At 46.5% G+C, this 261,052-nt stretch overlaps 5 protein-coding genes and 1 long non-coding RNA gene across 22 annotated transcripts; 5 read left to right on the top strand and 1 right to left on the bottom strand.

Moving 5' to 3' along the window:
- The first annotated feature begins 2,076 nt into the window (after positions 1-2,076).
- On the top strand, positions 2,077-3,514 carry LOC128330580 (uncharacterized). The gene is made up of 2 exons (XR_008310164.1): positions 2,077-2,368; positions 3,282-3,514. It is a non-coding gene; the product is annotated as an uncharacterized LOC128330580 (long non-coding RNA).
- Positions 3,515-5,964: 2,450 nt separating this feature from the next.
- LOC128330579 (cell surface glycoprotein 1-like) lies at positions 5,965-32,110 on the top strand. Of its 6 annotated transcripts, XM_053263658.1 has the most exons (4): positions 5,965-6,204; positions 20,989-21,100; positions 25,682-25,833; positions 26,790-32,110. In XM_053263658.1, exon 4 carries the CDS (start codon positions 28,643-28,645, stop codon positions 29,591-29,593), a length of 951 nt encoding a protein of 316 aa, XP_053119633.1. In that variant the 5' UTR covers positions 5,965-6,204; positions 20,989-21,100; positions 25,682-25,833; positions 26,790-28,642; the 3' UTR covers positions 29,594-32,110. The 6 variants fall into 6 exon arrangements, with proteins under 6 accessions (XP_053119633.1, XP_053119634.1, XP_053119636.1 ...); XM_053263659.1 differs by lacking the exon at positions 20,989-21,100; XM_053263661.1 differs by lacking the exons at positions 5,965-6,204; positions 20,989-21,100 and having other exon boundaries at positions 25,586-25,833; positions 26,790-26,925; positions 28,537-32,110.
- Positions 32,111-91,993: 59,883 nt separating this feature from the next.
- PPP1R1B (protein phosphatase 1 regulatory inhibitor subunit 1B) lies at positions 91,994-176,053 on the top strand. Of its 3 annotated transcripts, none has more exons than XM_053263297.1 (9): positions 91,994-92,336; positions 101,616-101,673; positions 110,038-110,060; positions 122,190-122,265; positions 159,833-160,000; positions 165,588-165,650; positions 167,122-167,193; positions 172,179-172,343; positions 175,103-176,053. In XM_053263297.1, exons 1-9 carry the CDS (start codon positions 92,253-92,255, stop codon positions 175,204-175,206), a joined length of 813 nt encoding a protein of 270 aa, XP_053119272.1. In that variant the 5' UTR covers positions 91,994-92,252; the 3' UTR covers positions 175,207-176,053. The 3 variants fall into 3 exon arrangements, with proteins under 3 accessions (XP_053119272.1, XP_053119274.1, XP_053119273.1); XM_053263298.1 differs by having other exon boundaries at positions 91,998-92,336; positions 159,833-159,988; XM_053263299.1 differs by lacking the exon at positions 165,588-165,650 and having other exon boundaries at positions 91,995-92,336; positions 159,833-159,988.
- Positions 176,054-179,378: 3,325 nt separating this feature from the next.
- LOC128330468 (uncharacterized) lies at positions 179,379-187,469 on the bottom strand. Of its 8 annotated transcripts, XM_053263433.1 has the most exons (4): positions 186,853-187,464; positions 184,353-184,618; positions 182,135-182,251; positions 179,379-181,605 (listed from the first exon to the last, which is right to left on the bottom strand). In XM_053263433.1, exon 4 carries the CDS (start codon positions 180,758-180,760, stop codon positions 179,624-179,626), a length of 1,137 nt encoding a protein of 378 aa, XP_053119408.1. In that variant the 5' UTR covers positions 180,761-181,605; positions 182,135-182,251; positions 184,353-184,618; positions 186,853-187,464; the 3' UTR covers positions 179,379-179,623. The 8 variants fall into 8 exon arrangements, with proteins under 8 accessions (XP_053119408.1, XP_053119407.1, XP_053119409.1 ...); XM_053263432.1 differs by having other exon boundaries at positions 179,379-183,354; positions 186,853-187,469; XM_053263434.1 differs by having other exon boundaries at positions 179,379-182,251; positions 184,362-184,618; positions 186,853-187,469.
- On the top strand, positions 187,255-234,040 carry STARD3 (StAR related lipid transfer domain containing 3). 2 transcript variants are annotated; one of them, XM_053263426.1, is made up of 15 exons: positions 187,255-187,614; positions 204,301-204,591; positions 209,497-209,574; positions 209,890-209,967; positions 210,098-210,151; positions 210,655-210,772; positions 212,523-212,621; positions 217,347-217,399; positions 220,149-220,241; positions 222,948-223,010; positions 223,770-223,865; positions 225,260-225,339; positions 225,429-225,533; positions 230,262-230,355; positions 230,722-234,040. In XM_053263426.1, exons 2-15 carry the CDS (start codon positions 204,376-204,378, stop codon positions 230,824-230,826), a joined length of 1,332 nt encoding a protein of 443 aa, XP_053119401.1. In that variant the 5' UTR covers positions 187,255-187,614; positions 204,301-204,375; the 3' UTR covers positions 230,827-234,040. The 2 variants fall into 2 exon arrangements, with proteins under 2 accessions (XP_053119401.1, XP_053119400.1); XM_053263425.1 differs by having other exon boundaries at positions 187,258-187,614; positions 204,304-204,591.
- A 4,102-nt stretch (positions 234,041-238,142) lies between these two features.
- Positions 238,143-249,997, top strand: LOC128330582 (melanoregulin-like). 2 transcript variants are annotated; one of them, XM_053263666.1, is made up of 5 exons: positions 238,143-238,599; positions 242,973-243,132; positions 244,662-244,752; positions 245,902-246,068; positions 248,007-249,997. In XM_053263666.1, the coding sequence occupies exons 1-5, from the start codon at positions 238,523-238,525 to the stop codon at positions 248,151-248,153; spliced, it is 642 nt and encodes a 213-aa protein (XP_053119641.1). In that variant the 5' UTR covers positions 238,143-238,522; the 3' UTR covers positions 248,154-249,997. The 2 variants fall into 2 exon arrangements, with proteins under 2 accessions (XP_053119641.1, XP_053119639.1); XM_053263664.1 differs by having other exon boundaries at positions 247,938-249,997.
- Positions 249,998-261,052: the final 11,055 nt, after the last annotated feature.

The following is a 261,052-nucleotide window of genomic DNA, read 5'->3' as shown; positions in this document are numbered from 1 at the left end:
GGTGAATTGCCTTGAGTACTCCATATTGGGGCAGAGAGACAGAATAAAATTTATTTTAGTAAATAAATAACTAGATTCTAGGGAAGTTGTGGAAGTCCTCAACTGTTGTTTGAAGCTGAATAATAGATTAGATGGGTGAAAGGATTGAAGTCTTACTTAGACAAGACAGAAGTGCTTTTGGTCAATAGGACTGCTGACCCAGAAATAGGAATTCAACCTGTTTTGGAAGGGGCTGCACACCTGGCATTGTTCTGGGATGCTCAGATTCTGAGTTGTAGAGAAACATAGGGACACAATGGCATAGTTTGTGATGATGTCATCCACCCCAATACAAGATGGTGGGTGTGTGAACGTTTGAGGCACAAGAAGGGTAACTTGTGGACTGCCAAAATGATTTGAACCAAATTTGCTACATGTGTAGGGACACATATGGACAACTCAAGGGTGTAGTTTGTAATGATGTTATCCACCCTGATTCAAGATGGCAGACACATGAACATTTGAAGTGCAAGTGGGAACTGATTTGGACCAAATTTGATACAGTTGTAGGGACACATAGGGACACCTCAAATACATAGTTTGTGATGATGTCACCCCAATTCAAGATGGTGGACGCATAAATGTTTGAGGCACAAGTGGGCTAACTTGTGAACTGCCTAACCAATTTGGACCAAATTTAGTCCATTTGTAGAGATAGTGAAAGGCAGATTAGTTCTTACAAGAACAACCTGTTTGTTTATGATGTGAGCCACCTTGGACAATCTGGAACTAAATCAGGGAGGTAGAGCATAAAATTACAACAGCAGCAGCAACAACAAAACATTTTGCACATTATGTGGGCAGGAAACCAGGATTTGCTACCAAATGTACACTCAAATGGGAGCCATAACTAGTTCCAGCTCCCAAATGAATATACCTGCAAGATATCTGTATTCTGACTGAAAGTCACCATGCTACATCAAAAAAGACTTCAAGGGAGACTTCAGTGGGAACTCGAATGTATTAGCAACTTTGATTTTATTCATGTAAGTCTTAATTGGAACTAGTGATGGGCAATCTCTCCTTGGCTGAATTTGCAATATAGTTGGGAATTATTAATATAATCAGAGAATGTTTGAAAACAACCAGGGTTGGATTGGGATTTTTAAAGCTCTACTTTGACTTGTAATTTTCTGTGTATAGGTGTTCTCACAAGGTTGCTTAGGAACCGTAGTGGAGGGACTGGGGAATTAAAGTTCTCAGTAACAGCCATGGCAGAGAGGTAAAGGTAAAGTGTGCCGTCGAGTTGGTGTCGACTCCTGGTGACCACAGAACCCTGTGATTGTCTTTGGTAGAATACTGGAGGGGTTTACCATTGTCATCTCCCGAAAAGTATGAGATGATGCCTTTCAGCATCTTCCTGTATCCCTGCTGCCTGATATAGGTGTTTCCCATAGTCTGGGAAACATACCAGCGGGGATTTGAACCCGCAACCTCTGGCTTGCTAATCAAATCATTTCCCTGCTACTTGTAAATTCAACTGCCCTCCCTCCCAAACAAAAACATGCAGGAATAAGATAGCATTTTAGATCTGGATGAGGAACAAGAACTATATAAAACATTTAACAGAAGCAGAGAACTGACTCAAATTGCTGCCCAGACTTCCTCCTGAACACTGACTGTACATGCTCAGAATCTCATTGTACATCTCAAGCCAGAGAAGAATTTTGGAGTGAAAAGGCACTCAGTTTGGACCAGAGCAAATCAATAAATTATTATTCTAAAATGAGTAACTGAAAACTTCAGTGGCATCACTATGTGGGTCCATGAGTTTCTTCCTAACTACATGTGTGAAATTAGCTTATTAGCTTACAAAAACACGTATTTGTTGCATTCATATGTGGTGCTTTTAAGAGTACACCTCAGATCTTAGCTGTACACCTAAAAAGGGAAAATGTAAAGAGGCCCCATTACAGTAGGGGAAGAAAGAGAAAACATCCCCCAGAGCACGCCTTTCCATCAGATAGATGTTGCAGTTGCCCTGAATGCTGGCCTTGAGGGGGCACTGTGATGGGACTGAACTACACTCTTGCTAGAGTTCCTCCTTGCTCAAAACTGCCTGCTGTCCCCTGGCCAAGAGGTGGAGTCTTACTTAGAGAAGAACATTGTGGATATATAGCCCGAGAAGAAGTCACCATGGAGATGGGCCTTGATGGAGACAGGCAACGTGGAGATGATGGCACACATCAACAGCCATTGCCATGGCAACAGGATGAAATGATGGTGGTTGCCACAGAGACAGCACATGGCAAAAAATGAGGGAGGGGGAATGGAAAGTGACATGGACCATCAGAGAAGATGAGTTGTATTTGCAGGATTTGAGTCTGAGGTGAGTTTTAATGTGGAACACGAATGGTGTTATCCTAACTGACAATGGGAATTCTGAAGGTGAGACCGAAAGTGAGTACAGGATAAATGTGTAGCGGGAGATTCAGAGTTTCAGGGCATTTTCATTCACAATGAGAGGACTGCAAGGTCACAACACCCTATTATGTGCTTCTGTGGCGAAGGAAACACAATTGGTCAGGACTCACACACTGGTGCCCCAGCAACCAGGATTGCTGAGGCCCTTCCCTCTGGGAATGTTTGCCACAGCTAAAGAGGTCAGGGTCAGACCAGGGCTGTGGTGGGCATGGCAAATCCATGTTTGGAGTGTGTTTTTTCAACCCAGGGGTCAGCTGCTAGAATCAGGTGTACAACACGCAGAAAGTACTGCTCTGTTGACTGAGCAAGGGCAGAAGGCTAGGCTAAACTAGATCTGGCCAATCGAGAGGCTCCAGACTGCCTGCCAACTGGAGGGACTGATGTTGCACCCCCATTCCTTTCTAGGACTGACTAGGGGTCTGAGGCCTGAGTACACAAAGAGTCTCTTGTAAATTGCCAGGTTAGGCATCTATTCTAGGCCATAAGGTTCCGTGTGTGGTGTGTGTGTGTGTGTGTGTGAAAGCTTTAGATGCACCGTGTCGCTGCATGTCAATGGGCGTCCAACACTAAGACACTATAATGTACACAGCATATAACAGGAGGAATCCAGTCTTCAGCCATGTGTAATCGTGGACTAGGGATTTGGGATACAATCCTTGCTGTGAAAATTGGGGTGTATCCCTATTTTCATCTGTGAAATGTTGGAGGGAATGAGATTGTAAAGGGCCAGCACTTTTTCCGCAGCAGCAGGTAGAAGACTTTTCTCATCTCCCCCTCCCCTGGTACGCTGTCTTGATTCATGTGTTCTTGTTTCTCAGGAACAGGAGGAGAAGGTGAAGGACAGATGGCTTGCTGAATACAATGGGGAATGTCTACGCAACAGGCAAAGGTTTCCAGCACCAATGTTTCCAGAGCGCTTGAGCAGCTATCAAAGTTGCAGGCTGAATGAAGCCATTATTAGCCATGGCAGCGAAATGAAACCTTCATGTTCAGGAGCAGTATACCTCCAAATACCAAATGCCAATAATTTATTGATTGTATTTATTTATCATATTTTTATACTGCCTGATATGTACATCTCCAATGATGGGTGAAAGCCATCACCTTCCTACCCTGCTTGTGAGCTTCCGTGAGGCATCTGGTGGGTGATAGCTGGAAACAGGATGGTTTACTAGATGGACACTTGATCTGAGGCCCAGTATATAGTTAGCTCTTCTTAGGTTCTTCTTCTTATGCTATAAATTTCACAAAGCAAGGCTAGTGCTCAAAGCCAAATAGGGACCCTGCAACAATTGCAAAATGGTGGAGCAAAGACTAGTTTCTGAAGTAGTCTTCCAAAACAAATGAGGAGTATCTTTGCTGCTTTTCAGCAGGCAGGACAGGAGGGTACCAAAGTGACTCACCACTCCCAAATGCAGATCTAGAGTAGAGTCCCTGGGCTCTGTGGCTGGAGCTGAAGGCTGAAGTGTAGCCAGCAGAAGATACTGCTTTGTTGCTCAGGCAAGGGCGAAAGGCCAAGCAGGCTTCTAGTACCAGGCTTGGCCAATCCAAAGGCTTAATATTTCTTGTCAGCAGCACAAGCTGATGCTGCACGTCCCTCTTCCTTCCTATCTGAGTCTGTAGAGGACTCTGAGCACACAAAAAGAGCCAGATCACAGGTAGGGCTGCATATGGGTGTTTAGATATATCGATATAGATATAAGTTATGCACCGTAGAGACAGAATCTTGCAACCTATATACAGTATGCAAATTAAACATATATATCCTTTGCATAATTTATTCTCTTCCTGCTAGTCATCGGAAGAGGCAAAGAACTATTCAGGCCACTGAAGTTCTGCCTCCTAACCAGAGGAAATGGTACATTCAAGCTTGTCTTGGGAACCTTAAGGGCTAGAAACGTAGTGCTTAACAAAACCATACAACCTTGAAAGCTAAGGTGCTTGATGTGTGAATTCTGTGCCCATCACAAGTTTCTGCTCTAGCATGACTACAATTGACATGAGCATAACTACCTTGACACAATTACCACTGTCTGATGGTTTACAGTGAAATCATCAGGAACACCTTTTGTGAACTTTCAGCCTTATGGGAACCAGTTCCAGAGGTGGGATAGCATGGTAATTGACTGCATATATAGAACTGTTTCTTTACCATCCGTGGCAGTAGAGTAGCTTAGCATACAAAGCATCCTGGTGTTCTGCTCATGAGTTTATGTGATGAAAACAAAAAAACACAACCCAAAGTTAATTCCCTGGGCTAGCAGTTATTGCCAGCTCTAAAGATTTGGCAGTGGGATAAATGTTAAAAATTATCAAGGGGGGTAATGAAGCGTCGAATAAAAATAGGGTCCGGCACCTTTAAGGTGTCACAGCTACAATTCCAGGCCTGGGTTGGAAAACAGCTTGCCTTATCCCATTACACATAGCTTAGCTACAAAAGGGAAGCGTAATGCATGACAATAAGGTTGGATCTCAGCAAAGTTGGAGCCGTGCCATCGAAAGAAATACATGAATAAAAGGGAGCCTTTTTGCAGTGGAAAAGGGTGGGTGGGGGGAGTGGAGAGATTTTAGCAGCAGAGACAGCTTTGATCTAGCACATATACAAGTTTGCAAGGAGGGGAGGGTATGGCAAAGCATGTGTTCCTACCAAGTGTAAATCCACTTCACCCTGCCTTGTACACACACACACCCCTAACCCCTTTTCCTTTCTTCTAATCAAGGCCTCCTTTCTGTCTGTCTCTGTGTCTCTCTCTCCCCTGCCTGGCGTGCGAGGCTGTTTAAAGTTCATTTGCACACCCCTTTCCAGTCCAGTTCACACCAACATCTGACAAGCCCAAGTTTCTCATTTTCAGAGTAATCACTCCACTGCGCTAATTGCACATGCAAATATGCAAATTCGTATTAATTAATTACTATACTAATTAGTTCTGTGGTATTTGCGAGTAATAAATCATTCGATGGGAGCGAGGAAGCTGGAGACTTGCCCCATTTACACTTCGCATAAAATTTTAATAGGCGCTTGGGCTGATCCAGGACAACGGCGGCATCTTAAAGGGACAGAGGCCTTCTTCAGGAGTGGTACTTTTTAAAAAAAAATGTTGTTGATGATGTATTTATAACCACTTTTAAAATATATTGTAAGTCTTTTTTTAAAAAAGCTAGCAAGGGATTATGATGAAAGATGGAAGGACGACAGAATGACTATGAAACAGATTATAGGGAAGACGGAAGGAACTGAGAATGTTTAACCTAAAGAGAATAATACAGCACCTAGCATACCACATAAGAAATCCTATGCTAAATCAGATAAAAATTCTTTTTAGTCGAGTATTTTTGAATGAAATGAAATTCTATTCAGATATCATGACCAATAGCCATGAATACACCAATATTCCATGAAGCTGGCTTCCTTTCAAAAGCCATCTAAACTACAAGAAGGTCCAACCCTGTACTCAAATTGTAGGGGGAAAGCCCCACCTCTGACTCCCCCACCCGCCAGTTTTAGCCAAATCATCCCACCGCACACCCCTACTTGTCGACTTTAAAAACAGTGGCTGACGAGACTGGGCCTGTAATCTGAGCACTAGTCCAGTCCCAGGGAAGACGTCCTCACTGACACTTCCAGTATTACTTTAGCAGTTGTCACTCTGACTGCCAATGCGAAGGATACAGGGCAGGGATACACAACTCAAATACTCCACTGGGCCAGAACCAACCATGACTTGGTGTGTGGGGACCGAGGTAAATGTTCAGCACATTAATGATTGCATTAAATATTTAATATAAATGAAATGTGAGGCCCGGAGATGGGGCCAAGAGGGTCCGACCACTTGGGCCGATTAGGTCAGGTCCAGCCTCAGAGTTTCAGCCCAGGGTATTGGCTCTCCAGCTGTTACCTCACAACACGGTCGGGGCCTTTCTCTAGCCCTGGGCCTGGCTCCTTGGGCTCCCTCCTTGAGGGCCCATCTGGTTCTCATCATGGGAATGCCTGCCTTTATATAGCAGGGGAGTCTAGTGTATTATTCTCGTGAGAGTTCCTGGTCTCGCCAGAAATCTTGCAAGACTTCGAAGTCCAGCGAGCTATCCTGATGGGATCTCGCGAGGTGGAAGTCCCGCCTTGCGAGACTTAGTCATTTTCGTCATCGGATGGCAAAAGGACGTCCGGCCAAAGGGGGCCAGACAAATTCTGTGTGTTTGGACACGCCGGCTGTGTGGTTGCCCGAAAACAGAGGCAGGGTGCTCCTGAACAAAGTGGGCGGCAGAGGCGGGAGTTCCACAGTGGTTTCCTGCTGGTCTCTAACATGAAAGCAATTATTAGTTAACCACAGCATGGAGAGAGGAGGAGGCTGTTAGTAGCAACCTTTCCTCCTCCTTGGCCCCATGCACTTTCAAAGCTTAATTTTGAAAGGGGGCTGACCCCCCACCAGGGCCATGGGGCAAGGCAGCATTTTGCATCTCACCTCAGGCACTACAAAATTTGGGGCCCACCCCTGGGGCCAGCAAAGGAGTCCAGGGCGGTTGAATCCGGCCCCCAGGCCTTATGTTGTGCAGGCCTGATATAAGGGATTGCGCCATAGAGATGCCGAAGTGGAGCAGCCCCCTTATTCTTTATTCATAGCGTGCCATAGACTTTCAATGTAGATTTGGAAGTTCCAGCTATGTATTATTCTTAAGTCTGTACTACGCTGTTTGCCATCACTACAGCTTGTGACAACAAATTTTAGAAGACAAGTATGCATTGCGTGAAATATTTTCTTGTGTTAATCCTGAACTTACTGGCAATCTGTTTCATTGGAGGTCATGCTATTGCCTGCCTGCTGCCCTTTTCCTCTAAGTGCAGCACCTACTTTGTCTTCAGCCATGTTTTCAACTCTGCTGGCGGCTTCTGTAAATTCCAGAAAACAGAGAAAGCAAGATGGGCAGGAAGGTGTGTGTGTGTGGGGGGGGAGCACTTGGCAGTTGCCTGGCAACCACACTGCCTTCCATTCTCAACCCAGATGCTGCAGAGCAAATCTGGCCCTTCCAACTAGCAGCAATGTGAATGTACTCGATCACGACAGCAATGAATGGACCACTGAGAGACCTTAAAGGCCAAGTGGAAGACAGATCATCCTGGAGAGAATCTAACTATGTGGTCGCTAAGAGTCGACACTGACTTGAGGGCACTGAATCAATCAATCAAAGGGGGAGAGAGGAAGGAACAGAAGAAAGAACTTGGTAGTTGCATAGCAACCACTGACAGTATTCATCCAGGGGCGGATTAAGCTTTTTGCCACCCATAGGCAGAAACTGCCCTTTTACCTTTCTTTTTGTTTTTAGGGGACATAGGGGGCATGGCCCCTGAGGCACGGTCACCCGGGTTCTTTGAACCCCCCACATGCAATGTTGGCTCCACCACTGCAGGTATACCTCGTTACTCATGGGGGTTCCTACCTACTACCGTGAGTAACGAAACCCTGAGTAATGAGGCATTGTGCCTATGTAAAAACAGGGGTTTGGTTCCAGAATGGGGGGAAATAGTGAAAAAACAGCAAAAAAAAAAAGGAGGTAAAAAACAGTGATTTCAGGAGAAAATAACTGAAAGTATTTACAGTATTGTGCTCCACGGGGGTCTCCATGTGTTGAGGAATGACCCCCCAAACCATGAAAAAACTTGGGGGGTGGAAATCTTTTTCCCCTGAGAAGAGCCACAAAATAGCTCCATTCCTTACAATGGCGGCCGGAAATTATCTCTGTGATCATTAATGGCCTTCTAGTAACCACGGACATGTGCATTTTAACCCTTTCATATCCACAGATAGTGAAGTTGGGTGTCTTTTTACCACCCGTGGATATGCGAAACTGCAAATAGCAGCTCCGCGTATAATGAGATTTGCCTGTAGTAATAGTAGTACATCTCTTTCTTTCTAAGCTTTTCCCACTGCTGCCAAGTTTCTTCTCATTTCTACAAAAGAGAACAGGTGGAGGTACTTTGGTAGTTGTTTGGCAGCCTCCTGAATTCCTCCTGAATTCAAAAGCTGTGGTGCAACTAGCCCTATTCACACATTATGTTCAATACATGTACAATCTGTGTGCAGTGTACACCTGTACAGATTTGTACACATGTTCTGTTATTCTCATATTACATTCAACACATGTACAGTAGTACACTTCATATCTGTACCCTGCAACTGAAGGGAGCTGTGCCCAGGTTCACTTTTAAAATGTATAGTCATTCACACAAAAACATGTTCATGTGTAGAGACACTTCCATGCACATACAACATGATGTTCGAATAGGGCTACTGTGTGTGTGCATGTGTGTGATTCCTGGCAATAGTGTCTCTTAGGTGGTTTGCCATCTTTTTGGATTCTCTTCTCCTGGTAGCCAGATATTTCTCCCTCTCACATGCACATGTACACACATAGACACACCATGCTTGCTTCAGCCCTGGAGTGTAGGAGCCCTGTTGAAGCGACAACAGCACAAGAGACAAAGATTTAACTGCATGAACCAAGGCCTCAACCAGAGCGATGGGTTCTTGTCTCATTATAAAACCTGATGGAAGAAATTCAGACTTATACTTTAAGATGAAGATAAGTATTTCCTTTAAAATTCAAATTACTGCCTTTTAAGAGAGGACTGTAGTCAGTAAAAGTGCATGCAAGGATCTTTTGTAATAAACAAGTGGAGATCTAATACAGCTTTGAAACTGAATGACACACAATGTGGAGGAAGGTACACAGACAGAGATGTGTGCATTTGGCTGCATGGTGGGAGTTTCCTGAACAGGCTGTGCCTGAAAATCTCATACGTGTTAGGAGAACTAGCACCCTAACCCTAGCACAGGGAAGAGTCTCATAAGAACATTACACACATACAGACTGACTAACATTCAGACAGGTTCAGTCTAGTTCATCATTCTATCTGGACAGCTCTAGAAATTCACAAACAGCGCATAAAAGCGACAGTCCTCCTCTGCTGATTGTCCCCAGCAGCTGGTATTTCAGCGCTATCCTGCTCCTGAATAGGGAGATTCCATTTAGCTGTTATGGGTAGCATAGATCTATTTCTTGTGAATATGCCAAATCCCCATTCATCTCATTGAGGCCCACATCAGAAACAATGGCAAACCGTGGGTCCAACAACGATCGCAATCTGAAGTCTGGGAGCTGGCAAATGGGGAGGAACTGGCTGCGGGGGCTTCCTCCAACCCTGGAAGGACAGCCCATGCCAGCCAATGGGCTGGCAGCCCGCGGGAGGAGCTACTTCCAGTTTGAGGTGAGAGCCCAATCTGGGTGGAATGGAGGAGGGAATGGACCCTCAGATGGATGAGTGGTACAAACCTAGAGTTCATTCCCAGGCTTGGGGGCAAAATCGGAACCACGGTTGGGTCTGGGAACCATGTTTCTGATAATTAGGACATCACAGGGGGCAAACCGAAGGTGAGTTCACCTCCAGTTTGGCGTGATGTCCACTCTGGGTCCACCACTTATCTCTTAGTCTAACTTACGTCATAGAGTTGTTGTGAGGATAAACATAACAATGTACAATGCTCTGGTCTCCTTGGAGGAAGAGCAGGATATAAATGTAAAGATAGATAGATAGATAGATAGATAGATAGATAGATAGATAGATAGATAGATAGATAGATAGATAGACCTTGTGATCTACACAGGTAGTCAGGTGAACTTAAATCAATTTAGCCATTTTACTGGCTGATCTTTCTTTTCTACTCCTGTGAAATAGAGCATCTTGACTAGAAACTAGATGTTCAGATCTCTAGTTGTCCCGAGTCATTATGGTATTCAAAGGCTGGTTACCTTTTCGTGTCCCTTCTGCTCTTCTAAGTTTCCAGAAACAGTTTCTGCATCTGTTTCCAGGTAGTCCTGCATATTCTTCTCACGATGTGAGTCATTCATTCATTCATTCATTCGTTCATTCATTCATTCGTTCATTCATTCATTCATTCATTCATTTATCATATTTATTTACTGCCTGATATGTGTATATCTAGGTGATGTACACAAATTTAAAACACCACATGAAGCCGTTGGGTTTCATTCCAGATCCAACAACTATGTTGCTGCTGTATTTGTGTAACTGTGAGTTAGGAACATGGGAAGCTGTAGGGGAAGAATGGCAGTTCAGTCCCCAAATAGCAGAGCAAAACCAGTTTGGGGAGAATTCAGCCAAGCAAGAGGTCTGGAAACAGTTCTTTAGTACTGAAGAACTACAAGGATTTATTTAAAGAAAAGGTTACAAACGAATGTGAAAAAGGCTGTAGCTTAATTTCAGCAGTAGCTCATGGCTGAAGAGAGAGACCAAAACAAACAGCCATCTCTCGGGAGAGAAAAAAATGGAGACTAACACTGGAAGAACAAAGAAAGAAGGAGTCCAGCACTTTTATCCATGACCCTAAAAAACCGCAATGGTCACTATGAGAAATTGCAGCTGAGAGCTGATGCTGCCAGGGTCCTAGCTCCATCAGAAGCTGCCTTTATACCTTTGGTCCATCTAGCGCAGTATTGTCTACATTGACTGGCAGTGGCTCTCCAAGGCTTTAGGCAGGAGTCTCTCCCACCCCTACCTGGAGATGCCAGGGATTGAAGCTGGAACTTTCTGCATGCAAAGCAGATGTTTTACCACTGAACTATGGCCCCATCCCCAAATAGCTTACAGCAGACAGTGCTCACATGAAGTCACCCATCGAAACACAAACCAGGGCAGACCTTGCTTAACAAGGGGAACAATTCATGCTCTATACTGCAAGACCAGCTCTCCTCCCCCTGGTGCCTGAGAGGGACTCTTGTGGGACCTGGCCCTTCTGCCCCTATGAGACTTGTTTATGGGTGTAGATTTGGAAAACAATATTCACCAATGCATCTATATATTTAATCCCCGTAAACGTGCCTCTGTGGGGATGCGTCCCGGCAATCTGAGCACCCTGCCTCTGTTTTCGGGCAGCGGAGCGGAGGGACGCACCTGATTGGCTGAGGCACATCTGTGGTGGAGGACAGAGGCGGTGGCGGGCCTTGCCGGGCCATGGAGGCCAGGGTGGCGGCGGGCCCGGCCCAGCCACAGAGGCCGCTGGCAGCCCAGCCGGACACTGGGGCGGGGGGGAGAGAGGTTGCCAGCAGCGGGCCCGGCCTGAACGCAGAGGCTGGCGGCGGCGGGCCCGGATGCCAGGTGGTGGCGGGCCTGGCCGTGCCAGCAGCACTCGGCCGGGCCGGAGACTTGGGCGGGGGGAGAGAGGTGGCGGATCTGGCCCGGCGAGGAGTCCAGGCGAGGAGGAGGAGGCGGCCCGGCCAGAGACTGGGGTGGGGGGGAGAGAGGTTGCCGGCCCCCCAAAACGCACAAATAAATAATTGAAGAGAATATTTTGGAGAATTATTTTATCCATTCTCTTCAATGCACTGGCGAATATTAGTTTCCAAGTCTAGGACACCTTCTCTCCTGCCCCAAATAGTGAAAGGCACTGCACATAGCTGCACATGGGACAATGTTATAGAACATAGGAAGCTGTCATATACTGAGTCAGACCATTGGTCCATCTACTGTAGCTCAGTATTGTCTTCACAGACTGGCAGCAGCTTCTCCAAGGTTGCAGAGAGGAATCTCTCTCACCCTATCTTGGAGATGCCAGGGAGGGAACTTGGAGCCTAGATGCTCTTCCCAGAGCAGATCCATCCCCGAAAGGGAATATCTTACAGTGCTCACACTTCTAGTCTCCCATTCATATGCAACCAGGGTGGACCCTGCTTAGCTAAGGGGACAAGTCATGCTTGCTACCACAAGACCAGCTCTCCTCCCACAATGAGCTCACGTGTCCAGTGACTGCCCATCCTGAAGCTAGTGCTGTAACTTTGGCTGCCTGTACTGATACTGTTATAAGTTGGCATTTATTACTACCATTGGTTTTTTAAGAATTGATCTCCTCGGAGCTTGCAGTATTCCATCTCCCTTCACTAGGAGGAATCTGGTATCCCTCTACTGGGTAGCCATAGGAGATGGTGGCTAAGTTTCCCCACTTCTCCCATTCTGACCCATCAGCCTCTCTTGGCCTGAAGTCATGATGGCATATTGCCCCCTGTTTCCATCTCACTTTGGGGAATTCTGCAGGCTTTTAATTGTCCTAAGTGTGGATTAATTAAGCAGCAATAAACACAAAGCCATGCATTATTGATGGGGAGGAGGGGAAGGAGAGGAGAGTTCAGGTTGGTGCAAATATAATTAGAGACAAACCTCCAGGTGCCCATTGTTAAATTACAAAACTGCCTTTTTTGTCTGATACATGTAGCCAACTACATTGGAGCATTGACGTGTCCTCTAGGACTGGGCTTCTCAGCCTTGGGTTCTCAGGTGGTGTTGGACTACAATTCCCATCAAAAGCCATAGCTGCTGGGGATGATGGGAGTTGTAGTTGGGGATCCAAGATTGGGGATCCATGCTCTAGGAGACCACACTTGACTTGGGCCAATACAACCAAGCCAATGTGTCAAGATGCAAGTTGAGACATTCCTGCATTGCAGCTTGGACTATCATTCCTTGATTTTCAGGACCACCAATCAGCCCAGGACTGGCCATCACTAAGCCAAGGCAAAGAGTGGCTATGGGCAGCAGATTCCCTAGGGAGAGCCACTGGCCTGCTTCCAGGCTCCATCTCTAGGCATCCTCTCTAATAAAACGCTTGGTGTCCGTCCATGGACGGACACCAAGCGTGCGTTCGTGCCTCACCTGTTCTGGGCATGCACGGAGCGCATGCCCAGAACAGAGCTGGGAGACACGACCGCCAGCACCCGGCGGCCATCTTGGGCGGCCAGAAGCGGCCGCCCCGAAGAAGCCGGATAAGCGCCGGCGGGGAACACTGGCAGAGGCGGCGGCGCGGCCCAGGCCTAGCCGCGCCGCCGAAGCTGGGCGGGGGGAAGAGGCGGCGGGAGAAGCCGGCTGAGGCGGTGGCAGAGCCGCCGCCGAGGCCTGTCGGAGCCGGGAGGGAGGGAGGAAAAAATGCAGCCGCGGCCAACGCCGCCGACCTACCACCCTCCCTCCCAACTGCTGAACCCACCTTACCCCGGCCTGTGTCAGTCGGGCGCAGATAGACCTTAAATTCAGAGGCAGAGAGGAGCTCGCAAGCAGAGCTCCTCTCTGTGCAAAGCCTCTTCCCCAAATGGCGTTTTGGGCGCAAAGGACGCCTACTGCGTCCTTTACGTCCATGCTGCCAGTTCTGGCACAGCCTTTGCACAGAGAGGAGCTCTATTTGCAAGCTCCTCTCTGCCTCTGAAATTAAGGATTATCTTCTCCCGACTGACACGGGCCGGGGTAAGGTGGGCTCGGCAGTTGGGAGGGAGGGTGGTAGGTCGGCGGCATCGGCCGCGGCTGCATTTTTAAAAAGGATTTCTAGGGCCACCGCTCCACCCCCGGTCCCGGCCTCAGAAAAGTATTAAAAAACAAAACAAAAAAACAAAACCCTAAAAGGCGTGAGAGAAAGCTAGTGCCCGTTATCATAACGGGCTTAAAAAATACTAGTCATTTAATAATAATACATCACATTTTTAAAAGTTCAAAGCACTTCATGTGCATTATCCTGATGTATCCTTTTACTGTAAAGGTAAAGTGTGCCGTAGTCGATATACTGTAAAGGTAGATTCGTATTATTACCCCCATATTGCAGATGGGAACTGAGCTTGAGCAGTTTGCCTAAGGCAGGGGTAGACAGACGTCACATTTGTGAGATCTACTTTGTTCTTTCCTATAATCCTGAGATCCACCCATTGCAGCCCATTTTAAAATGGTGGCTACTACTACTACAAATATTTATACACCGCTTTTCAACAAAAGTCCCCAAAGTGGTATAGATAGATAGATAGATAGATAGATAGATAGATAGATAGATAGATAGATAGATAGATAGAAAATGGCTCCCTGTCCCCAGAGGTCTCACAATCTAAAAAAAAGAAACATAAGAAAGAGCCCAGCAGCAGCCATTAGTAGGATGCTGTGCTGGGGAATGGATAGGCTCAGAGATAGAGCCAATTACCAGCTGTACCCCATGAGCATACACTGTGATAACCTGCAATCAGAAGAAGTATAAATCTGCATCTGAGTTACTACAGATCAAGGAATAAGGATTTGAAGACAGAACTCTAGAACCACTCAGCAGAGTCACACAAAGAGGTCAAAGGCCAATTAAGCCTCCTATTTTACAATTGAGGAAGATGAAGTCTGGAGAGAGGTGATCAGCATAGGGTCAGCAATGGCTTTTTTTTTTTTTAATTAAGCTTGCAATTATACACGATTGGGAATCAGAAACCCTTGTCCATCTTCTGCAGATCTCCCAAGGATCTGCCAGTAGATTCTAAACTACCTTCTGCCATCCTCTGGAGTAGGGCAAGGGATCATTAAGATTTCAGTTCAGAATGGTCACCTTAAGTGGCACAGCAGGGAAATGCTTGACTAAGAAGCCGAAGGTTGCCGGTTTGAATCCCTGCTGCTACTATATCGGGCAACAGCAATATAGGAAGATGCTGAAAGGCATCATCTCATACTATGTGGGAGGAGGTAATGGTAAACCCCTCCTGCATTCTACCAAAGAAAACCACAGGGCTCTGTGAGCACCAGGTGTCGAAATCGACTTGACGGCACACTTTACTTTGCAGTAGCCAACATCTATATAATTAATTCCTGTAGAGGGTATGCGTGGGGATGTGGCAAGCTCCTCCTCCGCTGCAGCCGCGACCAGTGGCGGGCCCAGAGGGGGCGACACGTGCAAGGGTGGGAGGGAGGAGTGCGTGTCAGGAGGCGGTTGGGGCAGCGGGCAAGAGAATGACGGGCAGTGGGAGGACGACGGGCAGCGGGCGAAGCCCCACCACCCTGAGGAGGAGGACAGTGAGACGGAGGGAGGTGACTGCGCTGCCCTGAGGAGGAGGGTGAGAGGATGATGGGCGGCAGGAGGAGGATGGGTGGTGGGCAAAGCCTCGCCACCCTGAGGAGGAGGACGGTGAGGCAGAGGGAGGTGGTGGCGGGACGGCCTGGGGGGGGACGGCTGGGCCCAACTAGAGGTGCAGATGCTTTGCGCCCAGGCCCAATAGTTTTATTTTTAAAATCCTGCCCTGTTCCGTTGTTCAGAATAACGTTAGGAAGAACAAAAGATTGGGGTGATGCCTACACAGAATCTGGTGATAAATGCGACAGGCAGAGCTGCATGGAATCTGACCACTAACTTGTTGCAGTTATACATTTGCTTTGATGAAGTCCAAATATTATATGCATTCCTGATAACAGCTTGACAGGATGAGACAACAATAAAACACCCCTTTTCAATAGTGATATTTTAATCAAAAGAATTATATTGAAATCTTAGCAATCATCTGTAGAATCCAAGGGAAAGAGTTGTGGTATGCAAGGATAAGGTATTATGTACAGAGAGATAAGTGCAGACTGCTTTTCCGTGTTCTTGCTGCTGGCTGTTTGTTAGCCACGCCTCTGCTCCAGAACTGGAATACAAGAAACTGAAGCCCCATTCAAAAGCTGGCCTGGATCAAGGAATGGATTAACAAAAAACATCACAGCATCCAGTGCAGATATGGACCTGGGGTGTTGCAACTTCTTTGCGTCCTCATATAAATTAGAGTGAATCTCAGAAAGTATTCAAATGGTATTATAGTATTCTTGGCATCTGGGTCACATGGGCTGGGAGATGGCTTATGGAGACTATATGAAGAGACTCTAGTAAAGCTTTAGCTCAGTTTGGTAGTGAGGGAGCTTCTCAGAGCTTGGGGAGACAAGCTCAGGGCTTGCACAGGTCCCCCAGGGCTTGGGAGCTTTCTTGAGCTGTGTCCTGTGGGCAGACTTAGGGCTGCAGTTACCTGGAACTTTAAAAGTGAGCCTTGGAGAGTTTTGTTTGTTTGTTTGTTTTTGCACAGATCAGTATGAGTTGTGATTAGTGTCCAAGATTTTGTTGTGAAACAGCAACAAACTTTGGTATGCATGCAGTTTCCTCAGATCTGCGACAAAATATTCTCTTTCAATCGAGCACACACCTTGTGACACAAAACAAAAATTCATGACATTTCTGCTGAGCTTTAGGACTCTGCACTGACCAACACATGTAGCAGAATGAGATGACAGAGAGTCCTGAGATGGTAAAAGAGGACTGTGCTACATCAATGTCTATATGGGGAGCCAGTAGCGGAGCCAGACTGCGAGCAGCCCGTGTCCAGCCGCCGCCGCATCCCTGCTCACCCCGCCCCCCACATCTGACGTCAGACATGGGGGCTAGCCACGCCCCCATGTCAGGCGTCAGACACGGGGGGCGTGGCCTGGCTCCTGAGCGGGGCCGCGTGTTAGAGCCAGGCCGGTGCTTCATTCACAGCGCAGCCAGGAGCAGCTCTTCCCTGCCTTAAAGGCAGGGGGAGAGCCACTTCTGGCCATGCTGCGAACGCAGCGTTGGCTGTCCAACTCTCGAACAGGGCCGCACAGCCCCATTTGGGAGCTAGAGCCAGGCCGGTGCTGCATTTGCAGCGCAGCCAGGAGCAGCTCTTCCCTGCCTAAAGGTAGGGAAGAACAACTCCTGGCCACGCTGCGAATGCAGCACCAGCCATTTAACTCCTGAATGGGGCCCCGCAGCCCCACTCGGAAGTTAAATCAGCACACACACACACACACACACACACACACCCGCATCTGACGTCAGATGCGGGGTGTGTGCGGGCCGCAAGGCATGGCCCCTGAGGGGTGGCGGCCCGGGTTCTTTGAACCTGTTCGCCCAATGGTGGCTCTGCCCCGTAGTGAGCACCAATTTTGAATACCTCCCTCCGCCACTGGCCTGCCCACTGGAGCAGCAGAGAACAAGTCTTTGCCCTTTTCTATGTCCACTGTGCTGCCTCCCATCACAAGAGAGTGGGAGAAGGAAGATGAGTTTGGTCAGCCAGGAGATTGGAATAAAGAATGGTTATCAGCAAGGTGTAGAAGTCTCCCAGAAGCAGGAAAAGGAAAAGAAAGTGAATGTACACCTTCAAAGATAGCACATTCTCCTGCCGAACACTTGCAAATGCATAAGATAACAAAGAAGGATCACAATAGGAAATGTAATTCAAAACCCTGGAAATGCCATGGGAAGCAACTCTGAGGGCCCACAGGTTCCATTCCTGCCAATTTCTGCGGGAAATGAAACCACTAATAAAGAGACCTTAAGCCTATGGAGATTGTGGGGTTAGATTCCTTGGGCATTAGAAGTGGCTAAAAATGTAGGGAGGGGGCAGAAATATGTGTAGAAAAGCATAGTAGGGGTGTGCACGGAAGCGAACCAGTTAGCCACAAACCAGGCCAGTTGGACTGGCCCAATCGCAGACCGGACCGACCTTCAAGAAAGGGGGCCGGTCTGTGATTGATCCGAATCAAGCCTGGTTTGAGGCAAACCTATTGGCGGTTCATGCTGCTATGCATAGGGGAATCCAGTGAAGATTCCCCTTTGCTTGTAAAGGGGAATTCTTTAAAAAGGGCTTGCTGGGGGTGGGGGTCTGCGAGAGGCACCTGTAAAAGTAAATGCTAAAGTGCTTACTGGCGGTGGTACTGAGCAGCGGCACTCCCCCCAGCCAGCAGCCTTTGCAGCTTCGCAGCTCCACACTTGGAGGCCATTTGCATGGTCATGCATGCCAGGTGAGTGTGGTGCACAGGACCGCCACCGGTAAGCACCTTAGCATTTACTTTTACTAATAAGTGCCTCTTGCTGCTGCCACTCTGGCCCCATCCTCACCAGCAAGCCCTTTAAAAAGAATTCCCCTTTACAAGCAAAGGGGAATCCTCACCAGGCCGGCTGGTCAGTTCGATCAAACCAGTTCGCGAACCCGTGTGGTTAGGTTCGAATTTGGTTTGAATTTGGACTGAACCATGCAAAATGCTCCATGCACACCCCTACCTTGTTCTCCCAGTCTCCAGGTCTTCAGGAATGTCCCCCCACCCACCCATCCTCTTATTATTTGTTGGAAATATCTTTTTTTTATATAAAAAAGAGCCACAAAATGGCTTTGCACTTCAAAGTGGTGGCTGAAAATGACATTGGAAGTCATTTCTAGCCACTCAGGAACTGTGGATATGCAAAAATTGTCTATATTTCATGCCACAGATAAAGAAACTTGGTCTCTTAGACCCATCCATGGATACATGAAACCGCGACCCGCAAATCTGCGGATAACAAGGGTCTCCTGTATTTTACAACAAAATGCAGTTTCATTGAAGAGAATGCTGATCTTTCAGTAAACATTTTGTAACCCCTGAAATCACTGCTTTTGCTCCAAAAAAACAAACCCCATGAAAATTTGGCACTGCACGATTCGTTATGTGGCGACATATTAAGGCAATAAATAAGATAAAATAAATAAATAATGTGGGATTGTCACAAAGGATACACTGAGCAGGGTACAGCGGCTAATCGTGGCTCTCTGACGACTGTATCTTTATGATACATACGTTTTCTAGCGTTTGACTAATTCACACGTTACATTGTTAAGGGTAGATTAAAAATATTTTAGTGAACATAGTAATGTATGAATCTGGCCTTTGAGCAGCACCAATGAGATTCCCGAGTGGCCTCCTGTCCAGACTCTGATATACCACATGAATCATCTTCAGATCAGTACCTGAGCTAATGATCTCTGAGAACTTTGGGAAGCAGCGAGACATTCATTTGCTCATTTAGCCTGTGCTAAATTTAGGGGAGAGCTCATCAGGGCCGGTGGCAGCACCATAAAAAAAAATTGAGGGACGCACAGAAGAGGGGCAGAATGCATTTCTGGGTGGGAGAGCTGCATCCCACATGTTAGATTTCTGAAATAGAAATGGGGGACAACTGAGGGACAACTACTTTTCTGAGGGGATGCTTGCCCATTCTTGCCCCCGCTCCGGAGCCACCCTTGACTGGGCTCAGCCCTGGCACCTGATTTCATTGCCGTGGATTATGTGCAGTGATAGAGGCTATTCACAGACACGAGCTGCCTGGGCGACTCCAGGCAACTCGTGTCTGGAGAGCTGGGAGCCCTCCGCTCCCTGCTTCTCCGGTCCTAGGTAGCCCAACTTTGCTACCCAGCTTTTAATGGAGGTAGAACAAACCAATGGTTCGTTCTACTTCAGTAGGCGAGCGTGTGTGCGACCACTGCTAAGTAGCTGGGCTTCTCCCCAGCCTGCTGCCATTTGGGGCAGCAAGTCAGCGGGGAGGAGTGGCCATGCAGAGTGGAGCAGCTGCTCAGCTGCTCAGCTGTTCGTGCGGGGCACACTGGGGTGTGGGAGGATTTCCGATCCCAGCTCGGGACTCTCCCACAACACTGTTCATGTGGACGGGCCGTGCAGCAGAGTGGGGGGGAGCAAGGGACAGATTGGGACGGGGGCATGACCTTATGTGACTTTGCCATTTGACAGGCTTTGAAGCCTGGGATGCGATGAGTCCAAGTGGACTAGGAAGAGAGAGGGGCTCCCTTGCCCTGAAAATGGAGGTCACCTCTCTCCATCAAAATAATTGTACAAAAAGTAGACCTGAGCCATTCCAGAATTCCTGGCTGGGGCTGCTTTTTAAACCCGACCCTGGTTACCATTGCTTTGCCATATGTTTCCATCCCAGCACTCTAATGGGGTGGCCCTGCCTGTGTTGCCATCTCAAAGGAATGTGCTTGTGAACATACATCTTCATCACTTCATTTTTGGAGAGCAGAGCACATAGTGCCCATCTTGCCACCCCATCCCCTTTCTCTCCTGATTGCCAGGAAGGGAGGAGCAAGTGTCAGACTGGGAAGAGGGCATGCCCCTGTGTGACTTTGCCATTTGACAGGCTTTGAAGCTTGGGATGGGATGTGGCGGCATCCCTTTTTGCTCGGCAACTGCTTTTTTGGATTGGAGACAGAGGGGGTGAGCGCTCGGAGTGGCGGCCAGCGAGAAACACCGCAGACATGGAGTGGGTGCTATCCCAGGCAGGTCTAGGCTGCCGTCTCTATGATTATGGCTCCAGAAAGCAAATGAAATCGCAGTCATGGTGCTGCCCACATTTGGACGCACCTAAAAACCTCAGGTTATGGAGGCAAAACTCACGGCAAACCAAAAGTTCAAATTGGAGTTTGGCGAGGCAAACTGCAGGTCTGCCGACAACAAATACGATGAATATTTATATAACGCTTTTCAACAGAAGTTCCCAAAGTGGTTTACATACATAAAAATAAATAAGCAAATAAAATGGCTCCCTGTCCCCAAAGGGCTTACAATTTAAAAAAAGAAACATAAGTTAGACACCAGCAACAGCCACTGGAGAGATGCTGTACTGGGGATGCATTTGCTATGGAACTGCGGTTGCATGCATTCGGACATAACAGAGTTCCAACCTCTGCTCCGTTGACCTCCGGTCTTGCATTATGTGTGAATGTGGCTTATACCCCTCCAGACTGTAGGGGAAGGCTCACAAGATGAAATACTTTCTCGCAGAAAATATTTCCACACATAGAAAACTGGCATGTAGAGAGGAGGCTGGGCTAATTCTTTCTCCCTGTCAAACTTTTTTTTTTTAGATGCAGGGAATGCTTTTGTATGGAAGAGCATTCAGTGGTGTGGAATGAGTCATCACCTGCAGTCTGATGTGGTACAGCCTAGACACAGCTTTATCACTTCTGTGACAGCCAGGTCTGTAACCCAAAGAGCTGTAATCCATTGAGAAATTCTCCTCCACAAGGGCCACTGAAATGAACTGGAGCTGTGCAAGAGCACCGTGCTGCTGCTGGGTATTCAATTCAAGTTTCAGGGCATATCATAGCAAACCAACCTGTATTCGAGTTATCAGTGATATGGTCAAAGCTGAAACAGTCGCGATATTGGTCATTGGTCTTTGCTGCCCAGGACTTAATCTGAGCCAGCTCTTTCAGCCCCCATTCATCTGGGGTTAAGCAGAATGGTTTTCAGTGCAGAGAGGGTGCCTCCATATCAGGTTAGAGCTCAATTTTGTCTTGATTTCTTCTTATTTTAGCAATCAAGCACTGCGATGACCTGATTCATGAATGGATTTCGATGAAAAAAGCAAGAGAGGGCAGTCAGGGCCAGTTGCTTTCATTTTAGTCCGTCTCTCTTATAACCCTCCATTTTCTAAAGGAGATTGTCCAATTCTGGAGGAGCAAATTCCATAACCATAACTAGAGAACAGGAGGGGAGGGGGCTGGAGAGGAAGCCATATGTGTGCCCAAGAAAGAAGCCGGGTTTTTAAAAAGGCAGCTCAATTAATCTGTTCCCATCCTGGCTCCCAGAGTGGCCTTCTTCTGAGCTAAGGGGTAGTGGAATTGGCAGCTGTTCGCTATTTATTAACCAGTCATGGTTAAATTGGTTTATAAATTAACAGATGTTTTAACTTTAGTCTTTCTTCGGGGACTGGAGGCTGCAAACTGGTTGGTGATTGTAAGTCAAGCATCAGGTTGGGACTATGGGAGGAGAAGGATGCATGGAGGGAGGCCTCTGCCCTGGCTCCTTTCCGTAAGCCCTCGCCCATGGGGAGAGCTGTCCACGGGCAGCAGCACGGCGGGAGTGTGGCAAGCCAGCGACGCTGCTCTGGGTAGACAGGCTGGACATCAGGCATCATTAACTTCCCCCTGATTCTCATGTCTTCATCAGCTCGTGTGGTGCGGTGGAAAAAAGAGTGCTCAGTGCTGGCCTGAGATGTGGGAGGCCCAGGTTCAAATCCCCGCAGAGCCAGAGGGCTCCACTGGGTGGCCCTAGTGAATTTGCTGTCTCAGGCAGAGTTGTTAACCAGCCAGTCTTTTACTGGCCGGTCCTACCAGTAAAACTACTTTTACCACTACAAATATGTATATATCACTCTTCAACCAAATGTTCTCAAAGCAGTTTGCATAGAAAAATAGATAATACATAAATAAGGTAGGTAGGTAGAAATAATATGGCTCCGTGCCCCCAAAGGTCTCACAATCTAAATAGAAACATAACAGAAACAGATACCAGCAACAGCCACTGGAGGGATGCTGTGCCGGGGTTGGATAGGGCCAGTTGCTCTCCCCCTGCTAAATATAAAAGAATCGCCACATTAAAAGGTGCCTCTTTGCTCAGTTAGCAGGGGTCAACTGGATGGAATCTGTTGGGATCAGACTGGATGGAACCAGGAGGGCCTCAAAAACAATTTCAGATTCTCCTGGCTGCCCACATCACACACCAGATATCATCCTAACTTGTCTCCCAGCACAGGTGTGGCCAAGCTGAGGCTCTCCAGCTGCTGGACTACAAAACCCATCATCTCCAAGCACAGTTTTTGGTCCAGAGTCTATTCTGACTTCCATTTAGCCCACAGGATTCTGTCTGATCTTGCACAGGCTCCTACTGCCTAATCCCCCCACTGACCCACCCAAAAGCTGAGTATCTTGGAAACCAAAAGGCACACTTGCTCTCAGTGGCCAATACACAAGCCTAAAGATGGCACACAAGCCTAAAGTGACAGAAGGCATCGGGGCGCTATGGCTATGGATGTGGAAACAATGGTGTGGCTGTTGCTAACTGGCAGCTGCGTAAGGCGTGTTTCCACCTCTCCCCACTTGTTTGCAGCAAATGTGGGTGGGGGGAACCGCAGGAACACTGTTTGCACAGCCACTGGTTGGCAACAGCAGCGCTGTTGCTTCCATGTCTGCAGCAGTGGCGCCCCAATGCCTTCTGTCACCACTAGGCTTGTGTCGCATGTTGGCCACTATACCCACAATGCTTGCACATCATCTGTTTTTCTTTCGTTTTTGTATCGGTTTTATCATGGAAATGCAAACTTGCATGCACAGATATCAAATGCAATGTAGTATCACTGGGAACCAAGCAGTGCCCAAATGGTCCTGTGACCACGGTGATGGGTACTCACTAGATTTTTAAAAACCTGGTACTAAGGTAACTTAGGTTCTGCACAAAAAACAACCTGGATGCTATGTCTTGTATTAATTAGCGGATTAAGCAGATTTGCATAATGTTGGTTTCCTCCCACCATTTCGCCTGTTTTTCCAAGTCATGGAGAGGAGCAAGGAAGTAGATCTACATCAGTCATCACTTTATTGTATGTAGCCACTGGCCATCGCAATATCAAAATTACAATCAGGACAACCCTATACACGAGGCAACCAACAATTAGCATAAAATAATAATAAAACAAGCTCCCAACGGTGATTTTAGTTCTTAAACTAAACTAACCATCTGGTGGGCCACTGTGTGAACATAGGAAGCTGCAATATCCTGAGTCAGACCATTGGTCTATCTAGCTCTGTATTGTCTTACAGTACTATACTAGCTCAGTATTGCCATACAGACTGGCAGCAGCTTCTCCAAGGTTGCAGGCTGGACTAGAAACAGGATGCTGGACTAGATGGGCCTTGAGCCTGATCCAGCAGGGCTGCTCTTATGTCCTTAAACAATAACAAGCAGTTAACAAATTGTTGTTTGTTAATAACCAGTTAACAAACAATTGACAGATCCGAACTGTTAAGATTTTGATGTGACAAGCCCACCGTTTCTTTGCAGCTTGTGCAAATAAGGCCAACATACAGGTAATATGTGGTTGCTTCTCATCTAGCAGGCCCACTACAATATCCTGTAAACTCTTGTCTGGATATTGCAGGAGAAAAGACAACAAACATTTCCTCCTTGGATCGGCATATAGGGGACAAAATAAACTACGAGGTCTTCCATTTCCATCCTGCCCAAAGGGTGCCTAAATATCTACCTTCCAGGTAATTGGTTGGCATCATCTAAAACCTGAGCTCAATGAAAGCTCTGCATATCTGGGGGTAGATTAGGGTTTGGAAATAAGAGGCGCATCTATTTGTAGACAGGACCAGTAAACAAGCCCTAAATGGTTTGTGATTAGGGAATCTGAAGCCCCTCCCTATATGTGGCCAAGAAGGCCTTTTTTGGTTGCAGCAACCAGCTTCTGGAACTTTCTCCCTTGGGAGGCCCCCCTCATCACTTCATTGATGGTTTTTGGGTGCATAGTCAAAATGTGTTTATTTCACCACCTTATGGCCCTCATGCTCTGCTCTCTGCTGTTTTCCAGTTTCTGCTTAATTACTTGACTATTTGCTGAGTTCCTCACCCCACCTCCAGTGTTTGATTTTTGTATTGTAACTATTTCAATGAATTTTTTTTTTTAAATTGTAAGCTGCTTTGGGGCCATATTTAGTCAAATAGTGGGATATAAACCTGATGATGATGATGATGATGATGATGATGATGATGATGATGATATTAAGGAGGAAGAGGAGGAAGTTTACTGAATGGGTGCCTCCCCAATCACTGGAAATCTTGCTCGACCTTGGTCAATGGCTATCTATATCTATAACCCTAAACCCTGCTAACTGGGCGAAGAGGCACCTTTTAGCACGGATTCTCTTTATTTAGCAGGGGGAGAGTAACTGGCCCTATCCACCCCCAGCACAGTACTTCCAGTGACTGTTGCTGGTGTCTATCTGATGTTTCTCTTTAGATGGTGAGCCCTATAGGGACAGGGGTCCATCTTATTTGTTGATTGTTTCTCTGTGTAAACCATCCTGAGCCATTTTTTTGAGGGGCGGTATAGGAATTGAATAAATAAATAAATAAATAAATCTATTAACCGTGTAGGAGAGAAATCAGGAACAAATGAAAAATCTGCCATTTGTCATATTTTTAGAAACCGGATGTTTACATTTTAATGTTCATAGCTTGCAAGAGTCCCCCTTTTTAGCCTACGTTCCAGTAGGCTTATGTGCTCACCTCTCTCTCTCTCTCTCTCTCTCTCTCTCTCTCTCTCTCTCTCTCTCGCCCTATCAACTTGGCAGTGCCTGGAACAATATGAAACAAATTCATATTGGGGACACCTCGCCAGCGTAATTTGTGATATCAACCACCCAAATTCAAGATGACGGATGCGTACATGTTTGGGGTGCAAGTGGGCTAACTTATGAACTGCCCCAGATGGTATAAAGATATGATAAATAAATACAATATTTTAAAATTTGTATTTTATACTTGTGGTTCTCAGTGCTTTGGGGAAACTACCTGCTTTCTAAGCAAGCCTCACTGGTCTTTTTCAAACTCTTTGTCCTCTCTCTGACATCACTCTCTGTGACATCACCTAACTGTCCTCTTAACTGTCAACTGCTCAGAAGTTTCTTGGGAGTCAATTTCTGCTCTTTCTGAAGCAGTTTCTGGGATCTGGGAGAGTAGCTGCTTCCTCTCTTCTCTGCTTTCCTCTGACAGGGTTAGCAGAACATTTATTCTCCAGATGCAGTTAAAGGCTTCAAGGACCCCAACGGGCAACTCCTGGGCACTTTCAGCATCCTGCCAGGGGAGTCGTGCTCATCATGATGGAAGGGGCTTCTTTTCTGTGCTGTGGCCCACTTCATCAAGTGGTGAGTTTCAAGGGAGCCCTGCCCTCCCTCTGTTCCCTTTGGAAGAGACTAAGGGGGTTTCTATAAAAATTTGCTTTATCTGCTAATAGCGGGACCCCTGTTAACCTGGCCTAGAGTTGCCTTTTAATGTTAAGACTCTTTTATTGGGCACATGGAGAGCAATTGTCCCTCTTCAGTCCAGCACAGTCCCCCTTCCAGGGTCTCCCTTATGTCAAAATCAGCCCTGCTGACTGGGCAAAGAGGTACCTTTGTGGGTAGTTTTCATATTTAGTGGTGGGGCAGGTTGGGGGGAAAGCAACTGTCCCTATTCAACACCTTGGCTGTTGATGGTGTCATGTGTGGGGGTGTAAAGTGTGCCATCGAGTTGGTTTCTTTGTGGTTGTCTTTGGTAGAATACAGGAGGTGTTTATCATTGCCATCCTCTGTGCAGTGTGAGATGATGCCTTTCAGCATCTTCCTATATCACTGCTGCCCAATCTAGGTGTTTCTCATAGTCTGCTCTATTAAGTGGCTACTGTGAGTCCTTCTTGTGGCACACAGTTTGGACTTCACCCCGCCCACTGAGCAAAGCACCACTTTGTAAAGTGGTGATTCTCTTCTATTTAGCAGGATGGGGAGCAACTGTCCCCTAATCAACCCAACATAGTATCCTTCTGGGGCTATTGCTGGTCTCTCTGCTGTGCTGCTGCATAGATTGTGTCCCAATTTCCTTCTGGACAGGGAACTCTCTTCTCATTCTTTTGGCAATGTAAATCACATTGAGAATCCTTTTTGGCTGAAAATAACCTATCAACATTTGTAATATTTGTGGATCATGAGTGTGACTGGAAAGAGTTACAAAGTCACACGGTCCCTCCTCCCTGCTCGTGTGCCAGGCTGCACATCACCCATTCCCGGGAACTGTGGGTTAACTGCTTACACAACTGTATGTATCTGTTTTTTCCTTCTATCTATAGAAAAAGAGGGACCAAAACAGGACCATGAAAGATTTGGGGGACAAGTGGTGTTTCCTTTGACCAACCTGGTGTAAGGTCAAGAGATGCATAAAGATAAAGCAGGATCCGGCAAGGAAAGAGTGGACTTTGAAAGAAGGTGTAGTAGTCAAGAAGAGAAGAGGTGTATCCGGGGAGGGGAGCGGGTACAAGAAAAAGAGACCCTAACTGGGTAACAGAAGGGAAAAGACATAGCTGGGTTGTGGGGTGGATGACAAGAGAAGAAAAGCCCACTGGGCAGGAACAGTCAGTGAGGGCTTGGGAGCAACCAAGCCAATGCAGATACTTGCTTAGGAGGGAACTTTACAGCTTCCTCAGAAGAACCACAAACAGCCATTTTCTCTGAGAAGAAGGGAGAATCTCCTTCCTCCTGCTGTAGCCTCCTGTCTTCCCTGATAGGTCAGAAAAGGTGCCAGATAAGATATTCTGTCTTCTGGTTATTTGGGGTCTACCTGACTCGGCGTCTTCTTCTTGATTCTGACCAGGAGCTCCTGGCAGCACTTGGGCCGAGCAGAAACTGGCACTTAACAGCTAGTGGGGTGGGCAGTTGGGCACCCATCCACCCAAAGACTACAAGAAAAAGCTTACAAAATAACATAAATCAATCCTGGAGACACCTGGGGAAAAGAGAGAGCCTGGCAGGTTGGGCAACCACAGCTTACAAAAACAAAAATTGCCCAAGCACACAGCAGCAGACAGCAAGGGGCTGCCAAAGGGGAAGGTGGGGAGAACTCTCAGCATCCTTGTTATCAAAGGCACTGAGGGCTGTTACATGTCAGAAGTGCGGGGGGGGGGAGCCACAAAGAAACAGAATTTAAACCCACAGCAGCACCCAGTTAAACCCACTACCACTAGGGCTGCTGGCACAATTTTTAAAATAATAGTAGAATAAGCAGTTGGTAAGGAAAATAAAAAGAGAGCAAGCCAGACACTGGCACAGTCTCTCTGCCACCACTCTCTGCTCTGCTGCAGTCTTCCTCCTCTGATATCCTCTAAGAGTGTGGCTCTCTCTGTCAAGCAGCCCCTTAAATACACTTGGAAACTCCCTCCTTTTGGCTCCCCCTCCCTCCCCCCCTCCCCCCAGCCAGTGGGAGCACAGTGGCCCCTGACGGCACTTGATTTTGTATGATGACAAGCCAACCAAGGAACAAGGAGCTCACAAGCCAATTGGAAGGCAATGCCAGAAAACCAACAGGAAAGGGGAAAACACTAAAACAGCCCTCCAAAATGGCACCCACAATCGCTGCTCGAAACAGCGAACCCACTTGCCGCAAAACCGGTTGGTTCTGGGTTGATCTCGAAGAAGACCCCTTTTTGTAGGGTGTTCTCTGGCGAGAATGAACTGCTTGAAATGCCCTGTTTCACAGCAAACCTTTCCCTAGGCGTTCTGAACATCCCTAGTTAAGGTTGAAAGTCATTAAGAAAATAAGTCTTTTAAGTAGCAGGTCCACAGATTTAATGCTGACAGTGGTGAGTGAGAGTCCTAGAAAGAGGGACAGTTTTCCCAGTGTCTAAGTACTGTAGACCTTTTCTGCTCCATCATTTCAGCTGATATGTTAAATTGTGTAAGTCTGTCCCTAATTGGTTGCTGTTTTGTTTTGGTATTTGGTTTTGGTTTTGTTTGAGAAACTGCTTAGATTGTAATCATGGCTAGTACCTAGATGTAATCAAATGCTTTCTCTGTTTTGTCATTTTCCTGCATATATGCCAGAAGGACCAGGCTGCCCATATACTACTTCCCTGCCCTGAGGAAAATCCCATGATCCACTTCAAAATGAAATTTGGCACCATTGAATAGCACTAGTTCAGAAATAAGAATGGTCTATATATTAACTTTGGTATTTCAGGAGACAATGATGACAGGCTGGCATTTCAGGAGGACCTCCCCCCTTCTGCAGCCAACCACGGAACTGTCCGGTACCCCCCCCTTCTGCAGCCGGCCCCGGGACAGTCCCGCACCCCCCTTCTGCAGCCGGCCCCGGGACAGTCCCGCACCCCCCTTCTGCAGCCGGCCCCGGGACAGTCCCGCACCCCCCTTCTGCAGCCGGCCCCGGGACAGTCCCGCACCCCCCTTCTGCAGCCGGCCCCGGGACAGTCCCGCACCCCCCTTCTGCAGCCGGCCCCGGGACAGTCCCGCACCCCCCCTTCTTCAGCCGGCCCCGGGACAGTCCCGCACCCCCCTTCTGCAGCCGGCCCCGGGACAGTCCCGCACCCCCCTTCTGCAGCCGGCCCCGGGACAGTCCCGCACCCCCCTTCTGCAGCCGGCCCCGGGACAGTCCCGCACCCCCCTTCTGCAGCCGGCCCCGGGACAGTCCCGCACCCCCCTTCTGCAGCCGGCCCCGGGACAGTCCCGCACCCCCCTTCTGCAGCCGGCCCCGGGCCTGTCCCGTACCCCCCTTCTGCAGCCGGAACCGGGGCTGTCCCGTACCCCCCTTCTGCAGCCGGAACCGGGGCTGTCCCGTACCCCCCTTCTGCAGCCGGAACCGGGGCTGTCCCGCACCCCCCTTCTGCAGCCGGAACCGGGGCTGTCCCGCACCCCCCTTCTGCAGCCGGAACCGGGGCTGTCCCGCACCCCCCTTCTGCAGCCGGAACCGGGGCTGTCCCGCACCCCCTTCTCCAGCCGGAACCGGGGCTGTCCCGCACCCCCTTATGCAGCTGGCCCCAGGACAGTGCTGCACCCCCACTTCTTCACCCCCCAGCCCGGCTCTGGGCCAGTCCTGCCTCCTTCCTGCAACTGGCCACAGTTTAATCCTGCCCCCCGCCCTTGATTTCCCTCAGGGTAGGGATTATATGGCTCGCCGAGAAACAAGAACTCCTGCAGAAGTAACTATAGCCAGTGAATGCAAGGGAAATGCAGGATCCCAGGAGGATGGGGCAGCTCTAGATGGAGCATCCCAGGAGTGGAAAATGCTGTTGAGATTAACGCTGTTTTACTCAAAGACTTGCCTCACGCCTGAACCAAGGTTAAAGTCAGTATCAGTTACTGGTTTTGTATTTTTGTTTTTGAATTGCTCAGCTCCTTTCCCCATTTGGGTGCAGATTCACGGTGAACCCGATTTGGGAATGGATCCTAAGAAGTCTTGGATGTGGGTGTGTCTAGAGACCAAAGGGGCTATGCAGAAGGGGTTGGCTGCATCCCAGTTCTAATTCTGTGGAGGGCTGGAGAAGACAAGAGCTGGACCAAGCCAGGATGGATGGGGAGCTTGGGAGGGGAGAGTACCAGTGGAGGTGGGGCAGACCTACTGGACTCCATAGGACACTGGTGTGCTGCCCTCCACTGCTTCCATTTATATATAAGCTGGGGGGTCTTAAGCTGATAGTAAGCCTTTCATTTCATATATATTTAAAATGTTTCTATCTTTTATATTCAAACTGCGCTTTGTTAGGACACTCTGGGGTGGTGTGCAGCCCATCGAACCCCTTGCAGGGTGAGGCGCATTCTTGTAATTCATTGCAGTAGATCCCAGTTATTAATTCCAAAGTGGGACTTCCTCCAGTTTCTAGGAAGATAAAGCACCCCATTCAGTGCCAGTGCAAGCACCTTTCCACTGCTGGGCACTTTCCAGATTACAGTTACAACCGCCGTAAAATGCTTCAGCTTGGGATCGAATTGACAACATAATGAAAGGGTGTTGCTCAAGTCCACCAGCAGGGGCAGCAGTCTTTTCTAGTTTGCCCCAAACTCCTTAAAATGGAAAAATACTGCAATCTTTTTACAATGTTGCAGGACTGTAATAAAGCAATAAAATCTGAAAGAAGGCATTGGAAATGTGAATGACACCTTGCTGATAGCACAGAGACTGTGATGTCAATGCCGGGGATGATAGAAGCTGTAGTCCAATCATCCCCAGCCACCATGTATTGTGGCAGGAGGTTATTGGAACTGTAGTCCCTACAACAGCAGCGGGGGTGATGGGAGTTGTAGTCCAATGACAGCTAGAGAGCCTCAGGTTGGCCACCCCTGCAATAATTGATATAGTCCACTGGTGCAGAACCATGTGCTTATGAAGAAAACCCAACACAATTTGGGCAGCAGCTCTTTGGCAGGGGGTTGGATAAAGACATCAACATGAAATCAAGGTAGTTGAAACTGAGGGTCATTGAGAAAATGACATTTAAGTCATAGCAGATCCGCCAATCTGAAGCTCACACTTGTTATCTTTGCCTTATCTCTCCATCCTACCAGCAAAGGAGCACTTCCCAGAATCCCACTTGGCATTGTTATTGAGGCAAGTGCAGAGGGCGACCTCAGCCAGATCAGTACACATCAACACTGACAAATCTCCCCTCATGGATGAAGGGAATTGTGGGCAGGAAGAGGTTGAGGAGATCAAGCCCGCACCAGATTCCCATTCCCTTTCTGGCTAGGTTCCCCAAAGCCTCAAGTCTATTCAAGGTGTTGGGAGAAGACCAAAGGATCCTTCTGTGTGGAAGGGAGGATACTTCTCCATTCAGAGGATTTTTGCCCTCACCTCTGAGGCAAAAACCACCCCCTTAACAGGGAGGCATGGTTGCACCGCAATGCTTCACCCCAGGAGTGGAAGCCACACCTTAGTTTACAGAACTCCTTTCAAACTAGTTTCTATAGTTGTGGCCTGAGTTTGCAACTCTTCTCTCTGCCCCATCTCTTGATTCGGAGCCTGGGTGCAAGACCACATCTTCTCCTAGCACTGCATGCAGTGTGGGGTGCTGGTTTTTTGGATCCATTCCCGGCAGGGTATAAGAAACAAGCCTGGGAAACACAGTGGACCATGCTGTGACGGCGTCCTTGGTAGGGATGTTCCTGAATCGGCACATTTGAACCAGGCGAATCGTTTCGGTGCCTCTCTAATGAGGTGCCAAAATGATGTGAGCACATCCCTTATCCTCGGTCCATAGGGCCATCCAGAGGGATGAGGACATGCTAATGAAAGCAGTCCCCAACCTCTGCTGGCTTTCTGCAGGAACACCTTGGCATCCGCTCACCCCACCGGGTGACAGTGTGGGATTAGCTGGCCGCCTTTTGGGGCCGAGTAGGAATTTTCCCCATCCACCCAGATTGGCCTGGAGGTGGCTGGTTTTTTGCCTACTCTACACTGTTGCACTGGTAGGGGTTTTTGATCTGGCCCATATTAGGAGCGGTGCCTTTAAATAGAGTAGCTCCTTGGTCACCAGCACCATGATGGCAGGTCAGAGGAGGGGATACGGTACTGCACCCTAGGGGTGGCAGCTCCACTGTGGCTTGGCTACATTGCAGCTCTCTGTTGAAACTAGGTTAATAAAGTTATCGCCCTAGTTTTAACCCATTTCCTGTGTCGTGTCATTTATTTGGGGGTATGGGTGCAAAGGAACCTCATGACAGACCTCTTGCAAGATGTTCTCAAGTAGGCCTGAGTAGGATCTCTAGAGCCACAAAGATAAGCTTTGCAAAGAGGCAGGATCCACAAATCAACGAGAAGCAGGATTGCTCATTCTGCCCTAGCAGCACTCTGGGAGCCAGCCCTACCCTCCAAATCCTCCAAACAGGAGGCTGGTTCATATACTCACACAATCCAGAGGCAAAGCTCTGCATCCAGGCTGCAAGCTGAAGGTGGGATTGTAAAATAATAATAATTTTAAGGGAACTCTCTGGGTGTGGAAACCTAGCAGGTTGGGGAGAAGGATCCAACACAGGTGTGCAGACAGAGGGAAAGCTTGAGGAGCAACTCATTCATTCATTTTGTGAGTAGATATGGGTTGTTAGGTTTGGCAGTGGGGGGCAGGGGCAGTAAAATGTGGGGGGAAACTCCTCAATTGGCTGGGGTGATGTGCACCGTTGGTTCAATGTAATCCTTCCCCTAAATTGCTATCTTTCTCTGTGTGGTGACCTTTCATGGGGAGGATCACACAAATCACACACCTGCAGTTTGAAGTAACACAGTCCTGGAAAATGTAACTGCCTGGTTTTGCTAAATGTTTAAATGGGCAAATATTATCAGAAGACTGTGAGCATTGCAGAAAGAAAGAATCTGGCGACTACTAGTAGGAGTCACCATGAATGTGTTAAGAACAAGTCATGCCAGAGTAATCTCCCCTCCTTTTTCAACGGAGTTCCTAGTTTAGTGGAGCATGGGGATGCTGCAGCCATTGTTGTGTGTCTTGATTTCTTCTACAAAGCCTTTGACACAGCCCCCACAATATCCTTTTTTTATTTCTGTGGAGGATGTGGCCCAAACCTCCATTTTGTTGTACGTGTGCTTGTTCTTCATTTTGATATGTTTAAAATGGTGGCCTGACCCCCATCTTGTGTTAGAGTTCCTTATACAAAAGGTTAAGCAAACTTGGCCTTTTATCCATCTCAGGTTTGTTTTTTCTGTCTGGAGGTCATTATGTTGCATCTGGTTTGTATTTGCCATGATTGGCTAATCCAGAGGAGGCGGGCAAAGTTTCGGGGATAAAAAAGGAGAATTGGAACAGCTACAGCTAGGAAGCAGTAAGAGCAGTTGATTCACAAAAGCCCAATTCAGATGTTATGCTGTATGAGTGTACAGATGTGTGGTACAGATGTGACTGAGTTCCTGGATATAGTGAACCTGGATACAGGTCCTAGGTACAGAAAGGAAGTGTAATTCTGTACCTGCATTCAATGTAACATGTGAATGACAGTGCCTGTGTACAGATCTGTACCTGTGTATACTGTACACTCATCGTACCAGTGTTGAACATCACATGTGAATGGGCCTAAAGAAGAGAGCTGAACATCGCACAGAAGAATTGGATCACTCTCGGAACAACCAGAGGAAAAAACAACAGCAAGATCAGACAAGGCAGTGCCGAGCAGAGAGACAGGCTGACTAAGAGCTGCTGGTGAGATTCTATTTGGGCCAGCATAGAATAGAAGATAATCACGGCATGTGCTTATCCCATTATCATTTTTCTCCTTGCTCTTATGGTTATTGTTCTTAAAACACTGCAAACGCTATTGTTTGAACTGCCCTCCCTCCTTTCAAGTAAAAACTGCACCTTTGATTCGCTTCTTGAGTACTCTGTATCCCTTAGATGTCACAACACTCTACCTAGAGAGAGAGAGAGATGGAGAACTGGTAGGCTGTTTAGTGCAGACAGCCAGGAAAAACAAACAACTCCAATTGGCAGGGGCATATCTAGGCTGGGGCAGGCAGGGCACGTGCCCGGGCACCACTTGAAGGGGGGAGCCATTTTTTTAAATTAAAATTTTTTTAAAATGGCTGTCGAAAACAAAATGGCCACTGCACATGCTCAAATGGCCTTAGTATATTAAGGCCCTTAATCCTTAGTATTAAGTATTGGGAGTTTCTTGCTCTCTTTCTCTCATTTTAACTGTCTTTCTGAAATACTAGAATATATTCCAAGCAGTTACACAGTTGACTCTGCATATCCTTTAATATCCATATCCTCCATTGATTTTTAAAACTTATGTAATAGTGATGCTACAATGCATAGTAGAGAATTAGACAGGCACTTCTGTTTAGTTTTCCAAGTACATCTCCACATAGTATTTGAGTATTTCATGAGCCCCAGCATACTGAAATTTGTAGTTTTCCAGCATTTTTTGGTCTGGCTACGTCCACCTCTAAATAGTTTTTGAAAGATTAAAAGATTAATGAGCTTGACTTGTATTTTTGAGCTGATATTATGGTAAAGTTATCTGAAAGATGGGTGTCAGATGTTTGGACAGGGGGCACAATTTCAGTGCTTGCCCTGGGTGCTATTTTCCCTAGATACACCTCTGTGCTCAGCCACACCTGATGTCCCCTCCCCTGCTGCCCTTTGGCTTCTGAAGTCTCACCCATCACCTTCCACACACTTTCAGAGAACATGTTGCAACTTTCAGTGTTAAAATCCTTTCAAAAGGGAGTTGAGAGTGTCGGGAAGCTACCTTCTGCATTTCTGTGCTTTATCTCTACTTGCATGAACTTGTCGGACATCCTTAGCCCTCTCCACGTGACAGGATGAGGCTCTCTTACCCCTGAACTTCAGGGCCACAGTCCAGGGTCTCCACAACCCATGGGTAGGGACATAGCTAGGGGAGAGGGGGCCCGTGTTCACCCTTCTCTCTGACGGCCCCTCAGAGTGAGGGAGATAATGAAGAAAATAGGGAGGGGTGGAGCTTGGGGGCCCTCAGGAGCTTGAGGGCCCAGGTTCTTTGAACCAATTCATTCAATTATAGCGACACCCCTGCCCCTCTTCTCCTGGGGTCTTTAGTCTGTCCCAGGTGGTGTGTTTTGTGCCCTCAAGAACCTATGTGAGCCTATTAACTTGCAGTGGGGAGGCCTCCAAAAGCCTTTAGGTCCAGGCTCCAAAATTACCTAGGTGCACCTCTGGTGACAGGGCACATGTACCTTCCCAGGTTAGAACTAGGCTTCTTCCCACTGAAGGCACTGTCCCCAGCCCAGTCAGACAACTTAGAAGGTGGGGCAGCTACTGAAAGTTCAACCATTTCCAGCCTTCCCTGCCTGAAGGCATCTTCAATGGGAAGAAAACTAGTTCTAGCCCTGTGGGGACCAGCACTAGAAAGCCACTACTTATTAACCCCATGGATCATGGGGGAACAGGAAACACACAGAGATATAGGGGCAACAATGAATGCATTAAAATACAAATGCAAGTGTTATGGAGTCATGGGCCTAGCTTCAACGACATAGTCTACCAAGCAATAGCAATGATTCTTACCCCCAACCCCAATCCGGCCAATCACCTGGAGGGAAGCATGAATTCTCCTGCCCACATACACTCAGATTACAAATCTCTTTATTTTGGTCAGTGACCAGCATGAGATTAAAACAAATGTAGAAGAGAAGACAATCAAACTTCTACTACAAAAAATAAAACCAAATAAATCTTGAAAAGTCCTCCTGAACATAGATCAAGGTACTGAAAGTACTACTAAAAATGGCCTCCCAGCGAATGACTCAACTTCACCATCTCTGACTGTCCACATAATGATTGTGTGTACAAATCCAGTCTGCAGGTGGACACTAAAGGTGGCAATGAATATCAAACTCTTGTTTCTCAGTTAAAATTGCTTCCTGTACAATTACTTATAGAGGACAAGTAGTATCTCTGCAAGCCACCTTAAGTGGCGCAGTGGGGAAATGCTTGACTAACAAGCAGAAGGTTGCTGGTTCTAATCCCCACTGCTACTATATCAGGCAGCAGCAATAAAGGAAGATGCTGAAAGGCATCCTCTCATACTGCGCAGGAGATGGCAATGGCAAACCCCTCCTGTATTCACAACCACAGGGTTCTGTGGCCGCCAGGAGTCGAAATTGACTTGATGGCACACTTTACCTTTAATATCTCTGCAACAGGGAGGTCAACGGGGGACAGGCCAGAGTCTGTCTTTTGCCCCCCAGTACCAGTCTTCTCACTCAGGAACCCCTGGTAAGCTTCCAAAGAAGCCTGGCCATTGCCCAGGACTCTCAGCACCCTCATGAAACTACCATTCCCAGGATTCTTTGTGGGAAGCCATAACAGTTTAGCTGGCACGAAACAATATGAATGTATAGCATAGAGATGCCCTGAAAAAGCGGGCACCAGCTGGGCAGCACAAGCCTGGCATCCACTGCAAATGAACAGTGACTTGGCAGACACCACACCACGGGAGATCTGTCAAATTCACACTCCCAATGTGGCTGAATCTTTGGGGTTCCTTGACAAGAGGCAGCAGTTGCTTTTTGCAAAACTCAGCGTTGACTATTCTACTTTTTATTCAGTGCTGGATTTGGGCAGCTCAAATGTGCAGAGAAGTAGAGAAGCATGCTTTGCTTTCACTTAGTAGCTAAGGTTTTGCAACGCTTCTCTTAACTGAGATGCAGAGGAGCTGAGGCCTGGCAAAGAGTTCAGCTTCATCTTAGTACTGCAGATGTGTGATCTGTGATGTTGAGACAATCCATAAAATATGTCACAGGTTTTTTGTTTTTTGTTTAATCACATTCTTTAAAAAACAAAAAACAAAAAAACCAACCTTCCTCTCCTTTTCTCACACTTTGTAGTTTTAACCAGCACCCCATCCATCCTTCAGTACAACTTTGCTACTCCACCCTTTTTCCTACCCCTTAACGCCTGACATATTTTGAAAACATTAGAAAAGCCCTGCTGGATCAGGCCAAAGATCTCTCTAGTCCAGCATCCCGTTTTCCACAGTGGCCCATCATCAGATGCTTCTAAGAAAGGATATGAACGCATGAACCCCCACCCTCCACACCGCCCCCACAGCTTGCCTCCAGAACCTGGTATTCGGAGGCATTTTGCCCAGCGGTTCTGCTTTACAATCATAGCTGATATCTGCTGAGATCCTATTCTCCCTAAATTTGTCTAATCCCTTTTTAAAATGACAGTACCGAGTCATCACCACCCCATTGTGTGTTAGCGAGTGCCATATGTTTATTATTTATTTATTTATTTATTTATTTATTCATTCATTCAATTTCTATACTCCCCCCCCCTTCAAAAAATGGCTCAGGGCAGTTTACACAGAGAAATAATAAATAAATAAATAAGATGGACCCCTGTCCTCAAAGGGCTCACAATCTAAACAGAAACATAAGATAGACACTAGCAACAGTCACTGGAGGTACTGTGCTGGGGGTGGATAGGGCCAGTATTAGGCACTGGTCTCCTTGCATGTATCTGCGTGTTATAATAGATCAAATGTTGAACTTTGGCCAGGGAGACCTGGATTCAAATCACTGCTCGGCCATGAAGCTCACCCAGCACTCTAGATGCTTTGACTCAACCTAGCCCACCTCACAAAGTCATTGTGAGGATAAAAAGGCGGGGGAATCATGGATAAATAAGTAATAGATAAATTCTGGTGCCTATAGGCCACTTCCAGCCAAAGAGGCAAGATGCCTCCAAATACCAGCTACGTGCAGGGGAGCAACAGCAGGAGAGAGGGAAAGCCCTCACCTCTTGCCTGTGGGCTTCTCAGTGGCAACTGGTGGGCCACTATGAGAAACAGGATGCTGGACTAGATAGGCTTTGGGCCTGACCTAGCAGGGCTGTTCTTATGTTCTTATGTTCTTAACTCATTGAAGGAAAGATCAGATGAAAATGTAATTTGTAATGTTCTCTGTTGTAAATTTACTCAGTAATCATTGGTAACTCTAGTACTTTTTGGGGGGAAATATCATTCTATCCACTCTCTCCACATAGGGGAGAGTAGCTATAACTGAACAGAGAAGAAGGGCCCATCTTCCCTTTTTGACCCAGGGCCCACTGCAACCTTGCTGCACCCTTTTCTTCACACCATGCATAATCTTCCAAAGCTGCTGCTGCTACGACTATGAATATTTATATACCACTTTTCAACAGAAATTCTCAAAGCGGTTAACACAGACAAATAAATAATAAATAATAAGATGGTTCCCTGTCCCATAAAGACTCGCAATCTAAAAAGAAATGTAAGATAGACATCAGCAATGGCCTCTGAAGGGATGTGATGCTAGTGTTGGATAGGGATAGTTACTCTCCCCCTGCTAAATATAATATAAGGTTTTTATAAATACAAAATTTGAACAATCAGTCAATCAATCAATCAATCAATCAATCAATCAGAGAACCACCACTTTGAAAGGTGCCTCTTTGCTTAGCTAGCAGGGATCCGATTCCAAACATCTTCCCCCCTAAAGTAAAAAGCCCCCAACTTTTTAGCCTTTCCTTGGAGGGAAGAGGCTTCAGCCTCTTGGTTGCTTTTTCGTTGCCCTTCCCACCCTCCCACTTTATAGATGGTCCCTTGTGCCTCTCTGCTGACCTCTCTCAGGGCGATTTGCTTTGATCTAGGAACGCTTTACAAAAGAGAAACTCATCTTCATCGACTCTAGCCTCAGTCAGGCAACTTAAGCAAAGACACGAGTGCTTTTGTGCCAGTCTAGAAAAGACCAGCCAGACCCCAAACCTGGAGATGGGAGATCAGATTCCAGAGCGGCAGGGAAGTCAGTCAGTCTTAAAATGAGATGGTCAACCTCTCAAGCTGGTCGAGTTGGCAGCATTGAGAGCGATTTCTCAGTCTGCCTTTTGGAGCCTCTTTTAGCCATCCCTCTCCTCCCTCCCACAAGGCCTCGCTTTACATGCAATGCTGCTGAGGGATTTGTGAGACCAGCAGATGGGGTAAAAGCCCACTGGGGGGCCATTTAATCCACCCCCCTTGGCAAAGACAGAAGCTTTTCCTTCCCGTGTCCCCAATTCCCACATTTAGATTCATCGGAACTGAAGCCAGCAGAGACCCTCTGGGACCAGTCAACCCAAACCTCGTGTTAAGGAGCAGAGAATGCAGAGAGGAAACTGATTTGTTTGGTTTCTTTCCTTTAAAAAAAAAAAATCCCCCTCCCAGTGCCAGGGCTGTCCCTCTTCTGTAATTCCATGAGTACGGGATCCATGCGGGAACCGTATGTCACATAGAGAGATTCCTGAAACGTGTTTTCCATTTTTTTAGAAAGAAAACAAGTTTCTAGCCCTTATGGCTATTTATTCATTTGGTTTTGGCTTTTGAATTTGACCCTATTGTAAAGATAGGTTAACCATGGCTATTAAAACATTTAGTCAAAGAAAATGTATACAGTCACCACAAATTTATTACATACCATTCATTTTAGACCCAGACCCACACAATGCCCACACACTGCTCAGCTAGCTCTCCCCGCCTACACCCGTTTTACATTATGCACAGGGCATGTTGGTGGTCATTATGGCCACTGTGATTATTTGCATAGTGATTTTGCAGTAGTGACATTTATGTTCATGTGTCAAACAACTGCAATTGCTGACCCTTTGATGAATAATTTAGACAACTGTCCACAGTATACTGTGCAGTCCTAGTTAGGTAGTGGAGGGAATCTGGTCAGTCATGTGAACAACTCTATTCTGTGTAGCTGCCTGGTCCCAGCTACTGAACGTCAGCAAAAAGCCCTTCAGGAAGGTGCTTAGGCTCAGATTTTGGTGAGCCTCCAAGGAACAGAGAGCAGGAGCATAACTGGAAATGCATGGGCAGTCTCCATTATTCAAAGAGGAAATTTCATTTCCTTTTATACATGATAGGCCTGCCCCCCACCCTCTCTCTGCCCACCCCACCACAACACTCTAGATCTTCTCATCTCCATGAACTTTGGGCCTAGATGAAAAGGGACCTGTCTATGAAACCACCCTTGTTATAAGCCACCAAATCTGGCTTCCTTCCCAAAAAGTGAGAAAAGAAACCAGGAGTCCTGTCATGCAACATTTCCAGTCTGAATTCAGGTGGTCCTATTTCTCCTTTCCCTTGTCTGGTCAAATCTAGACACCCCACCCAGTTTTGTATGGAGGTAGCAAAGGAATCCCTCCCCCCTCGGACTCTCTCCCCACCCTTCTGCTGCCTTCAGACACTTCTTCGCTGCTCCATTCTTGACTAAGCGATTTCGTGTGAATGCTGCTGCTACTCTGGATATCCTCCCCCCGCCTGCCCCACAAACACATGTTTGGAACTCCGTGGGAGAACAGGGGGACAGCAGTGGGGTGGGGTGGGGGGGTCATCCCTCCTCTGCCACACTTCTGATCCCGATCACCCCCTGAGAAGAGGTTTTCCCTGTCCAAAAGTCTAATATGACACACATCTGTGTATAGCTCCTCGTTTGGTTCCTCTGTGTTTGCTGGTGCATCTCAGGATCCTCGTGTCTCTGTAACTCCAAGGGATTGCCTTTGTCTGTCGCTCCAGGTCTCCCTCGCCCCTCTCTGCAGTCGGCTGCTTTCTTTGAGCTGTGCTGAAAAGAGAGAGCTGATTGTGCAGGGTGAAGGGAAGAGGTCAAAGCCGCAGCTGACTCCATCTTGGGTTCTTGGCCTCCGTTCAAACTTGTCTGGCGGTGGCACAGGGGACTTGGCATATGGGGTGGCAAAGCAGGTCGCTCCTGCAAGGAGGCGGCGGGCCTGGCGCCGTTGCCCTGTGCCCATGACACGTGCCAGGTCTTTCCCTTGGCTCCAGTCCCAGGTCCTGTCTGCCACTGATGGGCCTAGAATTGGCTGCAAGCAACCAGGGGCGAAATTGGGGGGGGGGGAGGGGGTGGCAGAACACACCATTCAGCCACGCCAGACGGTTTCACTGAATCGACCAGCGTTTCAGTGCCATTTCAGTGTTTTCGTCAGAGTTTCAGTCTGTTTGACAACGGCACTTCAAGATTCATATGTAAGGTTCCCAAACACCAGCAACGTTTAAGAGAGCATTTGAAGAAAGCCTGCGATACTGACGTCGTTTCCAGTGAGATGGCAAGAAATAGTCATCGCGTCGGAACATTTTGGGTTCATTGGAAAACAACACCTTTTCCGTTTGTTTGTTTTTGATGCTTTGGAATCGGCTGCACCTTTCGGCAGAGCAATGACATTTCCCCACAGCATTTCAGAGTTTGAAAAGCAAATCAGGATTGGAAAATGACGCCTTGCGCAACCACACTTTAAAATGAGAGGAAGGCTTCAAAATTGCAATTGGGTTTCCAATGATGCTCGGGTGCATTTGAAAATAGCGCCAGTTTTGAATGAGAAATTACATTTTATTTTAAAAGGGAGAACCCCAGCTTTTCGATCATGAAATGGATTCTCAAGGCAGGTTTAACAACTGGGAGTGGAGTGGGGGAGGGATCCTTCAAAATATAACAATAAAGCATATCAGTATAAAACGTCTGATCATCAATCTGCCAGAAAAAAGAATTCACATGGTGCATAAGCCAGTTTTAAATAACAGACCAAAAGACCATCTAAAAAAAGGTTATGGCCTGTTTTCTACAATGCACTGCCCAATGAGTCTCCCTTGGCAGAGAGTTTTTTTAGGGAGGCTGCTTATACAAAAACACGCTTTGCTCCCTTGTGGCCAGCTGCCTAACTTCAAACTGTGGAGGTATGCAAAGCAAAATGTTCCCAGTATTTTGGTATCTCCAAAAAATGATGTTATATTTTTGGACAGTTTGAAGTTGCTCAAACATTTCAGCCATGTCCCACATTTTGATGTCTTCCAATGTGTTTATTTTTATTTTTATTTTTGGATTTGGTTAAGTCCTTGCAATTAAAAAACTGGAGCCAGTCAGAAATGACACAGAGGGGTCAGATGGTATCATTTTTACATCTGTTTTTAAAATGTTCATTGACAATATTTTGGAATGTATCTGGACCTCGTTCTCCAGAATTGGGCTTCTTATAAAAAGGATGTTATTTTAGAAATAAAGGAAGATTTCACATTTGTAATGAGATTTCTGATATTTGGTACATTCATAAAGGATGGCCACGGTCCAGAAATCTGCCTGGGGATAAATATTGCCTGGCATGCATAAGGTATTAAATGCAGATATGAATGAAGTAGCCCATGGGTTTTGGCATCCACTCCTCCATTGCTGGATACAGTATTTCCTCCCTACACACAAATATGTCCAGTATAACCCTGGTTCAAAAATTCCTTGCATGGAAAGCAGTTTTTGTATGCTCATGGAGATTACTGCAACAGGGCTTTTCTGATGCACTGATATTTCTGGTAGAATTTATTTTTAAACATGATGAAAATCTCACCACCTAGAGATTTACATATCAGGTGGTATAAAAATATGATTGACTGATAGATAGATAAATAATAAATAAATAAATAAACAAGGCAATTCTTTTAGACTTGGCCGCTGCCTACATCTTTGGCCAGCAACTCATTTCCTTGGAGGGCCATTCTGAGGCATGCTGGGCCCACGACCAGTCCAACCCAATAAGCAATACATGCAGCTGCCTGGGGGACCTGAATTCCAGGGGCTTCAGACTAATTGGGGGAAACCCTCCAAGTGAAGCACGTTTCCCCGCTCCTGGCCCCAGCCCTTGGGACAACAACATCCAAGGAGTGATGGCGATTGCATTGCCCCACCCACTGCCCGTCCCCTGCTTTTTCAGACTGCAGCTCTTTGTCTTTCACTCCAGACAAGTGAAAGGAGTGTGATTGTATCCATTCACTAGTACGGAACGCAGGGAAAAAAGTCTACAACTGGCATGCAAAAACCGGTGAGGGCAGGGGTGGAGCTATAACTGAGTTGATGGGTTCAAAGAACCCGGGCCCTCCAGCTCCTGAGGGGCCGCCTGCTCCGCCCTCCCTATTTTCTCCATTATCGCCTTCATTCTGAGGGGCTTCTGGGGAGAGGGGTGAACATGGACCTCCTCTCCCCTAGCTATGCCTCTGAGTGAGAGAAACACAGTTGCACTGCCTTCCAGGTCCTGCTGCCTACTCCCCCCCCAACTTTGCCCCTGCCACCTCAGACACAAGGAAAATTATAGGTTGGGTGTCTGTGAGCAGTTAAGGCGAACGCTGAGTGGGCCAGCACCTCAGTCCCCACAGATTGAAGTTCCCCATTGGCACTTTCTCCTTGCTACAGAGACCTTTTCCTTCGCTCATCTTTGTGAGGACATGGGGGGAAGGGGGACAGGCAGCACCCTTCCTGTGGCTGGATTTAGTCCAGGGTCTTCCCATTACTGACTGCCAGCTACAGCATCAACACCTATTTGGATGTTACCCCCTATGAAATCCTGCATATTTATTGTATTTACATGTGGATTGATGTAAACCCATTCCCTGAAACAATTCAGCCCAAGACAGCTAACGAAACCAAACATTAAAAGAAATAAAAATAATAACATTATATAAAAATACTAACCGCATCCATAACAGAATAATAGTGGTGACTATTATTGTAATAGTGGCTGCCAATAATAGTGGTAACAATGCATAAAACCATGCATTGAACAAATCATGAGGAACAGAAATGGTTTCAGTTTCTACTTAAAAATGGGCAGAGGGAGACCAAAGCACATTTCTCTGGGGAGTGTCACAGGGCACCACCACTGAGAAGACCCTGTCCATAGGCTCCAACTGTCCATAATTACCAAGGACCGTCCATCATTTCTGGAATCTGTCCCTGGTAAATCACTGTCCCCATTTTGTCCCTGTTTTTGACCATTGGAGATGCCTTGTTCCATTTTTTTTTTCTTATGTGAGTTGCTTGAGTGTTCATGCTTCAGGATTCCACTCTCTCCCCAGAGCTTCTAGAAATGAGATCTCCAAGTGGGTGGGTGGAGGCATTGTGTCTCCAATGCACCAGCATGGAAATGGATGCACAGCACTAAGGCAACATGCAGCGCCAGAATCCATCCTTCAGCAATGTGTAATCATTGGTGGGAGGCTTGGGCAATAATCCTTGGCATGAGAATTGGTTGTTAACCAGTGTGTCCTTATTTTCATCTGCAAAATGTCAAATGGTTTAGGCTTGGCTTATCTTTTTCGGTAATCTGGAAGAATGTGCTTGCATGCACTTTATTACCTGCTTTCCATTGGTGGCATGCTTGTAGTGAGAATCGCACACCACACCTCCCATGTAGTTGCCACACACACACACACACACACACACACCATACATTCACAGGCATGTTTCTGGTGCCTGCCCACTGGATCTCACTTGAAGGTGGGGCAGAGAGCAAGGCCTAAGAGGCCAGTCTTATGAGCTGGCAGGCTCAGAGGGGAGTAGGCAATCTTTAAGGTAACCTAGTCCCTGTGGTGTTTTTGGTTAACCCATTCCTTGATCCAGGCCAGCTTTTGAATGGTGCTTTAGTTACTTGCATTACAGTCCTGGAAAAGAGGCGGGGCTAACAAATAGCCAGCACCAAGTACACTGAAAGCAGACTGCACTCTCTGTACACAATATCTATTTCATTAAACTATTAATATTCCTGATTCCACTCCACTGCCTTGTCCTTGCATACCACGACTCTTTCCCTTGGATTCTACACTCAGTCATTTTGAGATTTGAAGGAAAAAATCAGAACTTTAATTTGATCCTAGAAGTGAACTGGCAAACAGTCAGTTGATGCAGAATCAGTGTTATGTGGGCCATGTACCTTGAGCCCTAGTTGAAGTTTCTGGACTCCGATAAGGACATAAAAAGAGCCCTGCTGAATCCGCCCAAGGCCCAGGTCCAGCATCCTGTTTCCTGCAGTGGCCCACCAGATGCTTCTGGGTAGCCACCAAACAGGAGATGAAGGCATGCCCCCTCTCCTGCCATTGCTCCCCTGCAATTGGTATTCAGAGGCATCCTGCTTCTGAACCTGTAAGTGGCCTATAGCCATCAAGACCAGTAGCCATTGATAGATCTGACCTCCACGAATTTGTCTAATCTTCTTTTAAAGCCACTTAGGCTAGGGGTCATCGCCACATCTTGTGGCAGGGAATTCCATAGATTATGTTATGTGTGAAAAAGCATTTCCTTTTGTCCATCCCAAATATCTTGCCACCCAGTTTCACGGGATGACCCCTAGTTCTAGTGTTGTGCGATAGAGAGAAAAATGGTTCTCTATCAACGTTCTCCACACCTTGCATAATGTTATACTCTTCATTCACGAATGTCCCTGTTTAGTAGCCTTTTTCCAGTCACGTGTAGGGAGCATTGCTGTAGTCTAGCCTAGGTGTAATTAGAGTACGGGATGATAATATGTCTAGAACTAGAGTAAAATGATTAAACAACCATATTTAATAGTTATATTACATGTTTTGCTCAGGAGGATTCGAAGTGTGTCACATACGTTAAGGTCATTCACACAACCCAAATCCCTGGTGACTAGGGAGAGCAGTGGGGGGAGGCAGGAGCATACCTACCTTCCCCCACATGATCTTGGCAATCTTCATGCTGCACCGCTCTGCCACGCACACATGACTGCTGCTGCAAAGAGAGCAGGAGTCCGGGGAAAGGCAGCCCTCCAGAAATCCCACAATGCACCACACCAGGAGTGTAGTGTATTGAGGGATTTCCTTACAAGCCGGGCACTCTAGGCATCTGGCTCTGGGTCTGCTTGGGCTGTGTCTGATCAAGCTGGACACACGACCAGGATCCAAGGTAGAAGGGCATGATTGGGAAAACCTTGGACTACCCAGTGGGGCAGCTCCAGGATCGGTCTTGATCCTGGCGCTGCACACGAGCAGTCCTACCTGGGTAGGGCAGCTGTGCAAGCCTGGTTAGGGCTGCTCGTATGAACAGCCTCATTATCTCAATACTCCACAACAATTCTGCAAGGTAGTCCAGTATTATTGTATGTGGACAATTGGGGGCTGAGAGGTTTAACAGCAACATATTTCACATCACACGTGAACCCAGGATGAACATGAGCCATCCAGATCATAGCCCCTGCTCTTAACCACTGCCATAGAACAACACTGTAGTTCTTTCATTTGCCACTTAGTACCTAGACAACTGTAAACTTTGACATCTCTTCCCATTCTGCACAATTATGAATTCAGTGTCACTCAGAAACATGAATATTTTTATAGCGATAGGCCTCCACACTTCTCTCTCTCTCTCTCTCTCTCTCTCACACACACACACACACACACTCCAGTTGCCAAAATAGCAGAAGAAGAGTGGAGAAAGTAGTGTCTGCAGCAATTGGCATCTTGGCTTTTAGCCTCCACTGAGCATAATGTCAGTCGGAGATTGCCCTAGGTGTGTGCAAAACTTCTTGAGTTGCTGTTTTTTTGCAGATAGCTAGCAAGAGGTGTCTCCGTTCTGAAGAGCAAAGGACATCCATAGAAGCTTTAAATTCTGTTTCTGGAAAGATAATTCTGCACTACTCTGAATAGCTAATAGAGGGCGCTGTTTGCCCTGCTAATGAACTCACCAATTCCCTCCATTGCAAACAAATATTGCTGGTTTTTTTGCCTTGTTAAAAACATAGTGATCTCCATCACACAGCCAGTAGTTAATTCGTTAAAAGGGGAGAATTGGTATTAGTTATTCGGGAGACATTAGTGGGTGTACCTGGGAAATCCTCTTGTGTATGTGATATTTGGCAGAGTTTCATTTGGGCCAGCGCTTCCTTGAAGCCTCTGTCCATTGCCTCAAAGAACTGGAAATTAAGCCAAGCTATAAGAGCCAGCAATGGAAAGGAAAGGGCAGTGATGTCCTGAGATCCTGAAGGGAAAAGTCAAAGTCAATCACATACAGCCTTAGAGTTAATTTTGCTGAAGGATACACTAGGAGGTTGCAGGCAGAGGCGTAACTATAGGGGGGGCAGGGGGGCACATGCCCCCGGCGCCATCTTTTCTGGTCACATGGGGGGCGCCGCCATGACAAAATTTTTTTTTCATTTTTTCATTTTTTTTTGTTAATACAAATGTTTCCTGCTCAGTGCAGCAGCGCTGCAGCAGTCAAGGGAGCGCATCGGCGCCCCCTCCCCCACGAGTGGTCCCTTCCGCGCCGCCCGCGCCCCCCCCATTGCTTTGCTTGGCGGCAGGCGCTTGTGAGGAAAAACCTAAGTATAATGTAGTATGTTGGGGGGGTGGGGGGGCGCAGGGGGTGCCATTTCAGTGCTTGCCCTGGGCGCCGTTTTCCCTAGTTACGCCTCTGGTTGCAGGCAGGCAAGTACCAATACAAGAAGGACCCTGCTGGATCAGACCATGATCTGGCACTGCATCCTGTTCACAAGTGGACAGCCAGATGTCTAGGAGAAGCAATAAGTGCTGTTCAGAAGTACACTGCCTCTGAACATGGAGGTTCCATTTACCTGTCATTGCTGCTAGACAAAGAGAGATCTATTCCCCCTAAAATTGCCAACCCCCTTTTAAAGTCATCTAAGCTGGTGACCATCCTGTGGAAGTGGATTCCATAAGTCAATTAAATGCTGCTCCCTCTGCAATCTGATGGCCAACTTATCTGCTTTGTGTTGGCCCCGGGAAGAGTACTAGGAGCGAGGCCTCCATTTCTAAGTGGCATTGACACAGGACTCCATCCTTATTCTCCATAGTGATGAATCCAGATCTGGTTGCCAGGTCCTCGCCTAGAGATGATGCCTATTATTATTATTATTATTATTATTATTATTATTAATTTTATTATTGGTTTTTTTTTACATTTACACCCCGCTCTTCCTCCAAGGAGCCCATGGTTATGTTTACCCTCACAACAACCCTTTGAGGTAGGTTAGGCTGAGAGATGCATGACTGGCCCAGAGTCACCCAGTGAGTTTCATGGCTGAATGGGGATTTGAACTCAGGTCTCCCCAGTCTTGGTCCAACCACTACACCACACTGGCTCTGTCTTTTAGATACTCCAAGGTATTGAATAAGGCTGCAATAGCTGAGCTTCTGCCCCATTCTTCCATGGGGTCTTTTACCGATCTTCTATCCACATATGCTGTGGAGCAAAATTAGAGCCCAGTTGGCCACAGTAAGCAAGGGAGGAGGGTGGCGTGTGTTGGGAGGTGCAGTAGTTGCAGCCATCTTGGAGCAGTTCAGGATGCAAGCGACTGTTTCCAGTTTTTTTAAAAAAATATTATTATATCAATAATATGTATTATTTCTCTATGTAAACCGCTTTGGAACCTTTGGTTGAAAAGCAGTATAAAAATATTTGTTGTGATTGTTATTGTTTCCAGGTCAGGACCTGGCAGGTTGAAATAAGTGCCAGCCCCTGGCCCGGTACCCACAGCTCAGCACCACCAAGGAAGCTGGTTTATTCTGAGCTGGAAGTCGGAACTTGGTCTCTCTAACTCAGCACACTGGCGGTCAACAACTCAGAGCTCTCCTGGGTTTCCGATCCAGGGTTTGAACCTGGATCTTCTTCAGGCAAACTGGGGTGCTTTTCCATTGAGCTAAGGCCCCTCTGACCAGGCCACATCCTTTCACGCTGGGTTAGATAATAAAGGTGAACTGTGCCCTCGAGTCAGTGTCGACTCCTGGTGCCCACAGAGCCCTGTGGTTGTCTTTTGGTAGAATGCAGGAGGGGCTTACTATGGCCTCCTCCCTCACAGTATGAGATGATGCCTTTCAGCACCTTCCTGTATCACTGCTGCCCGATGTAGGTGGGAAACACACCAGTGGGGACTCAAACCAGCAACCTCTGGTTTGGTAGTCAAGCCATTTCCCCACTGTGCCATTAGGTATGGAGTGGTTAAAGAGTGTTAATCCACTTTAAGTGAGCATCGGTATGAGCTTAGATATGAACTTGTGGAGGGGAAACAGGGGCCACTGAATTTCACTGGGTGACGTGGGTGGGGCTGGGTAGGTGCATCAAACCATTTTGGGGAGCATTCAGTCCTTCAACCAAGAGGTGCAAGGACTCAAGCCATGAAAATAATTCACCTGGAAAATAACCCAGAAAATAATTATTCTTAATTCTGAGATAGAAAGAAAGAGTGTGTGTGTTTAGAGAGGGAACAATAGGTATTCTATTATTATTATTATTATTTCTTACACAGTCAGACAGGTGTTATTGACAGGTTTGTTTTATCCAGACATCGAGTCCTTCCCAAGGACCTAGGATGGCTGAATTTTATTATCAATGTTGTTGCTTTTTCTAATTGGCTGATGATGATGATTGTTGTTGTTGTTGTTGTTTACACAGTCAGACGGGTGTTATTGACTGGTTTATTATTATTATTATTATTATTTATTTATTTATTTATTTATTTACACAGTCAGACAGGTGTTATTGACTGGTTTGTTTTATCCAGACATCGAGTCCTTCCCAAGGACCTGGGATGCCAGCATTTTATTGTCAATTGTTATAGATATCGTCGCAGAATATAGGCTGTTCCCAGTAAAGCTGCTTTTTGTAATTGGCTGATGGTGATTTCTGTGGCCCCTATGGTGTTGAGGTGCTCTTCAAGGTCTTTTGGAACTGCACCCAGGGCACCAATTACCACTGGGATTATTTGGGCCTTTTTCTGCCACAGCCTTTCAATTTCAATTTGTAGATCTTTGTATTTGGTGATTTTTTCTATTTCTTTTTCTTCTATTCTGCTATCCCCTGGTATTGCTATTTTCTTTCTTCTCGACTACAGTTATATCTGGTGTATTGTGTGGCAGATGTTTGTCTGTTTGTAGTCGGAAGTCCCATAATATTTTTACATCTTCATTTTCTACCACTTTTTCAATTTTATGGTCCCACCAATTTTTGGCTACAGGTAGTTTTGTAGATGTATGTTTTGCAGATGTTGTTGTTGTTGTTGTTATTATTATTATTATTATTTTGCTATTTACACACAGTCTACCAGATGTTATTGACTGGATTTGGTACATTAATTATCGGACACTTTCCAAGAGTCTAGGATAACTAACGAAAATTAAAGAGAGTGGCGTAGTATTCGTGCTGTCCCGAGTAGTGTGGCCTTCTGCAGCTGATGTGTTGTAATTTTATCGATGCCCAAGGTGTCAAGATGGTGTTCAAGTTCTTTTGGTAATGCACCAAAGGCACCAACAACTGCTGGCACCACTACTGTTTCTGCCCCCCCCCCCGAGCTGCTCAGTTTCAATCCGAAGGTCCTTGTATTTAGTTATTTTCTCCAATTGTTTTTCGCCGACCCGTCTATCCCCTGGGATTGCAATATCAATGATCAGAACCCGATTCTTCTCGATGACTGTCAGATGATGAGGTGGAGGGGCTTGTGAGTTTTGAGGATGCAGAGGACTATGCTGGAGGGTCACCCAAACCAGACAGGCCTCTGCTGAGAAGTCAGACTAAATGTGCCTAATCCCAGATTGGTCGTCGCCTGGGTCAACAAGGGCTACGTCAAGTGCTAGAGTACCTGGGCACTTGTTGAAAAATGGGTTACAGGATCTTCAGCTGAGCAACCAGGGCTGAAGACTGTAGAGCTACTGGAAGAACAAACTCAACGTCGAAAGTATACAGTAGCAGAAAATTGAGAAATTATTATTATTATTATTATCATCATCATCATCATCATCTTCATCTCCCACCCCCTCCAGTACACCATTGCTTGGGGCAGCTCACAAAATTATTACAACACATAAAATATAAAACAATATAAAATTAATTTTACTTGTGAAATAAATGTACTCTGCAGATGCTCAGAAGCATTCTCATTATGGTAATGGTTTTATAGCTGTGCCATAAGTTCTGGGCTTCCTGGTTCAAAATCAGCCCTAGTCGGAACCAGGGAGCGGGAAAGGGCCTTTATTTCCATTCTGCTTGGAATCCTCAGTGTGAAAATCTAGCCTGCTTACAGTGGAACCCGAAGACGGACCTTGATTGCCCGGCAAGGCTTGGCAGAGCCAGGCAGGTTGCAATTTGCCAAATTCTGTCTAATCCAACCCTGTCTCCCATCCGCATCTCTCCCTGCCAAGGTCATTGATCTAATGCCCAGCTCTTAACTTGTGACACCGGGACTCTGCCAGGAGCCAGACATCGGCATGGGTCCTCCTGCCAACAACTCTGGCCAAGGAGTGACACCTGCTGGCAATGTGCAGTATTGCAAGCCCTTAGGCTCACTGTGAGCAAGGAGACGAGACACACAGGCAGCCACCGCATCAGCTGAACATGAGTTCTTCATCGTGGGTGTGATGTCCAGAGACATTGTGAATAGTTGACGTAGACTGGATCGCCTCCCTGTCCCCATCAGCACCACTTTGAAGTGGGGTGTTCCCCCCCCCATGAAAGTTAGCACTGCATCAGGTGGGTCCCAACACGTGTGTGATGTTATTCAAGCTGGTTTGGACAAATATTGCACAATGAGCTTTCAGCAAAGTCCCATTGTAGTAGCATAGGTTTTTAAGCTGCCTAGAGCCTTTGGAGTCAGGCAGTATATAAATTAAGTAATTAAAGACTACTAATAAAAGCAGGACATAAGAACGGGAACAAGGATGGCACTCTAGCTCCTGCTGGACTACGACTCTCATCATCCCCCAAGCAATTTATTGTGGTGGGGGGTGATGGGAACTGTAGTCCCGCAAGAGCTGGAGAGTCTCAGGTTGGCCATCCTTGAACTGGATTATCCAGTTTAGCAGTCTGTCTCCAACAGCAGCCAACCAAGTGCCTCTGAAAGCTCACAAGCAAGGTTTGAGTTGTTCCTGAACCTTTCTGTCTCCAGTTCCTAGTATTTAGAGCAGGGCTCCAGCTATTGTTAGACTACAGCTCACATCATCCCTGAGTGTTAGCCACCATGGCTGGAGATGATGGGAACTGAAGTCCAGGGCCTCCATACCCCCTGGGGGCCTCCAAATCCCTTTTAGTCTGTCCCAGGTGGTGTGGCCACGTTAAAAATGTGTTCAAAATACTGTGTGAGTGGGCCGCCAAAGGCTCCAAAATTACCTAGGTGCAACTCTGGCTGGAGGGCCGAAGTTGTGCAGCCCTGACTTAGAGGTATACTACCATGGTACAAGAAGGTTCGGTTTAGGTATCAGGGATCATAGCCATGGATAGCCCTGCCCTCTGTGATTTTGTCTAACCCTTTTAACAAGACATCTGGTAGTGACCATCAACACAGGCGGAGAAAAGGGACTGTAGCTTAGCTATATTTTACTTATTTAGTTAGTTAGTTAGTTATTCGATTTCTATACCGCCCTTCCAAAAATGGCTCAGGGCCACACAGAGAAATAATAAATAAAATAAAAATAAGATAGAACTCTGTCCCCAAAGGGCTCACAATCTAAAAGAAACGTAAGACAGACACCAGCAACAGTCACTGGAAGTACTGTGCGCTGGGCGTCGCTAGGGCCATTTAGCATGATATTGTATCTGTATTTTATCCTGTGCTGGTCTTTGACCATAATAAAGACTGATTGATTGACTGTAGTTTAGTGGCAGAGCACTGCTTTGTTTGTACACAGAAGGCCCCTGGTTCAACCGTCGCTGGCATCTCTAGGCTGTCTGAGAGAGGTCTCGGGGTGGTAGCGCTGCTGCCAGTCAGAGCAGACAATGCTGAGCGGTAGTGAGTTTCAGAGGATGATTATGAATTGTCTGGAATATTCCTCTTCTTGGCCCTCTCCTCCTTTGGTATCACTGCTTGGTTCCCTCTTCTGCAGTGGGTGGGAAGCTGTTGGTGGAAATTCCATTGCTGAAACGAAGATCTAGATCAGTACCTGGAGAGGAGGTAGCAGAGGCAGCTTCTTGCCTGCTGCCGCACGAGATGACCCCAGCCTCCTGGCCAGACCTGCCCCCAGCCCAGCCTGGTGCTGGCAGTGCCCTTCCCCCCTGCCTTGCTGGCCCTGCCTCCCGGCCACCTGCCTTAATGCTCCATGCCTCTTTGGCTGCACTCTGTCCTTCACTAGTGCCACTCCTTGCTATAGCAGGCAACGGGCAGCCAGCACTGCTGGTCAGGAGTATCTCTCTTGATGCCACTGCTGTGCCAGCTCTCTCGCTCTCTCGCTCTCCCCTCCAGCAAACTTGTCCTCTTTAACTCTTCCATTTCAGAAGGAGACACAGTGGACAAGTTTGGTACTAGAGAGGAATGAGGGAGGGAGGGAGAGATGGAGCAGCAGTGCAACAGTGGCAGTGAGAGAGACCAGCCAGCAATGCTTGATGCCCGTGAGGAAACAGAGCACTGTGAGCCACCAAACAGGCCAGTGAGGGGAAGATGGATGGCACTGTGATCCGTGCTGGGCTTCTGGCCCAGGAGATGGAGTGGTAAGTCAGGTGGCTGGGGCAAGGGGCAAGTGAGGTGGGGTGGAGCCAGCAAGGTGGGGAAAGCCCAGAAGCCAGGGTGGCTACAACGGAGATGAGGGCAGCAGCAGCATGCAAACTGGGACTCAGGGGCAGGCAACCTTCCTCACCACTCGCCGCCTAAGGCTGCTGCCTCACTTGGTCTCATGGGGGAGCCGCCCCTGGGAGATGATGACATCATGTAAGCTGGAAGCAAAGGCGAGGCGGATTCATGTCAAAGGAATGCCTTGGCTGGCCTGGGTCCTAGAATCACCTGGCTTGGGCCTGGGAGATAGCTCACTGGGAGATAGCTAGCAGTTAGCACCCTTCCTGTCTTTGGTCTCAGGTCTTTCCCTTGATCTTGTGTGCTGCCTAGGGCTGTCACCCGATTCAAGAAATCTTAGGCTGCAGTCCTCTGCACACTTACCTGGGAGTAAGCTCCATGGAATGCAGCGGGCTCACTTCTCGGTATATATGCAGGATGGCTGTGTGAACTGATTCATTGCATGGTTTTTAATTGATAGGTCAAATTACAAATGTGGAAAGGTCACGGAGACCTTTCCTCTCAGGAAACTCTCGGGTCTCATGGAGACCTTTCCTGAGACCCTCCCTTAGCTTCTATGCCTCATTGGGGAGTTCTGTTTCAAACTTGAGAACAATGGCCCACTACAGAAACCTGCTAAACCTGTTTGACCAGAGACCATAGTGGGACAGAACAAATTGAAGGTGGATTTCAATCCAAAAGGCAGAGGTTCTGACCTTGGGTCCTCAGATGTTGTTGGACTACAACTCCCATCATCACTGTGGCCATTGTGACTGGGGATGATGGGAACTGTAGTCCAACAAGAGCTGGGGACCCAAGGCTGGGAATCCTTGCCTTAATCACTAACAGCTCTGTCATAATGACTTCTAAAGGTTATTCAATTGCTAATAATTATTTTAAAAACTTCACGGGACAGCAACAATTCTTGCGGCATCTTAAAGACTAAGAAACGTATTGTTCCCCATGCTTTTGGGGACTACAGTCCTCTTTACCAGATGCATGAAGGAGGGATGTGCCCGAATCGTTAGAGGCGCTGAAACGATTCGAGCTGCTGCAGCCAAACGATTCGAGCTGCTGCAGTGACGGGGAGGCAGTTGCTTTAAAAGGAGGCAGGCAGGCCTTATCTGCTCCTCCACAGCCTCCTGCCACCCCACCGCAGCACTGTCGGTTCTAAAAAGCCACACGCGGCAGCTGCGGTGCTGTTCCCAGCAGCATGGCATCAGTACGCACATGGCCACCGCGCCATATGCGTGGCAATGCCACACGTGGGCTGCTGGGAGCAGCGCCGCAGCTGTGTGGCACAGCTTTTTCGAACCGGAAATGCCACGGTGGGGCGGCGGGGGATGGCTGAGGAGCAGGTAAGACTTGCGGGCCTCCTTTTAAAGCTACCACTCTCTGCCCCGCCGTGGCTGCACGAAACGCCTCGTGCACATCTCTACCTGAAGTCAGGGGTGGACCACGGTATTGTGATGCCTGAGGCGAGGCACCAAATGCTGCTTTGCCCCATGCCCCTGGGCGGGGGGCAGCCCTCTTTCAAGACTGACCCTTGCAATCTGGGAAAGTGGCACACGGTCAGGGAGGGGGGAAGGTGGCCAGCAGCCAGGCCTCTTCGCTCCTTATAGTTCTTGCAAGCTTTGCCAGGAGTGCAAGGCTCACAAAGATCAGATCAGTCTCAAGGAGCTGCACCAGGGTCAGCTGTAGGGGGCTGCTGGTTGCCCTGCTGATGCCCCAGTCATCTGCTGCCTAAAGTGACTGCTTCACCTCATCTCATAAAAGAGCGTTATCCTCAGCACACGGGTAGTAGGCTGGTTCACACAATCAGGAACTGGGTAGGCAAGCATCCTACCCAAGTTTGGGAGCTGTGCACACTCCAAGTTTGAGATTGGGTGAGAGTAAAAAGCAAGGGGAGCAAAAGCAAGAGAGAGGGCATGTCCTCACCTCTTGCCTGTGGGCTCCCCAGAGGCATCTGGTGGGCCACTGTGTGAACAAGATGCTGGACTAGATGGGCCTTGGGCATGATCCAGCAGGGCTGTTCTTATGTTCTTAAGGTAGGAGGCGGTGGGAAGTGATCATGTGCAGGACTCCTGCTGGGTAGGAAGGCTTTTCCACTCACCTCAGTAAACAGCTGGGTATTGCTGCTGTGTGGGGTGGAGCCATCCTACCCAGCGGGAGGGTCATACATAGTCACTTTCCCCACCTCCCACTTTGCTTTCGATGAGCACACAATCGCAAAATGGGAGTGCACACAGCTCCTGATCTTGGGTAGGATGCTTGTCCTATCCAGTACTATACTGCTCATGTGAACCAGCCAACTATATGCACTGGCTCAGGTAATACATACACAGGTACAGAGAGAAAGAAATGTAAAGAATGGAGTAAATGCCTCCAGATACCTCTGGGGAGCCCACAGGCAAGAGGTGAGGACATGCCCTCTCTCTTGCTGTTGCTCCCCTTGCAACAGGCAACTCAGGAGGCCTAGTCTGTGACAATTCTATGAAAAGCTTCAAAGTACATAAGATAAATATGGTGGCAATTAACAGCAGCAGTAATTTGAAGATAAGAACAGCCCTGCTGGATCAGGCTCAAGGCCCATCTAGTTCAGCATCCTGTTTCACACAGTGGCACATCAGATGCCTTCAAGAAGCCCACAGGCAGGAGGTGAGGGCTTGCCCCATCTCCTGCTGTTTCTCCCCAGCAACTGGTATTTAGCGGCATCTTGCCTCTGAAGCTGGAGGTAGCCTATAGCCACCAGACTAGTAGCAATTGATAGACCTGTCCTCCATGAATTTGTCTAAGCCCCCTTTAAAGCCATCCAAGCTGATGGCCATCACCACATCCTGTGGCAGAGAGTTCCGTAAGGTAATTATGTGCTGTGTGGAGAAGTACTTCCTTTTGTCAGTCCTAAATTTCCCTACCTTCAGTTTCATGGGATGACCTCTGATTCTAGTATTGTGAGAGAGGGAGAGAAATATATTTCCGTCCACTCTCTCTGCTCCATGTATAATTGTATACACCTCTCTCATGTTGAAGTTAATTCATGCCGTAATGTGAAAGAAGTGACTCGTCCCAATTCAAGCTAGAGACCACAGTCAAACCTTGGCACAGATTCTAATTCACTCTCTTATGCTGGAGTCTTCCTTTGAAGTGTTTCTGCTGAAGAAGGGCTACTTGCAGTGAGCATGAAATCCATCAGGATAAAGTGAGATTTTGGCACTTGAAGCAGGAGATCCATTTTAAAATCAGGTGTCACCATTGATAAATTGGCAGGTAGGTCTGGATCTGTTATGTTGTTTGCACAAGCAGGACCCAATGTAAAGTGTGGTTTGGGGATCCAAATCATTTTCATTACATTTTCTGCCTGTAACAGGTAGGATGGAACCAGCAGGGGGCAATGATAGCCCAAATACTGTTTCTTTTCATTTTTTGTTCTCTTTTTTGCAGATGTTCTTCAAGTAATGCAGGAAATTAAGACTGTCATTCTTGGATCAAGTGTAGTCCTTCAGCCGCCTACATCTCATGGTTGGTCCGCTTTTAATCCATTCCGCCTCCCTCCCCTTATTAATGCTGTTCTGCCTCCTCCACATCTGTTTTGCACAGAGGCATTCTGCTTGAGGATCAGAATGCACAACTAAGCCTTGCTGAGATCCAGACCACAGGCTCTCGATTCCTCTGATAACCAGGAGCAAGACTCACTTGTTCGGGAAGTCTTATAACCCCAGAAGCCCTTGAACCTAGAGCTCAAGGGGGGAACTCTCCTCTCTTGGAGAAGGAGGAGGAGGAACTACTAGATCCCAATCCAGAGTGGCCGCTCAGGTTGCTGTTGCACACAGCAAACAAAGATCAAGGGCAAGACCTCGGACTAGAACCAGAAAGGGTACCCAGAAATCTGGAGACCAGGCAGGGCTCTTCATCTTCTAGGCACGGGCAAATAACCTGAGCGAACTCATCCTCCACCATGCAAAGCTGCTCATTCTTCTAAAAAGGTTCCTACTGAAGATGGCACAAGGCACCATCCTAGGCCATTCAGTGGCACTGCTGCAAAACAGAGGAAGGACGTGCACGAATCGTTTCGGTGGGGCAGGGTGTGTTACCTTTAAGCACGAGTCGAGCCAGTCCTTACTTGCTCCTCTGCCACCCCACCGCATTTCCTGGCGCAGTGCTGGGCCGCTTAGAGGTCAGCGCGCGGCGGCATCCATGTGCGTCCCACACAGCGTGGCGGCGGGACTCACATGGGCCACCACACATATGTGGCATCCATGTGTGTCCCGTCACCACGTACAGGCTTCTGGGTGCAGCGCCAGAGCCACACGTGGACTTCTGAGTGGCACAATGGCGCACAAGGAAATGCGGTGGGGTGATGGAGGAGCAGGTAAGGACCGGTTTTACTCGTACTTAAAGGTATTGCTCCCTGGCCCGCCAAAACGATTTGGCGGGCTGCGCCAAAGTGATTCTGGACTACTGGACGCACCAAAATGATTCATGCACATTTCTAAAACAGAGGTCCGTCCCTTAAAATTTCTTGGAGGGCTGGGGGCTCTAGCAGTCTTCAGGTCTTCCTTGGGGATATAAGGGGTCAGCCGAGCTTTAGAGGTAGCCAGTCCAGCATCTGTCTTCCACAAGGGCTCTTTCAAGTCACTTGACCCCATGCAATGGGCTGCGGCCGTTTGAGGACTTCCTGCTGAAACCCGTTTCCCCCCAGGCATCGCCACATGCTCAATGTGCTCACAACCTGGCCACAGCAGAACATGCCCCACCACTTATTTCCTAAGATGAGGGATGCTAAGGTTCACATGTGACTGGGAAGCCTGTCTCTGGCCGACATCCAGTAACCCATTATGCTTATTCAGTGTTCAAGGAAATCTGCATCGCACATGTTCAGAGACACTCTTTCCCAAAACAAACTGGAGTGCAAAAATGCCCGTATCCAAGGGCAGCCCTTCCATGTGGCCCAGTGAGGAGGTCGCCTCAGGCGGAGATGGAGAAAGGGGCACAGGTAATGACAACTGCCAGGCCTCTTCCATCTTGGGTCCCACCCAGGCCTCCCTCCAAGGTGCGTGCATGTGTGGGCGCACCAACCCCCAGGCCCCCGCGCAACCGTTTCTGGTGGGCACGAAGTCTCTGCACGCATTAATTATTTGTAGGGGCCTGGGGAAATGAAAAGGCATTATTTTTTTCCATGTGTGTGTATGAGAGAGAGAGAGAGATGTGCGCACACTGACTTCATACCGCCACCTAAACTCTTTCTGCTCACTGTTGATAAAAATTAGAGGGAACACTAGAAGATAAGAACTTAAGAACAGCCCTGCTGGATCAGGCCCAAGGCCCATCTAGTCCAGCATCTTGTTTCACACAGTGGCCCACCAGATGCCACTGGAAGCCTACAGGCAGGAGTTGAGGGCATGCCCTCCCTCCTGCTGTTACTCCCTGCAACTGGGACTCAGAGGCATCCTGCCTTTGAGGCTGGAGGTGGCCTGTAGCCCTCCGACTAGTAGCCGATGATAGACCTCTCCTCCATGAAGTTTTCCAAACCCTTCTTAAAGCCATCCAGGTTGTTGGCTGTCACCACATCTTGTGGCAGAGAATTCCACAAGTGGATTAGTCCCACCCCTCTGTCCACTACTGCTGCCCTTCCTCACCTTGCTGGAGCACGCAGTTCATCTTTCCCTCCTAGCCCCACTGGGGCATACCTCTTCTTCCCACCCACCCACTGATTTGAGCTAGGTATGCCTCTGCCATCACTGCCAGGTTTGGCGGCATAGTCTGAGAGTGCACCCATGTTGCCATCACCACAACCTTGGCATTATGGCCTGAGAATGCTGAGCACCTTTCTGCAGATGAGGAGCACACATCATACTACCCTTTGCCTCTAGCAGCAAAGTGTCTTGGACTGCCCCTGCACATATCTGTCTAAAAGATGACTAAAAGCCTGGCTTGAAAAGTGTGTCTTAAGGGCTCTTTTAAAGGCTGGTAAAGATGTTAAGCCACGAATGTCTATAGGGAGCGCATTCCACAGCCCAGGAGCGACTTTAGAGAAGGCCCACTCCCGAGTCACTGCCAGATGAGCTGGCAGTATATGGAGACAGACCTCTCTTGATGATCTTAATGTGCGGTGGGGATCATGCAGAAGAAGGCGCTCTCCCAGGTAACTCATTTTACATGTGGATGGGAGACTACATGTTGTAGAATCCAAGGGGGAAAGTTGTGGTATGCAAGGACAAGGCAGTAGAGTGGAATCATGAATATTAATAGTTTAATGAAATGGATTTTATGTACCGAGAAGCAAGTGCAGGCTGCTTTTCAGTGCTCTTGCTGCTGGCTGTTTTGTTAGCCCCACCTCCTACTCCAGAAAACAAGTAACTGAAGCCCCATTCAAAAGCTGGCCTGGATCAAGGAATGGATTAATCAAAAACACCACATATGTGAGTGCTGTAAGCCTCTGCATCCCTTAGGGCAGGGGGTTCCCAACCTGTGGTACCCCAGATGTTGCTGAACCACATCATCTCCAGCCACAATAAATTGTAAATTGGGAGTTGTAGTTCAGCAGCATCTGGAATACTACAGGTTGGGAACGTCTGTCTTAAGGGATAGGGCCATAGCTCATTGGAAGAGCATCTTGGTCCCAAGTTCGCTGCCTGGATTCTCCAGGTAGGGCTGTGGAAGACTCCTGCCTGAAACCCTGGAGAGTCATTGCCAGTAAGTGTAGCTAGATGGACCGATGGTCTGATTCAGTATAAGGCAGCTTCCTGTGTTCGTAGAAGCTTAACCCCCTCCTGTCTGGCCTCTAGAGGACAAGCACAGCGAGGAAGCTGGGTGGTTGCAACAACAACATCCCCAGCAGGATCTTGTGCTTTGGGTGTTATTGGTTCACTCCCCACCACATAAAGGGTGGAGACATGGTGCATGTGGACCAGAGCAAGAACTCATGGCAGTGAGAATCACCACCATGCCCATTAACACTTCTCCTGAGCATGATGTGCTAAAGTGCCTTACCACGGAGACTCCTGTGGCGGCTTAGGTATGAATTCCATCACATGTCTCAGAAGTGAGCTCTGGCTCAAATTAAGCCCTCAACAAAAGATGTTATGTGGAATATGTGAAAGTTGTGAAATTGGCCAGCATTGCCATTTCAGGACTGAAGCCAACGCACTCCTGGGTAGGTGAAAAGAATTCCAGCACAGTGTTTGCCCTGAACAGCTGTTGCTTGATTAACCCATGTGATATGGCTAAAGCCCAAAGCTCAAACCAGCGTCAACTAGTAATTAATGTTCAAAATGTCCTGGTGTTACTTCTTCCTGTGTCAGCATAGTGCCTCTCTATTGTAACAGACTCCCATTATTATTTAAATGTTTATATGTTAAAACAAACATATGCGTACATCATGATAGGTTAGTTCAATGAGAGGAGAGCTGGTCTTGTGGTAGCAAGCATGGATTATCCCCTTTGCTAAGCAGGGTCCACCCTGGCTGCATTTGAATGGGAGACTACATGTGTGAGCAGTGCAAGATATTCCCCTCAGGGGATGGAGCCACTCCAGGAAGAATACCTACCTGCTTGCATGCAGAAGGGTTCAAGTTCCCTCCCTGGCATCTCCAAGACAGGGCTGAGAGAGATTCCTGCCTGCAACCTTGGAGAAGCCGCTGCCAGTCTATGTAGACAAGACTGAGCTAGATGATCTGACTCCGTATATGACAGCTGCCTATGTTCACTTCTATTCAGTGCTAGCTAAAGGTCAATTGATGCTGAGAGATGGCAGAGTATCCTAGTCAAAGATCTGGTGGAAAGTAACAGCATGCACTCAGGGAGACCATAGGTTTAGTGACTGAACCTTCCCTCTGGCCCTGGTGACCCCAGTGTCTGGAATGGAAGCAAGCCCTCTCCCATGTCTGTGTCTCAGACAGCAACCTGTTTACCTTATTCCATAGAACTGAATGGGAGCCACTGAGAATCAAGCCAGTCTCTAGCTGTATAAAGCTGTGCAGGGTTCTGTTGCTCGACTACAGTAGTCCTATTCACATGGTATGTCCAGCACCCATACAATCTGTATACAGCCACACAGGTACAGATCTGTACACAGGTACAGTTATTCACATGTTACGTTGAACACAGGTACAGCAGTACACTTCCTATCTATGCCATGATTTGAGGGGGTAAATCCGTACCAGGTCCACTATTTAGATGAACACTATTTATGTGTGTACGGACATCTGAATGCACTAGGGCTGGGGTGATGAGAGCATGGGATAGAACTGCTTGTATATGCACACACACACACACACACACTCCCCTATACATCTTCATGAAATGTACATATGCATACATATATCCCCCTAACATCTACATGTAACTGCTGGGGGAGATCAGGTAGAGATTTGGCCTGAAGTGTCATCAGTATGTGGATGACACTCAGTTGTATCTCTCTTTTTTCATCAGACGCAGGTGAAGTGGTGACTGTCCTGAATCAGTGCCTGGATACAGAAGTTCACTGGATGAGGGTGAACAAACTGAAACTCAGTCCAGACAAGACAGAAGTACTGCTGGTCGGTGGTTCCTCTGCTCGGATGAATGATGTTCAGCCTGTTCTAGATGGGGTTGCACTCCCCCTGAAGGACCAGGTTCCCAGTCTGGGGGTGCTCATCAATCCAGCACTGTCACTAGAGGTTCAAGTGGCCTCTGTGGCTTGGAGCCCCTCTTATCAGCTAAGGCTGATACGCCAACTGTGACCCTACCTGGATAGAGATAGCTTGGCCACAGTTACTCATGCTCTGGTGACCTCTTGCTTAGATTACTGCAATGCATTGTACATGGGGTTGCCTTTGAAGATGGTCCGGAAACTGTAGCTGGTACAAAATAAAGCTGCAAGATTATTCACTGAAACTGGGCATTTTTTATCATATCACACCAGTGCTTTGTCAGTTTCTGGACCCAATTCAAAGTGCTGGTTTTAACCTTTAAAGCCCCAAATGGCTTGGGAACAGGTTGCCTGCAAAAGCATCTTGCCCCTTCTGTCCCGACTCAGACCTTAAGCTTTTCTTCTGAGGTCCTGCTCTGGGTGCCCCTGCCAAATGAGGTGAGGTAGGTGGTTGCAGAGGGCCTTTTTGGTAGTTGCACCCTGTTTTGGGGGAAGACTCATCAGCGAGGTTCACCTGGCATCATCACTTTGTTCTTTTAGACGCCAGGTAAAGAATTTTTTGTTCACTCAGGCCTTTTAAATTTGATTTTTAAAACTAACTTTTAAAAAAGGTTTTTAAATTGTATTGCGCTGTATTGTGTGTGTGTGTGTGTGTGTGTGTGTGTGTGTGTGTGTGTGTGTGTATACGAGAGAGAGATCATGTATTTTTGCTCGATGTTTCCATGCTGTGTTGTGAGCCACTAAGAGAACAATTTGTTATGGGGCAGCTAAAAAATAAAGCTGTTGTTATTGTTATATGAACAAAGTAACCAACATTATGATAGGCTGAATGTAGGTCTAGGGAGCATTGCAAATACACACAGAGACATGTGGCACCCTCCTGTGGGATCCGTATCTGTGAGGGTTTGCTCTTTCTACAGCTGAGTCCCCAAGATAAGAATTTGGCTTTCTCCAATATAAGTGAATGGTTGCCATTCATTTCTATGGGGAAAAGTAAAAAGGTGGTGTTGGGAGCACTATTATAGAGAGGGTCAAGCTTGCTGCTGGTGACCTTAGCCATTAGGAATCAAGCTTCATACAATCTGCATAGTTCCATCCTGGGTTTTGATTCTTTGTTAAAAAGTTTGATGAAGAATTGAAACTGGATATTATCTGTCTATGTACAACACACACACACACACACACACACTGTGCCAGCTGCTAAGACAAACTGTACATACTGCCTCCAATAGCAGTCACTGCAGATCATTCAGTTCTATGGACAAAAAAGTCAAAGCACCTGAAATCAGAGAAACAACTGAAGTGGCTGTCTTCTACCCACTCCAGCCTTGTGCACCTCTGGGCCCCTGTAATGCTTCACCCTGGTACCGAAATCATACTGCTGCCTCCAGGTGACTGCAGGTGTTGCTGTGCAGCTTTATCTGTTTTATTAAACCATTTATACTCCACTTTTCTGTTAATAACCCTCAAGGTGGCTTCCAATATTGAATTTACAATAGTCACTCAGAGCAAACACACAGTAAAAGCTGCCAACGAAAGAGCAGAACCATCAAGCCAATTCAGCAACACAATGAAATGAGTCAGATGCAAAAAACCAAGTTTTAGTCACTCTCCTAAAGGGAGCTGTGAGACAGACTTCTCTACAGCCCTCTCTGAAGTCTGCATTCCACAGTCTGTAGCTGAAAAGGTCCTGTCTTGTGTTCCCACCTCCTGCACAACTGGGGGACAATCAGCAGGCCCTCAGCTGTTGAATGAAGCACTTGGGCAGGTACATGGAACATAAGAACAGCCCTGCTGCTGGATCAGGCTCATGGCATATCCAGTCCAGCATCCTGTTTCACACAGTGGCCCACCAGATGCCTCTGGGAAGCACCATGAGCAGGAGATGAAGGCATGCCCCCTCTCGTACCATTTCTCCCTTGCAACTAGTATTCAGAGGCATCCTGCTGGACATGGAGATAGTCTAGCCATCAGGACTAGTAGCTGTTGATTGACTTGTCCTCTGTGAATTTGTCTAGGCCCCACTTAAAGCCATCCAAGCTGGTGGCCATCACCACATCCCACGGCAGAGAATTCCATAGATTAATTACTGTATGTGCTTTGTGAAAAAGTACTTCCTTCTGTCAGTCCAAACTTCTGGCCTTCAGTTTCATGGGACAACCCCTGGTTCCTCTGTTGTGAGAGAGGGAGAAAAATTTCTCTCTCTCCACTCTCTCTGCTCCATACATAATTTAATAAACCTCTATCATATCTCCTCTTCTGTCACCTTTCTTCTAAACTGAGGACATATCCTGGCTCCATTTAGAGCTGTGAAAACTAAAGGCAGCATGTTGAACTGGACCCTGAAGCAAACTGGCAAACTGTGCAGGTAGAACAGCACTGGGGCAATATGACCAGAGCACCTTCTAGTAGACTATAGTCTGGCTGTGACGTTCTGAACTGACGTTCTAAGCTTCGGAACACTTTCAAAGGCAGCCCCATGTAAAGTGCAATACAATAAGCCAGTCTGGATGTTGAATATAAATAAATTAAGGCACAGATGACTGCAGCCAAGTCAGACTTCTCTAGGGAGCAATGCAACTGTGGTACCCCAGCCTCAGCAGCTGGTGTGGGGAAGCAGCTTGTTTGCAGGCTTAACACTGCCTAGTGCATGTAGCATCCAAGATAAAAGAGTTGTGGTATGCAAGGACAAGGCAGGGGAGTGGAATTGGGAATATTAATAGTTTAATGAAATAGATATTATGTACAGAGAGGCCAGTGCAGACTGCTTGTCAGTGCTCTTGCTGCTGGCTGTTTGTTAGCCCCACCTGCTACTCCAGGACTGGAATACAAGTAAGGTGGCCTGGATTAAGGAATGGGAAGCACCACAGTGCTAAGTTAGGAGACATGTGGATGCCTATGGGGCAAGGCAATTGGCTTTCTACCTTCAGGGAATCCTTGCCATCTTGACTCCATGTATGTAGCAAGGTTTGTGTGGGTCTTGGGCCAAAAAGTGAAGGTGGGCTCCTCCTCATCCCAGACACACCTTCTTTGTCAGGGAGGAGGCACAAAGAGGATAGCAAAAAGCAAGCTGTCACTTAGCTGGCGGGCAGTGTTCCCTCGAAGAGGGATCCCCAGATGTTGTTGACTATAACTCCCTGTATCCCCAGCTGCAATAGCTTTTACTAGGGGATTATGGGAGTTGTAGTCAACAACATCGGGGAATCCCTCTTCGAGGGAACCCTGCTGGCGGGGCTCCCTCTCTCAGCAACCCAGGGACATTTGTGCCCCCTTGTTCAATTGTGGCTACACCCCTGCTTGACTCATCTACTGTAGAACCTCCAGGTTTCTGCCATGGATGCCCAGCATGTTGCAAAGGATTCTGGGTAGATTTTTGGGTGTGAAGGTGCTGATTTAATTCTGCTGTTAACTTTTTTATTTTAACTAGAAACTCCATGGTCCAGTAAGGTGTTTTGGAATTTACAAAGCAAAGGGTGTTAGGAGAAGAATGGCAGTTCAACTCCCATTAGCAGAGTAAAGCTAGTTTGGGGAGAATTCAGCCAAGCAAGTGGTCTGGAGACAGTTCTTTAAGTATGAAGAACAAGGATTTATTTAGTCGTTACAAAAGGATAGGAAAGTTGAGCTTAAGGCTGAAAGGGAAGAGAGACCATCTCTGGAGAGACAAAATGGAGACTAGTACTGGAAGAGCAAAGAGGGGAGGAGTCCAGCACTTTTATCCATGACCTTAAAAAACCCCAGTGGTCACTATGAGACATTGCAGCTAAGCGCTAATGCTGCCAGGGTCCTAGCTCCAGCAAAGGGTGGATCCTCAGGATCACTTGACAACTAAGCATAATCTGCCTTAAGTGATCCTGAGTAACCCAAGAATTGCCTTGCTAGATCAGACTAAGTTTCACTGAGGACAGCAAATGCTAGATGAGCCACCCTAAATTGGCTAGGTGCCTTACAACCCTCTTTCTGCCCACCCCAGTTAGAGGGCACACACACAGTTCATGTGAGGCATTGTGCTAGCTGATGGAGCCTTACGTTCACTTTGCATGCATGGAGAGCACCTCTTAGAATCCACCCCGCAACCGCACTTTCCTGTGGTTGCATGTTGCAGGAGCAGCTCCATTAATGGAGAACAAACTGCTTTTCAGGGAAGCTTGCCCACCACACCACCAAGCATTTCACTGAGGGACCCCCTGAGAATCTTTTGAGGGACTCCAGGCTTCCCCAGGACACAGTCTGAAGATCACTCAAGGGTGGCCCCAGGCCCCAGTGTGCCTGAGGTCTTGGGTCAAATGCTATCTCTCCCTGTACAAATCCTTTTTTTAAAAAAAATGAGGCAGTGAGGAATTGTGAGATGCATCTTGCTGTCCTGCTAGAATCTGCTGCTTGGAGCAACCGCCTCACCTTGCCTCATGAAAGGACCATCCCTGGAGATGTTGTTTCAGTCCCCCTGTGCCCTGCAAGCTTTTGTACACTCCATTCAGCTGGACCGTGCTCAGAAGCAGAGGCACTCTGTTCCTGGACTTCGTGGCCAAAGTCCAGGGCCTCCACACCCCCTGGGGGGGGCAAATCCTCTTTAGTCTGTCCCGGGTGGTGCGGTTCCCATGCCGTGCCACTGGCCCACACTGCACCGTGTGGCTGAGTGTGACCTCTGCTTTAGAGACAGAGGGAGGAGTGGAGAAATAAATAGGTGGGGATGGGAATATGTTAAGTTGTGTATAGAGATGTTTCTGCTAACGAATATTTGCATACATATACCTGTTTTATATTCTCACATTCTTGTGAGTTAAGTTGATGTTTGTGCCCTCAAGAACCCGCGTGTTAAAAAATACTACGTGTGTCTATGGGGGGGGGGATGATGCTTAACTTGCAGAGGGGCCCCAGAGGGTGGGGGTGGGTTAGGTCCAGGCTCCAAAATTACCTAGGTGCGCCTCTGCTCAGGAACCCTTTTCCCCTGCATGCAAATTGCATTTGCTGGTTGGGGCGCTTGCTTCTGTCCCCCCCACCTCTAATTATCTCCCCTTCCCCACCAAAGTTGATGATTTTTTCTGTAACAAAAGGAGACACATTATGTTCCATCAAAACAACCCGAAGTCATAAAATATAATTTAATTCCTCGAGGAGGGTGAAGCTGTAAGTGGTAATTATCACAAATGTTCTGCTATTTTTATGCTAACACACTCTCTCTCTTTCTCCACGAGTGAAATTGCCGCTGCAGCAAAATGCAGCCTTTCCCATCAGCTGCAAAACAATTGGAGGGTGGGGGTATGGGGGTGCTATTCTGATACCCCTGAGGCCAATGGGTCAGTGGGAGCCATGAGGAGGTCACTGAGGAGACAGGAAGGAAGAAGAATCTGCAGCCAACACTTGAGAAAAGGAAGGGAGATGTTTCTAGGTGGAGATGGGCATTTAGCGTGGACCTCCAAGCACTGCCACAGTGTAACTTCACCCCCCAACTCGTTCTAAGAAATTTAAGGTGTATAATGATCTGGTTCTTATCATGAAATAAATTAAGCCCTGCTGAGGCGTTATGCAGAGCACTCATGCGAAGACTGCACAGTACACAGAGATACAGATCTGTACATAGGCAGATTTATTCGCACGTTGTGTTGAACACAGGCACAGCAGTGCACTTCCTGTACCCTGCATTTGAGGGGCCTGGACCCAGGTTAACTTTTAACATGAACACAAGTACAGTCATTCACACAAAAAATGTGTTCGAGTGTGCCAGCATCTGTACACTTGTACAATGTACATTCTTAACAGGGCTGCTGGCTGCAGTCTATCAGATCCTACCTTGGTATTCTCCCAGATTGCACGTGGAAAGTCCGCTGCAGTTGGCTGGTAATAACTATGCTGGCATTTATTGCCCACGTTCTCAGTTGAGATAGAAATTATCCAGTCCTGGGTGCTCCTGGCTTCTCTGTGCTGTCACTTCTGAGAAAGTGGATGATCCTTTCCTTGTGGCTACAAAATACCAAAGTGGATTTCTGCAGGTCCCACTGTTTCATTTACTAGTGTTCATATTTCACTAGAATACAAGACCCTGCTGTGAAGCAAAACTATCAACTATCCTATGCATTACAGACCACAGGGCAAATGGAAGGGTTATCCTCCAATATTCACTTCATGTGGGGAGATAGGGATTCTTCTCTTGTGTATTTGTAACAGGTCTATTATCATACTGTATCTCACAACCTGAGCGCCCCCGCCATCTCACAAATGCACACCTTGGTACACATAATGGAAGACTCTTTCCCACCTGCTCTATGCTGTATTCATTTATTCTACAAAAGCCTCTCTTGCAGATACTTAAAAGCAAAGAAAGTGGTTGTTCTTCTGGTTAAAAGCATACTAGAAAATCAAAAAATTATGTGCATGCATTGATACACAAACACACACACACACACACACTTTTCACATAGCAGGAGTTCCCAACATCATTGGGTCCCCAGATGTTGATGGACTACAACTCTCATCCTCTCCAGCCACAATGTGGGGACAACATCTGGGAATTCAAGGTTCGGAATCCCAGTCATATAGAACCATTGAATGTTTGAGAGGAACCTTGGAGATCTTCTAGTCCAACTGCTTGCTCAGTGCCGGCATTTTCTGCAAGATTTCTTAACCTTGGGCCCCCAGATGTTGTTGGACTACAACTCCCAGAATCCCCAGCCACAAAGGCCATTTCTGGGGATGATGGGAGTTGTAGTCCAACAACATCTGGGGGCCCAAGGTTAAGATACCCTGTTCTACAGGTTCTTTATAGAATCATAGACTTTGAGGGTTGGAAGGGACCAGTGTTCCCTCTAACAGGGATCCCCAGATGTTGTTGACTACAACTCCCATAATCCCCAGCCAAAGGCCATTACAGCTAGGGATGCTGGGAGTTGTAGTGAACAGCATCTGGGAATCTCTGTTAGAAGGAACACCGGAAGGGACCCTGGAAGTCATGGGTCTAAAGTTGTGTAAAGATTCAGTCACAAGAAAAGAGGGCTGAGCCCCAAGCATGACAACTCTTGTGCAGAAGTGGGCACTGTCAGAGGTGTTCTTACCCCTGGACTTCCGGGCGGAAGTCCAGGGCCTTCACACACCCTGGGGCCCCCAAATCCTTTTTAGTCTGTCCCAGGTGGTGCGGCCACCACACCACACTGCTAGACCACACTTTGCTGAGCAAAGCTGAGTGTGACCATAACCTGCACTGGGCAACCGAGTGTGACCTCTGCTTTAGAGACAGGGGTGGGGGGGTGGGGGTGGAGAAATATGTAGGTCTGAAATATGTTACGTTGCATGATGAAATGTTTCTGCTAATGCATATTTGCATAAATATACCCGAACCCATGTGTTAAAAATACTGTGAGTGCCTTTTTTTAGTGTTTGTGTACAGGGACAGTGGTGGCCTGTGAACGTGCCTTTGGGGCGGCAGCGGGAGGCAGCTTTAAGAGTAAAATAATTCAGGACTCACCTCCGCGGTGGCAGCACCTGAATGCTATTCGGAGCCGCAACATGCTGCCCAGCAGCCCCTAGGGCGGGGAAGCGCCTCTACCACTCACCTGGATTCCACAGAGCAGAGCCCCCGTCAGCGGCCAGGTGAGCGGGGGAGGCGCTTCCCTGCTGTAGGGGCTGCTGGGCGTTCAGGTGCCGCCGCCGCGGAGGTGAGTCCCGAATTACTTTACTCTTAAATCTGCCCGCCCCCCCGGAGGCGCATTCACGGGCTGCCACGGTAGGGGGATGATACTTAACTTGCGGGGGGGGGGCTCCAAAGGCCTTTAGGTCCAGTCTCTTAAATTACCTAAGTGCACCTCTGTGTGCACTTGAGCAAAATTTCAAAAAGGCATCTCCCAAAGGCAAGATAGGGACGGTACCTGGAAAACAGAGACAACTGGAGCATATGACTGCAGGAAGATGCTGCTATGGTATAAGGCTATGAGCAGAGAAAACAGAACTGAGGAGAAGGAAGGCAAATGATAAGGTGGCAGAGATAATTTGAAAGCAGTCGAGAAGGCCAGTGATCCCTAAAAGTGGTAGTTGATGTGCCACCGAGGAAGCTGCCCAGGTGCCTGGAGATCAAGCTGGGGGGAAATAAGTGAGCTGTCATGATCTTGTGTGCTCATAGGCCCCGTTTTGGGGGTGGGAGATCGTGCTGCACACTTGTCAGACTGAGAACCTTGTCAAAGCAAAAGTGGGGGAGTAATCTCTGTGGAGAAGTTTTTCTGCAATTTCAAAAATCAAGGAAATATTATCTAATAGTCCTTAAAACACACACGTGTGCGCGCACACACCACTTGTTGCTATAGCAACCATGCGGTCTCTTCTTCTCTCCACCGCACAAGTAGGGTCTCATGTAACAGCTTCATTCAAACTAGGAAAAAGTTTTCTCCCCCCCTCCCCAAATAGGGCATGCTCTCTCTCCAGCTCTGCTTTTCCAAAGGTTTGAGCCTTATTCATCCCAAATCTCTATCTATCCCAGGCCTATCAAGCCACCTTGCTAATGATTCTCAAATCTATTTTCCCCATTCCTGGCATTTCATCACTTGTCCCATCCTGTATCTTTAAGTACCTCACTGACATTTCTCTCCAAATGACTCACCAACATCTCAGGATGTGGCAACAACACCTCTGGAATTCTACCAGCCAGGAACCCCTTGGCCTGCCGCTGAGACCTAGCTCCTTGGAAACAGGAAGCTGCCTTATCCTGAGTCAGACCGTTGGTTCATCTAGCTCAGTATTGTCTAACCAGGGCTGCTCAGCTTTGACCCTCCTGCAGATGTTGGCCCACAACTCCCATAATCCCTGGCTATTGGCCACTGTGGCTGGGCATTATGGGAGTTGTAGTACAAAAACAGCTGGGGGGGGGGCTAAGTTGAGCAGGCCTGGTCTGACTGATAGCGACTTCTCCAAGGTTTCAGGCAGCATCACCAGGACTGGGGTCAGGGTTCTGAGCTATCTTCAGTCATATATAAATAATAGAAAGTTCAGTCAGTTGAACTTTATATAGCAGAGGTAGCCGACTGGAAGCACTGTTGCTGCTGTTGGACTACAACTCCCATCATCCCAACAATGGCAAGGGATTATGGGAGTCATAGTCCAGTAACAGCTGGAGGGACTCAGGTTTATCATCCCTGCTATGCAGGGACTCATTTGGCTTCTGGCCTTTATTAGAGGATTGTTCCTGCTACCCACAGAGTCCCCCATGTGGAACTACCCAGAGTGCTGGAGACCTTGCCATTGACTGTGGTACCACCTACTAACTCCAGACTAAACTAGACCTGAGGAGGCAGGCAGCCATGTTTGCTTTTCATACATCTGCCCTGACTGCCCCATTCACAGATAAAGGGTGGGGTGAGACCTAATTTTAACAACACAGGGAGGTCATTCACACAATCCAAAACTGTGTTCTACCTGGGTTTGGGGGCTACGTGTGCTCCCCAAACTCAGTTCTGTGGAAGCAAGGTAAGAGGAAATCCTGAGCAGAAGTTTGTGTGGAAACAAGCTAGGAGGAAAAGCTACCCAGGAACACAGGAACATAGGAAGCTGCCATATACTGAGTCGGACCATTGGTCTATCTAGCTCAGTATTGTCTACCCAAACTGGCAGCGGCTTCTCCAAGCTTACAGGCAGGAAGCTCTCTCAGCCCTATCTTGGAGAAGCCAGAGAGGGAACTTGAAACCTTCTGCTCTTCCCAGATTTCCCCAGGTTTTCCTCTTAGCTTGCTTCCACACAACCAAAAATTGGGAGCACACACAGCTCCTAAACCCAGGTAGAACACAGTTTTGGATTGTGTGAATGACCTCAGGGTGTGCTTTTTGCTGCCCATAGGTAAAAAGGCTTTTGCTGCCCTTAAACAAAAAAGGTTTGCCTTTTTAAAAAAAACAAGGTGAAGGGTGGGGCTTTCTCCTCACCCATTCCACCCTTCTTACAGCCACCACTTCTCACAGTGAGAGGCTGCAAAATTTGAGGAGGGGCAAAATTTGCTGCACCTCAAATTTTGCTGCTGTAGGCAAATGCCTACTCTGCCTCTCCATTAATCCACCACTGAGGGTCTGTTTAGCCGAGGAGACCTGGCCTTTGCCCTACTGCTTGACCCGCCCCAACTGTCTGACCTCCTTGTTTTCTGTCTGGTGAGGTTGTTTTCTCCAAGCCGGCTCCCATAATGGAGCCAAGCTGAGGAGAAAAGAGCAACCAAGAAGCACAAGGAGCAAGGAACTGAACCCTTTTTATGTAAAAACAAACCCTTTTCTGTAAAAACGAGAGCCAGTCATCATAACACCTTTCTCTCTCCACTACCTCCCTGCAGGATTTCAGATTTTTACAGGATATCAAGGAGTAAGGGATGGAAAAACTAACTCGTTTTCAAAAAAAAAATGCTTTCCATCAGTTGGGGCCCCAGATAACCTGGTGCAGGTGGGCACAGCAGCTTCTGATGCACGGTGAGCCATGAGTCATCCAGGGCCCCTCTGAAGATGCAGAGTTTGCCGGTGTGTTTTTGTGAAGGAGCTGGGGGCGGAAGAGAGAATGCCTGCCACTTACACCTGCCTGGTTATACAATCCTCACCGCTTGGCAGAGGAGCTTGAAAGCGTGATGGCAGCGTCTTCCAAAGTGCAAGTGTCCACAGTGGAGCATAGAAGCCCTGCATGTGGACCCCTATCTGTTCAATATAGGGCTGATATGCACAGTGAATTTCCATTGCACACCAGCAACTCCCAGTTCCTTTGAGCCACATTCTGCACATCTCCCCTACTTTTTGGCACTTGAGTTTCAGATGGGTGATAATCTGGCTGTCACTGCTGGACAGCTCTCCTAATGGTCAATATGGAGCAGGGCTGAGTTTTCCATGACGGAATGAATGCCTTGCAGGCAGATGGGGAAACGGGACTGGGAACCGAGATTTGGGTTGCCAACTGACCAAAACAACACCCAGTCAACCTGCTCCTTGACCTCTGGATCAATTGCCAGAATTGTTTGCCTAAAAGCCAGAATGCTGAGTAAAACTAGCTTTGGGGGATAAAAAGTCAGTGGCATCATTACACTCAGTGCACATGCTAGCACTGCGGACTTCATGCATATGCATTCAGGAGCCTGTTGTTGAACTAGCCCCAGCAGCACACACCATTTCACATGCGCCCATGCTTCCTCCTTACCTAGCCCCACACACCAGTTCTCTGGAGCCAAGAGCATTAAACATTTTGAAACCTTAGGCTATAGTTATCTACTCATAACAGTCTTAGAGTCAATGCCCTTCTAAATGGCAACAAGACAGGTGGCATATGAGGTTGCCTTATACTGAGTCATTGACCAGGGGGAAGAACTGGTCTTGTGGCAGTGAGCATGAATTTTCCCCTTTGCTAAGCAGGGTCTGCCTTGGCTTACATTTGGATGGATGACAGCATGTGAGCGCTGTGGGATATTCCTCTTAGGGGATGGGGCCATAGCTAAGTGAAAGAGCATCTTACATGCTTACACGCAGAAGGTCCCCGGTTCACTGCCTGGCAGCACTCCCAGGCAGAACTGGAAGAGACTCTTGCCTGTAAGCTTAGAAACTTAGAGAGCCACTGCCAGTCAGTGTAGACAATACTGAGCTAGACTGACTAATGGTCTGACTCAGTATAAGGCAGCTTCTTATCTTCCAGTGTTCCGACTACCTCAGTATTGTCTACACTGACTGGCAGAGACTCCAAGGATTTCCCCAGCCCTACCTGGAGAAGCTGGGGGGATGAGTCTGCGACCTTTTGCATGCAAAGCAGGTGCACTTCCACTGAGCGGCAGCCCCTCCTCAAACTCCAGGAATGTCAATGTTTCCCTTCCCACCATCTGTGCTGAGGGGAAACCTGTTGGATTGCTGCCTGCCAAATTTCACTTAAATAAAAACACAGAAACCCCACTGAGGAGAGAGGTGTCAGGGGAGCACAGTCCCCGCTTGCATGAAGCATAACTCTATGCAAGTGTACTGAGAAGTCCCATACTGAGTCCAGTGGAAATTAATCCCTAGTAAATGCACTTAGTAGCCACCTAATGGCGCAGCGGGGAAATGACTTGACTAGCAAGGCAGAGGTTGCCGTTTCAAAGCCCTGCTGGTATTTTCCCCAGAATATGGGAAACACCACAATCGGGCAGCAGTGATCTAGGAAGATGCTGAAAGGCATCATCTCATACTGCACGGGAGGAGGCAATGGTAAACCCCTCCTGTAGTCTACCAAAGACAACCACAGGGCTCTGTGGTCATCAGCAGTCAACGTCGACTCTATGGCACACTTTACCTTTACCTAAATGCACTTAGTACTGCAACTGTATCCCTTCCATTTTGTCCAGAGCAAAACTATTATAAACATGGTGAAGCCCATGACCTGGAATCCTCTCTGGCCTGCCCACATTCTTCTTAAAATGTAGGGAAAGAGAACAGACAGATTTGCTCCCACATACACACTACTTTTTTGTCAGTAATCCAGGTATAAAGACGACAGAACGGAGCGGCTGGCTGGACGTTCTGTTAGGGTAAATATTTTTCTTCTTGCTGGAACTGCTGGAAACCAGCCACAGAGGCAGCTGAGTTGCTTTGAAATTCCCATAGTTTGAGCTGCCGAGGCCTCAGGTCTCTGCTTTCTGAGCCAGGCTAAACGTTTTGTAATGAATTGTATCCACCAAATTAAAGAATGTTGTTGTTGACCCACAAACCTCTTGGAAAGAAAGAGATCTTGCACCTACCAAATCTCTGCTCTCATCTGACATACCACCACCAATACATAACAGTTAAGGAGGAACAATGGAAATGAACTGTTTTCCCTCCCTGATGTACTCTGGGTTTATTTCCTTTCCCTAGAGCACTAGGAACTAACAAAACTAGAATATTAGTTGGCATGCAACCATGGGTGTTTTTGCTGGGGGAAACTAAGTGGGCAGATTTTACTGATGATAAAGGTCTGATTGTCATACCAGCAGCTAGGAAGGGGTGCGCACAAAACCAGTTTGCCCAGTTCAGTTCGAGTCCAAACTAGACACGAACTGAACCAGGAATGTTCAGTTTTGTGCCCCCTGAACAGATCCCTCGCTCGGCTCGAATTTGAGCCAGTTCAAGGGTTCTAAAGTTATATATACATATACACATACATATACATATACATATACATATACATATACATATACATATACATACACACACACTCACCGCTGGGTCTGGCAGTCTCAGGGGGTGCTGCCGCATCCATGGGATGTGTGTATCTCTGCCATTTCCCCCTTCCTCCACCGACCTCCCCCACTCTTCTAAGGGCCATTTCAGCCCATCTTAGCAATAGCAATAGCACTTACATTTATATACCGCTCTATAGCCGGAGCTCTCTAAGCGGTTTACAATGATTTAGCATATTGCCCCCAACATTCTGGGTACTCATTTTACCGGCCTTGGAAGGATGGAAGGCTGAGTCAACCTTGAACTCCTGGTCAGGATTGAACTTGTAACCTTCTGGTTACAGGGCGGCAGTTTTACCACTGCGCCACCAGGGGGTCATCTTCAGGTTGTCCTGGCCCTTTCTCCAGTGGCAGCAGCCATTTTGGAGGCCCCTGTGCATTCACCCTCCTGAGTCCTGGGCCAGCACCCTTGGAGACCACCAGACCCAGCGATGAGTGTTTTGTGTGGGTTTTTAAAAAATTTTTTACTTTAGAACCCATGAACATGCCACAAGATGGCCTGGGGGATTCGGTTTGAAGTCAAGGTGAACCAGGCCCAGTCTGGTTTGAGGGCAAGCCCTCGAGCAAGACCAGTTCTATGGTGAACTGGGTTAACCTCAAGCCAGTTTGCACAGCCCTACAGCTAGGAAAGGATATTTCCCAGGTTACTAATGGGGAAGTGGGTGGCTGGTCTTTTTTCTGTGGCAATGACAATGTCATGTGCTCCCCATTTCCCTATGCAGTGGGAAATTCCAGGGACAGCTCTCCAGGGGTGGGCCAAGGAATGTGAAAACTTGGCTGAATCTGTTCACACATCAGGGATGTAGCTACAATTAAATAAGGGGGAGACAAATGTCCCTAGGTCCCTGAGCGAGGGAGACTCCACTGGCTGGGTTACAACATGGTCTAAGTCTTTGCTCTCATACTCATGCGAAGAAGGAGGATGAGAAGGATGAGGAGGTGTGTGTGTGTGTGGGGTCCATCTTCACTTTTTGTCTCAGGGTCCATTCCAACCTTACTATACATCTGCCACAAAGAGATTAGCCAGACCCAGGGCCAGAAAGGATTAATCCATGACAGGATTTATGATAAGGGCTCTCAACTAGACATGGAAATATTTCAATGTACCTGATTTTCACATTGGTTGCATTTTGTTAAGATGGACCACATACAGCACAGATGCTTTAAACATCTCAACACACTGCCTTCTGAGGAAAGCTTTTACTCAGTTATGCTTTCAGACAATGCCAGCAGCACATTCGTAGAGTTGTGTACTACGCCTTCAAGAGGAGAGCCCAGAAGCCCTCAGAGTGAGAAAGCATGACTGCATTCGCACGCAAAGGCAAACGGTAGACGAACCCGAGGTTAATTTTTGTAATTTTTGTGGATCGCATCGCACACGGTTTGTCAAACTGTAGCCTGGCAACCTCCAGTTTCTGGGTAGTGGAGCCATTCTCTCTTCTTGGGCTGCCGAGGATGCATCCTTGTAAGCTCCATAGCGCTTGTGCCGCCAGATTATGGACAAGGTATCAGAACATCTGCTGGGTGGCATCCATTGGCCATGAGTTTCAAGGGGGCGTGCCGAGCACAATTGTGCCTTTTTGGAATGGATCGCCCACCATCGGCAGCGGAAGGGCATTTACATCCCTTTAAATGTCATTTAAACCCTTTTCCTGACAGCGATTGCACTGCAGCCCTCAGAATAGCCACAGACCGAAACAGTCTCACATGAGCACAATTTCTGCCAATGAGAGGGTGCTGAGGAGCACAATATGGCAGGGGCACTTCCCTCCGGGAAGGGATCATGGTGACTTCCTAGGAGAGAATATGTATATGAGGGAGGGCAAAGGATCCCGGGCTCTGGGCCACTGTGACCAAGGATGCTCTTGCTATGGCAGACCTCAGCAAAGCAGTTCAGGAGCACTCAAACACACTCCTGCCCCCGTGTTGGCTGCTGGCCGGGGATTAGCCCTCTCATGAGAGGGCCAATCCACTGGGGAGGACCAGAGGCCCTGTAAGCTTCGGTCCTCCATTGGACTGAGCTCTCATGAGTTAGGCCATCCAAATTAAAGGGGGGTCTGCTAGTGTGGGTCCCTCATTCTCTTTGGAAAATAATAGAACTTGTACACCATGACCCCCTCTTCTCCAGGCAACACTTTCATACGCCCAAGGAGTAGTGACCGCTCCATGTGTCCTGGCCGTGTGGACAGACTATGTGGACAGACTAGGGAAACACCAGGACTGGGAACAGATCTTTACTCTCATTCAAATTTCCCAGGTTTGGGACAGTGTTGCGGTGTATGCAGATCAGCCACCCTGGGAAATCATGGGAGAAAGGACCCCTGATTATCTGCAATCCCAGGAAAGGAGAGTTGCCAACCTGGGCAAAAGCAAATGTGGATATGTGCCAATGGATGATCATCCTGGCCAAGGGAGTGCTTGAACTGCTTCATCGTGGCAGTCACCAAGAGAGTGTTGAGAGGTGGGAGATAGTGGGAGAGGTGTAGCTTTGGGTATTCTTCCCTGCAGCTTGCTTGTGTCGATCAACTAGGCTGGGCAGCAGCTGCCATCTGTCCTTCATGCGTATCTCCATGGCCTTTTGCTCTCATGAGAGCCTGGTCCTTGGGAGAAGGGGCATCATCACTCATTGTGCACGATTCAGCCCAATCCCTGTGTCCCTCCCGGATGGTTCTTCTCATGATGAGTAATGCCATAGAGTGTGTGCTTGCACCCAAGGGGAATGGTCTGGGCCCTCCTTCCCCAACTTTATTAGATAAGAAATAGAACAGAGACATTCAATAATTCCTTGATGGGGCTGTCTTTTAAAGCTGACACTGGGTATCAGTGCCCTGCCATATCTTATCTTTGCAGTGATCTAATCAGGTTTCCCGGTTTATGGTGCCACTGCGAATGCATTCGCTTGTGAACATACTTCTTTTTCTTTCTTTTCCAAATTCAATTTTTATTGATTTTAACAATAGTAATATTATCATTAACAAATAAACAAAAGTAGACTTCCCGCACACATCTCTTCGTGAATCATCAGCTATAAAATTTACCCTTGCTATAATAATAATTCAAAACATAAATTTAAACCCTTACAAACACAGTTAGTCTACCCAACCTGCAATTTTTCCTAAATTTCAAACCCTGCTGTAAAGTCCATGGTAGGAAAATAGTTCTTTAAATACAACAAAAATGGTTTCCAATCTTCTTTGAAACATTCTAAGTTTTGGTCTCTCATCAATGTTGTAAGTTTTGCCATCTCCGCATAGTCCAAAATTTTTATCAGCCAATCTTCTTTCGAAGGCAGTTCATTACTCTTCCATTTCTGTGCATATATTATTCTAGCCGCCGCTTGTGAACATACTTCTTGATCAGTTAATTTTTGGTGACCAAAACACATAGTGCCCATTTTGCCACCCTGTTTCCTTTCTCTTCTGGTTGCCAGAGGGGGGAATAAGAGACACAGTGGAAAACAGGCATCCCGCAATGTGACTTTCCCTTGGACAGGCTGAGAAGCTTGGGATGGGACAAAGAGGCATCCCTGGTTGCCGGGCAACTATTAGAGGGACGTGGAGACAGTGGGTGGGAGCAAGTGCTCGGAGAGGTGGCTATCGAGAAGCGCGGCAGGCATGGAGTGGACATGTTCCTGGGCAGGTCTGGGCCGCCCTCTCTATGATTTTGGTTCTAGAAACAGCACGAAACCGCGGTTATGCTGGCATCTGCATTCAGACGTAAAGCTGCTGCCTTCAAACCTCATGTTGGAGCAGTGAAACTCACTACCAACCGAAGGTTAAATCTGGAGTTTGGTGAGGGAAACTGCAGGTCACCTTTGCCGTGAAATCACAGTTTCACGCATTCATACGTGAAATTCCAACCTCTGCCCCATTCAATTCCAGTTTGGCGTTATGTGTGAATGGGACCTATGTAAATAGACTAGAGGAAACAGTTTAAGTTTATTGAAATAGTCCGTGTGAGTGGTGAAGAGTTCTAAGTCCAGATAGACTAGAAGGTAGAGACAGTCACTCAGATAAGTTGTGCCTTTCCTGTTTTCCGCAACCTGAATGTTATTCACTGGGCTTTTCCAAAACATAGTTAGTAAGAAATACCTTAGATTACAATAGGGATGCTGTTGTGTGCTGCTGTTCTGATATATCCACTAGTTATGAATCCCAACAGGCCAATAGCTGTGTTTATGCCACAGAGGAAAGCTGAGAACTTAACTCACTGCATCCTCTATAACAGGATGTTAATGTTATAAATAACAATGTTATAGTGTTATAAATAATGATAGATAAATAAACAGGAACAGGCAACCTTGACTCTCCAGTTGTTGTTGAACTACAACTCCCATCAGTCCCAGCCACAATTTATTCCAAGGTTGTCCATCCCTGCTCTATAAAGACATCATTGAAAGATCCCTGTTTAGGCACATCCCTGAGTGAAAAGATTGTTGTGACAAACTATTTGTGACCTATTGTCTCATGTGGATAAGAATGTGACCTACAAGACAATACTTTCCCCTGTGACAGCTGGGAAAATCAGAACCAACGATCTACGGTCCATTGCTGTTTATTGTCAAAGCAGGGGTGTAACTATAATAGGGCAAGGGAGACAGTTGTCTGGGGGCCCACTGCCTTGGGGAGCCCCCCAGAGGCAAGTCACATGACTGAATCCCCCAGCCGCACACCCGCCCAGGCTTCCTTCAGTTGTATACATCCTCCAAAATTGATGTGAGTGTTAAGATCTGGAGCTACCAGAACAGCATGTCTTTCTCTAGTACCATTAAATGACTTGCATCGTCCACAATTTACAAAACCTTTTTAAAAATAATTGTTGATTAAGTTCTATTGTGGCATATGCTTTTTGTTACCACTGTTATTCAGCCTCATTTAGGATTTCTTTACTTCATGAGCTGAACTTCAGTGGGGGGGGGGTGGCATTTTAAAATCTTGTCTTTGGGCCGACTCCAACCTTGCTACGCCCTTAGTCAAAGTGATCTTTAATTTAAGCTCACAAGCCTGATATCTGTACTTTGCCTCAGTTGTGGTCTGTAAATAGAATGCTAGAAATTAGGTAGTGTTTGGCACGTGTTTATCAGGCTGCTCTTCCTGAACGTTTGATGAGTGTTTTTGATATTCATGATGAGTACAGTTTTGCAACAATGTATGGTTTTAGAAGCAAACACAATGAAGAAGATTTAAATGGGAGTAGTAAGTGCATGCTTAAGGCTGTGATCCTTGAACTCAGTGGGGCTTTCTTCTGAGTGAACAGACAAAACATTGTGCTACACCTCTCTCCCACTGAAGTCAGTGGGACTTAACAAAGTCTGATGTTGGCGGTATTATGTACTGGACAGGGATGCAGGAAGAGGGAAGAGATAATGTCCAATAGGCAACGGATTACACAGAGGCATGTCAGGCCAGAGGTGCACCTAGGTAATTTTGGAGCCTGGACCTAAAGGCCTTTGGAGCCCAGCACGCCCCCTGCTCCATCCCCTGCAAATTAAGCATCATCATCATGCTTGGCCTGGTGACCACACCACCCGGGACAGACTAAAGAGGATTGGGGGGCCCCCAGGGGCTATGGAGGCCCTGGACTTTGGCCCCAAAGTCCAGGGGTAAGAGCACCTCTGTGTCAGGCTATTGCAAGCTTAGGATGGGTCAGGGCAGCAGCTGCCTTGTAGGAGCGGGGGAAAGAGATGATTTTGTGGACCTATCAATGGTGGGCCACTGTGCAAAACAGGATGCTGGACTAGATGGGCCTTGGGCCTGATCCAGCAGGGCTGTTCTTATGTTCTTATGTTCTTGTTCCACACACTGCAGTGCAAATGCATATCTATTTTATACCAGTATAGTTTCGATGCCTTCCTACAAAGAATCCTGGGAATTTAGTTTGGTGGGGGTGCTGAGCATTTGCTGCTGGGTTTCCTTGGGGAGAGAGAATGACAGCTAAGCCATTTTCAGTGTGTAATGTAAATACCACCTGTTAATATGGTGCTCCCATCTGCTCTCCAGACCCACTCCATAGCAGAATTCACATGGCTGGGCTTCAGCCTGCAGTGTCAAGATATGATGAGACACTCTAGAGCAGGCCTGCTAAACTTAGCCCCGTCCCCCAGTTGTTTTTGGATTACAACTCCCATAATCCCCAGCCACAGTGACTAATAGCCAGGAATTATGGGAGTTGTAGGTCAACATCTACAGGAGGGCCAAAGTTGAGCAGCCCTGCTCTAGAGCCATGGGAAGGAAAGATTGTGCCATTGAGTCAATGTTGACTCCGGGCGACCACAGAGCCATATGGTTTTCTTGGTAGAATACAGGAGGAGTTTACCATTGCCTTCTCCTGTACTGTATGAGATGATGCCTTTCAGCATCTTCCTATATCGCTGCTGCCCGATATAGGAGTTTCCCATATTCTGGGAAACACACCAGTGGGGATTCAAACCAACAGCCTCCTGCTGTTCAGGCAGGTTGCTTCCCCACCATGAGCCAAACTCAAAGTGGCTAAAGGGACCACAAGAAGACAGGCATGGAATTGGTGCTGGTGGGGTTGGGGTGCTGCTTAGGCCAAGTTTCCAAAAGCAGAACATTAAAGGAAAACCAGGGGAGCTCATAGGGGAGCAGAAACCTGAGTTGCTGGCAACTGGGATGACCTCCTCCAAGGACCTCAAAAAATGGCACACAAGAGAGAATGACTGAGGCCTACTCTCTTTCCTTGCACAGGAAGAAGAGGGGGAAAGGTCATACTGAGAGGGCAGAAACCTGCTTTTGAGTGACTGTGTGAAGGGGGGAGGTCAGATAGAACTCCCTAATAAAAATGGGATTCACCGTGTACTCTCTTTTGCCTCCTATGCCTCATTCTGTAGCCTCTGGATGCCAGAGGACCTGACCTTTTCTTTCACTAGTCACCAGTGACAGCCTGTTTCTGTACTTTCCTGGCCTACTGCTACAAAAGACATTTCTTAGGGTACTGACTCTCCTTTTTCTTTTGTAACCCCCAAACCAATACCAAAGGAGCACTTTATTCTCTCTCGCCTTGCTGGAAGGGAGGCCAGTTTATACGCTGAATAATGAAGCTAAAGTATCATTAGGAAGCCCAGAAGAGCTTTAAGGGACTGATTTGTATCATCTCTCAAAGGTTAGCACCATCGAAACCCCAAGGTTCTGCACCATACAGAATTTGCACAGTAGTATAACCACAGAGATCTCATTTGTAGCTCAGGCAGGTTCCCTCCTCCACCCTGAGAGAAATTCAGAACAGTCTGTACTGACGAGAGATAACAAGTTTCCACTTGTCCCCTTTCCCAGATAGACCATTTATTTAAATGGCTACCCACATCCTTGACACTGTGGATCTATCCTATTTGAAAACCATCCACTTATTCTTCTTTGGCCTCCTGTTGAAATCAGTGGGATTTAAAAGTGCTCAGCTTTGGCTGGATTGTTGTTTGTGCCTGGGTCTGGTGGGGCCAGAAGAATGCGGACCCAGGGTTAGAAACCAGGTCAGGGCAAAATGCTGAAAAGTGGGTGAGGCCAGGAATGGAAAGGAACAGAAACTTGGTCATGGTTGGCTGATGGCTGGAGCTGGTTCTAAGAGCAGTTCTATAGGGAACGGTTTGTTTGTTTGTTTGTTTAGATTGATTGATTGATTGATTGATTAAGTGCCATCAAGTCGGTGTCCACTCTTAGCGACCACATAGATAGATTCTCTCCAGGATGATCTGTCTTCAACCTGGCCTTTAAGGTCTCTCAGTGGTGCATTCAATGCTGTTGTAACTGAGTCCATCCACCTTGCTGCTGGTCGTCCTCTTCTTCTCTTTCCTTCAACTTTCCCCAGCATTATGATACTGCCTGATATCTCTCTCTCTAGGTGGTGTACATAAGCCAAGTCACAATGTAAAATAAAGCAAACTATTAAAACACATTCACAGAATAAAAACAAAAACAATTCATAGACTATAACAATTAAAACAATCTTGCCCAGTAGAACTACCAAACCATTTAAATTCAGCTTTAACTAAAAGCCGGAGGAAACAGGGGTGTCTTAAGCAGGGGTGTGCATGAACCAAAAAAACGTGGTGTGGTTCGAATTCAAATCAACTTGAACTGAACTGCTTTGCTCCAAACCAGTTCAGTCAAACGGACTGGCCAGTCCAGTCTGTTTGATCAAGCTGGTTCGGCAGTTTGGGTGGCCAATATACTTGTCGAGGGGAATCTGGTGAGGATTACTCTTTACAGGTACAGGGGTGGAGGACTCTGCTACAGGTGAAGGGCAGCCGAGCAGGGGCAGCAAGAGAGGTAAAAAACTCCTTACTCAGCCGGTGTGGCTGCCAGCGCCACCACTCGCTGGCGCTAGCCCTCCCAGGATGGCCTCAGGTACACTCCCCCTTCCTTTACCAAGTCACTGGCTTGATAAAGGAGGCGTCCGACACGTTAATGCTTCCCGTTACGAAGCAATTTGTGTTGGCCACACAAATGGTCTCCACACCAGAATCAAGCTGCCGCTGAGCTGGCAGCTTGGTAAAGGAAGGGGGAGAGCACCTGGGCCCACGTCTCGCTGGAGAGCAGGACTGGTGGGAGGGTGAGTGGCGGCAGCTTCCGGGCCGGCTGGGTAAGGAGCTTTTTACATCTCTCTCACACACACCCCGCCGCTTGGTTGCCTCTTACCGTTGCAGAACTGATTTGCCCAAACTGGGTCTGGTTCAGAAGCGAGCTGGTCTTGTGGTAGCAAGCATGACTTGTCCCCTTAGCTAAGCAGGGTCCGCCCTGGTTGCATATGAAGGGGAGACTAGAAGTGTGAGCACTGTAAGATAGTCCCCTCAGGGGATGAAGCCGCTCTGGGAAGAGCATCTAGGTCCCAAGTTCGCTCCCTTGCAGCACCTCCAAAATAGGGCTGAGAGAGATTCCTGCCTGCAACCTTGGAGAAGCCACTGCCAGTCTGTGAAGACACTACTGAGCTAGATAGACCAATGGTCTGACTCAGTATCCGGCAGCTTCCTATGTTCCTAGTTTGATCACGGACTGGACCTCTGAACCAGCCCAGTTTTAGGCAAACCAGTTCCACTACAAAACATTTGTGGACACCCCTAGTCTCAAGGGCCTTTAAAAAAACCAATCAGAGATGGGAAAGCTCTTATTTTGACAGGGAATGCATTCCAAAGCCCTGGGGCAGTTACAGAGAACTGCCTGAATTGCCACCAGACAAGCCGGGTGGCAACTGTAACCAGATCTCCCCAGATGATCTTAATATGTGGCAGGGCTTGTGACAAAGGAAGCGCTCTCTTAATTACCCTAGACCTCAGCTATTTATAGGTAATAACCACACCAGCACTTGCTATTTCACTTGGAAACATATCGGCAGCCAGTGTAGTTCTTTTTAAATCAGTGTTATATGGTCCCTTCAGATCGTCCCAGAGACCAACCTGGCTGCCACTTTCTGTACAGGTTTGTAGTTTCCAGACTATGTAAAAAGGCAGCCCATGTAGAGTGCATTACAGTAGTCAAGCCTGGAGGTTGCCAGCACATGTACTACTGTTTTAAGGGCATTTGCCTCCAAAAATGGGCATAGCTGACGTATCAGCTGCAGCTGATAAAAAGCACTCCTGGCCACTGCCTCAACCTGAGAAATCATAGCGAGTTTGGGATCCAGGAGCATTCCCAAACTACATACCTGATCTTTCAGGAGGAGTGTGACCCCATCCAGAACAGGCAGATATAACGTAGTTGTCCTACGATTGTTCTTGTTCACCCCTCCCTCTCAAGTCCGGGCAACCATGTTCATTTCCCAGCCATGTTCATTGCCGAGTGTGTGTTTTGTTCATTCTCTCCCTCACTGGGAGCAACAAAACACACCCAGCAATGAACACGGCTGGGAAATGAGCTCTGACGGGCTCGTGTGGCTCTTCCAGGTCTCTGGCCATTCGCCCTTGGGGGTGTGACCGGAAGGGGACGCAAGGGGGTGTGACCAGAGACCTGGAAGAGCCACATAGGCATTCTGGAGTGTGTTTCCCAGCTGGCATCCCTCAGGCTTAAGGGAGAGAAAGGGGGGAGGGGGAATGCACCAAGCAACTAAGCGCCAGCTGGGAATGAGCTCCGGAGAGAGCTCATGTGGCGCTCTGGGGCTCTGGCCATGCCCCCTTGCATGTGAGTGACGTCACTCACAGGGGCATGGCTGGCGCATGTGTGCGCTGCATGTACACACACACACAAAACCAGCAGGGCCACCAGAGGGTGGGGGGAACACAGGCCCCCGCTCACTGGACAATTCAAAGGGAACAATTCATGTTCACTGCCACAGGACCAGCTCTCCTTCACAGGAGGAGCTCCAGGCTTCCTCCAAAGGAACAACCGTAAGAGGGCCAATCATGTTTCAGAGGCTGTTGGATCCTGTGGGGCTTTTGTCAGGGCTTGGGGTCTCACCTGGGGCTTCCTCCTCCTCCTCCTCCTCTTTCCCCTCCTCCAGGTCTGAGACTGGGTGAGTCCCGAACATCGTGCACATGAATTGTAAGCTCTTTTTGTTCTACGCAGTGCCTGGCACACTTCTGGTACAAAACAGACACTGCATAGCAGGAGGCCATTGGATGCAAAGATGGCAAGCCGGAGCCTTCCCAGGTATTGTGTGGTGCATGAGGTGAGGTGCCAGATGGCCTGCTCTCTCGCTCCATAGCCCTGGTGTGGGTCGCCACTTTCAAAACAGACCCTTGCAAGCTTTGACAGCAGCCTCCTTCTCCTCCTCATGTTTCTTGCAAGCTCTGCAAAAAGTGTGAGGAGAGGCGCACCTTGCCAAGCTCGCAAGGGTCCGATCAGTCCCAAAGAGCTGCTCCTGTGCAAGCGGCAGGGGCCTCTCATCACCCTGCTGCTGGGGCCCCAGTAATCCGCTGCCTGAGGTGAGCTGCCTCACTGCAGCTCATAGAAGGGCTGCCCCCGACTGAGAACCAGCTTCTCTGAGAACCAACACCTTTTGCAAAGGGCAATAGTCTTCCATCCCCCCGGCATCATTCTAGCTAGTGTTGTTAGTCTTGACTTCTCAGGTTATGTTGCCAGCAGGAACTGTTTTTCTGCTGGGTCATGACCAATTCCTGGTGCTTATTTTATTCCTTCAGGGACCTCCAGAATAAATATGCAGGCAAACAGGGGACGATGTGGGTCTTGGATAAAAGGGTTCATCCGGATTAGACTGGAGCCTGTGGACTCCACGAAGCTTGTTTATGGAAGTGTCTTCTGGATCCAGTGTTTTCCAGTTTGCTCTGCACATCTTGCTTGCTGTAGGTCAACACAACATCCTTAATTGCTCCTTGAAAGCAGTTTTAGGAAGAGATTATACTTAACGGTTCTTTAACACCAGTGGTGTGCTAGGTGCTAAACAGAACATTTTATCACTGTCTCTGCTCGCCAACAAAGGACTTAGAGTTGAAACAAAATGGGATGAAAGTATTACAAAGACAGTACATGAGAAATAGGGAAGATGAGTCAAAAGAGGGTGCTTTAATTGCAGGCGAAGCTATATGTATTCTCTGATTCTGCAAACGTGATGCCCAAACACAGAATTTGATTCTAGATACAGAATTCAGTGTCCTGAAAATGTAGGTTTTTAATTTTTTTAAAAGAAGTTTGTAGTCCCCATAAAAAATAAGGTTGATTGATTGATTGATTGATTGATTGAAGTTTGTAGCCCTTAGGGGTTGCTAAAGTAGGCTTGAAAATGTGTGGGAATGACTAGTGAAGTCACAAAAGCCAGAGGAAGATCTGAGCAGAATTTTTGGTTGTCAGGGACAGCATTCAGTAACAGCACAGATCTTTGTTTCTCCAGTGATTGTCTTTGGTAGGATACAGGAAGGGTTTACCATTGCTATCTCCCACATAGTATGAGATGATGCCTTTCAGCATCTTCCCTTATCACTGCTGCCCAATATAGGAGTTTCCCATTGTTTGGGAAACATACCAGCGGGGATTCGAACCAGCAACCTCTGGCTTGCAGAAGCAAAATAAAGGAGTAACTCACAATGGTCAAAAGACTCCACTCCAGATTACATTAAAATACATGTAAAATACATTACATGTATTTTAGATCTTTCCTCTTCCACTTGTGAGAACATAAGAAGAACCCTGCTGAATCAGTCCAAAGGCCTATTTAGATCTGACATCCTGTTTCCTACAATGGCCAACCAGTTGCCCCTGGGAAGCCCAGAAGAGGGACATGTAGGCAATCCTCTTGCAGTGCTGCTTCCAGGCAACTGGTATTCAGATGTATTCAGCCTTTGAATCTGGAGACAGCATATAGCCACCATGACCAGTAGCCACTGATAGTCATGAATATGCCTAATCCCCCTTTAGAATCTACTAGCCTAGTGGCCACCTAATGGTGCAGTGGGGAAATGACTTGACTAGCAAGCCAGAGGTTGCCGGTTTGAATCCCCGCTGGCAGCAGCGATATAGGAAGATGCTGAAAGGCATCATCTCATAATGTGCGTGAGATGGCAATGGGAAACCCCTCCTGTATTCTACCAAAGACAACCACAGGGCTCTGTGGTCGCCAGGAGTCGACACCAACCCAACAGCACACTTTACTTAGTGGCCATCACCACATTTTGTGGAAACAAATTCCGTAGGTTAATTCTGCATTGTATGAAGTACTTCCCTTTGTCTGTATAGGTACAATTTTATCTCACAAAGGGTATAGTGGTTGAGCGGGTGCTTGAAGTTCAGACTGCAAAGTGTTGTGGTAGTACAAGGCTAAAGGGAGATATTATATTAGTTACAGTGTTGGTTGGGCAGGGTGGGGGGAGTGTCAAGCTAGTGCTTGAACAACGAAAAGTAGAATTATTTTCTGAGCATGCACACCAATTTCCATGTCCAATATTATAACCTGCTGCTAATGTAATCTCATCTCTGCAGTTACTTGCCCAGCATGCATATTTTGATTCCTTTCCTTTTTTCGTTCTTTTCATCAAAGGGTTGAAGCATCTCTCCTGCGGTATGTTTATTTGCTTGTGAGGGCATTTTACCCAAGTAACCTTGGTCTGTGACCAGATCAGAGATTATCTCGCACATGCAAGAACCAGCACAATGGGGAATTAGGGCCCAGTCCAGCTATTTGCCTGCCCTAGGCAAAAACTAATCTCCTCCTCACCACATCTTGTCATAGGGATGAGAGAGTGGTAACAATTGTGTTCCCTTCTTAGTGGCTTTCTCAGCTGCAACCCTTTCCCCACTGTTTGCTCAATGAGAAGAGGAAAGGGAAAGGCCAATCACTGAGAAAATCGTTGGCAGGTAGGAAATGCCTTGGGATTGTTTTTAATTTAACATACAAACAAATAAATGGTCTTGGCCCCCTCCATGCCCAGGTTCTGTATCTCATGGAGCAGGGGGGTGGGGAATTGCTCTCTCTCCTATAGGGCTTTACCACTTAGCCTGGAACTTCCGGAATTCTGACTGCCTCCCCAGAGATCAGTTTGCCAACTCTCCAGAGCCTCAGATCTTGAGACTGAGGGTCAATTTAGATGAGATGTTGAGAGAGCTATGGTGGGATTTCTCAGGTTTAGTTTTGGTTTATAGGTACCTCAGTAGCGGAGCCAGGGAACGGAGGCTTGGGTTTTGCCATGTCCCCAGTGGCCCCGTCATGCACATGCTATGTGCACCAGTGACACCTCCTGTGTGTGATGTCACACCCACGTGAGCATGACCCAATCACCGGAGCCTGTGCAAGCCCTCCAGAGCGCATTCCCAGACATTTGCTGGCTGGGTGCATTTCTTTCCCTTTCTTTCCCTTGCTGGAGGGAGAGGAATGGAAATTAATGCACCCAGCCAGCAAACACGGGCTGGGAATGAACTCTGGAGGGCCCGCACGGCCCTTCTGTGGCTTGCGGCTGGGTTCTTTGAACCCGTCTGCTCAATAGTGGCTCCGCCCCCGAGGTACCTGTATGTTTTTCTCCACAGGGCAAACAGCAGCTGCAGAGGGTTGGGGCTGTATTTAGACTGAGAAAAAAGGAGATGTCTCGTGCAGTGGTGGCCAGTCTGAGGCTCTCCAGCTCTTGCTGGGCTGCCATTTCCATCATCTCCAGCCACAATAAATTATGGCTGGGGGTCAAGGGAGTTTTAGTCCAACAACAACTGGGGAGCCTCAGGTTGGCCGCCCCTGATCTAGTAGATGCTGCCAAGGATGCCATATGGCAGATCAGGAGTAGATCCTCAGGCAGTGAGAAGGAACTCTGTTGCAGCAGGTGGAAACGGGATGGCACCAGGAGGTTTTACAGACAGGGCTTCTATCCCGAATCTCCTTCAGAAGAGAGTGTGTGAGTTCACACACCAGCCAAACTTACCCCAGAGTCCCTTCAAGATCCTTGGACCCAAACCGGACTATGTCTTATGAATTCTAGCTTATCTCAATGTATCTCCAGGTTTTTAAAATGCTGGTTTTAAGCTACTTTTTCTGAAAACGCCGGAGCAAATAGGGGAGACGCACTGCTGTAGAATCATTAGCATGATAGGAAGGACACTCTCTTTAGAAATACAGATGTAGCACCAGAGGCGTAACTAGGGAAAATGGCGCCCGGGGCAAGCACTGAAATGGCGCCCCCCCACCGTGCCCCCCTGCCGCCCCCCCAACATACTACATTATACTTAGGTTTTTCCTCACAAGCGCGGGCCACCGCCGCCAAGCCAGGCCACTGAATGGCCGCCAGGCGCCAGCAAAGCAATGGGGGGGGCTCAGGTGACGCGGAAGGGACCGCTCGTGGGGAAGGGGGCACCGACGCGCTCCTTTGACTGCTGCAGCGCTGCTGCACTGAGCAGGAAACATTTGTATTAACAAAAAAATTTTTTAAAAAATTAAAAAATTTGGTCATGGCGGCGCCCCCCACGTGAGCAGAAAAGATGGCGCCCAGGGCACGTGCCCCCCCTGCCCCCCTATAGTTACGCCTCTGTGTAGCACTTTAGTACTCCCCCCCCATAGGTTAGAAAGAAAGCGCGGATGCATGCCATGTGAACTTGCATCGAAACAAAAACTGGAAGCCGAGGGGAGGGGCTGCTTCCCTCAATGCCGCGAGTGTACTTCGAAGTGGCTTCGCTCAACATTTACCCTGCAACATGAAACCATGTGCGAATAACTCCCTGGGGGAGTCAGTGAATGGTACCAGGTGAGGTGTAGCCAGGCGATGCCCGACAGCTCCGGAATGGATCTTAATGGACACGGCAGCAAACAGCAAAATGCTTTCCATCAAACCAAGGAGAAGATAGCCCCCCTGGGCCGTTTTTCTGATCTTAGTCCATCTCCTCCTTTACATTCTGTGAAGAAGGCGAAGTGCCGGGAATTTCAGCTCACCCCCTTTGCGCTGGCAAGTGTTCTCAGGGCAGCTACCTGTCCTGCCTATCAGGCTGAGCCAGCCGGGGCAGCATCCCTCAGCTCTGATGGGAATGGAGTAGGAAGGACCCCTCTAGTGCATCCCTCCTCCTGTGCAAGGCCGGGCTGCCCACCCACCAGGCACCATGTCCTGTGCAGTTCAGGTAACCAAGTATGGATTGGGCAAGCCGAAGCAAGAAAAAGGTCTCCTCCCAAGTCGCCACAAGAGAGGCACTGGCAAAACTGCAGAGGTTCAGGATGCATGCGTCCTCCCCAGCTCTGCCCTGAATCGAGTGCAGTGTTTGCTACGGTTCACAGTCCCATTTTACACCTGTATTTGTTTAAAAGGTCCTCTTCATGATTGCCGCCCTAAGGTTAATGTCCATTTTGCAGCCATACATACTACGAGCAGTAATCTTTATTACAGTCACCGACGAGAGAGATCACATACAAACTGCTGCATACGTACTTGCACCCCCGGCTTGGGTGCTCGGTTTCTAGGGAGCAAGGTTCAGATGTGATGGAAAGTTCTGCCTTCGGACTTGGAAGTCCATTCCCTTCCCAGATGTATGGGAGGTGCTGCTTGTGCTTACCCAGAGAGGCACTCTTACCCCTGGACTTCAGGGCCAAAGTCCAGGGCCTGCACACCCCCTGGGGGCCCCCAAATCCTTTTGTGTCTGTCCCGGGTGGTGTGGTCGGTTAAAAATGTGTTTCAAATACTGCGTAGGTGGGTGGGTGGGTCCTCCAAAAGGCTTTAAGCCCAGGTTCCAAAAAAACCTTGGTGCACCTCTGGGCATAGCTAGGGAAGAGGGGCCCATGTTCGCCCCTCTCCCCAGCAGGCCCTTGGAGTGAGGGAGATAATGAAGAAAATAGAGAGGGGTAGAGCTGGGGGTACCCTCAGGAGCTGGGACCCCCGGGTTCTTTGAACCCATCTGCTCAATTATAGCTACGCCCCTTCCTCTGTGCTCAGAGATGCTCTTACCTTGGACTTTGCGGCCAAAGTCCAGGGCCTCCACACCCCCTGGGGGCCTCCAAATCCTTTTTCGTCTGTCCCGGGTGGTGTGATTACATTAAAAATGTGTTTAAAATACCGTGTGTGGGGGTGGGGGTGGGCCTCCAAAGGCCTTTAGGTCCAGGTTCCAAAATTCCCTAGGTGCACCTCTGTCTGTGCTTACCCCTTGGTGAAAGCTAGGCACCCCGTGCATGTTCAGAGGCACTCTTGCCTTTTTTATATCTTCTAGGGCTGAGACCTGACCTGGGGGAAGGGGGTGGGGGAGAAGAGAAGGACAGGTTCTGGGGCAGCTGAATGAAGCATTGTCAAGCTTGCTGCCTGGGCGAAGTTTTTGTCCTGCCAGCGCCTGGCTAATTCGCAAAAGGGTTAAGGCAAGTGGTCGGCGGTGCCTTTTGTCTGGCACCGTCTTAATGGGCACCCAGCCGAGGGCTGGTTGGGAGGCAGAGCCCTGATGCCTACCTACCTTGGGGAAGAGGATTAAATAATGCAGATTGTCGCTGGCGAGAGGCCAAGTGTCCCTCCCTCCTTCCCTCTCCCCCCTCCCACCCCTTCCCCCTCCTCTGCTCTGCCTCCTCCTGCCCTCCCATCGCTCTACCTACACATTCCCCTCCGGCAGCAGGCATGAGGTTTGAGCACAGCCACCCTCAGTTGCCTTTCGCAGGGGGAGAAGTTGCCACCGGGCGCCTGGGCTACTGAGGGGGTGCTGCTGTGCTTCCTTCTCCCTCCAGAGGGGCTGGGGAAGAGAGCAAGAGCGCCCAAACTCTCCTCTGCAAGAGAAGCGCGCACAAGTGGGAGACTTCCCCGCGTGGAGTGGGAGACCGAGGGAGAGCCACGGAGGACTCCACCATGGATGACCCCAAGGACCGGAAGAAAATCCAGTTCTCTGTGCCTGCGCCCCCCGGCCAGCTGGACCCCAGGGCGGTGGAAATGGTAAGTAAGCGGGGAGAAGTCGGGGTCTCTCTAGGACTTGGGGTCGTCGCGTCGGGGAGTTGTAAATGTGGAGCTGTGGGAGCTGGTGGTGGCATGGATCTGTGCTGGAGTTTCTCACTTGAAAAATCTTGCGCTGGCAAATAAGCAAATCCAGTGTGCGCTGCGTGCTTTTGATCACACACAGCGCGAAGATATAGATATAGATATGCACACCAACACAGAGACATTTCCAGCTTCTACATACTCAGTGGAAGTAAGGGCTTCCTTCCAAATCATCGCGTTAAGATCAGGGTCAGGGTGATCAGGTTTATAGAACATACGTTTTTATAATGCACTGATTTCTCCATATCTGTTTATAGATCTAGATATTGTGTGTGTGTGTGTGTGTGTGTGTGTGTGAGAGAGAGAGAGAGAGAGAGAGAGAGAGAGAGAGAGAGAGAGAGAGAGAGAGAGAGGTTCATACATGAGATTGTGTTGTATGTGTACATTTATAGATAACACATTGCACACTCACACAAATAAACTTCGGAATGCATTCATGAACCCAGGTGGGAAAATACATCCATGCACTTAAAACACAATTATTTCTTTCTGCCCACACACACATACACATGCTGATGTGCACTGTGCACTGCATTTACACTTCAATTCGGAAATAAGCACACTCGCGGACATACTGTGGCAAGTATACCTGTAAGAGGCACTTACTCAGAGAGATGTGCATTTCTGCACATTGGCACACTTACATGCATGTGTGCATGCATGTACACATTCCTGCACATACACTTGACATCTGACTGTCAAAAGTCTGCACACGCACTACAAACTTCTTTCTCATACTTTCCGTCTTACTCCTATATGCAAATTCTGATGCTTAGAACAAATCTCAGTTTTGCACTGTTGCTTGTGTGCTTTCTGAGATTCTGCACTCCACATCAGTGATGTAGCTGCCAATTCAGAAGTGCAGAAGGCGCTCTCCATGACAGCCCCCACGGCCATGCCCACCCCAACAGCCAGAGAAGCCGAGAAGTACCAGCGCTCCATCCCTGCACGTCCCCCTTCCACTACACCCCTGCTCCACACTGATAATTCAGCACCTTGAACATTTTGGCTCCCCCCAGCCCCACTGCCTTCTTATGGGTCCTGACTTTAAAGACAACGTTGAAAGAGTTTGGACAATGTCTGATGCAGTTTCTGAGACAGGAAAAGGGGCTGCTCAGCAGAATGACCATTGGACCCAGGAGGTGGGGCAGGGGTCAGGGCTGTGCGTAGTTCTTGGCTCCTCCCCAGGGGCATAGCTAGGAGAGGGGCGGCCATGTTCATCCCTCTCTGTGGCGGCCCCACAGAGTGAGGGAGATAATGAAAAAAACAGGGAGGGGTGGAGCTGGAGGGCCCTCAGGAGCTGGGGGCCCATGTTCTTTGAACCCTTTCACTCAGTTATTGCTACACCCCTGCTCCTCCCTATAACTAGCAGAAGAGAATCCATTATACAAAATAAGTACAAATATGCACACTTCTGGATGTTCAGTTTTCAGAATTTGGGTTATCTAGATAGAAAATTATGAGTGACAAATAAAAGGCATAAAGAATATACATCCATGATTCCCTGTGAATGGTTTTGGGCGGTCTTGGGCCTCAGCTGACTAGAATGGAAATTTCATTCATTCATTCATTCATATGCCACCCAGAACCTGCGTCTCTGCACACTGGTGTGTGGGTATGTGTGCATGCATGTACATGTGTGATGTAAGAATTGCCATGCCCTTTGTGTACTAGAAACACAACAGAAATCATTGTTTGTTTCTAGGTCATGACCAAGCCAAAATGACGCACTTTTAAGTCTAAGTTATTTCGGTGGAAGAGTTTGGTATGTGCGTACATCTCTCCCACTGAAATAGTATCTCTGCCATGGGATGTGATGATGGCCATGAGCTTGGAAGGCTTTAAAAGAGCCCCTGGTGGCGCAGTGGTAAAACTGCCGCCCTGTAACCAGAAGGTTACAAGTTCGATCCTGACCAGGGGCTCAAGGTTGACTCAGCCTTCCATCCTTCCGAGGTCGGTGAAATGAGTACCCAGAATGTTGGGGGCAATATGCTAAAATCATTGTAAACCGCTTAGAGAGCTTCGGCTATAGAGCGGTATATAAATGTAAGTGCTATTACTATTGCTAAAAGGGGCTTAGACAAACGGCGCAGCGGGGAAGTAACTTGCCTAGGGAGCAAGAGGTTGCTGGCTTGAATCACCACTGGTAGGTTTCCCAGACTATGGGAAACGCCTATATCTGGCAGCAGCGATATAAGAAGATGCTGAAAGGCATCATCTCATACTGCAGTGGTAACCCCCTCCTGTATTCTGCCAAAGACAACCACAGGGCTCTGTGGTCACCAGGAGTTGACACTGACTCAACAGCACAACTTTACCTTTAGATAAATTCATGGAGGTCAGGTCTATCAAGGGCTAATAGTCTGGTGGCTATAGGCCACCTCCAGCCTCAGAGGCAAGATTTTATTATTATTATATTATTATTATTATTATTATTTATTTATGTATTTATTTATTTATTTAAAAAGATGCTTCTAAATACTAGTTGCAGGGGAGCAACAGCAGGAGAGAGGGCATGTCCTCAACTCCTGCCTGTGGGCTTCTCAGAGGCATCTGGTGGGCCACCGTGTGAAACAGGATGCTGGACTAGATGGGCCTTGGGCCCGATCCAGCAGGTCTGTTCTTATGTTCTCATGAAATCAGTGGAACTTGAATATAACTATATCAAGCCCGGCACTTACTGAGCACAGTGTGTGTATGTGTGTGTTTGTGTGTGTGTTTATATCAGCTATCATGAACTAGAACTCACTTCATCAGATGTATTAAGTGTTATCCTCAGTTGGCAGGCATATATATACATGAGCATAATGAAAAATATGTAAACCATGAGACCAAAAGGCTATAAACTATTTCCCACATTTTATACTTCTTACTGCTATGCCTTACGTTTCATGGTTTTTCAGTCCCACTGTTTTACATGTTTATATCTGTGTCTATGTGTAACTAGGATAATTAATTAAGTATTATAAATTCATTATGTGATGTTTTGAGCTCTAGACTGGAGCTCTAGACCAAGAAAAGCTATGCCACAATAAATCTGTGAGCTCTTATCTATCTATCTATCTATCTATCTATCTATCTATCTATCCATCCAGCTATTTATTTATTTATTTATTTTGTTGCTCCATTTCTATATCACTTTTTATTAAAATAATCCAAAAGCAGTTAACAATATAATTAAAACAATGCACAATTAAAATACAAATTGCTGGCTGAAGTACAAATATTAAATATAAAAATAATATATCTCTATTTCAAATTTTAAAAACCTGCATAAAACAGTAACACAAAAAACACAAAAGAAGCAGCAATAAAAACTGTACTCTCATATAAATGCCTGGAGGAAGAGCCACATTTTAACCTATTTTCTAAAAATTGTGATGGAGGCTGAGGAGCGGATTCAGGGGTCATTCCATGAAACTGAAGGTTGTGAAATTTAGGGCCAACAAGAAGTACTTTTTCACATAGCACATAACTAATCTATGGAATTCTTTGCCATGGGAGGTGTGATAGCCACCAGCTTGGATGGCTTTAAAAGGGGCTTAGACAGATTCATGGTGGACAGGTCTATCAATGGCTACTAGTCTGGTGGCTGTGGGCCATCTCCAGCCTCAGAAGCATGCTGCCTCTCTCTCAGTTGCAGGCGAGCAACAGCAGAAGAGAGGGCATGCACATACCTCTTGCCTGTGGGCTCCGCAGAGGCATCTGGTGTGAAACAGGATGCTGGACTAGATAGGCCTTGGGCCTGATCCAGCAGGGCTGTTCTTATGTATGTTCTTATGCCAGCCGGGAGAGCATTCCAAAGCTTGGGGGCAATGACTGAGAAGGCCCTGTCTCTGTGTGCTCGAAAGCAGAGCTTCTCACCACCAACACACATTGCAGAGCCCACTTCAATGATCTTGTCAAGTGGGCAGAAACCCTTGGGAGCAGGTAGTCCTTCATATATCCAGGGCCCAAACTGTTAAGGGCTTTAAAGGTCAAAACCAGCACCTTGAATTGGACCTGGAAACAAATTGATAGCCTTGTTCAGAATGGATGTGATACGATCCCAGCAGGCAGCTCCAGATAAAAACCTAGCGGTCGCATTTTTCACTGGCTGCAGCTTCCAGATATTCTCCAAGGGCAGCCCCACATAGAGCACATTATAGTAATCCAGATGTGATGTGATTAAGGCATGGGTAACTGTGGCCAGATCTGCCTTCTCAAGAAAGGGATGCAGCTGGCACATTAGCTGAAGCTCTGCAAAAGCACCTCTGGTTACTGCTTCCACCTGAGCATTCAAAAGCAGACCCAGGTCCAGCAGTACTCTCAAGATGCACACTTGCTCTTTCAAGGGGAGTGCAACCCCATCCAGAACCAGTCAAATCCCTTCATCCCAATTGGCTCTTCTACTGACCAAACTGCACCTCTGTCTAATCTGGATTCAATCTCAGTTGACTAGCCCACATCCAGCCCATCACAGCCTACAGCCTCCGATTCAGGTCATCCACTGCCCCCTTAGGATCAGGTGATAAGGAGAGGTAGAGCTGAGTGACATCTGCATATTTCTGACAACTCAGTCCAAGTCGCCAGATGACCACTCCCAGTGGTTTCATGTAGCTGTTGAACATCACGGCGAACAAAACTGAACCCTGCAGGACCCCACAAGCCAGTGGCCAAGGTACCAAGCAGCAGTCCCCCAGCACCACCTTCTGGACCCTTCCCCCCAAGAAAGGACCAAAGCCACTCCAAAGCAGTGCCTCCAATCCCCATACTTGAGGCACGGTCCAGAAGGATACCATGGTTGATGGTATCAAGTGCTCTTGAGAGGTCCAGCAGAACCAATAGGGACAGACTCCTACTGTCAAGCTCCTGACGTAGGTCAGCCACTAGGGCAGCCAAGGCAGTTTCTGTCCCATATCCAGAATGGAAGCCAGATTGAAAGGGATCTAGATAATCTGTATCATCCAAAACCCTCTGCAGCTGAGACGCCACCACACGCTCTGTCACCTTGCCCAAAAAAGGGAAGGTTAGAAACAGGTCTGTAATTGTTCAGGTTGGAGGGGTCAAGGGAGGGCTTTTTTAATCATGCCACTGGCACAAGCAGCTCTTTTTTAGGAGAAAATAGTAGCACTTTTGAGGTGCAACAGGTTGTTTTCTTTTAGACCTCAATAGGCAAACATTTATTTCCTGTTTATCTTGCCCTTCCTCCAAGGAACTCATGCAATATCTTCCTCCCACCCAGTTTTATACTCATGGAAACCCTGTGAAATGGGTTTGGCTGAAAGACAGAAGTGCAGAGAGGGAGGCAAACAGCCCTAGAGCCCCCCAAGACTGAGGGCCCCACTCATAGGTTCATATTGACAGCATGTGGTAAAAAACTGCCGCCCTGTAACCAGAAGGTTACAAGTTCGATCCTGACCAGGGGCTCAAGGTTGACTCAGCCTTCCATCCTTCCGAGGTCGGTGAAATGAGTACCCAGAATGTTGGGGGCAATATGCTACATCATTGTAAACCGCTTAGAGAGCTCCGGCTATAGAGCGGTATATAAATGTAAGTGCTATTGCTATGTGTGGGGGAGGAATCTAGGAGGATAGCCCCAAAATTTGCCCTGGGCCCCAAGTTATCTCTCTGCAGCCCTGCTAAGAGATGGTGATTGGTCTAAGATCACCCAGTCAGCCTCATGACTAAGTGGGGATTTGAACCCTGATCTTCTAGGTTCTAGCCTGACACTCTAACCACTATGCCAGACTGGCTTATCTGTGTAGAGTGGATACATATAGAGAGCTATGATTGGTCACCCCCTGCCCTGCTCACAGGTGTTCCCTTTATGCTTGTGACACAGATCTCCTCATCAAGCATGATGGGCATTTGAGAGGATAAACACAAGTAGGAAATTTCTCTGTCTTGTGCAATGTGAATGGTCGCTTACGCTGCTTCCAAAAGAGGATTGGGTTAAGTTGCTGGTGAAGCTCCAAAGAAAAACTTCATGAATGTGGAGCACTGTTCTTCATTCCCTTAACGTCTAAACTTGATCCACCAATTTTGTACTTTTGGTTCTTTAAAATAAATATTACGTAAACATAGTGGCTGACACGATATGCAGTGCTAACAGGGACGGAGGATATTGCGGTGCCGCTGCTGTGGACATGGAAGCAGCAGCACTGTTGGGGACACAGATTGTGCCAGCATTACTCTAGTCTATCCCATTGGGGCAAATAGAAAAAACTGCAGTAACACTGGTAGTGCTGTTGGGGCCCTTCCCAATGGCACAATGCCTTCCGTGCACACAGCAGTAGTGCCACAATATTTCCTGCCCCTGTTAGCACTGCTCATCAGGTCAGCCCATTGGATTTTTGTAGGCCATGCAACAGTCACTTCCATAGGAGATGTTGGGCATCAGAGCCCCTGCTAGATCAAATCAAAGGCCCAGCATTCTATTTCCAGCAGTGGTCAACTGGCTGTATCTGGGAAGCTCATAGGCTAAGAATGACCACATCAGCACTTCACCTTCTCTTCTTTTGTTCATCCCCAACTTCTGATGTTCTGGGGTGTACTGCACATGGGAGTTCATATTTTTTCTTTTCGTGGCTAATTGTCATTGATATACTAAGCTTTCATGAATGTATCTGAATACCCATCCACAAACAAAGCTTCCTCCGCAAAGAAAACTAGCATGTCCAGGGGAAAGGTTCAGCCTAATCTGCTTGCTGGCATACTAGCTTTCTATGTGAAGGGAGATCCCTTTCCTCACCTTGTGAATGCATTCTTCTTGATTTTGCTCCAAAGTGGCTACTAGGGAGAGGGCGTTTTTGGCAGTGGCACCCCATTTATGGAATTTGCCTCCCGAGTAAGGCTCGCCTGGTGCCATCACTATGTTCTTTTAGATGCCAGGTGAAGACATTTCTGTTCACCCAGGCTTCTTAAAAATGTTTTTGTTTTGTTTTTAGTTGTATTGTATTGTAGGTTTTTTTGTGGGGTTTGGGGGGGGGGCTTTAATGTGTTTTTAATTTTTTTATTCTACTCCAGCACAGGATCTTTCCAGTGGTTGTTGCTGGTACAGCTTGTGTTTCGTTTTAGACTGTGAGCCTTTTGGGGACAGGGAACCATCACATTTATTATGTATGTTTTTATATAAACCACTTTAAGAACTTCTGTGAAAAGTGGTACAAAAATGTCCTTGGTAGTACTACTGCTTTATGGTTTGTGAGCTGCCAAGAGAACATTTGCTATGAGGCAGCCACGATTGCCTCATAGCAAATGAGGCATTTAATTAATTATTAAAGTCAATTAATTAATTAAAACTTAATTGATTGATTGATTGATTGATTGGTAAATGACAAGGAACCATGAGCTATTGGGGTAGGGGAGACACTTCTGTGGAGCACAAGACTTGTAGGACTTTATTACTATTATTGCTGTAACTATACATGGCACTTTATAAAATAAGATAAGCAAAACAAGACAGATCCCTGCTCCTAAAGATTTACAATCTAATTTCCAATAGTGTGCGGTAGGAGGCAGCAATACAGGCAGCAGGGAGAAAGGGAAGGGAGAAGCAAGAAGGGAGAGGCAATAACAACAGGCAGCAAAGGGAGAGGAGTAGGGCTGCCCCAAGGGTGAGTGTTGGTATTTTTGTGTTTTTAACAGTCCTAGGCTAATTAAAGCTCCCCAGTTTCTTCCCCAGGTGTCTTATCATATACTGAGCAACATAACATTTACACATTTCCTATCGAGAGTTGACCTGGATACATTTTTTATCATTTTCATCATTAATGTCTGTTGATCCTTCACTCTCTCCCCTCTTTCCATGCCCTGGGCAGCCAATGGAGATCAGAAGGCTCCAAATGCCATCCGGCCAACTAAGCTGTGTCTCAGCACTACTACCAAAAGTACAGGCCGAAGTTCTCTCTGTTCAAGACATTTGCCTCGCTGGGGCAGGCTCCTGTGGAATTTTGGCACCCCAGAGTAGGCACTTGCCTAGTTTTTCTCTATGGTCAGGTCAGAGCCAGAAGTTGAAGGACTTTGGGTCACTGGCAGGATAGGTTCCCAGCAGTCCACCCCATTTTGGAAATGGGCCACCAGGAGGCTTTACACACAGGGCTTCTACCCTAGATCTACTTCAGGAGAGAGTGTGTGTGTTCACACACCAGCCAAACGTACCCCGAAGTCCCGTCGAGATTCTTGGACCCACACCACACACGTCAGGCTTTGTCTTGCGAATTCTAGCTTATCTTGAGGTATTTCTGGATTTTTAAAATGCTGGTTTAAAGCTACTTTTTCCGAAAACACCAGTGTAAACAGGGAGAGGCACTGAGGTAGAATCATTAGCATGATAAGAGGCATGCTGTCTTCAGAAATGCAGATCTATCTCTGTAGGGAGATCCCCACCCCCCATTGGTTAGAAGGAAAATGCTGACGCCTGCATGTGGACTTCTTTCAAAAGAAAACCGAGAGCAGAGGGGAGGGGCTGCTTCCCTCAATGCCACAAGTGTACTTCGAAGTGGCTTTGCTCAACATTTACCCCAAAGCCTGAAGCTAAGTGTGAATAACTCCCAGGGAGTTCTCCACACAGCAGGCTTTACCGTGTGTTTTCTGCGAGGCTTTACTGTGAAAAGGTTATCCGAAAAATCCAACACAAAAAGTGGATGTTTTTACCCCAGAGATAAATCGGGCTACACTTTTACGCACAGTGAAAAACCCAAATTGTGTGTGAAGTGCTCCCCAATAGCTGACAGGGACTTTGGAGTACTTCTGTCCGATATGTGATCACACACAGTACATTCTGGAGGAGATGCAAGCTAAAGGGCTGTGTGAAAAGCTTCCGGTCCTAGATCCCCTACTCCCTACATGGGAATGCAGAAAGCCACCTTACAGACAGTCAGATCATTGGTCCGTCTAGCTCAGCATAATCCACTACACTGTCTGGTAGCAGCTTTCCTGGGTTTCAGGCAGGAGTCTTTCCCAGCCCTACCTGGAGATGCTGCCAGGGACTGAACCTGGGACCTTCTGCACGCAAAGCAGATGTTCTGTCACTGAGCTATGGCCCCATCCCTAGGCAGCCCCAGAAAGAATATGTGGCAGTAGTTGGGTCTCTCAGGCATAAGTAGCAGAGATGGAAAATGTATGTATTGCCCACTATTATTTCTCACCTTCCTGGGGAAAACTAAGGAACCTTCTTTTCCATTCTTGTTCTAGATCCGTCGGCGGAGGCCCACACCAGCCTTGCTCTTCCAGCTGTCGGAAACATCACCTGGTGAGTCTTGCTTCTTCTTCTTAACAAGGCAGTGGGGAGGAGGGAGAACTTGGCATGCAGGAGACAGTTCCACCAGGTCCTCACTAAAGACATCAGCATCTGAACATATATTAATACATGAAGTTGCCTTTCAGTAAGTCAGACCTGCCTAGCCAAGTAGCAGCAATCCCAAATCCTTAGGCAAAGGTCTTACCCCTCTATCTGGAGATGCCAGCCTGGGGCAGGAGATGGAACAAAGAGAATAAGACTGCATTGGCAAACAGCTTGTTTTGCTGAAAATTTCAAAACCTTTCTTTTTCTTGAGGAAATAACCTTTCCTTTTGTGTTGGTTTTGGAACAGCACATTCCAAAGTGCTTTGCATCTAAGTAAACCATTCCACAACCCTATAAGGTTGGTTAGCCAACCCACACAATCCCTACTGTTGTCTATTTGTTAGTTTATATGCTTATCTATTTATTTATATATTGTTTATAGTTAGTTTATATGTTATCTGTTTGTTAGTTTATATGTTAGTTAATATGCTGCTCTTCTGCCATGGCTGTACAGCAGGCCTGCTTCGTTTGGGGGGCCCCAGCTGTTTTTGGACTACAGCTCCCATAATCCCCAGTCACAGTGGCCAATAGCCAGGGATTATGGGAGTTGTAGGCCAACATCTGCAGGAAGGGCCAAAGTTGAGCAGCCCTGCTCTACAGCACTATAATTAAATATAATTACAGATTACTGAGCCACACATTTAAACAACAACAATTAAAAAAAGATAGAGTAGTAGACTAGCTGGAGTAGCATAAAACTATCTAAAAAGCCAGGACAGGAAGTGGGGGGAAGTCTTCGCCTGTTGCCAAAAAGAATATAAGGATAACTCTAGAGGATTTCATTTGAGAGGGAGTTCCACAGACAGAGCATCATAATAGAAAAGGCCCTGGCTCACATGATTGATTGATTAAGTGCTGTCAAGTCGGTGTTGACTCTTAGCAACCGCATAGATAGATTCTCTCCAGGATGATCCGTCTTCAACTTGGCCTTTAAGGTCTCTCAGTGGTGCATTCATTGCTGTTCGAGTCCATCCACCTTGCTGCTGGTCGTCGTCCTCTTCTCTTTCCTTCAACTTTTCCCAGCATTATGGACTTCTCAAGGGAGCTGGGTTTTCACATAATGTGTCCAAAGCATGATAGTTTGTGCCTGGTCATTTGTGCCTCGAGTGAAAATTCTGGATTGATTTGTTCTATGATCCATTGGTTTGTTTTCCTGGCTGTCCATGGTTATCTTCAAAAGTCTTCTCCAGCACCAAAGTTCAAAAGCATCATTACTGGCTCACACACCACACAGAAAGCCATCTGTCTAAGCAACAGGCATGTTAACTGCTTCTGAGGCACTTTAAACCCTGCTGCTGGTGTGGCTTGCGAAGGCAGGGAGGCTCCGTGGTTCCTAAGGGGCGCGTCCTTGCACTCCTGCTGCCACTCCCATTGTTCCCAATGGGGGCAGCCGCAGGAGTGTGACACTCCTTAGTAGGCACAGAGCTCCCCCACCTTCACAAGTGGTGCCAGCGGGGTTTAAAGTGCTACAGAAGCAGCAAGTATACCTATTGCTTAGACAGGTGGCTCTCTGCTCAGTTTGTGAGCCCCTGTTTCCAGTCACCACCCACCTCCCCTTAGAAGTTGGGAAGCCTTGGAGCAAGGTTGAGGAGAGCTGATCTTATGGTAGCAAGCATGACTTGTCCCCCTAGCTACGCAGGGTCCGCTCTGGTTGCATTTGAATGAGAGACTAGATGTGTGAGCACCATAAGATATGTCCCTCAGGGGATGGAGCCGCTCTGGGGAGAGCAGAAAGTTTCAAGTTCCCTCCCTGGCAGCATCTCCAAGATAGGGCTGAGAGAGATTCCTGCCTGCAACCTTGGAGAAACCGCTGCCAGTCTGTGTAGACAGTACTGAGCTAGGTGGACCTTTGGTCTGACTCAGTATACGGCAGCTTCCTATGTCCCTATGTTCCAGGCCTCCAGGGACGATCTTTATATGTTCCAGGGCCTTCAGGGACGATCTTTATATCTCACCAGGTTCATGTGAGAGAAGGCAATCCTTTATCCATTTAAGGCAAGGGTATTTTCAAACTTGGGTCCCCAGAGGTTGTTGGACTATAATTTCCGTGATCCCCCACCACAATGGCCAAAGGCCACTGAGGTTGGTGATGGGAGTTGTAGTCCAACATCCGAAGGCCATTGTGGCTGGGGATGGTGGGAGTTGAAATCCAACCGCACCTGGGGACCGAAGTTTGAGAACTCCTGATGTAAGGCTTTAAAAGTGAAAACCAACACTTTGGATTGTGTTTGGAAACGGACCAGAAGCTGTGTAGCCCTCTGACGCCATATTGCAGATGAGGCGAGACTGAGGGTACTGTGGGTTGCCTAAGGACACCGAGTGCGTTCACAGTTGAGGTGAAAGTTGATGCAGAGACTGCCCAGCTTGCACTCTTGGCTTCATTCCACTGCCTCTCAAAAACAACACATTATTAAAATTAACAGATATTTAAATGCCTACAGGGGAAAAAGTATAGATTCAGAAATAAAGCAGCCCCACTATAGTATGAAAAATCGAGACTGAAAACAGAGAAGAAATACACCATTTCTTCTCTAAGGAAGGCAAAGGCAATTCCCAACCGCCTCCTTCCAATCCACAAGCCTGGTCTCTTCTCTTTGCCAACTTGCTTCATGGTTTCCAGAAAAGTTAATCCCTGGAGCTTGTTTTCCTTCACAAATGTATCTCCTCTTCATGGTGGACAGTCTCCTAGCCTTTGGTAGCTTCTTCTCCGGACAATGGTCCCCTTGTTGGATAAGGATAGGTACGATGTAGAAGATATAATCTCCCTGTTCCACAGATTGATTGCCATCCAAGAAACATTCTATTACGCATCCCTCAACCATGTTTATGTGGCCAGGAAACTTTTGCAGCCAAAACAGTGGATGAATAGCCATGTTACTTCATTTCAGCTGAAATTTGCCTGTTTCGTTGCCATGTTTTAGACACTGGGGCTGGGCCCTGAAAACTTAGTGTTCCGTGGCATGCCCTGTGCCAAGAGGGCTTAATATTTGAAGGGAGACCTTCTGGTATTTACATACATTTCCCAAAGCCCCTTTTTCTCATCTGGCAACTCTATCTTCCTCCACATTCACTCTGATTGAGGACAAGTTACCCCTGCTAACTTGGCAAAGCGGCACCTTTTAACGTGGAGATTCTCTTTATTTAGTAGGGGGAGAGTAACTGGCCCTACCCACCCCCAGCACAGTACCTCCAGTGACTGTTGCTGGTGTCTATCTTATGTTTCTTTTTAGATTGTGAGCCCTTTGGGGACAGGGATCCATCTTATTTATTTGTTGTTTCTCTGTGTAAACCGCCCTGAACCATTTTTGGAAGGGCGGTATAGAATAAACAAATAAATAATAAATAAATAAGTGTACCTCTAAAGATGTGCAAAGTGCTTCTTGCCAGGAGTGCAGTTCCCCCAACTAAGCATTTGAAGAACTGCCCCCTGCCTCATTTTACTGAATTTCCACTCATCAAACCTAATGACTCATATCTCCCCACCATAGTGTCTTTCCTCCCTCCCACCCCTCACCAAAAGGCTGCTTTCCCTCTGTCTGCCCCCCTGCGTCTTGATCACCTCTTGGTCAAGCAGCCACTCTCCATCGGCCATGGGAGTTGTATCCATTTAGGACAAACATTTACAAGCACACCGTTCAGCCTGAAGGCTTCCAGACTAGCATATAAAGTTACTCAGCACAATAAAATCAAACCCTATACACACTAAAACCAAAAGCAGAATTAGGAGACAGTGCTTCTGTGTTCACAAGCCGTGGGTTCCAAGCAGTCTGAATTTTTGTTAGCTGTCTGCTGTTAGCTGGGTGGCAGGGAAAGCAGCATTCTAAAAAAAGCCAAACTAGATGAGATACTGGAGATCCATGAACTGGTTTTTCCATCTCTTAATTTATTTTAAAAATAGTGATGAGGTCCCATGAACTGGATCAGATGCTGGGGGATGAAGGGTTTAACCCCCTGCCCCCATCAGTGTTCCCTGTAACAGGGATTCCCAGATGTTGTTGACTACAACACCCATCATCCCTAGCCAAAGGCCACTGCAGCTGGGAATGATGGGAGTTATAGTCAGCAACACCTGGTAATCCCCATTACAGGGAACACTCCCCCCCGCCATGTCATTTTACTGATCTAAAATCCCCCTCAAGCAGTTATTTGTCCATTAGGGAGAATATTATGAGCAGGGGTGAAAAAAATGCTGGCTCAGTTTATCAGCCACACAAAATATTTTACTCGTCAAGCTATGTCGGTACATTGCATATTAGGGATTTGCATGAACGGGTTCGTGCACTCCCAGGAGGTGGGGGGACCTTTAAGGGGCAAGGAGGGCGCCCTTACCTTCCTCGCCACTTCCTCCCCACCGGCGCTGTGCCCCAAACCACTGGTGCAGGGCTGCAGCATATCTCCCTGCAGCCCCAGTCAGTGGTGCATGCCCATGTCGGCCACTTCCATTATAACACTGACGGGGGCTACAGGGAGGTACTCTGCTACCCCACACCAACGGTTTTGGGCACAGTGCTGGTGGGGGGAAAGTGGCGGGAAAGGTAAGGGGCCCCCCACCTCTGAACCAGCTCGAACACCGGTTCATGCACATCCCTATTGCTTATCAGGATTTTTTTCACTCGTCAAGCATCGTTTTCCCCTCATCACAGACTAGCAGACTAGTGGATTTCTGCAGCCTTAATTATGAGTACATGCATGTTTTCTCTGATGGGGCAGATACTCGCTTGACAGGGGTTAAATTTGAAGAAGATATGGGGAGGGTTAACCTTCCCCTCCAGTGTCATGATCGCAAACCAGCTTGGTCCTCCCAACAGTTGCTTTTAAAAGAGAAGAGACATGAGATCCAGTCATCAGTTCCCAACAGCTTTTCTAGGGCAGCTTCATGCATCTGAGGTGGAGCAGAATGGCTGGAGCCCCAGGAACATGCACTAGCCCTACTTCCAATGTAGGGAAGGCTATACTGAGACTGGGCATGCCGTACGATCCCACCAATCTTAGCATATTCTATGTTATTTTTGGTATAGAACCTGACATCTGTAGCTAAGAGCTATAGTGAGGGACAGATGTCAGGTTCCTTACTGCAGGTGGGTAGAGTCTGCCGAGATTGGTGGATTTGTACATCAGACCCCATCTCAGCCTATCCTTTCTGAGACCAGAAGTAGGATGTAGACACATTCCTGGGACTCCCACCACTCCGTCAAACCTCATGTCACCCCACCAAACCTCCAACCATGTGAAGCTGAACCTAGTTTAGTTCTTTCCCTGCTCAGTCCCATCTTGGTGCATGTGTTCATGTTGCCTAGGAACAGTAGAGGGGAGTTCTGATGTGCTAAGAACGCATAAAGTCAGAAAAATCAGCACATGAGGTCTACCTAAGTAAGGCGTTCTGACATTATGATCTCTCATTCCAAACCCCAGTGCTTCAACCATGGGTGTCCACAGGACTTTTTCCCAGGCAGGGGGGCAAAATATACCCATAGCAGGTTGTATCCAATGTTAATCCAATATAGTGTGGCAATATTGACTCAGTCCGTGGGGGTGGGGGGTGGAGGGAATTGGCCCTATGCCTCCCTCCAGACAGCCATGACTTCAGTTCTGAGGACTAGAAACCTTCTTTTTAAAAAGCTCCCTGGGCTTCTAGGAGAATCATGAGAGTTGACTGCTCTGCCTCAGGGCCCCCCTCTGCTGGGGGCGCAGGCTTCTCAAAATGTAAAGCAGTCCTCCGTAGGAGCTATGAGCAGCCAGTTGCTAAGGGAGCTGAAAGCTCTCCCTGCTTGCCTTCAGAAATCTAGTTATTTCTATGCATCTTGATTTAGGCCATGAAGCAGAAGAAGAAGATTATGGAATGATTCCCTTTCCTGCTTCTGGTCTTCAGTTGTGGTGATGCTCGAGGCCATGGCGGACGGACCTAGTTATGCAGGGTCTCCCACAACCACGCACACACACACAGCCTTCCACACATATTTTATATGGAGAATTGAAGCAGCTAATACATTTGTAAAAAGCAGATACATCGAAAACTATTTTAAAATACAAAGATAATTTGTAGAAAACCAGACTATCTAACATATTTCTGAAACCTGCCTTGTTTGTTCTTGGCTGCTAAACATTTCTCCAAGAGCCCTATTCAGACGCTGAGGTCATTCACACAACCAAAAACTGTGTTCTACCCAGGTTTGGGAGCTGTGTGTGCTCCCAATATTTGGTTCTGTGGCAGCAAAGTAAGAGGGAAACCTGGGTAGAAGTGATTGCGTGGAAGGAAGGTAGGAGGGAAACCTGGATTGCTTTCCCTCTTAACTTGCTTCCACCCAATCACTTCTACCAGTGGCAGATTAATGGAGAGGCGGAGAAGGCATTTGCCTATAGCGGCAAAATCTGAGGAGTGGCAAATTTTGCCCCTCCTCAAATTTTGCTGCTCATCACTGTGAGAAGCGGCGGCTGCAGGAAGGGTGGAAAGGGCGAGGAGAAAGCCCCCCTCCTCGTTTTACCTTAAAAAAAAAAGTTGCTGCCAGGAGGAGGGGAGAGGGGGAAGTTTCCCCTTTCCCCCTCTAAGGAACGCTCCTGCCGGCGGCAGGAAGGGTGCAGCAGCTGCAGGGAGGGAGGGTGGGCGGGTGGCGAGGAGGGGAGAGTCTCCCCTTTTACCTTTGAAAAGGCTACTATGCGGCAGGATGTTTGGGCTGGCAGTGAGCTCCTTCCAGCTCCCCTCCTCCCAAAGGACTGCATGGCCTCTCTGCTGTGCAGCCCGTGCTCTCCCCTCCTCGCCCCCCACCTACCCACCCCCTCCCTGCTGCCACCGCCACACCCCATCCCGCCACAGGCAGCGGTGTTATTTACAGGGCAAAAGGGGAATCTTCCTTGCAGTTACTGCCACCGCCACACAGCAGCATATATGGAAAAAGGGTGGGTTTTGCCTATGGGCAGCAAAAAGCTTAATCCGCCCCGAATTCTACTCCGGTTTTCCTCCTACCTTACTTCCACGCAGCCAAAAATTGGGAACACACACAGCTCCCAAACCCAGGTAGAACACCGTTTTTGATTGCGTGAATGACCTCATTATGTGCCTGTGTTCATTTTTAAAGTAAGCTTGGGTACAGGCCCCGCAAATGCATGATACAGATCGGAAGCATACTGCTATGCCTGCGCTCAACATAATGCCTGAATAACTGTAGCTGTGTACAGATCTGTACTTTGTTTACTGTCCACTCATTGTACAAGGGGAGTAACAGCAGGAAAGAGGGCATGTCCTCAACTCCGGCCTGTAGGCTTCCAGCGGCATCTGGTGGGCCACTGTGTGAAACAGGATGCTTGACTAGATGGGCCTTGGGCCTGATCCAGCAGGGCTGTTCTTATGTTCTTACATTCTAAGTCTGAACACTGCTAAGACCTGACAGAAGCTCAGGAAGGCACTTGGGGTTTGGTCAACCCCTGGTGGTTGAGCATTCCTGAACTGAGAAGCCGCCACCAAATATGACTTTCTGGGTCCCCTCTCAGCTGATCTGAAAGCTTGTGGTGGGGCTCTGGGACGTGTTGATCTCTGGGCTAACGGGGCAAAACCTCCTGGTTAGAAGGCCTGATTTCAGATAGCCTTGAGAGCCTGGCCCTTGATTTTAGAAATTAAGTTCTGTCCCTGCTCCCATTTGCTGCGGTGGGTATGCTTTTGGGGAACGGACTATGTATTTCATACATAAACCACCCTAAATATGCACACACAGAGCACAGAGCTAGCTGCTTCCAAGCCTATGCATAGCAGATCTAATCAGGCCATTATGAGGCAGGAATAAACACTCCCACCCAATTCATAAACTCAAGTAGCCGGCTGGGCAGCTACTGAATACCACGGCAGGGAGGCAGTTTCATGTTGCAACCTGCTTGTGCCCCATACAGTAAAGGGCAATTTCCCACATACCTCTGAAGTCTGAATCTCCCCTATTAATAGTTTGCATATGCATCGTTAAACTCACCCAAACAGGGAGCCATTCACTCAAAGAGCTTGCCATGTGGAGCTGCCCCCACACAGCTGTGTTTCAAGTGGCCCCCACCCAGCTGCTTGAATGTGTGAACTGGGCCTCAGTGCAGCCAACACAGTTTTGCTGCAAGACGCCCCCGAGCCATTATTTTTATTGTTTAAGCAAGCAATGCGCTAGAATTGGGAGTGCTGTTTAAAAACAAGGGGCATCTTGCAGTCCTGCGAATATGTCCATGCTCTTCTCCTTAAAAAAGATTTTGCTGACAATGTTTTCTCTTCTTGTTTCCTGCATCTTCCCCCACCCACCACAGAAGATGAAGCGTCTCCATACCAGGTCAGTACCATGGGTTATAATCAGGAAGGCTGCTGGTGAGTGGGCAGTGGGATAAAATAGAGGGACAGGTGTGTGAAAGAGGCGGGAAGGGTGTGTAACTGTTTTAATAGCCATTTCTTCCTCCCAGAAAGAATCCTGGGAAATGAGCAAATAGGGAGAGGAGGCTACGGCAGGGGTTCCCAACCTTGGATCCACAGATGTTGTTGGACTACAACTCCCGCCATCATAGCCACAATGGTAAAATGCCATTGGGACTATGGATCATGGGAGTTGTAGTCCAGCGGATAGTTGAGACCTTAGGTTGGGAACCCCTGAGCTGGGGAGTTCTCATTCTCAGTACCGTCATCAAAATGCAATTCCCAGGATTTTTGGGCAGAACTATAACAATTAAACAATTGTATAACAATGTAAACAATTAAATTGGATAGAACTAAAGTTTGTAGTGTAGTAGACATGCGTGCCCAAGGATTGCACGAATGCATGTGTTCATGGAGCAGGTTTACAGTGTGTGTGTATGTGCGTGCACACACACTCACTGTTTTTTCCAAATGTTGCAAACTTCAGGTAACTCTTTCCACACAAACTCATCTGACAAAGAAAGCCTGCACCTCTACCGTCTGCTGTGGATTCTGTGACATGTTTTAGAGCACAACACACAGTTCGTGTAGGTCTCTGGCCAGGTTTGCTGGGCCTCACCATTGCTCCATGTGAAGTGAGAGTGTGACCTAAAACAATATTCTTCTGAATCTGTATGTTGTATAGGGAGGATTGGTCATGGTGGCAGGCAAGCTTTCTGGATGAGGACAACCTGACAAGGTTCTGAGGGACCTCAAGGTTTTTGCAGACAATACTTTGAAAACTACAGCCATATCTTATGTTGGGGAGTATGTTATGCAATGCCGAAAAAAACAGTGCACGAGTGATGCACATGTTTGTTTTGTTTTGTTTTGATTTGATTTATATTCCACCCTTCCCAAAATGGCTCATGTTACTCTGCCCATGTGTGTGTCAAAAGCTCAGGAAGGGGCTTGCTTCCAGATATGTGTAGAGAAGCTGCTCACCACCACTGAGTCATCACAGTGAGGGACCACAAGCATCTATAGCTTGGTGGGGGACAGAATTTCTGGATATGGAGAAGTGATACTTTTTATAGTGCCAACCCCCACTCCCCCCGCACAGATTTTGCTTGATTGGTGGGATCCAAATGCCTTTCCTCAGAGAAACACTTCTGGGTTGGGCATATTGCATTTCCCCAGCATTCAGACCTCAGTATTCTCCTTGATATACAGCTGCTGGGGAAAATAAATGCCATTTCTTTCCTCAGTCAACATGGCCTTGGAGCATGTCTTGGAGTTCTGTCTGGAATGATTGTGCGAGTGTCAGCAAACTTTCTATGATTCGCTTTTTAGTCAAGCTCAGGTGACCTTTGTGGGCAATTTTGATGACTTTTGCTTGTAAGGAGGTTGGCACCACTAAACGATTAGTCCTCGGCACCAGCTCATTGAGAAAGGACAGCTTAGTCGCTATGGGCGTGTTTGATTGAAGATGATCCGGTGCCTTGTTTTTGCTTGGCCATCCATGTGATCAGCACCAGGGCTGATCCACTTGATCCACCTGATCTACTGGGTCTGAGCCACTTGATCCACTTGATCAGCACTGAGGGCTGCTTTCCATTCAGCAGATGTGATCATTCCATGAGTGGATGAAGCTATTTGTGCTATTACGACTCCTTCATCCTCGTCTTCTGGGATCTCCTCTTGGCCAGGAAGTGGCAGTCGAGATAAACAATCTGCACTTGTATGCTGAAGACCTGGAAGATATTTGACCTGGTAATCAAAATCCACAAGTCTGGTGATCCATTTGGCTATTCTTGGGGTTGCTTGACTTGATCCCCGAGTAGTAAATAAAGCAGATAGGGGGTTCACGGTCTGGCTGTAAAGTGAATTTCCTGCCCCCAAAGTAAGTCCTGAAGTGCCTCACCACCCAGAAATATGCTAGAACTTCTATTTCAATGACAGAATACATCTTCCTTGAAGCAGTAAGTACTCTGGAAGCAAAGGCAACTGTAGCTTTCCTGTCCCATTTTTGCTGAGTCAAAACAGCACCCCAACCATATTCAGAAGCACCAGTGGTTACTATAGTGTGCCTGAAGTGAGAAGAAGTGGGAGCAGGGCTTTCAGCAACAGCCAGTTTGATAGTCTGAAAACTAGTCTTGCAGAATGCATCACAGTTAAGTGCTACATTCTTTTTAAAAAGAAGACACAATGGAGCAACATGGTCAATGGTATCAAAAGCCACTGAGAGGTCTAAAAAAATCAACGGTCTCACTAGACAGAATCTATCTCCCAGCATAGGTCATTTACCAGGGCAACCAAAGTAGTTTCTGTCCCGTATCCAGGCCGGTAGCCAGACTGGAAATGATCTAAGTAATCAGATTCATCTAGGGCTGTCTGAAGCTGAGACGCCACCACACTCTCCAACACCTTGCCCAAGAAGGGGAGGTTAGACACGGGGTTTTTTAAATCATCTGGGTCCAATGAGGGCTTTTTTTTTAAGGTCAGGCCTAATGACTGCCTTCTTCAGCCTCGCCCTGCTTCAGAGAGGCATTCACCACCCCTGCCATCCATGGACCCAGTTCCTCCCTAGCAGCCTTCACCAACAATGAAGGGCAAGGGTCGAGCATGCATGTGGTAGGTCTCAGCCTTCCAAGCAGCCTGCCCATCTCCTCGGGCAACACAGTCTGAAAACCATCCAATATAACAAGACCAGATGGTATATTGGCAACATCCAGTTCTGGTGCTGCAAAAACCTTAGCATGCAAGATTATTGAATATTTATTTATTTATTTATTTATTTATTTATTTATTTATTTATTTATTTTTGAAACTTTTATACTGTCCTTCCAAAAGGCTCAGGGCAGTTTACATTAAAACAACATTAAAATCAATAGAATAGAATACAACAGCAGCAGTATCAAGGCAGTGAGCACGCATGTTCATTCAGAATGAGGCCTTCCTGATTCAGTCTGAGTGGGATCTAAAATTAAATGGAACTGGAACTGGAAAAGGTACAGAAGAGGACAATCAAGATGATTATGGGCCTACAGCACCTCTCTTATGAGGCAAGGCTACAGCACCTAGGGCTATTTAGTTTAGAAAAAAGACGACTGTGGGGATACATGATAGAGGTCTATAAAAACATGCATGGTGTAGAGAAAGTGGATAGAGAGAAATTCTTCTCCCTCTCACATAACACTAGAACCAGGAGTCATCCCATGAAATTGATTGCCAGGAAATTTAGGACCAACAAACGGAAGTACTTTTTCACACAATGCATAATCAACGTGTGGAATTCTCTGCCACAAGATGTGGTGACAGCCAACAACCTGGATGTCTTTAAGAGGGGTTTGGATAATTTCATGGAGGAGAGGTCTATCAACGGCTACTAGTCGGAGGGCTGTGGGCCACCTCCAGCCTCAAAGGCAGGACACCTCTGAGTACCAGTTGAAGGGGAGTAACAGCAGGAAGGAGGGCATGCCCTCAACTCCTGCCTGTGAGCTTCCCAGAGACAACTGGTGGGCCACTGTGTGAAACAGGATGCTGGACTAGGTGGACCATGGGCCTGATCCATCAGGGCTGTTCTTATGTTCTTAACTGAGCGGACATCAAAAAACCTTGTGTGTGCATGCACATATGCACACCTTAGAGGGAACACTGTTCCTGACATTCAACTCCATACTAGGAAAAGCTCCATCTGCTAAATTTCTGTGTCTCAAGCACATGTAAAAGAGAAGGGCCAATTAAGAGCGAGAGAGGGAGAGCCCTTCCCCCTCTCCCACCATCCCTGTGGACAGAATATCACTCTGCCCCCTTTAACTTGCAGGACTGTTCCTTAATAGTTAAATTGTGACAGGGACATACTTTGAACTGGATATATCTTTAGATGTGGGAAGGGAGAGGAGATGAAACCATGCAATGGGTTGAAATTGAGAGGAATTGACCCAAGTGGCAGGAACTGGCTAGCAAATACAGCTTCCTTTCTTCCTTCCGCAACCCTGGGGCGGCCTTCAGTCATTTGTAGCAAGTGCAGAAAGAAGCAAAACGTTTGGCTGCCGGATGTCAACTCAGTGGCTTTGCATTTCTGCATGGCATGCCCTTTGCTTGAGCCCTGCAGTTGAGTCAGTGACTCTGCTGCGCTAAGAGACCTTGGAATTTACCCAAGTAAAAATAAAGCACCCATTGCAAAGTCTGGCTTGCTAGATGCACACACACACACACCCCCGCCGCCACACACACACCCCCTGCATCCTGCCCTTGATCCTGTGGAGCAAATTTATTTCTGCCTGCATTTTTCCACGACTTCCCCTTGATCTTCAATCACATTAAATTCCTCTTTAATACACAACAAACTACGATACTGGAATGGGATCCTGGGGACAGAAAGTCAGGAGCCAGAAGCTTAGTGCCTTTGAGAAAGACTGGCTGCTTTTCAAACTCGCCCCATGACTTGTCTGTTGTTTTATCAGATTATCCCTTTAATCGCTGAGTATGCTCGCATCCCCACCCCCATTCCCCATTTGGCAGCGTGTTTTGAAAAGGTAAAGCCCTTGGCAGAGGTCAGACCCAAGGCACAACTTTTTCACCTGTTTCCCTAGTCCAAAGGAAGGAGCCACAAATATTTTTCAAAATGTAAACACCATCTGTGGACAAATGGAGAAGGATTTTGCTGGTTTCCAGACAAGAGTGGAATGAAAGCTCATTTTATGTTAAAGAACTGTCGGCTTGATTAACCATGGGTATCTTAACTGATTGATCGAATAACCAATTAAATGTAACATATCGTTGCAAATCTCCAAAGCCTCACGATAGATGCCTTTTTGGAGACACTGAAAGAAGTGTGAGAACTTAAAATTGTTTATTGTTAGAAGGGGGATGGGCCATCTTTTAATATGTTGTGTTTTATTCCCTATTACAGTCACATACCAGAACCAAAGCAGAAATTAAACAGGTGTGGGCTTAATTCTCAGCCCCACAAATTAAATATTTTTCTCGCTGAAAACTACTGAAAGTTTTGTTGACAAATCTACCCATTAAAGCTTGGTAGCACAACAAACTTGCAGGCTTATTACATTCACATGAACACTTAATTCAGTTTAACAGGCCTTCTTTACACTTTCTCTGAAAGAGTACAGGCGTTAAGGTGAAGAAGAAACAGGAGTAACAATTCCGCTTTCAAGGGGAGGGCATCCCCACTTCTGCTCATTCACAGGAATACTACAATAGTTGGGGTGCTTTTCCTCATCCCAGGGTGCCTCTGTTCCCCACAGGGTAGTTACCACCACCCCCATTCCTTTCGCCCAGGTAAAAGGATCCTAGCTATCTACAAATAGTCAACTGCCGGCTGATGTGGGTCTGAGCATGCTCTTCTTATTGTTTTCTTATAGTGCTGTGTCGAATGCTTTTCTGTGAACGTTTCCATTGCTTTCAAGGGGACTGACCTCTTTCCCCCAAACGTCCTTATGTTTGACACACTATGCATTTTTTCACAGTTACAGCCAATGTTCCCTCTAACAGGGATTCCCAGATGTAGTTCACTACAACTCCCAACATCCCCAGCTGCAATGGCCTTTGGCTGGGGATTCTGGGAGTTGTAGTCAACAACATCAGGGAATCCCTGTTAGAGGGAACACTGGTTACAGCTACTGTTCCCCTCATCTGATGCTGCTTGATGCCATTTTCTTTTCTTCTTTTCTCCTTCTCAGGCAATCAGGGATCATGTAGCAACCTCTGCTAACTGGGCAAAGAGGCACCTTTTAACGTGGTGATTCTCTTTATTTAGCAGGGGGAGAGTAACTGGCCCTATCCACCCCCAGCACAGTATCTCCAGTGACTGTTGCTGGTGTCTATCTTATGTTTCTTTTTAGATTGTGAGCCCTTTGGGGACAAGGATCCATCTTATGTGTTTGTTATTTCTTTGTCTAAACCACCCTGAGCCATTTTTGGAAGGGCGGTATAGAAATCAAATAAATAAATAAATAAGAATAATAACAACTGTCACCATGTCACAGCACCAAGTAGCCAATCAGATTGGCTATGTGGTGACATCACAGACTGAATAAAGTTGCATGGCCCATCACTGAGTGAGGCAGTGAGACTATTGCCATTCTTCATGGCAATAAAACCTTGACAGCAGTGTTCCCTTTAACAGGGATTCCCAGATGTTGTTGACTACAACTCCCAGAATCCCCAGCCAACGGCTATTGTAGCTGGGGATGCTGGGAGTTGTAGTCAACAACATCTGGGAATCCCTGTTAGAGGGAACACTGCTTGACAGTCCAGGAAGATAGGGAACAGCAGCCTAGTTTAGAAATGTGCATGAAATAAATTTTTTGATTTGTTTTGAATTTGAATCAAAATTCAAATCAGATTCAAATCAATTCAGCCCTGTTTTGGCACCTCTTTTAAACAGTCAGGGGGCCTGAATGGTTTTTAAAATGCCAAACAACTCTCAAATCAAATGCAAATCGAATTTTGAAAATTTGAGTTGAATTCAAATCAAATTGCTCTTTTAAGGGGCGATTTGATTCAAATTCAAATCACTCAAATCGCCCAGATTCAAGTTGAATCAATTTGAATTTGAATAGATTTGCACATCCCTAGCCCAGTTTGTAATGACATTCCTTGGCCAACTGCCCTATACACAAACATGCACCAAATAAAGACTATTACAAAATCTGCACAAGGCATCCCAAAATACAAAGACATGAAATTACAAAGAATCTAAGAATGTAGTCAGCATTTGTGAAGAATGACACCTTTTAGTTTGTGGAGTATATTATCTTCATCTTTGGCATTTTGGGATTTTGTATTTTTTTCCATTCCCAATGTGAAGATTCTTTTTTGAACTGAGTACATATTCTCCACCATTTGAGAGTGGGTCATTCCCACCTTTCTAGAGTGATTTACAGTGTTTATTGTATATATTCATCGTCTTACATTGTATATTTATCATCTTACATTCTTTGCATTTGCATGTCATTGTATTTTGGGATGCCTTGTGCAGATTGTAATAGTCTTTAATTGGTGCATGTTTAAACCTTTTGTTTGTGTATAGGTTTGTTCTGTACATTTATTAATATTTCTACCTGTTTAAGGTGGTTCACGGATTTTGTTTTCATTCATTGATGTGCAATCCGTGATTCCCCGTTTCTCACCACTTTTTTTGGAGGGGAAAGGAGAGCTGACAGACAGGAACGGAAAGTCAGGTGTAGCCAGTAGTCAACACTAGAGGATGGATGATCAGGACGGATGATCAGAGAGTCACAAACGTTGCCAGAGGTCTCAACCGGGAAGTCCACAGGATCAGGGGTACACACGAAACAGAGTCAGACAACAACACATGGGTCAAGGTTGCTCATGGTAGAGCCTGTCACTACGGACGTTGTTTCCAACGCAGACCCAGCTTCCAGGCTGCTCTAAATAGGCAGAGTGCTGAGAGCCCCTTCCATCACTGCAGCTGGGTCTTATCAAGGAGATTTGGCTGGGCCAGAGCTGGGACACCGGTTCCTTCTGGCCAGCCTCTCTGATGTACGGCGTTTCTCCCTCTGAGCCTGTACTCTGGCCACACGTCGCTGTCGGGGATCTGGGGCAGACACCTCACCTTCAGCAGCCTCTGAGGCTTCATCAGGAGGAGGGAGGGAAAGAGGCAGAGGAGCCTACAAGCCTGTCAGCTCCGGCTCTGTTGAGCTAGCCGGAGTTTCAGCCGGCTCCCTCTGCTCTGGTTCTTCATCTGAAGAATCCTTCTCCATGGCCTGAGGGTCATCACACAGTTGCCTTATCCAGAGGGATATGTTCTTATCCCTACCTACTCCAGCAAAAATTTGCAACCATTTTGGCACCCTTTCAAGTCCTGCCCACCGGGGCAAGAAGGTACTTTTTGCAAGTGCGCAAATTGTTTCTAAGAAGTCTCCTCTTCTTTTGGTTTAGCACTACTTTTCAAACACTGAGTATTTTGTCTTTGAGTTATCGGAACTGCTGGGAAGAATTTGTAACTGTCCAGGAACAAAACAAGCACCACTTAATAAAATAAAGATTTATTCAGGAAAACCTAATATTATTCTGGGCATCGCATATTAAACCTAAAAAAGCATTCTGTTACACTCTCTCTTTTGCTACAGATAGAGACAGGGTTCTATAATGTGGACTTCTGGCTCTATAAACATTCTCTTAAGACGTTTTAGGATGAGCTGAGCTTATTCATCTGATCAATGACCACATATGACATTAGGAGGGAAATTTCCCCTATGTCCAATCTGGCTACCTTATTTTTATCCAAATGAAATCCCCTTTCCTTTAGGAAATAACATATTAGGGCAGTTCAAACGATGGCTACTAGGATAGGAGATGCCTCCTACCCTGTTTCAGGAGCTGTGCACTTTCCTGATAATTGATCGTCTGTGAGGGGGAAACAAGGCCTGAGGCTCCTTCTGTGATCATGTGGTATGCAGCAAATGGGCCAGAGGGCTTTTCTTCCTACCTCATCAAGCGGTTGGGTACTGCTGCTGGGTCGAAGGGAGTCTTCCGATTCAGCTGCTGCTTAGCAGACAATCACGGAAGGATCTTCTGACCTTGTTTCCCTCTAGCAGACTGTCAAATATCAGGAACATGCAAAGCTAGGGTAGGAGGGTAGGCGTCTCCTACCCATTGCATAGACTAGCATATACTACATTACCTAGTAGAGAGCCAGCACAGCGTAGTGGTTAGAGTGTTGGACTAGGACCGGAAAGACCCGAGTTTGAATCCTCATTCAGCGATGAAACCGCTAGGTGACTTTGGGCCAGTCATGTATCTCTCAGCCTAACCTACTTCAGCCTAACAACCCACTCACAGGGTTGTTGTGAGGATAAAAATAACCATGTACACCACTCTGAGCTCTTGGAGGAAGAGCGGGATAAGTGTAAAAATAAATAAATAAATAAATAAATAAATATACATTGATAGTGTGAACTGCCCTTGTGTCTGTAAGTGCTATGCTAATGCTAGCCAAATCCCCATCCCATGGAATGAAAAGAGATACATAGGGGGTTAATTTTATTTGATCTGTGCGCTCTTGTGCTGGAAGGGGTGACTGCACAGTCTCTGAAGAAAATAAACTTGATGTGTGGTGGGGAGGGGTGTTAAAAATGACAATGGATTCAAAACGAAAGGCGGTATAAAAATGTAAAAATAAATAAAATAAAAATAAATAAAACCTGTGGGGAGGCAGGTAACAGTCATAGTCACCATCCATGAGGAGTCTTTTGTCATGGTGCTAAGTAATACTTAGCTAGGCTGGTGTTTTTATCCTTGTGGTAGACGGCAGGCTGAGGCTCAGAGAACAGTGTCTTGCCTAAGGCAAACCAGTGAGTTTGTGGGAGAGGCAAAATTTGGTTGGGGGCTGCCTCATAGGATGTGCAAACTGGTTCGATTCAAACTGTGGTTTGGCCCAGTTTGGCTGGTCTGAGTTTGAATTGGGCCTGTGCCCCAAAGTGGGGTGCCGGTCTAAGTTAGAACTGGACTGTCCCCAGTTCTTAAAGAACCGGTCCAAACCAGTTTGGGGGATATATTTGTAAAGGGGAATCCGGCAAGGATTCATCTTTACAAGTAAAGGGGCATTCACTATACTGGGGTGTGTGTGAGAGAGAAAGGGTACTTAGTGCATTCTCTTTGCAGGTGGCAGCAGTTGAGACATCAGTGGCGGTAGCAGGGGCTCCTCCAACCCCACTGCCAGCCTCCTGAAAAATACCCAGGTCAGCTGTAGCCTGGTTCAGGCCTCCTCACACATGCGGAGGCCATTTTTGTGACCTCCACACATGCACGGAGGCCATTTGAATCACGTTGTGATTTGCTTCACCTCCATTTGCATCACCTCCCCTGCTGCTTCCACCACCGATGTCTCCGTCACTGTCCCCACTGCCTGAAAAAAGAAGTTACTAAGACCCTTTCTCTCCCCCCCCCACTTTCCCTTAGTATAGGGAATGCTCCTTTACATGTAAAGGGGAATCCTTTTGCCCCTCTTTACAAGTATATTCCCTGAACTGGCCTGCAAACCGGTTCAGCCCAGTTTGGTGGCCGAACTGGACTGGACCGGTTCAGCCAGACCTGGAACAGTACTGGGCTCGCTCTAATTCAGTCAGAATTTGAACCAAACCAGTTCCGTGCATACCCCTAAGTCCTGGTTCACAGCTCATTATGCCACTTGACCAGTATGCCACACTAGCTCTCTTATCCCCACCATATTCTTTTGATCACAGACTTAGCTAATCTGCCCCAAAGTGACCACGCTTGCATTCTTGGAGGCCCCCTCTTATTACTGCCCTGCCTTGCCCTGAGACATTACCATTCTCTGCACTAGCCTTTATCACAGCAATGAAATATGGCCCCATGAGAAAAGCATCCTGAAGGCCATCACATGCCCAGATGTTCTTTCAGCAGTTGCTGCAACTAGGCTGCTTCATAGCCTGCTTTTGAACTAGACTTCAAAGTTCAGTTGTTTAATTGGTTTGAGTCAATACCTTTAGATCAAGTAACAAAAATGAACAGCAGATTTAATATATAGTTAAGTGTTAGGCACCCTCTCAAACGAGGCATTCCCGTGTTTCTGTCAAACAACAGGGATACCTCTTCTAAAAGCCAAACAACACATACTGTTAAATGTGCATTAAACACCCTGTTGTATTCTATCCAGTATCTTTAACCTTTAGTTGTTTAGAAGTTTGTCTCAGTGGGGATCCTGTAGAGTGTGTGTGTGGGGGGGGGAGTCTGAAAGGAAAAGGGAGGGAAAGGAGAAGGGGAAAACAGAGTTGTTTCTGAATCAAATCTGTATAAGATTACTTTGTGTTTGTGAGAGAAGCAGCTATAAAAGACATCTCTTATGTGATTCTTTCCCCCTGGTTAAAAAAAAACCCAGTCAAAGGGTTAGGATGCAAACCTTTCCCCCAGGTCCAGCCCATTCATATAGGGACCTATGTAGTTGCCTAGATAACCGCATTTTAAGTGGCATCAGTGCCACCATGCCAAAGTGAATAGCTCTAGCCCTCCTCTTGCCAACGCAAGCTCAGCAAAGTCCATAAAGCCCTTGCTCTCTCACTTGCGTGTATGCGGACAAGCTGGTTACAAAACTAAAAATGTGTGTTTTTACTGATCCAAGAAATATCCTTTTTTTTTTTTTGTGACGGGGAAAAGTTGTTTTCATTCTAGACTTTCTCATTTTTCTATATATTGAATGGGGTGGGGGGCGAAGTCATACTTGGGTGAGGGTGCCAAAATCCGAAGGACCAGCCATGCCTACCGCTAATGTGGTCCTATTCAGATCAGGTCCTCATGGCTGCTCTTTGCCCTGGAAGGTAAGCTCCCATTGAACCCAACAGGTGCTTCCCTTCTAGGGAAATAGCATTCACTACAGGGGCAATTCAGATTGGGACTATGCAGGGAGGGTTAGGGCCAGCTTCCATCCCCATATTAGTTCTGATCCAGATTGCCCTTGCCATCCACAATGTTTAATACCCGCCACCAAAATTTCATTCAAGGGCAGCACAATGTGTTGAATGGATTGTGTAGCTCTGACCCTAAGATGGTGCTTTCTGTGTTGTATGCAAGCAGGATCTAAAAACTAATAAACTATGCTTTTTAAACTTCGGAATTGATTTAATTCATATGCAAAGATATGCAGATTTAATAAATGAATTAATCAAACTATATGATTAACCATCCGTCTAAGATTTCTTAAATTGGGGTGCATCCTGGTTTAGTGGATTGTCATCAAATGCAAAATGAGGGTTCAGCCCTGTTGGGAACTCACATGTTTCACAAGGCAGCCTTCTGTGTGGGGTGCAGGCAGGATCATCAGTTCTGAAAACAGAATGTATGGGAAGCCAAGCTAGGCACGTACAAACTCATGTGTGCTGTGCTCACAAAAGAGCTTTCTGGATCAAAGCCAATATCTTAATTTAACAAACGCTTATAATTGCTTTTGACATTATTTTTTTTCCAAACTTCCAAGTCACATCGCCAATCTTAGCCCCTCTGGGAAATCTTTGGAGAACTGTTCTGCCTTTGAACTGTTGACTTTTGTTTCCTCTTCATTTTCCAGAGAGCTTTGGGTGAAGGCTACCACCTGAAAAACAAAAGAAATGCTCCCTGTGTCTACACCCCCCCTTCTCTTAAAGGTAAGTTAGTTTTAGAGCCAAACTACACAATAGGCGTTTTTAATTGGCATGCTGAGGCTGGCCACCTCGCTTTCTTAATACCAGATAGCTATGGCATGCTGAGAGAGGGATATAACCCTCCCCACCCACCATGCCATTTTCTTGCTGAAAATTACATAAGCACCACATTACTATTTCTGGCCGATAACAGCTTGGGGTGATTTTCTGCTGTTATCCTACAGATAACAGTAGGGGGAATTGAAACAGGGGGAAAGGGTTAAACTCCCTCTCCCCACATAGTGCAGTCCCAATCTGTTCTGGAGTCCCCAATGGCTGCTTTTTGTTAAGCAAGAGACATGGCCAGCCTTAAACACAGCAGTTGGAAACATCTTTAGCGCAATGTGTATTTGGCTCACTGTCCATTACTTGCAAGTATTAATGCAGAACGGCAGCTAAAGGGCCATCCCCTGATGCAATATGTGCTGTGTTGGGCTCTGTGTCTCAGAGTGGCAGAAGCTACGGGACAGTTAAATGCCAGGCAAAGTGTTTTCTAAGAATTCCTTGTTTCGAATGCTTTGTTGGCTAACAAGCAGCTATAAACTTGATAGTTAGTTTTGCACTTTTGCTAGACTTTTTGATGGTGCACGAGACTCATGTTATGTGGGACCTGTTTACTTTTCATCGGTGAAAACAGTACACGATTCATCTATCCTTTGCCTTTTTCAAAACATGCATTTTGTACTGTTTAGGTTGGAGTGGGCTGAAAAGGGGCCACCTTTCTGTTTAGCTAAGCAGGGAGCTATAAGCACTCTCAGTGTGAGCTGTGTATGGATACCTAAATGGGAGAAGTGTACTGATGTCATTTGCTTACATAAGGCAAATAGAGGGGATTTCCTGGTGGGGTGTAGCAACAGGACTGGGAGTGGTTAGAGAGAAAATGGAGTGTGTTGTGGGATGATAGGAGAATAGTTTCCATGCAGGCTTTCGCCCCAGCTCCCTCATTTTTGTAACAACTTGAGCATTATGTTGGAGAGAAGAACCGAACGCTGGTACAAAGCTTAAAGGCCACAAGTTCTTTTTTAAACATATGAAGCTGGCTTATACAGAGTCAAACCATGGTTCATCTAACTCAGTGTTGCTTTCACTGGCTGGCAGTGGCTCTCCAGGGCCAGGAATTGAACCTGGCCACTCCTTCGGGATACACGGCAAATGCTATAGCCCCTCTCCTTCTTCATCAGTTGCTGCAAGAGGATCATGCCCAAAGCAGTCTGAAAAACAACATTTATCTATGTATTTATTTTCACTTTTACACTTCTATCCCGCTCTTCCTCCAAGAGCTCAGAGTGGTGTACATGGTTATTTTTATCCTCATAACAACCCTGTGAGGTACGTTAGGCTGAGGGATACATGACTGGCCCAGGGTCACTTAGTGAGTTTCATGGCTGAATGGAGATTCGCACTCAGGTCTGCCTGGTCCTAGTCCAATACTCTGACCACTACACTATGCTGGCTTGTGGAGAACAACAACTGGCTGAGGAAAGAGGAGAGTACCGATTTTATTACAAAACATATCAAGTTTCTAAACCTTATGGCTATTAATAAAAAGCTTGAAAACATGGAGTAAATCTAGAGGGGCTGCTTGCTGCCTGCTTCATTGGCTCTGCTCCCAAGCCTTTAACAGCAGCTCGATACACAGGCTTTTTACAGAAGTATTTCCAAACGGGGCTTTTAGCTCGGAATGGAGGGTGAGCATTTGCACACCGTCCGGATTCATGCCAAAGTCCATGCGAGATATTTGGGGGGCACTTTACACACAAATCAGGTTTTTCATTGCATGTTAGAGCCTAGCCTGATTTGGGTGGGTGGGGTGGGTGGGGGTGGGGATGCACTTTTTGTGCAGCATGGTGTAGTGGTTAGAGTGTTGGGCTAGGACCGGGGAAACCTGAGTTCAAATCCCCATTCAGCCATGAAACTCCCTGGGTGACTTTAGGCCAGTAATGTATCTCTCAGCCTAACCTATCTCACAGGATTGTTGTGAGGGTACACATAAGCACATACACAACTCTGGGCTCCCTGGAGGAAGAGTGGGATAGAAATGTAAATAAAATAAATTTTAAATTTTAAAAAAATCAAACTTGCAGTAAAGCCTGACAGTAAAACCATGGTAAAGCCTGCTATCGAGGAAAGATCCAGGTAATCTTTCCCCCCTCTCATATCGCTACTGGAGGGCTGATAAAAGCCATCTTTGTGAAGTCTCCATGCACTCCAGAGAAGTTCTCCATGCTCCTTTCTTATGCCCTATCATAAGAACATAAGAACAGCCCTGCTGGATCAGGCCCAAGGCCCATCTAGTCCAGCATCCTGTTTCGCACAATGGCCCATCAGATGCCACTGGAAGCCCACAGGTAGGAGTTGAGGGCATGCCCTCTCTCCTGCTATCACCTGCAACTGGTACTCAGAGGCATCCTGCCTTTGAGGCCGAAGGTGGCCCTCTGACTAGTAGCCGTTGATAGAGCTTTCCTCCATGAAGTTATCCAAACCCCTCTTAAAGCCATCCAGGTTGTACGCTGTCACCACCAATATGTTACCAATATCACCAAAAATAAATGTCACCAATATCACCAAAACATGTCACCAAAATGGATATGTCACCAATATCCTTTTATGCTTCCCTGTTCCTATACACACAGTTTCCCCATACCCCAGGGCCTGGTTCTGGTAGAAAGAATGGCCATTGGCCGGGGCTGTAAGGCCAAGGCCAGGGCCAACAGCTCCAGCCCCCCTCCTTACTTTGCAAGGAGCAGCCAAGACAGTCAGAGGTGCCATGCAAGAGTTCTGTCTGTACACCTGCACCTCTTCCAGGCCAAAGGGAGGATGCCAGGGCTGAAGGCGCCCCAGATCCTGGCACTGGCACTGCCTCACTGTCACCAAATCTGTACACTCTTTTTGCTTGCACCACCTCACGCTCTATCCCAGGGCTGCAGAGCTGCTGTAAGACTACAGCTCCCATCTGCCCCAGCCTCAGTGGCCACCAGTAGTCAAAGATGATGGGAGCTGTAGCCCAACATCTGCAGAGAAGGGCCAAAGTTATGCAGCCCTGCTCTAGCTTCAGAATTTGGGGCTGGAACTGTAGCTCAGGGGTGGGGTACATGCTGTGCACGGAGAAAAGCTTCAGGGTCATTTCCTCGCATTTCCAGCTAAAGGAGATCCGATGGCAACCAGACTGCAAAAGGCCCCTGCTTGAGACTCCACAGAACGCTTGCCAAATAGAGACAATCAGGGGCGTAACAAGGCTGGAGTGGGCCCAGAGACAAAATTTTAAAATGGGCCCCTCGCTGATACACACACACACACTTCACAATATATAGTCATGTGACTTGCCTCTGGGGGGGCCCTCGAGGCATGGGGGGCCCCAGGCAGCTGTCTCCCCTTGTGCCCCTGGAGACAATGCTGGACTAGATGGACCAATGGCTTGATTTGGTTTAAGGCAGCTTATGTTCAAAATTCCAAACTCTACCACCCACACCACCCATCTTGTTCCAGGGCTGAGTAAGGAGAGGGGGAATGGATGTGGATGCAAATGGAAGAGACTTGCTTAGCTGATTTGGATGCAACATTTGAGTTGCTTAATTTGAAATGTTGTTGGCAGTCACATGTTTTGTTCTGATCACCTTCAATCCCCTCGAATGTTAACCATGAATGCCGCACTGTCTCTGTAACCCATTCTTCTCACGCCTGCATGAAACTCCCTTGCTGCTAATTTTTTTCCTTCCAGGCTGTCAGGGTACTTGCAGATCTAAAGAAACAGGCTTCTCGTGCACTTAATTTGGATGTGTTAGGTGCCCCCTCTTCCCGCCCTACACTTTTATTTTTGTATTTTTCATAACGAGTTGACAACTCCATCTGTTCCAAAGCTAGCCGTTTTGCAGGAATGAGGCTGACCTCGAGAGCACAGAGAGAAGTGGTTGGGTTGGAGGAGGGCGTGAATATGTGTGGGGGTGTGCATGCACGTACAAAACTTTGCACTAGTTAAGATTACATTTTGGATAGAAAGAATCAAGATTCCATGGAGATGAGCTGACTCAGAGAGTGGGGGGGGGGAATTGTGTGTGAGACAGTGTGTTTTCAATCTCTGTGCGCATGTGTGTGTGTGTGTGCATGCGTGTGTGCTTCCATAGGATCCATATCAAACCACCGGCTTTTAAATGGCATAGATAATTTAGATTTTGTTCTATCAAAAAGTCTTTATTCAAGGACAGTTTGTTCAAAGCAAATTATTGTTTTCTTGTGATAAAAATGTCTTCCTCTATAAGGCTCAAACTACTAGCCCCCTCCCCCTTTTCTTTTTATATGTTAAGTCACTACCTAAATTGTAGACTCCAGTTAAAAATGGGGTGGGGAGGTTACCTTACTGCTTTCTTGTCTACCAGTTTTCCACTTCAAAGCAGCCTTCTCCCAGACAGCTTTTGATTTAGTGGGGGAAACAAAATGGGAACCCAAATTTTTTCCTGCATGCGGCCCAAAGCTGCTTGGGGGCTTATTTTTATTAGAATATTATATACTGCTTTCTGTCAAAAAAAGAAGAAGTTCAAAGTCTGTTTATATAGCAAAAGAAATGAAAAGTGGGGGAGGTGGAGGTGGAAATGGAAATGGAAGACCAGCGGAGCGAGAAGAATTAATATGGGGTGGGGGGCATAGGTCAGTGGTAGATCACCATTCTTATGCAACCACAAAATCCTAGGTTCAATCCCTGGCACCTCCTGGTACATTATACGTAGGGATGAGGCTGTTGTTCAGTGGAGGAACATTTATGTTTTCTCCACAGAAGATCCCATGTTCCATTCTTGTCTTCTGATGGGCTGGAAGAGATCCCTGTCTGAAATTCCTGGAAAGCTACTGCCAGTCAGGGTAGACCTTGGGTCCCCAGATATTGTTGCAGTACAATTCCCATCATCCCCAGCCATTGTGGCTGGGAATGAAAGGAGCTGTAGTCCAACCACAGTCCAATGTGCTGAAGGATCCAAGGTTGGGAGCTTCTGGTGTAGGCAATCGTGAACTTGATGAATCAATGGTCTGACTCAGTATAGGGCAGCTTCCTGTGTTAATGTATTCCTAATGAAGATGCCCTTACAGCAGACTTTTTATTTTATTTTTATTTTTTATTTTTTGGCTGAATGCAAGTTGGGTGACTGCTTTAGATAAAAGATGAACATCTTGGAATGGGAGAACTATATGTGATTTACGTTGCAACCTAAGAGCCCTTAGCTTGGGATTCATGTATAATGCTGGCATGGATACCTGTAAGTGGGTGTATTCAATTTAATATACCCAGGGCCATGCACCCCAAAATCTGTCAGACACTTGGAATAAGACATGGACACTGGGGAATAAAAACCGTCATAATTAATTTTAATGAGAAAATTGTGCTATCAGGCCTGTTCTGCACACAAAGGAGCTTTATATAAACTGATGAGTAGGAGAGGAGACGTCATCAATGTGACCCCCTCCCTTATAGGGTACAAAAAGAAATTGCCCTTTCTGGTCATCAATGCTACTTTCATTACAAATTTTAAACTGATGTCTATAGGCCAAATTAAACAGACGTTTTCCTGCCCTGTTAATCATCAAGTTCCTTGATTTCCTCAGGGAAATATCTTCTAGACTTAAGTTCCAGAGTGTTGCATAAATCTGCCTTACTAGAGCACATTCTAGCATTAAAATCTTCCACCTGTACCAGAGTGAATGCTGAAGATAAATGGTTTCAAACCTTTGGGCTAAGTATTCCTCAGCTGCCTTGGGAGTGGGGGAAAGGTGTACACAGAACAGATGCCTTCCATTTCAAGCCTCTGTCTAACTGGAGAAGCAAAAAAAAAAAAGTGCTTTACAGTGACATCATGGACATAGCGTCCCTTGGACAAGGGGGGGTCAAATGTCCCCAGGCCCGGAGGGACAGGGGGCCCACAAGGCTCAGGTTTATGCATGTCTGCCTGCCGGAACAGCCCCCTTGCTTGCTCTCCTCACTGCTCACTGCTGCTGTTGCTGCTACCCACATTTCACTCAGAAGCGGTGGCAGCCGTGGCAACCAAGACAGGTCGGGCAAGGAGTAGCCAGCAGCAGTCGGAGTAGAGAGCAGTGGGCAGGGCGCAGGAGAGGAGAGGCAGCAGGCAGAGCACTTGCCCAGCATGCACCTAGCTGGGAAGCTCTTCTGGTGAAGGAGCAAGGGGAAAGGGCGCCCACCCACCAGTGGTGGCGGAGGCTTACTGAAATGGCTGCGGCGGCCCCGGCCCAGCCACTGCTGTTGGTGCGCACCTGTGTGTCCCGCTCGTGTCCCTTCCTCCCCCGCCTCCATCTCCCTGAGGGAGGGGGCAGCATTATTACATGCTATGTAGATGAAAGGGTTGTCCTGGGGTTGGTTGGCCCGCCCCCTTGTGTCTGACATAAGACACAGGGGGCGTGGCTTGGGGCACTGGGGCAAGCACATGCTTTGCTCGCTCGATGGAGGCCCCCTGCCTGCATTTTGGCCCCCGGAAGCTCACTGCGCCGCTGAGTGATATTTAGCCGCCCATGATGCAGTCATCAAACTATCCTATGTTGAAAAAGAACGGGTGAGGCCTCCTTGGTGTGTCCCTTTGCCATTGCCTTCAGTGCTTGAATTATAGGGGGAAAGATAGGGGGATCTTAATTAAACCCACAAACCCCAGCCCCTGACTCCCCTTCATTTTATCCTTGTAACCTCTCTCTCGCCTTCTATGGGGGGTATTACAAAAGCAAAGGGATCTGGACCACTGCCCTCCCTGTAATTCGAGCACTGAACTTTACTTTCCTAGTGAGCTTAAATATAATTAGTCCCTTGTGGGTGGGGGTGGCGGGGGGGAGCTGACATAGTCACAGATCCAGGTTTCCTGAAAGCGCAATGTCCGGTATGTCTGGAAACATTCTAATAATGTGACTGAAAAATTGTGTGCATGTCGTCAGCTCCTCCACCCGCACAGTGCCCTCTTTAAAGATCGCCCCTGCTTCTAGGAAGTCGCTTTGTGTGATATTGCAGCTTCCCTGGGTTTTGGTGCAATTTGCTCAATATTCTCCGCAATTTTAATTAGTACTGAAATAAATGTTAGGGAGTCTCACTCCCGAAATCTGCAAATTTTGCCAGATGTTAAAAGTATTAAGTGTATTTACAGTATATTTGCCTGATTATGCAGTATATTGAACATTAAAAGTATACAGTATATATAAACAACATTTATTGGCTTAATCTCTAGGCCAAACGTCACCTCCAGTTGTGTTGTGTTGCCCAATAAAGGAATGGGATAAACAGAGACATGTGCATAAGGGCCCAGGGCCTGTTTGGCCATGATCATCTGTGTATCTTCCAAATACCTTCACTCCCCAGTTCTCCTGCCTGCCTGCCTGCCTGCCAGCCAACCTCCCCATCCTTGCCTAAGTTTCCTGCAGCTTCTGCCATTGCACTTAAGAAAACTTACCCATGAGTGTTTTCATACATTTGGTGTCGCGGTATCACATGCGTAGGGACAGTGGAGCACGGTGGGGTGGGACAAAGGGCCCTAGGCCACAGGGCTCAAGGAGCCGCCAAGGTGGCGGCCCTCATCCTCCAGAACCCTGCCCCCTTTGCATTACCCCTCCCCTGCCACTCTTGCAACCCCTCCCCACCCCCACCCAGGCCATGCACTCTACCGCACACTGGCCACAGCTCTACCCCCTGCGCCATCACACCAACACAGGGGGCATGGTAGCGCTGGGAATGAGCCCACGGCAGCCCCTCACCCTCTCCAGCCAGAAAAGCACTTATCCTCACTGGCTGGATGCTTCCTTTATCTTCCTCGCAACATACTATCACAGGGGTTCTCAACCGTAGGTCCCCAGATGTTGCTGGGGATCCAGGTTTGAGAACCCCTGTAATGTGATTTTATACTCGGGTGCCGATAGCTGCATATGCAGCATAAGCATACCAGTACTGAGGACTCCCAGACCCCCGACCCTTGGCACACTAATGTACATCCAGATGTCAATGGCCCAATTTCTACTTGATGTCAAGCACATGGAACTCTATACAGGTAAGGGCTCAGTTTTTAAAACATAGTTTACATTGAACCTCATACCTCCAGTACTCTGTGTTTCTGACTGCCCACACTCCAACACTGACATTTATTTATTTGTTTATTTATCATATTTATATATCGTCTGATATATATCTATATCTATATATCTCTAGGCTACATAATCCAAATTGCAATCTATTCAGCAATAGGTTTCTATTGGCTTTTTATCCCCATGTTTTAAAATGTTCTCTCTCTCTCTCCCTCTCCCTCCCTCTCTCTCTCTCTCTCTCTCTCTCTCTCTCTCTCTCAACTTTAAACTGATATTTCTTAGTCTTCCCCTCACAGACCAAATCCTTGTTTTTAGCTCTGATATGTTGCCAAGTAGAAATGAAAGACAGCCGAGCCAATGTACACACACACACACACACACACACACACACACACACACACATCCTTCAATCCACTCATTCGCATTTTCCAATTTTAGCACCAATGGAACGTCAGAAGCAGCAGCAGCCTCTTTTTTCCTGTTGCTGACAATTGGAGGTAACTTCCCAAACGGATCTTGGAAGCGCCAAGGTGGTTGGAGCTCAACATGTTTGACAACAAAGGCCTATTTAAAGACCTCTCTTTGCCGCGGTGTGCAATTCCACAATCTGCTGTTTGTGTCGCAAGTGCTGCCAACGATTGGAGTGTTTCCTGCAGAACACAGCCCACGATGAGGGGCATTCTAGGAGAAAGGGATTGGCCGCAGGGGGATTCTCAACTCTGCCCCCTGGCAGCTGCTCTTGGAACTGAAGCCCCTCTTTTACTCAGGATGGGGAGAAACTGCTCCCTGGTACAAAACACTGGTTTGGCCATATCAAGGCAATTCATGTGGGGCCATCAGTGTTCAAGAAAAATGAATTTGAGTTGAAACAGGCAAAAAGAAGAATGGCTGCCATAAACATTGGAATGAGAACTTAAAGAAGTAAAGATGGAAAGGGCTAGGTCTGTGCAGCTTAGCAGAAATTAGACTAGGGGAATAGAAGACTCATGCGCTACAAATAGTGATTTGTAGAGTTGAGGGTAGCATATATGCCCTCCCTCCCTCCCTCCCTTTCTCTCCCTCCCTCCCTCTCCCTTTCTCTCTCTCTCACTCTCTTTCCATTATTCTCTCTCTCCATTACTCTCTATCTCCCTTTCTCTCCCTCCCTCCTTCTCCCCTTCTCTCTCTTTCCCTTTCTCTCTCCTTCTCTCTCTCCCCCTTTTTCTCCCTCCCTCCCTCTCCCTTTCTCTCTCCCCTCTCTCCCCCTTTCTCTCTCTCTCCCCCTCTCTCTCCCTTTTTTCCTCTCTCTCCCTCTCTCCCCGTTTCTCTCTCTCCCTGTTTCTCTCTCTCCCCCCTCCCTTTCTCCCCCCCTCCCTCTCTCTCTCTGTATATATACACACACACACCATTTTATGTTCACATCAACTCTCCAGATTAAATGAAATATGATGGCTTGTATAAGGTGAGCTTCATGCATGAACTGGGATTTGAACCCAGGATCTGACACCACATAGAACTCTGGAGTAGTCTACTAGGAACAATTGCTGGTGCAGGAAACTTCCCTGGGTTTAAGTGAGTGCGCTTTTATGTATTATAGAATGATACCTCAGTTGTAGCAATGACCACACAGGAACATAGGAAGCTGCCTTATACAAAGTCAGACATCTAGCTCAGTATTGTCTACACCAGTGTTTCTCAACAGCCGGTCCGCGGACCAGTGCCGGTCCGCGACGAGTTGAGTGCCGGTCCGTGTCTTAGGGAATTAACCCCCTCCCCCACTGTGAACCTCCTCCGTGTTTTTTTAAAAAATGTTGAAATTCCAGCCGCTGCGTGGCCGAGGGAATGGCTATGAGGTGTGTGTGTGTGAGCCAGTAGTCCTTCTATCCCGCCCCACCCGCCTCGGCAGCGGCTGATAACAGAGCCACGCTGTAGCTTGCCATCTGGCCCGATGGCACTTCTCAAATGCGAGGCGAGCTCGTGTAGTTAATAGTTAAAAACACAGAGGTTTGCAGCTGTCCTGGACAGCCAGAGTGGCTTTGCTTCTGCTCCTCCTTTGTGAGTGTGTGTAAATGTATGAGCCTAAATCTGCTGCTATCTAATTGAGGTGTTGGGATTCCTCGCGTGAGAAGTTGATTTGTAGTTTGAACACGTGGCTCATTCAAAAAGCCGGAATATTCAAATGATTTTCTATCCTCTTCCCTCCTTCCCCTCTGGATTTTGTTTTTTTTTTAATGGCAAGGTGGTGTGCCTACATTCATGCTGCCAAAGGGGCTTGGTGGCAAGACAAAAATAAAGTCATTTTCCCCAATCTCTCCTCCTTTTTCTTTTCTTTTCTTTTAAACCCACCATCCGACTTCCAAAAGCGTCATGATTTCCTCTATTTAGTATTAGTATTCTGATTTGATCACGGGCTCCCCCCGCCTTTTTTTAACTCCAGTAAGAGAGAGGGGAAAGAGGTGGGTGTGGGAGGGACAGATACAAGCAGCGGCAGCTCCCCCCTCCCTTCTTGGTGTTTGTTTGTTTTGGCAAGACAAGGGGTGTGTGTGTGTTTGTGTGTGTGTTTTAAAGTTCAGTTGGGAGAATGTCCTCCAACTTCTCAACCTTAGCTACCCTTCCCCCGCCCTATTATCTTTCCGGGGGCTATTCTCTTCGGCTCATGTCCTGGTCGTTCCTGCCTCCGGTATGTTGCCCCTGAATGCTAACATGGGCCGAGCTCTTTTTGCAAGAGGTGTTCAGCCCGGCTTGTAGAACTGGGCTGCACTTATTTAGTAGAGCTTCAGCTTCAGTAGCACTATGTGAGGCCTTTAGGGGAGTTGGCGCTCGGTTAGCCTGGGCGACGACCTGCGTAGTTTGTGGTCCTCTCTTCTTCTCTCTCCCCACTTGCAACTCACACACGCTGTCAGGTAACGTGCAAACTGGGATTCTTAAAAGCCTTTTCATCACTGAGGAGGAGCAGGGCTGCCACGAATTGGAAGAATATTTTTTAAAAAAACACGGAGGTTCACAGCATGCGGGGGGGGGGGATAGAAAGACTACTGACTCACCCCCCCACACACACCTGGCAGCCATCCCCAGACAACCCCTCAGTCACGCGCCGGCTGGCATTGGAATTTTTAAAAATACATGGAGTTTCATGGCATGGGAAGGCAAGTGGCAAGCAGAGCGAGGTGCAGCGCGGTGGGGTGGTTCTTTCCATCAGTTTCGTTTAAAACTTTCTCTCTCTCCCTCAAGCCAAACCTACCTATCATGTTTCCATCTCCTTCTTTTCTAGCTTTTTCTTTCTTTCTCTTCCTCTCTCTCTTCAAGCCTGCCTCATCCCCTTTTCCTTTTTCTATCCCTCTGTCTCTCTCTCTCTCTCTCTCTCTCAAGCGAAGCCTACCCCATTATCTTTCTCAAGCCAAGCCAGAACTATTTCCCCCCTCTTTCTTTCCCCGTCTTGCTTCTCTCTTTCCTTCTTATAAAAGCCTGTGTGGTGAAGGATAAAAACAATCTTATCAAAAATTAAGAGAAAAACTTCTCTAATTTTTTTCCTTAGAAATGCTCCATGTTAAGTGTGATGATTTGGCAGAGGTAGAAAGGAAAAACAATGCATTTTATTGTTATGTTATATATTTTGTACAGATTGTATTGAATTTATTTTATTAGGATTTTTAATTCAATTTATTTTATTTTAATTTAAATTAATCTTGGCCTGCCAGAGCTTCAAAATTTTTGATTAAATTCATTTCAATTAATTTCACTTTGATTTAATTAATTGATTGATATTAAGTTGAGTTGTGCACACTTGTAGTATACTTTAGAACTAATAGATAAACTTAAAACCCTTTTATTAACTGCTGGTCCAGGAAACTGTGCACAAATAATGTACCGGTCCCTAAAACTGCGCACTAAGAATTTACCGGTCCTTGACTCCAAAAAGGTTGAGAAACACTGGTCTACACTGACTGGCAGCCACTCTCCTAGGTTTCAGCAGGAGCCTCTCCCAGCACTACCTAGAGATGTCAGGGTTTGAAACTGGGACCTTCTGCATACATGCAAGCAGTTGCTCTACCACTGAGCTATATCCCCATCCTCTAAGGCAAGGCTGCACAACTTTGACCCTCCTGCAGATGTTGAACGACAACTCCCATCATCCCTGACAATTACCTCTGTGGCTAGGGTTAATGGGAGTTGTAGTCCAACAACAGCTGGAGGGTCAAAGCTGTGCAGTTCTGCTCTAAGGGGAATATCTTACAACAGACAATCACGTGTAGTTGCCACCTCCATCGAAATGCAAACCAGGGCAGACTAAGGTTGTTCTCACGACCAGCCTTACCCGAGCAGGGCAGTGCTAGCAATCCCAGCGCTCCTCCTCCAGATAGCCCAGGCCAAAAGTGAAGTCGGAGGATATGCGCACACCTCCTACCTCACTGCCCAGCCATGTGGGTGAGCGGGCTGCCAGCAGCTGCTTTCGGGCTGCCGGCAGCCATATCTACCATAGAGGCAGGGGGAAGGAGTGTCCCGGCAGCCGGGGATATCCCAGTGCACCCAACTGCTCACACAATGCATTGTGGGATATCTGATGGCCAGGCTGCCTTTCTTTTATCTCCTGCTTGCCGCCCCAGTTGCTGCCATGCCAATCGTGTGGGCACGCAGGCGATAGAGCCCCCTGCAGGCTCAGATCATGTGGGGGGAAGACAGGTACGCTCCTGTCTGCCCCTCAGCCCTCCCCAGCCCCAAAGGTCGTGTGAATGACCTTTCTGCTTAGCAAAGGGGACAATTCATGCTCACTACCACAAGACCTGGCTCCTCCCCTAACTGGTTTTCAAGTGTGGTCTCCTATATCAGTAGTGCAACCGGTGAATCTGTGGTAAACTGCTAATGCAAAGACACCCAATATTATGTGAAGGGACAGTATATGTGACTGGCTGATAGATGAACTCATGACTGGAAGCTGGAGACAAAACGCTCACAGGAAACCAGCTGTGCGTGCCAGCTTTTCACAAAAAACTCTGTTGCAGGAGCTGTGCTGTGTCTCAAAGCAGTGTGAGAATCGGCTCCCATTCAAGAGGCCACAACAAGAGGTCAAACCTTTTCCAGAGGTGCCTTTCTCCCTGGACTTCTGGATGGAAGTCCAGTCCCCCACAGCCTTCCCCCCCCCCCCCCATCTTCTGAATTATGTCCCGGGTGGCTGTACCACTGCCCACTGTTGGCCTATGCTGTGCCAAGCGGCCAAGTGGGACTGCCCTCATGGGACGGTGAGGTTTGAGTGCGGCCAGGCTGCGGCCTACCTGATCTCCTCCCTGGCACCGCCTGGGGCTGAGGGCTGATTGTGGCCAGCTTGCAGCCTGCCCTATCTCCTCCGGTCCCAGGCATGACTGTAGCAGTGGGGCCAGGCCAGGCCAGGCCGGATGAGCAGCCTGCTGAGCTGCTTCCGCCCAGCCATACCAGCACACACCTGTGCAGCCCTTGCTGCCTGCACCCACCAAAGCAGCGGCATTTCTCCTCACTCTGGGACTGATTCCCGCTGCTGCTGTGTGTCTCCCCATCCCCCCACCCTTGCTGGGGCTGGTTCCCACTTCCGCCACATTCCTTCCTCCTACCCTGCCTGCTGAAGAGTTTCTTCCTGATGGTGCTGTGTTTCTCCCCCACACCCCTGCCTTCCTGCATAATTTGGTATCTGCAGGTCTGTGGGAAGTATCTGAGTCCAAATACCTTCTAAAAATATCACACACACACACACACACACACACACACACACACACACACACACATTCCAGCCGTTCCCTGAGCATATTCCAGTGTGAAAAGTAGTGCATTCAGCTAATTTAAATGGCAGGATTGTCCATGCAAAATGTGATTGCTGCTGGTCAGTGGGAATTATTTTATTCAGAATTTCGTCTTCCCCCCAAAAAACGTTCTAACCTTTTCCTGAGCATATTCTGGTGTGAAAAGTAGTACATTCTGCTAATTTAAGTAGTAGGATTGAATCTGTGTTTGTCACTGCTATTTAAATATTGGGAGAAACAATGATGGGAAATGCCTCTGTTTTCACAAAAACCTGGGGACTGCCATATTCATGGTGCCTGTGGTATGATATAATGGTATCATACCATGACATAATGGTATGATACGATATAAGTTTTAAAGCCACAATGCAGTTTGGAAAACAGCATAACAAGGGGCTATAGACGGAAAAGAATCAAATGTTCTTATTTATCCCCAGCTATATTATTATTATTATTATTATTATTATTATTATTATTATTATTAATTCGATTTCTATACTTATTTCATATGAGGCAAGCCTACAACACCTGAGGCTATTTAGTTTAGAAAAAGAGACATGATAGAGGTCTATAAAATCATCCATGGAGTGGAGAAAGTGGATAGAGAGAAATTCTTCTCCCCCTCCCATAACACTAGAACCAGGGGTCATCCCATGAAATTGATTGCTGGGAAATTTAGGACCAGCAAACGGAAGTATTTTTTCACACAACACATAATCAACTTGTGGAATTCTCTGCCACAAGATGTGGTGACAGCCAACAACCTGGATGGCTTTAAGAGGGGTTTGGATAACTTCATGGAGGAGAGATCTATCAATGGCTACTAGTTGGAGGGCCACCTCCAGCCTCTGAGTACCAGTTGCAGGGGAGTAACAGCAGGAGAGAGGACATGCCCTCAACTCCTGCCTGTGGCTTGCAGCAGCATCTGGTGGACCACTGTGTGAAACAGGATGCTGGACTAGATGGGCCTTGGGCCCGATCCAGTAAGGCTGTTCTTATGTACCCAAAATGGCTGCAGACCAGCCCACACTCCATTTGGGAGGCAGGAGGGGAGCTGGAAGGAGCTCCCGCCGCCCTTATCCTGCAGCTTCTGTTGCTGCCACCACCCCCATCCCACCACGCAGTGGCTTTAAGAGGTTAAAGGAGCTTTCCCCTCCCTGCCACTGCAGCCCTCGCTTCCCTCCCCTCAGTGGCTGCTGCCCCATCCCACCATGCAGCAGCGTATTTTTTGAGATTAAAGGGGGAACTTTTCCCTCCCCTGCCACTGCAGCCCTTTACAAATATGGCCGTCGAACCACTGAGCAGGCTGACAGCTGGACCGAACCGGGCCCAGGCTCATTTGAGCTTGAACCATGGGTCATTGAACCGTGGGTCATGAGTTTGAGCCAGGCTCATTTGAGCTTGAACCGAACTACCCTGGGGGCAGTTCGGATCCAGTTCGGATTTGAACTGAAACAGGTTGGCCGGTTCTGTGCACATCCCTATCCAGCTAGCATGGCTACATACATCACTGATTTTTATTCTTATCTTCAATTGTAAGGTGCTCTGAAGACTATATAGCTGGTGGGAAAGCAGGAAACAAATGTCTTTTGAGGCCTTGATTGCCACACTTTGTTTGTTCAGCAGGTGCTTTCATAACATCTAAATGTGCATATCCAAATGGGGCTTCAACAGAGGCGTAACTATAGGGGGGCAGGGGGGCACGTGCCCCGGGCGCCATCTTTTCTGGCCACGTGGGGGGCACCGCCATGACCAAATTTTTTTAAAAAAAATTTAATTTTTTGTTAATACAAATGTTTCCTGCTCAGTGCAGCAGTGCAGCAGCAGTCAAGGGAGCGCGTCGGTGCCCCCTTCCCCACGAGCGGTCCCTTCCGCGCCGCCTGCGCCCCCCCATTGCTTTGCTGGCGCCTGGCGGCCAATCAGTGGCCTGGCTTGGCGGCGGCGGCGGGGGCTTGTGACGAAAAACCAAGGTATAATGTAGTATGTTGGGGGGGCGCGGGGCGCGGTGGGGGGGCACCATTTCAGTGCTTGCCCCGGGCACCGTTTTCCCTAGTTATGCCTCTGGGCTTCAAAAAAGAAATTAGGCAGACCGTGTGCGTGTGTGTGTGTGTGTGTGTGTAGATAGATTGATAGATAGAGGGAATGCTGCTTATGTTGCAGGGTGGGTTGGGCATTAGCCCATTAGACTCAGGGTCCATAATTACCTAGCTGCTCCTCTGGCTTTGTCTTTTCTTGACAGAAACACTTACTAGCATAGGAAGCTGCCTTATACTGAGTCAGTCCATTGGTCCATCTAGTTCTGTATTGTCTACACAGACCAGCAGCAGCTTCTCCAAGATTACTGGCAAGAGTCTCAGCCCTATCTTGGAGATGCCAGGGAGAGAACTTGCAGATGCTTTTCCCAGAGCGGCCCCATCCCCTAAGGGGAATATCATAGTGTGCTCACATGTAGCTTCCCATTCAAATGCAAACTAGGGCAGACCTTGCTTAGCAAAAGAGACAATTCATGCTTGCTACCACAAGACCAAGCCACCTAATGGCACAGCGGGGAAGTAACCTGCCTAGAAAGCAGGAGGCTGTTGGTTCTAATCCCCACTGTTGTGTTTCCCAGAATATGGGAAACTTCTTTATGGGGCAGCAGCAATATAGGAAGGTGCTGAAAGGCATCGTCTCACACTGGGTGGGAGAAGGCAATGGTAAACCCCTTCTGTATTCTACCCCCAAAAATCACAAGGTTCTGTGGTCGCCAGGAGTCAACACCGACTTGACAGAACAACCTTTCCTTTCCCTTTTTTACCACAAGACCAGCTCTCTTCACTTGCTCAGAACTCACTCAAGTACTGCACTCTTCTTTTCCTCATTAGCCTTTCCTCTCTTCATCATCACTCCCCCGCACCTATTGTTTGCACCTGTCTTTTTGTAATTCTTCCCCCGCCCCCTATAGCGATTGGATCTTCTGAGGGGAGTTGGCACTTTGCCTTCCCACATATGCCTACAGCTTTTTACATTGTTCCTCGGCTGCTGCTTTTAAAGGTGCTTTCTCTCTCTGGCACAACCCAGCAAGGGAGGGGGAGAATCATGAGGCACGTAAGTGCTGAGCTACAATCGTGCAGAGCAGGAATTGCCTGCTCCCTTGATTTGACAGACATGGAGAAGCAAGAACGTGTGATGGGGCCTGTCAGAAAGTGGGAGAGAGATCCGCATTTTAATTCCTGAAATGAGAAGTGCTGAGAATCAAACCTATTGAGAAATCACACCCTGTAACCTGACAGTCATGCCCCCTAATCCCAAATGTATAAGGGCTGGTTCTGGTTACTTAGTGCTGATGCTCACAAGACTCTAATCAGTTTTCATGTGAGAGTTCTCATTATATGCACAGTGACTTGCACTGCCTACCTCTAAGGGCCAGAATCAGTGCTACCTGGCAGGTGCATGTCACAGCCACTCAGTGGTTTGTTTGTTTTTAAAAGAGAAAGCAGCGATGGGAGTCTGTGAATTTAACTGAAGGAACTGCTCAACCCAGTGGTTCTTAAACTTGGGTCCTCAGATGTTGTTGAACGACAACTCCTGTCTAAGGTTGCCAACATCCTGTTGCCCAAATACAGGACACAAGTCAGGGGGGTTGTGTGTGGGAGGGCCTCTTGGGGTGGGGCAATCTCAGGGGTGGGGCCCAGCCTGCTCATCCATTGCCACTGCCCGGGACCCACGAATAGCCCACTTTTTCTGGCTACTTCCTAGCCAGGCAAATAAAGGAAGCACCATGCTGTTGTAGCTAAGCTCAGCTAGAAGACAGCTCACTCATGCTTTGCTCTCCATTCTGCCCCCTCCCCAAGTCACTGGCACTGTTGGCTGAGCTCCGATCAGAAGGTTCCTCTCAGTTTCAGCAGAGTCCTCTCCAAAGGGGTGGAGCCCCAAGCAACAGCCATCCCACCTACTCCCACAAACTGTATGATGATTGTTTATCTGGTCAGTGATCGTAATAAAGGATATCTATCTATCTATCTATCTATCTATCTATCTATCTATCTATCTATCTATCTATCATCCCACCTACTCTTCTCATTAGTGGCTGGCTATGTCCTTAGACTCAACCCACCTTGTGCAGAGTGTGCTCCCTCTGCCCCGCCCCGCCCCTTGCTCTCGCTGTGCGGCCCCACCCGCTATTCCTGCCTCCCCTCCCCTCCTTTCCTTCCTGCCTGCCCACACTGCTCCTACTCCTGGGGACGGGATGACCATTCCCCCCCAGAAATAGGGATGTCCCGGGTGATCTGGGACTGTGGCAACCCTACTCCCATCATCCCCAGCCTTCAGCCATTATGGCTGAGGATGATGAGAGTTGTAGTACAGCAACATCTGGGGCCCCAGGTTTGAGAATCCTAAATTTGAGGATCCCCTCTTGCTATTTTCCTATTCAAGTTCACCCACACCAAGCTGCTTTCCCACTCACAAGGGGAAAAATACAAGGATTTGTCCCCTCCCCTTAAAAGTGGAAAAGCTACTTGGAGTGGACAATTTTGATTAAAAAAACAACTTGCAAGGAAAAGGTTAAGCATCTCCTCTCTTGCCATTCCACAGATCAAATGTGCAACCTCACTGCTTCAAGCACCTGCTCTCTGCCATCCCATGCAAATTCCTACTGGGGTGTCACGCATCCCAGTAATCCCTGCGTGGTGCCAGTGCACACATGGCATCCACACATGCATGGGCACCATTTGTGTGGTCAGTAACACTGTGCTGACCATGCAGGTGGTGTCTGCGCATGCACAGACACCATGTGTGTGCTGGCGCAGCACAGGGGTTATTGGGATGTGCTGTGCCCAGCAAGAAGTTCCATGGAGTGGCAGAGAGCAGGTAAAGACCTGCTAAATTTCCTGGTCTCTGTTCCCAAAAAGTGCTTGAACCGCGGTTCATGCACACAGAGGTGCACCTAGGTAATTTTGGAGCCTGGACCTAAAGGCCTTTGAAGGCCCCCCCTCCCTGCAAATTAAACATCATCATGCTCAGCTGGGTGACCACACCACCTGGGACAGACTAAAGAGGATTTGGGGGGCGCCCAGGGGCTGAGGAGGCCCTGGACTTCGGCCCCAAAGTCCAGGGGTAAGAGCACCTCTGCATGCATCAACCTAACAGGTTGAGATTTGTCTGCTGTGTAATCCTCTACTTTGGCCTGAATGGCATTCCTCAGATTGCTGCTGGTGATGGTGGCATGGTCTCTGGCAGGATCCATCTGTCAGGCTTATATCCTTCTCTTCCTCCGGAGAATGGCTTATACAAATGATTCCAGGCAGTCCTCCTACCAGGCAACTTGCAGGGCCTAGTTTGCATGGCTTCAACAGTAGGTCTGTGTCAGGTGCCTCCAGACTAACTCCACACACACACACACACCCATCCCAGTGCACAAATGATCACTAGAACATTGTAAGTTGGATCCTGTAGAATGTAGAGGAGAGAGTTGTGGTAGGCAAGGACAAGAAGAGTTGAATCAGGAATATTAACAGTTTAATGAGACAGAATATTATTTACAGAGAGGCCAGTGCAGTCTGCCTTCACTGCTCTTGCTGCTGGCTGTTTGTTAGCCCCACCTCTATTCCAGGCCTGGAATACAAGTAACTAAAGCACCATGCAAAAGCTGGCCTGGATCAATGAACAGATTAACCAAAAACACCACAGATCTATCATTTATATTTGTTATGCATTCGGTCTGCAGGGGCAAAGATACAATTGAACGGGGGGGGGGGACAAATGTCCCTGGGTTCCTGAAGGACGGGGGTTCTCCTGGCTGAGTGACAGCTGGCTCTTCACCTTCCCCACCCACCTTTCTGAAGAAGGTGGGGAAGGCAGGGGTCCATCTTCCCTTTTTGTCCCAGAGCCCACTCCAGTCTTGCTACGACTCTGGTGGTCTGTATAACCTTTGGGATTCAACGTCACTTCTAGCAGAATTTTGAACCATTTCAAATTTTGCTTTGAAAATTTGAGGGATACTTCAAGACAAACTTAAAATCAAAATGCTTCTTGCCCTTTTACTGTTTGGGATTTCTCTCCCCCAAGGGGGGGCAGGGAACCCCAAGATGTAAAAGTCTGGAAAGCCTTAAGTTCATGAAGAAGCATTATGATTTTAAGTTTGTCTTAAAGAATCAAATCCAAATTTCAAGGGAAAACTTTGAATGTTCAGAAATCCCTAAAATCTAAAGCCAGCAGCATCTGTGATCAGAAATGCTGAATGTTTGGATATAAGTCCAAGCTAGGAAAAAACTGCTTAAGAATTGCCTTACCTGCATATGTTTCAGCTTTCCACCTCCTATATTCCCATTTGAATGGGGAAAGAGGGGTGTTGGTTGATGCTTTGCTAACCAACCCTGCTCCTTTAACTGCAGCCTGACCCACAGAAATACAGCAGATGAAGCTTCTCCTGGCATCAGTATTAACAGGGAAAGCCTCACTGCACATCATGATGGTCTAAAATCAGGGCTTGACAAATCCCAAGCACCAGGAAGCCATAGCCTAGAAATTTAACCGAGGCACCTAGATATTCAGAGGTAGAGTTAATTAATAAAATCTTTATTTGTCCCAGGCAGTCCTGTTTCTGTTCTAGATATGTTACTTGTATTGGGAAACCCCTTTCCCCTCCTCTTCCACAATGTCCATCATTAAACCGTTTTGTCAAATGTCCAATGGCTGGCTCCCAAATTTCGGGGCTGGTTCCTTCATCAAAAGAAAATATGTCAAAGTCTGTCATAAATTTACAGGAGGAGAACCAATTTTTAAAAGTCAACATTGTGTGTGAGTGTATCTTTTAGAACTTGTGTTGTCCTAGCCAGAGGCGTAGCAAAGGGAGAGGGGGCCTCAGGGGCGGAGACACCATTGCTCGTACGGGTTCAAAGAACCCGAGCCACCACCAATCAGGGGCCGCAAGTGTGGCCCCAGACAAACACCCCCCGCATCTGACGTTAGACATGGGGTGTGTATGGTATTTTGGTCACAAATGGGGCCTACTGAACAAATGTAACCGAAATCGGCCCATGCTGCGTTAGCAGCGCAGCCAGAGTGACTCTCCCTGCCTTAGAGGCAGGGAGAGCCACTCCTGGTCTCACTGCCAGTACAGCAGGGCCAATCAATCTCCCTTCCAAATGAGGCCGCACAGCCCCGTTTGGGAAGAGACCATGCCACCACGTCTGATGTCAGATGTAGGGGCGTGGCTAGCCCTGCATCTGATATCAGACCTGGGGGGCCACTGTGACAGTCACACACAGGCCGGCACCAGCCTTCCTATGCTTTGGGGGGGAGCTGTGTTCACCGCTCCCCCCAGTGACCCCTCAGAGCGAGGCAGATAATGGAGAATATAGGGAGAGGTGGAACTGGAGGGCCCTCAGGAGCTGTGGGCCCATTCTTTGAAGCCTTCCACTTAATTTAGCTATGCCCCTGGTCCTAGCCTCTGCCCTCCCCTCCTCAAAAAGGCAATAATCTGTGGGAAGACCTTTTGGGAGTTTTGTAAAAGTCTACACGGAAGAGCATAATCTGACCTTGTATTCTTGACTCCCTCTGTGTTTTGTTGCTAGAGAGGCTTAATGCAAACATGGGCAATTCCAAGTACTTCCTCCTTGAAAAAATTCAGAATGTTGAAAAGAGCCTTAAACTTCTGTTCCACCCCACAGGGAAACATTCTCTGCAACTGCTCTTCCCTCTTTCTTCCTCAGCCTCCAACTTTCTAAACATCTGGTCAGATAAATAGGCCCCTTTTTTCAATCAGTGACCCCATAAGTGTCAGAACATTAGGTGGAGTTCCACAGTGTCAGGGTCAATGCGTTATTGGGCTTAACATTTTTATTTTTTATTTTTTGCCTTCCATGAAAAGGTTTCCCACAGACAGGTCTGTGTTTTACAAGATCAAAGTCACTGTTGCCACCCTTCCCTTGTTTTTGAGCCAAAATGGAAGTCAATTCTTCTATGTATAACCTATATTTTATAGCTTGCAAGGTAAACTCTGGCCTTAAGCCATTTTGAAAACCTGGGCCCTCTGTGATGGGGCTCCTGGTGATGCATATATGCGCGTACATAGAAGTCCTATTCATATGTTTTGTTCATATGTTATGTTCAGTTATTTGGGGGTCCTTTTGGACTCGCACCTCCTGCTTGAACAGCAGGTGGAGGCTGCGGCCAGAAGTACCTTTGCCCAGCTCCATCTGATTTGTCAATTACACCCTTACCTTGATCGGCAAGCATTAATGACAGTGACCCATGCCCTTTTTATCTCCCGCCTAGATTACTGTAACGCTCTCTATCTAGGGTTACCTTTGAAGACAATTGGAAAGCTACAACGGCTCCAGAATGCAGCGGCCCGTTTACTTATGGGTGCCAGAAAATACGACAGGGTAATACCTTCCCTGCAGTCATTGTACTGGTTGCCTATTCGCTACCAAGTTCAATTTAAGGTCCTGGTTGTGACCTTCAAAGCCTTGCGGGGTTTGGCACCTGTCTACCTACAGACCCGCCTCTCCCATTTAGTTACATCCCGTCCGGTCAGATCTGCTCAGATGGCCCTTTTGTCGGTCCCCGATTTCCGAGAGGTTCGGGGTGCTAGGACCCGTGAAAGGGCCTTCTCGGTTGCTGCCCCACTTCTATGGAACTCCTTTCCCCTGCAGATTTGTTTAGCTCCTTCTTTGTTGATTTTTAAATCTCTATTTAAGACTTTTCTTTTTCGCCAGGCTTTTACCCTGTAGTTTATCTATCTGCTTTTTTGTTGTTAGTTAGTTACTTTAGTTTTATTTAGAATGTAATTTTAATGCTGTCTTGTTTTGCATGTTTTTGTACACTGCCCAGAGTCTTCGGAGTGGGCGGTATATCAAATGTTTCAAATAAATAAATAAATAAATAAATGTACAATCTGTACACAGTTGACAGATATACAGAACTGTACATATATATAGTTTATTTAATTTATTTATAGTTAGATTTTTATACCGCCTTTCATTAAAATAATCTTAAGGTGGTTTACAAAACATTAAAACAATATAAAACTATAAAACAGTTACACAATGAAAATATTAAATTGGAATATAAAAATACAAAACTAATTAAAAGTTTAAAAAACATACACAATGAGACCATAAAATACAGAGCAGCAGCAACAAAAGCAACACTCATATAAAAGCCTGGGTAAAAAGCCAAGATTTCATTTGCTTTCTAAAAACTGTGATGGAAACAGAGGAGTGGATGCCTACCAGGAGAGCATTCCAAAGTCTGGGGGCAATAACTGAGAAGGCCCTGTCCCGCCATGAATGACAGCTGAGCCTCCTTCATTGTCAGCATGCGGAGCAGCCCCCTCCAATGACCTTGTCAAGCGGGCAGCAACCCTTGGGAGCAGGCGGTCTATCAGGTTTCCGGGCCCAAACCGTTAAGGGCTTTAAAGATCAAAACCAGCACCTTGAATTGGACCCAGAAACAAATTGGCAGAAAATGTAGTTCTTTCAAAATGAGTGTAATATGATCCCAGTGGGCAGCTCTGGATAAAATCCTAGCTGCTGCATTTTGCACTAACTGCAGTTTATGAATATTCTTCAAGGGCAATCGCATGTAGAGTGCATTACAGTAGCCCAGCCATGACGTGATGAAGGCGTGGGTAACTGTGGCCAGATCTGCCATCTCGAAAAAGGGACATAGTTGGTGCAGTAGCTGAAGGTTTGCAAAGGCACCCCTGGCCACTGCCTTCACCTGAGCTTCCGAAAGCAGAGCTGGATCCAGCAATACCCGGCACCTGCTCTTTCAAGGGGAGTGCAACTCCATCCAGAATCCCCTCATCCTGATTGGTTCTCCTACTGACCAACAGCACCTCCCATCTTGCCCAGATTCAATCTCAGTTTATTAGCCCACATGCAGCCCATCACTGCCTCTGGCCCCTGACTCAGGACATCCACTGCCTCTTCGCCCATGTTGAATGCACATACAGCCATGCACTTCCCATCTGTGCTATGTATTTGAGGGACCTATATTCAGGTTAACTTTTAAAATGAACAGATGTACAGTATTCACACAACACATGTATATTTGTACAGGCATGGGCATCCGCAGGGGGAACAAGGGGAGCAGAGGCATATCTAGGGAAAATAGCGCCTAGGGCAAGCACTGAAATTGCGCCCCCTGTCCAAACATCTGACACCCATCTTTCAGATAACGTTGCCATAATAACAGCTGAAAAATACAAGTCAAGCTCATTAATCTTTTAATATTTCAAAAACTATTTAGCAGTGGACGTAGCCAGACCAAAAAATGCTGGAAAACTACAAATTTCAGTATGCTGAGGCTCATGAAATACCCAAAAACTATGTGGAGGTATACTTGGAAAACTAAACAGAAGTGTCTGTCTAATTCTATACTATGCATTGTAGCATCACTATTACATAAGTTTTAAAAATCAATGGAGAATTTGACTTTTCCCAGATACTCTGTAAATAATTAAAGGATATGCAGAGTAAACTGTGTCACTGCTTGGAATATATTCTAGTATTTCAGAAAGACCGTTAAAATGAGAGAAAGAGAGCAAGAAACTCCCAGTGGGCCTTAATACTAAGGATTTCACACTGATTTAAAGACAAACTCACCATTAATATCCATATTATTAAGACATCACATGTAACTCACTTATCACAAGAAGCAAAGTAAGAGCAAATCCTAGCTCCTAGATACAATCCTAGCTCATATGTTTCAGCTCAGTATTCACAAGCCCTGATTCTCTGTACATAGTGCCAAACTAAATATGTGTACAGTGACTTATATTATATTAAATTAATTTTTTTTACCTGTAGCCCCTTTGGGGGGCTTCCTAAAGGCCGTGGGGTGGGTCTGCAAAGGTCCCCCCCTGCTGGCCTCTAGGGCCTCACAGGGACCATTTGAGCATGTGCACTGGCCATTTTTAATTTTTTTTTTTAAATGGCTGTTGAAAACAAAATGGCCACCATGCATGCTCAAATGGCCTCTGTGTGTCCTGGCATGGCCTGGGCAGGCCATTTGAGCATGTGTGGTGGCCATTTTGTTTTCAGCAGCCATTTCTTAATTTTTTTTTTATTTTAGAAAATGGCGCCCCCCCCTTCAAGTGGCGCCCGGGGCATGTGCCCTGCCTGCCCTACCCTAGATACGCCCTTGAAGGGGGGCAATTCCCACCCACCCCTGATCCAGTCCGTATTGGGAAAAGGGGTGGTTCCATCCCTCTCCCTGTCCTTGGCAGTCAGCGCTTCGTTCAATGCTGGCCAGGGGCTACAAAAGCTCAGAGTCACTGCTGAATGAAGCGCCAACTGCCAAGGATCAGGAGAGGCAAAGAGCTGATGTTGATGCAGGGGGCGTGGCCAGTATCGGGGAAAGGGACACCTCCGATTCACTTTCTTGATTCTTGGCAATCAGCACTTCACTTTGTTCAGCATTGATTTGGAACTTTCCCCTCTGATTCAGAGAGGCAGAGCAAGCAGCCCCAACCAGCGTTGAACGAAGCACTGACTGCCAAGGATGGGGAAGGAGAAGGAGCTGCCCCTCTTCCCAATACTGGCTATGCCTCCCTGCATCTGACACTGAGGCAGGGGGTTTGGTTAGGGCACACACTCTAATGCGCACAATGGGATAGGGGCCCAGGGGCCACTAGCAGGAGCTTGTCCCCCTCCCCGGAAAAGGTCCTGCCGACACCCATGTGTACAGACACCTGAGCACAAGTACAGTATATTGTCTGGAAAAGACTTTAAAGTGTATACACAAAGTATGCTGGGGATATTGGCAGTGAGAATTCTGAACTCCCAGCCCATTTATGGGATGGCGGGGGAGGGGGGAGTAAAATGTTTTAGAACAGTAAATAAGTGTTTTCCTTAAATCTGCCTTAAATTACTGTATAATTTTGCCCGAAGCAGACCCTCTTGCCTGTTTCTTCACCATTGCCCGCACTGCCCTTTGTTTTCTCTTCCTTAAACTCCCTCATACTTTCTCCCACACATAGTCTGTTTGCCACCTGGACATTTTTTGAATGTCTTTTCAAATGCCCAGGACCTATTTATTTTTAATTGCTTGTTCCTGAGGGCTATGCTTTTTTGTTTGATTAAAAATAAAGATTAATTATTGATTTATTAATTTTATTATTATTATTAACAAATATACTTATATACTGTTCTTCAATAAAAGGTTTTTAAAGTGGTTTACATAGCAAAAGGAATGAGGAGATTACTCTCCCTCCCAAAGGGGTTTGTAATCTAAAACAATTTATTTATTTGTTTATTTTATGGTTAAATTTATATACCAGCTTTCATTAAAACAATCCCAAGGCAGTTTACAGCAAAAGTTAAAAACAAGATTGTAAAAAAGACACAATTAAAATATTAAGCAAAAAATATTAAACAAATCTGATTTAAAAATTAAAACAAAAGCATAAAAGCAAAACAGAGTACGAAGAGCAGCAGCAGAGAATCAAATAAAAGCCTGGGCAAAAAGCCAAGACTTTACATTCTTTCTAAAAGCTGTGATGGAGATCGAGGAGCAAATAGCCACTGGGAGAGCATTCCAGAGTATGGGGGCAGCAACAGAGAAGACCCTGTCCCGTGTTCACGACAACCGAGCCTCCCTCATTGTCGGCACCCGGAGCAGAGCCCTCTCCGATGACCTCGTCAAGCGGGCAGCAACTCTTGGGAGCAGGTGGTCCCTCAGGTATCCCGGGCCCAAACCGTTAAATTAGGTTAAATTAAATTAACCGTTAATTAATTTGGAAAATGGGAGTGGGATTGCCTTGCCCTGGAGCCAGTTTGTAAACAAACCCAGTACTTGAATTATGGGGTGAAGGTAGGGGGCCCTTAATGGATTCCATAAGGCCACCCTGATGTGGTCATCACCCTCCCAATGTATACCGTATACCAATCTATTTAATATTGACTTGGCCTTGTGAACTGCTTCACCCTGCAATAAATCGCCTGCATACCCTCCTTCCTGATTGAGAAAAGAAGCCCAAAGGAGCAACAGTATGTGTCCCCTCCTTTTCTCCCCTCAGTTCCAATTTTGTGCTAACATCACAGCAGGCAACACCCAAACACACAAGACTTAATTTCATGTTTAAAATACCATCTATTTTGACCCTTAGCTGCGAATGCTTCAGGTTGAATTTTTGCTGTAAGCCACACTGAACCACACTAGGATGGGCGGTATATAAATGAAATAAATAAAATAAAATAATTTGCATAGTTGAGGCAGGCATCCCAGACCATTGCCTAATTTGCCTCTGTGGTTGGTTCGACTGAGCAGTTGTGCAGAAAGGGGAATCTTGACAGCTGCAGCTTTTCTTACTCCTGCAGTCTCTGAGTCTCAGACACTCCTTCCAGCACCACTGATTTAAATTAGCTGAAAATATCTCTAGTTATGCTAATGAGCCTCTGAGAACAATTGAGTCAGTACATTCAGTACCACTCTTTGCAAAGCCCATTGCAGTTAAGTTCTGGCATTGTGATTTGTTCTTTATTTATGTATTTAAAACGATCAGCACTACAGTTGACAAGAAGCAAAGGAGGACAGGGTTCTAGACCTTTCGTAGTTGTGCAGAAAAAGGAATTTCAAGAAGGCAGTTTCCTTACCCTTATATAAAAAGCTACACCTGCCAAAATTCCTTCTTCCATACACCTGTTTAAAGGTACAGGTGCATTTGCCTGTGGCTGCCTGCTCCACAACAAATATATTATCCTTAATAATTTGGCACTCCACCATATACGTGTGTGTGTGTGTGTGTGTGTGTGTGTGTGTGTGTGTGTGTGTTTTTCTCTTCCCAGTCCGTGAAATCCTTAGGTGGGATTTAGTGAATGATGCAGTTTCAAATATGCTGAACCTCCTCTGTTAAACACACAGAACAGGACTTGTGTAAAGGAATCCAAAGCAAGGCGTGACTGTAAAGAGAGGGTATTAGAGAAAGAAGTTGACACTATCAAATAAAAATCCCTTTCAACAATGAAGAGATTGTTTCTTTTCCTTGTGGCTATTTTTCTTCCTCAAACAGGGTGAATCACATTCCTCACTGAGGACTAGGTCCCTGCCAAGTTTGATGAACAAAGAAACTATTTTTTCCTTTTATGTAAACTTTTCAATAAGATTGTAAACTGGTCGTGTGAGGAAGTTCCTGCCCTTCCTTGAGCACCTGTATGGTCTCAAAGTAGCTGATCTGGTGGTGTGTGCTTTTTAAGGCACTTTCACTAATGTTCTTTTTAATCCCACCACTAAAGTTTTCTCTGTCAAATGCAAAGGGGTTTTTTTGTGGAGGTATGTGTGTGCATGCATGCGTGTGTGTGCACGCATGTATTGTAGTGAGAGTTAAAATGACTCCCTGCAGAGTATTCTCTGCAGCATGTGCAAATGGTTTTCTAAATTTTAAAAAATGTCAATGGACATTCTAATAGTTCAGGGCGAAGGTGTCAAATGTAGAATGTTAATAATGTGAGAGAACAGAAAGGTCAGGTGGAAGTTATGAGCTTTTGACAGGAGAGTGGGAACAGAGGTGGAGGTGCCAGGCAGGCAGAGAGCCCAGTTGTGTCTTTTTTCCCTTAACAGATCTGCAACTGTGAAAGATAGCAATAGCAATAGCAATAGCACTTACATTTATATACCGCTCTATAGCCGGAGTGCTCTAAGCGGTTTACAATGATTTTAGCATATTGCCCCCAACATTCTGGGTACTCATTTTACCGACCTCGGAAGGATGGAAGGCTGAGTCAACCTTGAGCCCCTGGTCAGGATCGAACTTGTAACCTTCTGGTTACAGGGCAGCAGTTTTACCACTGCGCCACCAGTGATGCAGAAAAGATACAGTGATGCAGAAAAGATGCAGAAATGGCTTATCTTGCCTCTCTCTTCCCGCAGTCTTATCACCCACCCTCCCATCTAGCTAGCTTGAACAAACAGAGGGAAGGGTGGGTAACAAGACGAAAATCATGGAGTGAAGTAGGGAGGAGCCACTTTTGCAGTGTTGTATCTCATACCTGCCAACCTCTCCCTATTTTCCTATTCACCTACATGGGGAAATAGGCACAAGTTGGCAGCTATGCAATCTTGTGAACTGGCATCCCTGTTGGGGCTGGGAAGCCAAGTGGAAGGTGCCCAAGAAGCAGGGAAGCGAATGGACAGGGAGCCCAAATACCAGGTGGTAGAAGAAAAGGAACATCAGTTGAGAAACAGGAGCGTGAGGGAAGGATAGGTGGAGGGGCAGTAGCCGAAGGGGCTGAGGGACAAGGTCAAGTGGGGCTGAAGCCTGGAGATAAAAATCCTCTCAAGCCTCTCAGGATAGAAGAGTCTGTGTTGTTAGCAAGAGGAGAGTGGGAGGCTTGGGCCTAGTCCTCACTGAAGCGGTAAAGCCTTTGTTTGGGTTGTGTCCTTTCGTGGCCCCATCCCCGAAGGGGAGTATCCTACAGTGCTCAGGCATGTAGTCTCCCATTCAGATGCAACCAGGAAGGCTTAGCAAAGGGGACAAATCAGACTTGCTACCACAAGACCAGCTCTCCTATAGTGAAGCCTCTATAGTGAGGAGGACAGAGGTGATGGCCTGAGGCAGCAAGTGGGCCACAGGGAAGTGAGTGGTGCACTCATCAGCATCTTGATAACTCCCTGCACCAAACCTCCTGATGATCTCTCCCAGAAGTTTCAGGTAGATGTTAAAGAGCACTGGAGACAGTGCGGAGCCTTGTGGAACTCCACACTTCCGCTCTCATTTTGCAGAGCAACAGTCTCCAAGCGACACCGTCGGGAATCTACCAGAGAGTTAAGAGCGGAAACACTGTAAGACAGTGGCACCCAATCCCACCTCCCTCAGGCGGTCCAGAAGGATACCGTGGTCGATGGCATCGAAAGCCACAGAGAGATCCAAAAGGATCATCAGAGTCACACTCCCTCTGTTGATAGCCAATTGGAGATCATCCATCAGGCCAACCAAGGCAGTCCCAGCCCCACAGCCCACATGAAAGCCAGTTTGAAATGGGTCAGTCTGCATCATCCAAAACTTCCTGGAGTTGAGAGGCCACCACCCCACTCAATCACCTTGTCCAACCATGGAAGATTGGAAACAGGTCTGTAATTAGCTAACTCCGAGGTTTCCATTGCAGGTTTCTTCAAAAGTGGTCTAATAATAGCCTCTTTAAGACCAGCGTGGTGTAGTGGTTAGAGTGCTGGACTAGGAACGGGGAGACCCGAGTTCAAATCCCCATTCAGCCATGAAACTAGCTGGGTGACTCTGGGCCAGTCACTTCTCTCTCAGCCTATCCTACTTCACAGGGTTGTTGTGAAAGAGAAACTCAAGTATGTAGAACAATGCTCTGGGCTCCTTGGAGGAAGAGCGGGATATAAATGTAATAATAATAATAATAACAACAACAACAACAGACAAACATCTGCCACACAATACACCAGATATAACTGTAACAGACAAACATCTGCCACACAATGCACCAGATATCACTGTAGTTGAGAAGAAAGAAAAACAAGTCAAAATAATCGACATAGCAATACCAGGGGACAGCAGAATAGAAGAAAAAGAAATAGAAAAAATCACCAAATACAAAGATCTACAAATTGAAATTGAACGGCTGTGGCAGAAAAAGACCAAAATAATCCCAGTGGTAATTGGTGCCCTGGGTGCAGTTCCAAAAGACCTTGAAGAGCACCTCAACACCATAGGGGCCACAGAAATCACCATCAGCCAATTACAAAAAGCAGCTTTACTGGGAACAGCCTATATTTTGCGACAATATCTATAATAACCAACAGTATTGATGATAAACTTCAGCCATCCCAGGTCCTTGGGAAGGACTCGATGTCTGGATAAAACAAACCAGTCAATAACACCTGTCTGACTGTGTAAACAAGAAATAATAATAATACGAGGAGGCATCTTGTCCTGCCTCAGAGAAGCATTTATAATATTTACAAGACCCTCTCTGATAATATGATTATCAGATGAGATAAGCCAAGCTGGGCAAGGGTCAAGAGGACAGGTTGTAGGGTGCACAGTCCGAAGCAGTTTGTCCACTTCCTCAGGAGTCACAAACTGAAAATGATCCAATCAATCCCATAAGAGGAGTTGTTGCTGGACACCTCCAGAGTAGACTCTGCAGTAGCTGTGGAACCCAGCTTGGCCCAAATCTGAGATGTTATCCAGAAAAAAGGTCATTTAAAACGTCACAGCAAGTGACCAATGCTTCCAAGTTTAAATTCAAGGGGGAGGGGATACATACTAGCCCCCTCACAACCCTAGACAACTCAGCTGGATGTTAATTTGCAGAAGTAATACAGGCAGAAAAGAACTGCTTCTTTGCCGCCCACACAGCCAGAGCATAGATCTTCAAATGTGCTCTGTGTTGTGCCCGATTAGACTTGCACCGAGTCTTCCTCCACTTGAGCTCTAATCATCTACCTTGCTGCTTCAGATCCCGTAGTTCATCCAAATACCACGGGACTGTCTTTAAAGCAAGTCGGAGAGGACGCTTAGGAGGGATGGTGTCTACTACTCTAGTTAGTTCATTATTCCATGTTTGCACCAGAGTATCAACAGAATCACTAACAGAGCCAACCCTAAACCTTCCAAGGGTTCTTGGAATCCTGTTGGATCCAATAACCTCCTCAGGCGGACCAATCTAATGGGTCCTTCCCCCTGCAGAAGTGGGTCGAGGCTGTAGGTTCTACCTTAACCAGATAGTGATCCGTCCATGACAATGGAGAGATGACAGGAGCCCCACCCACGGAGCAGCACCTTGATTAGAGCAAAAGACCAAATTTTAGGTCCAGACTCCAAAATTACCTAGGTGCACCTCTGTGTAGAAGTGCTGGGGGACTGAAGGCTCAAAAGCTGAGGGGAGCAGTACCGTGATGGCAAGAAGGGCACAGGGCCAAACCAGCTATACTATAGCCTGATTCACACATTATGCTGTACAAGTATACAGATGTCTGTATACCCATACACAGATTTTAAAAGTGAACCTGGTTACAGGTCCTTCAAATGCATGGTGCAGACAGGAAATGTACTTCTGTACCTGCATTCAGCATAATATGAATGACTGTTCCTGTGTATAGAGCTGTAATTGTGTACACTGTATACTCGTATGAGTGTTGAAAATAATGTGTGAATGGGCTTTACATGTTTCCAAAGGTGCTGGTGAGGCAGAAGCACTGGGAGAGGGTACAAGACCTGAAAAGCAGGAGGGATGAAATCACTAAGGACTAGGGAAAAGAGAATGTATGTGTTTCTGATGGGAAAGGATATTATTCTGCCCCACCTGGGTATTATGGTATTTGGTACATTTTCCTCTGGCCGCTATATTTAGAACTGCCTTAATGTTCCTTCTATGAATCTGCTAGCAACTGATTAGGTCTGTTAGTTATGAGGCTGACTGATTGATTGCCCCAGGTAGAATTTCTCTCCTTATTTCTTGTAAGTTAGAATTGGGTAAACGTAAATGTAAGATGTTCCTTTGGAACTGTGGTCTACTATCAAGAATTGCAGCTGGAAGGCCTGGCCTTGCCTTGCCTTGCCTTGTCTTTTCATCCCATCCCATCTCCTCCTCCTCATTCATTCTTGCATTTGCCATCCTTCTACAGTCAAGTACTGAATTCTATGCATATACAAGATGTTCTTGGGTTTTTTGGCTCTACCAGTTGTGTTTCAAATAAAGTTGAAAATAGGTTATCTAAACTTGTGAGATCGGAGGTGAGTGTAGCTAGCTGGATAGACATACAGTCTAACGTGTGTTGAGGCCAGGGCAGATATAGAGGACTGAATTTCACATATTGCTAGGGCTGTGCTGCTGAATATTCTCCAGTTTTTATAACTAGGCCAAAAATAGTTATTTCGGGGGAGGATAAAGATATTTCTGAAAACCGCTAGACCTGTTCTGTCATTGCTCCAGCATTCGCAACCACAGAAAAAATTTCTCCCTGAGTATTTGTCTCTTCAGACAGATGCTATCCTCGTAATGAGGGGCTTATGGTGATGCATCATTGTAGGGGTGGGGTGCAAGGCGCATGTATATCTATATATATCGTACATATTACAGAATGACTGAACCGGGCTACTTTGTGCAAATGTTCACCTTTTTCCGGTCTTGTTCAGTGCAGTGGTTTTCCTGAGCTGTTACTGCTTCGTTGCCATTCTCTGCCCAGTTATTTCTTCCCTCTCCTTCCTGGATTATTCATATGAGTGATCCCAGCCAGTCAGGACTGTGTAGTAAATAAAATGAAGCCATGATCTAACCAATCAGATTTAACTTAGTTATGACATCACAGCGGAAAAAGAAAATGAACGGAGAACCGAAAGCAAGAGTAGGCAAAGTCACCCATAAGGGAACAAAATGTCGAAACATTCACACACACACACACACACACACACACACACACACACACACACACACACATCACTTTTCAATGCAAAAGCAAATATTCCTGAAAATCACTGAGTAATTTTGACTCAGTCCTACCAGGGTTCCCTCCAATTCTTTTCATCTGTGCGCAGAATGAGTTTTGTTCTGGGCGACAGTATCAAGGCAGTATGTGCGCACGTGCATTCAGAATGGGGCCTTCCTGATTCAACCTAAGCGGGAGCTAAAATTAACTGAGTGGATGTTTTAAAAACTATGTGTGCGCCTTAGAGGAAACACCGAGTTCTACATATTGCTGAAAACAGCCAGTCCAGTCTTTGGAGCTACATCTCTAGTTCTGCTTGAGATCTATATAGAGGGATTCCAGCATGCCATTCAGCCTCTTCTAAAGGGAGTAACCACACAGGAGTGGGGTAAAGGCAAGAACTCTGCAGAGGGGATGTCAGTGATATCAAGAAATGGGGAGAACAGAAGGAAGCTACTCTGTATCTCTGCCCTTGACACATTGCTTTGCCTGGCCTCAAGGTCTCATCCTTGGGCATTGGAGACAACACGATAGCCAGGAAGTAGGAATTCTGCCAAGGTTTGTTGGCAGCCCAAAGAGACCAAGTTGGATTGGCAAGGGGAGAGAGCTGTTCGGGGATTTTCCTTTTTGTCCATTAAAAAGAATGGCGTCATCTGAGGTGTACCGATATACAATTAAGGAAGAAAGTGGATATGTATTTCAAGGAGCCTACCGGTAGGAATCAGGAGAGGTCCTGCTAGTCCTGCCCATTTCTCTCCCTTACTCCCTCCCTACCCACCCACCCACCCCAGTTTTCATCCATCCATCCAATCTACGTTCTTATTATCAACCTACAGTTCCCCAAAGTGACTAATGACTTAGATAATAATACAATAAAACACACTCCAAGTTAAAATAACAACAAAGCAATCAAATTCAAACCAGGAGATGACATTAGTTTCTATCTCAGCTGCCTGACCAGTACCATTTTTGAAGGTCATCAAATCAGGCTTCCGACTAATCAGATCACGTCAAGTGTCCCCAAGATCTTCAGTCCTAGGTGTCACATAAATGCAACCCATGCCTTATTTGCAAGAGCATTCTCCAGTGACCATCTTTCCATCACTTGGGCTTGTTCACGGTGCTGAGGCCCTAACTTGTGGAAATGGTTTTTTTTAGCTAACTTTCCAGTAGACGTATGAGATCACCCGGCATTCTGTGTGTGCATCCATGTGCCCCCCCCCCGACGTCAACTTTGCAGCACCTGGACCAATATGAACCAAATCGGGTACAGTTGTATGGACACACAGGGACACCTCAATGGCATCGTTTGTGATGATGTCATCCACCCCAGTCCAAGATGGCGGATGCATAAACTTTTGAGGTGCAAGTGGGCTAACTTCTGAACCACCCAACCAATTTGAACCAAATTTGCTAAAGCTATAGGGACACATAGGGATGCCCTAATGGTGTGGTGTGTGATGATGTAATCCACTCCAATTCAAGATAGCAGCCATGTTAACGTCTGAATTTGTGGACTGTCTAACCAATTTGAACCAAATTAGGTACAGTTGCAGTGAGTGACACACAGGGAGACCTCAGTGGCATAGCCTGTGATGATGTCATCCACCCTGTTTCAAGATGGTCAACATGTAATCCTTTGAGGCACAAGTGGGCTAACTTGTGAACCGCCTAACCGATTTGAACCAAATTTGCTACAGCTGTAGGGGCCGTACATGAGGAAACCTCAATGGCATAGTGTGTGATGATGTCATCTACCCCCAAACCAAGATGGCAGATGTGTGAATGTTTGAGGCCCAAGTGGGCTAACTTGTGGACTGTCTAACCGATTTGAACCAAATTAGGTACAGTTGTAGTGAGTGACACACCGGGACACCTTAATGGCCTAGTTTGTGATGATATCATCCACCCTGATTCAAGATGGCAGACATGAAAACTTTTGAGGCACAAGTGGGCTAACTTATGAACCTCTTAATCGATTTGAACCAAATTTGCTACAGCTGTAGGGGCACATGGGGAAACCTCAATGCCATAGTTGAGCCAGCATGGTGTAGTGATTAGAGTGCTGGACTAGGAACGGGGAGACCCGAGTTCAAATCCCCATTCAGCCATGAAACTAGCTGGGTGACTCTGGGCCAGTCACTTCTCTCTCAGCCTAACCTACTTCACAGGGTTGTTGTGAAAGAGAAACTCAAGTAGGTAGTACACCGCTCTGTGATGATGTCAACCCCGAGGCACAAATGCACTAACTTGATGACTAACTGATTTGGACCAAATTTGGTACAGTTGTAGTGAGTGACACACAAGTACACCTCAATGGTGCAGTTTGTAATGGTGTCATCCACCCCAATCCAAGATGGCAGACGTGTGAACATTTGAGGTGCAAGAGATTTAACTTGTGGACCTCAATTTGAACCAAATTTAGTCCAGTTGTAGAGACAGAGAACGGAAAGCAGGCTGATTAGTTCTTACTACAACTTCTTATCTTATTTTTTTTAAAGAATGCTGATATTCTTTTCTCAGTATTACTTGGGAATGTGGAGACTTACACTCAAGGTAACAAAAGGGTGAGTTAGAACAACAATCTTTGATGAAGATGGGTTTGTTCTCTTTCAGGCAGCCTTTCACAGTGATGGTTCCACTGTGAGGCATGGCAAAGGCAGCTGCCTCAGGCAGCAGATTCTGGCCACCACGAAGGACACAAGAGTGGGAGCAGGGGCGTAGCTAGCCCGCCGGTGGCCGTGTGCGGCCGCGACGGGTGCCCCGATAGCCCCGCCCCCTGCGTCTGACATCAGATGCAGGGGATAGCCACACCCCTGCATCTGACGTCAGATGCGGGGGGTGTGTGGTCTAGCTCCTGAATGGAGCCTTGAGGCTCCGTTCGGGAGAAGCAGCTTAACTGCTGAAGGGGCCACGCGGCCCCTTCGGCAATTAAACGAAGGCTGGTGCTGCGTTCGCAGCGCAGCCCAGGAGCGGCTCTTCCCTGCAGGGAAGAGCCGCTTCTGGGCTACGTTGTGAACGCAGCACCAGTCTTAGCTCCCGAAGGGGCTGCGCGGCCCCCGCTCGGGAGCTAAACTACCGCGTCTGACGTCAGATGCGGGGGGCGTGTCAAGGCCGCGAATGGTGGCTCCTGATTGGGCACGGCCCGGGTTCTCTGAACCCGTTCACCCAATTATACAGTAGCTCCGCCCCGAGTGGGAGAAAGATAGATTTGCTCCACGAAGGACGAGGAAACCAGGAAGTACTTCTGCTTTTGCACAAATCCCATTCATTTCAGTCGAGTTTGTGCAGAAAAGCTTCCCAGAAGTAGATTGTATCCCTTTTTATCTCCTGGGAGGAGAACTGCATTTGGATGTTCTGCTTAGGACACCACCATGACGATGAATATTTATAGACTGCTTTTCAACCAAATCGCTGTAACCATGATGGCTAGTGCTTCCATGAGCAGCAACCTCAGGCGATCTAGATTGCTGCACACAGAAGCATTGACCATCACATAGATGGCACTTTTGCCTTCAGACAAACAGCACCCTAACCATGAGCACCCAGCAGGAGGAGATGAGTGACAACTCTGGAGCAGGACTTCCTCCCTACTTTCTGAGCTGTAAGTGTGTTCAGGACTTTGCTTAATAACATCTGAAGAGAGCTTAGGACAATTAGCAAAGGGGTTTTGCCTATAATAGGAAGGAAGGTGGAGTTTGGTAGAACTTTTTGTTTGTTTGTTATATTTGTACACTGTCCTAAACGTCTGTCTCTGGGCGGTTTACAGCAACATAAAATAAATTTAAAATGAAACTAAAATCTTACAGCAATTTCAAACCACAAATCTAGTTTAAAAACTTGGGAGAATAAATGTGTCTTTAGTTTAGAGACTTTTTAAAAGTTGTCAGAGATGGGGAGGCTCTTATTTCAGCAGGGAGCGCATTTCAGAGTCTTGGGGCAGCAACAGAGATGGCCCGTCCCTGTGTAGCCACCAGACAAGCTGGTGGCAACTTCAGAGGAACCTTTCTGGATGATCTCAGTGGGCAGTGGGGCTCATGGAGAAGAAGACGTTCTCTTTTGACCATTATAAAAGCTGATACTGTGGTGTTTTTTAAAGGAGAGATTGGAGTTAAATGTTAAATTGAGTCATGGGACATAATAAGCAGCACAGGAGAAGGCACTCAAAAGGTTTTAGGGTTTTCACTCACATCATACAAATCCTGCGAAGCTTTTCCTACCAACTTGAGGACTAGAAACATAAAAAGTCTTTAAAGCTTAAAAAAAAGCAAAGGTTATCAGGTTTTCAGATCCCATTCTCCTTCGAGGATTCCTAAGCAGCCTTCTTTCTTCTTTAAAATACATAACAGCTGTACAGCGCCTGGCACAAAGCCATATGGAATCCAACAGTTCCTGGATGGATGAAGACTATGCAGAAGATGCTGAAGAGGATGAAGAAGATGAAGATGAAGATGAGGAAGAAGCTCAGGATTCAGATGACACCGTGAGGGAGATGCCTGGCTTGTGTAAGTCAGAAGGTACACAATTTTATTTATTTATTTAAAATATTTATACCCCGCCCCTCCAGTACACTACTGTTCAGGGTGGCTCACAACATTAATAAAATGGATACAATGTAAAATAAAAGATGGATAAAGTTAAAAAACCAGGCTAAAACCACATTTAAAATTACATTTTTTAAAAAAAGTTTCAAATTAAAATTTATTAATAAAAAGCTAAAAACTGAGGACTATCAAAACTAAAGCCTACCAGATATCAGCAGCAGATAAAACATTTTGAAAGCCTCTTTTAAAAAGATGTGTTTTAAATTGTTTTTATTTTATTTTTTTAAACACTAAAGGAGGGAGCATGGCAAGGCTCTTCAGGGAGGGTGTTCCAAAGCCAAGGAGCCACAACCAAAAAGGCCCTGTCTCTAGTCCCTGCCATCCATATCTCTTAGTGGTGGGGCCATGAGCAGGGCCTGAGATGCTGAGAGGAGGGCCCTGGCAGGTTCATATGGGTGAATGAGGTCCAACTGCTAACCCGGCCCCAAGCCATGTAGAGCTTTAAAGGTCAAGGCTAGCACCTTGAATCTAGCCCAGAAGTGGACCAGTAACCAATGAAGCTTCCACAGAATAGGTGTAACACTCATGAAGCGACTTGCACCCATGAGCATCCTTGCACAGCATTCTGGACCATCTGAAGCTCCCAGACCGTCTTCAAGGGCAGCCCCATGTAGAGTGTATCACAATAGTCCAATCTGGATGTTACCAAAGCATGAGTGACTGAGGTTAGGTCTGACTTCTCCAAGTAGGGTCACAACGGGCGTACTAGCGGTAGCTGGTAAAAAGCACCTCTGCACACCACTGGCACCTGTGCCTCCAAGGACAGTGTCAGGTCCAGAAAGCTGCAAATTTTGTTTTTCAAAGGGAGTGTGTCCCCATCCAAGACCAGATTTACCTCACTACTTAGATGATCAGTTTTACCAACCCAGAGCACTTCCATCATTTAATTTGGATTAAATGTCAGTTTATTTGGCCCCATCTGCAGTCTAGATGTCTTCTATAGCTTATATCCAAATGTACTTTGTGTTTGAGCATTCATATTGGTTTTTTAACTGATTATTGTCCATATAACCCCAAGTATATTATCCCAAAGTGCTTATCTTTTCTTTGACAACTTGTTACAAGTGGATTGTCCTTCCATGCTTCCTTGACTGTATGCAAAGACATTTACAAATTTAAATATATGATCCACCGTGCATTGGGTTGCTTGTACCATAACAGCCACAATCAGAACATATGCAAGAGTTTATTGTGGGAGATGCATCAACTTTTTGCTGCCTTGAGGTGGCATGCTGTGGGAAAAGAAGGTTTGATTATTCATCCCAAACCATAACACAAAGAAAGATGCATAAATTATGCATTAAAAGAACAAAAATAAGAGCTCGGCTGGATCAAACTAAAGCCCTTTCTAGACTAACATTCTGTTTCTAAAAATGGCTAGACAGTTGCTTCCAGCCCACAAGTGCAATACCAAGAGGCAGGGTGTGGAGGTCGAGGTAACAATCATGCAATTTCCAAGACTAAAATAAAAGTAATCCCTACTATCTGTTTGTGCGCTTAATGGCAAGAGGGAATGATTCTGTTTTCAGTTGCAACTTGCACTGTTAGAAATGCTGCTTAAACATAGGCAGAGATGGGCTGAACATCTCAGCTTTCATTTCTCATCTTCATAGCTGCAATGCGGGGGTGGGGGAATACTCAAAAGTTAAAGTGTCAACACGTAGTCTATTGAAAGCTCACATTTGCTCTGCTCCATCTCTCCAGATACCTCTCTCACCCCCTAGTGGCCATTTGTAACCCAAACTCATCTGTTTTTTTTTTTTTAAGTGTCTAGTAGTCCTTATGGTTGCAAGCTTGGATTTATCCCAATGACATCACCTCCCCTATTTCTGATTTTCTTCCAGCCCAGTCTTCACCAAGCTTTCCCCACTTCTTTAAAACCTTCATTCTGCATGCAAAATTAAATGTGTGAAGGTGAGCATAGAACTGCAGAATATACACATGCCCTCACCTGCTTACAATTAGTCATCACAAAGTTCCATTGAAACCAAGAGAATAAGTCACAGGGCCAGCATCAGGGGTCAGCATCATTGGGCAGCTGCCAAGGGCCCAGGATCCCCAAAAGGTGAAGGGTAGGGCCATAGCTCAGTGGCAGAGCATCTGCTTTGTATGCAGAAGGCCCCAAGTTCAATCCCTGGCATCTCCAAGTAGGTCTGGGAAATACTCCTGCCTGAAACCATGGAGAAATCACTGCCAGAGTGTAGACAATACTGAGCTAGGGGAACCAGTGGTCTGACCTGGTATAAGGCAACTTCCCATGCTCCTAAGGCCCCACTGCTGATCCCTGAGACCTCCTCTGTGCCTATAGCCTTAATGTTATGGTGACAGAGCAACTCTCTCACGGCCCCCTCAGTTAGGAGGGGACCCGTGGTAGGAAGTTTGCTGAGAGGCCCCCAACACGTGGTGCTGACCCCAGTTAGTCATGGCTTACTTAGGTCCCATTGCTTTCAATAAGACTTAACCATGTATCATTTTAACTGGATTGGGGCCAAATCCTATAAAATGTATTTGGAGCTTTCTTCACCACCAACCTTGGATTTAGCTGGACAGGACTGTAGGCATTCTGCCTCCTCCCTGGTCTATTTCTTAAGTTAGTAGATTCAGGACAGACAACAGGAAGTGCTTTTTCACAAAACAGAAAAACATGGAATGCACTGCCCCGTTCTGTGGTGATGGTCACCACCTTAGAGTGGCCATCGCTCTAAAAGCAAATGCATGGAAAACAGGTCTAGTATCAATAGACAGGACAAGCCAAATGAAGTCTCCATGACTACTGAGAGTATACCTCTGATTGCTGGTTGCTGGGTGAAAAGAATAACCTTCACCTTTATGCCCTGTTTTTGAGTTCTCAGAAGAGTATGTCTGTCAAAGACAAAATGCTAGGCCTGATGGACCTGTGGTTTGATCCAGGAAAGCAATAACCAGGAAACCCAATCCACAATGAAGACACATTTTTTTTAAAAAATGTTTTGAATGTGTTTGATAGCGGTCCCAGTAATTTTAGAGAATTCTGAACAACGGTTTTGAACATTTCTTATCCTTCGACATGGCGAATCAAAGGAGGGATGCTGTTTCGTATTTCCTCCCCTTCCAGCCCTTAATTGAAGGCAAGAATTCCTTCCCCCTGCTTCTCCCAAGGACAACCAAATGCAATTTGCTCTAGCCTGGGGTGATATCTCAAAGGGTACGTGTGTAGGGGGCAGGGGGCTGGTTCCTGAGGTCAAGTGGTTCTCAAGCAGGTGGGCTGTTACTGTGGTGACGCACTTCTATTTAAAGGGCTTCTTCCTGCTGTTAGCCACGGATCCCACTCGCTGGGGGTGCACTGCGTGTACTGAATATATTTCCCTTCATTTAGCACCTCTGCTGTCAGGGAGGAACCTGTAAATGTACACACACACACACATACACACACTTACTTGTGCTCCTTACCCCGCTACAGGGAGCCGGCAGTCTCCTAGGAAACCAGCTTTCTTCCTTAGCAGGAAGGAGTGTGAGATGGGAAAGGTGGCATCTATGCAAGGCATTCTTCTCTCTCCCGCCTCCAGTCCCTCTGTCCGCATTATTTACTTATCCTTGCTGTAATGGAGCAAAGGTACAAAACTTGAGGTGGTTACTAGGTGTTTGGTGCTCTAGGGCAGACTTGGTGGATTTCAGATGACTTTGCTAGCCACTCCGGGCAACACTGTACTTATTTTATTTTATTTATTACTTTTATATACCGCCCCATCCAATTGGCTCAGGGCAGTGCACAACAAAAACAAAACCCGCAAATCGGTCATTTTAAAAACAATCAAGACAAATTAATCTTAAAAACAGTTTAAAACCATTAACAAGTGAAACATTTAAAGCAGTTTAAAAACCCTGGAAGGCCAGGCAAAACAGATAGGTTTTAAGGGCTCTCTTGAAGGCCAACAATGAACTCACACTACGGCTGTCTGCCAGGAGCGCATTCCATAGTCCAGGAGCAGCTACAGAGAAGGCCTGCCTCTTAAGTCACCACCAGACGTACCAGTGGTAACTGGAGACAGACCTCCTCAGATGACCTTAACGTGCAGTGGGGATCATGTAGAAGAAGGTGCTCTCTTAGGTAACCTGGACCTAAGCTGTTCAAGGCTTTAAGCGCAACAACCAGCACTCTGTATTTTGCCCGGAAACATATAGGCAGCCAGTGCAACTGTTTTAAAACAGGCATAATGTGGTCTCTCCAGGTTACTCCAGAGACCAATCTGGCTGCCACATTTTGAACTAACTGAAGTTTCCGAACTACATACAAAGGCAGCCCCACATAGAGCACATTGCAACAGTGAAGCCTGGAGGCTACCAGCTGATGCACCACTGTTTTGAGGTTGTTTTCTTCAAGGAATGGATGCAGCTGTTGAATCAGCCGAAGCTGATGGAAAGCACTCCTGGCCATAGCCTCCACTTGAGATACCAGGGTGAGGCCTGGATCCAAGAGCACACCCAAGCTGCATACCTGTTTCTTCCGGGGGAATGTAACCCCGTCCAGCACAGGAAGGTCTAATTCATCCCTCAAATTCTGAACAGTGAGCACCTCCGTCTTGCTTCAGTTTCAATTTGTTATCCCTCATCCAGCCCATTACTGCCTGTATGCAGGCATTTAGGGAATGAATACCATTTCCTGATGATGATGATGATGATGATGATGATGATGATGATGATGACGACGACGACAAGGAGAAATTTTAGGTGTTATTAGCATACTGATAACACCTTGTAACAAATCTCCTGATGACCTCACCCAGTAGTTTCATGTAGATATTAAAAAGCAGAATGGAGCCCAGAGGGACTCCATATAACAGATCCTGTTTTGAGGAGCAACTGTCACCAAACTCCACCATCTGGAATCTACTTGAGAGATAGGAGCAGAACCACTGCAAAGCAGTGCCCACTATCCCCAACTCCCCCAGGCGATCCAGAAGGATACCATGGTCGATGATGTCAAATGCTGCTGAGAGATCCAAAAGAACCAGCCATCACATTCCCTCCGTCGATTCCCCGGTAAAGGTCATTTATCAGGCCAGTCAAGGCTGTCTCAGCCCCATAGCCAGCTCTAAAGCCAGTTTGAAATGGGTCTAGATAATCAGTTTCCTCCAAAAAACCCTGGAACTGATCGGCCACCACCCTTTCAATCACCTTGCCCAACCACAGGAGACTGGGGGTATAAATATTTTAAATAAATAAATGAAATGTAGCTGCATTGAACTTCTTCTGATCAGCGGGGTGGAATAAAAGACGATGTTAATTTGGCATTTGAATATTGTTAGGATTCATAGAATCATAGTTTGTGATGGCATGCAATCTGTGCAGTCATGAGGACTAGGCACTTGCCTTTTTAAAAATGTTGTTGTACTGCAACTATTTAACACTTTTTTAATCACCAGCAGCACTGGGGAGTATCAGATTTAAGAATGACTGTCTTGGCCTTTTCTTCCCTGCTCTACACTCTTCCTGGCTCATATTTCTTCTTTGCATATTACAGTCTCCAAGGGGCAGAAACCACTGGGCTCAGCTGCCAAGTCAGCATTGCTCAGGCAATGCACTGGTAAGAAATCAGCTTCTTCTCATGCCAGATCTATGTTACTGAGTAGTGTTAGACAATTAAAGCAATCAGCACTAGACCTGACCAGAGCCAAAGGACAGTGCTCTGGTACCTTTCTTTGCACAGAAGGGGGGGATTTCAGCAGGTGCTGCTGTTCTTACTAGCTCTGCATGACAAACTGCACCTGCCAAAACTCTTGCTTGTGCATAGCTATAGAAGGTACAGGAGCCCTGCCCTCTTTGCCTCAGGTGGCCTTAAACAGCACTTGAGAGAGGTCTGGTTACATGGTTAAGCAGCAAGGAGTGGCCATCAGTATTCTCTCTAAGGCAAGCCTGCTCAACTTTGGCCCTCCTGAGGATGTTGGCCTACAACTCCCATAATCCCTGGCTATCGGCCACTGTTGCTGAGTATTATGGGAGTTGTCCAAAAGCAGCTGGGGGGCCATAGTTGAGCAGGCTGTCTAAGGTGTGTGCATGTGCTTGTGCTCACACAATTTTTGATGTCTGCTCAGTTCAATTTAGAGGCTGCTCAGGTTGAATCAGGAAGGCCCCACTCTGAATGCACATGCGCACACACTGCCTTGATACCAACAAAACAAAACTCATTCTGCACACAGATGAAAAAAATCAGAGAGCACTGGTGACCATATGGCTGAATATCTCCAGATAGGATCCAAAATACAGTAAGCATCCTTCCTTGTGCTTAATCCACAGTTGTGTACACTTCTAGTCATTTGCAGACTAACTAGGAACATAGGAAGCTGCCATATACTGAGTCAGACCATTGGTCCATCTAGCTCAGTATTGTCTACACAGACTGGCAGCGGTTTCTCCAAGGCTGCACGCAGGAATCTCTCTTGGCCATATCTTGGAGATGCCAGAGAGAGAACATGGAGCTTTCTGCATGCAAACATACAGGTTCTCTTCCCAGAGTTGCCCCATCCCCTAAGGGGAATATATTAGAGTGCTCACATGTTGTTTTCCATTCAAATGCAAGCAGGGTGGACCCTACTTACCAAAGGGGACAATTCATGCAGGGAAATGACTTGACTAGCAGGCCAGAGGCTGCCGGTTCAAATCCCCGCTGGTATGTTTCCCAGACTATGGGAAATGCCTATATCGGGCAGCAGCGATATAGGAAGATGCTGAAGGGCATCATCTCATACTGCGCAGAAGGCGACAATGGTAAACCCCTCCTGTATTCTCCCAAAGACAACCACAGGGCTCTGTGGTCGCCAGGAGTCGACATCGACTCGACGGCACACTTTACTTACCACAAGATCATCTCTCCTCCCAACTAAAGAAAGCATACAGACAAAAGGCACCACAATATGCAAAACAATCTTGGAATCTTTGCTTCTTTATCCTGTTTCCTCTCTTATGCTCACATACACTGAGACATTTTGTGGAAAAATGAACCTTGATTTTTTTCTTCTTCTCTTCCCGCCCCTTCTCCATCATGGCTCCCTGAGAAGTCTTGGAAAACAAGCCCAAAGAATCTGATCATCCGGTCTATCCAGCTGTCTCCAAATCGCAGAAACGGAAAGGTAAATTAAATCTGGATGCCATCATGTAGGGTTTTTTAAGAGGAAATGTATCTTGGGTAAGGGATGATTAGTATAAATACTGGTGAAAGCAAACAATAGTTTTTAAATTGAAGGCAGGGTGGGTTAATTTAACCAACTGATTTAAACCATAATTTAAATCACCAAGAGAAAACTTCTGCTTAAATCATTGATTTAAATCAAATTTTCCACTGATACTTCCTGACATATTTCTTTGCAAATCTGAGCACTAAAATATGTTAATTTATATTTCAATAGAGCATGTACAACATTTAGGATGGTATGCCCTGTGTAAAAAATTTTTTTTTGATAACTTGATTTTTTAAAACTAATTTAGGGAATAGTATATAATACCTGATTTTTTAATAGTATGGGATCCATAATTTATTGATTAAGTGCCATCAAGTCGGTGTCGACTCTTAGCAACCACATAGGTAGATTCTTTCCAGGATGATCTGTCTTCAGTTTGGCCTTTACGGTCTCTCAGTGGTGCATTCATTGTTGTCGTAATCGAGTCCACCCACCTTGCTGCTGCTCATCCTCTTCTTCTCTTTCCTTCAATTTTCCCCAACATTATAGACTTTTCAAGGGAGCTGGGTCTTCATATAATGTGTCCAAAGTATGATTGTTTGAGCCTGGTCCATTATAGGATGCCTTTAATCATTCTCTGCATCAGGCTGCCCTGCATCTCCTTGTTTGGCTTCTTACACTGGACACATTTGCCTTTTGACCCAGGGAAGACATTTCTCCCAAATATTCCCAGTTAGGGAGTCTCTTATACTCAGAGGCTATGACAGTTTTTCTATGGCAAAGTATGAGGCAATATAGAAAGCTGTGTACGAATAATGCCTTCCCTTTTTCTCTCCACTGTTTTTCTACTCTACCTCCTTTCCTATATTATGTCTCTGTCTTAACTCTTCCACCTTGGCCTAGTCCCACTACAAAACCACCACCCTACTACCCAGCCTTTGTCTTTCCATGTGTGAATTCAGTCTGCTTAGAAACAAACCAAAAGTCCCAAAACAGGGCCATCTCTAGGAGGGTGTGGGGCTGGGGGCGAGCAGCACTCTCCCTGAGTATCCTGCAGCCCAGCACTAATGAGTTTGATTACCTCCCTCCTCATTCCAGTGAAAAGAGAGTTGACCAAACTTCCAAGTACAAGGCACTGGGAAGTTCACCTCCCTCCTCCAGTATGGGAGAACTGATCAGATGAAGCATGGAAGAGGGGGCAGAGGAGAGGAGGGCAGCCCTTGTGCAATCTAAAAAAAACCCTTTCCCTTCCTGGAAGTGGCGGGACCTCTCCCACTGCAATCAGTTCAAATGAGCTCTCCACCACCGCCACCCTCCCAAACAATCCCAGAGCAGATACTACTGAACCGGTTCCTCCCTGCTCACTCCCTGCCCGGGCTGCGCACACGCAGTCTAGTCCAATGTCATTCCACATACCCTTGCTTTAAGACAGACTAGCTGACCCTGCACAGAGCATCTGTGCACTCTTTGGGGCCGGCGTTTACCTCTTCTTCCCCACCTTCAGCCCCAGTCTCTGCTTCCGGGCCCATCCGCCTCTCCTCCCCATGGCCACTTCTGCCCGCCCTCCCCCCCACTTTATTTCTCCCCTCATGGGACTTGCCTCCGCGACTGGGGCTGCTGCCGCCGCGGCAACCAATCCTCCTGGGTGCACCTCAGCCAATCAGCTGGGCGCTGGGACGCACATTCTAAGGCACACCCAGGAGAATTATGACAAATTGTTTTAAAGGCCAGGCTCTTCAAACTAAACCAATCTGTGGCTAAACCTACGTGGCTGCAGTCACGCAAACCACAAACACTGCTGAAATCCACAGGAGTAAGCCGCTGATGAAACACCACCAATGCTGGTATCCGTGCGCCTCTCATTTACTATTCAGCTCGCAGGGCGCATGGAAATTTGGTTGCCTCACTCTGCGCTCAAAAAAGGAGGGAGGCGATGGAACTTTTTTCAATATGCATTGGATACTGAGTGGGGAGGGTGGGTCAAGACAGGAATGGTGGCTGATGGGGACTGTGGGGGTGGTTGGGCCTGGCTGCGGGGCCTGGGGGAGCATAGGGCTGGGGGTGATTGCCCTGCTCACCCCACCTAAGTGACAGGTTGCCCAAAATTTCCAAAAGTAAGAGCTGGTAGTTGCTGGGCACTACTGGGCAAACTAAATTACTACTACGACAAATATTCATATACCACTCTTCAACCAAAGTTCTCAAAGTGGTTTACATAGAAAAATAAATAATACATAAATAAGATAATAAAGATGGTCCCCTGTCCCCAAAGAGCTCACAGTCTAAAAAGAAACATAAGGCAGATACCAGTAACAGCCACTGGAAGCATGCTGTGCTGGGGCTAGATTGGGCCATTTTATAACTAAAGCCATTTTCATGAGATGAAGCGAAAATGATTGCCCATGTTTGAGTGCTAGGTAACTCAATGTGTGTGTGAGAGAGTCATTAATTCATTTTTAGGGGACTGTTGAGTGTTGATGTAGTACATTTGTGATGAGATTTAATTTTAACCATGTTTTTTCCCCATGAGAATTTGAAATTTAGTGTTTCATTTACATTTTAAAAAATGATTTACATTAATAAAATCTGGTTGAAGGTGATTTTTTTTAAAATTTTTATTTATTTATCCAATTTGTATGCTGCCCCAAATGTCCGCATTACAGCAGCATCGTTGCCTGTGGAGTGCACATTCTATTGTTTGCCCCGCTGTCATCTCTGTTCAAAGAGGTTCTGCAGGTTTCTGAAGCGCTACCAGAAACTTGCAAAAGTTGTCAGCAGAGAAAATGGTGGGATGAGTGTGTGTACACCATGAGCAGTGATCCATCTCTCATATCACCTTCAACTCTGTAAAATAATTGTTGCCTGTTTCCAGCCATTGTCGCCATAGAAACAAAATGGAAAGCAGGGCTGTGAGGATGATTCTGTGAGTATTCTGCTATTGTACTGATCAGTATAGCTCTCTGGCCTTCCACATAACTAGCAGAAGCAGAATAAACTGCACAATCTAAGTAAATATGTGCAGACATGCTCAGTTTATATAACTTCGACAGGTCACAGAATTCAGCTTTTGGGTGGTGGATTTTGAATTAGCATGGTGCAGAATTTTGGCAACACGAATCTATATCTATGCCACACATTAATCCCCATCTCCTTGCACACTGCAGATGAACCTGCATCATTCATATGACATTGTGGTACATTTCATACAAATATGGGGTGGCAGTGGATGTAGAGAGAACCAAGCCGGGTTCCCCTCCGTTCTCCACTGCACTACAATGGCTGTGAAGCAAGTGAAGTTGCCCTCCCAGAACCATTAATAATATTATTTTTAATAAAAATGTGTAAATAAATAACCCATCACCCAGCAAATTCCCTGGGTTACCCCCTCTCCAAAAGCATTGAAGTTAACTTGCAATAAGGTGGACTGAAATGCACTTTGTGGTTATTCCCTCTACTGACAGCTGATGCAGTTGTTGTTTTATAAACAACAACACATCAGTTAATGGAATAGTATCCCCACCAACAATTCACAAACAAAGAAGGGGGCATGCTTATAATACTCTATTCTTGCACTGGGGATCACCACAAGTCTCACTGCTGCCACCAATACATATTGTTAGGTGATTGCTATCATCTGCAGTATGAGAGAAAGAGTTGTTGTTGTGAGGTCACTCAATTTGCAATCCCTGACTTAACTCATTTCCTCTCGTGGTCTGCTCCATATAGCTCTGCCATGTTAACTTGATTTGCAGTCTGTGATAACAGTGGACTACATTTCAGGGTCATTGTTAGCCACTCAGGTGTAGACCCTCCCTCCACATATAACATATGTGATATGATGCCCTGCCTTTAGCCTTGGTAGATGGAAGATACTGGAATATTCCGTACTCCACGCGTTGCTGCTTATGTGGTATTAAGGATGTAGAGAGTGTTGACTATATTCTATTATACTGTAATTATTATAGAGATTTGTGGATTGCTTTAATTGCCGCTTTAATAAAGGACTTACCAAGTAGAAGAGATAAAGCATATATTTTATTTTTATTTTCACACTGCCAATTCAATATTTCATATAACGTAGACAAGTTTTGTTCAGCTGCTATCTACATTCAAAAGCAAGTTTGGACTAATTCTCCTGACTAGTTTTAACATGGTGATTCTCTTTATTTAGTAGGGGGAGAGTAACTGGCCCTATCCACCGCCAGTGACTGTTGCTGGTGTCTATCTTTTTATTTTTATAGATAGATAGATAGATAGATAGATAGATAGTAAGCATTTTGGGGACAGGGATCCATCATTTATTTTTCTGACCATTTTTGGAAGGGCGGTATAGAAACCGAATCAAATAAATAAATAAATAAATAAGGAACACCATCATTGCAGCTGAAACAGTAATGTTCTTTGTTATCTATTACTACTACAAATTGTATGATATTACTGTTGTTATTGTATATCTGTACTGGTCAATGACTGTAATAACGTCTATTTATCATATATGACATGCTTTCATCATTTTAAAGTGATGAAAGCGGTAGAGGCTCTACCTATGGCCAAGCTCAATGAAGTTTAACTTTGCTTTAAAAAACCCCGAAAAATATGGAAATTCTAGCAGTTTAAGAAAAGAGTTAGGGCACTTATAAATTCACTCATGCACCAAGAAGCTTGAAAATTATACAATGAGGCACCTGCTTTTAATGTGCTTTCTGCATACATGGTTACAGAAATGCCATGCTTTTTTGGTTTATGAATGAATCTGTCAGTACCTGAAGTTTTCTGTTAAGCCAAATGGGTTTTTTAAATCCTAGGATTGGTTCGTAGTAAGGTAGAAATGACCTTATTTATCTCTGCTGCCTATAGCCTTGACCTCTCTAAAGGATGCTTGTGGAGCCGAGATGCGTTTTTCTTTCTTGTCTCACTGTGAAGTTTGGTTCCATTAGGTGGGCAGAAAGTATCCTTTGCTGGATCAGTAGAGGAGGTCAGAGATGACCCCAGCCTCCCCACTGAATCAGAGAAACCAGAAGGAGCTGAAGGAGGGGAAGCCAAGGACCAGCAGAACCAGGAGACAGAGGTAGAACTGGAACAGGGAGACCCACCACTAACAGGTAATGTGGCCAGATGCATACCTGCATGCATCCCTATTTTCCCGTTCACCAGAATGGGAAAATAGACATGTTGGCAGGTATACTGGATGTCTCTGGAAGCAGTGGTTGCTAAGCAACACAGGACCAGGTCAAGTCCTTGGCTATTAATAGTTAATGTTGAAGCTCGCATTTTGCAAAGGGCTTTACCACATTTATTATGAGTTTGCCTCAAAACAACTTTATGGGGTGGATCCCTATTATTCCCATTTGACTGATGGCAGTACTGAGGCTGAGAGGAAGAGTGTTTTGTCCAAGGCCATCTAATTAATCTGTAGCAAAGATAGGACCTTTGGGGAGCACAGGAACAAAGTCCAGCTTTATGGCATTTGAACTTAGGGGTGTAGCAAGGATGGAGGCAGCTCAGTGGCAAAATCCAAAGTGCGGCCCCTCGTTCACCCCCCACCCACAATGCTGCTTGCCCCCTTCATCTGCCACCTGCCCATCCACCAGGACATGTGTGTCTGAACTGCCAATGAGAACAGGCCTGCTTAAAGGGGCTGCCTGTTCTTGCTGGGATCAAGGTCACACCAGAACAGAGTTGGGGTGAATGCAGCCTGGCAGTGGCAAGGTGGCAGCAGGGGGCCGTGAAGGTGGGGGTGAGCATCCGGGGGGGGGTCGAGGAAGCAGCAAGCACACCACCTCTCAGACATTTGCGAGCTCGGTGCATTGCACATCCTCACACAATGGTGGCTATGTCACTGCAAGCTAATCACACTGGCCGCAGGTACAAGAGTCCTCTTCTACACCACTATTAAAATTGCAAGAGCCCTGGTTACCCTAGGGTGCAAAGAATAGATGGTACCATTGCACCACCCTCAAGCTCTGGTCTCTGTGACGATTTCCTGTTGCTTTGGCTGATGTACTGTATGTTCTTATCAGTCTCATGAGATTAGGCTGAGAGGCAGTGACTGGCCCAAAATCACCAGGAGGTTTCCCAGACAGCAGCTTTACCATGGGATTAAGAGAGGTGAAGTACTGAGAGTTAGGGATATTTCAAATTTGCCTTTAAAAAAACCCAACACAAAAAGTAGATTTTTTAAAAGATCCCAGACATAAATCGGGCTAAGCTCCAATAAGCAATGAAAAAACCCAAATCATGTATGGTGTGCTCCCTGATAGCTCACAGGGACTTCGACTTAAAGCTGGACAATATGTGAACACACACTTGCCCTTCTGTGGTTAAGCAAAGTAAAATCGCCATCTGGGAATGCTAAGGTGAGCTTCTTGAGGATCTGGACCCAGAACTTCCCAGTAAGTCCAGCATTCTATGTCCAAACTACACTGACTCTGGTTAAAGATCACAGCCACAGAGTTGAATACAGTGTCATTTTCCTCCTCTTCCCCTATTATTCGGGAAGTGACTCAATTTGTGCTTAGCTAGCCTTTTAGAGTTGTGTTCCTTGTTTGCTCCTGCTCTAGTTGTGACACAGTGGAGTCTGGGAAATATGGGTTAACACTGGGTGGAGTCAAGGAGGCAGACAGAGCTGGTCTTGTGAGAGGGGAGAGCTGGTCTTGTGGTAGCAAGCATGACTTGTCCCCTTAGCTAAGCAAGGTCTGCCATGGATGCATTTGAATGGGAGGCTTGATGTGTGAGCATTGTAAGTAGGGATGTGCCCGAACCGGTTCGGAGGCCATGCTGGAGGCCTCTGAACCGGTCCGGCGGTTCGGCACGGAGGGGGGTTGTAGCTTTAAGGGCGGGGGGGTAGTACTTTCCCCCCACCACCACTCTTCCCCCTCCGGCACTGTGTTTTTTGACAAAGTTTCTGGGGCGGCAGCGTTCCTCCCTGCCGCCCCTGACCCCGTCGTTAGCCTGCCAGAGCCGAAGTAAGGAACACGCATGCGCCCGTTCCGGCGTGCATGCGTGCACACCCGCCGCCACCTCGCACTCCACATACGTCACACGTTGACGTGTGACGTATGCGGAGCGCACATGCGGCGGCAGGTGCGCACGCGCGCCGTAACGGGCGCATTCGTGTTCCTTACTTCGGCTCTGGCAGGCTAACGACGGGGTCAGGGGCGGCAGGGAGGAACGCTGCCGCCCCAGAAACTTTGTCAAAAAACACAGCGCCGGAGGGGGAAGAGCGGCGGCGGCGGGGGGGGGGGGGGGAGAAGTACTACCCCCTGCCCTTAAAGCTACAACCCCCCCCCGTGCCAGACCAGACCGGTTCAGCACTTTGCACATCCCTAATTGTAAGATATTGCCCTTCGGGGATGGAGCCACTTTGGGAAGAGCAGAAGCTTCCAAATTCCCTCCCTGGCATCTCCAAGACTGAGATGAGAGAGATTCCTGCCTGCAACCTTGGAGAAGCCGCTGCCAATCTGTGTAGACAATACTGAGCTAGATAGACCAGTGTTCTGACTCAGTATATGGCAGCTTCCTATGTTTCTAGAACATCTGTCCTTGGGGCTGAGGGTTATATATGGTGACAACCATCTCATCCCTCCCAGCCTAGGACTCTGCTAATGTAGACTACTCCATTTCATACCTGTTTTCACTGTCCTGGTTGTCAAACAAGGAAGCTGGGGAACTCTCGTCCTATGAAAAAGCATGGAAAGTTCAGCACCCTCACAAATCTGTGATCCCATGGTTCATTGTGAGGAAGCACAACAGTTAAACCAGCTTGAAACTGGTTTCAGATTTTTGTGTTAGGTAGCTACAAAATTGGTATCTTCCAATTTAGATAACTTTTTCTGGATAATTTTTCTCCCTCCTTCTGCAGATCACATCATGGAACTAAGTCATTCCGGTTGGGAAGAAAGGCCTCCTTGTGCAGTGAACCTGGAAAATCGCTCCTCCCCGCCCCCTATCCGCACTACCACCTAGCACAGGAGGGTAAAGATCTGGGGGCTGTCCTGTTGATGGAAAACTCCCATTTTTCACCAAGACAGATTGGATCCCCCCACTTTAACTATGTTATCTTTTTATCTCCTTTTCTGTTCTGAACCTGGTTTTTAATTTGGCAGTGTTTGGTTTGTGTTCAGTTAATTATACTTAGTATGAAGGAAAAGCGGGCAAATGGAAGGCTATTGGGCATATATGTTAGGAAGGAAACTTCAGAGGCAAGATACCTCCGATGGCCAGATGCCGGGGTCAGGTGTCAGAGGATGGTTATCTCTATCGTGCCTTGATTGTGAGCCTCCATTGGGGTCATCCGGTTGGCCACTATCTGGTACACAGTGCTGAGCTAAATGGGTATGTGGCCTGATTCCGCATGGCAGCTCTTGCGTTTTTACACTTCTTGTGTTCATCCATTTAGATCAGAGATTCTGCAACTCTGGGTTGTGAGCTCAGTGGATATGGTCTTATCCAAGGGATTCAGGTAGCTGGCCATGAGTTGTCATTAGGTTTCTGGAATGTGAATTTAGACATGCACAAGGGTCCTAGTAAGTAGCAACTAGAGCTGGATTCAGGATGGCAATGTAAGAAAGCTCTCTCATTGCCCAGTTCTAACCTTCCTCGCATTGCCCAGTTCTAACCTTCCTCTCTTGCACCGCCTCTGAATATTTCATTCATCTCTCTGAAAGCTGCAAATCAAGATCCGATCCATTTGTATAGATGAAGCTGCTCTCTCTCGGTGTTCTTTGACCCCACTCACCACACCCATCCCTCCCATGCACTGGGCAATGCCCTTCCATGTGCCTCTGTACTCTATTAAAGCTTTGTAAATAAACGAGATGCTTAACGAGTGTTTTATGGGTGGGCAGGCAGGGGGAGAGGCCACCAGCCTATGTGGTAATCTAACTCTTCCTTATTGTCAGCCAAGAACCACAGAACAGATTTCCATGACTCTGAGGGACTGCTTTTTCTCCCCCCCCCCGCAAACTAAATGTAAGTACATGAACCAAGATGCATTGACAGTGGGTATGGCAGATTTATGGGGCAGGGGGGCTGGCATGCGAATCCTGGTTCCTGATGAGTCCCAGGGGCATAGCAAGGCTGGGGTGGGACCTGGGACAGAAAACGAAGATGGGCTCCTGCCCCCCAACCTCCTTTTTCAGAGGCAGAAAGGAGAAAGCAGAGCAAACTGTCATCCAGCCAGTGGCCTCCCCTCCCTCAGGGGCCGAGGGATGTTTGGTCTTTCACCCCCACCATTCAATTGTAGCTATGACCCTGATGAGTCAGGATTCTCCCTCATCTTCATCCGCTCCATTCAGCTGTGACTGCTAAAAGGCCATCCCTACTAAACAAGCTCAAAAACATTAAATCCCGGGTTTTGCTACACTTCCATGGAAGGAATTCAATAGTTATTCAAGATCAGCAAGAGTTGGTATGGCCGGGTGGGTCTGTCAAGGTCTCCCTCCAAGAGATCCCGATACACATATACAGCCTGCAGCGTGGTTTAACTGAAGGGCAAACCAGCTTAGAAATGCAGGCAGGCTGCATACTCAACTGCACCTAGATTATATAATGCTATTGTACATAATCCTGCTGCTTAGCAGCAGCAGGTATATCTATTTGCCTGTTACAACTGTGCATGTTTTATTTGGGAACCGTACTAGCTTTCACGACTTTACTAGCATGAACAGCTTGAAATTCCGAACACTCGAATATTGGGTGCGTGAGGTGCAGGCTGACATTATATACCAAGACATTTTCCCCCTGAACCATCTCTCTCTGAAATGTGAACATGGGCTTTCTGCCTCATAGGGAACAGTATAGTTTGAAGTTAGCATTTCAGACTATTGCCTAATCCAGAATAAGGGTCTATCAAAACAGAGCATATAAAACTGTACGTGGCCAAACAATGGAATGGTGTTTCTGCAACTGGGTATATTACAGAGCTCCATGGAAACAACTTGCTTATTTGACCTGCATCATGTAAACATCCTGCGAACTGCTTGTTCCACTCTCCTGAAACAAGCTTTCCTGTCTTCTGCTGTCAAATGGTGAACTTTGTAGAACTGTGCATTCATTGGAAGTCTGTTGATTTTTCACCTAATCCCTCCACTTCACTCTACCCGGATGCTGCTCTCGGTACACAGGCAAAGTCTGCTCCCTTAAGAGGGCCACCTTTGTGTTCAAACAAAAACTGGCTTTTCACACCAGCCGTCAGCTGGGACCACGGGTAGCAAGAGGTAGCACTGTTGCCCAAGAACCATTTGCAATCAGCCATTAAGCCTTCTACAAGGAAGTGAGTAAAGCCAGGCGGCCTGTGGCAGCCATCCCACTCTGGGAGACAAGGGCTGTTTTCATGCTCTCTTAACTGCTTCAGTCTTGTTGCCTTCTCTTAATCAAGGCTGGTCTGTTCTTTGATCCTTTCCAGGAGAGCAACTCAGAGCATGTAGCAGCTTGTTCCCCTTTGGCCAGCAAATGGTGTGATGGGATAAGATGGCAAGGTCTTGATGGTGGAATGTTGCCCAAATAGTGGCCTACTTGTGGTTCTCCTAAAGCCTCTGGGTCATAGGTAGAGGGCAGACCGATGTGTTTCAACTTGCCCAGAAAAGGAATCTGTGGCCCATGCCAATTTAGAGGGGTGGGTAGATTGATGTATGCAAGTGTACAACAGGGCATAGCTATACTGTAGATTTAAACTGGTTTTGCTGTCATTCCTCTCTTTCCTCTTCAAAGTTCAAGAGGGGAAAGAATTCTTAACCCTTTTGAACAACATTTCCCATTATCCTTGTGGTGGGGAGAGTCATGATAGTTACGTTCTATATACTCCATATTCAACTCCTTCCTCTGCTGGAAAATAGGAAGTGCAGAGCAGCCTTTGTGGAGTCAACAGTTTTAAGACAAAGAACCCTGGAGGCTTCTGGTATCTCCAGCCCTTTCCTGCCCACACAGATTTCATGCAGTAGAGCCACAGCTGACTCCTTGAGCTCGGATCCTTGAGCAGAATCCACATGACCTCCACTCAACAATTGCTTGTGTTGTGCAAGAGTCACAGAGTCAAACTCAATGTGACCTTAAACACCACTGTTTGATCCTGTGTGTTTCTGGTAAATAGCCACAAGGGCTCCCACTCTGAGTCAGAGGGATTTAACACTGCCCACAGTGTGGTCCCAGGCTGGATCAGGGGACCCATGGGTATTTTCAACACACACACACACACTTAAAGTCAAGTCCAGTTTGACCCAGTTCCCCAGAATTCAAACTGCTAAATATAGTTGCTGGAAAAATTGTGATGCTTCCTCTAAAAAAGTGGGTTGTTTTTGTTTTTTCAAATTATACATTTTTTTTTAATGCAAGAGAAAACAATCCCTCACCAGCACACTTCCCCTTCCTCAATCCTTAAACTGAGTAATATTCAAGAGAAAGAAAAGAATGGAGGGGGCAGTGGGAAAATGGAGGTGAGTCAAGCAAGAAACAGTTTGTGAATGTCTAGATATTTTCCATTTAAAGGACTGCAGGAACTCCAAACCAAGTACTACTGAACCACTTCAAGGAAGTCGTTCTCACAACCAGCCCTACCCAGATAGGGCAGCACTAGCCTGAGTAGGGCTGGCCCTGAGAACCGCCAGGATCAGCCTCAATCCTGGCACTCCTCAACTGGGTAGCCCGAGTTTCATACCGGGTAGCCCAAGGCGAAAAGTGAGGTAGGAGGGCACATGTGCATGCACCCTCCTAACCCACTGCCCGGTCATGTGGGCACACAGGTTGCCAGAAGCCATTGCAACCATAGAGGCTCAGGAAAGGAGCAACCCAGTCTCAGGAATTTCCATAATGCACCACGCTGCTTGTACAGTGCATTGTGGGATAGCTGGAGGCCAGGCATCCTCCCCTGGCCTCCAGAGTGTCACGCTACTCACTGAAGTACAGAAGGTGCATAAGCGGCATGGCTGGCCAGAACCAGCAGTCGTATGGTGGGAAAACAGGAACCATCTGGCCTTCCCCTGCACCTTCCTCAGCCATCATGTGAATGACCTCTATCTCCTTGAACAACATATACCCAAGGATTAAACTGAAAGCAGAAAATCTGAAGAACCAAGTTAATTCCACCCCTTCCCCAAATAGATCAGTGGCAGACTAGGACCCCAACAAAAGGGTTTGTTTTTAGTCAGTCCTTTATTACGGTCATGGACCAGTGCATAGCTAAAACATACATACTTACATGCTTACATATAAGAAAAGAGACTCAGCATAATAAAACGGATTATAACACAATAGTACCAAGTTAAAATTAGAACAGTTATGGTGAACTCCAAATAGGTCTGACTGAAAACCTTATTAAACAGGGCACCCTCCATTGCAATCATGAAACAAGAATCACAGGGGAAGAAAAGAAAAGAACAGAACATTATTAAAAACCTGAGCGGATGGTGCAAATGATATGACAATACCTTGCCATTCTGATGATTAGGTTGTCATCAGAACTGGACAATAAGTACTTCAAATAGAAGTCATCCAAGTGCCCGGGAAAATGTTGCAACAAAGGGGACACTAATCTTAAGCGGGTGTCCCTATAAAAGTTACAATAAAGTATGGCATGCGCAATTGTCTCCACTTGACCAGACCCGCAAGGGCAAAGTCGAGCAGAAAAAGGGGTACCTTTAAATCCTCCCTCCATGACAGCAGATGGAAGCGCATTAAGACGGGCGAGCGTCAGAGCACGTCTAAATTTGGGGATGGTAACTAGACTTAGATAGCTAGCTGGTTTAGTGTTGAAGATTTGATCCCCTAGAAAGATATTCTTAGGCAGAGAAGCGACTTCTTCCTGCAGTTCCATGTCCATGATACGTTGTTTAATCTCAATCCTGGCACGATCGTATCCCAATTTTATAATCTCATCCTGAGAGAAACCATAATGAGCCAATTTGTCAGCAATTTGGGTCTGCCACTTAAATCGGAAACAATCAGTCTTAATAAGGGGGGCCAGTCCTACGCAAGAGAAGACAAATTTTAACCAAAATAATATGATAGTCCTCCAATAGCAAGTTTCCAATCTAATCATACCCACCTCTCGTCTAAGCGCAGCATTGGGCACGCATCGGGGGACTAACAATATAGATCTCAGAAATTTAGACTGCAGGGTTTCTAAAGCCATAAAGTTGCTGACAGGTCCTATTTGGGCTCCGTACAGCACTTGGGAGTGGACTTTAGATACAAACAGTTTAACTGCAGCGGGGATGTAAGAAGCCCCCCTCGAGAAATGAAAAGAGGTAATAAGGTTCGTGGTTGACTGTGCCGTCAGCAATGTGGATTTGAGGTGGGCATTGCGTGAACCTGATGACTGAAAAACCACTCCTAGATATTTGAAGAGGTTGACCTGTGCAATCCTGTGGCCATTGATGGACCAACAATATTGCCTAGGTCGTTTGGCAAAGACTAGAACTTTGGTTTTTCCATAGTTAATCTCAATGGACTCTTGGGAGCAAAATTTTGAGAGGAGACCCAAAGCACGTCTCAGACCAATTGGGGTTTGGGACATGATTGCCATATCATCTGCATATAAAAGTATAGATACATGTTTATTTGCTATTTTGGGAGGATGCGTGGAAGGTATAGATACAAAAGAGACCACCGAATTAATATATAGATTAAATAATAAGGGAAGGGTTTGTTTTTAATTTAGCACCTTAAGCGGCGGTGGGGGGGGGGAGAAGAGAGCCTTAAAAGTAGTTAACAGGATCTGCCAAGTATCCCCTTTGCAGCTGTACTGTTGTCTAAGTTGGGGCAAGAGAATTACCTTTGTAGTAGTGGACTGAGACAAGCACAAATGCCTAAGCAGTTTCAGGGCTTCTTCAGACATTTAAAGAGCTCACTTTGTGAAATCTGAACTAGCAAATAAAAACTAGAAGAGGAAACAAATGGAAGCATTGGTCAGCACATGCAGCTCAAGGACCATAGCAAAATCTGTGCAGGTCTCAGAATCCTAAGAGCTCCAAGCACACTAACTTGCTTTCCCTTCAGCCTCCTTTCCCAACAGGGGTAGGCCAAGCATAACTACATAGATCCCCTGGAAGTTGAAGCAGCCCGAATTGGCAGCTGTCACAGAAACAGACCGGCATCCAGTCACATTCAGCAATAGTTGCTCCAATTCAGACACAGCCTGAAGGTCCAGATTATCCTCAGGGACATGTTGTGGGGCTCCAAGCCCTGGAATGTAAAGCTGGCTTGCCAGTGTACTTTATTAGGAAGTGCTGCATGGCTATACATACCTGTATTACCACAAATCTTGAGTGGCTTTTCTGGAAAGCAATGCATTGGGAAGGAACAATTTTCACCAGCATGTGAACGCAACATTGTGCAGTTCTCTCTGAATCAGGGCAAAGGAGTGCATTCCTGAATCAATAAAAGATACGGTTGTCACTAGGTCAATCTGAAGTCAGCCCAACCAGAATGATTTGTTTTGCACCCTGCCCCACATGCTTTGCTTGGTTATGGTCAAGGCTGCAATCTTAAGGATATTACCCAATATGCCTTATGTTCCTGAGAGCCATCCCAAAAATTTGGGGCAGAAAAGCCACATCGGTGTAAAAGCCACAGTTAGGAAAAAAGGCTGGAAAACTGCAGAAATCTGGCATAAACACCACAGTGAAAAGGAGACACACATGCATTATTTTTCTGGTTGTGTTGAAAGCTTAAAAATTGACTACAGCTTGATCTTGAATTCTAGCATAAATGCTGCACCAGCATAAATGCCGCAGGCGGCAATAAACAACTTTTAATAACGTACCCGCCATGGCCTTTCTACCCAAAGTTATGGTACTGGACATGAGATGGGATATAAATACAAGACAAATTATTACAATGGGAGTTCTTTCCAAACAGGCATAGGATTAGGCTTCAAACAATAATAAAAAGACCCTACCTTGTTTATTGATAAAATGTATGTATTGTCTCGTAAAAAAGAGCACATCCAAGGCCATTTTCATTCAACATGGAAAATGCAGTTCTACTTTAAGTGTGCATGTGTACACAAACATACCTGACCAAAAAAAAAAGAGGGAGACTGAGAGTTACTTAAATGGTCTGGCTGCCTCTACAAGTAGCACAGCTGGATTCAACACAAGATACTACCCAAGGCAACTGTTCTAAGAATGCAGAGAATTCTTAGGAAGGTGGCATCTGCTAGAGAGGTACAAGAGAGTACTATCAAAGTTCAAAGGGTTAAAAAATGAGTTTAAATACTGTCTTTCAACTTAAGACCATGGGATGTTCAGTCTGTATAGCCCAAAGGTGTCTCTTGCTCTCCAATGCCCCAGGGCAGATGGCTTTTTTTTAAAACTGGAAATACTTCCAAGCTGAAAACAATGGGATAATCTAAATTAAGATGTCAAGTTGCAACAGGTTGTTCAGGCTTTTGCTGCCACTGTTGACTTTTGATTTCTGAATGTACAAAGCCCACACTTTCCCCAACATACTGCACGTGGCATCTATGGTGTTTGATGGGCTTGCTGGCAACATTTCTTCATTTAAAAAAAATGCACTGTTTACCCCATAGAAGGCTTACAAAGACTAATACAATTAAGCCCAGATAAGCACCAAAGCTGTAATTAAAAACAGCCAACTGTTCACCAGAAAGAGAAAGCCAACCAAGCACAGGCTTAAATGGAAGTGTTTGAGCCTTGTGAAAGGTGAAGAGAGTCAATCACCTTCTTGTAGTACAAATATTTTTTCACTGACCATTTGAGAGTTGCTTGCGGTCCTGGAGGACCACTTACATTTTTTTGTTCTACAAAATCAAAGCACATGCCTCATGTTTTAAAAACAGGAGGCTTGTCTTTCTAAGGTGATGGATGTACCTGTTTTCTGAATAAAGTTTTGCAAAGTTGAGTATAATGTTTGTCAGCTTTAGCCATCACCTTGCTTCTGTATTTGGACTTGAGGGCGACAAATGATAGAAATGCCATCTCACAAAAGGAATGTAATGCTGCTTTGAATATTTATATACCACTCAACAATTCTCAAAAGCAGTTTACATAGAAGATTGTTGCAGCGTTCCCGGTCTCAAGAGGGCTCACAACCAGCAACCATCACTGGAGGGATGTTCTTCTGGGGTTGGACAGGACACAGTTGCTCTCTCTCTCTCTGCTAAATGTAACAGAATTGCCACTTTACAAAGTGCCTACTTGCTCAGTTAGCAAATGACATCTGAAAATGCACTGCTTTGTCTGAAAGTTCTGGGTACTTTCCATTTGAATAGAAAACTAATAAAGAATGTCTCAAATTTTGACCTTTGTGTTTTGTCACAAGAGCAACAAGCACTCTTGTGCCTTAGTGGAGAAACCAAAGCATAGTTTATCAATTTGCATCCCAAACGGGTTACATATCCAGTAGTTTGGTTCAGTTTCAACTGGAACTGTTTCTTGAGAGCAACAAGGTGTTCTTGGATATCAGTTTTTACATTTTTGTCAAGAAATAGTTCATTTTCAGACAACAAAAAACTACTAATGTTGGAAGTGTGCTGAAGTTATCCTTCTCTATGCAACTATCAAGCCAGTCCGGTTTCTTAATAATTGCAGATTGTGTCTCACACATCCAATACAGTCACCAAGACTCGCTGCAGCCTCAGTTCATGTAGGCAAGTTAATATATCAGAGAGAAAAGCCAACAAGTATCACGATGAATCTTCATTCCAAATCACCTCTAGAAACAGGATAGAAACAGCTTGAATGTAGCTCAAGTAGTAAGTACTTTGCCTTTTGGCAGCCACTGTACTTCTGTATGAAGAAGCTGGATAGGAACATTTTCACTGCACAGGACACTTACACAGAATTCATAGATCTTTTTATGAAATTAACAGTTTTTACAGTGGTGTCCAAAACTCTCTTCATTTCCACTGGCATTTTCTTAGTAGCCAGTGCCTCTCAATGAGTGCTACACTGCACCCGTGTGGCATTAAGTGTGGATACAAGCCTTACCCCACTATGCCTTCGTAACATTGCTTGCACACCATCAGTACATACTCAAAAGCAACATTGCCGATCAATACCATGTTCTTTCACGAACTCATCTAAAAAATGAAAAATATCTTCTGTAGTTGTTGTTCTTGGCAGTGAACAACAAAATGAAGTACCTTTCCTTACCTTTCATACCTGATGTATGTAAGACCTGCAAGGCCAGTGACAACAGTAGTCTCATCCAATCACAATGCAAAATACCTATTGTTTTTCATAAGGATATCTGTAACAGCTGCCATATCATGAATTCTGCTTGACACAATGTCATTTGAAAGAGGCACATAATCCAACTGCTTATAGACACAAGTTCTTTAGCTGCAGGCAGAATAACTTCTTCCTCAACACTGACACGATATGAAGCTTCATCCATTTCTGGCGGTTGACTACTAATCCTAAAAATAACATATGTGGGTTAGCTGAACTGCATCCAGTGAAAGTCTCACACGCACAGTGAAATGAACTAATTAAAGCTACATATTTAGTGCACTATTGAGACACCAATTAAGAAAACATACGTTTTGCTTCTGGATTAAATGTGGAAAAGATTATATAAGAAAAACAAGAACAGTAGTTTTCACAAGGGGGCCCAGCTCCTCACTCTACCTGGAAAAGTACTAGTTTCTTCTACCAAGGCTTCTATGGACCCTAACTCTGTTAGGGCAAGAGGATAGATGCTGGTGCTTCCTTTTCCTGCTTAATGTCCAATCCCCTGGCCTTCAGCAATGGAAGGGAAGGCACTGCTCATCATCTTGCCCCTCTTTCCATGGTAATTTTTCCCTTTAAGTCTGCACCTCTGCAGGAACCAGACCACCAGCTTCCGATCAAGCCCTCTCCTTGGCCCTTCCCTTTTGTAGCATATATTGCAAAAAGTAGGTGCTTACACTAGAAAAGTTTAGTTGCTTTATCCTATTTTGTTGATGGGCTCCAATCTATTTTATTAGCCAAAATCTAAATTACTCTATCCCATGAATACAAAACAAAGTAATTTTGTTTTGGGTGGGACAAAATAAGGTCCCACCCAAAGTCTTGTGAGGCTTCTCCTATGTCTTGTAAGAGATTGTTGCTGATTTTAAAAGGCATCCATTTCTGGGATCAATATTGCCTGTGAGTGGGTTGCTCACTGTGTTCTGCCACTTGTAAGTGGCCATTCTGCATGCTACCAATAAATAGTTCAGACCTGCTTGCTGTCAGAGCCTGTTCCGCCACTCATGACCCCTGCTGGACCAGTGGGCTAACCTTGACTGCCCTCAAGTTCCATCCCACTCCAGCAACCTCTGGGATTTTTTTTCCTTTCAGCACCAGCATTATCCTGCTGACAACCTGAATGAAGTTCACAGGCCCACTCTTACTAATAAAAAGCATTTCAAAACCTAGAAGCTACAGTGGTGAAGGCCTTGGTCCTAGCAGCCCCCATTTTAACTGCCTAATAGAGAAAATATATATTACAGGATCCAGGGGCATAGCCAGGGTCCTGGAGAGGGAGGGGGGAAATATCCAGTCAGTGGAGAAAGCACTCCATCAGATTGGAGAGGGGCCACCATGCATCCATTCCTGGTGCTGGCCATACACCTGGCCTCAGTGCACCCAGGCTCGGCAGAGGAAGGGATAATGGAGTGAGGGGCAAGGAGGTGCCTTGGTGGTAGCCCAGGGACATTCCCCCTCCCCGCTCCATTGTCCCAATGCACCTGACAAGGTCTGTTGTCCTGACTGCAAGTGGTGGTTCTCTCATGTTTAGTGGGGGACAGCAACTCTTCCTATTCATCCCAGATAACCCCCTTTCTAGGGGCTGGTGTCTTCCTTGTATTTCTGTTTAGACTGAGACCCTTTTAGGAGAGGAAACCATTTCCCCCTCATCCCTTTTGCTATGTAAACAGTCTTGAGAACTTTGTTGTTGTTGAAAAGCAGCATATTACTATTCAGAACAACAACTGGCTGACTGTAGGGAGTGGCATTCCCTCAGACAACCTGTAGGCACTATTCCAGGTAGTGCAAGAGGCCCTGTCAGTCAGTCTAAAAAATGTTTAAAACCTGTTTGGATTGTTTTGAATGTAGTTTTTAAAACTATTTAGATCACACTCCTTCAGCACATTGCTGCTCAGAACCAGTTTCTAACAGAAGAGTAAAACACGGCACCCACAATAGACCATTGTTGTAATTGTTTTATTAGTGTTTTTAATTTGTTGTGACAACTGCCATGACACTAAGTTTTTGGCAGTATAGAAGTGTGCTAAATAGTTAAACACAAGACTTAAGAACATAAGAACAGCCCTGCTGGATCAGGCCCAAGGCCTCTCTAGTCCAGCATCCTGCTCCCCTGCATCTTGCCTAGGAGGGTGGAGAGAACCTTGCCCAGAAAACGTGTAATGCAACCTCTTAGATTCTCATGGAACCCGTTATTGTACTTTGCCTATATGTGTCTTAACAAAGCTGTCCCCTTAAGAGGCAGAACGACTAGTAAGACCCATTACTTTATTTGTTTGGCATATTAACAGAGCCTTCGGCAGTAATTCAGACAACACGTAACTCACACTTTAAATACATGCAAATGTTTTAAAACACATTTGTATAAATGCAGACACGCAAAGCTTCCATACGGAATGAATCCCGTCCCCACGCACCTGCTTACCTCCGCTTCCGCCAGACCTGCTGCTGCTAACTGTCTCTTCTTTCAGTCCTTTCTTTTTCCTTTCTTCAACCAGCTCCCGCTCTTCTCCTCCCAGCCAATAGCCAGAGCCACTTTGCACTAAAATAGCCAATCAATGCTCTTGTTCCTTTCGGTTATTAGACTTGCCCGTTACCACGCAACCGACAGTAAACGTTCCCTCATCCATACATGCTTTCACTTCCTTTTTTAACGAATTAGCGCTTGTCATTGGAAAACATTTTAACCAATGAGCGTCCAATAACCAATCGGCACTACCCATATTAATCTCTCCGAATAGTACTCCTCCTTCTCATGCTATAATCCCACCCCTCTTCTCTACCACAGCCAATGGCGGAGCATACCGAATCTACTTCCTTTCACCTAATAGGCGCGCCTCTTCCTCTTCATTCAGCCAATAGGCACTCTTTTCTGGCCTTCCAAGCCCCACCCACTCTGCTGTGGCTGTGCACCGGCTTGTCTAGGAGGCCGGTGAAGATTGCCTTTTGTGTGCGGTCTCTGACTCCACCCTGTTCGTCGTCTTCTTTCGGGTCTGAGCATCAGAACAACACAGTAGAGGGTGGAGCGCATGCCTCTTTGATGGCGCGTGCTTGGAGTCCCTTCGGGCACGTGACCGGAAGTAGTGCCTTTTTCCGAGCACGGTGACGGGAGGTTTTGCTTCCGTCTTTTGTGGCTGGTGCCTGTTTCTGGGGGAGACTGAGGCCGGGGGAGGCAGAGACTGGCCAGGTACGTGCCTAGTGTGGGGTAGAGGGTAGAAGCTCCCGGGAAATGGGTCTTCGGCAACAAACAACATTCATAATCATTTAGCATCTGTAGAATGCTTTAGAAATGTTAAGGCACTTCATTCTTACGGTTTCTTTAACAACAACCCTGCAGGGTAGGCCACTATTATTGTCCCCAATTTTTTTTAAAAAAAAAAGTTGGGGTGTCTGACGCTGACGGCGAGAGTGGCTTGTCGAAGACCGCCTGATGAATGCGTGTTAGAGTTGTAGCTTAAGTTTCCTAGCTGTCGCACAACACCAAGTCCGTATGGTTTTCTCTTTTGTGTTGCTGACGAAGGATTGAGGAAGATCGAGAGAAGACCTTGCCTGAGGCTACCTAGTACAGTAATGGTTGAGATCAGATTTGAACAGGGGACGTTTTGACTCCTCATAGTTGTCTCATAGGGCCAAACTAATTGTTATTCAAAATGCATGAATGCTGCTGATTGGTACCTCAAATAATACTAGTAATGTTTATTGATGCTCATTATTTATATAGTGCTTTAGAGTATTGGGAACACTTTGCATACACTGAGAGTTGTCATTGCAGCAACCCTATACCGTAGATCTGTATTATTATTCTCATATTATAAATGTGAGAGGGGGTAGGGCTGAGATTAAGAGAGTGATGTATTTAAGGCCACCTTGGTGCTTTCCAGATTAGCTGCTCAGCAGCAGCAAAATGCTTCCATTCAGGCAAATCACATTTGAAACGTAAACAGCAGGGGGAGCAGTCTTGCGGAAACTAACAACCCGAAAAAACAGCAACCTTTTTACGCCGGATACACAACGCCATTTCACTATATTGCAGTTATTAAATTCGAAACAAGGCATCGGAAATGTGAATGGCACCCCGCTGTCTGCGTAGGGACCGCGGTGTCACAACACAGGAAGTGTGGAAGCACACTTCAGAGATCCACTGACCCCATTGCAGCGTGTAATCTGGAAAGCGCCCTAGTGAACTTGTGATGGAGATCAGATTTTAACTGGTGACCTCCTGACTCATAGCTCAGTCTTTAAATCAAGAAGACAGGTGCCTCTGAGGATCTGTGAATACTTTACCACATAAGCTTCCACATCAGAGGGTGCAAGCATCATGAGAACATACTTGTTTTTACATTTATATTGTGCTTTTCCTCCAAGGAGTTAAGAATTATGTTTGTCCCTGCATCAAGTTTCTGAGGTAGGTTATGCTGAGAGATAAGTAACTGGCCCAGAGTTGCCCAGTGAGTTTCATGGCTGAACAGGAATTTGAACTTGGGTCTTTATTTATCTATTATCTATCTATCTAATTTGTAGACTGTCCCTAACTCCTATCTCTGGGAGATGGGATGTTACAGCAACATAAAACAAATTAAGACAGAAATAAAAACCTGAAAACAGTTTAAAACCAGTCAAGTTAAAAAGCTTGGGTGAAAGAAATAAGTCTCTTAAGGACTTATAAAAAGTTGTGAGAGATGGGGAAGCTCTTAGTTTTTATTTATTTTAATTTTATTTATTTTACACTTCTGTCCCACTCTTCCTCCGAGAGCTCAGAGCAGTGTGCATGGTTATTTTTATTTTTATCCTCACAACAACCCTGTGAGGTAGGTTAGGCTGAGAGATACATACTGGCCCAGTGAGTTTCATGGCTGAATGGGGATTCAAACTCGGGTCTTCCCAGTCCTAGTCCAACCACTATGCTATGATGGTTCAGCAGAGAGAACATTCCAGAGTCTTGGGGTAACAACAGAGAAGGCCCGTCACTGTGTAGCCACCAAACAACCTGTTGGCAACTGCAGATGAACCTCACTGGATGATCTCAACAGGCTATAGGGCTCATGGTGAAGAAGATGTTCTCTTAAATACCCAGGGTCTAAGTTTTTAGCCCCTGGTGGTGCAGTGGTAAAACTTCTGCCCTGTAACCAGAAGGTTACAAGTTCGATCCTGACCAGGGGCTCAAGGTTGACTCAGCCTTCCATCCTTCCGAGGTTGGTAAAATGAGTACCCAGAATGTTGGGGGCAATATGCTAAAATCATTGTAAACCGCTTAGAGAGTTCCGGCTATAGAGAGGTATATAAATGTAAGTGCTATTGCTATTGCTATTTATGGGTTATAACCAGCACCTTGTCTTTTGCCCGGAAACTTAATGGTAGCCATTGTAGTTCTTTTAGTATAGGAGTAATATGATCTTTCCAAGATGACCCAGAGACCCACTTGGCTGCCGCAATCTGTAACAATTGCAGTTTCCAGACTATGTACAAAGGCAGCTCCACATCGAACACATTACACCATGCTGGCTCACAACTGGCAACACTTGAACAGGGCATCTCATGCTTTAGAAACAAATCAATTAACAAAAATTAAACTATTATCTTAATTCACATGCATTTGACAATCAAAACAGATTAACTGAAAGAGGAAGAGAAAATATATAAATCTTGAGTAGACTGAGGAAAGGGGAAATTGGTGTTCTCGTTTATGTCTTTGTTTTTTGCATGTATATCCTTCCATTCCTTTAAGGCAGTGGATTCTCAAATCTGGGTCCTCTGATGTTATGGGACTAAAACTCTCTCATCCTCTGACACAGTGACTGAAGGGCTCTGGGGACTATGGGAGTTGTAGTCCCACAACATCTGGGGCTCAAGTTTGAGAACTCCTGCTCTAAGGCGCTGAAGGCAATGTGCATGGTTTCCTCCAGTTCAGTTAACTTCACAAGTGTGTTATATAGGTTAGGCTTAGTGCTAGTGACCGACCCAAGGTCATCCAGTGAGCTTCATGGTTGAGTAGAGATTTTTTAGATTCACACAGGACTGGAATGTCCCTGGAGAGAATGGGTAACAATTGGGTTTTAACAAGTGAGAAGGAAGGAGCAGATGTAAAGGAAGTAGAAGCAAGAATGATTTTGTAATTGAAAAAAGAACCTTGGAATATAGGCCAATGTTCTTATCATCATCCATGTTGCAAATGGGGAACTCTGAGCCTGAGATAATCCCCCTTCCTGATTCATAGGTTAGTCTCTGGGCTGCTACGCTACATCATCTTGTATGGGAATGTGAGAAGGGTTAAGAGTTGCCAGGTTCAGGGATTTTGCCTACTTTCCATGAAAAGGACTTAAATGTCATGCCAGGGAGCTACAATAGCTGGAGGTTATCTTCCACAAGACTTGTCTCTGCTCTTCTCCCCCATCCTAATTTTTGAACCACTTCCCCCTTTCCACTCTCAGAATTTCTCTTTTTCTACAGGAGAGAGCCCTGAGACATGGACTAAAGGTGTCGTATTATCATTCACATTTATATATAACTTTTCAACAAAAACAGCTTCTCAAAGTGGTTTGGATAGGAAAGGGTGGTTACAGATAGGTAGAATCTAAGGAGGTGCTTACAGTTTGAAACTGTGCAGGAAAGCTAGCAATAATCTTGGACTCAAGCTCAGAAGAGGACAGGCTTGAGATTTATTTGTTTTTTCCCAACGAAAGGGGGAAATCCACAAGTGTCATCAGGTGCTGCCCCCTGGGTGTCAAGGTGAGAACATCAGAACTGTCTTACTCGGAGTTGAAAGGGGAGACAGCGTGGTGGGAGGGAGGGAGTGCAGCCTGGATATTTGGGGTAATGTTGGGAAAGGGGGTGAATGCCAATTCTTGGAGGCTGAAGAGTTGGGCTGCGGGAAGTATTCAGACTTTGACAAAGTGCTGATTGTAAGATGGCTTGATACAGGGCAGTTGAAAGGTGGGTTAGAACTGTAAAAGTAAAGAGAACAAAAACAAAGGAAGGGGATTTGCCGACTTTGGGATGCCTGATGAAGCCCTGCCATTTACTGGCCTCATGGTGCACTGAATAGCCCATGAGAGCCATATGAGAAGCATCAGTATTAAAATGGGGGTGGGGATGCCCAGGAAAATCACAAAGTAGCTAAGGGGATGAGGTGGTGGTTGTGATTGTGGTGATGCTGAGGAAGAGGATTGCAGTGGGCACTGATAAATAAAATTCGGTGGAGTTTGGGGCTGAGAATGGGGACTGTGGTACATATCCAGGCTTGTTTCCCCCCAAACCTCTCTTAAGTAAGTTTTGATGGCAAATCAAATTTAGAATGCTGTGAATTGCTGGTTGAATCTGGTCCTTAGTCCTTATTTTCTTAACGTATGCACCTGCCCTTTACCTGTTGGATTAATGAGATGTGAAAAAGTAGGTCTTAAGAGGTGGCAGGAGTTGTATTCTGTGGTTGTCTTACAGAGTCAAGGTATGCTCTCTCTCAGTACCTTCAGTTATTCCTGGCCTGAAGTGCAGCTTAAGGCTTTACATAGGTGGAAACATGCTTGTGAGGGGATGACACTGCCCCCTACACCTCTAATATGCAGAAGTAGGGAGTGTTGGTTTTATAGTCCAGTTGGGCTGATGTGTCTTTTTGCTTTTGTTTTTTAAGAGAGCTGTTCTTTATAATTGGAAATAGAAAGTAAAATAATCACAAGTTTTGGGAAATGAACTCTAGTGCTGGCTCCGGTGATTTTTAAACAAAGCAGATGAATTCCTTGTTGCCTCCTTAGCCTGTGCTGGATGATTTTGAAGGAGGAGTTTCATGGTTGCAAAAGGGGACTTAGACACCTGTACTGACTGTGTAGAGATGAGAGGAAGCTACAGGAATTTAAGTGGTCTGATTTAACTCTTCTTCTGTATGGAAGGGTGAACCACTCTATTTGAGTGAAAGGGTACTTTTCTCTTAAAGACATTAATTGCTTTTAAGCAGTGACTTGTACAAAATTCCATAATCTGGTGTAACCAGAGGGCACATTGTTTCCCTCCAGCCAAGCAAAATCTGAAATTTATCCATCCCCACAATGCAAAAGTTCATCCTCGCATGTGCATTCTGTACATTCTTCTTAAACAGACCCATGATTGAGTGGGAAAGAAAAGTAGAAGTGGTGGTACTGGAGGGCTGGTTAATGACTCAGTTCAACAAAATGTTCTGGGGAAAGTTGCAGAATCTTAAGTGGCATTCAGTTGATCATGGTGGTGGTGGTGGTGGTGGTGGTGGTGAATCATGGATAAATGGTCTCTACCCAAATTTTGGCCCTTCTTATAAAAAGCAATGTATTATTTGAGGGGGGTTGAAAAAGCATTCTCTGCTCCCTTTGATGTGTATGAAAAATAAATGTGGCAGAGCTACAAGTTAGTTGCAGTTCTGCTCACACAGGTTGAGGATAGCACTTGGGCTATGCCCAAGTAGGGTTTATGTCAAAGTAGGCTTTGCAGCCATCTTCCCACAAGTGTTCTCTATTTTTTCATCTGTCTGCAGAATGAGTTTTCTTCTGGGCGGCAGTATCAAAGCAGTGTACGCGCATATGCATTCAGAATGGGACCGTCCTGATACAACCTAAGTGGGATCTAAAATTTACTGAGAGGACATCCAAAACTGTGCTAGCACATGCACACCTTAGGGGAAACACTGCCTCCCCCCCCATTGACGATAGGTACTCATCTTTGTTTTGTGCCTCAATTGTACCACACACCAGCTAGTAGTTAACTTCCAGAACGAGAGCCAGGCAAGACTCATTGCCTTCCAGGAGGAAACATCCCAAGATTTTGAAACCTTACCTGAATCTCAGCTTCATGTGACCTGGCTGTGGGGGTACAAAGATGGCTGTAAGGCACTCTGCGCAGACTTCAAGGCACACACTTTGCTGTGGCACATATTCCAAGACTGGGAATTGCAAAGGCTCAGCTGTTCTCTAGTCTGGTTTTTCAAAGGCTGAGAGGCAAGGCTGATTAATACGAGGGAGAGAGTGTCATGAAACAGGCCTATAGTAGGGCATAGCAGCAAGCTGAATCCACTTGTTGCTCAGGCCAGTGAGCAAAGTTGGTCCAGAAACCTTTACAGGGATCTAGATCTGATTCTTGGCCTCCTGGCCTACTGATGTTCAAGAGGCTGCTTTGTTCTGTTTGGTTGTCTCATAATTCCATCCTTTGAGGGTGGAGCACAGATTTAATCCATGCCTGATGTTGCTTAGGCCACAGGCTCAGGACTTGCTGTAGACTTGGATACTCTTGGGTCAAATTGTGCCTGCCTGTCTGGACTGTGCTGGTGCTGCTGGACTCTGCCTCCCTCTTCTTCATACATGCTACAACCCCTTTCAGTTCTTATGTGAGTGTGCTTGAGATGGGGGCGGGGGAGGGATTAGTATCTGATCTGCACCTCTCTCAATTAATTTTGACTGGCTTGAAAACTTGACATCATCATCCTCAACCTTTAGTCAGTTGAAAGAAAATCCTGCAGAAAAGCTGCTTTCACAAACTGTAGAATCACTGTTGGTTCAAGCAGTAGAATCACTGTTGGTTCTTAAGTGGCTTGAAGTAATTGATTCTATAGCGTTGGCAGTTATGGTGACTATACAAGGAAGAGAGAGAAGGCTTCCCACAGGCAATTAACCAGGCGTCTGCCTAGATAGCAAGCTGAATAGTGCTCAGAGTGGTGTGGCTGCCCTTGAGGCTGACGCAATGCTCCTTGAAGCAAATGGGCCTTATCAGTCTTAACTCAAGATGCTGTAATGCTTCCCCTCTCCCTATCCTTGGGTTTATTCTTGAAGCAGCTTCTGCCTTGCACCACAGTCCTGAAGAACAGTATGCATTTCTGTAGCAATTCATGACAGCAGCTCTGTCTATCCCTCAGGCTGTCTCTTTAATGCCTTCCTATGAAGCTGGGCATTCCACTTTGGAAATTGCACTCTAAAACATCTTCAGAAAGCAGAAGGTGGCCATTTGGGACCTTCCAGTCATTAAGGAATGTGTCTTCTGCTCACCCTGGGCACCCACCCCTCCCTTCTTTCCACATCTGCACTCCTATTTCTTCATCTTTTTCATTATTTATTTCGATTTATAGCTGACATCCCAAGGACACAGAATGGGTGAAAGCAATTTTACCCCAGATACTCCCATTTCTATCCCCAAAGGACTCGCAGTGCATATCTCAAGCCTCTGCCCCACTGCCACACCACTACTGACAGTCCTAAATCCCTCCTGCTCACCTCGCCTCCCCACTCCTGCAATTCTGAAATGGACCAAAACAAATGAAATGAATTGTATGCTTTCAGTGCGCCGTGTGGATGCCTTTAAAATTCAGGGTGTGCACATCAGTTGGTGCTGTTGTATTTGGTAGAGGGCAGCTTTTCTTCTGGAATCTGAGCTCCAAATGCAGAGTTCAGCTGTTGTATGCTCGAAAGCTACCTGCAGTGTTGAAAGCTGTCTTTTGACCTCTGGGCAAGGATTAGAGGCACATCATCCTGTTCAAACAGCGTGAACTTCCTCTTACAGTGTTAAACTCTTTCTTGGAACTCCTTCACTAGCTGGAAAAATCCAGACACACCTAAAATAAAAAGGGCATTGTGAGGGGGTAAGGCATCAGTTCTAGGCCTCCAGGTATACAGGTGAAACTCGGAAAATTAGAATATCGTGCAAAAGTCCATTAATTTCAGTAATGCAAATTAAAAGGTGAAACTGATATATGAGACAGACGCATTACATGCAAAGCGAGATAAGTCAAGCCTTAATTTGTTATAATTGTGATGATCATGGCGTACAGCTCATGAAAACCCCAAATCCACAATCTCAGAAAATTAGAATATTACATGGAACAAAGAAGACAAGGGTTGAAGAAAAGAACAATATCGGACCTCTGAAAAGTATACAGTGTACTGTGCTTGATTGGCCAGCAAACTCGCCTGACCTGACCCCATAGAGAATCTATGGGGCATTGCCAAGAGAAGGATGAGAGACATGAGACCAAACAATGCAGAATTGCTGAAGGCCGCTAATGAAGCATCCTGGTCTTCCATAATACCTCATCAGTGCCACAGGCTGATAGCATCCATGCCATGCCGCATTGAGGCAGTAATTGCTGCAAAAGGGGCCCAAACCAAGTACTGAATACATATGCATGCTTATACTTTTCAGAGGTCCGATATTGTTCTATTCTTCAATCCTTGTCTTCTTGGTTCCGTGTAATATTCTAATTTTCTGAGATTGTGGATTTGGGGTTTTCATGAGCTGTATGCCATGGTCATCACAATTATAACAAATTAAGGCTTGACTTATCTCGCTTTGCATGTAATGCGTCTGTCTCATATATCAGTTTCACCTTTTAATTTGCATTACTGAAATTAATGGACTTTTGCACGATATTCTAATTTTCCGAGTTTCACCTGTATCTTGCAAACTCTGGGGTTCAGGGCTTTGTAAGGCACTTGCCTTGCTTTCATAAGCCCTGTGCCGGCATAATAGAAAGTGGGGATGCTGTGCTTAGCAAGGCATTAATAAGGCAGAGAAACTCGAAACGTGGTATGTGAGGAGAGCAGAGATGTGGGGTGGAAAATTTGCTGTGGAAAACATTCCCCATCCTTTATTTTCCCAGGGAAAGTTTTCCATTTCTAAAAATTCATTGTTCCATAAAATACATCAGTAACAGTGAATGAATATCAGCGTAAGCTTGGCCATTTCAAAGTGATTATCCCTAGGAAGTGTACATATGTGTTTAATGATTTGTAAAGGTGCAGTGGGGAAATGACTTGACTAGCAAGCCAGGGCTTGCCAGTCTGAATCCCTGCTGGTGTTTCCCAGAGTATGTAAAACGCCTGTATCGGGCAGCAGCAATATAGGAAGATGCTGAACGGCATCATCTCATACTGTGTGGGAGATGGCAATGGTAACCCCCTCCTGTATTCTACAAAAAGACAACCACAGTGTTCTGTGGGCGCCAGCGAGTCGACACTGACTCGACGGCACACTTTACCTAAACAGAGGGTAATTTGGTGAAGCTTTTAAAGAAAACGAAATATATTGGTCAAATAATATCCCGAATTGGAACATTATTTATTTAGGGTATTATCTGCATAGTAACATTTTCTGAGGGAAATTTGTATGCAAATAAGAATGGAAATGGCACGGGAATTTGTTTTCCAGAAAATTTTCCAGTTCAAAAATTTCTGTAAAACCTACCATGGGTCCTCCCCATGATGTTGAATGCTGTGGTGCCCCATGTTCTAATTATGGGGGCAGATCTCTCCGTAAATACAATGTCTCTTCAGACAAATGCTGTAAATGGATGGGCAGGGCTTTGATTGCATCATGGCAGGAGCGGCACTTCCAAGCACACTCTTGGGGATGCTCCTGTGATGCCTGAAAAGGGCTATAGGTAAGTCAGATTTCTAGTCTTTCTGCCTTATCAGTTCCTTGCTGAATTTGGAGCTAGGTTGAGTTCTTACATTTGCTCCATAATAGGAGTAGTACATTTGAGCCAGCTGCCATGACTCATGGCAATGAGCCATCCCTGTAAAATATTCCACTCTGGTGTGCCTTAAAATTTCCGAGATTCATTAAAGGTGGTCCAGTCATTACGCTCTGGTTTGGAACTTCAGTACGTCTGGTGAGGAAGTGGGAGAGGAAAGAAAGATGAAAAATGGCTTTGGGAGTCCGAGTGTAAAGAGGTTACACTTCTGGAGCTTCAGATAGAGGATAAGTGTTGTGGGGGATGTGGCAGGGAAAGACGGTTTTGTTAACAGCCACACATTTTATTGTATCGGCACCCTTTTTCAACATTCTTAACTTTAAACTGAGGTGAAACATTTTCCTGCTAAAACTACATTAGCCAGAAACTTTACATTGTATAGTTCACACATGCAGTGGCAACAGCACATGCCCTACATTAGGACATCTTTGGTCTTGTGCTTGCTCAGATTTGTGTGGCAGGGAGAGGGTGTCCTGTGAAACACACACACACACACACACACACACACACACACACACACACACCCCTATACGCCACATTTTCGATTCCTGTGCTTCTGATGCTACAGCCAGAACAGGACAAATCCCTGGTGTCAGGGAGCTTCTGTTCTAAGTACTTCTAAAGTGGGTAAAGAGAAGCCCATTTACCATCCCCCTCCCACAGTGTCCATTCCAAAGTCCAGTAATTTTGTCAAGTGTCCATTTGCCTGGCTCCAGTCCCAAATGTTAGGACTGGCTCTTAGATATAAAGAAAAAGTGTCAAGGCCTGAGCTACAACCATTGTGGCAGTAGCATTAGATTTGCTTGTGAGAGGTTCTTGTTAACACACACCTTTCTCTGTGTGAATACAAGAATGTTCAAACTCTGGCCATTGGTGTGGAGGGGATCTGGCAGTTATGTCACATATGAATCTACCCTTAATATGTCTGGGCCTCTTCTACTCCCACTTCCTTCTGAGTGTGCATTGACATGAGAGAGAAAGAATATTCTAGTTAACAAAGATGCACTCGTTTTTTTCATGCCACCAGATGAAAGCTTCTCTCTCTCTCTCTCTTTGGGCAAGGGTCTGTTTGCACCGAACAGTTCCCAATCTCTGTTCTTGTCTACCTGGTTATGTGTGGTGTTGGCAGCACTTAACAGGGAAATGCTTTTCGCCAGCTCTGATGTGCGTGCTTCCTTCCCAGAATTTGCAGTGCATGCTTAGAAGTGCTCTCTAGTATGCAATTTGGTACATTTGTTTCATGTCGATTCTGAAACATATCCAGGGGAACATGTAGGGACATCTCTACAATCAAGCATGGGAAGATGTCTAAGGGTAGTTACTCTGAGGAATGCCAGTGTTTTACAGCAATGTGCCCTGGCTGAAATTATTTGAGTCGTTTTCTGGTCATTGTGTATGAAAACAAATGACTATGTAAGTCATCTCTAGGCACCAGCCACACAGTGAGCCACAATTTATTGCACTTCTGCAACTATGGGGAACAAGAGGTATGGGAAAATTCACTTCACTTTGTGACCAGTGCCTACAAAAAGTTAGAACTCCCAGGTGCGAAGTTCTTCAGCAGTGGCCACACAGTAAATCACTGTTCTTCATGGTAAGATTTGGGGACCAGTGGCAGCTGCCAACAGCCCTGCCATTGTTTGTTGGGCTGCATGAAGCTTCAACCAAAGCTCAACACTCTGCACAGTCCCCCAGGTGCTGTGGGAGCGACCATTCGCACTGTGCAGTGCTGCATTTTGCCCAATGTTGGGGGGCTCCTTTAAGGGAAATGAAGCCCTCTTGAGCCCCTGCACCATCTTGGAAGGTGTGCACAGAGTGCTGGGAAGTGTAGCCCTTCCCAGGCCTTTCCTCCCAGAGCTCTTAAGAAGGGGGCCCCATCTCTCTTAAGGGGGCCTCCCAGCCAGCATTCCCTCTAACAGGGATTCCCAGATGTTTTTCTCTACAATTCCCAGCTGCAATGGCCTTTGGCTGGGGATTCTGGGAGTTGCACTCAGCAACATCTGGGAATTCCTGTTAGAGGGAACACTGTTCCCAGCACTGAGAAGAAACACCCACCCACACCCAAATGGGCTGGCGAAGGACATGCTTGCTAGCTGGACAGACCAACACCCATGCCTGATGCCAGCAACACCCCCTGCATGGGTGTGCTGATGCAGGCAGAAGGGGCGTGGCCATTGCAGGGCAGCATGCCCAGTGGTGAGGTGACAGGACGGAGCCCACCCTCACATCCTGTCCTAGGGCTGCCGCCAGCCTTAGGAACATTGGAAGCTGCCATATTCTGAGTCAGACCATTGGTACATCTAGCTCAGTATTGTATACACAGACTGGCAGCGTCTTCTCCAAGGTAGCAGGCAGGAGTCTCTCTCTTGGAGATGTCAGGGAGGGGACCTGGAACCTTCTGCATGCAAGCATACAGATGCTCTTCCAAGAGCGGCCCCATCCCCTATGGGGAATATCTTTCAGTGCTCACACATGTAGTCTCCCATTCAAATGCACACCAGGGTGGACCCTGCTTAGCAAAGGAGGCAATTCATGCTTGCTACCATAAGACCAGCTCTCTTCCCTCACTCCTCCTTCGTACACCTCTGGTCGAATACTTGAAATACTAGCAATCTGTGTTCAGAGAACTTGTTCATATGGAGAAACATTGAGTTTTGTGAGCCCCCAACTACCGTCTAAAGAGGTACGTTCCCAACACACATGATCATCCCAGTGAAAATTAAGCCAACAGTAAAGGGGGGTGATTGGTAATTGCAGGTGCCAGTATCCCAGTTTTAAGCACTTACGGTCGCCAGGCATTTGGAAACTTGTCCTATTTGTGTGCTGGTTCTTTGGTTGAGGTGGTGGTTTTGATTTGACAGGCAGTTTTTATTCTCCACCTCACCTTAAGTGACATGGCAGGAAAATGCCTGACTAACAAGCAGAAGGTTGCCGGTTTGAATCCCCGCTGGTTGAAACACCTATATCGGGCAGCAGCAATAAAGGAAGATGCTGAAAGGCATCATCTCATACTGCATGGGAGGAGGCAATGGTAAACCCCTCCTGTATTCTACCAAATAAAACCACAAGTTTCTGTGGGCGCCAGGAGTCGAAATAGACTTGACGGCACACTTTGCCTTTACCTCTGATTCTCCAGTGCTGAAACAAATACGAACCACTTGTGGCTTATTTGGCTACAAAAATAGTTTACCTTACCAGTTTTAGTAACAGGGAGATATGTCAGGCTTCCTCTCTTGCTGTATTTAAATAACAGCTGACGATGTTCTCTTTTCATCAGACCTCTTATTAGATCAGTGAAACGATGATGTATTTTATGCTCCTACTTGTTCTATTGTATTTGTATGCTTGATATTGCGTAGTGATGAGCTTACGTTTTATATGGAAAAGCCGGATGGAAATTAAAATAAAGAAAATATTCAGTGTCCTCTCATCTTTCTGTATGGCCGCTGTTTGTTCAGACAAATCTGCATCCCGACTTTGTTCTGAGTGGTTTGTGCATCTTGTGGAGAGGGTGCTAGTGAGTAAGTAAGTAAGCCCTGTGACAGCTCTTTAAGTGGTGTTCAGACTTGTGCACAGAGCAAGGAGCTGGGGAGAGGCACTGAGATGTATTATTCAGGATTCACAGATGGTTGAACTCCTTCAGTATGAAACACTTTGGCCTCTCGTTTCCTGTTGGAAGGAAAGCCTCCATCCTTACTGGGTTGTGTGAAGTGACATTTTCCCCTTTCAAATGAAGCTGAGCCATTTGAAAGTCACATTTGCACGGGGCTGTTCCACATGTTACTTGGAACCACTTCCAGTATGGTGTACACCTGCCTAGAATCCTCTCCACAGTGTGAGAGCAACCATCCCTATTCAGCCCAGGAAAGCATCTCTCCATTGGCATTGCTGGAATCTCCCTTGTGTGTGTCCTCCGCTTATAAGCCCCTTTAGGACAGAGAACCTTTTCTTATTCCCTTTGCTATGTAAGCTTTTTGTTGAGAAGCAGTATATAAATAATGTGTAAATATTGGTGTTTCCCTGTGAAATACAGTAGTCCCTCGCCAATTGTGAGGCTTCCGTTCCTGGCAACCCTCGAATTTGGAGAATTTGTTGTAGGTGAGACATAGACTTTAATGGGCAACGGGGTTAGGGGAATTGCAAGAGGGAGAATGGCCCAAAATACAAAAAAGTAAGAGGATTCCCCCGAACCCCCCAAAACCCACCCCTGACCCCCAGAAATGACCACCTGACTCTCAGAATGACCCTGTGACCCTGGAAATTGGCCCCGCAAACCACTCAAAATTAAAAAAAATGGCGCCAAACCACAAATACTCGGGTTGTGGTTGGTGAGGATGGTGACAGTTTTCCAATCACAGATACTCAAATCTGTGATTGGCAAACCCATGATAGGCAAGGGACAACTGTATTCAGAAAGAGAGCTTATTGCAGGCAAAATACAAATGTCCTGGAGAAGTATCCCCCCCAACACACACACCAGTTTAATATGTAACGTGAAATGTTCTTTGGGCACCTCACTTTTCACAGGTCTGGAATTGCCACTGGAGCCTAGCCATGGGGAAGCAGCAAGGAAGAAAGATCTTTTTGGTGCTGGGTAGCCTAGAAACTCTGTGGCTTGAGTCACTGGAAGGGCAGGCAACTGGCCTTGCTCAGAGCTGCTGGAAATAGCAGAGGGCTTGGCCCTCTGTGTGCCTAGAAACCTGCTGCTGGAGCACAGCGATTGCCACCACTTCTTCCAGCCCTGCTGCCTTTGGGCAGGAAGTTGGATTAGATGACCTTTGATTCCTTCCAAGTCTGTGAACCACCATCTGATAGAACAGTTGCCGCTCGTGCAGGGAGGAGGTGCAATTCCCTTAACCCCCATCTGGGCTTCCAGTAACGGAAACTGGGAGAAGAGTCGCCCAGCATGTTCATGTTTGCTTTGGCTTCAACCCAAAGTGCCTGTGGCACAGAGGGGAATTGGGACATGTTGGAGAGGTAAGTTTTCTGGCTGTTGTATATATAGGTGCTTCAAGCTCTTGACGGAGGCTTTAGTGTCATCCTCTTCTTTTAAGTGGGGGCGGGAGGGCAGGAAAGGAGTGGCAGAGGGGTTGCATTTCCACCTTGCTGGGGGCAGTCAAAGTAGCAGGTAGGGGAGGAGCCTGTTCTGTTTTGCTTCAGAACTTTTTGCCTGGATTCTCCTCTTTCCCTCCCCCCCACCCCCCGTCATGACACACAGAGCGAACGAGATGTGTGCACTGCAGGAACTTTACAGCAAGGGCTAACCTGAGCGCTGATGTGGGGACAGCTAGCTTCTAATGCAATATATACATTTATCAAAGTATGCAGTCTCATTTGGGGAATCAACAGAATACGTGTCTAATTGTAACACTAGTAAATCAAATCATTAACATGGGGAATTTGAAAAGACTAAATTCACCTGCATGAGAATAAACACAGAAAAGTAATGCATTCAGCAATAACCATTGAAATGAATTGGGTAAAGATAGAGATTTGGGAGGCACGGCTCCTAGAGAATCTCCTCATTGTTACACTAGCTGCTAGTGACAACGCTATGTGGGGGTGGTTCCTGAGACAAAAGGGGAATTGATAGACACAGGGAACCACAAATCAGAGAAACTGGCTGGTTAGAAAAGGAGAGGATAGGCAAAACACATCAATGTCGTGCAGCTGCCTTTGGCGGTAGACTAGGTGACTTAAATTGGCAGCGACTGCATGTGGTTCGAACAGAAAGGGGAGGTTAGGTTTTGAGAGAAGACAAATGCAAGAGGACAACTCTTCTGAGTTAGTCACTATAATTTAGGTTGTTAGCAGAGGAGGTCAGAATGGATTGTTGTTGTTTTTTAAAGAGAACTTAGTTTCTCCAACTTTGTGTAGTTAGAGAAACTTCTTCGTAAATATGGATCTCCAGTTAGCTCCGTTTATCACAAGACAGTACCTGTATGGGTTTCACACATTAGCTGTATGGGTTTCACTTCCCATGGAGTCAAAGACTGATATGTTGACTTGGTTTCCCTCTGACCACCAGTGCATTAGAGAAACACTAATCAGAGAGTCTCCAGAGGCTCTGCTTTTACTAGTAAATGATAGAAAAGCAATGGAAAGAGAGGGAAAGAACCCAGCATGGGAGAGGGGTACAGATGTCCTAAAGCAGGCACTTGTGGGATGGGGCTATATCTACCTGTCTTGCAGCTTGCCTGAACTGGAGTGATGAGACTGAAGATTCATGTGGCAGCTAGGTTGGTTATGAGAGATTGAGGTGCCCAAAATAGTGGTTTCGGCTCAGAGATTCTCAGGCTTGGGACTCTCTAGGATTCCTCCACAGAGAGCACTCTCTATCTGGGCTTTTCAGTTGATTGGATTGTTTGCGTAATGAGACTCAGGGCAGCCTCAGTCCCTAGGAACAGTGATGTGGAGGGAAATCAGTGTGGTTGTAGGTGAAGCTGCACAAAAAGCTGGTCCGTTGTGGTAGTGTTCAGAGTACTCGTTCTAAGTGGACGGTTTTATACCCTGAAGACTGAGTGTTTTTGACAGATGGGTTGAGCACCTTCTACAGTGAGAAAGCTTCACTGAGTAGCAAATAAGGGCAGCAAGGAAGCCTTGCAACTAAGCTTATTGTTTGGGGAGATTTAGATAGACTGAATCACCTAAGGGTAGAGCTTGTAAACCGCCCAGAGACAAAAGTTTGGGGCGGTGTACAAATTTGATAGATAGATAAATAAATATTATGGTGTGAGACTCACTCTTCAAGGCTGATCTAATCATGAGGTTCTAGTCCTCAAGTCTAATCAGTAATAGGAAATTGTTTTAAGCTTGAGAGAGAAGATTGCTCTGCTGAGTAATGTCTTTATGTGTGATTACCTTTGATTTCCTGGGGAAGGCCTCAAAGTATATGCACAGCAGACTTCTTTGCAGTACTAGGGTCTTCTCAAGTCATCCAATTTCCTCAGAGATTTGCTCAGCCCTCTTGTTCTTGGTATCCAGCATGGGAGAAGGGCACTCATGTCAGGCCTTCTCTCCCATTCCATTGCAAAATGGTCTTGTTCTGTTTGGTCTCTGGTAATGCCAATCTGGACCTGGAAAAATCTGGAAGACCCATAAACATATGGGTTGGAACTGGAAAAGGGGGCTACTCCTAAAACACACTCTCTCCCCCTCCCCCACCACTTCAGGATCATAAACTTCCACCTGAACACACAGGCGCCAGGGAGTCGATGTGGGGTTCAAACCACCACTTAGCCGTGAAACTAAGTCGACTGACTCTGGGTCAGTTGCCACCTTTCAGCCTAACCGACCTCACAGGGTTGTTGAGATAAAATGGAATGCCTCCCCATTGCCCCGAGTTCCAGATGCCATTAAGCAACCAAAAGATCTCACCTCCATGTTCTTCTTCCCCAGCAGATGAGCCATTGATGAAGTCACGGGTGACACTTCCACATACGAGTGTCCAAAATTCCACCCTTCCGTCCAAGGATGAGCAAGCCATGGAGCTTGCAGAACAGTGACTTGGAGCAGAGCCTTCCTGCCATTGCTTCCTCACTTTCCCATAGCCCGGGTTTCTCCCCATACCACTATTTCTCTCCAGAGAGGAGGAGGACCATTTCAGATGTGCGGCGGACCTTCTGCCTCTTTGTGACCTTCGACCTCCTTTTCATCTCACTCCTGTGGATAATAGAACTAAATGTGAATGTGAGTTTGGGAGAGCTGGCTACTAGTGGTAGGGTTTTCCATTTCTCCCAAGCAGCTGAGGATTCTAGCAATGGTTGCCTCCAGTGTTCATAGAGCTATAGCAGTGAGTTAGGTGTGGTTCAGAGCCCAGAAATGCCCCCAAAGTATCCAGGAAGCACAACGCCAAGAGCAGAGGTGCCCAGACTAAAACCAGGGCACCCATATCTGATCTGGCTGGTTCATCCTCTGCAAAGATTTGCTTACATCAGAAGTGGTCCGGAAGCTGCTCTCTTGGCCTCAGTTGCATGAGCCACACATAGAAAATAGGAAGCCATATACTTAGTCAGACCATTGGTCTCTCTAACTCAGTATTGTCTTCACAGACTGGCAGCGGCTTCTCCAAGGTTGCAGGCAGGAATCTCTCTCAGCCGCATCTTGGAGAAGCCAGGAGGGAACTTGAAACCTTCTGCTCTTCCCAGAAGGGCTCCATCCCCTGAGGGGAATATCTTACAGTGCTCACACTTCTAGTCTCCCATTCATATGCAACCAGGGCGGACCCTGCTTAGCTAGGGGGACAAGTCATGCTTGCTACCACCAGACCAGCTCTCCTCTCCTTATGAGACTAGCCCCACTGCTGATCTGGCCGCTTCAGCCACCCACAGAGAGGCGTTCAAGGCCACTAGAGATGATTGTGCAGCCCACTGGTTGCCAGTCATTGTCTTACATGATTAGAACAGGCAAGGAAGTCATTGCTCCTTATTTGACTTGGGGTTCTTTGTGTGACTGTCAGCTCACTTCAGCCTCCAGCATGTAAACCAGTTGGAGGCAGAACAGAGTCAAGGAGGAGTTAGTTACAGGTGAGACAGTGATGACACTGAAAACAAACCTGAGATCAGCAATGACTCAGAACTGTTTTGCTCAGCAGGCAGGAAGGGAGGATAAACCCACACAGACCAAGACCAGTATGTGCCACAGGCTGGTGTCAGGCGAGGCAGTGACTCAGGCAAATGACCCATCCTGCACACTGCAGGGACACGTGCCAGTCTAACCTTAGAGGGAGAATTCCTCTCTGACCTCAAACATAACAATCGATCAGTTCCCGTAAGTACTATTATTACTTCTAAGAATATTTATATACTGCTTTTCAACAAAGTTCTCAAAGCAGTATAGAAAAAATGAGATGCTTCCCTGTCCCATAAGCTCTCACCATCTAAAGAGAAACTTAAGATATACACCAGCAGCAATAACTGGAGAGATGCTATGTTGGATTTGAATAAGTACAGTTGTGCTCCCTCTCCTAAATATCAGAGAATATAAGGTGCCTCTTTGCTCAGTTAGCAGAGGAATTAGGAAAATTTGCCCACTGAAAGAGTGATGCTGTACCAGCATAATGCAGCCCGGATCCTGTCTGCTCCCAGCTGCAAAGTCACCAGCAAAGTGATATAATTTTAAGCTACAAAAAGCATAGCAACACTGATTGTAACTTCCACAGCATCCATGGCAACACCGCCAACACTCACCAATCATGATGGCACGATGTGCCATGCCTACAGTGCCCACACAAGAGCCATGCACAGAAGGACTGAGCCACGCATGCTGACGGTGGGATATATTTATATGCTATTTTTCAGCCAAGACTGGCTCCCAAAGCGGCTTACAATTAAAACCCATTGAAATATGAAATATAAGTGAATGGTGGGGAGAGGAGGAATGAAGTTTGCATCTCACTAGTCCAGCTCCATGTACATTCTTAAGGTTTTGAGTACTTGCCTAGCCAATTCCTGCTGCACATTTAGATGAAGCTGATTGCTTGAATCTTAAATGAGCAAATAAAACTATTGTCTCTGTTCTGATAACTGTAGAGAGAAAGACAGCTCTGTTGTTTCTGCTTGATGAGAGAAACTTCCCCTGAATACCGCATCATCTGTAGTATTCAGGCATCTGGTAGAACATTAGCAAGCTGATGTTGTCATTTGGAGGTGCTGCCAAATAGTGTCCCTGCCCCTGTGACCCCCTCACCCCTCTTAGCAGTGCAAAAACAAACCAGGCAGCACCTTGCTCAGGAGGAAGGACATGAACCCTTCTTGCACAGAACCTGTGGGTTCTCCATGTATGCTTCCTCCCAAGTAGAACCATACCTCAGAAAGGACATTAGAACTAGAGAATGTGTAGGAAAGGGCAACCAAGATGATCAGGGGCCTAAAACACATTCCTTACGAGGTAAGGCTACAACAGCTGGGGCTTTTAGTTTAGGAAAAAATGACGTGAGGGGAGACATGATAGAGGTCTTTGAAATCATGCATGGTGTGGGGAAAGTGGATAGAGGTTTTTCTCTGCCTCTTATAACACTAGAACCAGGGGTCATCCCATGAAATAGATTGCCAACAAATGTAGGACTGACAAAAGGAAGTACTTTTTCACACAACGCATAATCAACTTGTGGAATTCTCTGCCACAGGATGTGATGACTGCCAGCAGCCTGGATGGCTTTAAGAGGGGTTTAGATAAATTCATGGAGGATAGGTCTATCAATGGCTACCAGTCTGGTGACTGCAGGCCACCTCCAGCCTTAGAGCCACACTACCTCTCAATACTAGTTGCAGGGGAGCAACAGCAGGAGAGAGGGCATGCCCTCAGCTCTTGCCTGTGGGCTTCTCAGAGGCATCTGATGGGCCACTGTCTGTAAGAGGATGCTGGACTAGATGGGCCTTTGGCCTGATCCAGCGGGGCTATTCTTACATTCTTATGTAACTCTGAATACCAGTTGATATTCAGGGCCTGTTGGAATGCTTCTTGTGACATTGGTTCAACTCAATCCAGCAGATGCAAATATGGTACCCTCTGTAGTGCAAACCACTCTAGGGCAGCCAGAAGCACAACTGATGGTCCCAGCAGATTGGGGTTAAAATCTCTTTATACACAAATGCACACAAGCTGTAAACAAACATTCAAGGACACATTGGGAAGGGAGGACATACCCCACTGGCTTCTTGGATTACTTGCATAAGAAGAGTCCTGTTGGGTCATATGAAAGATTCATCTAGTATCTTGTTTTCCCAGAGTGGCCAGCCAGATGCAGGCGAGGCATGTCCTTCCCATCAGCTGGTGTTCAGAGTTCTACTTGGGAGGAAGCATACACGGAGAACCCACCAGCTCTGCACAAGAAGGGTCCATGTCCTGCTGGAGAGCCAGGGCCCACATGAAAGGAATGCACTCTTTGCAGGGGAGAGGGAAGGGAGCCACCAGAACACCACCAGCACATCTTCACAGGAACCCACCCATGACTTACCTGCAGCTCAGTGGGGGGAAGTGTTAAGAGTGTCTGACCAGGGATGGTGGTTAAAGTCTCACTCTAGAGACATGTTGGATTAAGTCAAAGCCTAGACTGCTTGGCCTTAAAGGTCTCAACGCAGAGACTGGGCAGCTCTCTGTTGGGGTTGCTCTAGTTCTTGATTTCCTGCATTGAGTAGAAGGCTGGACAAGACAGGCTACAAGGCTCCCGCCAACACTGGTTCTCCCGGATGCCTGGCCAACAGCAGTTATATCAAAGGGCGGTGGTGGAGGAGGAGGAGATGAACAGTGCTAGTAACTAGACCTCCCACTCCCCAGAGCAACCTTCTAGTCATACAGCCATAGGAGAAAGATGTGTCAATGGCTGTGGTCCACAGCTGTTGGCTGGCCTTGGTTGCCAAGCCAAAAACTGGCAATGTGTCTGGCACTTGTCTGGGTGCCTCCACCAAGCCAAGGAAACCCATGTCTCCCTTTTCCACAGGAAAGGAAAGTGTAGAGTTTGCCATCCTGACCGCTCTTCAGCTGAGGCACTCTGGTCCCCTTAGCTAAGCTGGGGCTAAGGAAGCTCCCCTTCTACCTCTGCAAGAAAGGAGGTGTGGCCCTTGCCCATTGCTTAGCTGAGATGCTCCAAGCACTGCGGTTGAGCAGCAGAAGCCACACACCCCGGCACCCTTTCCAGCTCCCTGGTGGGAAAGGGTGCTGGGGGCTTCTTTGGTTGGCCCTGCTCCTAAGTGTCTTTGTGGCCAAAACCCCAAGCACCTTTTCTGGATTCAGAGCTGGGGGGAAATGCTGGGGGGCTTCCTGAATCAGCTTTGGACTGGCAAGCTGTGCCTTGGCAATATGGTGGCCAGACAGCCCCAGACTTCCTTCCTGTGCTGGAACTGGGGAGTGGCAGGGATCACTGCATGCTTTTCAGAGGGCAGCCCTCCACCACCACCACCACCACCACCACCTGCCAGGGCTAGCAGGGAGGGCAGTGAACGGGGGCCTTTGTATCTTCCAAGGACCCAAACCACAACTCCAGTCTTAGATACCAGGACTGTAAGTGTGTATCTTTGGAACATCACAGCTCTAACACATATGGGGTTCCATCTTCAAACCTGAGCATTGTCTGTCACAAAACTGGCAGTGCGTGCACACATGCACCCCTCTCTGAGACAGTGCAGGGCCATAGCCAAGCAGAGGGAGTAGTACATGGGCCAAGAGCATCATTTAGCGAACTTCCTGACTCTCATGTGCCTCAAAATACCATTCATTTCACCCACCCTCCCTCATTTACTCATGCTTGCCTCATGTTGGTTTATTATCCCAGCAGACCTGGTTATCTGTCTCTTACCCTCCACATCATACAAGCCCAAGTGTGATTTCACACACTAGCAGCAACCAAGTGGGATTCTGAGCTGTTAAGAGCTTTCCCTCTTACCCTTGCTGGAGGTCAAATAGCCAGAGGGTAGAGAAGATGCAGGCCATTGATCCTGGTGGGATGGTGGGGAGCAGAAGGGAGAATGCCCAGGAAGTGAAGAAGACTTTTTCCTGATCTCAGCAGCTTCCTACTTGAGGCACCACATTAAGCCACAAGATAGCCTTTGTTGACTTCTCAAACACCTGATGTCTGTTAATTTTGCTTATCCGCAGACCAGCAAAAGTATCCAAGAAAATCTGAAAGCAGAAGTTATTGACTACAGTTTTAAGTCATCCTTTTTTGACATATTTGTAAGTATTCTGATGATCTGTAACTTGCTAGAGGAGCCAAGGGGGACCATTTATTGACCATGAGCATACAACTGCTGAAGGGAGGCATAAAGTCAGTATAAGAGTCCTATTAGGTCTGTTCAAGTGGTTGCCAAAGTATGCAAGCCTGCATTTCACAAAATACTTCATCAGGTTCTACCCAATGAAGAGTCCTGCAAAGCCCAACGGTTTGCATATTCTTTTGCCAATTTAAGCTGATTAATAAAAAGAAATGTCCTTTTTTGTATTCTCAAGGATTTCATTGCTGCCTGTATGTTTCTTCTTTTTTTATATAAGCTCTTGGCTTTCTTCCGATTCTCACTACTGCTTCTGGGATATGCTATTCTAAGGCTCCGCCACTGGTGGATTATAGCGGTAAGAGACTTTTCTTGTGCTTGTTGCTCTTAAAGTAGTGCATTGAGTTATAGCTGCTAGAGAAACGACTGACTTTTAAAATGGATTTCTCTTTCATTTCCTTCCTCTCTCTTCTGTCCCCCACCCCCAGGTCAGCACACTGGTTAGCACTGCCTTCCTGATAGTGAAAGTTATCCTCTCAGATGTAAGTTGCTTATAACAGATGTCCACTCTCCTGTCATGTGGGGAGTTGACTCTCACAAACGTGAGGCAAGTTGCAGTCTGTAAAAAGAAAAACTCAAGTTTTTAAAACTGCAACATTAAAACTCCACTGTTGCTGTGTTTTGTTTTGTTTTTAAGGTATTTATGCCCTGATCCTCCAGAACACTACTGCTCTGGGCGGCTCGCAACATAATAAAAAATACAATATAAAATAAGACTAATAGCGAAACAAATTTAAGTTAAACAAGTTAAAAGATGAAACTAAAACCACATTGAAAATGACAGGTTTTTTTAAAAATTCAAATTAAAGGTTATTTTAAAAGCTAAGAGCTGAGAACTATAAATTGATTGGGGGGGGTGTACACATGTGTACACGTGTACAAAAGGATGGTTACAACTATGTAGTGAGGGCAGCTACTCCATATGACGTCATCTCCAATATTTGCTTTGAAGCACCTTTTCTCCTTCTTCTTCCCCCTCTAACAGCTCTTGAACAAAGGGGCTTTTGGCTACCTTCTGCCCATTGTCTCCTTTGTCCTTGCCTGGCTGGAAACATGGTTCCTGGATTTTAAAGTCCTACCTCAAGAGGCTGAGGAAGAAAAATGTGAGTCTCTGTGCCTGGGAATGGAAGTCCAAATCTAAAGTTTTATGTCTCCCCTCTCCTTGATTTGGCATTGGCAGCCCTGCTTGTGTGATGTGTTGGGAGGAGATCCTGAAAGCAAACTACCTCCAAAGGGTTCAAGGTAGTGGTTTGCTGTATTTACAAGGACTGTCTTGGGGGTCTATATTCTGGTGCCTCATGGTTACGAAGGTAAAGGTAAAGTGTGCCATCACGTCGATTTCGACTCCTGGCACCCACAGAGCCCTGTGGTTGTCTTTGGTAGAATACAGGAGGGGTTTACCATTGCCTTCTCCTGCACAGTATGAAATGATGCCTTTCAGCATCTTCCTATATCGCTGCTGCCTGATCTAGGTGTTTCCCATAGTCTGGGAAACATACCAGCAGGGATGCAAACTGGCAACCTTCTGCTTGTTAGTCAAGCATTTCCCCTCTGCGCCACACGCTTTTTTTCCTATATGGAGAAAGAACTTTTTTCCTATATGGAGAAAGAAAGAATATTCAGAAAATCCCTTTCCCCCCCCCCCTCCCTTTGGCAGTCGGAGGAAAGGTTTTTAAGATGACAAATATAAAGGAGCACTTTAATACTACTGTTGTATTAGGAGCATGATCCGGATTGCTTGGAGGAGAAAAGCACTCTATTGCATTAGGTGCTTCATTGCCTTGCAGATATGATAAGCAAAGAGGCCATCAGTCTCTGTGAAGATAAGATGTCTGGAGCTGAAAGGTTTAGAAAAGCAGCTTGGCCAGCCTGTATACAGGGGAGAGATAAGCTTGCCTTCCTGTGCAGAGGTGTCTGTGTACATGAAGATGCAAAGGGCTGCCTCATGTGCATTGTCCATATTCAGGATGCATTGAGTGCATATGCACCCCTTGGTTGGTTGTGTATAATTTCTGTGTCTCAAATTTTCAATAACTTGAAATACCCAATGGGTTGGTAGGGGAGATAGTTCTAAGCATTCTTCTGTGAGCATGAAGGCTAGAAATTTGCTTTTAGGTACTCTGAAGACTGTAGAATCCTGTGGCTGGAATGGGCAAGGTCATTCTAGTCCATGGTTGACGCATTTCATGTTCTCCCCTATATCCCCCACAATCGCCAGTGATGCACCAAAGATGTCAGATTGTACCTCAGTTGTCAGATGCAGCATTTGCACAGCAGTTTTGACAGATGTGCAGAAACCACACCACTCTGTGTCAGACCAAAGGGTCCATTTCTAGACCCAGGGTCTCGAATTCCCAGTCCCTGGAATATCAGGCAGAAGTCTTCCCATGAGCTTTTTCATTAAGGACCCACTAACTGGAGTTGCTGAGAGTGGAATGCCTCCTGCACTAAAAGTGTGTATTTTCTCCACTGAGCTATGTTCCTCCACTCCCTGCCAAGATACCTTGGCTCAAGCCAATAAGGAGGCCAGCCCAGTCCTGTACACCAGCCCTGGTGTACTTGGCTCAAAATATCTGGGGCCTTTTCCCCCAGTGGCTTGCACTGTTGCTATAGCTCCATGGAACTTTTCAGCTTGAGCTGTTTATGCAACTAGATTTCCTCTTTGGTTTTGGAGCTGCTATTTCCAGCTTATTCCAGGAATTAGAATTTCTGAGAGGGTTGCCTTTTCTCTCCAAGCATATGTTTTTGCCCCTCATTGAACAAACATCCTCAAGATATGTGGGGTCTCGCAGTTTGAACCAGGGATGTGACCCAGTGATGAATGAGCGTAACTCCTCTTTCTTTCCTTTTCAGGGTTCTTGGCGGCTCAGGCTGCAGTGGCCCGTGGACCCCAACTTTATCCTGGGCCTTTTTCAGATGGCCAGTTCTACTCCCCTCCAGAATCTGCTGCAGGTGACTGATGTTCATTCCTCTTGAGGGTTTGCTAGCAAACGTCTGTGTGGAGTGCTTGAGAGTCAGCTGCCAGAATCATGGGGGGTGGGGGAGCATAAAAACTTGGTTCTACCAAATTCATTTGCTTCTACCAAATTCATGGACTACCCACAGGTAGTCCATGAATATGAGCAGAGTAGCATCAGAGCTGCGTGATATTGCAGTTCCTCTTCTGTGAACTAGCAAAATCTCAAGACCGAAGAGTTCATGTGAGCATGGCTGAGCTCTTTAACTTCCCTCTTAAATAATAATAATGATGATGATGATGATGATGAGGGAGCAGGCATAAAATATAACTTCCTCAAAACCTGTCTCTGAAATGGTCAAGTGATTATTGCTGGAGTAGGGTCTGCTGCATCAGAGGGAGAGAGAGAGAGAGACTGCTTCAGTATACTTGTGCTAAATGAAATGAATAAAATCAAGTTCCCTGTGTTCCCATCCACACAAAGAGGCTCCCTGTTGTGTCCCTTCATGAGTCAGTGTTTCAGTGGTGTTCTCCCTCAGCAGAGGTGGATTGGGAGGAGGAAATTCTTCTGTCCATGTCCACATTGAGCAAGATTTAAGTCATTTGATCAGTCCTGAGGCCAATGCACAACAGAATTAGCCACCATCCAGTGAGGCTGCCTGTTGCATCGCTGCTCGGATTGATGCTCTGGGCTTACCTCCTTCCCAATCAGGACACACACTGGAAGCTTGCAGAAACACAGGACAATGGACTCCTAAGAATGGGGAATTCTTCCTATGCCATGCTCTGAAAGTAAATGGTTCAGGTTTAATAATTGTTTGTTTGTTTGATTTTTATACCACCCTTCCAAAATGGTTCAGGGCGGTTTACACTTAAAATAATGAAGTGTGTTTCTAGTTTAAATTCAGAAAAGGTGTCCCTTGGTTATGAGAAGTTTGAGAAACAGTGGGGTTCTTTCTCTCTCAAATGCCAAATGGAGAATGACTTGGATGTCCTTCCATGACTTCATGAACATGTTTCTCTTTTGAGGGTCCACATTTGTATGCATAAATAACAAAAAGAGACACAACGATGAAATAAGGCGTGTCTTCCAGAACTGTAGCTATTGGTTTGTTCATATGAAGCAAACACAGTTCTTAGATCGAAGGTGGATGTGATAGGCTTGCACTGTGGCAAGAGACAAGCATAAGAAGACGAACTGTCCTCAAACCAATAAATGGAGCAAATGCCTAAAATTCCCTGTTTTTATCTTAACATGGTTATGAACATAAGCACAGCCCTGATGGAGCAGGTCCAAGGCCTCTCTAGTCCAGCATCCTGTTTCACACAGCGGCCCACCTGATGCCTCTGGGAAGCCCACAGGCAAGAGGTCAGGGCATGCCCTCTCTCCTGCTGTTGCTCCCCTGCAACTGGTATTTAGCGGCATCTTGCCTCTGAGGCTGGAGGTGGCCAGTAGCCAACAGACTAGTGGCCATTGATAGGCTGCTCCTCCATGAATTTGTCTAAGCCCTTTTTAAAGCCATCCAGGCTGTGGCTATCTATCTACTCTCTCTACACCATGCATAATTTTGTAGACCTCTATCATGGCTCCCTTCAGTTGTCTTTTTTTCTAAACTAAAAAAACCCAGGTGTTGTAGACTTACTTCGTAAGGAAAGTGCTCTAGGCCGCTGATCATCTTGGTTGCCCTCTTTTGCACCTTCTCCAGTTTTATAATGTCCTTTTTGAGGTATGGTGACCTCTGTACACAGTACTCCGAATGTGGCCACCCCATAAATTTGTATAAGAGCGTTATGATATTAGCAGTTTTATTTTCAGTCCCCTTCCTAATGATTCTAAGCATGGAATTGGCCTTTTTCACAGCTGCCACACATTGTGTTGACACTTTCAACGAGCGGTCTACCACAACCCCCAGATCTCTCTCCTGGTCAGTCACCGACAGCTCATATCCCATCAGTGTATATGTGAGGTTGGGATTTTTTGCCCCAGTGTGCATCACCCACAGATTTTCTGTGGAGGTGTGGCAAATTGGTGTGTGGAAATTTCCTTTCCTGGCTCAGGTCAGTTAATGAATAAACTGGCTGAACCGGTTTTAACCAGCTCTTAGCAGCCTTCTCAGTCAATAAGCTCAGAGATGACTCTCTATCAGTCATGAGTCATTTCTGCAGCATGCTCAGAGAAGCTGCCTACGAATGATTAAAAATCCTTAACTTTCAAAACCCAGAAAGCTAAGAAAAAGATTCTGGTAAACCCAATAGTTCTGATAGGTTACTGCTGCCACCAGACCTCTCCTACAGGCTACTCTAAACAGGCATTGGATCAAAGATCCCTGTTCATCTTTTCCTCCTTGCTAACAAGCAAGTGTATAAACCCAATTGTTCTCCCAGGCATCTGCCTGCACATGGAGTTAATTGTTAATTTGGCCAAGCTCTCATTGAGACGTGTTTTGCGCCAGAGAAATCCCCCTTATGGCCCCCCTTTCTCCCTTGGAGGCTTGTAAATAGTAAGAACAGGGGGGAAGACTTTTTATTAAAATTACTACAGACTATTTCTGTCTGAGGCTTTTAGCTTTTTAGATACACTTAAAAGTACTTTGTTGGTTGCAAGAATACTTTAAAAGCACCCAGATGATTCTGGAGCGGCACTCTTTGAAATCTTAGTTACTGAGTTGCAAAGAACAGATATTTAGGGCAATGCAAAGCACACACACAAAGAAATATAAATCCCTGACATGAAGTCTGACTAAACACTCGTTCCCTATGCTAAATTCCCGAAGCCAAAACCCTGGCTTCCTGACCTTGAACTCACCAAACTTCTGATGAGAATCAAGCCTCCTGCAATCCTGTCTTACAAGGATCTACAGTCATCCTGCTGCAGCAAACCCCATTCCTGCATATCCTCCTCCATGCTCCCAGCACAGACTTTCTTTCTTTTCCCCAGAATTCCCCCTGCAGTTCTCATGTCCATCCCACCTGGTTGACTGATTGGTTGAGCCCTGGAGTTCACCAGCCTGTCAGTCAAGAGAAGAGTTCACTTCCTGTTAACTCTTTAGAGGGTGGAGAAACTACAGGAAGACTCCGGTTTTCCTAGGTTTTCTAGATATTCTATCCCTTCTTTAACATACAGTCCGCCCCTCCCTGTCTTCTCTGTGAAGTTTATATCCAGGAATAAGTGTCCCACTGGTTTCACTGTTCCACCATGATTATGTTTTGCCCACTATATCTGTTTTCATTAGCAACCAAGCACTCCAGCTCGCCCATCTTGGCTCAGAGGCTTCTGGCATTGATATATAAGCATTTATACGCTGAATCTCTTACATGATGTGTGCTGTCTTTCTTATGGCCATTTGATCTCTTTGACCAGCTAGCGCAGCCTTCTGTCTGCTCTTTAGCTGGTTCTACTCTGTCACCTTCTGGTTTATCTGAAGCATTTACACCCTCGCACTTTAAAGGATGGCATTTGTCCAGCCGGATACTACCTAGCTCATGTTAGCTATTCCTCAGGCATCATTTTAAAAGCTGCTCTGCAACCTTTTTGATTTTAAGCACCAGCAGCCTGGTTCCATCTTAGTTCAAGTGGAGCCCATCCCTTTTGTACAGGCTCATCTTGTCCCAAAATGTATTCCAGTGCCTAACAAATCTAGATCCCTCCTCCTGGCACCACCATCTCATCCATGCATTGAGACCCCTCGGCTCCACCTGTAACACTGGCCATGTGTGTGGAACAGGTAGCATTTCTGAGAGTGCTACCTTGGAGGTCCTGGACTTCAATATGCTATCTGCCAGCCTAAACTTTGCTTCCAGGACCTCCTGACTAAATTTCCCAACATTGTTAGTGCCAACGTGCACCCCAACAGTTGACTCCTCCCCAGCACTGCCTAACAGCCTATTTTGATGTCACCTGATGTCCACAACCTTCACACCAGGCAGGCAAGTCACTGTGCTGTCTACACGCGAGTCACAGACCCGTCTCTCTCTATAGCCCTAATGATTGAATCACCCACTACTAGGAGGCTCCTTGTGTGAGAAGATATGGGTAAATCATCCATAGAAAGGGTCCCTTCTAAGGGAGCATTTCCCTCTTCCTCTGAATGATGTCCTCCTTCTGTGAGACTTCCATTCTCCATGACAGCAGAGGAGCCATCAGCCTTGGAGTGTGAAAGATGGGCTCTGTGTGATCAAGAGTGGGTCCTTTCAAGCTCTCCAGCACACTTCCCCGCTAAACTCCATGCAAAACTCCTATGATGCCTGTTTGCTAATTTCTGTTCACTAATCTCTGGTTGCTAAGTTCCCTAGCCACCACCTCTTATGTAGAGAGTAGGCTTCAAACTGAGGCAACCAGGCTCAACTGGAATGTGGCCCCTCCCACCAGGTGTGACTCACCTCAGCCCTTGCTCCCACTGTCTCAGTCCAGGCAAAAGAGAAACTGAAACTGAAACCTACATAGCCACCAAAACAAGCTCTGGCAAAAAAACAATCACAGACACACATTGGGACTTCTCCCCTAAAGAGATACCAGCCCCTCAAAACCTCCCCCTCCTCCTGTTCATTTGTTTAAAGAAGAAGAGGTTTTGTGTGTGGTGCTTTTTTAACAAAAGCTTGCTTGTTTCTCCTCTTCCCAGAGTGTAACCAGAGTGTAACTTTTGTGTAACCAGATTACCTTGGGATTGCAGGGATGGAAATACCTCTGCCTTAACTTTCCTTCATTTCCCTGCTTTCTCTAGGATCAGATGATTCTGATGACGAACTTCTAGGAAGGAGGACATTAACTGATGAGGTTAGCCTGGGGTGGGTTGATCATTTTGCCGCACCCTTTTGTCTTTGCTTCATTCTACGCTTTAAAACCTCTGGTACCAGCATTGCCTACACAGAAGAAAATATGCACCAATGGCGGGGGGTAACAGAGGGCATCTTGTGAGTGTGCAAATACTTCCTACATACACTCTTACACACACATCCCAAAACCCTGGAAAGTCAGTGCCCAGAGTGTTAGGTCTTACTGTGAAATCCCTGAGGAACCCATGAAGTTCTCTGTCAGGATTATCTTTGGAATTGCATCTCTCAACCTTAATACTGCTTCACAAAGCTTTTGTTAAGTCAGACCAAAGTACATTGTAACCTACCACCATTCTGGGGGGATGGAAAGCTTTTGATTTCACTCTAAATATTAATATTTGCAATATGCAGAATAGATTCTACAAATGTTTGAGCAGCCCAAACAACTTATCAGAATTGTTGAAGTTGGGGGGACACACATACTGTTTATCAGGAGGTGGTAGCACCTTATAAGAACCGGTGTAGCTTAATAGCTGAGAGCACCAACATAACGCAATCCAATGAAAACTGCTCTTGGTAAAGTATGCATAGAAAATCAGTGTACAAATATTTAAATAAAATGAACTGTAAGCCAGGAAGTCCCTTGTTTAAGTCTTGGGTTGACTGTAAGGTCATACTGGGGTGCGGACCTAAGCAAGCCACTCTTTCGGCCTCTGTCTGTGGTATGGGGAGAAGGCTGGCCTGCCTTTAAAAGTCATTGTGAATAACTGAGATAGTGTGGCACTTTCAGCTCTTAAGAAAAATGCCATATGAACAAGTGGCATTTCAATCAGAGCTACTTGTTCATGTTGCTCATCAGTCCTAATTGCACAGTGATGAGATGAGTGAGATATCCCCGCTAACTGGGCAAAGAGGCACCTTTTCACGTGGTGATTCTCTTTATATAGCAGGGGGAGAGTAACTGGCCCCATCCACCCCCAGCACAGTACTTCCAGTGACTGTTGCTGGTGTCTATCTTACATTTCTTTTTAGATTGTGAGCCCTTTGGGGACAAGGATCCATCTTATTTATTTAATATTTCTCTGTGTAAACCACCCTGAGCCATTTTTGGAAGGGCGGTATAGAAATCAATCAATCAATCAATCAAATAAATAAATATAAAATAAAATAAAATCCAAGAATGAGAGTGGTGAGTAAGTAGCATGTAGTGGTTAAAGATAAGGGTCTGGGATCTACGCAAAGGATTAAGAACAATAAAGAAAAATCCCTCTATTATGCCTAAACACCCCCAACAGTCCCAACAGATTCTTCCTGTTTGTGAGCCTTTATCACCCTTCATGCTGAGGACTAGGAACCTGATTAGCTTCTGAAATATCCTAGAGTATATGGGAAGGAGACATAGCTTCATCGTAGAGCACATGCTTTGCATGCAGGCAGTCCCAGGTTCAATGACCAGTTTTTCCTGGTCGGACTGGGAAACGTCCCTACCTGCCACTGCCAGTCAGAGGAGACAGTGCTGAGCTAGATGGAGTTGTGGTCTGGGGTGTGTTTGTCGGGTGTGTCTGAGTGCAGGTCCAGGTAATTCTCTAGGGGGAAACTCATGACTTGTTTCACCATCATCCAGCCCTTTGCTGGTGGTCTGGTTATAACCATAATCAGTCCTCAAAGCTTATTGTGATAGCTGCCGTTCTGAGGGTGTGAATGCTGCAGCATTCTCAAAGCCTGGTTTTTGGTGTGTGGATTTCTTTTTCCAGAAGTCTTTGGCTGCTTTAGATAGCTCTATTTAGCTGTCATCCCTTTTCAGCCACTTGGTGGCAGTGTTTTTCCTTTGCATCATACACTTGGTCTAACTTGGTCACCATGAACTTCCCCAAGGCCTGCTTCATACACTTACGTTTTTAGGATATAGCCTTGTTATTTTTGGCATATACCCATATCATTAAGGTGCCAGTGACAAAGTGGTTTAGGCACTTGACTCCATTCTTGAAGGACCATTTTCTGCCTGGAGACCATTGCTACTCATCCCATGAGAGTAAATGGATGGCAAACTGTAAGTATGTATAAGCCATACATCCCTGCTTGCTTGGGGTGAATGGCAGCACCTCCTTCCATATTTGGGTCAGTGGAGAAGCAGCAGCAAAGAGAATGACCCAGGGGAGGCTTAGGCTTTCACCTGCTTTACTTCAGTTTTTAAAAAGCAAGCAATAAAACAAATCAGCATTTAGTCAATTAATCCATTAAATGACTTGATTAAAAAACAGTCTGCCCAATTTGGAGACCTTTTTAATCACAGTTGTTTCTAGTGCAAGTCCTTAAGCATTGCTGATGGTGAGTGCCATCTTAGAAGAAGTGTCCTGCATACAAGAGAGGGGGGAAATGTCCCTGCTAAAACTATGCCTACTACAATACAGGCACACATCACCCCCAGTGTACATTTTTCTTTAGAATTAAGATGTCTTTTGACCAGGTGACAATTCTAAGTGATAGCCTCTGCTTTACTTAAAAATCCTTACCCAAGTGGGAAATCTTTTTATTTTAACCTGCTTCTGCATTCGTGAACCTCTGGGGATAAGTGACTTCATCAAAAGTGGGGAAGCTACCAAGAATGTTTGCCTCCTTTTCCTAGTTGGTTAAATGAGGACTTCCTTGTGGCTGGAGAAGCTGGGATGGGTTGAACGTGGGGTTAGTTGTGTCACTAAACTGTGCAACACTCACCACAGGAAACTAACTAACCATAATTATTGTCATAGGAAAGAGAATATGTTCGGCAAGGCAAAATAGCCATTGAATCAGTGGAGCATATCTTAGCCCAAGAGGAGAACTGGACACTTGAGAGAAGCAGTGTAAGTGTTTGATCCTGAAAGCCTGATGATTTGTGGCCCTTAGGTCAATGTTGTATCTCACTATGAAAGAAATAAGAGCCTATTCTCAAATGATGTAGCCATCCCTCGTTCATGGGATGGATGGGGGTGTTCCAGCCTAGGCATAATCTGGCACAAGTGTTTTGTTTTTAATAAACTGGAAAACATCACGATAAGATAAGAAATCTTGCTATTCTTCATAGTTGATGCTTCCCTCACATGGTGAAATAGAGGTATTACCCCAGAAGTAAGGTGTTACTAAAGTTTCAAAAGAAGGGCTTGAGTGTCAGTGTTTGTGTTTGTGTGTGTGTGTGTGTGTGTGTGTGTGTGTGTGTGTGTGTGTGTGTGTGTGTTTTTGTGTGTACACTGTTTGGCACACTTAAAAGAATGAATTATCAACAGGAGAATTGCAGAAGGTTCTCATTACATGATGTCATTTCTCTCTTAAAATAAAAACCTGTAAAACACCAAACAAGACAGGATATTGGCTTTGTAGAAGTGATTCCATTTTTATTAATTTACTAGCCAAAGGCCCGTCAAGAAATGATGTGGGTTTGATACATTACCTTTCTACCTCTCTACTTATATTAGTCCCTCCCTCCTTCCCTCTCTCTGTTTCTTTCTCCCTGGAGAAGCCCTCTCCTCTCTTTTTCCTCTCCCTCCCTCTGGACTTGTTTTTCTGACCATTCTTTTTTCTTTCCTTTTGCCCCCTCTTTTGCTGCACTTATTCCTTCCCAGCATTCCCTTTGGTTGTTGGTGTCAGTTATTGCTTTTGTGTGTCATGGGTTTGGGGGTGGTTCTCCCCCCCACCCTTGTGTGCAGTTGTATTTTTAACTCTGGTTTGGAGCATTATTTATTTATTTAATTTACATATTTTTATACCACCCAAAACTTATGTGTCTAGGCGGTTTACAACAGATAAAAACAACATTAAAACATTAGTTAGAAATAAAAACAAGCAATTTAAAACACAACACTTTAAAATTGTTTAAAACAATGCTCTAAAACAACATTAAAAACAATCAAAACAAACTGCATTAGTGATGCAGTTTCTTAGCTGGCCAGCAGATGTCGGTGGTTGACATGAGCATTGTGAAAAATTAAGTTGCTGCGCTCAAGTCCTACCCCTGCCCAGTAGAAACTCTGCCCAGCCCTTAGATTGGATTGGTGTGGCATCATGGAACCTTCCTTATATTTTTCACATACATTTGTGCTTCCCTGGGATTCCTTCTGGGCCTCCATAGTACTGCTTCCTCCTACTTTTCCTTTCTCAACTTAGAGCTGCAGAACAAGCAGGCCTCAGGAGGCACTGCTGCCTAACAACTGTCGCTAAAAGGGGGACTGAGCCCTTCTCCAAAGGCTGAGCAAATTCCAGCTGCTCAGTCCCACTGCCTTGCCTCAAAGTGCTCAGTTGAGGCTGCCTGGAAGATAGTGAATGAAGGGCCATGCCAAAGGGTGTCAGTCTCCCTCCATAACTGAGGAAAGACAGAGGTCAAGGGCATGAATCTGCCTGAGATATCCTCATGCTCTTTTCTTTCTGTTCCTGATACTAGTCTTCAGTGGGATTTTACTGTAAGGGTTGGGGTGGGGCGTGGTATGTTGTTTTGAGAGGTTCTTGGTGCTACCAGACATAGGTAATTTCTCTGTGTGTCGTGGGTTTGGTTGCTCATGCCCCAAATCCCATCCTTCCCCCTCACCTTCTGGGCCACTGAAGGATTTAGAAAATTCCGACCTGACTGCACCCTTTCAGGACACTGCTACCTCGAAACCTTAATTACCCTTAAAGTAAGTGCCATTGTTTTCAATGGAAGGGACAGGCTTCTGGAAAGGCAAGGAGCTACCTTTCAGGTAGCTCCCTTTCAGGCCCCACCCCGTCCCAGTCGCTGGCAGACCAACACTTGTAAAAGAAGTGCCTCTCTAAACCATTTCTGGCTTAGAGATGCAATCTGAATCGGCTTAGTCCACAGAGCAGCAATTTCGGTAGCCCTGAATATACCAAACCTTATTTATAAGGAGAGAAGAGCTGGTCTTGTGGTAGCAAGCATAACTTGTCCCCTCAGCTAAGCAGGGAAGAGCAGGTTTCAGGTTCCCTCCCTGGCTTCTCCAAGATAGGGCTGAGAGAGATTCCTGCCTGTAACCTTGGAGAAGCTGCTGCCAGTCTGTGAAGACAATACTGAGCTAGATGGACCTGTGGTCTGACTCAGTATATGGCAGCTTCCTATGTTCCTAAGGCACATGTCGCATAAACAGCCTTGGTCCAGCTTCCCCCTCCATCAGAAACTGCCTCGGTCACTATTTCCCAGCACAACCTGTCCGATGGACTGGGAACCTCTCTCATGCATCACTTTGAATCCGCAGAGGTGGGCAGAGAAGCGTTCTTCCACCCCCACCCCCCCTCAGCTTTGGAATTATTTCCTTGGAGTCCCATCAAAGCCTGGGCCTGTCCATTCCCTGTTAAGTGATGCAAGGCATTATTCAGACTGGCTTTTGGAGGCTACGGCTAGGGTAGAGCATACTGTTGCCAACCCTGTGCCCTTGGGTCAGGGTGGGCTCTAAACCCCATTCAGTGAGCATAATCCATGATAGTGAACCAACCCTAGAAGTTCTTGTCAGATCCTGAAATGCTGCAGGAAACGCCTTGTGTCCCTTTGCTGTGAAGCTCACGTGCCTTCCATACCTCTCCTGCAGGAGTTTGGCGACACAGTTCACTCCCTTGAAATACCATTCCGTGGCAAGGTTTTCATCCTAAAGGTAAGGCACCTTGATGACCCCTGGGATACTGCCACCACCTCACCCATGGTATTCCATTTCCAGTAGTCCAGGGATATTTTGTTGCATACCTACTTCCTTCTGAATTTCCCCCCAAAGCTGATGGCTTGTAGAAGCCCGGTTCTTTTCTCCCCTGCATCTGCATGTAAAAGACTAGGAGGTGCTGACTGGCTGGCAGGAACTAACTTCTGAAAGAGATTCTTTTTATAGCACTGAAAGTGAGGATGCTGGAAAGATGGGGGGGCTGTTGCTTAACTCTCCATACTGTGTGTATTTCCCTTTCTGGGGGTGTTAATTGCTTCTAGCTGTCAATTCTGTCATCTCCTGCTTCACCCAGGATGAGCAGCTTGGCTGAAAGCATGCTATTTCCATTCCCTTTTGGTGCTCCTGTTGCTCATCAAGCGATAGCAGGACCATTGTTGGAGAGGCTTTAAATGAAACCCTCCTCTTTCTTTTTTTGTTACTGGGTGAATTGGGGAGGGTGTGCCACTAAGTGACTATAATTGACTACTGCCGTAGGATAGCTAAGCTTACTCAAGCTCGTAACTCATTCTCCATAGGTTTGGTGAGTTCTATCCCCTCCATCCACCCACTTACAGCAGCCATTTCCCTTTAAAAATTCGGGACTTGCTACTCAAAAGAGATTTGTAATTGAAGCTCATAGGGGGCGGTTAGTGAAAAGGTTGCTGGGCTGGCTACTAAAAGAGAACTGTTGAATTAACTAGCCCCTCTCACCTGCAGGCTTTACTACAATGTCCTGCTGAAATAGTCTATCAGGAGATGATACTTCAGCCAGAGAAGATGGTGCTGTGGAATAAAACTTTATTAGCTTGCCAAGTAAGTATTTCCAAACTGGTCACTGCAGTAGCTGTTGGCTACTAATTACCTGTCCTTAAAGGTACCTCTGGCAGTGGTGACTCTTGGTCTCCCCTAGCCACCAAGGCAAACATACTTTGGTGTGTGGCTTGCCCATCTAGGGGTGTGTGTGATGGCATGAAACTATTAGGAAGAGTTTGAGCAATAATGGATTCTGTCTGGGCACTAGGAGTATGGTGACTTTAAGGTTTTCTCTTCTCCTACCACTTCTGTTTACTTTCTTGAACACTCCCAACACAGCCTGCAATTAGAATCACGGTTTGCCCTGCCTTACCTTGCTAGAATATATAAACAGAATTGTGAGGGTCTTCTTGCCTTTTGGAAGCGTGATACCACTTGCACAACTGCCTGAGGAATGGGTTGCTAATTCTGCACGACAGTTTGGAGTGCTTCCTGATTGCTTTTTCTAAGTGCCTTGGCACATGGTGGGGGTCATGTGTGTGTAGAGTCAGCAGTTGCAAACTTAGAAGAGGCAGAGTTTCTAAATAACCAAACTCAAATAGATTCCCCTTTTATTGTCTTCGAGGTTCAGCAAGGTGGCTTATAGGGATGTGCACGAACCTGTTCAGAGGCCCTTTTACAGGCCTCCGAACAGGTTTGAACCCTGGCCAGCTCAAAGGTTTGCGGGGGGTCTGCCTTTAAGGGAGGGGGAGGATGCACTAAACCCTTGCCGGTGCGCGATTTCCTAGAAGTCCATCAGAGCGGCAGCATACCTCCCTGCCGGCCCGTTGCCCCATTTACCGGATATACCTGGAAGTACTAGCTGCGCCTGCGCATGTCAGGTGCATGCACAGGTTGCGTGCATGTGCGCAACGTACAGGCACATCTAGTACTTCCAGGTATATCTGGTCAACGGGGCAGCAATGGGAGGTATGCTGCCGCCCCGACGGGCTTCTTGGAAATCATGCAGGGGAGGGGGTAAGAGAGGTCCCAGCAACCAGAAGAAGCCTTCACGGTAGGTGAAACCAATGCTCCTTTCTCCCCTGCCCTTAAAGACATGCCCCCTCCCCCGGCCATCAAACCGGCCCCCGCCAGTTCCGTGCACATCCCTAGTGACTTACTTTGCTGCATTTAGATTTCACTTGGATCCATAGGTTCTTGCAAAGAATCCCTCTGTTCTGGCTCGGCTGATGACACAGCCCTAGAAGGAGTCCTACACATCTGCACTACTAAATGGAACCAATCTGGCTGTCATAGTTTTTCCCATGGAAGTTGGAGCTGTAGTTCTTGTGAAGGTGCAAAACATTCTCTCTCAGACCTCAGGCCTACTCTCAAAGTAGAATTCCCTGAGGGACGAGCCCCTGCCCCCCCCCAAGTGGCTTAGATTGGTTTGTGTCCCTCCATTCTCTCCACAGATCTTGCAGCGAATTGATGATAACACGTTGATATCCTACGATGTGGCAGCTGGTGCTGCAGGCGGTGTAGTATCCCCCAGGTTGGTCCCGATTCGGTCTAAATCCTTGATGGTAATTTCTTGTCAATCAGTTGAGAGCCGCCTCTTGCTTTCTTCTTTTGTGCTTCCAGGGACTTTGTAAATGTGCGTCGGATTGAGAGGAGGAGAGACCGATACATGTCGGCAGGGATGGCAACAGTTCACAGCTCACGCCCTCCTACTTCCAGATATGTCAGGTAGTTTTTGTTTGTCAGTCTTAGTGTATTTTCTTTGCAGGCTTCCCTAGCACACAGATTTGGAGAAGATAACTATTTCAAATCGTAATTTATTATATTACTTTTGCTCTCTTTATTTAGTTTTTTCAGACGTAATTCATCTTGACAGTACTTGCAACATAATGCAAACCGTATCAGCAGTCTCAATAATAGGAGAGAGAAATAGATTTACTAAACATAATCTTTTTGCACAAATAATCTGAGATTATTTGTAAGTCTTGGACGATTTAACACTTGCCCATAACTTTAGACAACGCTGATGTCATGGCTTTCCTTGCCCATAGATTATATATGTTGACTTCATTATAAGTGAGGGTATATCCCATACCTTCACTATCTGTCTATGACTTGGAAGTCCACTCCTATGCTTCCAGTACAGTTAGTGTTGGCAGCAGCCAAGTTACTACTTCGCTTTCCTCCTTTTTAACTCATTCCATGTAACCCAATAAAATAATTCCAGGATTCAGCGGTTAAGGCTACTCCCCAAAATGCATTATCCGTAAATTGATTTATCTCTGAATTCTGTTCCAAAACTTCACGGTGATTGGATATAGTCACCAGGTGTGCAGGAAGTTGGCTGCCTGCCTCTTACAACTGCTATCTGCCAAATGAAATACTTTTTCCTTTAAGGTAAAGAGCATATAATACCTTTGTGCAATGGCTTGATATTGATTTTCTGTTCTGTTTACATTTAAGCTTGCTTTTATTGCCCCTCTCCATATAATACACAACTCATTGCCAAGTAATGTTCTGTAACCAACAGGAGCCAAGCTAAATGTGCTGGGGGCAGCTACACTTAATTATGTGAGTCAGTTCAGACCCAACAGCAGCACCTGAGGTGGCTGCCACCCTGGGAGCCGGCATTCCCGCCCCATCCCTGCTTGAGCCTCTACTTCCGTTGTAGGTTCCAATAAACTGGGACTGGACATGTTGTCCGAACCCACCAATCTCCACACATCCTGCCCGGGTTCCCTCAGGGAACGACAATATCTGTAACTTGCTTGAAATCGCCGTTCCAGAAGTGGGGTTTCCTGAGGGAAGTAGGGCAGGATATGTCGAGAATGGCCATGTTGTCGTAACCCACCCGTTTCCATGTATCGGAACCTAAAGTGGAAGTAGAGGCTCACACAGGGAGGGGAAGTACGCACTCCCAGGGTGGCGGCAACCTTGGGTGCCGCCATTATATCTGAACCTCACACATGTCTCCTCTGTTCGTAGGAACATAGAAGCGGCCATATACTGAGTCAGACCATTGGTCCATCTAGCTCAGTATTGCCTTCACAGACTGGCAGCAGCTTCTCCAAGGTTGCAGGCAGGAGTCTCTCTCAGCCCTATCTTGGAGATGCCCCCATAAAGGGCCTCTGAACTGGCTCCATGCACATCCTTAGATTAGAGAGGTATCAATGCTAGCTCACTCAAGAGACTTCTCTTCACTTTAATCCCAGTGTCATATCTTCATTTGACCAAGAGCATCCTCTTAACAGTAGCAACTCAGTGTGCAGCTTGAACATGGCATGCTTGTAGCAAAATGTTTTCTACCTCAGTATGAAACTTCCTTCCTTGGAGGTTCTGCTGGTTCGAAGGCGGGGGTGTCTAGCTTTAAGAGCTGGGGAGGGTGCACTTACCCCTCCTGCCGCTTTCCCCCTGCTGGCGTCTGTTTTTTTAGAAGCCCATCGGGGTGGCAGCGTACCTCCCTGCCGCCCCTTGCCCCCATTGTCCAGATATGAACGGAAGTCTCCGAGCCTGTGCGCGCCAGCACAGGCACGCGCTTCCGATCATATCCGGACAACGGGGGCCATGGGGCTGTGGGGAGGTATGCGGCCACACCGATGGGCTTCTAAAAAACCAGACGCCGGCTGGGGGGGAAACGGCGGGAGGGGTAAATGTACCCTCCCCTGCTCTTAAAGCAGCACCCCTGCCACCTTTGAGCCTCCCCGCCATGGTTCCATGCACATCCCTACTCTAATCTTATTGATTAGTTCCATTTCTAGAGAACCTTTTGTACATATACATTGTATTATAGTCAAACAAAATGAATCCTGACTAAGCACCATTGACATTAATGGGACTTAAGTTAGTCATGACCAAGTTAAGTCCCTTTGATTTCAAAAGTGCTTAGTCAGGATTCAGTTTCTCTGGATACAACCAATAATAATGGAGTTCATATGTAATGGAGAACTACCATGACAAACATTTATATACCTCTCCTCAGCCAAAGTTCTCAAAGCCGTTTACGTTTAAAAATACATAAATAAGATGGCCGCCTGTCCCCAAAGGGCTCGCAATCTAGAAAGGATACCAGCAACAGCCACTGGAGGGATGCTGTGCTGGGGTTGGATAGGGCCAGTTGCTCTCCCCCTGCTAAACATAAGAGAATGACCACTTTAAAAGGCATCTCTGCTCAGTTAGCGGGGCAGAACTGTTACATATAACCCACCCAGAGAACAATTTGTTATGGTGCGGCTAACAAAGTTTTATTATTAATTCTTAAAGTGAATGCAAAAGCGTTCACTCCCCTCCTTACCCATTTGAGGAGGAGCAGGAGAGCCCACGGTTTGTTGCACCTTGTCCACAATCACCTAAACCAGGACTACACAGTGTCGACCCTCCTACAGATGTCGGACTGCAGCTCCCATCATCCCTGACTATTAGCCGCTGTCCCTGGAAATGATGGGTGTTGTCGTCCAGCAGCAGCTGCGGGAGGGTCAAAGTTGTGCAGCCCTGATCTAGACCATGGTTTAGATCAGGGTTTCTCAACATGTGGGTCCCCAGATGTTATTGGACTTCAACTCCCATAATCCCCTGCTCCAGTGGCTTTTGGTTGGGAATTATGGGAGTTGAAGTCCAATAACATCTGGGGACCCACATGTTGAGAATCCCTGGTTTAGATGATCATCTTAACTGGGCTGTCGGTTTTATATTCGCCTGCAGCCTTGAGAGCTGGAAAGAGGAAGTTATGACTTGCAAGCCAGGATTCTCTGGTGATTATTTATCTATTTATTTATTTATTTATTTGATTTATATACCGCCCTTCCAAAATGGCTCATGATATGTTAGCTTCCAAGAGCTGCACATTGCACAGCAAATTGAAGGCCCACAGCCTTGGCATGCTTCAAAATAATGTTGTGAGTCCTCTCTTGTGAACATGTGCATGCGTACACACACCCTGGTTTTGCCTGTGCCCAACAATCAACAGCCCACGATCCCAGGAGAAGTCCTGGCGGTAGTTGTGTCTGTCGAGGGCAGCTCTTCAACGAGGCCTCTTTCTCTTTCTCTCCGGCTGCACTCCTTGAGTGTGTGTGGCCTCTTTTTCCTTGCTGCTCCCAGCTGCTGTCTTGTGATGAGCAAACCTCCTGCCCAAGCATCTCTTCACAAGGCCTCTTTGTTGTTAGCAGGGCCTCTGCCTCAGGTGACCAGCCAGGATGGCTTTACTCTCCCACTTCATTTTTCCTAATAATAACATTAAAAAGTCATTGGCCTTTAGCTCAGCGTCTGCATAGCTGCTGGGGGGAAATCTATAAGAAGGGCAGTGTCCATTCTGCATGTTGGAGCATATTATGAAATATTGGGTGTCTGGTCTTGTTTGAAGAGATTGGATTTCGAACACTTGCAGTTCTTGACAAAATATCTAAAAAAGGGCCTCCTGCATCTGTTGTCGCACCTGCCTCCCCTGCGATTTCAGTCTTGATGCCTAGATCCTTGCTTCTCTTCCACAACGCATGTCTTTGAGGGGGATTTGCCATTCTTTTAAGTTCTAACGGTGGCACTAATGGGTTTCATTTTCTTTGAAGGAGGGGGCGCTGGAGATTTATGGCATCCATAATATTTGCCTTGTTTACAAATGTATATGTGAAGGCAAACAGGCATTCCTGCTGCAGACAGAAGTGGCTGGGTTCAGTCCCTGGCATCACCAGGTAGGGCTGGGAAAGACCCTGTCTGAGATCCTGGAAAGCTGCTGCTGGTCAGAATAGACTATACAGAGCTAGGTAACTGTGGGTCTGATTCCATATAAGACGGGTTACATAGGAACATAGGAAGCTGCCATATACTGAGTCAGACCATTGGTTTATCTAGCTCAGTATTGTCTTCACAGACTAGCAGCGGCTTCTCCAAGGTTGCAGGCAGGGATCTCTCTCAGCCCTATCTTGGAGATGCTGCCAGGGAGGGAACTTGGAACCTTCTGCTCTTCCCAGAGTGGCTCCATCCCCTGAGGGGAATATCTTACAGTGCTCACACTTCTAGTCTCCCTTTCATATGCAACCAGGGCAGACCCTACTTAGCTAAAGGGACAAGTCATGCTTGCTACCACAAGACCAGCTCTCCTCTATTCATACATTCCTCGAAGGGCAAGTCACTCTACTGCCCCATCTCTATGGGGCAATGCCCTGTTTGCCTGAGTTTAGTCATCGCCAATATAGCAGCATTCAGTGGAAGCGGGAAGTACCCCTCAAACTGAATCAGAACTCGGACCCTTGAGATCTACTTCTTGAGACTGGAGGTGGTCACATTTATGGTATACTCTGTGATTGATTCATGGAGAGAGTAGATTTCTCACACTTTCCCAGCCCAGTATCGCCCCGGTCAAGGAAGCAGTTGCTTGATGGTTCTCGATGGCTTAGTGCTGGTAAAATGTTTTGCTTGCTTGCTTTTTCATTGAAAACAACTTTCTGTGCTGTTGGCTTTTTGCAGGGCAGAGAATGGTCCAGGAGGCTTTGTTGCCCTGAAATGCCCTACGAATCCAAACCTGTGCACCTTGTTTTGGATACTCGACACAGACCTCAAGGTAAAGCACATTTTGTTGTTTTATACAAGATCATCTTTGTTCCTCTCCTGGTCTTTCTGTGCCAAGCATTTAAAATGATTGGTTGGCTGGCATCTCCTTAAGACATTTTATTACTACTAGAAAAGTTCATTTTCATGTGGATTGAATGGAAACCTAGAAGGTCCCAGGTTCAGTCCTCAGCCTTTCCATGAAAAGCTCTCTGTTGGCAGGTGAGAGACCCTGCCTGAGATCCTGGATTGCTGCTGCCCGCCAGAGTACACCACACTGGGTTAAATAGATCTGTAGCCTGATGTTGCAAGTCAGCTTCTTAACATATACATAAAGTTAATTCTCCAGTTTTAGCCTTGTGTTTTTTCCCCCCTGCAGGGTCGGCTTCCCCGGTACCTCATCAACCAAAGCTTAGGCGCGACCATGACAGAGTTCGTATTCCACCTGCGCCAGCGAGTTATGGAGGTCACAACAGGATCTTAAGTACTTGGGGCTCCTCACTCTGACGTTGCCTTTTGAATGTGCTTGGATTCGAAGCCCAAAGAGCTGGAGCCCCTCTCCTGCATAGCAGAGTAGGGAGATTGTATCTCACAGCTGGCTTTCAGGATGTGTGTGAAGAGTTCTCTGCAGACTCTTCAGGTTAGGGCTGGAAAATGGTGGTCAAACGGCAATAGAGAGATGAGACAGCAAATGGTCCAAACCAGAGCAAATTGGAGAGAAGCCCCAAGATAGTTTTCTTGGGGGTCTTGCCGAGGATCAACGCTAATGTTGCATAGAACCTGAGCCACTTCTGGACTAAGATGTGCCAAATTGCTTCATGATCATGCTTCCAGGATCTGCTAAGTGCTTACCTGTATAGCCCTTTGTCTATCATGTCCCTCTCTGGACCTAATCATTGCATTTCTAACCACATGCCCATAAGCTTATCCGAATGCCTTCCATAGAGGAGTGCCGTGGGACATTCCAGTGCATACAGTGGCATGACTGTGGCGCAGCAGGTTCAGCTGGGCAGTCTTCCAGCCGGCTGTAGGTCAAGATCCTAGCATTGCCTTCCTTCCTGAGGGGCCATGTGCTCCACCATAGCTGCATCTGCATCTGAAGAATTGACGACCCACATTTATGGGTGTAATTGCCTATCTGTCTCCTCAACAAGGTTGATGGCCAAAGGAAATAAGGTCTGTCAAATATCTGGTCTCAGTGGTGCCCCAAGCTGGCAACTCTCTTCTTACTACTGTTCCGGATACAACATACCTTCTTCCCAGTGTTCTCCTTCCTCCCGTGATCAATTTAGACTTGGAAATAAGCCAATCTCTGGGTCTCTGCCCCATTGTACTATGGCGGACGGTTCCTCGATTTGCTTAAGACTTTCATCGTGTTAGAACCCGACTAGATGCAACCACAGGAGATCTGTGACTGGACCTCCTGCATTTTTTCCAAAGCTCATGCAGCAGCTGGAGAGCTAGTCACGACCACAGCACTGGGTGTGGGGGTTAGCCTTTTACATGGCCCCCATGTTCCCAGATTACATTGTGCACCACCACCTATCTGCTCTTTGCCTTCAGGGGAGCGATTCAGTTCGGGAAAATGGAGAAGTGGGATTTCCCCAGTGCCATGCTTCTGATCTGGGTCAAGACACAGACACTGCATTTAGGCTTTGAAAAAACCCTGAGAGATCCAATTGTGAATCTACCACTGTCTTGTCTAGTTGCATCCTTAGAGCAAGCTGGCAGTCTTGGTGGTGGAGACCAAGATTTATAATCTATGTGTACCTGGACAGTTCAATTGACTCTTAATACAGAGGTGGAGAACCCAAGGTCTTTTTGTCCAGTACCTGCTGTCGGAGTGAAGTGTTGCTTCTCCCCATTGCCTATAAATAGACACAGGCTAGGCTTGTTTATAGATGTGGATAGAGCCTGTTTGGACTCTTATTGCCAGGGTAGGTGTTGAGGAAGCCTTAATGCCCTTCCTTCTCAAACTTGAATTGCTTTAATCTGCTCTAAAGGGCATCTGATTTTGAGATCATTAGTTTAGAAACTGCATTGCTCACAAATGCATTTGCAAACCCCAAAACTAGAGTTCTGAAGTCTTATCTGTCCTTCCCCCTCCGACTCTGCATGGGACGTTGCAATTCTAGGGTGATAGAAGGAGCAGCTGTGGGCCTTTTTCTTTGCAGCTGCTAGAATTTGCCTTTAATGGAATCAGCATTTCAGATCTCATACAAAGATCAGCTTTGGGATTCAGGGTGGGAAATGAAAGCAGAAGTGAAATACACATGCTTTAACATAAGTGCAATATGTCTGAGATTTCACAAAGAACTAACTGACACATAAACAGCAGTGTTTGGCTGGGGGCGAGGTCATGCTGGGAGTGGGTGTGCATGATTTAGGGTTGACAGATTCACACCAGTGTTTGCTGTAAGGGATTTCCAGGTGTTGACTACAAATGCCATCATCCCCAGTTGCAGTGGACTCTGGCTGGGGATTATGTAGTCAACAACATCTGGGAATCCCTTTTAAGGCAAACACTAGTTCACACCCTGATATAACTCCTATATTGTTAGAACTGCATAGAATGAAAGACTTCACCAAATGTGGCTTTGGCTGAAATTATCTTTTCTAATCAAGTTTGAGTGATTTGGGTGCCTTCACAGACCATGCACTGAGATACACTAGCCAGAGTGGGCCCCTAGAATTTAATCAGAGTGTCCAGATCTTTTGACCTCAGTATAAACATAGTTGTCCAAAGCATTGTACCCAGTTGGCTCTTAGGATTTTCCAGTTGGTGTAATGAGAGCATTTTAGAGGAAGCTGTATGAGGAATTGCAGCCTCAAGGGAGATGTGTGTGTTCCACTCCTTGACATGGGATAACGCCTACAAATAATTCCCATTCTCAGATACATGGGAGATGGTGCCCCAAGAGTCTTGTGAATGGTAAGCCCCCAGAATCTGATGACTTCAGGAGAGGTCACCCATACTGCTCACTCAAAGCATGTCATGGCTGTGAGGTGAGGCTTGAGATGAAAGGTGGTAAGGAGAGCAGCTAAACTTCTCTTGAGGGAGTGATCTGCATGCAGGAGTTGTTCCAAGCTGAACAACTAGCATGTCTGCCCAACCTTTTCTTGCAATCCTTGGGACCACTTGGTGGTTGAGGTCCCTCACTTTATATGCTGCTTTCTCCCCACTACCCATCTCCTTTCAGAAAGCTCCTCCCCATGCACTTGTATGCATTGAGTGGGTGGAGTTTTAGCCCCTCAGTCATCTGTTGTCTTGGCAGAGTGAGTGGGGCTTGCAAGAACCCTACAGTGGAAATTATACGGTGGACTGACCAAACATCATAGTCTTCCAGGGAGAGGAAAGACAAGGAGGAGATATACCCTCCAGAGAAGTTGCCACAAATGATTTACATTTTTGTTTTGTACATGTACACAGGCTTGGGAGATCACAGGAATTTGATTTCTGAAAAAGTAACAGGAATCAGTTGGCCATTAACCTAATTAAAGCGCCTTGTGGGGGTTCGTAAGCTTCCCAAGTGGAAAGAGGCTTGCGGACTCTGTGAATCTAATGCACAGAACAATTTTCTCTAATGTGCACATAGAGAGTGGACATCCACCCTCATTTTAAAAGCCACTTGAATAACACGTTTGCCTTTTGCCTTGAATCTTTGACTTAATCTAATAAAATCTAACAAGAAAAGAAATGCCTCGTGGTGTGTGTGTGTGTGTGTGTGTGTGTGTGTGTGTGTGTGTGTGTGTGTGTGTGTATTTGGCACACGACTATCGTTCATCTTCAAGTCTTCATCAAAGTATAGAAGCAACCTGGCTCCCAGTCAATCATCAATCAGCAGGATGAGAAAACCTCTGTTTATATTCCCAGCAGAGATCCAGTGTGCTCACTTTGTTGCAAGTTGCACCAGAGGTACACCCCCTGTCCCCTGCTTCCCAGTAAGGACCTGGATGCTATCCCAGCCTCCCTTGCGCTGCTCTTTGGCAAGCCTTCTCTCTGCTTCTCAGCCATTTGCCCAACTGCAAAGAGGGCAGGCTCATGTGGAACCAGAGGTGCATGAAGAGCGTGGGTTGAGGTGCAACATAACACCTAAAGAGTATTACTAGGAGTAACAAGCCAACAAATTCTTGGTTTCCAACCTTGAGGGGACACATGGATCCTGCCTTAGAGTGGGTTCTCACAATCATGGACAACTGGGTAACGAAGATTGCAGGTAGACTCCACATGGTGTCTGAACATTTCCTATGAGAGTGAAATGCTGAAAGTTATTCCAAGAATTGTAGCAGATGGGAAAAGGTAAAGTGTGCTGTCAAGTTGGTGTCGACTCCTGGTGACCACAGAGCCCTGTGGTTTTTCTTTGGTAGAATACAGGAGGGGTTTACCATTGCCTTCTCCCACGCAGTATGAGATTATGCCTTTCAGCATCTTCCTATATTGCTGCCACCTCATATAGGGGTTTCCTATAGTCTGGGGAACATACCAGTGAGGATTTGAGCTGGCAACCTCTAGCTTGCTAGTCAAGTCATTTCCCCACTGTGCCATTAAGTGGCTGAAATTGAATGGGGGAAATGATAGAAGAGGGCACTAGATTATTATATTAGCCCTCTCTGCTGTTGAAGCGAAACCACCTAATGATGCAGTGGGAAAGCAACCTGCCTGAACAACAGGAGGCTGTTGGTTTGAATCCCCGCTGGTGTATTTCCCAGAATATGGGAAACTCCTATAACGGGCAGCACTGCTATCGGAAGGTGCTGAAAGGCATCATCTCATACTGTGTGGGAGAAGGCAATGGTAAACTATTCCTGTATTCTACGAAGAAAACTACATGGCTCTGTGGTCGCCAGGAGTTGACACTGACCTGTTTAAGCTAGGCACTTTCTGCCTAAAGCATCTTCCTCCCCAACTCCAAAATAAGCCCATCTTACCTTTCCTTGGAACATTCCATAGAAGAGGAAGACTGCTTCCTTCCCTTAACATGGAAATCAGTCTGGTGTAGAGGATGGAATAAAGGGTTTGAGTGTGGAGATTCCAGACTCGGGGCCTCATACGCCACAATAAAGTTCACTGGATGAACCTCCTTTAGCCAAACTAACCCAAGATTATGAGGACAAAATGACACCTCCGTTTGTTGTGCTTAGCTGAAGGGTGGGATACTAACTGAGAAGATTGCTCTTACACACCAACTCTGCTAAACGTCCAGTGGAGAATACAAAAGACCTGGGCTTCAATCTGCCTCCTTGTTTACCCGTTCATTCTTTTGCCTTTGTGAGGTTATGCTAAGAGTTCAAATACTTCAGCTCTCTGCCTGGAGACAAGCAAATGTTTTCCTTATCTTCAGATAGGGGAAAGGACTCAGGAGGAGCTGGGAAACTACAGACCTGTCAGCTTGACGTTAATACCAGGAAAGGTCCTAAAATAGATTATTAAACAAACTGTCTTATTAGCACTTGTGGGGGTGGCAGGAGGAGGGGGAGAGAAATCTAATGATTAGTAGGAGTAGAATGGATTTGTCAAGCCAGACTCATCTCATCTCCTTTTTTGATGGTTACTAAGTGATGGGAATTCTGTGGACCTAGTGAATCTTGAGTTCAGCAAAGTATTTGACACAGGCTGCTCTCACAAGTAACCACGCCTGGGCTTTGCTGCCCATGAGAACCGGCAGGATCTGCATGGATCCTGGCAGTGCTGCTGAGGAGGCTAAGGACTCGAACACATCACTTGTTGCACAGTGCATTGTGGGATTATTGGAGGCTGAGCCGGCCTCTACCAGCTTTGCCAGGAGCAATGCGGATAGTCATCTACACTGCTCCCAGCAGCGCTGGTCATGTGGGTGCGTGGCTTGTGTGCCACAGGGGCTTAGAGCAGTCGTCTGGGGGGAGGTAGGTTGAACCCTGCCTGCCCGCCCGCCCGCCCGCCCGGTTGTGTGAATAGCCCCAGAGTCTTGCATAATATCCTTGTTGACAAGTTTATAAAATGTGAGCTAAGTCAGGGATTCTCAACGTTGGGTCCCCAGATGTTATTGGACTTCAGCTTCCATGATCCCTAACCAAAGGCCACTGGGGCTGGGGATTATGGGAACTGAAGTCCAATAATACCAGGGGACCCAGCGTTGAGAATCCCTGGGCTAGATTAAGCTACCGTTAGGTGGATTCACAGCTGGTTGAGCAACCATACTCAGTGAGTAATTATTAATAATTCCCGGTCATCCTGGAGGAAGATACTGAATGAAGTGCCACAGGGCTCTGTCCTGAGTCCTGTGCTGTTCAACATTTTCATAAAATTACAGAGAGGAACGAGTAGAGGGGAAGCTTATCAAGCCTGTAGATAACATGAAACGGAGGGGCGGGGACAGAAATGCTTACAATTTAGAAGACAAAACCAAGCCTCCAATCTGGACAGGCTCAAATACTGGGCCAAACCCACCAAGATGAAATTCAACAGAGACAAGTGTTAAAATCCTCGTATGGGTAAGAGAAACCAAATGCACAAGTACAGGGTGTAGGAGGACTGGTCCGACCGCACTATATGCGAAAGGAACCAAAGTGTCTTAAAAGATCAGTTGGACATGAGCCCGCTGTATGATGCAGCTGCTTAAAAAGCGAATGTCATCTTAGGCTGTATTAACAGAAACACAGCATCTAGGGATGCACACGGACCAAGGTCCACGCATTGGTTCATCGCTGGCAAGCACATGGCATACCGGCACACATGCACGCACACACCCGTGTGCGGCACAGGCGCACCATGTACTGCCTGCCTGTGCTATACTGTACATAGGTTCTTGTGGGCAGTGCCATCACAGAAGGAAGCTGCATACGGCAGCTGAAAGCAGATAAGGACCTGCTCTTCTATTTATTTATTTTTTAAGATCCCACTTGCTGTTCCCCTCCCCATGATGCCAAACTTCATCGGAACCGGCTCAGTGACCTCAATTCGTGCATATCCCTAATAGCATCCAGATCATGAGAAGCAATCGTTGCATCCTATTCCATGCCAATCAGACCTCACTTGTTTCCTGTTCCACGTTTTAATAAGGGTGTTGATAAACTGGAATGGGCTCAGAGATGTGGGAGTTTGGATGGTGTGGGGTGTGGAGTCTGGAAACCAAGTCCTCTAAGAAATGTTTGAAGGAGGTGAGCTGGAGGAGAGGAGGAGAGCTGGTCTTGTAGTAGCAAACATGACTTGTCCCCTTAGCTAAGCAGAGTCCATTCTGGTTGCATATGAATGGGAGACTAGAAGTGTGAGCACTGTAAGATATTCCCCACAGGGGATGGAGCTGCTCTGGGAAGAGCATCTAGGTTCCAAGTTCCCACCCCGGCTTCTCCAAGATAGGGGCTGACAGAGATCCTTGCCTGCAACCTTGGAGAAGCCGCTGCCAGTCTGTGAAGACAATACTGAGCTAGATGGACCTATGGTCTGACTCAGTATATGGCAGCTTCCTATGCTCCTATGTTAGTTAGGTGGAGATGTTTAGCCTGGCGATGAGGAGACTAAAGGGAGATCTGATAGCTGTCTTCAAGTATCTGAAGAATTGTTCCACAGAAGAAGACACAGATTTGTTCTCAGTTGCTCCTGAAAGCAGGGTTAGAAGCAAATGGATTGAAATGACAAGGAAACAGATTTAGGCTAGACATCAGGAAGAACTTCCTAACTGTAAGAGCTGTGTGACAGTCAAAACTGTGTGCCTCCTACAGTGATGGACTCTCAGCGGGAGGTTTCAAAACAGATGGGCAGCCCTCTGTTGGCGATACTGCAGCAGTTCCCTGCACTGATCAGGGAGTGAGAGTAGAAGACCTCCAAGGTCCCTTCCAGCTCTATAGTTCTACTGTTCTAATCCTGTGGTCTTTTTCTTGAGGAAGAGATGAAAAACAAATCTACTTTTCATTCTGTCTTGGGTCAAGGACCACAATACACTATTTCAGACTGTGCATTTTGTTAGAGGCCTTGAGCTGTGTGGGGGAAATCTCACATGATCATTGCTTATGACTTGATATAGTTAGAAAGCATTTTAAAAACTCCTTGGTCTCTCTTGCAAGCACAGTTCTTCTGCCGCATGGAATAACATCTGTCCCATCAATTCCCTCTCTCCCTTCGGTTTTTGATTTGTTTTATAACATTTTGATATGCCGGTCACAGGCATGTCTTAAAACCTGCAATCTTTGCAAGAGCAAGTGAGATGGATTTCTGGTACAAAGTTTGCTGCTGCTGTTGCCATAGAGAAGAAGAACTGGAGAAAAATCCACTGCTTGTTGGGTACGTGTTACATCTTTCTGCATTTAAAATGCGAATAGCATTCCCAGAATCTGTAATAAGAAGTGGTACATTCACGTAAGCATGTTCTGCTTTCAAAGAGGTGTTGGAAACTGGCAATTCTGGATTCTGCTTTGTAGAGTGCATGGTAGTGAGAAGAAAAGAAGACGCAAACAAGGGAGTTTGCTTTTTGTCCAAGTGATCTTGGCCTTTTTGCTTTCATTGTTCATACTGTGTTTATAACACTTTCAATTTGCATAACAATCAAAGATGGTGATCTTTGCACGATCCTTTTTGGGAATAAAGCTGCTGCTATTCTAAGATTAAAAGGATTTTTATTAATGCAGTTATCAACCTACTATTATTTTAGGGCTGCAACTTTTAGTCAGTGGAGCAGTCAATTTAAAGCTTTCATTCATTGCTTGGTGGGGATCAACAAATTGATGCAGGTGGATTCTAGGTGGTTGGGCCAGACATTGAGGACACAGCTGTGGTCTCTTGGGAGCTATTCTGCTTCTGGTGTGTTAATGTAATAGGAAATGAAAGAGAACAATATTAGATGGCCTTTCCTCCTAATAGTGAATGTTTCTGGTGTTAAAATAGTGGTGTTTCAAGACGTGAAAATAGTGAATGTTTCTGGTGTTAAAACACAGCTGTGGTCTCTTGGGAGCTAGTATGTTTCTGGTGTGTTAAAGTAATAAAATTTGAAAGAGAAAAATATGAGATGGCCTTTCCTCCTAATAGTGAATGTTGGGCTGCAGCTCAATGGCTTTGCATGTGCTTTGCATGAAAACACTTCCAGGATCAATTCTGAGTTTCTCCAGTGAAGGATCTTGGAAGTGGCTGGGAAGGGCCTCCTGACCCAGACCTTGGCAAGTTACTGGGCTAGGTGGGCCAGTGGTCTGACTGCGTAAAGCCACTTCAGCTTTTATCTTGCACTCCCTTCAATATATCCCAAAAGGCATTTAATGTTATGATGTTTGGGTAATATACAACTATATTTAATGTATTAAAAGGCAGATTAAATAGCTCTAGTGAGCTCATATTTGGTTGCCATTTTACAGACTGGTAGTGGGGAGAGAGCTGAACCTGAGAGATAGGGCTGAGCGAAATCCACAGACTGCATCTATGGCAGAAGCAGGCCCAGACTTGCCAGTGCTGTTTCCACTGTGGGAGATTTCTGACTTCAAGCCAGACTTTTCTCCTTTTTAAAAGTGCATGTCCTCTGTTCAGTTTCACCTTTTATTGTGGTGGTGGTGGTGGTGGCGGCGGCTGCTCAGTGAAGGCATTTCTCCCAAAATCTGAGAGGAGCTTACTAAAATAATAGGAGCATAGGAAGCTGCCTTATACCAAATCAGACCATGGTCCATCTAGCTCGGTATTGTCTACACTGATTGGCAGCAGCTTTCCAAGGTTTCAGGCATGAGTCTCTCCCAGGGATGCCAGGGAGGAGTCAACCCAGGACCTTCTTCGTGCTAGCAGATGCTCTGCCACTGAGTTTCGGGCCCCATCCCCTAAAGCACTTATGCATAGTCACCCATCCAAATGCAAATCAGAGCCTGCTTAGCAAAGAGGACAGTTCCTGCTTGCTACCACAAGACCAGCTCTCCTCCCCAAAAGTCAGTTCTCACTGCTTCTCAAAAAGCACAGGAACATAGGAGGAAAGCACTTTGCAACAGAGCTGCACTCGGGCCTCCTCTGCGGCTTTTGGAGTGTATTTGCAAATATATCACAATAACGGTTTGACCTGAGCTGCTAGGTGAATCTAGCATCACACATACCCACATCCAAGTCCTATGAGGACCAGTTCAAGGAGCTCCATATGTTTAGAATGGATAATGGAAGACTACAGGGAGAAATGAATGATAGCCATCTTCAAAGATCTGAAGGGCTGTCACATGAGCAAAAGGCGTTTTCTCTCTTGTTCCTGGGGCAGGGCTAGTACAAAGAGGCTGCATTTACAAGGAAACACATTCAGGTTAGACATGAAGAGGGATTAGGAGGATATGAGGAGGACGAGCTGTTCAACAGTGGAGCTTTCTGCCTAGTGCAATGGTGGGTTCTCTCCTTCACTCGAGGTTGTCAGAAACAGGCTGAACTGTACCAGATTTAGGAACAAACTAAAAAAATCTACAGCTTAGCATTATGAGGGGGGCCTCTGAATACCGCCCACCACCCCCGCAATGATGTTGGATATGGAGTTCCAGTATATCAACCTTTTGCACTGACTATCCTAATGACCACTAGGGGCATTGGGAGTGGAGGTAGTGAATGAGCATCTCCTTACCTGTCCATGTTTGCCTCTATGCTATGACACCTGCTATGACTCCTCAGGTACTTCCTGTAGTGAGTCAGTCCTCTTCCTTTCCTCTTAGAAAGCAGATGGAAGCCTCTCCCTCTCTCTCTCTCTCCCTACCTATTCATTATGTAGCTGGTAGATAGGATAGGTCTTTCCTCTCAAATGTACTTCACCAATAAAATCTATTTAGCTTAGATTGTACAACAATCTCCATGTGTGTTCTTTAAATAACTGCAACAACTAAACTTTGCACTCTACTCTGTAACTGGAGTGGGTAGCTTCTTTTGGTGCTTGGCTAAATAATCACAAACTCCAACAAATGACTGAATTTCAAGTTTTACATAATGGGCTGAAAAATAAAGGAGAAGAGGAGGGAAAGGTCTCTAAAACAGTCGTTATCATTCTGAGGAGACAAAAATATACTTTTTGTAGAGTTATGCTGACAGAATTATTTATCACATTAAGTTTATAAAACTGTGCAGAAATGACAGTAGGATTATATCTGAAGTTTTATTAGAGCAGGGCCCAGATGAAACCAACACCTGTGCTCATGGTTAAAGGCAGTGTTCCTCTCTTCAGGCGAATGCTGCTGTGATGGTGAGCAGTGCGGCAAGAGCTGATGACATGCCAGGGTGGGGCTTCCGACCCATTTTGTAAGGTTATGGGGCTGTTTAAGCTTGACATAACTTATGGCCTCATCAAAGAGGCGCTCTTACACCTGGACTTCGGGGCCAAAGTCCAGGGCCTCCACACCCCCTGGGGCCCCCCAAATCTTCTTTTGTCTGTCCTAGCTTGAAATGATTATTGTGCTACTCCATCATTTAAAGATGCCTCCATCATTTAAAGAGGCCTCCATCATTTAAAGATGCCTCATTCACTCCCTCCTCCATCCCAGAACAAGCAGCAGAAGCCAGTGTAGCCAGGCAGGTAGGAGAGTTCTCCAGCCTCCCAGGAGCAAGGCCCAGTTAACCCCTTCGCTTCTTTCCTGATTAGGAACTGGGCCAGGTGAGACCATGCTTGCAGAGGGGTGCAGGTTCACCTCCCCTGCAGATTTCAGTTGGCTTGGTCCTGACCTCTCTCCCCACCCCCATCTTTTTTGCCACATGGTCCTGAACAAGATAACTACACAAATGATGTGTGGTTACTGTGGGTATTCCTGCAGAAAAGGTTGCTTGTGGAAGAAGATTCTCATGCTTTTAGCTACCAAAAAATATTGTCAAAGTCTCTTGACCTGAAGAAAGTTGTAGGCAAATCTGCTTCGTGTTACCGGTATATTCAGCTTCTTTAATAAGGTAAACTAACATTAATTACCTTACCACTAAGTATTTAAAGTATAGCAAAATCCTCATCCCCTTAAACCTGTACCTTTAACACCGCTTTGCTCTTCCAAACTAGTTATCCTAGAGTTACCTCTGTCTGTCAAGGATGCTATGTTTCCTGCGCTGATCAATGGGATTGGACTAGAAGTCCTCCAAGATCTTTCCCCACTCTAAAATCCTTGATTCTACGAAAAGCATTTTTATTTCAGACTCTTAAATGTTGAGTATGGAGTAGGGCTCAATCCCCAGACTCTCAGCCCCATCTCTGTGTTTGTGGGACCACAAAGAGACCTAGAACTTGTTACATAAAGGTAACTAACATTGGGGAGAAGGGTAGTCTAGAACACTTCCCCACAATGTACTAGTTCTCTGTTTGAAAGTATTTAATTGTGGGAGCCCACAAGGGTTGTGCAAAAAATTTGATTGAATCAACTTGACTTTGAATCTAATTCTAAACTATTCAACTTTAAACAGCTTGCACAGAATGAGATTCGTTCGAATTGATTTGAATTCGGGCGAATTCGAATTGAATTCACATTGAATTCAGGCAAATTTGATATGAGTTCAGGTGAATTTGAATAAGTTCAAACAAATCTCATTCTGTGCAAGCACTTTTGAGTCAAATCGATTCAGTCAATTTGTTTACACAGCCCAGACACCGATTTGCTACCCCTCAGTGGGAAGGGCCAGGATCTCCAGTACCAATTTGGAGAAGAGTTGCTATGATGTTGTGAAATCCTTCCACTTTTCTGTTGCAGTGACACGCTTCAGTATTTCAACAAGCTGGCGAAACGCCGGCGCTCAGAGGCAGTCAACTTGTGGAACGAGCCTGTGGACAGCACCCATATGGAGCGGGATGATGACCATGAGCTCTACATGTTGCTCCAGAAAAGGTCTAAAATGAAACGGGGGTCAGAGGTCGGTAGCCGTTTTGTTCCATATGCATAAAGCCTCCTTTGGACTCCTCTCAAGTCTGATTGCTCAAGGGAGGCTCAAAAGGTTATCCTTGGACTAGTTCTCACTGAAGTGGGTAAAACTCATTTGGGCTTGTACCACTTTTGGCTTCAGCTAAAGGCTCACATGATTGAATGTCTTCCGCTCATACAACAACGTTCCCTGTATATATAAAACCTAGCATGTCAGGGAAAAGCTGAGGACCTTTCTCCCTGACATGTAAGCTCTCTAAATTAAGGGAATGTTTTTTGTATGCTGGAGCATTGTATGCTCACTGACAGTTCAGTGTGGTAGGGTGTGTGTACTTCTATTTCATGCCCAAACAACAGTTAGTAACCATCTCTCTCTATGAGTAAGAATTTTGGTGATGCCATCCCATGTGCCTGAAGCTAATCATGCAGTCAGGGTTTACATTTAGAGGTGAATTAGTCACCTCTAAATCCTTCTGAAAATGCTTACAGTAGCTCCTAAAGGCCACCACAAAGACCAAACATCATGTCCACCACAATGACGGTGTCTTCGCTCAGCTGCATTGCCCATGCAGTCTCTCATGCTCATCTTCACAGTCATAAGGGATAGAAGCATACTTTTGTTTTGTTTTTAATAAAACCTTATTCTCGAAATGCTGAATTCTATGACCGGCCCAACAGGTAGGCTTCAAAAAGTACTACTGATATACTCCAAATTCCAGGTGCTTGGGACTCATTTGGTAACTTTCCACTGTCATCAGACCAGCTCCTGGGCCAGCTGGCACAGCTTAGGGACATAGGAAGCTGCCTTATTCTGAGTCAGACCATTGGTCCAGTTAGCTCAGTATTGTCTACACTGACTGGCAGCAACTCTTCAAGGTTCCAGGCAGAAGGCTTTTTTCTAGTCCTACCTGGAGATGCCAGGGAGTGAACCTGGGACCTTCTGCATGCAAGCAGATGCTCTACCACTGAGCTATGGCCCCAATCCCTAATCACATGTCACCCATCCAAATGCAAACCAAGATGGACCCTACTTAGCAAGAGGGACAATTCATGCTCCTGCTCCTGCTCCCTACTGCAAGACTGGCTCTCCATTCCAACAATAACAAGGGGCGATGTAATGGAATGGCTATGTAACTGAGCTACAAATTGGGACACACTAGATGGCCTCCAAGTCCACCTTAAGTGGCGCAGCAGGGGAATGCTTGGCTAACAAGCAGAAGGTTGCCAGTTCAAATCCCCGCTGGTATGTTTCCCAGACTATGGAAAACACCTGTATTGGGCAACAGTGATATAAGAAGGTGCTGAAAGGCATCATCTCGTACTGCATGGGAGGAGGCAATGGTAAACCCCTCCTGTATTCTACCAAAAGAAAACGAAAGGGCTCTGTGGGCGCCAGGAGTCGGAATCGACTTGACAGCACATCGACTTGACAGCACACCTTAGATGGCCCTCCCTCTCAGCCCCTCCCTCTCAGCCTCAGCTGCATTAAATGGTTCTGTGTCCTCCTTTATCCTGATACAGGGCTATCGACGTTTGAGCTTCGACATCAGTGCCCACCGACAAATCCGCCGGAAAGTGAAAGACCGATGGAAGCAAATCCTGGAAGTTTTAGGTATGGTGTCCTTGCACACAGATTGAAGCTTTCCAACATAAGTCAAACTTAAGTGTGTGAGAGAAGGAGTATCCTTTCTAGTTCTGCCCAGTGTGAATTCTGTCTGTTCATTTATCTTTGTTTTCAAGGGCACTTTGTTCAATATGTGTGAAAATAGTTATTTCACTTTAAAGCTCTGCACAATGGACCCCGCCCCCATTTTGGCTAGTTGGGAATTTAATTGCAAATTCATTTTAGTGATTAAACTTAAACAACTGGGGGAAATCATCAGGATTAGATCATATGGTAACCGCTGTCCTTTCCAAACCATCATTTTGAAAGGAGGAGTCCAATATATGTGTAAGGGAATCTTGAATATTTATAGCAAGATTAACTTATTCCCCATCACATTTTATGATATCCAAACTTGGACTTCTCTATCCTCAACTGAACTTTTAAAATGTATAAGCATGGGAGTGAATTTCAAAACTTTTAAATGGTCAACATTTTACAGTGAATATTGATGATCTTCTACCGGTGAATGTTCGTAATGTTCAGTTTCCGATATTCCTAGTTATATATAATATGCTAAAAACACAAGCTGATATCTTGTACAAGGTACTTCCATTCCAAGCCATTGACTGAGCTGGTGGGATGTCACTGAATGTTCATAAGTATTCTAACTGCAGAGGGGTGATTTGCCATGGCATGTTAAAAAGCAAGCAGGTGCCAGATGATTGATTATGCAATTGCTGAGTATGAAGAAGTAGTCTGGGACTGGTGAAGCAGACACCTCATGTATTCCTGCAACCCAGGAGGACTTGTTTAAGCAAAAGTTGAGATGTTCGTGAAAGGAATCACTCTCTCGCACAGACTAACTACCACATTCCAAGTGGAATTCCCCCTTACCCACACAATATGGTGGTTAACGGCCTAGTTGACCTCTGCTTTCTAAAAGGGCAGTGGTATTGGTGGTAGTCGTGCCAGGAAAATCAAGCCCCGATGTTCCAATTTCTTCTCAAACTCCTAGGCTGATGCTTGATTATAAGCTCCATGACTTAGAACTACTGGATCTACCTTTTCATTAGTTTAAGGAAGCGGGGTGACAGAAGATGATTTGGTGAGTTATTCTGAACAGACATGAGGATAAACACTCTCATCTCAATACAGGATTCGAAAATGAAGCAGATGGACTCCTCACAGTCACCTCCAGCACCGCGTATGAATCTCTCCGCAACCCTCAAGAAGCTCGCAGACTTCACAGTGCCCTGGCTGAGCAGACGGCCATTTTTGGTAGACACCGTGGTGGTCCACCAGAGAGATACCTTTTTGTCCTGGTGAGCCTGGGGTTGGGAAACTTTCATTAGGTAATGTGTTACCATGGTAACACATTACCATGCAGATGGTGGGAACCTCTTAACATGGCAGCTACTGTAGAGGTGGGAGCAGTAACCAGGCTCCTCCAAGTAACGTGCAAGCAGGGACTCTGAGGGCCAGCTTCACACAACTATTACTAACATGATGAAACTTAGGAAGCTGCCATCTACCAAGTCAGGCCAGTGGATCATCTAGCTTAGTATTGTCTACTCTGACTGACCACAGCCCGCAGCTCTCCAGGGCTTCAAAGCAGGAATATTTCTCCATCCTAGCTGGAGATTCTGGGGATTTAGCCCGGGACCTTCTGCATGCTAGGTAGATGCTGTGCCACGGAGCTATGGCCCCAACTTGCATGAGTTGATTCCTCTGATGTTTTGGCTGGTCTTGTGAATGCTTTAATTCCTGGATAGCCTTTGAAATGTGGCCTGAGTCAAGAAGTGACAACGATAGTTAGTTAGTTAGTTAGTTTAGTAGTTAGTTGAGTTCATTTAGTAGTTAGTTTAGTTAGTTGAGTTAGTTTAGAATGCATTAATCAACTTTCATGTCTTCCCAAGCCAATGTACATGTTCAAAGTGCAGAAACAGAATCACTTAAAAGAGCAGATGGTCCCAAGCACTTCTCCAATTCAACATTAAAAGCCTGGGTAAAGAGCAAGGTCTTTAAGCAACAGTGGGAAAGTGAGTGGAAGAGTATGAACGTCCCTGGGAAGGGCATTCTAGAAAAGAAACAAACTACAGGGGATGCCTCAAAAAACTTTCATTCGCCAACATGTTTCAGATTGCTTATTAGTTAGTTATCAGATTGCTTCCGTTATCTCCCCTGCTGAGCAAAGAGGCACCTTTTAAAAGTGGCGATTCTCTTTATTTAGCAGGGGAAGAGCAATTGGCCTTCTCCATCCCCAGCACAGCATCCCTGCAACGGCTGTTGCTGGTGTTTATCTTATGTTTCTTTTTTTAGCTTGCAAGCCCTTTGGGGACAGGGAGCCATTTAATTTTGTGTGAACTTTTGTTGAAAAGCAGTATGTAAATATTTGTCGAATTTGTATTAATTCTTTAAACAAAAGACCCACATCTACATAAGACTGAAATTAGATGTATATCACTTGTTTCAAGGCTTAATAAGAGCCCATGCGCAGGGCAGGGAGGTGGATGAGCATTCTGAAACACGTTTGTATTTGTTTGTTTTAGACATCCATTCTTTGTTTTCTTCTCAGTGCCTTCCCACACCATTTCCCCAGAAAAGCATTCCAGAGTCTAGGGGCCATCACTGAGAAGGCCTTGTTTACCTGTCCCACATGCACAACAAACAGGCCTCAACTGAGAGATAGATAGATAGATAGATAGATAGATAGATAGATAGATAGATAGATAGATAATTTTATACCCTGCCTAAACTTACATCTCTGTTGGCACTCAGAGCACTCCCCACCGACCCCCAGCCAATCTCATGTGATGAGCAGGATCTGTTATGATGTGGACATGTCAGGAGGCCTTTTTGTACCCTCAACAAGGCTGGTAATTATTCTGCCATTCCATTGCCACCATATGAATAGCGGTAGGAATTAGTTCTGAGCTGTCACTACCCCGTCTAGTGTCCATCCCCCTTCTTCTATCATTTCCTCACAGGAAACAATGTGTGGGTGGGAAGTGGAATGGTCATTAAAGAGGGTGTTTCATGCTGGGAGAGGGAGGAGTTGCACTTGGAGTTTGTAGTACCCCACAAACCAAAGCGTCTTCAGCCCGCTCTGTTACCACCACATTTTCTCTGTATGCATGTGTATGTGTATGTACATAGATATATATTTCTCACCACCCTTCCCCCTATCCCAGGACAGGCTGATTCTCCTTGATGTTGGAGAGGACTTCCTGTCTGCCACTCGACACTTCTATCCTGTGCAGGAGGAGGAAGAGGAGGAGAAGGAGGAGGACAGATCTTCCAGTGACGAAAAGCCTTCTAGCCCTGGCCCTGTCTTGGTCAAACTGAGCAACGGAGCTCAGGAAGAGGCCGAGGAGGAGGAGGAGGAAGAGGAAGTATTTGAGGAGTAAGATGCAGAGAAGGAGGAGGCAGAGAAAGCGAAAAAGGTTGAGGGAAGACACAGTGGAATGGAACCAATTCAGTCTTTGGCTGGCAGAACAAATGCAACTGATGTCTTGGGAATTACAACAGGTTTAGAGGTTGAATAAGAGTTACTGGCATCACTACTGAATTACAGGCCTGCACACACACACACACACACACACACACACACACACACCTCCCTTTCCCATGCACACATTTCTCCCCTGCCCGCTTTGATATTGTAACCCGTATTAAAATAGTGCCATGGGTTAACAGAACTGGCACCCACTTCTCACAAGGCTCAGTCTATAGGTCATCTTCTGTCTTGTGCAGATAAAATGGGGGAGGAGGGAGGAAATTCTCTTGCACATTTTGAGAGCACGAATTGGAGCAGAAATATTCTCCTGACCGGAAATTAGGGGTTTCCATGCGGCCCCTTGATGCCTTAATACTGAAATTTTGTTCAGATGTTTTGCTTCTTTGCACCATAACAAAGCTCAGGACAGTAAGGAGTATCACCTTAATTTTCAAGGCTTGCTTATTTCTGTCTTGCATATGGCAGGAATGAAGGCTGAGAGGGGACCACTTCCTGCAGCCTGTTGCTATATCATCTGTCTGCTGCCCTGCATATACTTAAGCCTACAGTGCCCATTCTATTATCTATTTACAAAAGGGAAATCAGAAATTGAGAGATAATTGCTTGCCCAAGAAGATCTAACCCAATTAGTCTTTTGACAATGAGGTGAGGGGTTGATTGCATCCAGGCCTCTCCAAACAACGTCTTCTCTGATGGACTGTCATAATCTTAGAGCATTTCTCTGGCTCCCTTAGACCAGTGTTTCCTGGATTTCTGAGAACTAATCATGTTTTTCTAGGCAGAGGGAATCCAAGTCATGGCAAATGGTGTGGCAAAAGGTTTAACCCACTCTCCCGTGATACAGTAGTCCTGATCTGTGTGAGCTTGAACCAGCTGCTATTTATTGAATAAAAATGAAGTGTGCTAGCAATCACCAGCTAAAGTTACATCTACTTTGACACTGTGGCACTCCTTTTTCCAAATTTAAAACAAAGGCATACAAGTCCTTAAGGCTGCAAATATAAGCCTGAAAATCTGTGGATGATGCTTACTGAAAAGCACTTCAGATATTCATGACTTGGCAGAACTTCTGTGGTCTGCATGGACCTCTGCCCCCCCTCCCCTGCCCACAAGAACTATACATTTTGCATAGGAGAAGCATGCAAACTTACTGGTTTTCTCAAATATATGTTGGAAAATTGATTTGTTTTCAAATGGTTGTGCATGCTTTGAATTCCTCTGAGTCTACAGAGCTCTTCCAACTCTGTAGTGGGAGGCTGTGTGGTCTGCAGTTGTGTTGAACAAATCCTGGAATGTGGATTTTCAGTCCAGAATTCAGCATCCTAGGAATCTTGGCCTACTATTTTTTTAAAAAGAAGCAAGTTTCTAGTTCTTAGGAAGGTGACAACCGGCTTGAAAATGAATGAGCTGTGCTGAATGAATCTCAAAAGGCAAAGGTGCAGCTGAATTGGATTCCTGCCAGACAGGCATTGGGCTTCTGGCATCCTGCATAGCTCCTTGCTCTTTCCCATCACTAGCAGAAGCTGAATATGTTCTGCAAAATATGACAATTAATGCAAATTAGCTTAATTTGCAGAATTCGGGGTTTGGTTTTTGGCATACCTAGGGGTGTGTGTGTGTGTGTGAGAGAGAGAGAGAGAGAGAGAGAGAGAGAGAGAGAGAGAGATATTTTGTTTCTATTCATTTATGTTTAAATTGTATTTTATTTTACATAAACCTTTACCATTAACTGTCCCTGCGTAGGGAATGTGTTTTCTCTATCCAGTGCAAGAAAGATCAACTTTCTCTTCTCTTCCTGTTTAGCCTGTCAGGTTCCCCCTGCATGCACCCCATGCATCCAGGCCACCTGTTCTCTTGTCATCACCCCTTTCTTCCAGGATCTCTGTGTACAAATTGTCTGATTCCCATCCCTACCACTAATCCCTCTGGCTCCTGTTCCAAAATAGCAGAGCCGAGCTTCTGACTGTCCAGAACAAAGACTCGGCCAAGGAAATTCCTTTCTCCACCCCCACTTTAAAACTAAAACCAAAACCAAAAGAGAGGTGGGTTCAGAAGGCCTCTTCCTGAAGTCTGGACAAGTTTCTGCTTGATGAGAAACGTCTATACTTTGCCCCTCCTGGCTCCTGGCAGAGAGACTGCCCTTGACAAATGTCACCCTCCCTTCTGGCAGCTGTTAGGTAGTTAACGAGTCTTTCCTCCCCTTAACTCCTTCGATGATGCCTTTCTTCCTTGTGATGGTATCAGTGGTTTTGCACTCTTGCAAGAATCTCAAGCCTCTTGGAAGGGATGGTCTGTCTGTGTGCATAGATACCCACCCACGCTTGCACCCTGAAAATACATCTGAGAATTAAGCAGTCAGCATTCTAAGCTCCTGTATAAATGCATGGTGCTGCCACCTTTGGAGTGCTATGTACAGTTCTGGTTCCCCCATCCTAGAAAGAGTTGGAAGAGATGCAGAAAGAGGCAGCTAACATTATCAAGGGGATGGAGCACCTTCCCTATAAGGGAGTGTAAAATGGGTTGGTGGTGTGGGGGGGGTGCTTTTCATTTAGAAAAAAGGGTGCATGTTTGGTTTTTGTTTAAAATCTGGGAATTGGAAATCTGGGAATTGAGCATGGCAGAGCTGGAGAGAGGCTTTAACCCTTTCCCCCCACAGCAGTCCTAATGTGGATTTCATTGTGCCCCCTCACCCCACAATTTCTGATTCCCCTGGGAAAAAAGCTCCCAGTGACACTATGTGGAACTTTCCTCCTGGAGGAAAACAGCAGCTGTGGGTGTGTGTATTAGGACTATGGCAGTGCAACAGTTAAAGTCCTCATCCGCCCCAGCCAATGTCATCATCCCAGTCCTAATCTCTCTGGTGGCTGATACTTCAGTTTCAAAAAGCAAGTGCCAGGACAAACGACACATTTAATATATTAGCCTGGTTCACACAATCATTCAAATCTAGATTTGATGTGGGTTACCGACATTAGCGTGATTGTGTGAACCCAAGCCAAGGTGGTTTATGGCCCAAGAGGAATCTGAGATTCCCACTTGATGTGAGTTCACACAATCATGCTAATGTCAGCAACTCACATTTAACCTAGATTTGTAACCTAGTAACCCAGGCCATTGTGTAATTTCAACCCTAAATCGCCTTTAAAGGGATTATACACATTCATAGAGGATAGCCATTGATAGACCTATGACCCGTTATTGCTAATTTAAACCTCCATGTTCAGAGGCAGTATACCTCTGAATATTTATCAGTGGGGAGGCGCAAAGCAAGGGCAGGGTTGTTGTCTTCGTGCCCCTGTGGTGGTAGGCTTCCCAGAAGCATCTTGCAGGCCACTGTTGGCAACAGGGTGCTGCACTAAATGGACCTTTGGTCTGATCTGTTCTTATGTTTGCAACTTGAAGGGACAGCAAGAGTGATCTTCTCTGACTCGTCACCCAAAAGCTCTAGTCTTAGGGCTACAGTGTTGGTAGGGGCATGTCTCAAACTGGCTAAGCCTTTAACAGTCTATCTCCCTTCAGGCCATGAGCAAAGGTCAGCCGTTCCCTAATGTGATAGAAGGTACATTATGTCCCTCACTATGGAAACATAAATAGCTCATCGGCTTTTTTGGCTAGGGGCCTCGTAGGAAGGGCAAGCCAAGTGATATTCCCTCTTCCACCCACCCACCAACCTATCCCCAGGCCAGAGGTGTGGCATTCAATCACGAGTCTTGCTCCCACCTCAGGCGAATTCTGCCTATGCCTCACATGTCGATCTGTTCAACGTGAGCAGCTCTGCATAGTCCCGGCACTGGGCAACGCTTGCCCAAAATGGATGGGGAAGGAGAAGCGGAAGGTCGCTTCTGTGAATGTTGGCTTGGAGCACTGGCTGGTTTGTCTTTGTCAGGGAAGTCTGTGAATTCGATTGTTCATAGACTTTTCCCATGTTCCAAATACCTCTCAAGCATTCTTATGGATCATTACAAGTTCTCTGTACATTAGGCCAGTGTTCTCATCATCCTCAAGACCGTAGGTGTCTTGTGCTAACTTAGACTGAGCATCATTGAGCCCCATATTGCCTAGACTGGCTGGCAGCAGCTCTCCACAGTTTCAGCCCCTCCCAGCCCTACCTGGAGCCCCTACCTGGGGCCCCTCCCAGCCCTACCTGGAGAAGCCAGAGACTGAACTGGGACATTCTACCAAGGAGCTACAGCCCCGTCGCCAACTGACCTTGGGATAGTCACCCTCACAGCCTGACGTATCTCACAAGGTATACACACTCCCACATTTCACAGGTGGACACTCTTGTATACTTGTGTTGCACCCTTTATTCTTCCACAAAGGATAATGGTCTTGGCTCCATCACCACACACGGCTGAAGGCTCTTCTCCACCTGCTGTAGTTAGACTCCAGTGTTCTGCCCTGCACTGGTTGCAAAGCTCTGTGTGCTTTACCCCTGTGTGGGTGAAAGATGCACTCGAGAAACGGAAGGAGGGAAATCAATAAGCGCCCTACAACATTGTTATCGTACTTAACCAGTTCAAAACGAACCTCATCAGCTGCGACATGTGTAATAGCAGGCTCAGGGGTGTAACTATAATAGGGCAAGGGGAGACAGTTGTCTGGGGGCCCACTGCCTTGGGAGGGCCCTCAGAGGCAAATCACATGACTGACTCCCCCAGCCACGCATCCACCTGGGGCGGGCTTCCTTCTGTTGTATTCATCCTCCGAAATCGATGGGAGTGTTAAGACCTGGAGCTACCAAAACAGCACGTCTTTCTCTAGTACCATTAAATGACTTGCATCGTCCACAATTTACAAAACCTTTTTAAGAATAATTTAGGATGATGTTCTATTGTGGCACATAGGTTATAAATTTTTTACTCTGCTTTTTGTTACCACTATTCAGCCTCATTTAAGATTTATTTACTTCATGAGCTGAGCTTCAGTGTGTGGGGGGCCATTTTAAAATCTTGTCTCTGGGCTCACTCCAACCTTGCTACGCCCCTGAGCAGGCTGTGCGCTATGTGATGCCCAGGGACAGAACTGATATGTTTACTTCAGCAAACAAGCTCCCCAACCTACATTTGCAGAGAGGTGCAAATATGAGTGGTATTTGTCTGGAGAATCTGGAAGAGGAGGGGATCTCTAACCTTTTCCTTGCCCGTCGATTCTCCCCTGCAAATTCCCCCGAGGCTGTTTGCCCCTCATCTGGGCTGATTTCTTCTCTCTGAGCCCAGATGGGGATGGCAATGCATTTAACATTTAAAAACAAAACAAAACTGGGTTGCCTCTTCACAGGAGAGAATTGCAGGATCTCCCTCTCTCCCGCCTGCTGATTCTCCCCAGCCAGTGTCTCCCTGGCTTTCCTCACATTTAGTAATCCTGTTGAGGTGTTCAGCCTGAATACCACCACTACCACTACTGCTGGTGGTGGTGGTTGTGGTCAGGCTAAACACCTAAACAGGATTCAGGGGCGTAACAAGGCTGGAGTGGGCCCAGAGACAAAATTTTAAAATGGGCCCCTCGCTGACACACACACACACACACACACACACACACACACACACACACACACACTTCACATGTGACTTGCCTGGGGGGGGTGGCCTCGAGGCGTGGGGGCCCCCAGGCAGCCGCCTCCCCTTGCCTAATAGTAGTTACGCCCCTGACAGGATTACTAAATGTGAGGAAAGCCAGGGAGACACTGGCTGGGGAGAATCAGCAGGCTGGAGAGAGGGGGAATAGTATGACATTGTATACTACTACTTCTGCTACTAGTAGTACTACTACTAGTAGGAGGAGGAGGAGGAGGAGGAGGAGGAGCACCACCAGCACCACCACCACCACCACCCAGAAAGTTTAAGGAACTCTGCCTGCTGCCCATAGGTGGAGGAGCACTAGGTAGCTAACTATGCTGAACTGCAAGACAGGACAGCCAACCCTTGACTGGTGGTGTGAGAGAGGGCTGCAGGCTGGGATTGAGGGAAAGTGGCAGGACAGCTTAATCCAGGAGCCTCGTGTCCCCTCTGCCATCCATACCAGTTTCCACATGTTGGATGCTCTGACCTTTGGTCACGTTGGAAAGGTTGTGCTGCTGACTTAGGAAGCGGCCCCACATGGAGGGGAAGGGCTTAGGGGTTGTGTGCGTGCGTGTGTCATCTTCTTAAAAAACCACAAATAAATCAGGGTGTTATCACCTTCAGGACTCTGTGTTGTGGGGAGGGGGGGTGTTAATCTGCTTGCATTAGCCTTTTTATAGTGAATCCCACTGCCTTTCAGATCCATCACAAGCGCCTCCCCACACTGTGACCCAAACAAACGCACACACGGTTGACTTCTCTGTCCAGAGATGGACAGGGTTATAGGATTCTATGTCAAGCCCTCATTCTATTTTTAAAACTGAGTCCCATTAAGAAAGAGAGAGAGAGAGAGAGCAATCTTATTCTCTTCCAAATGCAGAAGTACAGCAGCCTTTTTAAGATAGGGAAGCTGGTAGCATGTGCACGGTAGGACCCTCTTCCAGTTTTCCAGAAATAAACATCTATAAACCTGAGTGGGGCTTGTATATGCACACTTGTCAGCAGAAAGTAGCTGCAGTGCAGTTACATAACATACAAAGTCTCCCTTACTGACTGAGGCCCATCTCTAATCTCCCATGGTTGGGCAGGGTGATTGAGAGGGTACTAGTGGCCTCAGCTTCAAACAGTCCTGGAGGAAACTGATTATCTAGACCCATTTCAAACTGGCTTTATTGCTGGCTATGGGATTCAGACTGCCTTGGTCAGCCTGATGGACGATCTCCAATTAGGTATTGACAGAGGGAGTGTGACTCTGCTGATCCTTTTGGATCTTTCAGCAGCTTTCGATACCATCGACCATGGTATCCTTCTGCATCGTCTGAGGGAGGTAGGATTAGGTGGCACTGTTTTACAGTGGTTCCATTACTACCTCTCTGGTAGATTCCAGACGGTGTCACTTGGAGACTGTTGCTCTGTAAAGCGAGGGTTACTATATGGAGTTCCACAAGACTCCATACTGTCTCCAGTGCTCTTTAACATCTACATGAACTGCTGGGAGAGATTATCAGGAGATTTGGTGCAGGGCATTATCAATATGCTGATGACACCCAAACCTATTTCTCCCTATCAGCTTCATCAGGAAATGGCATAACTTCCCTAAATGTCTGCCTGGAGGCAGTAATGGGCTGGATGAGGGATAACAAACTGAAGTTGAATCCAAACAAGATAGAGGCACTGACTGTGCAGGGGTCAGGACCCGAGAGATGGTTAAGATCTGCCTGTTCTGGATGGGGTTACACTCCCCTTGAAAAGTCAGGAATCAAGATCAGGTACAACAATTTCACAGAATAAAAACATTAAACAGTTTAAAATTAGTTTGAATTAAAAGCCTAAAAAACAAGTGTCTCTTTAGGGTCTTTTTTAAAAGCTTGGCCATAACTTGGTCATGCTCCTGGATCCAAAACTCTCTCTGGTTTCTCAGGTTGGCAGGAGCACTTTTTATCAGCTTTGGCTGATATGTCAGCAACGCCCTTGGAGGTAAATGACCTTAAAACAGTAGGTACGTATGCTGGTAATCTCCAGGTTTGACTACTGTAATGTGTTCTACATGGGGCTGCTTTTGTACATAGTCTGGAAACTACAACTCGTACAACATGTGGAAGGCAGGTTGGTCTCTGAGACAACCTGAAGGGACCCTATAACACCAATTTCTAAAGAATTGCACTGGCTGCTGCTATGTTTCCAAGCATTCCAAGCATTACCTTACCTACAGTCCTGAAGGGCTTAGGTCCAGGGTACTTAAGAGAGTGCCTCCTTTGTCATGAATCCTGCCACCTATTAAAATCATCTGGGGAGGTCCAGTTACGGCTGCCACCAGCTCCTCTGGTGGTGACTCGGGGCCGGGCCTTCTCTGTGGCTGCCCCAGGGCTTTGGAATGCACTCCCTGTCAAAATAAGAGCATCTCCATCTCTGACTACTTTTTAGAAGACCATTAAGACACACCTGTTTTCTCAGGCTTAATTAAAACTAACTTTAAACTTTTTACTCTGTGAAATTGTTTTAATTGATTTATTATCTGAATTGTGTTTATTTCTTATTCCGAACAAGTGTTTTTATTGATTTTATTATTTTATATTGTAATTTGGATTGTGCGCACCATATATAGAGGGGGGGGATATAAATATGATAGATAGATAGATAGATAGATAGATAGATAGATAATGAGCAAAACTATCATTGTGACATTGGGTTGCCAAGAATGCCTGAAGCTATTCCTGGATATATTCATCCAATATTTTCAACAATTTCAAGCCATTGGATTCTCCAGGATTCCTTCTAATAGTCTCTTGGAGATTAATGTTGTTCCCTGGAGATGAGTCTAGGCCAATTCTGTAGGGTTGGCAATCCGATTGACAGACAGTGTCGTGTTGTGTGATGTGGTGGTGTCTCTAGAGCAATGCCAAGGAGGGAGGGAGATGTTATCTCACAGGTCCTGGCATGCTCTTCCTCCTCCAACAATACCATCAACTGCCAAGGGTGATGACTAGAAAAGGTGCAGAGTTGGCCAGAGGTGTGATGGAGTCGCAGGGGCCCAGGAGGGGAGGTAGGTGTTAATTCACAAGTCCTGGAACTGGACTATTGGAAAGGCATTAGAGATGCCATTAAAAGAAGAATAAACTTTTTTCTATGGAGGACCATTTAATCATGTGAGAGTCCCCATCTAAAGTACAGTCCAGACATAGGACAGGATCCGGATTAAAATTAATTGAAATTAATGGGACTTAAGTTAGTTATAGACCATTTATTTCAATAAGACTTAGGCATGACTAACTTAGACTGAACCCTGCCTAAAGAAGACTGACTACTTCAGGTGGTAGGGCTGCACAGTGTCGGCCTTCCAGCTGTTTTGGATCTACAATTCCCATAATTCCCAGACACTGTGGCCAATAGTCAGGGAGTAGGGGAGTTTCAGGGCTGCACAACTCCAACTGTTTTGGATTACCATAATCCCCAGGGACAGTGGCCAATAGTCAGGGATTATGGGAGTTGTAGGGCAACATCTGCAGGAGGGCTGCAGTTATGCAGCCCGGTTACAAAGTTCTCTTCCCCTGACTCCCATGGCTTCCCTGTCTGTGAAGGCTGCCCCTTCCTGTGTCAAGGAGTGGGGGTCAGTTTTGCTCTCAGGTAAGCGTGTCCCCTACACACAAACACACAATGCTTGCACAGAGAAAACTAACACGCATGTCCTATTTCCATGCTGGTTTTTCCATGCATTCAGGAAGTTCCACCTCAGTGAGAAAAACCAGAGGAATTCCAAGGGGAGCTAATGTTGGAGATGGAGTTCCAGAGCATCGACCTTTTGCACCAACTATCCTAATGACCACTAGGGGCGTTGGGAGTAGTGTTAGTAAGTAAGGGTCTCCCTATCTGCCCCTGCTATATGACCCCTGATCTGACTCTTCAGCACTTCCTGTGCTGAGTCACACTCCTTCCTTTCCTTCTAGAGAGCAAAGGGAAGCATCTCTCTCTCTCTCTCTCTCTCTCTCTCGTTACCTATGCATCATGTAGTCCTTTAGACTAGGATTAGGAATTTCCTATCCAAATTTACTTAACCAATAAATACTAAGTATTTAGTACAACAAGAATCTCCATGTGTTTTCTTTAAATAGCTGCAACAACTAAACCATCTTCTGCTACCTACTCTGTAACTGGAGTGTATGCTCTCTTCCTTAGTACTCTGCTGTTTACCTACTGGGGGTAAAAATTAACGACCCCCAACAGCTAAAAGCTTCAATGGGATTAGTGAAGGTTTTCAGAGGCTTTTCCCGGCATCAAGATTCATCCTGAATTCCACTTCAGGCAGTCTGTTGGTGGCATCTCTCAAGGTTGGGCAAAGGCATTTCATTGCCTGAGGTGTGAAAATCCAAACAGCAGCTCCCCTCCTTCCACTGATTAAGTCGGGAAACAATCCATTGACAAACTCTCTTGTGCGGGAGCCTCATGAAATGAAGACGATCCCAGTGGGATCTAGCGTCTCCCACTCTGCTTCTTTCCATCTCACCCCAAATCTGTTGCTTGAAGCAGTTGTCTCGCCAAGTTGGGTGATGCCTACTTTGTCCTTTTAATTTCAAAGGACTACTTTGAGTCATTTTCTTCATCATGTCAGCCATTTTATCTCTCCCATATAAAGAGAGATTAAAAAGAAAGCATCTTATTCCTTTCCAAATGCAGAAGTACAGCATCTTTTCTTAAGATGGGGAAGCTACTAATAACGTGCTTGGTAAGGCTATCTTGAAGTTTATCAGAGGTAAACACATATACATTTAAATGGGGCCTGTATGTGCACACTGTCAGCAGAAAGCAGCTATGGTACAGTTACATAAGTACAAAGTCTCCATTATTAACTAATGATTAAAATGCCCATCTTTGGGGCATAGAGTTGCCAACTCAGGCTGGAGCTATTCCTGGAGGTTTCCCCCTTAAAAAAAAAAAAAAAAAGATTTTTCACTGTGCCAAGCTACTAAAATATCTAAGAGAGCATTAAAGAGTGGTTATACAACTAAAAATACTGTTCAGAAGTCCTGGCTCTGAGCCTGCCAGATCACACTGTCTTCCCAGTTGAGTTGCTGGAAGGGGACTGCTTTGGCAGCCTTGCTGTTTTGCATGACATAAGCCCCTCCTGGCCCACTCCAAAGCTCGTCCTCTTGCCAAATGCCAGGTCCTACTTTGGCAACCTGGCCTAGGGGCTTGGATTAGCTGTTCCATCCTTTCCTCCCACCCACCTCCCCAAGCAGCCAGTTTGCCAGGTCTGCCCTGTGCCAACAGTCATCCTAGTGACCTTTGGCTCCGCACGGGCAGAGACACGTGAAGGATGGATTTCAAAGGCCTGGGGTGGGGTCTTCCCTCTGTATCTTGGGCTATCTTTGGGGGCAGTTGTTGAAGTCTGTCCTAAAGCTGCTATTTCCAATAACGAGTTGGGTTCCAGGGGTTGCTAGAGCAGGGGGGACCCAAAGGAGAAAGCTGGACTGATCCACAGTTTGCACAGGGAGAGTGGGTTTGATTATTTGATTGTCCTCTTTCTTTGCTGTGGTTCTGAAGTTTACTCATTCAGGGATCCAATACCGCCCCCCCAGCCTTGTCATCATGCTTGGATTTTATTAATAAACGCTTCCCTTGTCTGCATTCAGTCTTACAGGGTGCATTAGGCACCACAAGCGTAGGAGCACCTGGTTCCTCCCTGCCTTAATCGTTGGGATAGTAAAGAGTTCTAGCTGCAGGAGAAGGGAGAAGAGAGCATACCTGTCAGGCATCTACTGTGTGTGTATTGTGTGTGTGTGTGTGTGTGTGGTATGTGTGTGTAAAATATAGCCCCCGCCCCCCAAGAGCATTACTGCCACTGCACAGGAGAAAAGAGGAGACTAAGGTGCCAGGGAATGTAGCCACACCTCAGAAGAGAACAACAGTGGTCCGTAATGGCTATTACCAAGTCAAAGGCTTCTTTCATTTGGCCCCCTTAGGAGCACTGCTGCCCAAAGGGAAAGGGACTGCAGTGGGGCTTGACAGGTAGGAAGAGTTGGCCGCAAGCTGGGAAGAAATCAGAACATCCATCTCTTATGGCCGAGAGCTGGAGACATGCTTAAGCATGGGCGGCCTTTCCATGGGGCAAGGTGAGGCAGCTGCCACAGGCCTCAGATTATTGGGGCACCAGCAAGGCAGCAAGATGCCCTCCTCTTGCCCCCTGGTTAAAAGGGGAGGTGGGAGGGAGGTGCATGTGAGAGGGTGGCATTTGGCACCCTGCCTCAGGCATACAGAAGTCTTGAGCTGCCACTGTGCACAAGACTCCCTGGTGGGCTCCAGAAGTGATCTCCTGCAAGAGAGAATCAGACCTGAACTAGATGATGGTGCACTTAACATGGCATCTTGTTTGACCACCCCCCAGGTGAAGATAGACATGCCAGTTTTAAGTGGGGTGGAAATGAGTTGGATGCCCATTCAGTGCCCTAAAAACACATGCCTTAGAATGTACCAAACATGTGCTCAAACTACTCCTGCTGCTGCATAATGTTTTGTCTATCTTATCTGGTAGGTTTGTGTACTGCAGTCACATGGTCATATCCTACATTACCCGGCCTGTGGGGAGAGTGGGGTGGGTGGGAGAGAAGCATGGGTTTAAAGGGCTGCAAACTTGAATCATGTTGACCATCTGACAAGTTAGAACAGGGCTGCAGAACTTGGGCCCTCTAGCTCTTGTTGGTTTACAGACATAGAGCAGGACTTGGGGAAGCCATTTCAGACTTTGGGGTTGGGTAAGACAAAAATGGTGGTGATGTCCTTGAAATTTACAGCAAGGTCCAACAGCCGGTTCTTGAGTATATGCGAGATTAAGTCTCAACAGTATTGTGTGGATTGTGCATTTATTAAGAGACTTTTTTTACACCAATAAGAACCAGAGATTCAGGTAGTCTGTCCTGATGAATAATCACATATAGTCTAAAACTGCAAGCTTCTCCTTCCGTATTACTGACCCCCTTGTGCACACTTTCTACACCATCATTCCCTGGCAGAGCTGATATTGGCCAGACTTTTTTTTTTTAACCATTTTAGCTTTGGTAGGTAAGGAGACACTTACATATTACATGTGTGAATGCCTGTAATGAAATCCCAACCGCTGTTTACTTAAAGGAATAGCAGCTTTGGGGTGGCTGGAGATTTTAAGTAGAGATATGAGGAGGGGATGCTTTATTCATCCCCTGCTTACTTGTTTTCTGCTACAACTCTGTCTCATTGC

This window comes from Hemicordylus capensis, chromosome 6 (genome assembly GCF_027244095.1).
Source record: "Hemicordylus capensis ecotype Gifberg chromosome 6, rHemCap1.1.pri, whole genome shotgun sequence".
Classification (NCBI taxonomy): domain Eukaryota; kingdom Metazoa; phylum Chordata; class Lepidosauria; order Squamata; family Cordylidae; genus Hemicordylus; species Hemicordylus capensis.
Note: the sequence above shows the minus strand (reverse complement) of the source record. Positions and strands in the feature narration are given on the sequence as shown.

What these genes read in the sequence shown, in the direction of transcription:
- LOC128330579 (XM_053263659.1), top strand. Translation starts at nt 28,643, where the DNA reads ATGGTCTATATATTAACTTTGGTATTTCAGGAGACAATGATGACAGGC.
- PPP1R1B (XM_053263297.1), top strand. Translation starts at nt 92,253, where the DNA reads ATGGATGACCCCAAGGACCGGAAGAAAATCCAGTTCTCTGTGCCTGCG. An exon ending in CACCCCCCCTTCTCTTAAAG is followed by an intron (nt 122,266 to 159,832) that starts GTAAGTTAGTTT and finishes AATACATAACAG; the next exon opens with CTGTACAGCGCCTGGCACAA. An exon ending in ATTGCTCAGGCAATGCACTG is followed by an intron (nt 165,651 to 167,121) that starts GTAAGAAATCAG and finishes CTCCCTGAGAAG; the next exon opens with TCTTGGAAAACAAGCCCAAA.
- LOC128330468 (XM_053263432.1), bottom strand. Translation starts at nt 180,760, where the DNA reads ATGGCAATCATGTCCCAAACCCCAATTGGTCTGAGACGTGCTTTGGGT.
- STARD3 (XM_053263426.1), top strand. Translation starts at nt 204,376, where the DNA reads ATGAGCAAGCCATGGAGCTTGCAGAACAGTGACTTGGAGCAGAGCCTT. An exon ending in AGAGGCTGAGGAAGAAAAAT is followed by an intron (nt 210,773 to 212,522) that starts GTGAGTCTCTGT and finishes TTTCCTTTTCAG; the next exon opens with GGTTCTTGGCGGCTCAGGCT. An exon ending in GGACACTTGAGAGAAGCAGT is followed by an intron (nt 220,242 to 222,947) that starts GTAAGTGTTTGA and finishes CCTCTCCTGCAG; the next exon opens with GAGTTTGGCGACACAGTTCA.
- LOC128330582 (XM_053263664.1), top strand. Translation starts at nt 238,523, where the DNA reads ATGGATTTCTGGTACAAAGTTTGCTGCTGCTGTTGCCATAGAGAAGAA. An exon ending in AAAAATCCACTGCTTGTTGG is followed by an intron (nt 238,600 to 242,972) that starts GTACGTGTTACA and finishes TTTCTGTTGCAG; the next exon opens with TGACACGCTTCAGTATTTCA. An exon ending in AGAGATACCTTTTTGTCCTG is followed by an intron (nt 246,069 to 247,937) that starts GTGAGCCTGGGG and finishes CCCCTATCCCAG; the next exon opens with GACAGGCTGATTCTCCTTGA.